Below are 288,358 nucleotides of genomic sequence, written 5' to 3'. Positions count from 1 at the left end.
ACAGAGTCACCAGGGTTGAGTTTGTTATTGTCATTTCCAGTGCCTTTGTTGAGGCCAAATGATCTGACTGATTGTAATCCATTTTTGGGTCTTTTTAGCAGTTGATAGAATTGAATGGCTTGCTCGGCTATTGTAGAGGACAGTTGAGAGTCAACCCCATTGCTGTGGGTCTGGAGTCACATGTAGGCCAAACCTACAGTTTCCTTCCCTAAAGGTGATTAGTGAAGCAGATGGGTTTATCCCACAGTGGTTTCATGGTCATCATTAAACTCTTAACTCTAGATTTTTATTGAAGGCAAATTTGATCATCTGCTTTGGCAGGACTCAAACTCAGATCCCCAAAACATTTGTAGTCTAGTGATAATGTCATTCAGCCATTAGTTCACCCAAGAATGCTTCTCCTTTACTTTTGAGAACCCAAGAAATCAATCTGTTTCTAAATTGTACAGTTTGTAAAATTCTGCTGTATTTTTGACTACAGATGTATTAGTTGACTGTGACCCCTTCAAAGTTAATTTTTTGAAGTGAAATTAAACTATTCAGTAAAACTATCTAATTACTATCTGTAATATGAGCCAATTCCAATCTTACAACCTTACTGGACTGTAATTAAATAGCCAACCGTGACACGGCAGGGTAAAGAAAAACATTAAAAAAGAATTACATTTGCAGCATGTGTTCAAACTTATCGTGTTTAAAGAGGATCATGTAAAATGAGTTCTGGCAGATGTCAAATAATATACAACGATCGAGCCTCAACCTGTTCATACACTGTTTACTCGGTCAGGTCTGGAGAATACAAACTACAAAAGTAAATTCTCTTCTTTAATGAATTTGTTCCTGGACTCTTTGTTTTTCCATAACTTCCACTTTTAGGCCATCACTGATAGACAGTGAGTGATATGGGCTTCACAGAAGGTCCAAAGGTTTTCATTGACAATATTGGGAAGGCTGTCTCAAAACTGACCAAAATCAGTCTTCAGTCTCAGCCAGTCCCCTGGGATCCAGCGTGCCTTGGTTCCGTTAGGCTCAGTGGGTCCTGAGATGGATGGTAAGGTAGATGGGTGATCTGCAAACTTTGCCACAAACTGGGTAGGTAGTGCTTGGAGATTTAGCTAGATGAATGCTTGGGAGGTACTTTCTCTGATGTGTTGTCTCTGCTGTTCTGTATTTCCAACAAAGTCTCTATGGTTTTGGTGACTTCTCAAATCTTCAGTTTGATTAGTCATGGGACTCCCATGTGTTGCCTGGATTGACTATAACCTCTTCAGAGATGCTGTGAACTCATCCCACTGTCTTGGGAACATCCTCCTAGGACTGAATCTGGGAGCCACAATTAGTTTCACTAAATAATTCAAACAGGGCAGGATGGAGCGTAATCCCAGACTGAGCCCATTCAATGTCCCTGGTTACATAGTAAGGTGTCAAAGGATAGCTGTCAAATGAGCATGGACTCTGACAGATTGAGGGGGGGGGGAGGAATCTGCTAGGATGGAGACAGTGGGGAGCATCAAGGCAATGTGGTTGCAGTCTGATTTGATTTTAATTTGACTTGATTTATTGTAGTCACATGTACTTGCATACAGTGAAAAGTTTTGTTTTGTGTGCAGTACAGGCAGATCATAGCAAACAAAGGTATACAGATCACAGGGTGCTTAGACAGGGCAAGGTAATACAAGGTTACAGCTGCCCAGAAGGTGCACAAAGCAAGATCAACATTTGCAAGATCAACATTATTTGAAGTTAGACAGTCCATTCAACAGTTTGATAATAACATGGAAGAAGCTGTTCCTGAACCTGTTGGTGTGTGTGTTCAAGTTACTGCATCTTCTGCCTGACGGAAGAGGTTGTAGGAGAGCATTACTGGGGTGCGATGGGTCTTTGATTTTGCCAGCCTTTCTGCAGCAATGAGAAGGGTAAGTGGGGTCCATGGATGGGAGGTTGGCTTCCATGATGGTCTGGGTTCTGCACACAACCTTCTGAGGTTTCTTAAGGTCCTGGGCAGAGCCATACCAGACTGTGATGCACCCAGACAGTATGCTTTCAATGATGCATCTGTAGAAGGTGGTGAGGGTCCTTCTGGACATGCTAAATTTCCTAAGCCACCTGAGGAAGAAGAGGCATTGTTGAGCCTTCTTCCCCATGGCAGTGACATGGGAAGTCCAGGACAGTGAACCTTGCCCCAGAAGGATACTTGCAATGTGAGAGAAACATCTCTGTGCTACCCTTGGTCATGGCAGATTAGAGAACGACATGGAAGAGAGACTTGGTCTTCTTTGACACATCGGGAGTTGTATCCTGAAATGATCCCGTAACATAAAAGCAATGGCCCATAGTGACCTTGATGGCCACAGGTAGTGCCCCAGGTTCGAGGTTTGAGTTTTACTTTCTCTGTGAAGTGTTTGTGCCCAGGGCCATTTTCTTGAGTCCAACAGCGTTCTTCGATGATCCTATATAGATGTCATGTCCAGGGCAGTGCCTCCTGCTTTCTCCTATCCATTTTTTTTACAGCTTCCCCTTAATCTTTCAGACTCAGAGACAGACTGACTGGACCACCCAGGAATGCAACAAAACTGCTTTGGACACAGATCAAAGCAAACAGTGCAGCACTGACTGAGGGTTGCTGCAGAAATCAGCATAAGTTAATTTTCACAAAAATGTCAACATGTGCCTTACAATTAAACTCTGGCCTGAAAGGACAAAAAGTGTAAAACTCTTGTTTAAATATTGTAATGATACTTTCTAACTCTAGTACACATCCTTGTTATCTGCAGCGAAGCCCTAATTCCATTGGGTCGGCACCTTTCCTCGGGCATGGATACTGATCCAGTTTCAAAGGCAGCGAGGTTTGTTTCCTCTCCTTATTCGACAGATTAACAGCAACTGGAATTTCAAAAACGTAGTTCAGCTGCAAGGAACCTTTGTAATCAGTTTTGTGAACAGACGGTGATACAAGATGGGGATTAACTGATCCCTTGCTGATAAACAGACACGTAGAAACATTGAATACATACACAGGAGTAGGCCATTCAGCCCTTCTAGTCTGTTCCTCCACTCGATATGATCATGGCTGATCATCCAACTCAATACCCTGTTCCCACTTTCTCCCCGTACCCTTTGATCCCTTTAACCTAAGAATTGTTTCTAACTCGTCTTGAAAAAGTTCAGTGTTTTGGCCTCATCTTAGCCTGGCATGGTGGTCTCTCAACCCTGAATGACAGTCTGTCTGCCCGGCATGGTGGTCTCTCAGCCTGGCATTGTCTCTCAGCCTGCCATGGTGGTCTCATGGCCAGGCATGCTGGTTCCTCGGCTCAGTGTGGTGGTCTCTTGGCCTGGCATAGTGGCCTCGCATCCTGGCATGACAGCTTGTCAGCCTGGCATGGTGGTTTCTCAGCCTGGCATGATGGTTTGTCATCCTGGCATGGTGGTCTCTCAGCTTGGCGTGGTGGTCTCTTGGCCTGGTATCTCGACCTGGCATAGTGGTCTCTCAGCCTGGCATGACAGTCTCTTGGCCCGGTGTGGTGGTCTCTCAGCCTAGCATGGTGTCTTTCAGCCTAGCATCACGGTCTCTCTGCCTGTGTGGTGGTCTTTCGGCCTGGCATAACAGTCTCACAGCCAGACATGGCAGACTTTCTGTCCGGTATGGCAGTATCTCTGCCCGGCATGATGGGCCTCTGGCCCGGTGTGGTGGTCTGTCAACCTGGTGTGATGGTCTCTTGGCCCGGTATGATGGTCTGTCTGCCTGACATAGCGGTCTCTTGGCCTGGTATGACTATCCCCCCGGCCCAGCTTGGCCCGGCATGGTGGTTTGTTAGCCAGGTGTGACGGTCTCTCAGCCTGGTATGACTATTCCCCCGGCCCAGCATGGTGGTTTGTTAGCCTGGTGTGACGGTCTCTCGGCCTGGTGTGGCCTCGCAGTGGACTCTTGGTCTCAAGGAGGGCTCCTCGTCTGGACTCAAAGCCCAGTGCAGACTGGAGGCCAGGTGCTCTGCGTGGATTGGATTGGAAGGACTGTTACTCTAAATTTTTTATTTCTCTATTTTCTAATTTATTCTTACAATTTTTGCAATTATTTCTTTATTTTTCAAATTTTCTTTCCTGAGAACTACAAAAGAATCTGTACCTAGGTACCTTTGTACATAAGATGGTGCTGTAGGTGGTGACTTGTAACGTTTTCACTCCCTCATTTGAGTACATGTGACAATAAAGCTAATTCAATTCAATTCTTAGATGTCATGATCAAGTGTGTAGAGCTAGACCATGAGTTTTGATAAGCTATTCCACTGCAGAGGACATCATAGCTGAGTTTTACTTTGTTCTCATCTAATGGCAACATGAGTGCTGTTTCCATAGGGTTTAAAGGTGATCTGTTGATCCCTAGAACAATTACTTTTTAACATCTTCTCAAGTTGCAAGTGAAGTTGGAAAGGTCACATTTATTGAATCTCTTTCTAACCCAGAGGTACTGAGGCTAATTAGAACTGGCCAGTTCCAGCCTTTGTGACAGCTCCAGGAACCACGGTGGTGGTTCGGGCTTCCGGGCCTGGGACTCGTATAGTCCATCTGCTTTCCTCTTCATTTCATTTCTTCACTCTCTTTCCTCATTTTTATTTCTTTAATTTCTCTTTCAGTTTACTCGCTGCTTGTTGAAGAGTTTGGTCAGATCTGTGGCAGACTCGTGATGGTGCTGTCGGAGGTGAGTTTGGGTTGAGGACATGACCCAGTGCCTCTGGCAGTATCTGCATTGGTGAGGTGGGCCTGAAGCGGACTCATGGTGATGGTAGAGTCAAGTTTGGGCTGGTACAGTACAGTGGCATCTGTGGTGTTGGCGTTGGCAAGGTCCATCGAGGGCACTTAGTGGTGAGGGCATGAATGGAGGCAAGATGGCATTGAATGGTGGCAACTTACATTCCAGCGCATGGAATGGCGAAGGGGTCTCACACCTGGCCACCAGGCCCTGACCCATGACGGAGCACTTAACAAGAAGGACCATAAAGTTGAACTGTTTTTTCTTTATTTCTTTAGTATTCTGCCTTTATATTCTGTGTTTTGGTTTTATTTTTCTGTGTTTAAAGGTGGCACCGGAGAATGGCAACATGATAACAAGACTGTATTTTGTAATTCTTTGCACAAGTTTGAATTGCTGCTGGAAAAATATCTATTATTTATCATTCTTCTATTACACTGTAACATGTGTGTTTTGCACTTCTTATGCACATTATACATAATTGTGTATTTTGTGCTGTCCATGCAATACCCTTGGTACTGGAGGAACGCTGTCTCATTTTTACTGTATCAGTTGTGTATGGTAGAAATAAATAAAAGATACTCTACTGAGAATAAATAAATCAAATCAAATCAAAACTGAATATAGGCACTTCCCTGAGCCAATGGCATGGCTTAGAGATCCATGTTTTATTTGAGCACCTTCTTGCCTAGCGTTCTGAAAAAATAGTGAATAAAGTGTAATGCGTGGCTGAATGAATTAATATTAATCATTTGAATGTGCTCCTGGTATTCAATAAGTTCAGTGTGCCAAAGTTAATGTGTGTGAGTTGGGTTGGAAATGGTCTCCCACGGTTTATGATATTTATAGGTTATTTTTCAAGGCACTGAAGCCATTTATAACTCGGGTCAATGAGGGGGCAGGGGTTCCACAGGCTTAAGTGAAAAAGATTCACCAAACAGACACCGACACACAGTTTTTACACCTCTTTCAGCTGATAATGTGAACACTGCAGGACCAAAGACATTGCAAGCTGTTAAATTGTAAAGATTTGTGTCAGTGGAATTTAAGAGAGAATGTCTTGATTTCTCACCACTACGTGCATAAACTTATGAAGGCGTAGGGGATAAATGTGCTGGAGAGGGGGAGGGGATGTGATACATTGTTTGTATGACTCAAAACCTGCGATGTATTATACGGTACAGCTGAATGGGATCACTATTTGTACTTTGTTTCCACATTAGCTCCCTCCGTTTTTATCCACTTCCTGCTTATAGTCACCTCTCTGTGCTGAACAATGGAGGCTCCCAGTACCTCATTCAAACAGCCATCCTTTATTGCTGTTTGCTGTAAGCTGTTTGGCCAGGTTTGTTCAGAGGGCTAGAGGGCTAGAGCGCATCACAAATAAACACTGGTCTCTTCACCTAGCCTTCACACAGGCTTCCTGTTCCACACACTGGCTCGGATACATAGCTGGAGGAGAAAGTGAGGTCTGCAGATGCTGGAGATCAGAGCTGAAAATGTGTTGCTGGAAAAGCGCAGCAGGTCAGGCAGCATCCAAGAAACAGGAGATTTGATGTTAAGGGCATAAGCCCTTCCTGAAGAAGGGCTTATGCCTGAAACGTCGAATCTCCTGTTCCTTGGATGCTGCCTGACCTGCTGCGCTTTTCCAGCAACACATTTTCAGCTCGGATACATAGCTCCCAATCTGATGCTGTGTGGAGGAAGGGCAGATGGGTCCTTGCAGGAAGGACAATGAGCAAAATTCCAACTTCTGGGAGAAGTACAGTGTCAGGGTCATACATGTTGAGCTGGGTGTGCAGCACTTGCCTTTTGTAATGTTGCAATTACCTTCAGCTCCCCAGCCTGTATAGAACAACAGACACCTTTCTCTTCTCTCTGGCGTGATACTAAATTGTGGAGGTGCCAGTGTTGGACTGGAGTGGGTAAGGTCAAAAGTTACACGATACCAGGTCATAGTCCAACAGGTTTAGTGAAGTTAAGAAAGCACCCAGGCACAGACTTTATAATCAGAGAGATCAAAAGATCCTACAAATGGTGTGAGTGGAGTGTTGACAGGCTGAATAATAATCTCTGCCGGTGATCGAGAGTGTCAGGTAGTGGAGTAGAGTGTCATGAGCTGAGCAACAAGTGAAGGGATGACCTATTATCTGATTAATTGAGGTAGAGAGATTATTACAAAAAATTAAAAATAAGGTGGTGCTGGAGACAACCAAATGACTAGAATAACACGATAGGTATAAGAGTCACATGCCAAGGGATCTGTACCCATAAAGAGAGCCTCAACTATAATCTTGGGTTCCTATCATGCTACATATAACCCTACCACACTGTTCTGTATCTGTAAAATCTCCCTTACTGTATTGTTTTACTGATGTGGAGGAGCTGGTGATGGACTGGGTTGGACAAAGTTAAAAATCACACAACACCAGGTTATAGTCCAACAGGTTTATTTGAAAGCACTAGCTTTCAGAGCACTGCTCCTTCATCACATAACTAGTTGGGCAAGATCATAAGACACAAAATTCATAGCAAAAGATCACAGGTTTGTTCAATATATCGTTTTAATTGCATGACACTGCTTTTGACCTGTTTTGACAGCATTCCCTTGATAAGTTGTTGTGATCTCTCTACCTTAATTAGTTTGTACAGTTTTGGATTACTTGTTAATTTGGTTAGACTCTTGGCATGTGACTCATATCTACCATGTTATTCCAGCCATTTGGTTTGTCTCCAGCAACACCTTATTTTAAATTTTTTTTATAATTATCTCTCTGCCTTAATTAATCAGATTATAGGTCATCCCTTCACTTGCTATTCAGCTGTTCACACTTCACTCACACCACTTGGAGGATCTTTTGATCGGTCTGATTATAACGTCTGTGCCTGGGTGCTGTCTTTACTTCACCTGACAAAGGAGCAGTATTTTGAAAGCTTGGGATTTCAATCAATCTGTTGGACTATAACCTGGTGTCATGTGACTTCTGACCATATTCCCAAAAATATAATATGGGATATAGGTAAAGCAGAGTTACTTCTCAGACTGAAATTATTGAAGTGAGTGAGCTTTGTTTCTCACAATGAGAATACCTTTTATGAACACATAAGTAAATTTAAATGAACAACAAAATATCAAAGTACTTGCCAAGCATTAGTTATCAACATGCAGAAAACTGATCCATGTCCTTAGTTAACATATTACATTACCTTCAGAACAATGAACAAATAAGCTGTACTCCTGAAGGGTTTCAAACATCTGTCTTACTGGCTAATAATGAGAACCAGTGTGAATGTTGACTTCGTCATCTAATGTGCTGCATGTTCTCCATTTACTTCATTTAAAAAAAAATGAATCCCATAGAGATTTAGCATCACCAAGAAATCTGATCAGGTGTACTGCATATTCCGCCTTAATGCTGTTCTCCTTCCTGTGTAGTTCCTCATCTCTAAGAGACAGAGTCTGGTTACATTGAGCATGATTGGATGGCAGTATTCAACAGCTCGAAGCTGAGGATTAGTGGAGTCCCTCACCTCAGTAGACAAGGTCTCACCTCACAGGTTGGCTGGTTCAGTGCTGAAGTCGACCTGCTCTGTCCCAATCAGGTTGCTGAGCACGAAAACAAAAAGTGCTGGACATCACAGCAGGTCAGGCAGTAACCATGGACAGAGAGAGAGAGAGAGAGAGAGAGCAAGCTAACATTTCCAGTCTAGATGGTTCTTCATCAGTTGCTGAGCAACATAGGCCCTAAGCAAAGAACTGCTGAATCAGCAGCTACCTCATAGAATGCACATGGTTGGTGTGAATAAATAGAGGGGAACATGCAACTTCTATGGTGCCTTCAACTACCTCAGGAAATCAAAGAGCAGCCAAAGGAAAGCACTGCACCAAAGCTGCACTTGGTAATGTGATAATATCCACTTAACACTGGGATTGGTCAGCTCAGTTGGCAGGATGCCTGGTTTGCAATACACACTGTTACGTATAGCATGGGTTCAATTCTCACTCCAGCTGAAGTTACCATAAAGGTCTCTCCTAACCCTATAGCTGAACCAGCAGCAGTCATCTCTCTCTAATGAGAATACAACCTTAGAGTCTGTTAGAACTATGGTGACCTTAATGGCCAGATCATGTTGCTTGAGAGATCTCTATTGGCCAACGGAACTGAGAATAACCCTTGTGGCTTCCCTTTGAAATAGTGCTGTGGATTTCTTTTATATCAAACTGCAGTGTAGATGTCTCAGTTAATAATTTGTGAAAGCCAACATCTGCTATTGTCCAAAACCAACATAGACACAGGCCACAAGCAACAATGATACGATAGAGTGGAGAGTGAAGTATTGTGGTTGGAGTTAAACCACAGTAACATTACTGTAGAGAAACCTTTATTACATATTTCTGTTACTCTAACTGAGCTTGGTAAAAACCAATGCTGTGTGCAAGAACATAATATTTCTTTGATGTTCTGTTATTTAAAAGGAACGAAAGTGTAAAGTACATTACAGCTTATATACAAACACTGAGCACTCAGCATACATATATTAATCAGTTAATCAGCCTGAAAAGTTGTCAGGGTTTCACCTGGTTAGTAAGGACACCTTGATACTGAGAATTTTCTTATCAGTTTTATTATTAAATATACACAATGTTTGAAATTCCAATTCAAATGATGTAACACACCACAAATAATATTTCCTGCTTTCTGTGAGGAGTGTGGGTTGACTGTATGAGTGTGTGCAGTCAACCCACAAGATGACGAGAGGCGTGGATAGAGTGAATAGTCAGAGATTTTTTTCCCGGGGGAGAAATGACTATCATGAGGGGACATAACCTTAAGGTGATTGGAGAAAGGTTTAGGGGAGATGGGTGGAATACACTGCCAGCAGTGGTAGTAGCGTCAGATACATTAGGGACTTTTAGGTAACTCTTGGCTAGGCACATGGATGATAATAGAACGAATGGTATGTAGGTTACTTTGATCTTAGAGTAAGATAAAAGGTTGGCAGACCATCAAGGGCCAAAGGGCTGGTACTGTGCTGCACTGTTCTATGTCCTGTGTTCTACACGTAATGTCGAACAAACTGACCTCTGAGGTCACTCTTGTGCTTGCTGTATAACCTGAGCCAGATTTTAGTCCTTGATGACGCAAGCCTGTTTTTTGCATTCACAGTGTTGGAACAGTTCAGCTCCAACCTTTGGAAATCCCCTTGCTCCCCTTGGTACCAATCATTCTTCGAGTATTTATACCAGGGATGTATAAAGTGCTGAAGTGCCTAATTCTTTCAAAGAGTTCCTTCATTTCCCACTGCACTAGTGTTGCTGCTAAATCAGCCTGCTGTTTAGATAGAAACATGACTTTTACTGCAAATGCAGCCAAGTGAACAGTAGGTGCAGCAGATACAAGACTCCCTGGGATTAATAAATGGCTTTCCAATCTGTTGTCACTCATTGCTAATATTCATATAGCTGCCAATCTGATGAATGGATGGTTGTAAAATCCTTTCTGTGAGGCCTGACAAACACAAAGAATAATGAGGTTTATGCCAATTTATTTGCTGGTGTGAGTTCTTCATTTGTAATGGTACCGAGCCATGTATGAAAGTTGTCATGTTTGAGAGGAAGGAATGATTTTCACATGAAATCTCTGCTGGAGAGATGATTGAGGTAAGGGAGCATGCTGAGTGAATGAAAACAATATAACTGCAAGCTGTCCGCCTGCTCCATTCTTACGTACATCTTGTAACATTAACGACTGTCGGGGCAACAGGAGAGAGCAAAGTTGGAACAATGACAAGTTCAACAAGAACAGGGTGGTGACAGGTCTGTGGGTTGCAATGGCCCACAATGCAGCAGAACAGGAAGTCACATGACAGTCTTGGACAGGTTGGCAGCTGCCATGGAGATCCAGGCCTCATGCCCTTCAGGGGTCACTGGACATGTGCACAGATCCACCTTTGATTGCCCCCAGCCACTCTCTTCAGGACCAAAAGCATGGTGACAGAGAAACATAGAAAATAGGGAAGGTGTAGATCCCTCTGCCTGTTGATTCTCCCCTTCCGGTCCATACGATCAGGGCTGATTATTGAACTCAGTATCCTGTTCTCTCTTTTGCCCATATCCTTTGACCACTTTAGCCTTAAGAATTATACTCAACTCCTCCTTGAAAATATTCAATGTTTTGGCATCAACTGCTTTCCGTGTAAGAGAATCCCATAGGCTCCCCACTCTCTGGGTGAAGAAATTTCTCTCAGGCCTAAATAGCCTACTCGGTATCCTTAGACTGTGGCCCTTGATTCTGAACTCATGGTCATCAAGAACATCATTCCTGCGTTTACCTTGTCTGGCCCTGTTAGATCACCCTCATTCTTCTAAACTCCAGTGAAAATAATCCTAACCAATCCAGTCTCTCTTCATGCGTCAGTCCTGTCATCCCAGGGCAGGGATATATGGAACATAGGATACATTCCAGGTGCCCCATCCTCATAAGGAGACAGGGAAGTGCCAGGAGGCACCCAGCAGGAGGAGAACAAGCACAGGCCCTTCAGACGTCTCCACTCAGGATGCTACAGAGATGTCAGGGCACTCCACATCCAGCCATCCATGGAGGTTCCTGTCAATGAGGATCCTCTTGTGTAGAGCCTGAGAAACCCTCGGTATGACTAACCCAATACTCTCAAGCAGGCTCCTTTCATCCTGGGACTGCACTGAAAAGTTGTGGGAGGGAGAGAGCCCTTTCCCCTTAGTTTCTGCAGACTGACTGGGGCAAAACCCCATTAGTGATGTAACTGGACAGTTGCAGACCCCTGATTGATGCCAGTACATCACACTGGCCAAGTTAGCTGTGGCCAGCAGACTGGCAGCTGTGGACTGACTGTGCCACGCTTTCTGAACTGCAGCAACCTCTCCCCGCCTAGCCGACGCCCCAGTTGATCTTTTGACTGTGACCAATCCCCTGGCCTGGTATGGGAGGCTGCCCTTGTCTTGCTGTGCCAGGACTGCCCTGACTGATAGGTGACCCCACCCACCACCACCATGCACTTCAGTGAGGGCCACTGCCCACTCCCTGCTTGCTGCACAGGCAGGATGTACAAGCTACTGGCACATGGAGCAGCCATAAGATTAATTTTTAGTAAGATATCCATCCCTGTGGACATTGACTGTGGACCGCTGCCCAGCTCCTCTGAATCCTACTACTTCCTCCAGATGAAAGGGGTAGCCATGGGCACCTGCATGGGCCCCTGCAATGCCTGTCCCTTTGTCGGCTACATGGAACAGTCCATCTTCCGCAGTCCCCACCTCTTCCTCTGCTACATGGATGACTGCACTGGCGCCACCTCGTGCTCCCGCGAGGAGGTTGAGCAGTTTATCAACTTCACCAACACATATTCCACCCTGACCTTAAATTCACCTGGACCATCTCTGACACCTCCCTCCCCTTCTAGGACTTCTCCATCTCCATCAACAGTGACTGATTCAACACTGCCATCTACAAACCCACCGACTCCCACAGCTACCTGGGTTATGCTTCCTCCCAACCTACCTCCTGCAAGAATGTTATCCCTTATTCCCAATTCCTCCACCTACACCGCATCTGCTCCCAGGAGGACCAGTTCCACCATAGAACACACCAGATGGCCTCCTTCTTTAAAGACAATTTCCCCTCCCATGTGGTTGGTGATGCCATCCAGGGCATCTCATCCACTTTCCGCCCCTCCGCCCTCAAACCCCACCCCTCCAAATGCAACAAGGACAGAACACCCCCCCCTCCCCCAGTCCTCACCTACAACCCAAACAAACTCAATATACATTGCATCATCCTCCACCATTTCTGCTACCTACAGACCCCACCACCAGAAATATATTTCCCTCCCCACCCTATCTGTGTTCCCTCCACGACTCTCTCATCAGGTCCATGTCCGCCCACCAGCCCACCCTCCCCTCCAGCCATCCTCCCCTGCACCGCAGGAATTGCAAAACCTGCACCCACATCTCCCTCCCTCACCTCTGTCTAAGGCCCCAATGGAGCCTTCCACATCCATCAAAGCTTCACCTGCACTTCCACACATGTTATGTATTGCATCTGTTGCTCCCAATGCGGTCTCCTGTACATTGGGGTGACAGGATGCCAACTCGCAGACCACCTCAGAGAACATTTCCGGGACACCGGCACCAACCAACCCCACTACCCCATGGCCGAACACTTCAACTGCTCCTCCCACCCCGCCAAGGACATGCAGGTCCTGGGCCTCCCCCATTGCCACTACCTAACCACCTGATGCCTGGAGGAAGAACGCCTCATCTCCCACCTCAGAACCCTCCAACCCCATGGCATCAATGTGGGTTTCAGCAGTTTCCTCATTTCCCCTCCTCTCACCTTATCCCGGATCTAACCTTCCACCTATCTGCTCCACCATCCCCTCCGACCTATCACCATTACCCCCACCTCCATCCACCTATCGCACTCTCAGTTACCTCCCATTTATCTCTCCACCCCATTAGGCTCCCAGCCTCATCCCTGATAAAGGGTTTTTGCCTGAAACGTCAATTTTCCTGCTCCTTGGATGCTGTCTGACCTGCTGTGTTTTTCCAGCACCACACTCTCGACTCTAATCTCCAGCATCTGCAGTCCTCACTTTCACCAAGCTACCCAAGCTGCCTGGAAAAACCACCAACTTGCAGAACATTTCAGAGAACATCTCCGGGACACAAACCAATCAGTCTCGTGGTCCTGTGGCTGAACACTTCAGCTCCCACTCCCACACTGCCAAGGACATGCAAGTACTGGGCCTCCTACACCATCAAATTTAGCCACCTGACAACTGGAGGAAGAATGCCTCATCTTCCATCTTCTACCCTCCAATCCACTGTCGATTTCACTAGTTTCCTCATGACCCAACCCCCTACCTTATCCCATATCTAAACCTCCACCACGACACCGCCCTCTTGAAATGTTCTACCTGTCCATCGTCCTTCCCACCTATCCAGTCCACCCTCCCCTCCGACCTATCACCATCACCCGCCACCTTCATGACCTACTGCATTCCTAGCTACCTTCCACCCCACCCCCCCCCCCCCCACAGCCTTGCCCCCTCCCAATTATCTCTCAATCCCCTTGGGCCTCCTCCCATATTACTGCATTGGAAAATGTAAGGATTGGCACGTTCCAGATGCCAATGTCCATGGACAAGACATGCATACAGCAGGTTTCCAAAGATCATGCCCTTCATACCCCGACAAGTTGGCCATATGCAACTTGGAGATCCGAGTTGAATTCACCAAATAACCCCCTCACCCAGTTTCCATGTCCAAATCGATGTGAAAGAATCTGAATGAGGTGATTTGAGTCATTAACAAGGTGTTTAACCAGCTGTAAACCCCTTCATTGCAAATGTGTCCCTGCCTAGCAAGAAACTCATCTTATCACTTACAAGATGATGCAAGTAGCTCAAGATGGGCCTCACCAGAGTTCTCATTTGATTCTGTCACAAATCTTGCTCAGTCCATGTTACTCAGGCCCCTATAAGATTCACCCATTAGCTTTGCAACATTTAAGAGGCATTTGGATGGGTATATGAATAGGAAGGGTTTGGAGGGATATGGGCCAGGTGCTGGCAGGTGGGACTAGATTGGGTTGGGATGTCTGGTCGGCATAGACGGATTGGACCAAAGAGTCTGTTTCTGTGCTGTACATCTCTATGAATCTATGATAGATGCTGCCTGAATTTTCTCAACACTTTAAATTTTTACCTCAGATTTCCATCACCCACAGTATTTCTTTCATACACAATAAATGGTTAGTTGACTAACTGGGCTTGTCTTGGAGTAATGACCATGACTCCACAGAAGGTAATAGGACATTTGGGCAAAGTGGTTAGGAAAGCATAGGTGATGACAGTGGGCAGCATGGTGGCTTAGTGGTTAGCGCTGCTGCTTCACAGTGTCAGGGAACTGGGTTTGATTCCCACCTCGGGTGATGGTCTGTGTAGAGTTTGTACATTCTCCCCATGTCTGCATAGGTTTCCTCCGGGTGCACCAGTTTCCTCCCAAAATCCAAAGATGTACAGGTCAGGTTAATTGGCCAAGTTAAGTTGCTCCGTAATGTTCAGGGATATGTAGGTATGGTGCATTAGGGGCAAATGTAGGGTAGGGGAATGGGTCTGGGTAGTTTAATCTTTGGAGGGTTGGTATGGGCTTGTTGGGCCGAATGACCTATTTCCACACTGTAGGGATTCTATGATTTCCTTTATTAGCCAAAGCTCAGAAAATAGCAGAGAGCTTAATACTCGAATTTGATCAGACAAAAATGAGGGCACTGCTAGAACACTGTGTCCAATTCTGGTCACCACTTGCAGGAAAGATAGTCTCACACCACCCAGGGTCAAGGAAGTTTAGGAGAATATTGCCAGGAATGGGAAATTATAGCTGATGGAATCACCTGGATTGGTTATGTTAAACAAATAGACAGAATGCTGGAGAAACTCAGCAGACCTTACAGCAACTGTGGAGAGAGAAACAGAGTTAACATATCAAATCTGGTCTGACTTTTTTTCAGGAAGACTATGTTCTTTATCTTTGGAATGGAGCAGGTGCAATGGAAATATAATAGAGGGGCCTAGAAAGAGGAGATAGGGTGGAAATATACTCTTTAGGGACATCACGAGATGGGCCCATAAATTGGAAGTACTGGCAGAACAATTACAGTGGAGTTTAAGAGAATGTTTTTTCACTTGAGGTTGATGAGAATCTGGAACTCGCTGCCTACAAGGATAATAAAGGCAGTAAACACTCATCACATTTAAGAAATCCTCCAAGTGCCACAGACCAAGAGATGACCCTGTTTCCTCCTATGTTCTGATTTTGCACTCGATTGCTTGCTGGTTTTGTTGATTGCTTGCTGGCATAACTATTTCCTTCTGGCTCCTGTAGTCTGAATCAAGCAGTACCACAGAATCTCTGAAAGCTGTCAGCACAGGAGGCCATTCGGCCCACTGAGTTTACATCAGCTCTCCAAATGAGCATTTCACATAATGCCATTCTCCTACCTTTGTCCTATAGCCCTGGGTATAGTTTCTTTTCATGTAATTAACCATTTAAGTGTCTTTTCAAAACTCAATTGTACCTGTCTTGACTGCACTCTCAGGCAGCGCATTCCAGACCATAACCATTTCTTTGCTCAAGTCATTTTGCATCCTTTGCCAATTACTTTAAATCAATGCCCATTTGTTTGTGTAGCATTCACAGGTGGGAACAATTTCCCCTTATCTGCTCTGTCCAGACCCTTCATAGTTTTAACAATGCCTGCTCCTTGTAGGTCTACGCTATATGTTCTCTGGGCTTTTGTCCAGAATTTCTGCACGAACTACATTTAAATTATGATTAAACATTCATTGAATGTCAGTCAACATTTTGTGGAGAAGCCTTTCAGAAATTATCGCTGTGTGATTACTAATGGAACAACAATGATCCCAACAGTCGCCTTCCTTCTGGGCATTTTCCATCAGACTTTTAACAACGTGCAATTTCACCTTGTTTAATTACCCTTGGGAGAAGGCGGAACTCAATAATAGCACGTCTTTGTAAAGTGTTACTCAGATAAAATTAATACTGAGGTTATATAATCAATGATAATAAATATGGTGAACCCTAACGTATTGACAGACTATGAATTTTTCTTCCTGAAACATACTAGCAATTAACTGACAGCACCCAGGAGTCTGGAACATGCTTTGTCGACTGAGTGAACAGTAATTAATATCTGGAGTCTGAGAGTTAGCTTAGATTAGACTTACAGTGTGGAAACAGGCCCTTCGGCCCAACAAGTCCACACCGACCCGCCGAAGCGCAACCCACCCATACCCCTACATTTACCCCTTACCTAACACTACGGGCAATTTAGCTTGGCCAATTCACCTGACCCGCACATCTTTGGACTGTGGGAGGAAACCGGAGCACCCGGAGGAAACCCACGCAGACACGGGGAGAACGTGCAAACTCCACACAGTCAGTCGCCTGAGTCGGGAATTGAACCCGGGTCTACAGGCGCTGTGAGGCAGCAGTGCTAACCACTGTGCCACCGTGATACCACTTTGAGGCTGGGTGAAATGGTTTGTTGCCAACGTGTGAATGATAAATAAACTAGAGCTAATAAAAGTATAATTAACCGTGGAATCTGTCTTTGACGTGTAGCAGAAGGTGTAGCCTGAGGTCGGATAGGGGTTGAGTTTAATGAACTGTGTTAGTGAATAGAAGATTCATTCCCTTGTGAATTAAGTGGAAGTGATACATGGCATAGTGAAGAGTTTTAAGATATGCCTATTTTTGAGTAAACTGGTTTAAACTATCTGTGTCAGTATTTTACTGAAGTAGAGGAGTGTTTGGGAATCTCCCTTTATACATACAGAAAACCTGGATCATCACTGAACATCCACAGGGTGTAGGAATGAGGCAAAATGATATTATTTTGCACTTTAGGCTATCACTTTGATTTGTTCGCAAGTCTATAAAGCACCAAATGGTGTTCTTGTTACGGATTTTACAGAACCTTAGCTCTGACTTGTCAGGCTCCCAGCATACATATGAAATGAAGTGTTAATGATTTCAGAGCAAGTTGGGAGACAAGGTGACAACAACAAAATGTTATGTCAGTCCAAGTGCTTTAGATTAGAACAACAACTTGCAATTACATAGCACTTTTAATGAAACATGACTGGTCGCTCCACAAGACATCAGACAAAATTTTGGACTGAGCCAAAGAAGCAGAGGTAGGAGTAGTGACTAAATAATTTCATCGTAGGCTTTATGGAAAGTGTTAAAAGAAGAGCAAGTGATGAAGAGATAGAGCCATTAAAGAGGGGATTCCAGAGCTTAGGGCTTTATGCCTGGAGACATGATTACTGTTGACTCCATCTACACTTCTCATGGAAACAACAATATTGTTGTTGCATCTACACTTCTCGCTGGGTTGGAAAGTCAGCCAACATCATCAAAGACCCCTCCCCCTCCCACCCCCAATAATAATCTCTTCCAGTCTCTTCTGTCAGGCTGAAGACACAAAAGCTTAAAATCACAACGTTTCAAGAACAGCTTCTTCCCCACTGTTATTAGCTTTCTGAATGAACTTCCCAAATTTTAAATTTAATGCTTATCTTGTGCACCTTCTCGGCAGCTGTAACATTGTATTCCTCACTCTGTTCTGTTATCCTAATACACTTTGTTTGTATGATCTGTCTATACTGCAAGCAAAACAAAACTTTTCACTGTATGTAGGTACATGTGACAATAATCAATTCGAATCATTTCAAAAGATAGAATAAAGGGAGTGAGAGATTCAATAGAGGCTTGAATTAGAACAATGCAGAGTTCTTTTAAGTTATGATTTGGACATGCAGGTGTTGGACTGGGGTGTATAAAATTAAAAAATCACACCACACCAGGTTATAGTTAAACAGGTTTATTTGGAAGCACTAGTTTTCAGAGCGCTGCTCCTTCTGACACAACCACCTGTGGAAGGAGCAGTGCTCTGAAAGCTAGTGCTTCCAAATAAACCTGGTGAATTATAACTTGGTGTTGTGTGATTTTTAACTTTCTTTTAGGTTAGTGAGGCTGCAGGAGGTTACCGAGGCACAGCACAATGGCTATGGAGTGGTTTAAACACAAGGATCAAAATCCAAACCGTGAGGGGCTGAGAGCCAATGCAAGTTAGCAAACATAGTGAGGACAGATGAGTGGGGCTTCTCGATTGAATGCAGGCAAAAGAGTTTGCATAGAGTCTGAGGAGCTAGGCACTACATTAGAAAAAGCAGAAGCACAAAGGTGGCAATCTCTGGATTTTTACCTGAACCGCATGCAAGTTTGCATAGAGTAAATAAAATGAGAGAAGTGGATGGGTGGTTGAAAGGAGGTTGGGGTGGGGTTACAGTCTGTGGGGCACTGATACCTGGGGAAAATGGGGACTGTACTGATAGGAGGGATCTGAGATCAGCGTGTTGGCAAGTTATATGACTTGAGAAGGATGGGCTAATATGGGAAAAAATTGAGTAACTTAAAGAGAAATGGCAAGCCACTAAATCAAGTAAGCAATAAAGGTGATGATATGTAGTGTTCAGGAAGGGACAGTGAATGGAACAGTGTGACAACAGATAGGGCCTAAGTTCATAAAAAAAAGTAAAACAAAACAGAAGTAAGGTTTCTGTACCTAGGTAATTATAGCATTTGTATTAAAACAGATGAATTGTCAATAGAGAATCATATACATGACCGGATAAGAATTACAGAAGTTTAATTATTAGGAGATCAAGGATGAAACTTTACAGTCCAAGAAAATGTGACATTCAACAAGGACAGAAAGTCAGGAAAAGCTGGTATGGCTCTCGTCATTGGAAAGAATGTAGAAATTAATCAATCACTAAATTAAAAGGGTGCAACATGGATGCAGGAATCGAGAAAGCTGGAGGGATGCAAGGTACATTTACTTTAAAATTATAAAGGACGGCAAACCACAAAAATGTGTGAGGCTTTTTAACCTCACCCAACAAAATGATTGCAGTTAGCAGACGGTGCAAAACCAGTTTAGAATCACAAAGAAAAGTCACACACCGTCTTAAGGAATAATCACTGTAAGCAGATACAGCAAAGAACTGTTCAGAACCATAAAGAGGCAAGATTACTGTGGAATGTGGAATGTGAAAGGATTGATTAACTTTAGAAAGTACATAATTGTACCGACCAGAGACGTGTCTGGTTTTACACAGCAAAGCACTGGAATAATTTCAGTTGCTATGTTGATCTGAATCTCTGAGTGCTGTGCAGAATTATAAAATGTGTAACTGTATAAGACAAGCGACAATTGAGACAGCAATGTCCTTGCACATTTGTACAATATTTTTCAGGGATCCCCAAATGTCTCCAACTCCAGGGTTAGGTGAACACTATAATAAATTAAAGGGGCATTGGTATACTGTAGGGATGGATGTCCCTCGTTTTAGAGTTTAGATTAGATTAGTTGGAAATAGCAAGGTGCAGAAAACATTGGTGGGATTTGTTTCTAGGTGACCAAACAGCAGTGGTGATGTTTATCATAACACAAATAAGGAAGTTAAAAATCACACAACACCAGGTTATAGTCTAACAGGTTTATTTGGGATCACTAGCTTCCGGAGCACTGCTCCTTCATCAGGTTGTTAAGGAGCAGTGCTCAGAAAGCTAGTGCTTCCAAATAAACCCATTGACTATAACCTGGTGTTGTGTGATTTTTAACTTTGTACACCCTAGTCCAACATCGGCATCTCCAAATCGTGACTAATAAAGAAATTTGAGATGGTGTAACAAGGGGAATACAAAGTAAAGTTGATATCATCCTACTTCTCATTAGAGAGAGAGAGAGAAGACTCGTGGTGGTTTAACCTGAGGGTGACCATTCCTCAGTTGAGGGACTAGGTTGAGAAGGAGAGTCCTTCAAGATTAACAATAGCAGCTAAAACAACTCCTGAGAGGTAGCCGCAGATAGTGCAGAATTGAACCCACGCTGTCAGTGTTACTCTGATTGCAAAGCAGCTATCCAACCAACTGAGCTAACCAACCCCTCCACTGATGCTGCTAGACCTATTGAGTTTCTCCAGCAATTTTTGTGCTTATTTTGAATTTCCAGCATCAGCAGTTCTTTGTTTGATTTTACCTCTCTACATGCAAACTGAGTAAAACTGATTCATGCTAAGGTTATGGGATGAATTACTGGATTGTCTGCGAGATGCTTTTCTGGAGTGTTATGTTGAGGAACCAACCAGGGAATGAATTAAATTAGGTCCAAGATTATGTACCAAAAACTATTTTATTCCATTTTTTAAATAGAAGATTCTTTCTGAAAGGATTACTATAATACCATAAAATTTCACGTTAAGTCTGAAAGTGACAAGAGTTCAGAGAGGTGAGTTAGATGTGGCATATTTGGAAAACCATGTTAAATTGTGTATTAGTAGATAAGCACTGATTAACATTTATAGAATTAGGGCAGCACAGTGGCTCAATGGTTAGCACTGCTGCTTCACAGTGCCAGGGACTTAGGTTTGATTCCAATCTTGGGTGACTGTCTTTGTGGGTTTCCTCCCACAATCCAAAAGTGTGCAGGTTAGGTGAATTGCCCATAGTGTTCAGGGATGTTAGGTTAGGTGCATTAGTCCAGGGCAAATGGAGGATAATTGGGTCTGGGTGGGTTACTTTTTGGAGAGTTGGTGTGGGCTGAAGAGCCTGTTTCCACACTGTAGAGTTTCTATAATGAAATAAGTAATAGCTAATACATAGTTGGTCATGATCATAAGATGTAAAAACAGAAGTAGCTCATTCAGCCCGTTGAATTTTCTCTGCCATTCAATGAGGTCATGGCTGATCTGATAATCCCCAACTCCACTTTCTGCATTTTCCCTGTAACTGTTTGTTCCCTTATAGATGAAATATCTGTCTACTTCAGCCTTGAAAATACTTAACAAATCAGCCTCGACAGCCCTGTGCTGTAAAGAATTCCAGAGATTGACTACACTCAGAGACAACATTGCTCCTCATCACTGTCTTGAGATGACACCAGCAGCTGGTGACGAGTGGAGTTCCACAGGGGTCAGTGTTGGGACCACAGCCATTTCACGTCATACATTACTGATCTGGATGAAGGAGGTGAGGGCATGTTTGCCAAATTTGCTAATGACATGAAGATAGATGAAGGACATGTACTACTGAGGAAGCAGGGAAGCTGCAGAAGGAGTTGAAAATGTGTTGCTGGTTAAAGCACAGCAGTTTAGGCAGCATCCAAGGAACAGGAAATTCGACGTTTCGGGCATAAGCCCTTCATCAGGAATGAGGAGAGGGTGCCAGGCAGGCTAAGATAAAAGGTAGGGTGGAGGGACTTGGGGGAGGGGCGATGGAGATGTGATAGGTGGAAGGAGGTCAAGGTGAGGGTGATCGAGTCTGTTTGAGAACGTGGCTGAAGAGTTTCTGTGCAGAGGAGATGACCTGGGGGGTGCAGTGAGAGAGAGACTCACTGAAATCCTTGACCTCCTTCCACCTATCACATCTCCATCGCCCCTCCCCCAAGTCCCTCCTCCCTACCTTTTATCTTAGCCTGCCTGGCACCCTCTCCTCATTCCTGATGAAGGGCTTATGCCCGAAACGTCGAATTTCCTATTCCTTGGATGCTGCCTAACCTGCTGTGCTTTAACCAACAACACATTTTCAACTGTGATCTCCAGCATCTGCAGACCTCATTTTTTACCCGAAGATTTTAACCTACTGCGAATCCTCTTACAAGGAGGATAAGTGCAATGTTAGCATTCATTTTGAAAGGGTGAGAATGCAAGTGCAAGATGTGCTGCTGAGGCTGTATAAGGCTCTGGTCAGAGAGCATCTGGAATATTCTGAACATTACAGATCACACATCTAAGAAAGAGTGTGCTGGCCTTGGGAAAGGTGCAGAGGAGATTTTCAAGAATGATCCTGGGGATGAAGGGCTTGTCATATGAGGAGCGTTTGAATACTCTGGGTCTGCATTCAATGGAGTTTGGAAGGATGAGAAGGGATTCTCAAATAATTTTACAGAACACTGAGAGGACTGGATAAAGTGGACACAGAGAAGATGCTTCCACTGGTAGGACAGACTAGGGCCTGAGAGCACAGCCTCAGAGTGAAGGACCCTTCAGAACTGAGATGAGGAGGAATTTCTTCAGTCAGGGCTGATGAATCTGTGGAACTCGTTGCCACAGAAGGCTGTGGAGACCAAGTCATTGGGTGTATTGAAGACAGAGATAGGTTCTTAATTAGTAAGGGGATCAAAGGTTACAGGGAGGAGAATGGGGTTGAGAAGCATATCAGTCGTGATCAATTAGCGGAGCAGACTCAAAGGGCCAAATGACCTAATTCTGCTCCTATGTCTGATTGTCTTAAATATGTGACCCCTTTTTGTGAAATATATCCTTTTATGGGAAGTGAGGGCTATTGGCAAAGCTTGCATTTGTTTCCCATCTCTAACTGTCCTTGTTCAGTTTGAAATGGATGTTGTTACATGGGTAAAATGTAAGTAGCTTGTGTGGAGTGCCTGTGTTTCTTTACCAGACAACATTCTTGAGCTTCTGTTAACAGCTTCTTAACTTCACAGGAACACTATATTACAATAAGTTATAATGTGAGCCCAGTTTTAACTAGATCACTCACCACAATGGGGATTAAAGGGAGGCCACATAAAGAGGAAACATTAGCCCAAGCTCAAAGACACGCATTTGCAATCACAATGGAACAATGGGTAGAATTGTGGAAAAAGATCCTGTGACAGTCTGGATTGCCATGGAATAAAAACAAAAACTGCATTGACTTAATGTTCTTTGCCTTGGTTACATGGACTTGAGGTGGGTAACTGTCTTACACAGTCATTTTTGACTGGTTTACCGACCAATAAATTAATTCTAACCAAGTATCTTAGCTTCTCCCGGTCATATGTTACACCACATGCCCATTATTGTTCATTCAGTCTTTCACTCAGTGAAATGTACTTGAAAGTCAACGGATAAATCACTTTGTGACGTGAACTAGGCTACGGTTAGTGCAGCTAATGATCATGTTCTTTGTGTTTGATGGCAGATGGCCTTGCATAAATGCAATAAAGAGAGGAATGGAAAAATATACTACATGTTCCTTCACAGATTAGGTCCAAAATAGCAGTAAATTCTATCATGAATAGCTTTACCTTTTGCAGAAAACGCGTAGGTAGAAGGAACATGGTGTGTAAATGTCACATTATATCAATTTTATCTGTAGTTTCTACACAGACAGCAATCTGACCAGAAAGGGAACAAACTTTCTCAAGGCCAGTAATAAAGAGAGACAGAGTTTCAAACCTTTATGCTTGAAGAATGTGCAGTGATCAAAATAGAAGACAATGGACTTTGAAAAGCAGTGGCAATCACAGCTCTGAGCTCTTCATTCAGATGTTGATTGTGCTTTTGATAAAGGCTTCAGCACTAGATTGCTTTAAATGTGTTTCAAGCAGAGGAGTGAGAAACAATAAAGTAGGAATGTGTGAGAAGCTGAATACATTCAGGAAACATGTGGTGGTGGTGGGGGTGGGGGGGGGGGGGGGGGAGGTGCGGGGTGTCCATTGCACTTCTTTAGGTGCTGACTGAAAACAAACATTTTAAATTACAGCAATTTTACTGAATCTGTGAATGCTATCGTTCTGTGGTGGTTGTGATGTAATAGGCAATGTTCCCAATTATAACAGGTGACTCAGAGCTTCCTAAAGTCATAAGTTCATTAAGGAATCGGAAAAGTCATTCAGCTATCAGAACTCATTTCCGGCAATACTTGACACTTTGGCCGTTGTAGCACGTGAATCCTTCTTAAGCATATCCTAGATTTACATCTCCCACCCCGACTACTCTCTGAATGAGAAAGAACATTCAAAAGCCAGCCTTACATTGAAAACCATTGTCTCCTTGGTCATTTCCTATGGTTTATTTTGAAGTTATAGACATTTCTGGGCCAGTTACTTTCTCACTAACCTGTAAAACTGCTTCATTGATGCCTCAAAACGTTTCGGGTTTTCTCTGATATTTCAACCTCTTGATATTAAGGATGAGCATCTTGCTACATTTTGCATTTTTATGTTTCCCTAGTGGTTCTGTTCTTTTTTCTGAGGACAATCTGATTTCCTGGTTACATTTCTTTTTCTCCTTTGTTTTCTTTATTCTCCTCATGTTTGCGTGTGTGCAGGTGCAAGATACAGTGAAAGACACCAAGTGAAAATAACTTTATTAATATTCTATCACCAGAAAGGTCACCCATGTGGACAATGTCCCAGTGACAAGCAGAGCTCACAGCGAGCAATGCTGATTGAAAAAGTTGATGGGGACGGTAGGGTCTAAATCAAAAAAAGAATTGGAGGGGGAAGTAAAGCAATCTATCCCTCACGGTGCCCAGTTTCCCTAAAGAGGCCAAAAGTATTAGTAGACACTGCATACTTCATCTCCAGGGACAGCACGTCCCGTTCCAGGTTGTACCATGACCAGAGCTGGGTGCAGTATTCAAATTAAGGTTTCATTGGAGCACTTTACAATTTATTCATAACTGACTCTTATCTCACATCTGACTGATTTTCCTATGTAGTTTGAATGGCCTTATTAATTGCTGTCCTGCATTGGCTGGATATCATTGACTTAGAGTCATGGAGTCATAGAGGTGTACAGCATGGGAACAGACCCTTCAGTTCAACCCATCCATGCCGACCAGATATCCCAACCCAATCTAGTCCCAGCTGCCAGCACCTAGCCCAGATCCCTCCAAACCCTTCCTATTCATATGCCTTTTAAATGTTGCAATTGTACCAGCCTCCACCACTTCCTCTGGCAGCTCATTCTATACACGTACCACCCTATGCATGAAAAAGTTGCCCCTAAGGTCTCTTTTATATATTTCCCCTCTCACCCTAAACCTATGCCCTGGACTTTCCAACACCAGCCAAAAGAAGGAAGGAGACCAGAATTGCACAAAATATTCCAACAGTGGCCTAAGCAATGTCCTGTACAGCCGCAACATGACCTCCCAACTTCTGTACTCAATACTCTGACCAATAAAGGAAAGCATACCAAAGGCCTTCTTCACTATCCTATCTACCTGCAACTTTGTTTTCAAGGAGCTATGAACCTGCACTCTAAGGTCTCATTGTTCAGCAACTCTCCCTAGGACCTTACCATTAAGTATATAAGTCCTGCTAATATTTGCTTTCCCAAAATGCAGCACCTTGTGTTTATCTAAATTAAACTCCATCTGCCAATTCTCAGCCCATTGGCCCATCTGGTCCAGATCCTGTTGTAACCTGAGGTAACCTTCTTCGCTGTCCACTACACCTCCAATTTTGGTGTCATCTGCAAACTTCTTAACTGTACCTCTTATGCTCGCATCCAAATCATTTATGTAAATGACAAAAAGCAATGATCCTTGTGGCACTCCACTGGTCACAGGCCTCCAGTCTGAAAAACAACCCTCCACCACCACCCTGTCTTCTTCCTTTGAGCCAGTTCATATCCAAATGGCTAGTTCTCCCTATATTCCATGAGATCTAACTTCGCTAATCAGTCTCCCTTGGAGAAACTTGTGGAACGCCTTAGTGAAGTCCACATTGATCACATCTACCGCTCTGCCCTCATCAATCCTCTTTGTTACTTTTGCAAGAAACTCAATCAAGTTTGTGAGACATAATTTCCCACACACAAAGCCATGTTGACTATCCTGAATCAGTCCTTGCCTTTCCAAATACATGTACATCCTGTCCCTTAGGATTCCCTCCAACAACTTGGCCACCACCGAGGTCAGGCTCACTGGTCTATAGTTCCCTGGCTTGTTTTTACCATGCTTCTTAAACAGTGGCACTACCTTAGACTTTTTTGGGCTCTAGATTGCTTTCCATTAATTCAAGTAAAAAATGAGGTCTGCAGATGCTGGAGATCACAGCTGCAAATGTGTTGCTGGTCAAAGCACAGCAGGCCAGGCAGCATCTCAGGAATAGAGAATTCGACGTTTCGAGCATAAGCCCTTCAACATTAATTCAAAGCCATTCATGGAGGCAATATGTTTTCTTGCCCAACCTATCCGACGCTCCCTATATCTGTGTTGTATTGGTTCTAACTCTGACCTCCCACATTATTTCTGATGGAAAGTCATTGAGCTGAAACTATAACTGTTTCTCTCCACAGAAATGTGCTAATATTTTCCAGCCTTTTTGGTTGTTTCAGGTTTCCAGCATCTGCAGAAATGTGTGTTTGCCCACTTACTTACATGGTCCAGCTTGCTCTGTAATTTCAATACTGGTTCCACTATTTCCACCCAATTTGGTGACGTTGGCAGATTAGACGATATTGCATTGTTTCAAAGTCTAAGTCATTAATGCAGATGGAAGATAACATTGTAGCCAATGCTGAACCTTAGACACTTAATTCTCCACTTCCCTCCATCTGATGTAATTCATCTGAGTCTGTTTCTACTCGATAAATGGTTGCTGTTAACTGTTGCAGCTTGAATTGATCATGAAATGTTTGGGAGGACTACAGCTTAGCATCAATAACATTTGAAATCCCAGTGGAAATGATGAGGATAAAGGAACAACGAAAGGCAGGAACATAGATCTGTGGAAAAACAGGGAAGTCAGTCAGTCAGCTTCACAGATCAAAAGGCCTTCTCTTAGGTATGAGACTGTTTCTTCAAAGATACCACTTTATTTGCTGACCATTTCTAACTTATTTCTGTTTTTATTTTCAGATTTCTTGCTCTGTATTTTGCACTTTGACAACAATCAGATCTTGTTGTTTGCTGCCTCTTTGTTAAAAATTCCTGTTGCTCAGATATTGACATTTGAACATTTAACTAAAGAATTCACAGACTTATACTTTCACTCTCAGCAGAGCAGGGGTCTTTAGAAAAAGCAGATGTATATTGACACCCAGAAGAGGCGAAGGGATGACAGCACTGCTCCTTCCCATTGCTTCCTCTTCCTTGCACAAATAGCAGTCCCTCTGAAAATGCCAGAAACATAACGTTCCTATCATCACGTAAGCACAGACTGTCTCTCGCCTGCTTCTTGTCAAAACATTAACTCTCAAGCCTGTCAGTTTGCTCACACTTATTAACGTACGTTCAGGGAAAGGAAAATGGTTAGTCACAAACCAGGAAGGCAGCTCAACAAATCTGAGTTTTCCTACATGAGACATGCGTGCATTTAGAAGGTATTTTAGTTTGGCTCATTGACATCTCTGGCTGTTCCTTAAAATCAATCCAGCAACATTCACATGCCTGACTGGGGTTAGCAATATGTGGAAGCATTCTAATTTTGATAATGTCTGTTATTGCTTTACATTCATAATTCTATAGGTACTTTATAATAATACAGAAGAAACAACAGACCTGTCGTGTTAATGATTGGTGAGCATTTAATCAGATAACACGGACCTTGTGAAGGGATTGGGTGCAGAGTTTATTCAGCCTGGTAGATGTTTGAGTTGCCAATTCTGTCTGAATTTATTCCTGAAGGTTTTATCACATGATTTTACACCTGCAGCCAAACAGACATTTTTTCTCCAATCAAATATTTTTATTTGTAGAAACATAAATATTAAAATAAAGAAAACCCACAATATTTTCAACCCCTCAGTTATCATTCTCTTGCATTTGCCTGCTGCTCAGAAGATTAATTTTTAATTCTGCAAAACTCCAGGACAACTCTGAAGAGTTGGCTTGTACCCTGGAGAGGATCAGGAAGACAGTTGAAGAATAAAACACACTCTTTTTGAAGTTGGAAATCGAGTCTTCCTTTACAGAGTTTGGTGGTGTCAGTGACAAAAGGGACAGGCAGTGACTCTATCGGGGGCAATCATTATTCCTTCCCCCTTTATGTCTGAAAATCTCATAACTCAATCTCAGCTTTGGGAGATAAAACTTTGTCGTTAGGACATGATAAATTAGAAATCACACCAAGACATACTCGTGTGTCTTTATTGGACATTCCTGTCAAGAATTTCTGCGTTAGGATTTGGGATATTGAGTCTCAAAGCTGCGATCATATGATCTGGAAGGGAACGGTAGCTGAAAACAAAACACCCCACCTTCTTTAAAATAATCAAAGTTACTCTTGTGTTTCCCCAGTATCTCTCCTCTAACACCATGTGATACATCTACCTGTAGTTGCAGTTAATCTTGATTCAACCTTTAGGAGCTGAAATCTATTAGCTCTGATGCACCACAGACACCCACTCGCCAAAGTCATGTGTGCTTTAGTGCCACATTACATGAGAAACTTTTGCACATTTAATACTGTTTTTACACATTAGGACAGAAGTTGCTGTGTATGTGGACAAGGATGGAAAATGCTGTGGCATTGTGGAGATGAGACAGAAGTGATCTCAATCAACATAATCTTTGTTATGCAGTCACTGGGGATTGAGAATGATTTGTTTTCACTTTGTTTCAGTGGGTTATGAGATGGCTGATGCATCCAATACCTGGCGAAGGGGAGGACTGCGGATACTGGAGATCAGAGTCGAGAGTGTGGTGCTCGAAAAGCACAGCAGGTCAGGCAGTATCTGAGGAAAAGGAAAATCGACCTTTCGGGTAAAAAACCTTCATCAGGTATGAGGCTGTGAGCCAAGGGGATGGAGAGATAAATGGGAGGGGGGTGGGGCTGTGGGGAAGGTAGCTGAGAGGGTGATGGAGGTGGGGGTGATGGTGATAGGTCAGAGGAGAGGCTGGAGCGGATAGATGGGAAGGAAGATGGACAGGTAGGACAGATCATTAGGGTGGTGCTGAGCTGGAAGGTTGGAACTGGGATAAAGTGGGGGGGGGGGAAGGGGAAATGAGGAAAGTGGTGAAATCCATATTGATGCCATGGGGTTGGAGGGTCGCGAGGTGGAAGATGAGGCATTCTTCCTCCAGGCGTCGGGTGGTAAGGGAGTGGCAATGGAGGAGGCCCATGACCTGCATGTCCCTGGCGGAGTGGGAATTAAAGTGTTCGGCCATGAGGCAGTGGGGTTGATTGGTGCGGGTGTCCTGGAGATGTTCTCTGAGGTGGCCTGCGAGTAGGCGTCCTGCCTCCCCAAAGTAGAGGAGACCACATTGGGAGCAACAGGTACAATAAATGACATGTGTGGAAGTGCAGGTCGACCCAGCCATACGTTGGAGTAGGCTGTGCTAAGGATTGGGTAGATGGCCAATTTCGAGAATTGTGCTCTTCCTCTAAGACCTCAATGTCACCTCCACATGTCCCAGACAAAATCTCTTGATGTGTTCAGTGCCTACCCAACTGAGGCTTCTCCACAATCCAGGATTGTCATCACACTGAAAGCTGTCTTAAAACATAATTAACTTCAGTAGTAAAAACCTTCAGATGGTATGGGACTGGATGCCTAGTGAAGCTGCCAATCATGTTTACTATACATAGCAACAAATGGAAAAGTCATTAAAAAGCCAAACATTTTGTATCAAAATTGCTCATGCAGCAAATAAGTTCCCTTTTATTCTTTAAAGAGACCAGGACTGGTCCAAAGCAGCATAATCAGGGGTTAGTCAGAATCTGATCACTTTTTGCTTCAACATACTTATTCTGACAAAGTAAGTGAGTGCATCATTCTAGTTTACTCCTTTCAGTTTTCCTCAGTTGCCCCCATTCTGTCCTAGTGTGGTTGCTGCTTCGAGCAATGAACTAGTTAATAGTAGAGCATTGTTTGTACTATCTGCAATGACTTAGCAAGAAGTAGGTGAAAAGAATTGGCTCTAATCCAGATGCTTTAACTGATACAGTGTGTGGACTCAAAGTTAAATCCATACCGTGTTTTGCTGAAGGTTCACCAGACTCAAAATATTAATCTGTTTTTCTCTCCACAGATGTTGCCAGACCTGTTGAGTTGCTCCAGCATTTTCCATCTTTTTTCAGCTTTCCAGCATCTGCAGTTCTTTAATTGTATTTTACTATTGACAGTTTTGGTTGGTGTAATCCAGACAGCAGGAAAGGAGCAGGGTTGGCCCACTTAGCGTAGCTTTCCAATCTACACATCCTGGACTCACATCTGAAGAACCATAAGTCATTTTTCTTCTCCTCCAATGTCACCACAACCCAGATGATCTGGTCATTACTGCATCGCGATTTGTGGTATCCTGCTGTGTGCAAATTGGCTGCCATACCTGCCATGTTTCAACAAGCACTTCATTGGTTAAAAAGTACTTTGCGATGTCCTGAGATTGTGAAAATCATTATGCAGGATCATAGAATCCCTACTGTGTGGAAGCAAGGCATTTGGCCAATCAAGTCCATGCATTTGTTTATTGAACAGTGTATTGAGTACAGGAGTTGGGATGTCATGTTGCGGCTGTACAAGACATTGGTTAGTCCACTTTTGGAATATTGCATGCAATTCTGGTCTTCCTCCTATTGGAAGGAGATTGTGAAACTTGAGAGGGTTCAGAAAATATTTACAAAGATGTGGCCAGGGTTTGAGCTATCGGGAGAGGTTGAATAGGCTGGAGCTGTTTCCCAGGAGTGTCAGAGGCCAAGGGGTGACCTTATAAAGATTTTAGATTAGATTACTTACAGTGTGGAAACAGGCCCTTCGGCCCAACAAGTCCACACCGACCCGCCGAAGCACAACCCACCCATACCCCTACATATACCCCTTACCTAACACTACGGGCAATTTAGCATGGCCAATTCACCTGACCCACACATCTTTGGACTGTGGGAGGAAACCGGAGTACCCGGAGGAAACCCACGCAGACACGGGGAGAATGTGCAAACTCCACACAGTCAGTTGCCTGAGGCGGGAATTGAACCCAGGTCCCTGGCGCTGTGAGGTAGCAGTGCTAACCACTGTGCCACCGTGCCGCCCTCAATTTATACAATCATGGACAGGATAAATAGACAAGGTCTTTTCTCTGGGGTGGGGGAGTCCCAACCTAGTCCCAACATAGGTTTAAGATGAGAGGGGAAAGATATAAAAGGGACCTAAGGGGAAGAGGGCGGTGTGTGTATGGCATGAGGTGCCAGAGGAAGTGGTATGGAGTATCACATCAAGGAACCTCAGAAAAAAGCTGGAATGGGTACCAGGAAAACGTTTGTCTAGTTGAACTGTACATAGCACAAAGGAGGCTGGGACAATTACAGCATTTAAAAGGCATCTGGATGGCTACATGAATAGGAAGGGTTTAGAGGGATATGGGCCAAATGCTGGCAAATGGGACTAGATTGGGTTGGGATCTCTGGTCGGCGTGGACAAGTTGGACTGAAGGGTCTGTTTCCGTGCGGTACATCTCCACGACTTTATGACTGCAAGTGCACACTATCCCTCCAAAGAGCAGTCCACCCAGACCTACCCCTGTAACCCTGAATTTCCCATGGCTAACTCACCTTTGGACTGTGGCAGGAAACTGGAGCACCCGGTAGAAACCCATGCGGACACGAGGAGAATGTGCAAACTCCACACAGACAGTTGCCCGAGGGTGGAATTAAACCTGGGTCCCTGGTGTTGTGAAGCAGCGGTGCTAATAACTGAGGGACCATGGCACCCAGTGTAAAATTAAATGCAACTCTTTCTTTTTCTCTTTCCATTCAACTTGAGCTAAGTATCTGAGGCTGGTTCAATCTTGTACAGCCACCTTCTCCAGAATCAAGGGGAGATAACAAGTAATTAATTTTCCACCTTTCTTTTCCATGGCAATGCTGAGGAATAGCAACACATAATACAATGAACACATGACACAAGATTACCCCCTCCCCCCAGCTCACACAGTCTCTTGCTGTTAATATTATTGGGATTTTAACACCGAGAAACATAGAACGAGACAGGCCATTCGATCCCTCAATCATTTGTGTACTGGTTATCTGAAAGAAGTATCTAATTAGCCCCACATCACTGTTCTTTTCTAACGGCACTGCAAATTCTCCCATTTAATGTACTGAGCTGAGGGTGACCAACACTGACATCACGGCAATCAAACGCCAAGGAGACTTGGGAAAAAAAACTGGATGGGAAACAGAAAACCATGATTGAAGGAAGATGGTTGCGATTGTTACAGGTTATTGAATAGGTGTAGCTCCAAGAAACTTGACACATCCAGGACAAAGCAGCTCACTTGCTGGCACCTCACCCATGAGCATCCACTCACTACACCACTGACGTTGTGTGTACTATCTACTAGATGCACTGCTGAATTTCACCAAGGCTCCTCAGACTGAAGCTTTCAAATCCACGACCTCTACCATTTAGAAGGACCAGAGGCAGCAGATACATGGGAACACCACTGCCTGCAAATTCTCCATCAAGCCATTCGCCATGCTGACTTGGAAATATATCGCCGTTGCTGTCGCTGGGTCAAAATCCTGGAACTACCTCCCTAGCAGTACTATAGCCAAATGAACAGCAACAGTTTAAAATGACATCTTACCACCAGCTTCTGAAGGGCAACCAGATAGGACAGCAATGCCCAAAAAATCATCTCAGATGTAGGACATCTCTGCAGGAGTTCCTTAAGATAATGCCCTAGGCCAACTATTTTCAGTTGCTTCATTAAAGTCATTCCCTCCACCACCAGGTCAGAAGTGGGGATGTTCACTGATGACTGCATTATGTTCAGCTCCATTCCCAACCATTCAGATATTGAAGCAGTTCCTGACCCTTTGGCAGCAAAATTTGGACAATATCCAAGTTTGTGCTGAAAAGTGGCAATAATATTCACAGTGCACATGCCAGACAATGACCATCTTCAACAGGACAGAATGTAATGATGTTGAACACATCCATCAAATCTCCCTTTACCTTCTCTGGTCAGCAATCCAGCTTCCCGAGTCCCGTTCCCATTCCAGCAAACCTCCTTTGTTCCCTTTCGAGGGCCAAGAAATCCTTCCAAATGTGCAGTGCCCCGAATTGCCCATGTTTCCACTTGGGAGTTAACTGTAACAATTGAAATGAGGCCAGCCAGCATAGAATATGAGTTCCCTGATTGGGGCTGTTAACCTGTTCCAGTCACAGAGCCCTGGCTGACAGATATAAACACGAATGTCAAAAGCTCTGTTCACTCTGAGAGTTGACTCTCAGGGCCAAGAACTGTACACGTGAAAATAGTGACGTTGTGTTAGAATATTAGCCTCTGTGGAGTTATTTCACTAATCATGTCTCTTATGAAAGTTTAACATAACTTTCTTATACTCTCTGCCTTTTTAATGGCCTTTTTAACAAGAATAAATCATGGTCTAATTTTCTACTAAAAGTGAACAGCAATTCCTGATTGTTAACATTTTTAAGGTAATTATTTGAAACATGTTCAAAGACATTGTTAGTAATCTTTCAGAAAACTTAGTGCAATGCCAGTAGGAACATAAGGAACCAGAACAATTTTGCCTGGCTTAGAAAGCAAATGCACTTTCTATGTTTCAGGTCAGGAAGGGCTGCATTTTCCATATTCTATTCCAAGCCCTCATTATGTGTACTCATTCCATTCCATTGCTTTGCAATGTCCTGCAATGTGATATATGCCCTCTTTTGTAGTTTACATTAGTTACACCAGTTAAACCAAACAGGGCAAGTACAAACCTGCCTCAAAACACTGGCATCACAAATTTCAAAGTGTTAGTTTTCTCTAAAGGCTCACTCACAATTCTCTAATAACTACTTTAAACCTCGTGTGGCCTAGCAATGCTTTTAGAAATGAGTACCTTTGCATCTCTCAGGGGATGTGATTTTTCATTGTTTGCCATTCATCAAAAACAAGATTGAGACACTCTCTCATAACCAGGGTCCGTTCAAATGGACTGAATGTGCAGAAAAATAAATTAAATATGACATGAGCTCTTTCAGAAGGTGAGAAATGAACTGCACAAATGTAATCAAGTCACTCACCCGCTGCAAGTTGCAGAATTACAGAAATGTTACTGAAGGAGACCATTCAGCCCATCATGCCTGTTCCAGCTTTCCAAATAAGTGTCATGTCTTACACCGTTCTCTTGCCTTTCATCCATTCCTTGGACATTGTTTCTATTTAAATAATCATCCAATCCTCTTGATTACTTCAGTTGAACCTGTCTCCACCACTCTTCTAGACAGTGCACCCCAAATTTGAACAACCCATATGAAAAGATTTTTTTCTCACATCACACTTGCTTCTCTTGCAAATTCCTTTGTATCCATGCCCTACTGTTCTTGATACTTTCATGATTGGGAACAGATTCTACCCATCTACTTGATCCAGCCTCCTCGTGATTTTAACCTTTAGTCAGATCTCCTCTTCGCCTTCTGGTCTCCAAGGAGAACAATCCAGCTCTCCAACCAATGCCACAATGCTCATCACAGAAGCGCTTCACGGGAGGCTCCTAAGCACTAAGGATGTCACCTAGAAAGGGGATGAAACATTTGCAACACAAACTCCCAGCTCGGCGAACAGAACCACAACAACGAGCACCCGAGCTACAAATCTTCTCCCAAACTTTAAACACCTACGGGCGAGAGACGCTAAGACAAGCCAGGAAATGGGAATCCTGTGCCAACAGCCTAAGTGCCACATACGAACATCACAGAAGCACTTCACAGGAGGCTTCCAAGCACTGAGGATGTCACCTAGAAAGGGGCGAAACATCTGCAACATAAACTCCCAGCTCGGCGAACAGAACCACAACAAGAAGCACCCGAGCTACAAATCTTCTCCCAAACTTTGTGATGTCTACTCTCTAAAATAAAGCAAAATGTTCAATGTAAACATTACCACACTCAACAGCTTGCCAGTCAATACCATTTCTATTTGATTCATTAACCAGTTTATTGGTCTATTGATGGAGAACTAGCTAAAAGCCCATTGCTCATGATTGTGATTCACTTGGGATGTTAAAGGAAACTGAATAGGAAGAAGACTTGACATTCTGGTGGAAGACCTGTCATTCTGCTATACCATGATCTGTCAGTGCGAAGTGGCTGTAACTCAATTGACAAATAGGGGATGCTGTTTCTAAAGCACTAACTTTTTAAACGTGTGTTGGTTATAACGTGATTGCATCGGCAACACTTTAAGTGCTATTTTTATTGCGCGATTTGTATATAGTGTGGGGTCACACAAGAAAGCCACCATCATGTTATAGAAGAACTACCTGTAACAGAAACTGGTCAGAAGGATAGAGAGGGAAGGATTGGAGAAACCAGAATTAAAACAGGAGACCTCCCAGATTCCTTTGGTGAGCAAAGACAGACACTGCTTTGGTTATCAAGACTCATGCACCAAATGATAGCTGCTTTGTGCTGAAGATCACCGTTAGTCAGCATTTCAGGAAGAGGAAAAGGATTGGGGGGTGAGTCTTTGGTTGGCAGGAGATGATTTGTGACTATTTGATCTTTTATCTATAAGTTTTGTGTCCAATGTATTCTCTCTTACTAGCTGCCTAAAGAAGGAGCAGCGTTCTGAAATAAACCTGTTGGACTGTAACCTGGCGTCATGTGATTTTTGACTTTGTCCACCCTAGTCCAACACCGGCTCCTCCACATCATGTCTTTGTTGCGAATGCTCCACAAAGCTCTCATACATTTTGTATGGAACTATTTGTTTTGCTTCAGCACAACTTGGTTTCTCCATATAGTCAGGAAATACGTTTTGCACTTTATCTGATTATTTGACACTTTCTCATCTATCATTGCCATTGCTTGCAGGAATATGACAGACATAAAATTAACCTCCTCTGCCTGATTGAAATATATAACATGTTTTCAGGGCTCATTTCACACAGTGTCTATGTGCTGGTAGAGAAAGTATAGGGGTTGGGGTGGAATTTATTTCTCCTGTCACTCTGTGTTGTGACATTATATATGTCCTCAAACTAGTAAGACAGTATGAGTGAAATAAAACATTTTGAAGTTCCAAATTGGGTTTTATAAATTATCCTCTCCAAGAGTCCCATCGCCAGTGATTACTCTTGCTATTTAACCCAAGTTCCATGGATCATCCTTTCCCAATGAGTCAAGGTGCCCTGATGCCAATCACTGTTCAGGAAAAAAATATGAAGATTTTTAAAAAGAATTCCAGATTGAGGAAGAATGAATGACAAATGATAAGATTCATGGTTTTTTCACCACGATAGGATTTCATTCAGCTATTTATAAAAAGAATAGTACCTCACCTCACTGCTTAAAATGAAATGGGCAGTGCCAGGTTAATGGGTGAGGATTAACTGACCAATGTACAAGTAGTTAGGAGAAAATTCACATTAAGTCAGCAGTTTAATTTTGACCATTGTTAAACTGGTGCTCATTTATGTTAGATTCTAGAAGCAATACACTTAGAAAAACGAGCACCTTTCGACAGCATAATCAAACTGGTTAAATGATCATTTTCCAGCAATCTTACTGGAATCGGATTTAGCAATAAACATGAAGACCAACCTTATAAAAAAGTAGCAAAATGGGAGGGACTTTGGAGAAGATATTGTGCTACAAGATATGATGGTCTGCATACAATTGGATTATTGAGTCTCATTGTTAAGTAAAAGGTCATAATCCATTCTATATTCCTACAGCACATTGGTAGTGCCAAGCAACATGAGGATGGGGCATCCACAACTAACTAGATTAAATTAGATTCCCTACAGTGTGGAAACAAGCCCTTCGGCCCAACAAGTCCATACCGACCCCCCAAAAAGCAAGTCCCCAACCCAGACCCATTCCCCTACATTAACCCCTGCACCTAACACTATGGGCAATTTAGTATAGCCAATTCACCTAACCTGAACACCTTGGGACTTAGGAGGAAACCAGAGCACCCAAAGGAAACCCACACTGGCAGTTGCCCAAGGCAGGAATTGAACTCAGATCCCTGGCACTGTGAGGCAGCAGTGCTAACCACTGAGCCACCATGTCGCCACGTGAAGGTGGGATTTTGTCACCCACCACAGGATTGTCCACTGGTCATTCTTACTGATGCTGACATGGATGGGCATATCTGTGACTGATAGTTAAAGACAAATTCAAGTAGGTTGCTCAATCTTGTTGACTCCTTCACCATCTAGGTAGACCCACACTAATGGCTGTGTCCTTTAGGACTCAGCTATCTCAGTTAGTAGTGGTGCTACAGACTCATTCTTAGTGATGTACAGTAAGACCCCACTCCCAACCCAGAGTGCACCCTGTACATTTGATGTCTTCAGTGTTTCCTTATCTATCATTACCAACACCAAATAAATAAATCAATCAAATTGAATAAGGAGATTTATTTATTCAGCCGTTGAGGTTGGTTTATAATTGTAATCGGCAGGAGGTTTCTTGGCTTATAAATGACTTGATATCATGAATGAGGCCTGCAGGCAACATTGACAACTTCAGGACGACTCCATTTACATCACTACCACCTCTTCTGGTGCCCCTGATGGTGCTGGTGCTGATTGTCTGTAAGCTACGATTCCATGAACATCATTACGTCTGGCTGTTCCTTGACTCGTCTGTGGAACAATGCTCTCAATTTTGGCACAAGCCCCAGATGTTGGTAAGGAGCACTCTGCAGTATTGACAGGACTGGATTTGCTGTGGTTATTTCTAATGCCTAAGTCAACATATGGTTGCCCATCTGGTTCCTTTTTTCTTTGAGACATTATTGTAATTTTCTTCCTTTTTTTCTCTCAAAGTGATGGAGAAGACGGCTGGGAACATCCAAAGCTGGGGATCATGAAGGTAAAATAGTCACTAATTAATCTACTTATTCACAACTGTTCTCAACCAAACTACAGACCTTCCTGTTGCTGTTTTCATTCTACCTGTTCTTCGTTTTCAGCCTCTTGTCATGAAAAAAGATCATAAACTCTGGATTACGTTTGGATATGTTAAACTTCTAAGCATGGCATGTGTTCAGACTAAAAGTAAAGCTGATGCCGCGAAAGATGGCTGAGAATGTAAATTCCATAACTTTCTAAAATCCCAACTGATTATATTGAATCCCAAGAGGAATCGGGGAATGTCACACCTGAAGTGTACCAAGGGAACCTCAAGCAGAAACACTTCAAAGGTAGAGATGACATTAAAGAAAACTAAACTGGAGTTGTGCCTGAGACTGTTTACATGATATGAGTTAAAAGTGGGAAAATGATTTTGTTCTGAGCAAACAATTTTTTTGAGTTTATCTGCAGAAATACTAAGAAAGGCGGTTAAAACCAGCTGCCACTGTGCTAGAGAGCTGGTGTTCGAGTTTGTGGTGAAAGTCTCAATGTGCTAGAGTTTTCTGTGAAGGAGAACAGCTCAGAACTTCCAATAGATACCATGTGTGTGCAGGTAAAAAGCAATAAAGCATCATTTGCTGAAAGCAAGTCATGGGCAAAGCCACTGCTGAAGGAAACTGGACAAACCCCTTTCAGCTAACAGCAGAACAAGAATTTTCAGACACCACCTCAATTGCCAATGTCAGCACTTCCAGAACCACCCACCCCTCATGGCTGCAATGTTTCACAATCTATTTGTCAGACAAGCCAAGGAATGATTAGGATTTTTCTCTCTCTTATTTTTTGGACTCAGCTGTTGTTTCTAATCTGGAAGTAAGTGTTTCATATTTTATTATCTTTTCTTGCATTGAAGTAACAAGTTCACTTTTTTTTAACCTCAAAAGAATCTGTTTAAATTGACTCCTTTGAAAGCATATGTTCGGACTGTGAAAAGATACAGTTGATTCTGCCATAACACGTGTTTCTTCAAAACGAATTAACCCCAATGCGATTACAGAACTTAGACCATTATTTGTAGAATGTGAGCCTTCCTTACCCGTATTGGCTATAATGTGATTCCGGCCCTATTAGTTTAAACGGTGCTGCTATTATGTGATTTTCTAATAAGGCAGGGTTACATGGGAACTGTACTATTGCATTATATCCAAACAGACTGGACCTGTGAGGGAATAGGTCCTTTTTAAATTAACTTATTGTGACCAACTTAGCTCCACAGACCAATAATAACACCCTATATTTTCTAAAATCAATTATGTCACAAACATTTTCCAGTTCTGACTGGAGTTCACCAGCCTGAAAGATTCATTCTGTTTCATGTTTTACAAACACTGCCGGACTTGATTTGGAGATGCCGGTGTTGGACTGATGTGTACAAAGTTAAAAATCACACAACACCAGGTTATAGTTGAACAGGTTTATTTGGAAGCACTAGTTTTTGGAGTGCTGCTCCTTCATCAGTCAGTTGAAGGAGCAGTGCTCTGAAAGCTAATGCTTCCAAATAAATCTGTTGGACTATCATCGGGTGTTGTGTGACTTTTAACTTTATACTGCTGGACTTGTTGAGTATTTCCAGCATTTTCTGAGCTTCTCACATTTTTCGGCATCAATCAGACAGCATTAACTTTGCCTCATCATTTACCTTATGCAACAGATCAAGCTGAATGGTAGCAGGAACTCTTCAGCTCCTCATCTAGTTGTAGTTGTCCTCACCTGTTATCTTCCTTACATTCAGCAGCAGCAAGTTAAGTAACTGTGAGATCATCACAGCTGAGACCAGTCCTGTCCTAAGTTGATTCTCATATATTCACATCTTCCAGCAGGGATCACAGGACTACCTATCAGTTCAAACCTTCAGCCCAACCCTCAAAGAATCTCACCTAGGGTTCTTGAAGTTGCATCTCATTGCTACCAAATTCAGATCACACAATTCAGAACAAACCAGCGTCAAAATTGATCACAGGGATGGTATTTACTTGCTGTGCCAATAAAGCATTGTTTCTTTTATTCGTTCATATGATGAGGACATCATTGGCGAGGCCAGCATTTATTGCCCATCCCAGAGGGCAGTTAACAGTTAACAACATTGCTGTGGGTTTGGAGTGACATGTAGGCCAGACCAGGTAAAGATGGCAGTATCCTTCTCTAAAGGACATTAGTGAACCAAATGGATTTTTTCCAACAATAACAATGGATTCATGGTCATCATGAGACTTTTAGTTCCAGACTTTCGTTAAATTGCAATTCCACAATCTGCCGTGGAAAGATTCAAATCCATGTCAGGAGAATATTGTAGGAGCAAATTACTGCAGGTGCTAGAATCTGTACTGAAAACAACAAATGCTGGAGATCAAAGTGGGTCAGGAAGCATGCATGGATCACTTCAGCTCTGACGAAGAGTCATCTACACTTGAAACGTTAGCTTGCTCTCTTTCCATCGACACTACCTGCCCCGCTGTGATCTCCAGCATTTGTTGTTTTCAGTCTGGCAAACATTACCTGGGTGTCTGGATTAACAGTCCAGCAATAATACCACTAGGGCTATTGCCTCATGAAAAACATTATCTAAATGCACTTGACTTGATAGGGAAGGGGTAAAGTTACTGGTGCATCATGTTAAACCACTAGCCAGTATCTTGATTAACATAATGGCATCACAGACCAACAATGTGACTGAGGATCACTGCTATTTGTTAGCCTAACTTGTTATAAATTCAATCAGTGGGTTTGAAAGAGTTAACATTGAGGACTACCATAAGTACCGACCAATATGGCAGCATCTTATGCACATCATAACATGTGAGCAGCACTCAAAGGAGTGAGACCTAAACATTGGTCCTTATTAAAGCCCGTCAAACAATGACTATTATATCAGTGTAACCTGTAACTGGTTGCTAACATATAATAAACAATATCTAGCTAACCACAAGAGAATTGTCTGGCTAGATCTGGTTTGTGGTTTTCCTCTACATTTGGCCAAGCAAGCCCTATAGTTTCCAAGCTTGAAAGAGGATGTCGACAACAGCTTTCACCATGAGCAACAGAGTGAGCTAGCCCTGTCTCTAACTAATATGAGGTTATAAGATCTCATGGAATACAGGGAGAACTAGCCATTTGCATACACAACTGGCCAAAGATAGAAGACAGAGGGTGGTGGTGAAGGGTTGTTTGTCAGACTGGAGGCCTGTGACCAGTGGAGTGCCACAAAGATCGGTACTAGATCCACTACTTTTTGTCATTTATATAAATGATTTGGATGTGAGCATAAGACGTATAGTTAGTAAGTTTGCAGATGACACCAAAATTGGATATGTAGTGGATATCAAAGAAGGTTACCTCAGATTATAATAGGATCTTGATCAGAAGGCCAATGGGCTGAGGAGTGGCAGATGGAGTTAATTTAGATAAATGGGAGGTGCTGCACTTTGGGAAAGCAAACCTTAGCAGGACTTATACACTTAAGGGTAAGGTCTTAGGGAATGTTGCTGAACAAAGGGACCTTGGAGTGCACGTTCATAGCTCCTTGAAAATAGAGTACAGGTAGATAGGATAGTGAAGGCGGCATTTGGTATGCTTTCCTTTATTGGTCAGAGTGTTGAGTACAGGAGTTGGAAGGACATGTTGCGGCTGTAGAGAACATTGGTTAGGCCACTGTTGGAGTATTGTGTGCAATTCTTGTCTCCCTCCTATCAGAAAGATATTGTGAAACTTGAAAGGGTTCAGAAAAGATTTACAAGGATGTTGACAGGGTTGGAGGGTTTGAACTACAGGGAGAGGCTGAACAGGCTGGGGCTGTTTTCTCTGGAACATCAGAAGCTGAGGGGGCGACCTTACAGAGGTTTATAAAATCATGAGGGGCATGGATGGGATAAATAGACAAAGTCTTTTCACTGGGTGGGTGAGTCCAGAACTAGAGGCCATAGATTTCGGGTAGGAGGGGCAAGATATACAAGAGACCTGAGGGGCAATTCTTTCACATAGAGGGTGATGCGTGTGTGGAATGGGCTGCCAGAGGAAGTGGTGGAGGCTGGTACAATTGCAGCATTTAAAAGGCATCTGGATGGGTATATGAATAGGAAGGGTTTGGAGGGATATGGTTCGGGTGGGTTTTCTGGTCTGCATAGATGAGTTGGACCGAAGGGTTTGTTTCCGTGCTGTACATCTCTATGACTCTAAGTAAACCTGAGGATAGGTCGGCCTTTCAATTAGAAAATTGAGGAGTGAAACACTCTCAATTAAAAAGAAAATGGTATAGAAAATGCCTCACAGTTATACTCCAATACTCCTTGTAAACAGTGCTTGCTCCTAACAGTTCGTAATTAATCGTCCCTTGCATTGCCTGAGGAACTGGGCTACAATGAAAGCTTTAAGGTTCAATTTCTGATAATATCCACACTCAGAAACTACAATTGTGACTATATGGTTGGAAGTTTTATAATGGGAACAGTACAGAGGTTCTTGAGGCAAACCTGCATACAGTTTTTCCACTGATTATTGCTAAATGATCTTTTTGCATTATTGTGTGGATGTTTCCTGTAAACACTGTCATTCTATCCATAACTGCGGATGGTGCTCTTGACAGACTCTGCTACTCCTGGCGAGAACAACAGGGCTTTGATTTTCTACGGTGCAGCCATTAATAATGTGACCCTTCAGTGCATTACACCAAAAGGCTACAATGTCCTACAATAATGTTAATAAAAACAATAATAGACATTTTATTAGTTACTTTAACCTCTATTTGAACTGGCAGCAAAACTGGAAAACTCAGAGACCTCAGCCGTACCTGCTGGCATTGTCACAGTGAGTTAATCAAAGTCAACTTTGCATACCTCAACATCTCTGAACATTAATATTTCAAGTTCCACATCTTTTAAAAAACAGTTGGCTTTTCTACTCTTATGATCAAATTGAATACGTTCACACTTCCCCCATGTTACTCAGCATCTACCAATGCATTGCATTTCCATAAAGTTAGTTTTGATTTTGAGTTGCTCATTCAATTAACCTTTTTTTTAAAAAACATCATTTCCAGGTTGGGGGCCAGGATAAAAAAAAAACTGTTCTGTTCATTTCTTATCCCACAGGAAATAGTGTTGAAAAAAATTTTAATTTAAAGCATTTCAATTTTCTCTGTATTTCCTTCATTCCCAAAGCAGGCAATGTTTGTGTAAAATATACAATACTGAATCGAGCACCCAATTCATTACCTTTCCTGACCTCCCTCTTCATTGCAAGTGTATCTTGGAAAGCTAATCCAGTAAAGTCTGTTTAATACTCACATCAAAAGATGTTTTTATCTCCACTTCCTCTTCTTGCTGTAAGTACAGGACATTTTAAACAAGAGGCCTCTCTAGCATTATCATAAGAATGAAAGAAACATTGGTCCACTTGGCCCTTCTACCTCAACTTCACTTTCCATACTATCCCCTAATTTTCTTGGTATCCAAAGGTCTACCGAACTCTGTCTTGAATGTACAAAATGTGATTGAAGAAATTCTTCTTCATCTTAGTGCTAAACGACCAAACTCATGCTGTGAGACTATTATTCCACATTCTAGACTCCCACAATGTAGGAAAAACATCTTCCCATCATCTTCCCTGTCATTCCTTCTAAGACTTTTATGTTTCGGTTAGAACGCTTCTCATTCTTCAAAACTGCAGGGATTGTAGGTCTAGTCTATAGGCCATCAAACACAGAGTTCAAAGATAATGTCCTGTTCAACACCTTGGGTTTCAAAATTGGACTTCATAGCAAGAGGATTCGAAGACAGGAACAGCGACGTCCAGCTGCAATTGTGAAGAGAAAAACATTTGTCATTGGTCCCTTACGGGCAGAGGCAGGAGAAGCTACAATGGAGAACAAAGAAATGGCTGATGAATTAAATACACATCTTGGTTCTTTCTTCACAAAGAAGGACACAAATAATGTCCAGAAAATATTAGGGAGCACAGGGTCGAGTAAGATGGAGAAACTGAAGGAACCAGTATTAGTAGGAGAATGTTGGGGAATTTGATGGGATAGAAGTCCAGTAACTTCTCAGGGCGAGATAATCTATATCCTAAAGTGCTTAAATATGTGGCCCCAGAAATAATGGATACATTGTAGTTATCTTTCAAGATTCTATAGCTGCTGGAACAGAGGGGCGGCACAGTGGCTTAGTGGCTAACGTTGCTGCCTCACAGTGCCAGGGGCCCAAGTTCAATTCCTGCCACGGGTGAGTGTCTGTGTCTTGCCATGTCTGTGGGTTTTCTCCCACGGGCCAAAGATTTGCATGCTAGGTGGATTGGCAATGCTGAATTGCCCTGTAGTATTCTGGGATGTGCAGGCTAGGTGGGATAGCCACGAGAAACTCAGGGTTACAGGGATTGGGTAGGGAGGTGGTTCTGATGGGATGCTGTTTGGAGGGTCGGCATGAACTCGATGGGCTAATGGCCTGCTTCCACACTGCAGGGATCCTGTGATTCTATAGAACAGTTCCATGGATTGAGGTTATAATCCCACCATTTATAAAAAAAGAGATAGAAAGAAAATGGAATTATAGATCAATCAGCCTGTCTTCGGTAGTGAGGAAATTGCTCGAGCAGAGCACTTGGAAAACAGTGACAGAATCAGCCTGGATTAATAAAAGAAAAATCATGCTTGACAAACCTACTGGAAATTTTCAAGGATGTAAATCGCAGAGTTGATAAGAAGGAGACAGTGGATGTGGTTTACTTGGACTTTCGGTGGACTTTTGAAAAAGTTCCATACAAAAGATTCAGATGTAAAATTAAAGCACATCTTTGGGGGTCGTGTACTCACATCGAAAGAGAACTGGTTAGTGGACAGGAAACAAAGCGTGGGAATAAATGGGTCTTTTTCCAAGTGGTGGACGGTGGCCACTGCAGGGATCAGTGCTTGGACTCCAATTGTTGATTTAGATCGTACAATATAATGATAAAATACAGCACAGGAACAGGTCCTCTGGCCCACCAAGCCTGTGCCGATCCTAATCCATATTTTGATCTGGTACTTATTGTCCGTGTGCATTTTCTATCCATCTTTTTGACTTCTGTTCATGTGTCGATCACGATGCACCTGAAACATTGCTATTGTGCCTGCTTCCACCACCTTCACTGGCAATACATTCCAGGCACCCACCACCCTCTGAGTGAAACATCTTCCCTGCACTTTCCCCCTAAATGTTCCCCCCTCACCTTGAAACTGTGCCACCTTGTAGTTGATCTTTCCACCCTGGGGAACTATGACTATCCACCCCAACTATGCCTCTCGTATTTTTGTAGACCTCCATCCGGTCATCCCTCAGCCTCCATACTTCCAGTGAAAACAATCCGAGTTTATCCTCTCCTCATAATTAAAACTTTCCAGACCAGGCAACGGCACCTTCTCCATGTCCTTCTGGTAGTGTGGTGACCAGAACTGCATGCAAATTCCAAATGTGGCCTAATCAAAGTTTTATACAGTTGTAACATAACTTGCCAACTTTCATAAATTTATCCAAGATTCCCGAATCCTGTCATTCCTGTCCTTCATTTTTGCAGTAATATCCCTGTCCTGCACTCTTATCAACTGGTCTTTAAAAGACTCCCACATGTCAGCTGTACACTTACCCTCAAACAACCACATTCTCCAATTCTTGCCTTCCCCCAGTTTAGCACCTTACTTCGAGGTCCATTCTTGTCCCTACCCACAAGTATTGGATAACTTACAAATAATGGTCACTATTCCCAAAATGCTCGCCAATTGCAACTTTGATCACCTGGCCAGACTCATTTCCCAACACCAGATCCAGTATGGCACCCTCCCTCATTGGACCAATCACATACTGTTTCAAAAACTCTCCTGAACCCTTCTAATAAATTGCTCAGCAGTAAGGGAGTATGCATAGGCTGAAGATCACAGAGATCTGTGATTAAGACTGGCCCAAGACAATGAACTCCAAAAGTCCTGATTAGTAACATGAGCAACTAGGTGGCATCTCAACAGACCAGAGGGCTGTAAGATGCTGACATGGCCTCAACGATCTTTGGGAGATTGTGATGTGGGCTGGATAAATGCAACTCTTTGTTTCTTGCACAGCATTAATTAAGCAAAATGCATTTCCACACCCACACCCAACAACACGTCAATTTAATTTGTATAAAGTTCCAAACATAATTAACTTTTGAATAAGAAGCAAAAATGAAAACTTAGTAATTGCACGGTGTATTGTTATGTCCGGAAAACCTAATGTATTTACATGAAGTGAATGCATTATTGTATTGGAGATATGAGTTCTTTAACAGTACAACATTCAGGGCAGTCAGACTTTAACCTCACAGAGAGTTATCCCCTCCCAAAGTAAACAAATACCTTATTTTTAAGTCTCATTAAGGGAGTAACACGATGGACTATATCAGTCATCTTTCGAATATTCATATCATAACGTTCTGAAACTCACTGCAGGAAATTGAATCACTTCAGTTTGAAATGCTGATTACATCGCTGAATAATTCATGGGCCTGATGTTGCAGAAACTGATCCTTCCTGTGCATATGCACTGAATCACAGCAGATCAAATGAAAGGCTTCCTTCACAGTGCAACCTCATCTCTCTGTCCTTTTCCACCTTCAGCCTCTCCTGTTGGCAGACACTTGTCTCTGAACGATTAAAAGGAGCCAACAATCTGAGTCCCCTTAGCTCAACCGACAAGCTAATAAATGCCACTCAATCCTGGGCTAATTGATCTCAAAACCCTGTTGTAGTGGCTGCCACATGAACTCAGAACCCAGAACAACAGAGCTATTAAGCACGGACTAAAAAAACAAGCAAATGTACCATCTCTCTGGCCCTCAATAAAAGTGAGACATTTGCTTTGATTTATAAACACAGCTCTCCCTCTTAAAAAGCTTCTTGCACTTAATTGCAGGTAAACTATCTCACTGTTTCTAATCATTAATCGCACTCTTATGCTGACACTGATTGTTTTGTAACTAGCAAGTGAGAGTTTAATATGGGTCTCCCTGGAGAGAGTAAACCAATCAACTGTTTGGGTGTGTATATACTTTGTGAAAAAGCATAACTTTGCAATTACCTAGAAATGTTAATCAGATTTGCAAAATCAATGTGCATTGTGGCTAAGTCACTGAAAAATTGGCCGATGCCTTTAACAGCATCAGTCGCAGCAAATATTTTTTCAAAGGCAAGTTTGCGAATGTAGCTGTTTTATTGGTTCACCTCTCAGAGTCACAGAGTCATAGAGATGGACAGCACAGAAACAGATCCTTGGGTCCAACTCGTCCATGCCGACCAGATATGCCAATCCAATCTACTCACGTTTTCCAGCATCCAGCCCATATCCCTCCAAACGTTTCCTATTCATATACCCATCCTGATGCCTTTTAAATGTTGCAATTGTACCAGCCTCCATTACTTCCTCTGGCAGCTCATTCCATACATGCACCATCTTCTGTGTGAAAAAGTTGCCCATTAGGTCCCTTTTGTATCTTTCCCTTCTCACTCTAAATCTATGCCCTCTAATTCTGGACTCCCCCACCCCAGGATAAAGACATTGTCTATTTAACCTCTCCATGCCCCTCATGATTTTATAAACCTTCATAAAGTCACCCCTCAGCCTCCAACGTTCCAGGGAAAACAGCCCCAGCCTGTTCAGCCTCTCCCTATAGCTCAAATCCTCCAAACCTGACAAAATCCTTGTAAATCTTTTCTGAGCCCTTTCAAGTTTCTCAACATCCTTCTGATAGGAAGGAGACCAAAATTGCATACAATATTCCAAAAGTGGCCTATCTTGTACAGCTGCAATATGGCCTCCCAACTCCTGTACTCAATACTCTGACCAATAAAGGAAAGCATACCAAATGTCTTCTTCACTATCCTATCTACCTGTGACTCCACTTTCAAGGAGCTATGAACCTGCACTCCGAGATCTCTTTGTTCAGCAACTCTCCCTAGGACCTTACCATTAAGTGTATAAGTCCTGCTAAGGTTTACTTTCCCAAAGTGCAGTACCTCGCATTTATCTAAATTAAACTCCATCTGCCACTCCTCAGCCCATTGGCCCATCTGATTAAGATCCTGTTGTAATCTGAGGTAACCCTCTTCGCTGTCCACTACACCTCCAATTTTGGTGTCATCTGCAAACTTACTAACTGTATCTTTTATGCTCCCATTCAATTCATTTATGTAAATGATGAAAAGACGTGGACCCAGCACCGCTCCTTGTAGCACTCCACTGGTCACAGGCCTCCAGTCTGAAAAGCAACCCTCCACCACTACCCGCTGTCTTTGAGCTAGTTCTATATCCAAATGTCTCGTTCTCCCTGTCTTCCATGAGATCTAATCTTGCTAACCAGTATCCCATGGGGAACCTTATTAAACGCCTTACTGAAATTCATTTAGATCAAGTCCACCGCTCTGCCCTCATCAATCCTCTTTGTTACTTTTTCAAAAAAAACTCAATCAAAAGTTTGTGAGACATGATTTCCCATGCACAAGGCCAAGTTGGCTATCCCTAATCAGTCCTTGCCTTTCCAAATACGTGTAAATCCTGTCCCTGAGGATTCCCTCCAATAAGTTGCCTACCACTGATGTCAGGCTCACTGGTCTATAGTTCCCTGGCTTGTCTTTACCGCCCTTCTTAAACAATGGCACCACGTTAGCCAACCTCCAGTCTTCCAGCACCTCACCTGTGACTATCGATGATACAAATATCTCAGCAAGAGGCCCCGCAAACATTTCTCTAGCTTTCCACAGAGTTCTAGGGTACACCCGATCAGGTCCTGGGGATTTATCCACCTTTTTGCGTTTCAAGACATCCAGCACTTCCTCCTCTGTAATATGGACATTTTTCAAAATGTCACCATTTATTTCCCTACATTCTTCCATGTCCTTCTCCACAGTAAACACTGATGCAAAATATTTGTTTGGTACCTCCCCATCTCCTGTGGCTCCACACCATGTCTGCGTTGTTGATCTTTGAGGGGCCCTATTCTCTGCCTAGTCACCCTTCTATCCTTAATGTGGTTATAAAAACCCTTTGGATTCTCCTGAACACTATTTGTCAAAGCTATTTCATGTCCCCTTTTTGTCCTCCTGATTTCCCTCTTAAGTATACTCCTACTGCCTCTCTACTCATCTAAGGATTCACTTGATCTATCCTGTTTTTACCTGACATATGCTTCCTTACTTTTCTTAACCAAACCGTCAATTTCTCTCATCATCCAGCATTCCCTATACCTACCAGCCTTCTCTTTCACCTGAACAGGAATATACTTTCTCTGGATTCTCATTACCTTATTTCTGAAGGCTTCTCATTTTCCAGTTGTCCCTTTACCTGCAAACATCTGCCCCCAATCAGCTTTTGAAAGTTCTTGCTTAATACCATCAAAATTAGCCTTCCTCCAATTTAGAACTTCAACAGTTAGATTTAGTCTATCCTTTTCCATCACTATTTTAAAATGAATAGGATTATGGTTGCTGGCCCTAAAGTGCTTCCCCACTGACACCTCAGTCACCTGCCCTGCCTTATTTTCCAAGAGTAGGTCAAGTTTTGCACCTTCTCTAGTAGGTACATCGACACACTGAATCAGAAAATTTTCTTGTACATGCTTAACAAATTCCTTTCCATCTAAACCTTTAACACAATCCCAGTCTATGTTTGGAAAGTAAAAATCCCCTACCATAACCACCCTATTATCCTTACAGATAGCTGAGATCTCCTTACAAGTTTGTTTCTCAATTTTCCTCTGACTGTTGGGGGGTCTATAATACAATCCCAATAAGGTGAGCATCCCTTTCTTATTTCTCAGTTCCACCCAAATAACTTCCCTGGATGTCTTTCTGGGAATATCCTCCGTCAGTACAGCTGTAATGCTATCCCTTATCAAAAACGTCACTCCCTCTCCTCTCTTGCCTCCCTTTCTATCCTTCCTGTAGCATAAGGTTCCCCATAGTAGGCTTATATGGAAAGTCAGGAGACATGGGATAGTGGAAAATTTGGCCAGTTGGATAGAGAACTGGCTAACCGGTCGAAGTCAGAGAATGGTGGTAGATGGTAAATATTCAGCCTGGAGCCCAGTTACAAGTGGAGTTCCGCAGGGATCAGTTCTGGGTCCTCTGCTGTTTGTAATTTTTATTAATGACTTGGAAGAGGGAGTCGAAGGGTGGGTCAGTAAATTTGTAGGCGATACGAAGATAAGTGGAGTTGTGGATAGTGAGGAGGTTGTTGTCAGCTGCAAAGGGACTTAGATATGATGCAGAGCTGGGCTGAGGAGTGGCAGATGGAATTCAACTCTGTCAAGTGTGAGGTTGTCCATTTTGGAAGGACAAATAAGAATGCGGAATACAGGGTTAACAGTAGGGTTCTCAGTAAGATGGAGGAGCAGAGGGATCTTGGGGTCTATGTTCATAGATCTTTGAAAGTTGCCACTCAGGTGGATAGAGCTTGTAAGAAGGCCTATGCTGTATTAGCGTTCATTAGCAGAGGGATTGAATTCAAGAGTCGTGAGGTGATGTTGCAGCTTTACAGGACCTTGGTAAGGCCACATTTGGAGTACTGTGTGCAGTTCTGGTCACCTCACATTAGGAAAGATGTGGAAGCTTTGGAGAGGGTGCAGAGGAGATTTACCAGGATGTTGCCCGGAATGGAGAATAGGTCGTATGAGGATAGCTTGAGAGTGCTAGGTCTTTTCTCATTGGAACGGCGAAGGATGAGGGGTGACTTGATAGAGGTTTATAAGATGATCAGGGGAATAGATAGAGTAGACAGTCAGAGACATTTTCCCCGGGTACAACAGAGTGTTACAAGGGGGCATAAATTTAAGGTGAAGGGTGGAAGGTATGGGGGGATGTCAGGGGTAGGATCTTTACCCAGACAGTGGTGGGGGCATGGAATGCGCTACCTGTGGGAGTGGTAGAGTCAGAATCATTGGCGACCTTTAAGCAGCAATTGGATAAGTACATGGATAGGTGCTTAAGCTAGGACAAATGTTCGGCACAACATCGTGGGCTGAAGGGCCTGTTCTATGCTGTATTGTTCTATGTTCTATGTTCTATTTGTATCCTGGAACATTAAGCTGCCAGTCCTGTCCATCCCTGAGCCATGTTTCTGTAATTGCTATGATATCCCAGTCCCATGTTCCTAACCACACCTTGAGTTCATCTGCCTTCCCTGTTAGGGCTCTTGCATTGAAATAAATGCAGTCCTACCTTGTTCTGTTTGGTCTCCTATCTTCTTTTCCACCTATCCACTCCACCCTCCCCCCTCTGACCTATCACCTTCATCTCCTCCCCCACTCACCTATTGTACTCTATGCTACTTTCTCCCCACCCCCACCCTCCTCTCATTTATCTCTCCACCGTTCAGGCTCTCTGCCTGTATTCCTGACAAAGGGCTTTTGCCCGAAACGTCGATTTTACTGCTCCTCGGATGCTGCCTGACCTGCTGTGCTTTTCCAGCACCACTCTAATCTAGAATCTGGTTTCCAGCACCTCAGTCCTTGTTTTTACCCTGTGTTTTGTCCCTGCCTGCTCTGACTGCTTGACTGACTTCTTTTCTCCAACTGTACCAGTCTCAGATTGATCTCTTTCCTCACTATCTCCCTGGGTCACTATCCACTCCTTACTTGTTTAAATCCTCCTGAGCAACTTCAGCAAATGTCCCTGCCAGTATATTAGTCCCCTTCCAATCCATCCTTCTTGTACAGGCCACTTCTACCCCAGAAGACATTCCAATGATCCAAAAATGTGAATCCTTCTCCCATACCCCAGCTCCTCTGCCATGCCTTTATCTGTTCTATCCTCCTAGTCCTGCTCTCACTAGCTCGCTGCACCGGGAGTACTCCAGATATTATTACCCTCGAGGACCGCTTTTTAAAATTCCTACTTAATTTTCCAAATTCTCCCTTCAGAATCTCATCCTTTTCCCTTCCTATGTTGTTAGAACCAATGTGTACAATGACCTGCTGCTGGCCTCTCTTGAGAGCAATCTACAGCCTCTCTGAGACATCCTTTATCCTGGCACCAGGGAGGCAACACACCATTTTAATTTTTCATTGCTGGCCGCAGAAACGTCTGTCTGTGCCCCTGACTAGTGAGTCCCCTAGCACAATCGATCACTTGCTGTACTAATTTTTCATGAGAGCCCATGGAAATCGCACTCATTCAGGATTTTTAAGATTTGGAGGTGTTGGACTGGGCTGTAAATTTGAGAACTCCTTTTAAGTTACATTCTCTAGGTGGCTTCAGTTTATCTAACAATTAGTGTTATCTTAGCTCAGACAATATGTTAATGGTGTGAACTTAAAGTCTGTCCCAACACACTCACGCAGACCCTCTCTCATGCACAAGCTCTCTCCCATGCGCACACACAAGCAACCCCCGCACTCACACCCACATACGCACCCTTTCACAGGTTTATACCCCATCACACTCACACACATACTTGACCAAGCTTACATACACGCACACTTTCACATGCATTCACACCGACATGCACACACCCACTCTGTCTGTCCTGGGGTGGATCTGTATTTACAGAATTACATTTTATTTTGCTCAAAGACTGCATAAATCCATGTTATATTCTGTAAATCCCACTTTAAAAATAAATCTGACTCAACAATGGAACAGACTTTAAGTCCTGCTCCACGGTTGCCTGATGAAGAGGCAGTGCCTTGAAAGCTAGTGCTTCCAAATAAACCTGTTGGACTATAACTTGGTGTTGTGTGATTTTTTAAAACTTTGTACACCCCAGTCCAACACTGACATCTCCAAATCAGGCCTTTAACTGGGGTGTTATAGGATTTTAAAGCTTTGAGTTCCTGGGGAATGTCTTTAGGTTTCCACCAGAGGAATTCCTGGAGAGGCACCGCAGATGTAGTTGACCCACAATGAGTTAGCCCACACCTTTTCCAGGAATTTCTACACTGATTTAAAATGAAAGAAACATCCATTTGCTTTCATCAATAATGGGGCAGGACCATTAAGGGACTCCCTGGGCTCAGAGTTCTTGCCCATGCAAGAAAAGAAAAGCAAGATGTGCAATTAAGTAATGCCTTTCATGTTGACAAGGCATCTTGAAGCAATTTACAGTCAATGAAGTACTTTTGGAAATGTGGTCACAGGTATCATGTAAGAAATGTAGCAACAATTTGCACACAGCAAGGAGAAGGCGGTGGGAAAGACATCACCAGTGATGCCATTATCCCAAGAACAAATTTTTAAAAATTTCCACAAACTACTTCGTGATGATGTCAAGAGTATGGTGCTGGAGCATCGAGGAGCGGGAGAATCAATGTTTTGGGCTTCTTGATGAAGGGCTTATGCCCAAAACATCGATTCTCCTGCTCCTCGGATGCTGCCTGACCTGCTGTGCTTTTCCAGCAACACACTCTCGACTCTGATCTCCAGTATCTGCAAATCTCACTTTCTCTTGCTTTGTGGTGATGACCAGATAATCTGTTTCAGTGACTTTAAGAGATAAACGCTGGTTGGGACACCAACTATAATTTCTCTGCCCTTTTCCAAACTAATGCCATGGAACATTTGATGCCCATCTGAGCAGATGGGCCTCAGTTTAATGTCTCATCTGAATAGTGACCCCACAATGCAAGATTGGAAGGTCGGCTGAGAATTTTGTGGTTACATCAAAAAAGTGATGCAGATAGAGAGGAGGTGGGGTTAAGGAGAGAATTCCACATCAAAGGATTCAAAATACATGAGTCAATAAGGCAAAGGGAAGAGGGGAAGTGGAATGGAATGCACATAGGATCTAGAGATTTAGTTGAAAATGCAGAGCTAGTTGCCACCAACTATTCTGCCTTCAATATTATAAAGACAGAACAATATTTAATGACAAGTATATCCTCAAGGGGAAATGAAGAGTAATCTCAACAGTACTCAAGGAATGTGGGGACCAATTGTATCACAGAAGGCACCTGAAGTCACCATATTGGTCAGGATGTGAAATTGCAGGCTAGTGGTGACTTACACAGGGTGTGTACAAAGATTCAGGCCTCAACCTCCACAGAAGATAAAATTGCCTTTTCTTGCAAAACTTGTTTGATTAGATTCTTTGCTTGTCAGCCATTTGGGAGATTTGAGCACAAGGTAGAGGTAGACAGTTTTGTGGTATGGTGTCAAGACAACAAAATTTCCCTTAATATAAAATGAAGGAGCTGGTCATTGACTTCAGGAAGTGAAGTGGAGGATATGCCCCTGTCTGTATCATTGGTGCTGAGGTGGAGATGGTCAAGAGCTTCAAGTTCCTAGGAGTAAATATCACCAACATTCTGTCCCGGTCCATCTATATTGATGCAATAGTCAAGAAAGTAAACCAACACCTCTACATCCTCAGAAGGCTAAGGAAATTCATCATGTCCACAATGTCTCTTATCAATTTTATAGATGCACCATAGAAAGCATCCTATCTAGAGGCATCACAGCTTGGTATGGCAACTGCTCTATCCAAGACCACAAGAAATGACACAGAGATATGAATGCAGCTGAGTCCATCATGAAAACCAGCCTTCCTCCCATTTACACCATCTATATTTCCCACTGCCTCAGGAAGGAAGCCAACATCATCAAAGACCCCTCCCATCTCAGTTATTCCCTCTTCCATCCTCTTCCTTTGGACAGAAGATACAAAAATTTGAAAACTCTTCCTAACACAACTCGTCCCCGCTGTTATCAGACTTTTGAATGGACTTCTTGTATGTTAGAGTTGATCTTTCTCTGCACCTTCTCTGTAGCTTTAACACTATATTGTGCATACTATTCTCTCATCCTGATGTACTTATATAAGATATGATTTACCCGAATTGCATGCAAAACAATACTTTTACTGTATCTCTGTTATCTGACAATAATATATCAAATCAAACCAAAGATTTTCAGGTCTTAATGGATTTTAGGGTCTGCACTGGGCAACCTCTCCATTCAGAAAATAAATGGCGAACTTTCTGTGACTGATAATACTTACGATGCTTGTTCCCACCTGCCCTATGTCAGTGCGGTAACCTTTCACTGACTTCGAGATTATCAGCTGAAACATACTGGAGGTCAGGCTTGGTGTCAACAGAGATTTCAACAGGACCCAATCTCCTTGTCACTCTCTAGCTGCAGTTTCCTTATAATGACTGCTGACTGACTTTCTTTTCCCAATCCAGGATACGTGAGGCTGCTCAGAGAAGATCTACTGTACCTTCCCCCCCCCAACCCCCCCCCCCCCCCCACCCCGGCTATAAACCAATGACCCCACAACCTTTTTGGTTAAAGTGGCTCTGTTCCATCCTCACCAACAAAGCTGTTAGGAGATAAACGATTTTTCTCAATGGCTTGGGCAATGTTGATTCTGTGCTCAGTGATTAGATAAAATAGAAGTAAAAGGTGATTAAACATGTATATGGAACATGTTGAGAAGTTCACAATTCAACTCAAATAAAGGGATTAGCTTCTAAGAATGTAATTAATTCTGTTATACTCAGATTAGGCTATCAGGCTGATAAAATGTTAAGATGCCAGACCCTTTCTCTACTAAAGTAGTTGCTACAATGAATGATGCATGCGATAGTCATTTTCCATGGGGTATTCTTACTCAGATTGATGGGTGATAAAGTCATCAGCTGCTCAGTTTAGTCAATGCATCGTTCATGTAATGTTATGTCATTCAACTTGAATGAAATTGAATCTGATGAATCTTTATTTGAGAGAAAATGAAAGTCTATAACCTTGTGCTTATATGCAATTGAGTCAACAATATTTCTGGAACTTGAAAAGCAAAACACTAATCTCTATGAATTTTCTGATAGAGCCTCTGGAAAATCACTCATTTCACACCTTTTTGTTCTTGGTCTCAGAATTTTAGCGTAGGTCACATTTAATCTTCCCATCATAGCCCAATTCTAGCTCCTGGTTAGAGGGCTGTGGCTTCGAGTCCTGCGCACACAGTCTCATTGACACTCAGGAGAAATTGATGATTGCAGATGCTGGAGATCAAAGTCGAGAGTGTGGTGCTGGAAAAGCACAGCAGGTCAGGCAGCATCCGAGGAGCAGGAGAATTGATGTTTCAGGCAAAAGTCTGATGAAGGGGTAATATCTTTCAGATCAGATACCAAAGTAAGGTTCCATCTACTAGAACATAGAACATAGAACATAGAAGGATACAGCGCAGTACAGGCCCTTCGGCCCTCGATGTTGCGCCAACCGAATCCTACCTAACCTATACTAGCCCAATAACTTCCAAATGCCTATCCAATGCCCGCTTAAATGACCATAAAGAAGAAGAGTTCACCACTGATACGGGCAGGGCATTCCATGAACTCACAACCCGCTGTGTGAAGAATCTACCCCTAACATCTGTCCTATACCTACCACCCCTTAATTTAAAGCTATGTCCCCTAGTAACACCTGACTCCATTAGCGGTAAAAGGTTCTTAGTATCTACCCTATCTAAACCCCTAATCATCTTATACACTTCTATCAGATCTCCCCTAAACCTTCTCTTCTCCAATGAGAACAGCCCCAAGTGCCTCAGCCTTTCCTCATAAGATTTTCCTACCATTCCAGGCAACATCCTGGTAAACCTCCTCTGCACTCGTTCTAAAGCTTCCACATCCTTCCTATAGTAAGGCGACCAAAACTGCACACAATACTCCAGATGAGGCCTCACCAGAGTCTTATACAACTGCAACATGACCTCAGGACTCCGGAACTCAATTCCTCTGCCAATAAAGCCCAGTACACCATATGCCTTCCTCACAGCACTATTTACCTGGGTGGCAACTTTCAGAGATCTGTGTACATGGACACCAAGATCCCTCTGCTCATCCACACTACCAAGTAGCCTACCATTAGCCCAGTAATCCATCATCTTGTTATTCCTACCAAAGTGAACGACTTCGCACTTAGCTACATTGAATTCCATTTGCCACATTTCCGCCCAGCTCTGCAACTTATCTATATCCCGCTGTAACCTACCACTTCCTTCCTCACTATCCACAACTCCACCGACTTTTGTGTCATCCGCAAACTTGCTTACCCAGCTTTCAAGTCCTTCCTCTAGATCATTTATAAAGATAACAAAAAGCAATGGTCCCAAAACAGATCCTTGTGGTACACCGCTAGTAACTGCGCTCCAAGATGAACATAATCCATCAACTACTACCCTCTGTCTCCTTCCAGCCAGCCAATTCCTAATCCAAACCTCTAATGTATCCTCAATGCCATACCTCCGAAGTTTTAGCATTAGCCTACCATGGGGAACCTTATCGAACGCCTTACTAAAATCCAGATACACAACATCTACTGCTTTACCCTCGTCCACTTCCTTAGTCACCTTCTCAAAGAACTCAATAAGGTTTGTGAGGCATGACCTGCCCTTCACAAAACCATGCTGGCTATTCCTGATCACGTTATTCCTACCCAGATGTTCATAAATCTTATCCCTTACCATTCTCTCTAAGACTTTGCCCACCACTGAAGTCAGACTCACTGGCCTATAGTTACTAGGGCTATCCCTACTCCCTTTCTTGAACAATGGGACCACATTCGCTATCCTCCAGTCCTCTGGTACTATTCCCGTAGACAATGACGACATAAAAATCCAGGCCAATGGCTCTGCTATCTCCTCCCTAGCTTCCCATAGGATCCTGGGGTAAATGCCATCAGGCCCAGGAGACTTATCTATATTCATCCTTTCCAATATTCCCAAAACCTCCTCCCTGCATATTTCCAGGGCATCCATTCTAATTATTTGTGATTCCATATTCACATCAGCAACAGTGTCCTGTTCCTGAGTGAATATTGATGAAAAGTACTGATTTAATGTCTCTCCAATCTCCTCCGCCTCCACACACAACTTCCCACTACTATCCTTGACTGGACCGATACCTACCCTAGTCATCCTTTTATTCTTGACATACCTATAGAAAGCCTTTGGGTTTTCCCTAATCCTACCAGCTAAAGACTTTTCATGTCCCCTTCTCGCTTCTCTTAGCTCCCTCTTTAGCTCCTTCCTGGCTACCTTATAACTCTCAATCGCCCCAACTGAACCTTCACGCCTCATCTTTACATATGCCGCCTTCTTCCCTTTCACAAGGGACTCCAATTCCTTACTAAACCACGGCTGCCTCACAAGGCCCTTTACACCATGCCTGACTGGTACATACCTATCGAGGACACGCAGTAGCTGCTCCTTGAACAATCCCCACATCTCATTAGTGTTCTTCTCTTGAAGCCTGTTTTTCCAATCCACACATCCTAAGTCATGCCTCACTGCATCATAATTTCCCTGCCCCCAGCTATAGCTCTTGCCCTGCGGCGCACGATTATCCCTCTCCATCACTAAAGTAAAAGTCACCGAGTTGTGGTCACTGTCCCCGAAGTGCTCACCTACCTCCAAGTCTAACACCTGGCCTGGTTCATTACCTAGAACCAAATCCAATATAGCCTCCCCTCTTGTTGGCCTGTCGACATATTGTGTCAGGAAACCCTCCTGCACACATTGTACAAACACCGACCCATCTAATGAACTCGAGCTATAGCTCTCCCAGTCAATATCTGGGAAGTTAAAGTCCCCCATAACAACCACCCTGCTACCTTCACTCTTTTCCTGAATCATCCTCGCAATATTATCCTCTACTTCTCTAGGACTATTAGGAGGCCTGTAGAAAACACCTAACAGGGTGACCTCACCTTTCCTATTTCTAACCTCAGCCCAAACTACCTCAGATGGCAAGTCCTCTTCCATCGTCCATTCCACTGCTGTGATACTGTCTTTGACAAGTAATGCCACGCCTCCCCCTTTTTTACCCCCATGTCTGATCCTACTAAAACATTTGAACCCTGGAACGTGCAACAGCCATTCTTGTCCCTGTTCTACCCACGTCTCTGTAATGGCCACAACATCGAAGTCCCAGGTACCAACCCATGCTGCAAGTTCACCTACCTTATTCCTTATGGATGGTAAGGATTTCATCACACTGTTTTCAGAAAGGTTAGGGGAGATCTCCCCAGAGTCCTGACTACCATTTAATACCATGACCAATATTGCCAAAAACAGATTTTCCAATCATTTATATCCCTGCACATAGTCAGAGCTTACCTCATGAAACTTTTCCGCCATATTTCCTCCAAGAATGACTTAAGGTTGAAACCACTTTATTAACTGAGAAGAGTTTTGGGAACTCGTGAAAGTGGCCACATAAATGCAACTTCCCCTTCTTACTTCCCCCTTACTCCAGACTAGAGGACCCTGGGAAATATCAGCAGCACAGCATCGAGCCTGCTGTACCATCTAACAGGACTGTGACTGATCCAATTTTCCTCAGGCCCACTTTCCTGCCCTTTCTCTGAAACCTTTGATTCCCCAATTGACTAAAAATCTATCCATTTCAGTCTTGAACAAACACAAGTTCTCTGTGTTCCAAAGATTTCTCTGAAGGAAGAAATTCCTCCTTATCTCAGTCTGAAAATTGGTCTTTTTTCCACAACTATGCTCTCTGGTCCTAGAGTCCCCCAACGGGGCAAACATTTGCCCCTTAAGAATCCTATATGCTTCAATAAAATCACCCAAATTCTTCTGAACTGTGCAGAGTCCCGACTTGTTCAACCTTTGCTCATAAGACAATCCTTCCATACCAGGGAAGAAAAAGCTGATTTGATGAATTAGCACCAGATTGATTTGCAAACTGCCAGATGCTGGTACAGCCACACTTTCAGTGCATTAGACTGAAGTGAGAACATAAAACTCTATTGTCACTCCATTACACACTGCTGTGAGATCTGCAATAGGAATCAATGTGCAATTTTATAAATACATTATCCATGAAATGAGATTCCGATTTCTAATTATTTCCACCACTTACAGCTTCAAATCGGTCATGAAATAGAAAAAGATTGGACTTATATGAACAGCACTAATAAATGCTGAGATTCGGTTGATTTCAAACTTCTAGAATTTGATGGTCTCAGTCTGAAATAAATATAAATATTTTGTGTCCACCCCTTATTTCCCAAAATCAATGACATCCTTCCCAAATCCACCTGCACCTCCACACACATCAGTTATTGCATCCGCTGCACCCGATGTGGCCTCCTCTACATTGGGGAGACAGGCCGCCTACTTGTGGAACGTTTCAGAGAACACCTCTGGGACACCCGCACCAACCAACCCAACCGCCCTGTAACTCCCCCTCCCACTCCACCAAGGACATGCAGGTCCTTGGCCTCCTCCATCGCCAGACCATGGCAACATGACGTCTGGAGGAAGAGCACCTCATCTTCCGCCTAGGAACCCTCCAACCACAAGGGATAAATGCAGATTTCTCCAGCTTCCTCATTTCCCCTACCCCCACCTTATCTCAGTCCCAACCCTCGGACTCAGCACCGCCTTCTTGACCTGCAATCTTCTTCCCAATCTCTCTGCCCCATCCCACTCCGGCCTATCACCCTCACCTTAACCTCCTTCCACCTATCGCATTCCCAATGCCCCACCCCCAAGTCCCTCCTCCCTACCTTTTATCTCAGCCCGCTTGGCACACCCTCCTCATTCCTGAGGAAGGCCTTATGCCCGAAACGTCGATTCTTCTGCTCCTTGGATGCTGCCTGACCTGCTGCGCTTTTCCAGCGACACATTTTCAGCTCTGATCTCCAGCATCTGCAGTCCTCACTTTCTTCTAGACATCAGGATGGTGTCAATGACTTGCTAGTGGTCACCATTCTCTAGGATTGAGATTATGCAGAGTTGCTTTGGATAGAAGGTATCCCCATTCCCCTAAATATTCTTCCTTTGAGTCACACAGATTTTAATTTCTTCCTGCTGGGTTATGCCTCAGAGATATGCGCAAATGACACAATTTTGTATATTTGAACAGAAGCTTTATTTACTGTAATTTCAAATGGTTGGCAGTCACAAATTTGCAGTTTGTTTATATTTCTTTTACTCTAACCACACCCAATGGTTGAGGGGGTGTGGGGGGGGGGGGGTGTGTGGGGGGAGGTGGGGGTGGAATTTCTCTTTCTCCTGAAGGCTCTTTGTGAATTTCTTCAAGGAGCTTTTGTTTGGTCTTCCCTGGCTCCTATTTCATTCTCACCATTCTTTTGTGAGGTGTCACACTCAGATCATAGCTTCACTTTCTGTATTTGAGTTAACACTAGGATGTTCTTCCATAGAAAGGTAACATAATCCAAATATCAAAGAGTGCACATTAAATTTTTTTGTAGTAGACAGACTGGAAGCTGGAAGACTACAGCAAGCCAGACAGCATCAGGAGGTGGAGAAGTCAATGTTTCGTGTGTAACACTTCTTCAGGAAGGGTAAATACCCGAAGCATTGACTTCTCCCCCTTTTGATGCTGCCTGGGTTGCTGTGGACTTCCAGCCTCCTGTCTGTCTACTTTGGATTCCAGCATCTGTAGTTTTTTTTTGTTTCTAATACATCTTTTCACTTGAAACCTATAAATGGAATGGTTTTCTGTTACCCGATTGTTTGTAAATCTCCCATATACCATTTGCAAAATGAAAATTTGAACTGCTTGGTACAAGTTAACTTAGTGAGGATATCCATCTTCAGCCCTTAATAAGAAATAATTGAACTCTCCCACATTCTTTGGTTTTGTTCAGCTAATTTTATAGCTGGCTAATCCAAGGTGGAGGATGGGAAAAAATTCTGGCTGCAACAGTTGCTCCTTTTTTGAGGTATTTAAGATGTTGGAGGTGATTTCCTCGAATTCCAGGAGCAGCGATTCCTGTTTTATACGCTGGTGCATTGTTTTTGAACTTTGGAAAAAAAAGTCAAAACAACAACAGTTTTAAAATGAAGAGTAACAGACAAAGGAAGCACATGTTGAGGTCAGTGCAGGAGAGAGAGAGAGAGAGAAACCCACACTGCTCTCTGACACAGCAGTGAACCTGCACAGTTACTGCCTTTGCTGTTTGAATTCATGTATCGCCGGACATTGGAGTGTGTCTGGGAAAATTAACAAACAGTGAAATTCACAACTAATCTTGGAGGAACTGTTTGGGAGAGGTCACAGCACAGAAACAGAAGTGAATATTTAAGCATGGCCTTACATTAGATCTGCAGTAGTGAGTAGAGTGGTTCTTTCTTGATTATATGTTTATTGAGATACATCCCTTGATTAAACTTAAAATATAAACCATAACTATTAATTTAATCTGGAGCAGTGTTTTGTAAAGGAATAAGACAGCGCTATTTTCTGGGTCTGTAGATTGTGAAGGAGCAAAAATGGCCTTCAGTAGAGTGACACGCTCTTCTTGTTGGATGTGGGAGGTTAGGGAGAGTTTACGGGTTACTGAGGATTATATCTGCAATAAATGCTGTTGGTTGCGAATCCTATCAGATCAAATGGACCAGTTGGAGAGACAGTTAGAAGCAATGAAGAATTTACAAGAGCAAAGGGATGTATGGATGGCAGGGGGAAAAGTTGCAGATACAGTCACATAGATGGGTTAACTCCAGGAAAGGTAAGAGAGGTAGGCGGTTAGTGCAGGAGTTTACTGTGGCTATCCCCATTTTAAACAAGAGTGCTGTTTTGGCAAAAGTAGAGGGTGATGGATTCTCAGGAACAGCCAAGTTTCTGGTATTGAGACTGGCTCTAATGCAATGAGGGACACATCGGATTCCAAGTGATCGATTGTGTTAGGGGACTCTCTAGTCCAAGGTACAGACAGATGTTCCTGTGGCCGGCAGTGGTGTGTTGCTTCCCTGATGCCAGGCTAATGGATGTCTCAGAGAGAGTGCAGAATGTTCTCACGGGGGAGAGGGGCCAGCAGGAGGTCATTGTACACATTGGAACCAACGACATAGGAAGAGAAAAGGTTGAGATTCTGAAGGGAGATTACAAAGAGTTAGGCAGGAATTTAAAAGGAGGCCCTTGAGAGTAGTAATATCTGGATTACTCCTGGTGCTACAAGCTAGTGAGGGCAGGAATAGGAGGATAGAACAGATGAATGCATGGCTGAGGAGCTGGCGTATCAGAGGAGTCAACATTCTTGGATCATTGAAATCTCTTCTGGGGTAGAAGGTGACCTGTACAAGAAGGACTGATTGCATCTAAATTGGAAGGAGACTAATGGGCGGCACGGTGGCACAGTGGTTAGCACTGCTGCCTCACAGCACCTGATACCCAGGTTCAATTCCCGACTCAGGCGACTGACTGTGTGGAGTTTGCACGTTCTCCCCGTGTCTGCGTGGGTTTCCTCCAGGTGCTCCGGTTTCCTCCCACAGTCCAAAGATGTGTGGGTCAGGTGAATTGGCCATGCTAAATTGCCCGTAGTGTTAGGTAAGGTGTAAATGTAGGGGTATGGGTGGGTTGCGCTTTGGCAGGTCGGTGTGGACTTGTTGGGCCGAAGGGCCTGTTTCCACACTGTAAGTAATCTAATCTAATCTAATATCTGGCAGGGAGATTTACTAGAGCTGCTTGGGAGGATTTAATAGTAAGATGGGGGGTGTTAGGGTGGGACTCAGGGAGATAGTGAGGAAAGAGATCAATCTGAGACTAGTACAGTTGAGAACAGAAGTGAGTCAAACAGTCAGGGCAGACAGGGACAAAGCAGAGAACAAGGTACTCTTGGGAAATAAGACAGGGCAGGTGACTGAGGTGTCAGTGGGGGAGCACTTTGAGGCCAACAACCATAACTCTATTAGATTTAAAATAATGATGGAAAAGGATAGACCAGATCTAAAAGTTGAAGTTCTAAATTGGAGAAAGGCCAATTTTGATGGTATTAGGCAAGCATTTTCAAAAGCTGATTGAGGGCAGATATTCACAGGTAAAGTGACGGCTGGAAAATGGGAAGCATTCAGAAATGAGATAACGAGAATCCAGAGAAAGTATATTCCTGTCAGGGTGAAAGGAAAGGCTGGTAGGTATAGGAAATGCTGGATGACTAAAGAAATTGAGAGTTTGGTTAAGAAAAAGAAGGAAGCTTATGCCAGTTATAGACAGGATAGAATGAATGAATCCTTAGAAGAGCATAAAGGAAGTTTGAGTACACTTAAGAGGGAAATCAGGAGGGCAAAAAGGGGACATGAGATAGCTTTGCCAAATAGAATTAAGGAGAATCCAAAGAGTTTTTACAAATATATTAAGGACAAAGAGTAACTAGGGAGAGGATAGGGCCCCTCAAAGACCAGCAAAGCAGCCTTTGTGTGGAGCCGCAGAAAATGGGGGAGATATTAAATGAGTATTTTGTATCAGTATTTACTGTGGAAAAGGATATGGAAGATATAGACTGAAGTGAAATAGATGGTGACATCTTGCAAAATTTCCATATTACAGACAAGGAAGTGCTGGATGTCTTGAAACGCGTAAAGGTAGATAAATCCACAGGATATGATCAGGTGTACCCTAGAACTCTGTGGGAAGCTAGAGAAATGATTGCTGAGCCTCTTGCTAAGATATTTGTATCAGCAATAGCCACAGGTGAGGTGTCGGAAGACTGAAGGTTGGTTAACATGGTGCCACAGTTTAAGAAAGGTAGTAAGGACAAGCCAGGGAACTTTAGACAGGTGAGCCTGACCTCAGTGGTGGGCAAGTTGTTGGAGGGAATCCTGAGGGACAGGATGTACATGTATTTGGAAAGGCAAAGACTGATTAGGAATAGTCAACATGGCTTTGTGCGTGGGAAATCATGTCTCACAAACTTGATTGAGTTTTTTGAAGAAGTAACAAAGAGGATTGATGAGGGCAGAGCAGTAGATGTGATCTATACGGACTTCACTAAGGCGTTGGACAAGGTTCCCCATGGGAGACTGATTAGCAAGGTTAGATCTCATGGAATACAGAGAAAATTAGCCATTTGGACGGAGAACTGGCTCAAAGGTAGAAGACAGAGGGTGGTGGTGGAGGGTTGTTTTTCAGACTAGAGGCCTGTGACCAGTGGAGTGCCACAAGGATCGGTACTGGGCCCTCTACTTTTTGTCATTTACATAAATGATTTGGATGTGAGCTTAAGAGGTACAATTAGTAAGTTTGCAGGTGACACCAAAATTGGAGGTGTAATGGACAGCAAAGAGGGTTACCTCAGATTACAACAGGATCTTGACCAGATGGGCCAATGGGCTGAGAAATGGCAGATGGAGTTCAATTCAGATAAATGCTTGGTGTTGCATTTTGGGAAAGCATCTCTTAGCACGACTTATACATTTAATGGTAAGGTCCTAGGGAGTGTTGCTGAACAAAGAGACCTTGGAGTGCAGGTTCATAGCTCCCTGAAAGTGGAGTTGCACGTAGATAGGAAATTCAAGAAGGCGTTTGAACATAGAACATAGAACAGTGAAGCACAGAACAGGCCCTTCAGCCCACGATGTTGTGCCGACCACTGATCCTCATGTATGCACCCTCAAATTTCTGTGACTATATGTATGTCCAGTAGTCTCTTAAATGTCCTCAATGACCTTGCTTCCACAACTGCTGCTGGCAACGCATTCCATGCTCTCTCAACTCTCTGCATAAAGAACCCACCTCTGACATCCCCTCTATACTTTCCTCCAACCAGCTTAAAACTATGACCCCTCGTGTTAGTCATTTCTGCCCTGGGAAATAGTCTCTGGCTATCGACTCTATCTATGCCTCTCATTATCTTGTATACCTCAATTACGTCTCCAATGAAAAAAGTCCGAGCTCAGTCAACCTCTCTTCATAAGATAAGCCCTCCAGTCCAGGCAGCATCCTGGTAAACCTCCTCTGAACCCTCTCCAAAGCATCCACATCTTTCCTATAATAGGGCGACCAGAACTGAACACAGTATTCCAAGTGCGATCTAACCAAAGTTTTATAGAGCTGCAACAAGATCTCACGACTCTTAAACTCAATCCCCTTGTTAATGAAAGCCAAAACACCATATGCTTTCTTAACAACACTGTCCACTTGGGTGGCCATTTTAAGTGATCTATGTACCTGCACACCAAGCTCCCTCTGTTCCTACACACTGCCAAGAATCCTATCCTTAATCCTGTACTCAGCTTTCAAATTCGACCTTCCAAAATGCATCACCTCGCATTTATCCAGGTTGAACTCCATCTGTCACCTCTCAGCCCATCTCTGTTTCCTGTCAATGTCCCGCTGCAGCCTACAACAGCCTTCTATACTGTCAACGACACCTTCAACCTTTGTGTCGTCTGCAAACTTGCTGACCCATCCTTCAATCCCCTCATCCAAGTCATTAATAAAAATTACAAACAGTAGAGGCCCAAGGACAGAGCTCTGTGGAACACCACTCACCACAGACTTCCAGGCAGAATATTTTCCTTTTGGTATGCTTTCTTTAATTGGTCAGAGAATTGAGTACAGGAGTTGGGAGGTCATGTTGCAGCTTTACACATTAGTTAGGCCACTGTTGGAATATTGTGTGCAATTCTGGTCTCCTTCCTATCGGAAAGATGCTGTGAAACTTGAAAGGGTTCAGAAAAGATTTACAAGGATGTTGCCAGGGTTGGAGGATTTGAGCTACAGGGAGAGGCTAAACAGACTGGGCTGTTTTCTCTGAAGTGTCGGAGGCTGAGGGGCCACCTTATAGAGGTTTACAAAATTATGAGGGGCATGGATAGGATAAAGTGGCAAAGTTTTTCCCTGGGTTGGGGAGTCCAGAACTAGAGGGCATAGGTTTAGGGTGAGAGGGGAAAGATATAAATGAGACCTAAGGGGCAGCTTTTTGATACAGAGGATGGTACGTGTATGGAATGAGCTGCCAGAGGAAGTCGTGGAGGCTGGTACAATTGCAACATTTAAAAGGCATTTGGATGGGAATATGAATAGGAAAGGTTTGGAGGGATATGGGCCGGGTGCTGGCAGGTGGGACTAGATTGGATTGGGATATCTGGTCGGCATGGACAGGTTGGACCGAGGGTCTGTTTCCATGCTGTACATTTCTATGACTCTATGACTGATAAATTAAACTGCATTTATTTCAATGCGAGGGACCTAATAGGGAAAGCAGATGAACTCAGGGCATGGTTAAGATCATGGAATTGGGATATCATAGCAATTACAGAAACATGTCTTGGGGCTGGGCAGGACAGGCAGCTTAATGTTCCATGATACAAATGCTACAGGAAGGATAGAAAGGGAGGCAAGAGAGGAGAGGGAGTGGCATTTTTGATAAGGGGTAGCATTACAGCTGTGCTGAGGGGGATATTCCCAGAGATACATCCAGGGAAGTTATTTGGGCAGAACTGAGAAATAAGAAAGGGATGATCACCTTATTGGGATTGGTATTATAGACCCTCTAATAGTCAGAGGGAAATTGAGAAACAAACTTGTAAGGAGATCTCAGTTATCTGGTTATGGTAGGGGATTTTAACTTTCCAAACATAGGCTGAAACTGTCTTAGTGTTAAGGGTTTAGATGGAGTGGAATTTGTTAAGTGTGTGCAAGAAAATTTTCTGATTCAGTATGTGGATGTACCTACTACAGAAGGTGCAAAACTTGACCTACTTTTGGGAAATTAGCCAGGGTGTGTCAGTGGGGTAGGACTTTGGGGCCAGTGATGATAATTCTAATAATTTTAAAATAGTGATGGAAGAGGATAGACCAGATCTAAAAGTTGAATTTCTAAATTGGAAAAAGGCCAATTTTGACGGTATTATGCAAGAACTTTCAAAAGCTGATTGGAGGCAGATGTTCACAGGTAAAGGGACGGCTGGAAAATGGGAAGCCTTTAGAAATGAGATAACAAGAATCCAGAGAAAGTATATTCCTGTTAGGGTGAAAGGAAAGGCTGGTAGTTCTAGGGAGTGCTGGATGACGGGAGAAACTGAGAGTTTGGTTAAGAAAAAGAAGGAAGCTAATGTCAGGTATTGACAGGATAGATCGAGTGAATCCTTAGAAGAGTACAAAGGCAGTAGGAGTATACTTAAAAGGGAAATCAGGAGGGCAAAAAGGGGACATGAGATAGCTTTGGCAAATAGAATTAAGGAGAATCCAAAGGGTTTTTACAAATATATTAAGGACAAAAGGGTAACGAGGGAGAGACTAGGGCCCCTCAAAGATCAGCAAGGCAGCCTTTGCATGGAGCCGCAGAAAATGGCTCAAAGGTAGAAGACAGAGGGTGGTGGTGGAGGGTTGTTTTTCAGATTGGAGGCCTGTGACCAGTGAAGTGTCACAAGAATCAGTGCTGGATCCATGTCTTTTTGTCATTTATATAAATGATTTGGATGTGAGCTTAAGAGGTACAGTTAGTAAGTTTGCAGATGACACCAAAATTGGAGGTGTAGTGGACAGCAAAGAGGGTTACCTCAGATTACAACAGGATCTTGACCAGATGAGCCAATGGCCTGAGAAGCGGCAGATGAAGTTTAATTCAGATAAATGCGAGGTGATGCATTTGGGAAAGCAAATCTTGCAGGACTTATACACTTAATGGTAAGGTCCTAGGGAGTGTTGCTGAACAAAGAGACCTTGAAGTGCAGGTTCATAGCTCCTTGAAAGTGGAGTTGCAGGTATATAGGGTAGTGAAGAAGGCGTTTGGTATGCTTTCCTTTATTGGTCAGAGTATTGAGTACAGAAGTTGAGGAATCATGTTGCGGCTGTACAGGACATTGGTTAGGTCACTGTTGGAATATTGCATGCAATTCAGATCTCCTTTCTATCGGAAAGATGTTGTGAAACTTGAAAGAGTTCAGATAAGATTTCCAAGGAAGTTGCCTGGGTTGGAGGATTTGAGCTATAGGGAGAGGCTGAACAGACTGCTTACCTTGGAGCGTCTGAGGCTGAGTGGTGACCTTATAGAGGTTTACAAAATCATGAGGGGCATGGATAGGATAAATAGACAAAGTATTTTCCATGGGGCCAGAGAGTTCAGAACTAGAGGGCATAGGTTTAGGGTGGGAGGGGAAAGATATAAAAGAGACCTAAGGGCCAACGTTTTCACATGGAGGGTGGTACGTGTATGGAATGAGCTGTCAGAGGAAGTGGTGGAGGCTGGTACAATTGCAACATTTAAGAGGCATTTGGGTGGGTATATGAATAGAAAGGGTTTGGAGGGATATGGGCTGGGTGCTGGCAGGAGGACTAGATTGGATTGGGATATCTGGTCAGCATGGACAGATTGGACTGAAGGGTCTGTTTCCATGCTGGACGTCTCTGTGACTTAAATTTCTCTCCCCTCAATACTTCTGTGTAAAGGGAGTGCTGACAAACAAGTCAGGATATTGACTTCTGAACAACCAATTGTGTAACAAACAGAATACATAGAAATCAATTCTTCAGCATCAGATTGATCCACAGATAATAAAAGGTTTAAATCACATTTACTTCATAAGATCATCTATACTTTAATGAGACCTAAATTGGTCAGACTGAAGTAGCATGAATTGAGGTTCTTTCTAGCCATGTTAGACTTGAACTACATTCTTGGGATTTTTCTTCATGATATATAACCTTCTGTTGTCAGGTCTAATGATCCAATTTTTGAGTTAGATGTTGGGATTATTAAAAACAATAAGATGTAGGAGGGAAAGTTAGCCGTTCAGCTTCACCATTCAATGAGATCATGGCTGTTTTCATACACCTTAATTCCACTTTCCTACCTTGCTCCATAACCCTTGACTCCTTCACTAATTAAAACTTTGTCTACCTCAGCCTTGAGTATATTTAAGGAAGAATTTGAATTGACACAACTGAGGTCGAAAGCTTCAACATTAGAGACAGGTAAGTTCTTGATTGCCTTGAGGATCAAATGTTTTGGGGAGAAAGTGGGAAAACGGGGTTGAAAAGCCTATCAGGAGAACGTGAGGTCTACAGATGCTGGAGATCAGAGCTGAAAATATGTTGCTGGAAAAGCGCAGCAGGTCAGGCAGCATCCAAGGAACAGGAGATTCGACATTTCGGGCATAAGCCCTTCTTCAGGAAGAAGGGCTTATACCCGAAACATCGAATCTCCTGTTCCTTGGATGCTGCCTGACCTGCTATGCTTTTCCAGCAACACATTTTCAGCTTTGAAAAGCCTATCAGCCATGATCGAATGGGGAAGCAGACTTGATGGGCCAAATGGCCTAATTTCTGCTCCTATGTCTTATTAGTAGGTGACGAACTGGGACAGGAATTGTCAATTTAAAATTCAATGCATTTTTTCAATCAACATGTTCATAGATGTTATTACACATTTCTGGAGTAGGTGGGATTTGAACTGTGGGACTTGACAGTACTGCTGCATCACCAGACCCTAACATTTTATCAAATAACATTATTATTTTAACTTCAGAGCCACAAGCACATTATAATCAACCCTTTTCCCCAGCCACAGCCACGTGCCTGTCTTTCTAATTCCCTCTCTCACAAACTCCCTCAGCAGCCTTGATTAGATTACTTACAGTGAGGAAACAGGCCCTTCGGGCCAACAAGTCCACACCGACCTGCCGAAGCGCAATCCACCCAGACCCATTCCCCTACATTTACCCCTTTACCTAGCACTACAGGTAATTTAGCATGGCCAATTCACCTAACCTGCACATTTTTGAACAGTGGGTGGAAACCAGAGCACCACGCAGACATGGGGCGAATGTGCAAACTCCATACAGTTAGTCGCCTGAGTCGGGAATTGAACCTGGGTCTCTGGCGCTGTGAGGCAGCAGTGCTACCCACTGTGCCACCATGCCGCCCACTGTTCCACTGTTGTGCTTCTCTGGCTGAGATTTGACCCTAACAAGTTCATCCCAGGCTGAAACCCAAGGCAAAACAGGATACCCTTCCTCTGGCCATACCACATTTCACAGAACATCATGGGACACATGCACTAAACAACCTCACCACAGTGTGGCCGAACACTTTAACTCCCCCTCCCAATCTGTCAAAGATATGCAAGTTCTGAACCTCCTCTACTGCCAGATTCTAGCCACCTGATGCCTGGAGGAAGAACACCTCATCTTCCACCTTGGAACCCTCCAACCACACTGGAATAATGTTGATTTCCCCAGTTTCCTCATCTCCTCTCCACCCATCTTATCCCAGATCCAACCCTCCCAATTTGATGCCACCCTCTTGAACTCTCCTACCTGCCTATCTTCCTTCCCACCTATCTGCTTCACTCAGTGCTCCAATCTATTACCATCATCCCTGCACCCCCACCCCCCCATCCCCACCTGTATTCCTGGCTACCTTCTCCTCAGCCCCCTGCCATTTAGCTCTCAGTCCCCGTGGGCCATTGCATATTCCTGATGAAGAGCTTATGTTCGAAACATTGACTCTCATGCTCCTCAATGCTGCCTGACTGGCTGTGCTTTTCCAGTACCACATCTTTTGACTTTGATCTCCAGCATCTGCAGTCCTCACTTTCTCCACGTGCCTATCTAGTACATTCCAAACCCTGCAACTAAGCCTCAAGAGAAGCTAGCAACGCCACTCCCAGCTGGGACAGGCCCAGCCAACAAACCGCGGCTGAGACTTGGGGGCCCAGTCAGCACTTGTACCTCAGCCAGAATTTGGCTGATGGGACTTCACCTCACAATGCTGGCGTTTCTGGGATTTACATTCACCTTTCTATTGGTAAAGACTCTGTCCTTTGCTTTCTTTTTCCGTTTCATCTCATTAATCTCCCTTCCAGAGAATTCCAAGAGACACACAGTGAAGACGCACGCAAAATTCTCTTACGCGAACAGCCAGAACAAATCTTCTAGCTTCTCTCATCACAGGTTCCCTCCCTCCTGCTCCTCCAATCATGAACTGTGTTTCTAGAACAGCAGCAAAAGCAATGGGGACCTATGATTGGAAGATCTGTTACCATTAGCTTCAGAGAACATGTGATTGGTGGAGATCCTCATATTTAGTCTCTCCCACATACAGAGGCTGCCTCATTGGTTGCTCAGATCTTTTGGGAGCTTTCAAGAGCAAATGTATTCACTGGCCCTGTGTATTGTAACCCCTGCCTCAGGCTTGACTAACATCACATAAAACTGTCAATACTGAAAATGTGTTGCTGGTTAAAGCGCAGCAGATCAGGCAGCATCCAAGGAACAGGAAATTCGACGTTTCGGCACAAGCCCTTCATCAGGAAGGGCTTGTGCCCGAAACGTTGTATTTCCTGTTCCTTGGATGCTGCCTGACCTGCTGCGCTTTAACCAGCAACACATTTTCAGCTCTGATCTCCAGCATCTGCAGACCTCACTTTTTACTAAAACTGTCAATACTCAAAAGCAATCAAACACTGAACAATTGATTCACTCCTCTACCTCCAAGCCCAGCTCGCGTTCAGGAAATTCTCCACCTTACAATTTAAATCCTGAGCCAAATTTGCCGATGGGTAGCAAAAGTAAGAAACAAAAGGTTGAGAAGATTTTTTTAGACCGTATTTGAAATAACCTTTAAATCAATGTAATTTGCTGATTACAGTGCATGGTTATAATTAATTTCATTGACAAACATTTCCCAGTCAAGGTTAAGGAGCTCAAAACAAGTATGAGAAAATCAGTAGCAAATCGATATAATATGATTCATTACTCCATCAGTCTCTTCCATTATTTCTCTGTAATGTAGAGGGACTGTCCCAATTGCAAAAAAAAATAGAAAGTGTTAGGGGAACTTAGCTCTTGTTTCTCTCTCCATAGATGCTGTCAGGTCTGCTGAGTTTCTCCAGAACTTCCTGTTTTTGTTTAAAATCTCCAACATGGAGTCAGAGAGTCATACAGCACGAAGCAGACACTTTAGTCCAACATGTTCAGGCTGAGCAAGTTTCCCAAACCAAACTTACCCCATCTGCCTGCATTTGTCTGAAATAAATCTTTCCAATCCACGTAGCAGTCCAAATGTCTTTTAAATGTTGTAACTGTACCTGCATCTACCACTTCCTTTTAAATCTTTCTCCTCTCACCTTAAAATTATGCCCCTTAGTTTTGAACTCACCCACCCTCGGGAAATGCCTTTGCTATTCACCTTATCTGTACCCCTCATGATTTTATAAATCTCTATAAGGTCACCCTTCAACCTCCTACTCTCCAGGAAAAAAAGTTCCAGCCAATCCAGCCTGTCCTTAAAACTCAAGTCTGCATCTGCTGTTATCGAGTCATAGAGCTGTACAGCACAGAAACAGACCCCTCAGTCCAACTTATCCATGCTGGCCCGATACCCTAACCTAATCTAGTCCCATTTGCCAGCATTTGGCCCGATTCATATACCCATCCAGATGACTTTTAAATGTTGTAATTGTACCAGCCTCCACCTTTTCGTCCGGCAGCTCATTCCATACACGCAACACTCCTTTGTTTTATTTTCAAATGTCCCAAATTTATTTCGTCATGTTTTGCTTGGCAGCAAGGTGGCTCAGTGGTTAGCACTGCTGCCTCACAGAGCCAGGGACCTGGGTTCGATTCCAGCCTTGGGCGACTGTCTGTGTGGTGTTTGCACATTCTCTCTGTGTCTGTGTGGGTTTCCTCCGGGTGCTCCGGCTTCCTTCCACAATCCAAAGGTGTGCAGGTCAGGTGGATTGGCCATGCTAAATTGCCCCAGAATGTTCAGGGATGTGTAGGTTAGGTGCATTAGTCAGAGATAAATGTAGAGTAATAGAGTAGGGGAATGGGTTGGTGTGCACTTGTTGGGCCGAAGGGCTTGTTTCTGCACTGAAGGGATTCGATGTTTCAATGATTCTCTTCAAGTTTACAATGTTCTATAAAAGCTACAGTGACAATGTTGTGAAAATTGCTGCATGTCTGCATTCTGGGCTGTCTGTTTGATCGATCAGTAGATATCAGTTTGGAATAAACATCTACAGCAATCCAGCTGGTAGCGCTTCCTATAAAAAGTACTCAGCTCTCTCCCCCCATCCTGACATGGGAGTCTTCACAGTGACTCCTGAGACTGCTCTTTCACTGCATGCTCAGTGCCCTTACACTCACCCCCATATGAAGGGGTGCAAACATGCATTCCCCCACACGTGGCACACAATGTTAGCACTGCTGCCTCACAGCGTCAGGGACCTAGATTCGATTCTAACCTTGGGTGATTGTTGGTGTAGACTTTGTATGTTCTCCCCATGTCTGTGTGGGCTTCCACCTGGCGCTCTGGTTTCCTCCTAAGGTCCAAACATGTGCAGGTTAGGTGGATTGGCCATGCTTAATCACCCATGGGTGGATTTAGCCCTGGTGGCTACGGGTTACAGGGATTGGAGGGGAGGGTTCTGAATGGGATGATCTTTGGTGGGGATGAGAGTGGTTGCAGATTCTGTGGTCTCTAACTGCGCTGTGGGGCTACTATGAGGAATCATTGGTTCATGGAGCAGAAACACTGCTAGTTTCCCTCTCCTCAAGCCCTCCCTTGTCAGGGTTGCCCTGTTTCACATCAAATATTAGAAGAGGGAATGAGTGCAGCATCAGCCCCAATGTGGAACAAGCACCCACTCAGTCTCCTGAGATGGAACTAGGGGTTGCTGCCAATGAGGTCTGACAGGTTCTGCTGGTTCTTCAGCTGTTGGGTAAAACGACACTGTTTCCTTACTCCCCAGGATCGCACAGCGCTATTTATAGCCTGACGTTATCTTGATCCCCCCCCCCAACGACCTCTGAGCAGTAAACACAGGAAACAATGCTTTATTTCCCCGCAGGAAATACTAGAGATTCCGAGTACATTAGTTTGCGATTGAAACATGATATTATCCCTCCAGCCTGCAATTCTATCTGCGATCTGAGTTTGTTCCTGGATTGGATTACACTGTTGTATGTGCTAATTCCACAGGCCTGCTTAAAGAGACTGTCTGCCGTGCTCAGGAAACACTGAAGGGAGATCAGCAAATTCAGGAACCAAAACTGATTCCATTGTTACAACAGCTGAAATCAGTTGATTGTGCACAGCCTGACATTAAAGGAGGAGCCTGGTCTTTATTGGCAAACAAACCACAAGATATATTTATCCAGCAGTGGGAGAGGGGTTTTCAGCTCGTGCCCTCAGAGAGAGAGCTCTCATGCGCAACATAGACATGGCGTTTCCGGTGCTGGACTGGGTTGAACAGTGTCAAAAGTCACACGACACCAGGTTCTAGCCCCCAGGGTTATGTGAGAACACGAGCTTTCAGAGCGCTGCTTCTTCATCAGGTGCTAGCATGGAAACAGACCTTCAGTCCAACCCCTCCATTCTGCTAAATTAATAGAACATAGAACATTACAGTGCAGTACAGGCCCTTCGGCCCTCGATGTTGCCCCATTTGCCAGCATTTGGCCCATATCCTTCTAAATTCTCCCGACTTATTTACCCATCCAGATGCCTTTTAAATGTTGCAATTATACCAGCCTCCACCACTTCCTCTGACACCTCATTCCATACGTACACCATCCTCAGAGAGAAAAAGTTGCCCCTCAGGTCCATTTTAAATCTTTCCCCTCTTACCTTAAAACTATGCCCTCTAGTTTTTTAGACTCCTCGACCCCATGGAAAATACCATGTCTATTTATCCTGTCCATGCCCCTCGTGATTTTATAAACCTCTAAAAGGTCACCCCCTCAGCCTCCAATGCTCTTGGGAAAACAGCCCCAGCCTATTCAACCTCTCCCTGTAGCTCAAATCCTCCAACCCTGGCAACATCGTTGTAAACCTGAGGAACCAACCTTGGACTGTTTTGTTAGCTCAGGACCCACAACATACTGGAGTGAAGAAAGGCAACCAGATGAAGAAGATGGTGAGCAACATTTCTGGCTAATTCCTTATCCCTGACATTCTGAAGAAGGACCCTGAAACCTTAATTCTGTTTCTCTTTCCACAGACACTGCCACAGCTTTGGGTTTCTCCACCGATTTCAACTTTCATTCTAACATCTGCAGTATTTTGTTCCTGCAAACACAAGAGGTATGGTTAGTAAGTTTGCCGATGACATCAAAATTAGAGGTGTAATGGACAGCGAAGATTACCTCAGACTACAACAGGCTCTTGATCAGATAGGCCAATGGGATGAGGAGTGGCAGATGGATTTTAATTTAGATAAATGTGAGATGCTGCATTTTGGAAAAGCAAATCAGAGCAAGATTTATATACTAAATGGTAAGGTCCTGAGGAGTATTGCTGAACAAAGAGACCTTGGAGTGCAGGTTCATAGTTCCTTGAAAGTAGAGTCACAGGTAGCTAGGATAGTGAAGAAGGCATTTGGTATGCTTTCCTTTATTGGTCAGTGCATTGAATATAGGAGCTGGGAGGTCACGTTGAGGCCTCTATGTACAGGACATAGGTTAAGCCACTGTTGTAATATTGCATGCAGTTCTGGTCTCCTTCCAGTCAGAGGGATGTTGTGAATCTTGAAAGGGTTCAGAAAAGAGTTACAAGGATGTTGCCAGGGTTGGAGGATCTGAGCTACAGGGAGAAGTTGAATAGGCTGGGACTGTTTTCCCTGGAACATCGGAGACTGAGGGGTGACCTTATAGAGGTTGATAAAATCATGAGGGGCATAGACAGGATAAATAATCAAGATTTTTTCCCTGAGGTGGGGGAGTCCAGAACTAGAGGGCATAGGTTTCAGATGAGAGGGGAAAGATTTAAAAGGGATCAAGGGGCAACGTTTTCACGTAGAGGGCGGTACGTGCATGGAATGAGCTGCCAGAGAAAGTGGTGGAGGCTGCTACAAAAACAGCACTTAAAAGCATCTTGTTGGGTCTATGAATAGGAGAAAGTGAGGACTGTGGATGCTGGAGATCAGAGTCTAAGAGTGTGGTGTTGGAAAAGCACAGCCAGTCAAGTAGCATCTGAGGCACAGGAGAATCGACATTTCAAGCATAAGCTCTTCATCAGGAATGAGGGGCTGGCTCAAGGGGGCTGAGAGATAAATGGGAGGGTGGTGGAGCTGGGGCAAAGGTGGCTAGGAATGCGATAGGTAGATGAAGGTGGGGGATGATGGTGATAGGTCGGAGAGGAGGGTGAAGCCAATAGGTGGGAAGGAAGATGGACAGTTCAAGAAGGCGGTGCTGAGTTGGAAGGTTGGATTTGGGACCAGGTCGGGGGAGGGAAAATGAGGAAACTGGTGAAGTTCACATTGATCCCGTGTGAACAGAAAGCTCCCGCAACCAACATTGGCCAATAATATTCTTTTGCGATGTTGGTTGGGGAATAATTATGGAATGGAACACTAGGGATAACTTCCCTGTTCTTCCTCAAAATAATACCACCAGAAACGTTTACATTTACCCAAGCAAGCAGACATCTTAACATCTCACCCAGAGATAGCTGCTCTGAGAGAGTTGTGCTCCCTTAGCACTGGATGGTTAGTCTTGATATTTGGGCTCAATCCCTGGAGTGGAATTTGAACCCAGAAACTTGTGCTGTAGGGGTAAGAGCCACAGCTAAAAAGTGCAAGTGGCAGTTCTCGCCCCACTATAGCTGAATGTCTGACTCAGTAAAACCACTTGAGCTTGAGCAAACCATGTCTCTGCTAAGTATTAACTAGCTACTCACAGGGTATGGTGAGAAAGTGGGAATATCACATTGAGAAAGAGAATCAGCCACGATCATCTTGTATAGCAGACCAGATGCTATTCAAAGGCCTTTCTCTCCATTCACAATCTTCCCAGTGCCTTAAATCTCCACTTTGCATTTAACTCCCCATCTCATTACAAGTGCATGTTTCATATCAAAGCCATTCAATTCAGATTCTGAGACTGCAATTCACTTGTTGTCCCACTCCCAACACTTGACCATCCTGCCTGCCAACTTGCCCACTGCCTCGCTCCTGCTCAGTACCCTAGCCTCTTGCTGTTTGCCATGAGCAAGGGGCCAGGGTGGCAAGAGGAATGGAGGCTATTAAGGACTGAGGAGTGGGAAGGCCAGGAGATAGCAAACAGGGCAGTGAACGTGTCTGAGTTACATCAAGTCACCATTGTAATGTTGATGTTGACTTCCTGTTCCAATGCACTGACAGGGGCTACCTTGAAATGGGGCATATAGAGAGATTCTACATATATGAATACAATTAAACATCTAATTGATATAAAATTAACAGACGATATCAGGGATCTTCTTTGATATAAATCCATGTAGGCTTTATGTTCCCAAGAGAAATACGTTGCGATATGTGGAACCTCCAGCAATGCACCACTCCCTGCCTAATGTATTGAAGTACCAGTTAATTATGGGGTTAAATCACTGGAATACATTCGGAATCCCCATTTTCTGGTTCAGAAACAGGAATGCAACCAAACTCAGGAAATAATGAGTGGCAATATTGAAGAAGGTGACTATTAACAGCACCTTCCCTGAGCAAAGTCTGGTACGGAAGGGAACTTCATTTATAAAATGTCTAATATCATAATTAATTTTTTGGGGGGAGAACTAGCAAATGTGTTGACTAAGAAAGTGACCTTTAGATGTATCGTGTGCCTCTGATCTTGAAGTGAGGTGTCAGCCTTGTGGTATTAACACTGCACTGTTAATCAGAGATCCAGGTAATGTTCTGGGGACCTGGGACCAAACCCCTCTATGGCAGTTGGTGAAATTTGAAGTCAATTTAAAAGAATTTGGAATTAAGAGTTTAATCATGACTATGAATCCATTGTTGATTGTTGGAAAAACTCATCTAATTCACTAATGTCCTTCAGGGAAGGAAATTTGCCATATTTACCTGGTCTGGCCTACATGTGACTGCAGACCCACAGCAATGTAGGTGACTCTGTAGGGCTCTCTGGGTAATTAGGGATGGGCATTAAATGCTGGCCGCATCCCATGAATGAATAATTAAAAAAAAAGACTTCCAGAATTTATTTGACAAGGTTGCAGATGAGAGAATTTGAAGATAATGTTGTGGAATCAGAGGCTGTGGGTGACAGGAATTGGGGAATTGGTTTCTGGTAGGAGACAGTGAGTAGTTCCAATGGACATTACACCCAACTGGTAGGATTTTTAATTGCCTAGGGAGGGTTGTGGCAGGGGAGGAGTAGGGAATGGCAATTAATTCACTAACGACCTTTTAAAGAGCTTGCTCTTGGGCTGGGGGGGGGGGGGGGGGGAAGTGAATGACATTCTCCGAAGTAACAATGGAAAAGTGAATGTTCTGGGACTTGCTGAAGTTCAGCAGGAAGCTGTACCAAAAGGCAATGCCAATTCAAAATCTTGAAAGCATAATCAAAACTGAGGTGCTCATACAGTAACACATAGTGACTATTGTTTGAACAGAGTGGATCAAGCAGCCGTCTCTGGTTTAGACAGTGAGGCTGCTAGCCTTCAGCCCTCCTGCTGTTCTGATCTTCGACCAATGGCCTCCATCTGCCTTTTGGAATCATTCTCTGGAGACAACACCGGCCTCAGGCAGCCCCTCATTGAATTTACCCCTTATCCAGTTCAGGCCTGTTGCTTATCACTGTTTCCAGCCTGTCAGGGTAAGAGCCTTAAGTCAGATTCCCCACTCTGGTTTGAAAACCCAGCCCCCTTGGTGTCCCCAGGAAGTTAGACCAGGACCTCATTTCTCACTCCACTTAGAAACAGCTGAGAGAAAGGAGAAGATACTCACTGACAATAGCAAATTCAGTGAAAACGGTAACTGGGAACAGAAAGTAACAAAGAGACATTTGATGGGTGTCAGTGAATGAGGTGGACAGAGTTCAATGTGGGAAAGTGTAATGTTTTCTCCTTTGGAACCAGGAAAGATACATCAGATTGTTTAAAAAAGCCCCCTGACTGCAACTTTCTTCAATACTGTTACTCATTGTTCCCAAGCCATCACTTTCTCTGATACAATGTCTCCTTATTTCTGACTTCCTTTTCCATTATCTACAATCACTCTTTCAGCTGTTAGATCTCTGCCTCCTGGAACCTTTCAAGGGATTTCCGATTTTAAAAAGGCTCTTGAAATCTCCTCTTTTTTTTTTAACCCTGCCATTCTTGTTCCAATATTAACACCTTTCTCTATTTGAGCCCTGCTTAACATTCGCTTTTACTCCCCTGTCCCAGAAAGACATCATTTGATACTTGGAGCAGTACAGACATTCTCTATTGTTGTTCAAGAAGTTTTGTGAAAGAAACAAAACGACTGGAGCACGCAATATAAAGAAGAGTTTATTTTTAACAAAAAAAATGTAGCATTAAAACAGCAACATCCCCTCAGGTATAACACAGTCAACACAATTATCTAGATGTCTTGGATTTACCTTAGCATTTGTGTTTGGACACCTTTGTTGTCTGAGTAAATCCTAATTCATTTCGTAACATACTTACTAACATTTGTGAAATGGTTTCCTTTCAGAAACTAACTACGATAACAGCTAAAAAATATATATTGCGGCTAGTCAAAACAATGGCAACAAAGGAATCCTCATGCATTCCCAGGAAAAAAAGGTTAAATAACTCTGATACTCTGAACTTCACTCATCGTTGGATGAGACAGCATTTCCATTATGGTCAGATAGACATAACGTGCAATCAGATCCACATTTCAAAAATGGAGTTTGCTGGAAATAGCCAAAATGCTAAATTTAAAACGCAGTGATTCTACAGTACTATGCAAGACAAATATGGAGTCAGAGGCCAATTGGACCTTTTACAATTTATTGGATTTTCAATCAGAAGACTGAATTTGGGAGTGGAGACCTTTAATGTCATGGGATTGGGATTTGCTCCTCTTTATTTCTTATGATGGGGACAGAAGAGAAAAGCTCCCTCGAGAATCAGCTGTTGCGTGATGGACTGCTATGTTTTACCTTTCTAATCATACCCAACATCAATAGGTACTGGTCAGGATATATGAGGGATAGAAGGGTGTGCTGAAAGCTATACTAAATAAGGTGGAAGGAAGCTCATGTAGAGCCAGTATCAATCAGTTGGGCCAAATGGCCTATCTCTGTGCTGTAACACTTCGTAACTGCAAAGTCTATTCTAAGGGAAGGGGCAATAGACAACTACTTTCATAACAATACAACATGGCGAAAGCAGAAATGTATATGAATGTTACATTCTCACAAATACTCATACAGGACTATTGATTATTAGTTCAAAGATGAATGCAAGCTTGGAACTTCAGCATGTGAGTGTGATCAGTCTACTGTGTGTAAATTTAACTGTAGGTTAACAACGTAAAAATAAATACAAAAAGAAATCCAAAAATCTGTTACACATCTTTCACATCCTCTAATTATCAGAAATGATTTACATATCCATCTGAATCTAAGCAATCTTCATGAAAAACAGGGGGGTGACCTTTACACTGATGCAACTTATTCCCCAGATTTTAACAGCAAAACATGCAATTAACATACCATTATTAAAACGTAACAAAATCTAATTATAAAACATGTAAAAAGCATAAGCACTAAATGCCACAGAACATATATCCACAGCTTAGAAAGTGTATTCTTTGGCTAACAGAGTAATATAAGGACTTAAATTATTACAAACTGTTTCTACTCAACCGACTTCCATCAAATAAACCAACTTTTGAATTCACCAAAAGAAGAAAAATTATTGCTGAGCTTAGTTATTTAAAAAAATATAACCTGGTGAAAGGGCTATATTTTCCTCTTTTGCAGAGAATATAACCTCACAAAAACAGCAAATGGATAACTCTGTCATCAAAGTTCATTTACTTGATCAGGGATTGAAGGCAAGTTGCTAATCACAATGTACCTATTTTGTTCCTATTTACATAATATGCAAACGTGCAAATCTCGAAAGTTTTTATTAGGAACTCACTCATGGGATGTGGGCATCGCTAACTAGGTCAGCATTTATTGCCCATCCCTAATCCCAGACAGCAGCTAAGAGTCAACCACATTGGTCAAAATGCCACAGCCAACATGGACCAGGCTAGGTTTCACTCTTGGCACACGCCAGGAGTGGATCTGATGCCCAGAGACAGGAATAGCACCAGTTGCTGGCTTACTGCTTACGAAAGTGTGAAGGCCGTGGTAAGCATACCAACAAAGCAGTGAGACATTTTGAGTTCTCTACAGGCTGTGAATGACATACTAGAGGAGGAGATCTTTGGAAGCAGGCAATGACAAACATATACTGGACACAGATTACAGCAGCAGGTCAGCATCACCAGTAATGACTGATTTATTGACCTCATGATAAATAAGATTTGGGAATATCCCTGTAACAAGTCCCACGATTTGAAAAAGCACAAAGAAAGGAGTACCATGATCAGCATAAAGATGGAGATAAGGTTTAACAGTTGCTTCTAACTGTGAAAGTCTCAGGATTGGATGCATTTTAGAATTCAGCCAAAGATTGAGGAAATAGTGCGAGAGAATTCATTGCCAGGAACATAGAAACTGATGGTAAAAGCTTCTAAAATATATAAAAAGAAAAAGAGCAAAAATAAATGTGGGTCCTTCACTGGGGAATTATAGGCAAACAAAAAATTGCAAAACACATGCTTTGGTAGGGTTTCACAAATAATCTACCAGAAATGTTAGGGAAGCAGAGGTCCAGTGAGAGGGTGAAATGGAAGGAAATCAGTATTAATAAGAAAATGGTGCTGGGGAAATTAATATGGTTAAAGGCTGACAAGTCCCTACAGTCTGAGTACTGAAGGAAGTGGCCTTGGAAATTTGAATGCTTTGGTGGTCATCTTCCTTCCCAAATTCAATATACTTTGGAGCAGTTGCTACAGACTGGAGGGGGACAAATGGAACCCCACAATTGGAAGAGGGGAGGGGAAAGAGAAAAAAAAACAGACTAGGTATAATACAGGCCATGCATAAGAATGGTGTAATGAGAAAGTACATGCAGTGGTGGGGAAATGCTAGAATCTATCATGATGTGGAGGTGTTAGACTAGGGTGGACAAAGTTAAAAATCACACAACAGCAGGTTATAGTCCAACAGGTTTTTTTTTGGAACTACTAGCTTTCGGAGCGCTGCTCCTAACACAGAATTTACAGCAAAAGCTCACAGTAGTGACACAAAACTAAGGGGGATTGTGAGGTGAGGAGGATGCAAGGAGGCCACATGGTAATGTAGACAAAACTTGTGAGTGGGCAAACGTGTTGCTAATGCATTACAACATAGCTAAATGTTACAAAGTACACCTCGGTGTGAAAAACAGAAAGGAAGAGTATTATTTAAATGGTGATATGTCAGGAAGTGTGATCGGTGAGTCCTTGTCAATGAAAATAAACAGGCAGGTGCAACAAACAATTAGGAAGGTAAATGGTACAATGGCTTCATTGTGAGAGTACATGCGTTCAGAAGCAAGGATGTTTTACTATAGTTGTACACAGCTTTGATGAGACCACATCTGCAATTATGCACAGAGTTTTGATCTCCCTTCATAAGAAAGGATATACTTGCCATAGAGAAAGAGCAGGGAAGCTTCACTAAGCTTATACTAGGAATGGCAGGACATTTGTGAGAGCAGAGATTTGTTCAACTCGGCCTGTATTCACTCGAGTTTAGAAGGATGAGAGGGAGATCTGATTGAAACATACCAAATTCTAGCAGGGCTGGACAGACTGGATGCAGGGAGGAGGTCTTCACTGGCTGGGGAATGAAGGACCACCGGTTGCAGTCTCAGGATATGGAGTTGACTTTTTAGGACTGAGATGAGGAAACATTTTTTCACTGAAAAAGTAGTGAACTGGTGAAATTCTGTACCACAGAAGGCTGTGGAGACCAAGTCACTGAGTATACTCAAGGAAGAGACAGACATGTTTAGATTTTAAAAGCATCAAGGGGTATGGAGAAAAAGCAGGGAAATGGCATTGAGATAGAGCTTAGCCATGATCATATTAAACAGCAAAGCTGGATCGAAGGGCTCAATCATCTGCTCCCACTCCTAGTTTCCATGTTAATGCAGTAAAATTGGTAGTTAAATAAATAACTGCAATGCCAGATGGCACACTAACTTAACGTGATATGCAAGAAAAACATAAGTGTCCAAATGATTAATAGATAAATGATCTATCATACAATACCCAAATGGAGAATTGCATTTAGATGCTAATAATGTCTTGCCATCTTCAAGATAAAGGATGAACCTGCTTGTTAGGGACCACATCTGTCACAGCAGCAACTATGACTCCTGTAATTCCTGCCTCGCTACAGGCACCTTTCTGAATGTGTTGCCCACGTGCAAGGACTCACTGATCAGGAGCTCAACTCTGAAATCCTGAATGCAGCGTTCTCCAGCTGACATACACACAAAGTACACACACAGCCCAGCATGTCCACAATTCAGATCAAGGAAGAAGTCAGCCCGGGTTATCAGTACTCAAGGTTTCCCTTTAAGGCTAACCATTTAAATTCATTTTAGCTTGGAACCAAGCTGCAGAATCAAAACAGAAGAGGAAATTGATATCTTCCTCTGCCCGCTTTCACTCCACTATGATCTCACATAGCATTCAATTTTTATGTCTTACAGCCAGAAGAAAATATGGTCCTGAGAAGAGTCTAGAATCTCACAATTGTGTCTTCAATGATTGATTTTGCCTTCGAAGGCTATCCTCATGTAACAGTACTGTTACAGCCTATTCTCATAGATAGTAGAGTAAAGCAGTGTAGACAGTATCATCTTGTCACACATCCACATAATGCAAAGATGATTACACTAATGAAAGATGCAATATGGTTTGCTAACAAAACTGAAGATATGTGTTTCAGACAGCGGGACTGTGCATTGAAACACATGCTTGTTTTTGGTTTGGTTCACTTTGATTGTTTCGTGACCTACTTCTACATTTCTGTTACAGGCTTGGAGCCGTCACTGCAGAAATACGATGATTAATTCTTTACTAGCCTATAAAACATAAGGAATAGCAATCCAAGTCTTGACACAGATTGAGTTCAACCTGAAGTGACAAAGCCAATTCCTAAAGGGGTGTTATATTCCTTCAGATGGTCCATACGAAATAGATCATTTCAGTTTTATATCACAGGAATGAACAGTAGTCTGATTACAGAGCACACACAGAACATTAAACCCATCTCCCTTTTACATGGTGAGAAACTGGTTTTCTTTTCAATCATAGCTTGTACCTCTTTCTTGCGGTTTTCAAGGACAGCATATACTGCATCTCCCTCAACATCATTCAGGAGGCAGACAACGGTACAGAGGTTGATGTAAGCAAATTTACAAGGCATTGCACTGCAGAGAAAATTAATACCCATCATGCTATCTACCTTTTTAAAAAATTCACGTCTGGGATGTTGTTGTAGTAGCATTTATTGCTTTCATCTGTTATTGCCCAGGAGGATGTCGTAGTGAGCTGGCTTCTTGAATCACTGCAGTCCATGTGGTGCAGGGTCAAAGCTGTAAGAAATCTATTCAGCAGAGTTCAGAAAGACTTTAAAGTAGACAGAGAACGAGTAGTGACAATGCAGTCTCCACCCTGCCTTGTATGGTCACCCACTCACTGGGGCTTGACTCAGTTGCTAAGCAGAATGCCTAAACCCAGTTGCATTCAGAAAACAATCCTTTTCATTTCCAGCTTAAATGCCACATCAACAGGACTTTCCTCCCACTGATCCAGTGTCACTCAGAGCATGGAAACAACCTCAGCAAGTTGCAGTTCTTAAAATAAAAATTCGAAACTGTTGGCAGAGAGACTCTTTTCACCACAGAGATCTTCCATATTGGGAGCTCACCTGTTTATATGAAGAGAAAAGATAGGTTAAGATTGGTATGGTTGAAAATTAGGTGGAAAATCAACCATCCTCACTTTGTTAGAAGTGTTTTATAAAAGTAATCATTCATGTTAGTGACACGTTGTCATTTTCCCTATATTAGTTCAGAATGATCATTAGATTAAAAAAAAAGTGAGAAATGAGCTCTGTAATATACACATATATTGCACAAAATCTCTAGGTTAAGAATTCCTCAGATGTCTATTTGGTGAGGACCATTAGTTGCAATGTGAAGATTCTGCTCATTTCTCATAATGACATTCTAAAGAAAGGAAGGGAAAATATTCACGAGTTTGTCAGCAGCAAAATCACACCAATTCCCTCACATGTGTATTTATCTTAAACTTCTGATGAAACAGGAAAATATAGCACTTAATCTTCACAAACTCATTTATATTATTTCCAAATATTACCAAAGATTTCACACTGACTAACACCAATGCCAATGGCTTGCACGTTAGAAGCTTTAATATTTGAAAGTTTACGAATTTGCAAAGTGGCACTGATCCTTATCTATCAGCTGTACAGTTTCCAAGTTTAGGATAGTTAATCCCCCCCAACCCACACAGAGAAATGAATTGTTAAGTCCAGGGGATATGAAATGAAAAAAACCCATCATTTTACCAGAAAATTGTTCTATAAAATTAATCATTCATGTTAACAACATGTTGGAAAATATATCACTGTGTCAACAAAGAGCTTTCATTTGAAGCTTGTCATTCAATTTTTAACTGGGGGCAATGGGGTGGAATGTGAATGTATATTTTGGAAAACAGTCAATGGCCGAGTGGAAAACCAAGCCAACATCAATACAGGGACCCATTGGAAGTGTTACAGTTGCAGTTCAGAATACTAATTGAGCTGATTGTACAGTCCAAAAAAAATGCTGAGAATTTGAACTGAAATGTTTCATTTTACATAGAAATTGTAAAGAGTTGGTATCTGTGATTAGTAAGTTGATTGTTTGTTGTCAGGTGGTTAAAAAACCTTCCAGAATCTATGACTCTATAAAACATGATCAGAATATCACGTAAACAGCATAAGTTACTTGGTAAAACTGGGAATGGGACGTTATGTATAGTAACCCTTTTATAGTGATGACTGTCTCCTGCATGCTGTGAGCTGAACAACAGTTACAGCACCATGTATTTTATTTTATCACGGACTGTGGCTGTCACTATGAGATCACCACTTATTGCCTATCCCCAAATGCCCATGAAATCTGTGCAGGGGCTTTAGAAGCACGAACATAGCTGGATTTTTGCCTGATAGGTTTAATTCAGATCCACAAATAGGTCACGAGAGGAAATTGGAAAAAAAAACGAGCACTGGAAAAAAAATCCAAAGTCTTTAATTGATTGCAGATTTTCCAAATATCTCACTCAGGTACAGTTAAATAATTTAAAAAAAAACAAACTGTCTTAAGGTGCGGAGACTGGGGGGCCCCATGTGGGTTTGCAAAAGTTTCATACATAGCCTGTACTGCTCCTACTTCAACAAATTTGCAACACGTTGACAAAACAATGGAAGCCAGAATCGAACCCTTGTTTGTTTGGAGTGAGTCCTAAACTGTTTGCTGCAGTCTAGGTGCAGGCATCAGTGCTTTTGTATTAACTTATGGATATAGGTATCGCTGGCTCGGTCAGGATTTATTGCGTGGCCCAATAATTTTCAAGAAGGTGGCAACAGTAACCTGCCTTCTCTAACTGTGAAGTCCACGTGGTGTGCATACAGTCACAAAGCTGTTAGAGTGGATACGACACAGGATGGTGTGTGACATGGAGGCAAACTTTCGGGTGGTGATCCATCCATGCTTCTGTCAATCTACGTGGCAGAGCTTGCAGGTTTGGAAGTTCTGCCATTGGATTCTTGGTGAATTATTGCAGTAAATCTTTGTAGATTGTCCCATTGATGCATGAGTGATAGGGACAGTAGACTCTTAAGGTGGTGAATGGGCTGACCATCAAGCTTTATCCTGGCTTGGGTATTAATGGAGCCCAACACATCTAGGCAAGTGGAGAGTTGTGCTGGTCATCCTTTGTAGATGGTGGACAGGCTTTGGGATGATGGAAGGTCAGTTACTCATTACAACATTTCAGCCTCCAACCTGCCTGTGTTTCCACAGTGCTAATGTAGCTGGTCCAGGTTACCTGAGAGAAACTGTGATGTGATCAGATGACACAAAGAGCTTGGGTATTAGAAGCTTGCACATTAGATTAGATTCCCTACTGTGTGGAAACAGGCCCTTCAGCTCAACCAGTCCACACAGACTCTCTGAAGAGTAACCCACCCAGACCCATTTTCTTCTGACTAATGCACCTAACACTATGGGCAATTTAGCATGGCCAATTCACCTGACCTGCGCATCTTTGGAGGAAACCGGAGCACCTGGAGGAAACCCACACAGACACGGGGAGAATATGCAAACTCCACACAGTCAGTGGCCTGAGGCTGGAATAAAACCTGGGACCCTGGTGCTGTGAGGCAGCAGTGCTAACCGCTGAGTCACTGTGCCGCCATTGTTGGGGGAGGGGCAGTTTAAGGAATCCCAGATTTATTAATCTTGGAGGGAACAAACTAACTTTTGAGTTTAAAAAAAAAGTAGCTTGCCCTCAAAGAGAAAAACGTAGCCAAAGACAAGATATTCTTAGACCAAAAGCAAAACATTGCATTTAAAGTGTTCATGCCCAATGATGTACCCAGTGGCCTCCTCCATCATGTCGTTTCTTGTCTGGCCATTATCAATAAGCATCTCTGGTATTACTTGACTAATTGTACATTGTCTAGGGCATCTCTAGGACAATCACAAACACATACACACACGGATTGAAAGCCATACATTTTGTCGGTGTTCTCTCTGCAGCCATGCAAGGTGTTAAAATGTCGGTCCATTGCTGCCATCTTGTTGGGCAGTCTGCCGGCTCTCAGCTGTGAATGCATCCTCTGCACGGAGGGTGGAGGCATTACTGGAAAATGCCGACTGGTTAATGGTGACCCTCGGGATATAATGCTCATAGGGATTTTCTAACGACTTGAAGAACAAAACAAAAGCAGTGAGTAAAACCTAAGATTAAGGAAAAGTTAAGAACATGCTGAGGTTACAGTGCAAAGGGAGTTGAGAGAAAATAAAACAATTTTGTAAACTATTGGTCATAAATAATTAATGCAAAACAATTATTCATGCACAAATTAAGCCTGCATTTTGTAAAACAATTGAAATTAAAACTATTCCAGCATACCTGTTATTTGTGATTTCTCTGTAAATCTGCATAGTTTAGTTCTAGGTATCAAGGTGCCATTTTTTTCCTATGTTTACTTGTCAATTGATTCTCATTGGAATGTAATGATTCCTTGCTGGCACAGACAGCAAGAGATCTCACTTGGTTATTGCCCTGGTCTAATACTGGACAGTTAGTAATTGCAGACATTCCATTGTAGAGAGTGGGAGGCTGAGATTCATCACAGCTAAGTGTCATTCTGCCCTTACCTACTGTCCAAACTTGATCACTGCCAGCAGAGTTGGAACTCTGGTGTTTTATTCCTCTCCCTGAGACATTTGAGGAAACCCTCCCACCTCCACTGCAGGAGTGGTAGACACTGGCTGAAAACCAGATGTACACACAGCTACAAAGGAAGCGCTACGGGATTTTAAGGTGTACTGAACTACATGCTTCTTGAAGCAGCACGGTGACTCAGTGATCAGTGCTGCTGCCTCACAACAACAGGGAACCAGGTTTGAATTCACTCTCAGGTGACTGTTTGTGTGGCGTTTGCAGATTCTCCCCGTGTCTGCCTGGGTTTCCTCCGGATGCTCCGGTTTCCTCCCAAGTACAAAGATGGGCAGGTTAGGCGGATTGGCCGTGCTAAATCACTCATAGTGTCCAGGGATGTGCAGGCTACCTGGCTTAGCCATAGGAAATGCAGGGATAGGATAGCGGGATTGGTCTGAGTGGGACGCCCTTTGGAGGGTCAGTGTGGGCTCGATGGGCCAAATGGACTGCCTCCACCCTGTAGGGTTTCTACAATTCTGACCCCAGCTTCAAAGAACGCAGGGTGTTGCTGCTAAAGCCCTTTTACTACTTACCCTCCCAGTCCAGACTGTGATTGGCACCATCTCTACACTGCACTCCCCACCACCAAATTGGTAGTGTCGATGCCTCCCTTACACAAAGGCACATTCAATGTCAGCTGATCCTACACCTGCTGGTGTCACCACCTGGCCAACCTGATGACCAATACTGGTTGCCCCTCCCTCACTGAGAACACTTCCTGCTGCTGCATTGTCAAAATCCCAGCACCCAAATCTCCAGGCTGGAACGTCTGCTTGTCACACAAGGCACGAGTCTGCGCCCATCAAGTGTGAGATCACAGCCCACGAATACATCAGGCCTCTTTCAAGTCCTTCTCAGACAGGAAATCTAAACTTGTTTAAAAAAAATAAGCAAGACCAGTTTACTTCCAAACTGGTTACAATGGATAAACTGCCCATACATTTGTAATTAATAAATTGATTCAATTTATAAACAGTTGTGCACTTAAGCCAGCATGCACATTTATTCCAATATCCATTGAAAATGTAAAAAAACCTTACATTTTTTGTCTTTACTATGAAATGAAAAGGTGAACAATTGGCAGGGCCCCCATCTTTTGGGTCAACTAGAGCTACTGCTATTAACTGAAAACTGTGTTGGATGTAACTCTCGCTGCAGTGTTTAACATCAGATATAACCTGCTAGGTCAGAATCTCGGTGTACTAAGGTGAAACAGAGAGGAATACCTGAAAAAGCTGACGTTAAGATTTTTTAAGAATGGAAGCACTTATTTTTTTTTGAGGTCGGATATCCGACACTAAATATTGAGACATGTTTGGGCTTCACTTTAACAGTATTTCTTTGTTCCTTGCCGGCAGGAGTGATATGGGGGATGAAGGGTGAACAGAAAGGCAAAGAAACAACAGCCCAAATCAGGAAAAGTAACTCAAGCCTTCGTCAAAATAAGCAGGAAACATACAATTATCATTCTGCTGCATTAAAAAAAATCCTTGCAGAAATCTCAAACTGAGTTCTACACTGTCGCATAACACAAGCAAGAGCTCCCAGTGTGCCCATATGTTGATGCAGGCTTCTCCACTTTGTGCCTATTTGTTGCTCTGTAGAATTTATTGCGAGATGCTTATCCAAGATCCTGGTCAATGACAAAGTGCTGTGCTACATCAACGCGTCTTTGGTCTTCAGCAGGTATATGGCCATCTTCAAAAGACAATGGTAGTATTTCAGGCTGAACTGTCAACGTAAATAGTTACCATGGCCTTCCCTCACTGTAAAGATACATCAAACCCAAGGCTGGTCAAATAAACACAGCAAATAAGCACTTACCCAAGGTCATGTAAACCCTTCCAGCTCACAGCTATTTCATCAGTAGTACACCTGACTAAACATCTAATCCCACTGATGTTATATGCTTCGTTTAAAATAGCAGAAAAAAAAATTACAGGCAAGTTTTATGCTAAAATGTTCTTTCCCTTGATAGAATTTATTTTAAGAAATTTCTGCAGGTGTACAAAAATCTTGTAGCAGTTACATCTCAAGAGGGTGCAATATTGGAGCAGGGATACTTTTGGAGATTCATACTTGTATAGCTGTCCATGTTCTTGTTGTTCCATAGCATTGCATTAAATATTGAATAGCAAGACAGAGAAACCTGCTCAATGTAATTGGTTAGATTACGAACTGTTCCCTTTATTGCTTTTAAATAGTGCTCCACCTCCAAATGTAAATAGCTTTGTGGTACTGCCTTTGGTTCCACTTCTATTGCATGAATTGTAATTCTTCTTCCTTCATTCTCCCCCACCTTCAAGAAACACTTTGGTGACAGTGTCAGTGATCAATGAATTGTGACTCACACATTTACATTGGCAGTGGCCAGTTTTATCTTCAATCCATCTTCTATCTCCTCTCATTACCCCTTCCCTGCCACATTCAGTCTTGTCCAAAAGCCACGTTTGGACAAGTTGAGATTATCTCCTGTTAAACTTCAAAAAGTCTCCAGCCAACTGCCTTTACTGCAAGCCAGGGACCTCCCACCATTTTCTTTTGGAAGACCTCTATCATATTTTAACATTTCTTTACGTGGCCTCAAGACAAGACAATAGCCCCTCATCCTGCCCACACAAAGGCTGCTTAGACACCACTGCAATATCCCTCACCTTCCCACTTACCTCAGCTCACCAGCTACAATAACAGTCATCCACTCCTTTATCACTTCCAGGCTTAACCATTCCTGCCCACCTCTGTTTCCTTCAGCTCATCCAAACTCCTCCTGCCCATATTCTGCCTCCATCAAGACTTGGTCACCAATGACCAAGGGGAGGCATGGTGGCTCAGTAGTTGACACTGCTGCCTCACAGCACCAGGGACCTGGGTTCTATTCCAGCCTAGGGTGACTGTCTGTGTGGCGTTTGCACATTCTCCCCGTGTCTGTGTGGGTTTCCTCTGGGTGCTCCGGTTTCCTCCCACAATCCGAAGAAATGCAGGTTAGGTGGATTTGGCTATACTAAATTGACCATACAGCTCAGGGAGGTGTAGGTTAGGGGTAAATGTGGAGTATTAGGAGTGCGTTACTCTTCAGAGGGTTGGTGTGGACTTGTTGGGCCGGATGGCCTGTTTCCACACTGTAGAGATTCTATGAATTACATTACAACCTTACTGACGTGGACTGGCTTCAGTGCAAAAGCTCCCAGATTTCTTCACAGTCATACTAATGTCCTTTAGGGAAGGAAACTGCTACGATTACCTGGTCTGGGCCTACATGTAACTTCAGACCCACAGCAATGTGTTTGACTCTTAACTGCCTTTTGGGCAATTGGGATGGGCAATAAATGCTGGCTTAGCAAGCAATGCCCTTATTCTGTGCATGAATTAAAAAAAATTCCTCTTCCCTATCTCAAGTCATACAATTCTCCAACTCTCCAATCCTCTTGTGGCCTTTGTAGTTTCCCTCATCCCTTCTGGTAAAACTCACCACTGACAGGTGCACCGTTGTTCCTAATCTGCTCACATTTCTGTTATCATTCCTTTCTCCTATAAGCTATTCATTAATCCCGTCTCTTTAACCAAATATCAGGTCATCCCTCCCAATATCATCTGCTTCATCTTGGGGTCCATTTTCTCCTACCATTCACTTGTAACACATCTGTCTTTACGATGCTACCTGAGGAATAAATATTGATTCTGGATAATTTCCTTGTTCTTCATTGAAATACAGCAAGTCAGCAGGATCTTTCATATTGGCTCCCATAGGTGGATAGGGCTTTGATTTAAAGTCCATAACCAAGAGGCAGTATTTCTGACAATGCAACATTGAAGTAAGACTGAGATGATTGTGCTCAGACTATGGAGTAAGGATTAAACCAGGAATCTGACGCAAGTGTGTTATCTACTGAACCACAACAGACACTTAGGGGAGTGGCAGATGTTATTGACTTTTTCTTGTTTAGTGCCATTAAATTGAATTACGTCAAAAAAAACTACAAAAATGAAACACAGCTGGAAACATTTCAAATTGTGATGACAGCATGACAGAGGATGCTATTTACAGAGGACAATGCCGTTCCAAGACAACTTCAGAGGAAAGGAATTGCATAATGAACCGACAACAGCTTCAAGATTAGAAGACAAAGTCTCATCTTCCTACAGACACCAGGTCAAACTTAATAACAAACCTCTGCAGCCAAGGTTTCTGACAAGTGCTGACAGATGATAAAGACACAGGAGTATCACAAGATGACAACAGCAGCTAGATGCCAACATTGATAATGTGGGGAGGGAGAGAAATAGATGAAAAAAAGCATAATTCTTGTGAACCACTAGAGTAAGTACAACTCATTGAAAAAGCATCAGTCTTTAGCATTAACTCAAACACTGTCAAAGCTTGGCTCTTTCTGAAACAGTTAATTAAAGTCTGTAACTGGACTCTAATTTTGTTCAATCCCACAGATAATATACTGACATCATGCAAACTTCCTGTGTTTATGACAAAGACTCATTTTGTGGACACTACAGATATTTCAGTGAATGTTTTGATACAGATTTTGTTCCTAATTGAGAAAAGTTTACTATGAATGTGGAGTTCTGTTCCAACATCAACCTGGTGTGCTGAACCGATCTGCTGCCAAATACAATTTATGAACCACAGTTGATGTTTGCTGTGACGCATTAATGGTTTTATGCAGACAAATCTCCACCCCTCAATCATTTTATCTGTGAAATCTCATACATTCTCTGTTAATATATTTGGAACATTGAGGTGAATTGTCAGTGCTTTACAGATCTAGAGTATTTTAATGCTTACCCATAAAATTCTTTAAAATTAATTTTTAGAAAGTTAATTGATTTTAATGGCATTTTGTCACAAGTGTGCACTTCATCATCAGTCATAAATAGCACTAAACATCCGTTTTCACTTCAAAAAGCACAATTAGTAACTCAGAGGTTCCTGAACATGGCAGAACAGAAAAGAAATGCAGCCATTGATTATCTGAGGCAGCTTATGAGTTATATGATTTCAGGGAGTCAGTTAGCTCAATTGGTTGGATGCCTGGTTTGTAGTGCAGAATGTCACCCGACAGCCTGGATCCAATTCTTGTACCAGTTGAGGTCAATATTGAAGGTCGTGGCCTTTTCAAACCTGCCCCTCACCTGAGTTTAAACTCACCACCCACTAATGAGTGAGCAGCCCTCTGGGTTTATGGTGACTATAGCTCTGCCTAAATGGTGAACAAGAACCTGGTGGGGGGAGAACTTGCATTTCAACAGTGGCCTCATCACCTCAGAATCTCCCAAACCTCACTGAAAGTTAAAAAAAAAATTAAAGGACCAGTCAGAGGAGGTGCAGAAAGAATGTTTTCCCTGGACTAGAACCATGGGGCACCATCTCAGAGTAAGGGTCCAGCCATCTAGGTCTGAGGTGAGAACACAGAACAGTACAAAATAGGAATGGGCCCTTCAGCTCAACATGTTGTGCCAAACAGGATGCCAAATTAAACTAATCCCTTCTGCCAGCCATTGGCCCATATCCCTCCATCCCTTACATATTCATGTGCTTATCTAAACGTCTCATAAATGTGTCTATTATAACTGCCTCAACCTCTACCCCGGCAGGACGTTCCACACTCCTACCACTCTCTATGTAGAATAATTTGCCCCTCACACCACCTTTTAACTTTTCCCCTCTCACCTTAAATGCATGTCCCCTAGTATTAGACATTTCAACTCGGAGAAAGATTCTGACCATCAGCCTGTAATGATGCTGCTCCTTTAACAAGGTAATGTTGTCCTTGTTTTTTTTTCAGTGCAGTCATAAAGACACAAGTTCTGGGGAGTCTCGTTCTGATGGGTTTTAGGGCCAATTTGATTATTGCTAACAGATACTGCCTCAGGAAAAAGGCTTTTAAGTTTAAAAAAAACTGTTGTACGATGAAAGGAGAGTGGCCAGTTCTGCCAGCTCAGCTTTTCTCTGGTTTGGTTTTTTTTTTGGCTTTTGGCCCGGTTATTCAGAGCAAGCAGTCCATTTTGAGGCTTCTGGTCAAAGAAACAGCTAGATGGAAGAAGGTGTTCTATGCTGAATCTCTCTGCCATCTCTCTCTCTTCTGTAAGACCCCATATTTGACTTTACCTTTTTTGCTAAGGGATGTTTATGGAGATTGTTGCAGGAATTTGAAACAGCATCATTAAGTTGGGATAGTCTGTTGGGTTTTCAGATGGATTAAGATATTCAATATTCTGTTCTCTTTTGTTTGTATTCATTCAGTAATCTTCAAATAAATTCCTGTTTTGTTTAAAATTTAAGGGTTGGGCCAATTGCATCACTCCTGGAAAATCTACTTTACACTGCTTAAAACAACTAGCAAAGTTAGGGTCTGGGCTACTTCCCTGAACTGTTTTGAGGGGGTCAAGCCTGGCCCATAACAAGCTCTACCTATTTCACCATACAGAGGGTGGTGAGTCTTTGGAATTCTTGTCCGAACAGAGTGTGGAAGCTCAGTCATTCAGTACGTACAGAACAGAGATAGATGGATTTCTGTGGCATGGTGGCTCAGTTGTTGGCACTGCTGCCTCACAGCACCACGGACCCAGTTTCCCCCTTGGGTGACTGTCTGTGTGGAGTTTGCACATTCTCCTCATGTCTGTGTGGGTTTTCTCCAGGTGCTCCGGTTTCCTCCCACAGTCCAAAGATGTGCAGGTCATGTGAATTGGCCATGCTAAATTGCCCGTAGTATTAGGTACATTAGTCAGAGGGTAATGGGTCTGGGTGAGTTACCCTTCAGAGGGTCGGTGGGGACTTGATGGGCCGAAGGGCCTGTTTCCAAACTGTAGGTAATCTAATCTAAATATTAATGACTTCCAGGGAAATGGAGATATTGGGAATATTTCACTAACAGGATGACCAACTGTGAGCTAGATTGGCAGAGTGAACAGGAGGGGTTGAATGCTGAAAATGTGTTGCTGGTTAAAGCACAGCAGGTCAGGCAGCATCCAAGGAACAGGAAATTCGACGTTTCGGGCCGGAGCCCTGATGAAGGGCTCCGGCCCAAAACGTCGAATTTCCTGTTCCTTGGATGCTGCCTGACCTGCTGTGCTTTAACCAGCAACACATTTTCAGCTCTGATCTCCAGCATCTGCAGACCTCACTTTTTACCAGGAGGGGTTAAATGATCCATTTCTCTTATGTTCCTTTGTTCAAAATGTTTCATAGCCAGTTAAATATCTTGGAAATCACTAATGATAATTAGGAATTGCTGCAGCCAATCTGTGCAAAGCAAATCCCTGCAAACAGCAGTAAGATTACAAGGTAAAAAATCATCAATTTTGGTGATATGATTGTGGAACTTCCCTGCAATTCTTCTATTGTGATCTTATTGAGGTTTATAAAATCATGAGGGGTGTAGATAAGGTAAATGACCAGGGTCTTTTCACTAGGTTGGGAGAGTTCTAAACTAAGGGGCATATTTTTAAGGTGAGAGGAAAAAGATTTAAAAAAGACCTGTGGGATAGCTTTTTTAAAAAAAACAGAGTGGTTTGTGTGTGGAATGAACTGCCAGAGAAAGTGATGGATGCAGTTAACATTTAAAAGACATTAGGATAAGAACATGAAGAGGAAATGTTTGGAGGGATAAGGGCCAAATGCAGGCAGGTGGGACTAGTTTTGTATGAGAACATGGTCGGAGTGGACTGGTTGAAACAAAAGGGCTGTTTCCATGCTGTACGACTCTGTGCCAATGTGGTGAGATCTTTTACATTCACCAGAAAAAGATCTTGTTTTAAATCTCTTCCAAGAGCACCTCGGTGCAGCACGTTAATAATTGGCAGAATGCAGTCTCTTCTAGTTTCCATTGTATGCTGATCATGTTGTGGTAATTTTAAATAGAATAGGCAGGTTGGGAGTTGCTAACTGTAATCAGTCATTAACTAACGTGCAGCTTTCTGCAAATGTCATCTTTCTATTTTATTTAAGCACTAACTCATTTTGATATAATACAAAGGCACAAAGTCAATCTTAGATGTTGCTCTGTCTTTTGAAGGCATTAAAGGTACAAACTCTGATGGGGAGGTCCGTGCTATGTTCACTTAATGGGTCTTTTTTTCAATACAGGAAAGCATTAAACATTCATATGAAAAATTTGCCAATAACAGCTTCTACTTTCTAACTGGAGTACTACTCCTGGATGACCTCTGGCATGAATCAAGACGGAATCTGGACAGCAAGGGCATTATTTAACAACTGAGGCCAAATTCAACGAAACTCAAACTGATTCTCTCTCAACATTCAGAAACGATTTGCGTTGCAGCAGTTTGTTTTTAGATAACAATCAGGACCAAGATCCTGGATGCTTTTTCCTGACTTCCTCTAGTCCAAAGCAGAGTCTAACTGGAACATGGCTAAACTGGAATAAGTTGAATAGCAGATTTTAGAGAGAGAGAGAGAAAAAAAATCAAAAGAACTGTGGATGCTGGAAGTCAGAAATTGCTGGAAAAACTCAGCAAGTTTGGCAGTATCTGTGGAGAAAAATCAGGGTTAACATTTTGGGTTCAGTGACCCTTCTAGAGAACACCAAATGTCAAACGTTACTGATTACTGAATTAACTGGGATTATTTTTGTGTGTATGCATGGCCCAACAGAAACTCCAGAAATGATGGGTTCAATCATGTCACTTTTATGAATAAAGCATATCTACCAGTAAAAAGGCGTATTAGCACTTTTGACCCTATACATCAGAGAACGGTGCAACATTATGAACATGAGCTACAGTGTGATGGAAATAAAAAGAAAAGGCATATTTTCTGCTGCTCGATTTTCTTAGATTTTTAAAAGCAATACAAGTAGACTCTAGCTCCAGTTGCAGCCAACAATCTCTCTAAACTTTCAGCTAATGATTAACATGTTAACAATTTTTTTTTTAAGTGCGCAAGTTCTGGTAAATCCACAATGGGACCATATCAATAATAAATTCAGAGGCAGTCTTGTGGAGAAATAACTTGTGACTCACATTAACCAATCACATCTCTTTTGACCATTGTTCTGTTACGGTACATTGTATAACGAGCATCCAGCCACAGGGGAAGAAACCTTGTGGTTGATGTTTTCAAAATGCCAGTAAATTGAGATAACTTACGTTGGTTTTGTTCATCAATGCCATTTCAGTCGGCTGGTATACACTGTTCCGAAGCTGTCCATTGTAACCAGTATAACTTGTATAAGGGGATTTGGGCTTGTTTGCTGGGAAAATAAATAGACAAAGTCACACTGTATTTTTCCTGAGAGAAACAATTGCCCACTTTATTTTAGAAGTTATTTGTCTCTTGGTAATTTTATCTTAAGCAATTTAATCATTACAATTTCAATTCCCAAAATGTGCCACGTGTGTTGAACTCAGTCTGAAGGAAGAGTGACAGGCATGCTGCAATTGACCCTGGTATCTTTCAAGTTTGAAAACTGCCCAGACTTTCCATGGGATAGTAATCCATCAGCCCCTGCTGAATGCTGGGGTCAGGGTTAGTTGTGATCCCTCTGCCCTTTGCCAGCATTCAAGTATTCATTACTGCAGCTCTGAAATAGATAAAGACCACTTGGGTCAGTTATCAGAGAATACCCAACATTTTTGCTTTCATTAGGAAGTGTCAGCAATGCTGAAAAAGCCATTCTTAATTGTCCACAGAAGACAGTGATGGCTTTTCCTCTTCAAATAACTTAGTGGCTTACAAGGCCGCTTCACAGGGCAGTTAAGAGCCAACTGTGTGGGACAGGAATCACAGATGGTGCTGGTTTCCTCCCCTTAAGGAAATCAGTGCACTAGCTGGCTTTTTGCAATTATTCCAGCAAGGATTCGCTATCACTTTTAGGGAAGCTAGCTTTTAATTTCCAAATTTTAAAGAAATTTGAAAAATGCCACACAACCTGGATTTTTGAATTAGGTTGAGTTAGGACAATCAGACTAACAATGTATAAACCAGCAGAGTTAGAGGTGGGTTTTGTTATTACCTGCTCACTTTGGGTTAATCTTTTCTGGTATTAATCATTTAGTTTAAAGTATGGTTGAAGTGTTCTGTTCTTTGATACAGGAGTCCTGACCTTTGCTGAGGGGCAGGGGAGCAGCTAGAGGAATTGGTAAAAGCAAATGAGAAATCTTTTGCAGTTAGAATATTTTAAGGTTAAGATGTGGTCTGCTCTCATTTCTACTAGTGCTATTTAACTTGCTAATTTCAGCACTGAATGAGTTACTAGTTAAAAAAATATCCAAATAGACAAAAGTCCTGACTTGGCTTTGTTTTCTAGATTTTATCCCCTCCCCAACTTTCCCTCGCTTGCTCCTTCTACAAATTTTGCAGATGGGAAGTCAGAGCTGTGTCCACATTTGTAAATTCCTTAAAAAAGACCACCCTGGGGATTACAGTTCCAAAAATTGGACCGTTCACCTCCTTTTAAAGATGGAACACTTTACTCCATCCTGCAGCTCAGTGCAAAGCTTATCTATACATGTTCGCACAGCAAGAAACTCTGGGACTTGAACTTGTAAAGTTAGAGTTGGAAACCATTATTCAATAATTTGAGACATTAGGTTACTACTGATTGATTAAAAGATAAATGAATAAAACTCTTAAATACATTTCTTGTTCATTCTGAATCCCAAAAGGCCCACTTCTCAGGGGAGGTGGCAGGGTGGTGGTAATATCACTAGGCCAGTAAGTTAGAACCCCTGGCGAATGACCTGGGATGGTGAGTTGGAATCCTGCTACAGTAGATGGTGAAATATGAGCTTAATGAATAAAATCTACAGTTAAGAACCAGCTAACCATTGTCAAGTACTTTAAAAGTTCATTTGGGTCACTAACGTCCTTTAAGGAAGGAAATATGTCACCCATATATGGTCTGGCTTACACGTGACTACTAACCCATGGCAACCTATTTACCTGCAACTTATTTTGTTGCTGTGTAGACATTGGAGATCCTTTCATGGAGTGGCTTTCGGAGGTGGAGCCCATTCATTGGCATGCATGGAGCTTCCTCCTGATTGCACAGCAATGTGATTGGCTCTAAACTACCCTATGGAAAGGCTCTACTACACCACTCAGATCAAGGGGCAATTTGGGATTGGCATAAATGCTTGCTCAGCCAGCAACATTCACACTGCATGAACATATAAACAAAACAATCTGTGCCCTCTTGGCCCTGGACAATGTTCAAGTCCATTGCACAGCAGAAGCTACAATTGACAAGAAGTATAAAGCAAATTTCTGCCACTTTCCACTTTTAAAGCTGCTGTTCATCATCATTCTCCACTCTATTTGCTAACCCAACCTTGTGAATAGTGTTGACTCAATTACCTGTAACAATATTGCTAAATGTGATTGCTGCCAAATGCTAGTGTAATTACTGAGAGCAGGCAGCAATGAGGACTGGTAATAATGCTGCTGGGAATGTGGTGAAACTGCTTGAGACTGCCTGAAAAATCAAACCTTCCATCTGCTAAAGCCAAAAGAAGTTTAGTTAATTCATAATAAAGCTGCTCGGTGCCAATTTCTAATAGGGACAGTTCTAGTCAACTGAAGAAAAGCAAGCATTTATATCTCTAAACTTCAAATGACTCAGAACATAATTGATCTAACCTGAATTGGGTTCATCCATTGAGAATGCTTTGTTTTCTATGTACATGTGTTGAGCTTGCTGCTCCTTTAAGATGGTCTCATAACCCACTCCTCTTGTCGGATACACCTCTTCGACATAATGCTGCTCCGTACTAGCTTTTGTCAGATGGCAGATCTCAGGGATGATGTACATAAAGACAAACACCCAGGCATTGGCAACCAGTGCAATAGAGAGTGTTGGATCATTCCAGGTTTGATTTCCGACTTTCTTATTTCCATAAACATACATTACAATCCACACAATCCAGATGGCGATGGAGAAACTAACTGTGACAAGGATAAATACACCATGTTTCTTCCAATGTTTAAAATGACCCCACTGAGTGGACACAGCAAGACCAAATGTAACTACGATAAGAAACATAACGTAAATTAAAGCCATGGCAAAATCCATATTAGCAATATTGCAAGGGTCTCCAAGAAATGCAGAACTGGTGCCATTATTCCTTACAATGGTGATTATTAACCATTCAGTATTTATTATTACTTCCACAAGGGTGAGAGAAAATGCCAGGATAAAAATGTGCCAGGCTTTAGGACCATTGTTTTTTCTGACAAGCAAGTTCAGTCTGAAAGAGTGTGCCAACATGCAGGAAAAGCAGATTGCAAACAGAACGCCAAACAAGAACCTTCTGGAAGCGCAGGTTGCGAAGTCCTTATTGATAATGAAATCAAAAACCAGGCAAAAGAGCCCGAATGTGCCAAAAATGAAAAAAACCTGAATTCCAATGGTACTCTTCCTCTTGCTGTCTTGGACAAAGGGTATGCTCGCTAATAAAACCAGTGTCAGCACAAAGCAACTTAGAATGCCAGCACTGGCTAGAGCTTGTAACACAATCCCCCAGACAGCTGATAAATCACAAAGGTTGAAGTAAAGTGAGTCGAGGCTAGCTGCACAACCCACTGGAGCGACGGCTGCAGCCACAGGGAGGAGACTGATCCACAAAGGAAGCTGCAATGTGCACAGCCTCATCTTTAACTCAAGTTGGTCGATCTGAAAATGGATTTCGTCACGTGCCTAGAAGAGGAAAAAGCAATGGGTACAGGTTATCAAATTACACTGCACTCTATCATCGGAAGATTGCTGGATTCAGTCTAACATCAGTGGTCAGTGAGAAAGTGTGCCATTGCTTAGAACATCAATGTCAATTAACATTTTTGACAATTTTAAAATAAAATACATCACAACAATTCAATCTGGACAACAGGATAAAACAACTTATTGCACACTCAGGAATGCTTTCTTGTTATTTTTAAAAGAAGAATTTTTGCCATGTCAGGTTCATTTTGAATGAAAGTATTTTTGAAAAACGAATTCCCTGTACACAAGACTTCATGCACAGGAGTATAATAAGGTTATCAAAAGAGTATACTGCTGGCCTTTCGTTCTATGTTTACTCCCCTGCTATATTTCCCATGCTTCTTTTCTCAGGGTTGGTGACTACACGTGATTATGAGTTTTTGCCCGAAACGTCGATTTTTCTGCTCCTCGGATGCTGCCTGACCTGCTGTGCTTTTCCAGCACCACTCTGATCTAAACTCTGGTTTCTAGCATCTCCAGTCCTCACTTTTGCCTGATTACAAAGCCAGTCTAGATTCAATGGATCAAACATGAAACTAATATTCTACAGAAATTTGAGCTGGCTGCACTAGTGCTCAAATTCTGATTGTTCAAAATGAGATGTTGATCTTGCAGTAATTTACAAACATTTTTTTTCCCAAAAAAACTGTGCAAAACATTTTCCCAAAAGGACAGTGCATCTTCTGGGAAATCCAACTAAGGAAAATCTCCCTCACGGTGTCCCGCAGTTGGGATTTTTGAAATTACAGCTTGGTTATTAGAATCTCCTAGAATGAAAACAAAAACAAATGTTTATATATTTATAGTGCTCATCCCAGTCTGTTAGTTACTCATGGGGTTTGCTTGATTTCCCAGTCGCTTGACAGGAGAGAATGTTGTTTATAATCATAGTTACAGTCTCCTAGTGAGTGAAATCCCTTCCTGAGTGACCATCTCCAGATCAACCAGCAGCCTCAGTGAGTGGTGTTACAACCATCAACTGTAGCACTCTGAAGGCTGAAATTTGTGCTGCTTCTTTCATCTAAGCAATTCTAAAATCAAAACGTAACCAAATTGCAGTGTTCAAAATATAGAGCGGAGTTTGACATTAAGAAAGTTGATAGCCCATTATATATCTTACCAAGATCAAGGCAAATAAAATGCATGAAGAAACATAACCTGGCTATTATTCTAACAGAACAGAGTCAAGATCTACCTTGCACAATCTAGCAACCCAGAAGTAGACCATTCACCAATCATACCTGTGCTGGCTCTTTGAAAAAGCTAACCAATCAGCTGCATTCCTCGGCGCCACTCCATAACCTGGATTATATTTCCCCCTTATGTTTATATCTAATTTCCTTCTCAAAAACAACTCAGAGTTGCATACTTCCAATTTGTCTCCAATAGCCTGCGTGTTAAAAGCACTAAGTCTGAAGCTTTTAAATACTTTCATGGCAAGTGGGAAATTTGAATTATTCCATCACTCTGAGCATTTTACAAGTCAGTAAACAAATCCTAAGGTCACATTAGCACAGCACAGCCTATGACATTGCACATATACCACAGAAAACAAGGACATGGAAAAAAAAGACAAAAAACATTCAGACCTCAGTACATCATACACATTCACTGAAAAAGGTGTTGTATTGTATAACTCACAACTGAATAGTACTGATGGACATCTTATTCCCAGCTTTAAGCTAGTTATAGAAACTGGGCTTATGTGACACATCCTACATCTTGTTCTACACTTCATTAACACTTTTGCTTGTTGATCAATGAAAAGGAAGATGAAATGAAAATATCAAATGTCAGTAAAACAGTACATGACTGAGCAAAAACAATGAAAATTTTGTTTTCCTAGACTTCATTGAATCACAGAATCCCTACAGTGTGGAAACGGGCTCTTCAGCCCAACAAGTCCACACTGACCCTCCGAAGAGTAAACCACCCAGACCCATTCCCCTACTCTTATTATTCTATATTTACCCTTCACTAAAGCACCTAACCTGCACATCCCTGAAGACACTTGATTTATTCGACAAAATATTAACTTAAACTAATGAAAATCAATACCTGCAGCAAGTATATAACAAACGCCTCAATGCACAAGGATTCAGTAAAGGAAAAACTATTCACAAACAGACTGGTGATTTGCATTCAGTCACAATTATTGATTAAAAGGTATGCATATGTAAATAGTGAAGAACAGGGTGAAGCTTTGGTATACTTGCCTAATAGTGAGGTAAGAGTTGAAAAATGTGGAGCTGGAAAAACACAGCAGGCCAGGCAGAATTCTCCTGCTCCTCAGATGCTGCCTGGCCTGCTGTGTTTTTCCAGCCACCACATTTTTCAACTCTGGTCTCCAGCATCTGCAGTCCTCACTTTCTCCTAATAGTGAGGTAAGAGAAGCACAGCAGATCAGGCAGCATCCGAAGAGCAGAAAAATCAACGTTTCTGGCAAAAGCCCTTCATCAGGAATTTTTGCTCAAGGTGTCAATTTTCCTGCTCCTCGGATGCTGCCTGACCTGCTGTGCTTTTCCAGCACCACTCTAATCTAGACTCTGATCTCCAGCATGTGCAGTCCTCACTTTTGCCTAATAGTGATGATGAATCATTATTCCTAGGAACAGGAGGCCATTCAACCCATTTAGCCTGTTCTGGCATTCAATGAGATCAAGCAGGTCTGTGGCCTGCCTTGGCTCATACCCCCAAAACGCTTACTTAACAAAAAAAAACTTTCTACCTTTACTGTTAAAACTAACAGATGACCCAACATCAACTGCCATTTGTGGATGAGATTCCAAACCTCTACCATCCTGTACGTTTAAAGTCCTTCCTAACATCTCTTCTGAATGGTCTGGCCCTAATTTTTAGACTACGTCCCCTATTTCTAGAATCCAGGACTAGCGTTTATTTTTATCTACTCTGTCTTTTTCTGTTAGAATCTTGCATATTCAAGATCACCATCCAGAACAAAGCAGCCCACTTGATTGGCACTTCATCCACAAACATTCATTCCCTCCACCACCGATGCTCAGTAGCAGCAACGTGTACTCTCTACGAGATGCAGTGCAGAAGTTCACTGAAGATCCTCAGACTGCACCTTCCAAACCCATGGCCACTTCATCTGGAAGAACAAGGGCAGCAGACATATGGGAATACTCCCACCTTCAGGTTTTCCTCCAAGCCACTCACTATCCTGACTTGGAAATATAGTGCCTTTCCCTCACTGTTGTTGTGTCAAAATCCTGGACTTCCCTAAGGACACTGTGGGTCAACTCAGAACATGTGGACTGCAGCGGGTCAAGAAAGCAGCTCACCACCACCTTCTCAAGGGCATCTAAGGGTGGGCTGCCAAGGCTGGAGAGCCGGCAACACCCATAACCCACAAAATAAATAAATAAATAAATAATAAGATTTTTATCAGCTCACCCCCCTAACTTTCTAAATTCTAGAGAAAACATAGAAACTAAGCACTGGATTGGTACACCAGTCATACTCTTGCTTCAGAGTTGGAAGGGTTTGAGTTCAAGCTCCACTGTGGGATTTCAGCACCAAATCATGGTGCACTTCAATGCTGGACTGAGGCAACACTGCACCTTTCAAACTGAGGCTCTCTCTGTCTATTCAGGTGGATGTAAAAGCTCTCATTGTGCTGCTGAAGAGAAGTAGGAACTTCTCCCAGTGGTCTCAGCACTTACTACTTTGGCATGTATCTCTCTTTGTTGGACATTGCTGTGCACAAATTGACATGTTTGCCTACAAAGCAATTACCAATATGTTTCACAAGAAATTCACTGTTTGTAAAGCACTCTGGGATGTTCTGAGGTTATTAAAAGCATGACAAACATTCAAATACTTTCTAGTTTCGAAGAGTTGTAAAAACAGCAGGAAGGTTTCCTTCCTGAACTGGCAACACCAACGTCTGTTTATAAAGGGCTTTTAATGCAATATTCCAAGGTGCTGCACAGGAATACTGCTTTAAAAAGAATGACACCGAACTACAAAAGTAGATGGGCCAAAGGCTTTGTCTGAGAGGTAGGTGTTAAGGAGCATCTTAAGGGAAGACTGAAGAGGGACATGATTGAGGTGCATTAAATTAGGAGGGGCGCAGGTGTGATATATAGGAAGGAACCTTTCCCTTTGGTGGAAGGATCAGTGACTGAGGGCATCGTAAACAGGCAGGAGATTTAGAGGGGATGTGAGGAAATAAAGTCCTTTTACCTAGGGGGAGGTAGGAATCTGGAACTCACTGCCTTGTAAGAGTGTTGGAGTCAGAAAGCCTCATAACATTGCAGAAGTATTTAAGTTTGCAACCATGATGCCAAGGAATACAAGACTATGGGCCAAGTTCTGGAAAATGAAATTCAAATAGTTGGGTGCTTGTTTTTTGACTGGCGTAGACGCGATGGGCTGAAGGGCTACCTGAGAGCCAGAGGTTTTGAGAGGGAAGTTTGGTGGGTTGGAAGTTGAAGGTACAAACTCCAGCGGCAGTTCGGAATGCCTAAGGGAGCTGAAAACTGGAGTGCAGGTAAGTGGGAAATTTGTCAGACTGGTGTGGATTTCAGAGCTGGGGGAGGGGGAAACTGCCCCTGAAAATACTTGAGAGAGACCCCCAATACTCTCAAGGCAGGAATGAGAAAGCTGGACTAATGCAGCAGGAAGCGACCCAGGGGAAATGGAGAACCGGCTGGGAGGAATGCACGTTAAGGCGTGTTGAGCCCCTCACTCTCCCTGTTCCATTGAGAACCTTGTCTGTGTGTGTACCGTCTACAGCGAGAGAGAGGCACCCACACAACCCTAAGACTTTCAAAACTCCCAACGTGAGCACAAACTCACACTTTACTCCCAGAAGGGGAGACGCCACAAAATAAAACGAAGCCGCTGCATCTTTGACCCTGAGTGCCTGATTGGAGCACATTGCGATTTGACAAAAATTAATCCCATCTGGAAAATGTACACCGCGGGGTTCGTTCAGGCTGGGGGGAGGGCATTCCTTACTGCTGCACACACACGAACACAGAGACACAGACTGAGTTGGAGCACCCCTCGGCTCTTACCTTCTCCTTGTCTCGCTGCAGTGCCGGAGCGTTCAGCCGGGAGTCTGAGTGGGAACTGAGAGCTTACAATAGACTGAAAGCCCCGCTTCAGTGCACTGCCTGGATTACAGTGCACTCAGCTATTAGCCCAACGCACTCGCTGGCTCTACTCTGCTGCTTGTGTGTGTGTGTGTGTGAGTGTAAGAGAGAGAGATCTGATTTGTTGTTGATGTGGGAAGGATTTTGAAGAGTTAAGGTAAATCTCCCAGCCACAGAGTGGGAGTGGCTCTCTGCAAACTAACCCTGTGTATTGACCTCGGCATGACGTGTCCCTCCACTCGACTGCTCATCCCCCTGTTTCAAATAAACTCTTATCACCACCACACACAGGCCGAGAACTTCCTTCAGAGCTATGTCCCGGGACTGTCTCTCATTCAGGATCCTTCGGGAACTACCTACTGCTGAAAACAATGTCAGTTTGAAACAGCGGGAAAGTAATGGTGTGGTGCCAATGTCCCTGGACTAGTCATTCCTGTATGCCCAGGTTAATGTTCCAGGGGCATGAGTATGAACCTACCATGGCAATTGGTGATATTTGCATTGAATACAAAGCTAGCCCCCAGTGGCATCTATGAAATGGTTGTTGGTACAAGCCTAAAAGAAAAATAGAAAAGCTCAGCAGGTCTGGCAGTATCTGTGGAGAGAAATCAGAGTTAACGTTTAGGGTCGAGTTCCTCAGAACTCCTTATGCCAGACCTGCTGAGCTTTTCCAGCGATTTCTGTTTTTGTTTCTGATTTGCAGCATCCGCAGTTCTCTCGGTTGCTAAAAGTCTGTCTGGTTCACTAGTGCCTGTTAGGGAAGTAAGTCTACCCTCCATGATGTGACTCCAGAGCAATGTCAATGCAGTTGACCTTTACCTGCCCTCTGGGCAATTGGGATGGGTAATAAAGTGATGTTCACAGCCTGTGAATGAACTATAAAAATATACTTAGGGTCATCAGCACCATTAAGTTCAGTAGTGGTTTGAATTGGACTTTTTCTTCCGTTCAAAAGCGACATGCAGCAAAATGTGACATGCACTTTACCCTTAGAGTTCACCTACAATGTTTCCCCCCCTCTCCAATTTTCCTGAAAGGTTCTGATGCCCTACTGGGCTTTAGGTTCTTTGATTGTGTCTGAGCGAACACACCTTGTCCAATTGTTCAGCAAAGTGCCAGCAGACTATAGTGAGTGTCGGAGATGTTAGAACACAACTACTACTGTCATCAACTCAAAAGCAAGACCATGCCACGTGCTACAATTCTGAAATCAAAATGAGAAATTACTCAGCCGATCAAGCAGCCTCTGTGGAGAGAAACGCAATTAGCATTTCATATTTGATAAAACATCAATCTGAAGCATTGACGCTAGTCCTCTATCACCTGACTTTCACATACATGTGATTGCAGTAGGGATTACCTGCATACCAGTTAGGCATATTCGACCATATGAAATAGGAGAAGAAGTAGACCATTTGGCCCCTTGAGCCTACTCTGCCATTCAATAAGATCAACAGGAGGCTGGAGGGACACAGCAAGCCAGACAACATCAGGAGACTGGAAAAACACAGCAAGCCAGGCAGCATCAGGAGATGGAGAAGTCAACGTTTCGGGTGTAACCCTTCTTCAGGCCCAGGACCAGATCCTGAAGAAGGGTTACACACCCGAAACTTTGACTTCTCCACCAGCCTGATGTTGCCTGGCTTGCTGTGTTTTTCCAGCCTCCTACTTGTCTACCTTGGATTCCATCTGCAGTCATTTTTGTCTCTAATTAAATAAGATCTTGGCTAATCTGTTTGTATTGTGAATTTGACATTCCCATCTATCCCCAATAACGTTGCATTCCCAATCTAACATGAATTTATCCACCAAATTGAAAGGTGAATTTATTTCTGTTTTCTGCCAGTCAGCCAATCTTCTATCTATGCAAATATGTTAACCCCACCTCCTGAGCTTTTATGGTCTGCAAATCTAATGGAGTAGCCTTGGCATTCCATTCTCCAACACTAGGGGAGCTAAAGCCAATTGTAGCTCCCGAATTGAGATTATTAATTCACAGGATATGGGTGTCAGTGGCTCAGTCTGCATTGATTGGTTGTCACTAATTGCTTGGGCAAGGTGTTAGTGTGTCACCTTCTTGATCCTCTCCAGTCTATGAGGTGACAGTCTGCCCACAGTACTGTAAGGTATGGTATTCTGGAATTTTGATCCAGTGATAATGAAGGAACGGTAATGTATTTCCAAGTCAGGATGGTTCTAATGGCACAGTGGTCATATACCTTCCTCAGAGTCAGGAAGGCCAGATTCAAGTCCCACCTGCCTCAGAAGTGTGTAATAATATCTGCGTGAGCTGGATGGCAATTTGGAAGTGATGGTGTTCTCACATGCCTGAAGCTTTGTTCTTTCCCAATGGAAGAAGGTACAGTTTTTGGAGGCCCTGTTGAATGAGCCATGGTGAGTTTGAAGATTAGGACATACCTCTTATTACTGTTTACTTTTCAAGCATAACACTGAATTACATTTTAACAATGATAATTCTTTCTTATTGTATATTTTCCTTAAAAAAAGTCATAATTTGGGACCTGTAAAGGCATAAATGGTGCAACGTCTTTCCAATATAAATCCAACTCAAGCTAAAGCTTCTGTCTTGGCTGGGCGTGAGAAACTCTAAATGCACCTGGAGAATCTGCTAGTGGATGTTGGACTCACAGTATAATGCTACGTCTAATGCAGAACTCGGCTTGTTCACTCAGAGAAGTCAATGGCTCACATAATAAATCCAACAATTTGAGTAGGAATGGAAGGTGCTACTTCAATGATGTGAGGCCTATTATTCTCAGAGAGTTGTGAATGAGGCTTTGATGGTAGTGCATTGCAGTTCACACAAGGAATCTGAATTATTGTGGCAATGTGCACTTTTATGTACAGGTTGTACATTGGAGCTATGGATAGTGATGTTAGAGGCTACAATTTTCTTCCCATCATTTAGCTGACCAGGATGACTTTTCTCGTTTTTCCTACTTAACATTAGTGTGTGTTGGATGGATTTGAAGATTAGTGCTCAGCCTTTGTCAGTCACAGCTTCCTTAAGAGGTAAATTTCCTCCACATCTAACTGATCTGAGAGTGTTCAGTGCTGATACTGAATGGAATTGTGGTGTTACTTATGCAGCACTAAAATTCTTCACTGTGTTAGCATAAATGCACACATTGATTTAAAAAAAGCTGGAAATCCACATTACAAAAGAATAAACCTCACAATAGAAATTTCTGCTTCACACAGGAAGCAATATAGCGAAAGGAAAGCATAAATATAGAGCCTGTTCTCCTAATTCCATGTACAGACTCTCAGGAGAGGGCTACACTATTTCTTCAAAACCTACAGAATCATATATCTGAATTCAGAATTCACAGTGGTCAGGAAAGACTAACAAACATAAAATATAATGCCATAAGCAATTACAACTGCAATAAATGTTTCAGGTACTCGCAGAATCTGTGAAGTGAGGGTGATAAGATTAATCTTGAAACAGAAAATTTACTGAAACATAAACCTTTCTCAAGATTTCCAGGTGTTGCAATATTTAGCTTTTTGTTTTATTAATAGTAACATCCTGGGGGTTACCATTGCACAGAAATTGATCTGGACTATCCATATAAATATTGTGGTGACAGAAGGTAGTCTGAGGTTAGGAATCCTGGAGTGAATAATTCACCTCCTGACTCCCCAAAGTCTGTCCATCATCTACAAGGTAGAAGCCAGGAATGTGATAGAATGCTCCTGTCTTGCTTGGATGAGTGCAGCTCCAACAATGTTCAAGAACCTTGACACCATCCAGAACAAAGCAACCCGCTTCATTAAAACCCCAGCGATAAAAATCACTCCCTTTAACACCAAAACATAATGAGAGCAGAATATACCGTCAATGTGATGCACTGGAGTAACTCACCCAAGCTCCTTCACGACACCCTCCAAACCTGTGATCTCCATTACCCAGAAAGACAAGGGAAGCAGATGCAAGGAAACACCATCACCTACAAATTCCCCTGCAAGCCACACATTACTCTGACTTCAAAATATATCAGTGTTTCCTCACTGTCACTAGATCAAAATGTTGGAACTCCTTCCTTAATAGCACTGTGAGTGTATATACAGTACATAGACTGCAATGTTTCAAGTGTGTGGCTTACCACTGACCTACAAGCACAATTAAGGATGAGCAATATCCTTCTGGCTGCTACTTGGCAGGAATGGATCAACTTTAAAAGGCACAAGTTTATAAGCTGACTTGAAAAAACTTAACCGTTTCTAAGCTTTATGAACAGAGGAATAGAGTACAAGACAAGAAAGTTATAATTAAATTTTAAAACGCTGATTTGGCCACAACTGCACTACAATGTCCATTTCTAGACACCAGACTTTGGGAAACATGTGAAGGTGTTAGAGAGAGTACGGAAAATGCTAGCAGAATGGTTCTGGGGTGATGGACATTATTAACAAGAATGGAGAGAATTGGACGATTGGGATTTTTTTGGGCTTTTTTTGGAGAGTTGGATTGTTCTCCTTAGAGGAGGGAAGGGATTTGAGAGAGGAATTGAGAATAAGAGGTGTCTGGACAGAGTAGTTCAAAAGAAACTGTTTTCATTGTGAAAAAGATCAAGGAACAGAGGACATAGCTTTAAAGTGATTGGCAAGAGAATCAAAGACTACCTGAGAATAAAAACTTTATAATGCAGTGAGTGATTCAGATCTGGAATGCACTGTCAGTGGTTAGCACTGCTGCCTCACGGTGCCAGGGAGCTGGGTTCGATTCCATCTTCGGGCTTCTGTCTATGTGGAGTTTGCACATTCTCCCCGTGTCTATGTGAGTTTACTCCTGGTGCTCCGGTTTCCTCTCACAGTCCAAAAAGGTGCAGGTTGGATGGATTGGCCATGCTAAATTATCCATAGTGCCAGGGATGTGCAGGTCTAGGTGGATTGGCCATGGGGTTACAGGAATAGGGTAAAGGGGTGGGTCTTGATAGGATGCTGTTTTGAGGGTTGATATGGACTCAATGGGCCAAATGATCTGCTTCTATATTGTGAGGATTCTATGCTTCTATTACAAAGTGGAGAAAATTGATTAAATAATGGTGTTCAAAAAGGAAGTTGGATATACACCTGAAGAGGAATGTGCTTACCTGACTACGGAGAAAGGGCAAGGCAGCTATCTGAGTGGTTTCAGCAGAGAGCTTGATAGGTTGAATAGTCTTGTTTTTGCCCTGGAACCATTATACCATTCTGTCCTATAATCTACGATGCTCATTAGTTGAATCTATTATAATTAGCTTGTTATTTCAACATTTTCGGTATTTTCTTTCCTAATCTTCAGGATGAATCAGATATTTCTATTTAAACTGGTTGTATATTTGGACAAACAAACACTGAGGGATGGCCCATGAGATTACAGATAATGATAAGAAACTCTTTTGGTTGAGTTTGCGCGCTGATAGAATGAGGTTTCAATTTGCAGACATTACTTCTTCATTAATGCTACTGGGAATCTAAGAGTCCTGAGAACTTTAAGACTATAGCTGTAATTATAAGGCTATCCCTATGAGGTAGCTGTGACTGACAATAAGAGTCAATATTAAAGAAAACAAAAATAATTCTTGCACACTGGAATTTAAAAGTACACATATTAAAGTATTCCAAACATTCACCAGAAATAGACAGGCAAAGCTTGACAAAGTTAATCAGTTAAAAATGACACAACACCAGGTTATAGTCCAACAGATTTATTTGGAAGCACAAGCTTTTGGAGTACTGCTGCTTGGAACACAACCATCTGATGAAGGAGCAGCGCTCTGAAAGCTAGTGCTTCCAAATTAACCTGTTGGACTATAACCTGATGTTGTGTCATTTTTAACTTTGTCCATCCCAGTCCAACACCAGCATCTCCAATCAAAGTTAATCAGAATCTTCATACCTGATTTTTTAAAAATAAAAGATAATGAAAGAGGCTGCCTCATTAGATGCTTTCCCCAAAGCCCAAATTACATCATTTGCAGCAGCAGCAATTTCATTTGTTTCTAAAGCGTGTTCCCTTACAAGTAATTAACTCCAAATGTACCCTGCGGAGAACACAGCACAATGATGACTTCTACCTATTAAAACAACAAAAGGAATTGCAAATATTGCAGTTTAAACAATCATACAGAATATAGAAAAAGTCTTAAAATGAGAACCATATCCTTGGGAAAGTATCAAGTGGTTTTACATGTCAATGTATTTCTAGAATAGTTATTATAATAACAAATGTATTTTAATATTATGCTTTTTGAATAATAACTCAATACTATAGAAGCGTCATGGATTTATATCCCTACCAGTAAAGTATTTTGAATGAAACAAAGTTATGCCGTTGTGTTCATATCATAGAGTTTGATGGTTTGACTTTTATGAGTTAGATTAACATGATACACCAACATAGTACACTGTTACACTGAAATATGAAAGTATCTACAATGATGTAGCTTATAGTCTGGGCTTTTTTGATGTAATATTACATTTTAATGAATTAGAGTGATCGGAGGTGCAGTATAGTGTAAAGAGCTCACTATATACCAAGGGGAGTTTATATGGGACAGGGAAGAAGAACAATCATAATCTCTTCTTTAGCAGATTACCCCTATCTCTTCCTCCCACTAGGATTGCATCTATAGCCTTGACATTTCACTAATTAATTGTGTGACAACCTCAACACATGAGAATAGAATTTTTCTATTGCAGCACTGAAATAAACATAGGCTCAACATCTTATAAGAAGATAACCTCCTAACCTCTTATAAGAAGATAACACTCCTTCACAATAGCCAATCTTCCAATCTCAAGCACTTCTGGACACAATATTCACACCCACCTAAGCGGGAGAGGTAGTGAGAAGGGGAAATATACTATAGCAAAATATACTTATGTTAAGCCAAGGAGGTTTTACTTGGCCTATTTGCAAAAACTGATTTCTGAGTCTATCATAGCTTTTGTAAGCCACTTCAATAGTTTTTTGTGGGATAGTACAATATTCCATCTAACACTTGCTACTCAAATTACTGGATGGCAATGTTTGACTCTTCAACTTCTGATTCATTCTCAAATTGTTCTGAAATCATATTTTACTGCCTATAACTTTTACCACTGTAATTATACCTTTGTTCTGACTAACCTCCCTGACATTATATCTTTTTAATACATTAGCATCATACAATGAGAGGGGAAAGATTTAAAAGGAACCTAAGGGCAACATTTCACATAGAGGTTGGTACGTGGAAAGGAATGAGCTGCCAGAGGAAGTAATGGAGGCTGGTACATTTACAACATTTAAAAGGCATCTGAATGGGTATATGAATAGGAAGGATTCAGAGGGAAATGGGCCAAATGCTGGCAAATGGGACTAGATTAATTTAAAATATCTGGTTGGCATGGATGAGTTGGACTGAAGGGTCTGTTTCTGTGCTATACAATTCTATGACTTGCTGGTTTTCCCTCCTGTCTAGAAACCGGACAACATAGTTTATGTTATTGAGGTCCTTTTTGAGTTTAATAAGGTCCAGTTACTTTTAATGGTTCCCTAAAGACAAGTAATGCCTTATCTTCAACAAACTTCTGAGCTTTGGCCTTTGTATCTGTATATCGAGCTATTTTCAAACACTTCTTGGTGAATTCACACACTGTAGTTTGTTGTTACAGAGATGTGGCATATAGTTTGGAAGCGCAATCTCTGAGCATTGGTTTATAAATTCTTTATAAGTTAATTTAAGAGATCCATGTCCATATATAAAAAATCAGGTCAAATGACCTTAATCCTGTGGACTCATTAGGGGCATCCCTAATGGCAAACAGTAACAAGGAAATCCCTTTATCCCAATCATAAGGACATGCCTGACAATCATGCTTTTTAAACTTTGATTCCATCCTTCCAATGGTGATAAACTGAAAATGTATATATTGTTTTGTTTACAACCCATTATTTTTCCTCAAATACCTGTGATGTAAAATCATAGAATCCCTACAATATGGAAACAGGCCATTCGGCCTAACAAGATCACACCAACCTTCTGAAGAGTAACCCAGCCAGATCCATTACTCTACATTTACGCCTGACTAATGTACCTAACCTAGACACCCCTAAACACTATGGGCAATTTAGCATGTCTAATTCACCTAACCTGCACATCGTTGGATTGTGGGACCAAACCGGTGCGCTCAGAGGAAACCCACACAGACATGGGGAGATATACAAACTCCACACAGACAGTCACCTGATCAGAAATATTTACTTTGTGTAATCCATATCTTGTTGAACTAACATTTGGCTACTGTTTATTACCGTTCCTTTCCCCAAAGATTCTGTTCTGGAAATCTTGCTGAAACACCAATAATTATTAAGAGACAGTGATTTGTGTTCCTTCTTTTAGGTAGGAATCTTTCACAATCAATTAGGAATCTGCTAAATGGTTCATTGAATGCAGATATCAGATTGAAGACACAAGGTAAGTTGATGTTTGGGGATTCCCCACTTCCTGATATGTATGATCTGGCAAAATTTAACTGCATCCTTGCATAATCTTGGTCGATAAAAATGTTTTTTGCATTTTAATCTGCATTTTCCTTATATGTAAGTAGCCTGCTATTGGAAATTCTTATAAGCCGCTTGTAAGATTTCATTCCGATACTCAAAATGGAATTAGCACCTGATGGGGCCCATTTTCCATTCCTAGTTGCCCTTAAGAAGAGTCTATGTGATGCAGATTGACCGACAATACTTTGGAAGGAAGTACCAAGATTTTTAACCAGCGATGGTGAAAGCAGGGCATTTTATTTCCAAGCCAGGATGGTGAGTGGCTTGGAGGGAAGCTTGCATCTGGTAGTGATCCCATGTATCTACTTCCCTTGTCCTTCTAGATGGAGTCACAGGATTGGAAGGTGCTGCCTAAGGAGGAAGGGGCAGTCAAAGGTTTTGAGTACTCATGTACAGTTGAAGAACCAACCAGTAGTCACCCTGCATTTCACCTCAGGTGAAAGAACTCCTTATTATAAGTGTTGGAAGCCAGCTAGCTCACAAACCAGTCAAAAGGAAACAGAGGAACAGAATGGTTCACTGGTAGCACTCAAAACAAGAGAACCCTTGTCAAATGTAACAGCATAAAATGATTTCAACCAACTTACAAAGCCAAGAATCCTGAAATTGACTGTTCAACTATTAACATTCTACTATCATTTCTTCATGAACGACCGAGAGAGAATAATCCATATACTTTTTTCACCTTTAACTTGTTGTGGACTCCTTCCTAATCTGTCTCTGTGTTTGATGCGTTATTATTTCTTTTTATGTTTAGTAACTAATAAACTCATTCTGGATGTAGATTTGCTTGCTGAGCTGGAAGGTGCGTTTTCAGATGTTTCGCCATCATATTAGGTAACATCTTCAGTGAGTCTCCGAATGAAGCACTGGTGGTGTAGCATGCTTCCTATTTATATGTTTGGGTTTCCTTGGATTGGTTGTGTCATTTCTTGTGGTGACATCATTTCCGGTGGTGACATCATTTCCGGTTCTTTTTCTCGGGGGTTGTAAATGGGATCTGGGATCCAAGTCAACGTGTTTGTTGATAGAGTTTCGGTTGGAATGCGATGCTTCTAGGAATTCTCATGCATGTCTCTGTTTGGCCTGTCCTAGGAAGGATATGTTGTCCCAGTCTACACCACCAGTGCTTCCTTGGCAGGCTCACTGAAGATGTTACCTAATATGGTGATGAAATGGCTGAAAACAAGCATTCCAGCTCAGTGAGCAAACCTACATCCAGAACCTCAACCTGAGCTACATCTCTTCTCAAGACTTGCTAATGGACTCATTTTTTCGTCAACTAGAGAAAGTCTAGTTAAATTGACTCCTTTTTAAAGCACAGGTTCATTTTATTTAAGAGAGATGCATCCACAAGGGAGGGATCCTTAGTAAATTAACCATGTTAAAAACAATTGAGAGGAGGTGAGTGAATAAAGAAGAGAAGCCCATTCATCTCCCTAGCTGTGCATTTGGTGACTTTTGATGTCCAAATGTGAACTGTGATAACCTCACTGGAGTCTGGCCTTGATAAATTGGGGAGAAAGTGAGGACTGCAGATGTGTCGCTGGAAAAGTGCAGCAGGTCAGGCAGTATCCAAGGAGCAGGAGAATCGACGTTTCGGGCATGAGCCCTTCTTCAGGAATCAATAAATGGTGGCTTGATCAATTGGGGGTCAAGCCACCATTTGAACCCACAGATGAAACAAAAGAATGAGAATGAAACTTAATTTTAAACTAAAAATGGCAAAAGGCATCCTCAAATTTGCACTGCCCCAATATCGAAACTTGATGCCAGCCCATCCCTGGCAGAATTAGGCAAAGTTACATTTGAAGATTTTGAGGTTTTGTACTTGGGATTAGAATTCTTCCTGAAACCTGAAATTTTAACAGGATGTGACCAACAGTTTACGGGTGGAATCTGATGACAATGAAACAGATAAAGTGATGGCAGAGGGACTAAAATCAGAGCAGCGACAGTTAAGAAAAAGAATGAGAAGGACAGAGAGTGAGGAAAAGGAAATAGAAAGGGACGGAGGGGAAAAAAATGGGAAAAGGAGGAATGAGCATGGTGAGATGAGAAAATATTACAGGAAAAAGGCAAGGAAAGGAGTTTGAACTAAAGACAGCTTCAGCTGAGGAGCAGGAGCCCCACTGTGATAACTCTGGCTCAGACCTGAGAGTGGAGGTAGTTCAGCTTGCTTTCCTTATTATTGGAGAATAAGCTTTCAGGGAAAGCATATGAAGTTTCCTCCCCCTTGATTGAGGAAAACACCATTGAGGTGAGGCAGGAAAATAGGTAGTGGCCATCAAAACGTCCCTACCATCTGGAGACCACGTGACCAGACGTACCTGGAAATTGAAAAACCTCATGAGCTTTCTTTTAACCAGTGAGGGGAGGCACTTAAAACAGAAACCCAACATTAAAAAACCTCCATGAAATAATTCTCCTTGAGGAGTTCAAAACTCTATCCCCTTCTCAACAAGTCTATGCCTTGAGGCATCATTTAAATGCATGTAAAAACATTTCGGAACACACCAACACCATTTACAAAACACAGAAACTGAAACTAAATCCTTCTCTTCTTAGTGCATACAACATAGAAGTAGAAACCAACCTTAAAGCTCTGCATAGTTTTCTCCACCACTCTACAACCCAAAGTCCCAAATGATAATATGAAGAACCATTGCTGTAGTTGCCGTAATCAGTTGACTGAGTCTGGCATCAAAGAGCTCAAACAAAATTGGAGTCAATGGGAACCAGGGAAAAACTCTCCTCTGTTTGGAGTCAGACCTGGCTTAAAGGAAGGCGGTGTGATTGTTGGAAGTCAGTCATCCCATCCACAGGATATCTCTACAGGAGTTCCACAGGATAAAAATCTTCAGTTGCTTCATTAAAGACCTTCCCCAAACGTAAGATCAGAAGTGGGGGGTATTCATGATGACTGCATAATAGTCAGCATCATTCACAACTCCTCAGATCTCGAATCAGCCCATGTTCCGAATGCAGCAAGACCTGGACAATATCCAGGCTGACAACTGGTAGATGTTGCAATGAACATTTCCAACAAAAGAGAATGTAACCATTGTCCTCTGAAATTCAGTTATTGAATCTCCCAGTATCAACGACCTGAAGCTTACCATTGACTAGAAACTGAATTGGACTAGACATATAAATACTATTGACTATAAGAGCCGGTCACAGGCTAGAACTCCTGCAGTGAGTAACTCAACTCCTGACTCTCCAAAGCCTGTGCACCCTCTGCAAGACACAAGTCAGGACTGTGAGGAAATAGTGAATGAGTGTAGCTCCAAAAAACACTCAAGAAACTTGACGCCATCCAGAACAAAGCAGTTTGCTTCATAGACACCACATCCAAAAGCATTCACTCTCTCACCATTGGTGCACGGTAGCAGCAGCATGTACCGAGATGCATAGCAGAAATTCACCGAGACTCTTTATAAAGCACCTTCCAAACCTAACCAGTACAATCTAGAAGGACAAGGACAGAAAATACATGGGATCACCACATTTGCAAATTCCCCTCTGAGCCACTCAGACCATCTACTTGGACATATATCAACGTGCCTTCATTGTCACTGGGTCAAAATCCTTGAACTGCCTCTCTAACAACCTTGAGGGTCTACCTGCAGCAGTTCATGAGGGCAGCTCACCACCACCTTTTTGAGGGCAACTGAGGACAGGCAATAAATGCTGGCCTAGTCCGTGATGCTTACATTCCATGAGCACATAATTAAAAAAAGTTACGACGATTGTGCCTTCTCTTTATGTGTATTCTGAAATTATTGTCAACTATGTTGATTTTACTTCGTTTGTTACAATAAAAGTCTTAAGATGTTACTAGCCGATACAGGAATCATCATGTAATCTCCCAGGAGAAGTACTGAAGATAGTGCAACATCTGTTGTGCCCTATACAACTTTGACATAACAGATGGTATAAAAATGATAAATGATGGGAACCAGAGTTGAGGGACACAGAGTGTCCCAAGATACATTGCTTTGAGCAAATAAGGAAGTCTTTGTGTGATTTTTGTGCTCATCTTTACCCATTGCTCAGGCAGCTCTGTAGAAGTTTCAACTCAACCAAGCTCTCTTTAACCTCAATATTATTTTCTTACAGGAATCTTTCAAATCTTATAAGACCAAATTATTATGAAACCATCCCATTGATGATTGAAAAGTTTAAGCTATTCTTAGGATTTCCAAACTTGCTTAAAAGCTAGAAATGTTTCTTATATTTCAAACTTGAACATTCATAAATCCACTTTTGATCAGCAATAATAAACACTACAACTCAAGCTCCAACAATGTAAAACTTTGAAAATATTTTATAATTGTCACAACCTAAGACTTGCACAAACATTTAACTCATTGAAAATCTGAAATTTCTTCTGGCAATGAAGTATTGAGATGTTGTGCTATCGAGAAAATACTGACAATGAAGGACACCGATCCAGCTGGAGCAACATTCCGATATTGGGACAGGCTAAACAAGGACAAGCTCGGGAAGTCCTGGAGGCCTGGTGTTCATCCACTGGTTCGATAAACAAATACATTGAAATAGACCCCATTTACAGACCACTTCAGTACGAAAACGGAAATAGAACCACCCACCCCCAAAGATAGCACTGTAAACATTCAAGGCAGATCACAACAACAGCACTTCATCTGGAGGCTAAGCTTCACTGAAGGTGTCACGTAGGAGGGAGACGAAACGTTTGCAAGAAAATCGACCAGCTCAGTGGACCAACCAACAGCTTTAACAACAATCCGAACTACAGACCTTCACTAAAACCTTATACAATCGTCCAGCTAATAACAGGGGATTTTTCACTCTGCCTTGCTTGTCTCAAGTCTGTGACAACTTTGGAGACTTCTGTTGAATGATTATTAGGTGAGAGGAGTTTGTAAACAAAGATTTGCTGTTGCTTTTGTAAAAATGTGTTTGGCAGGACACAGACCCTGACAAAGTGAACTCAACCATACCGTACCTTGTCTCTGTGCTTGTTGCCAAACCAGTTTTATTTACGAATTTATGCCACTGGAACCCTTCCAATGACAAAGTACAAAGTACAACTTCTGATATTTCAGTGCCTGTGTTAAAGATAATAAAAAGAGAAAGTGCTGGGGAGACTTGCGACCTCTCGCAGTAACTTGTGAGGAGGGAATGTTTCAAGTCCAATGTGACTCTTCTTCAGAACTGACATACACTGGGAATGAATGGTAATTCCAGGGCAGGAGAAGGATACAGAATAAGTCTTAATGCTGGGTGTGAATAGTAGAAAATATTCAGCTCTGCTAAAAGCAATCCCATGCAAACATGACACTGCAGGGATGGACAAACAATTGAGGAAAGTATTGGTTATAAGGATGTTACTCTCAAAAACCCAGTCAATGTCAAAGTTGGGATCCCTTGGTGCTGTTTTGAAAAAGAGCAGGAGTGTTATCCCAAGTGTATATATCCCTCAACATTACAAAAACACAAAATTGACCACAGGTTTATGGAGTTTGTTGTGTGCAAGCTTACAACCGTATTTCCTAAATTACAACAGTGATGACACTTTAAATATACTTCATTAGATTTAGTGCTTTGGGACATTCTGCAGTCGCAAGAGGTCCTGTAGAAATGCAAGTTAATTTGTTTTATTTTGGAAGTTTTCATCATTTTAATTGTGGTGCCAAGTCACAATACTCTGATGTTGTTTTGGAGTGATAGACACTGAGGAATATCAGGGAAGAAATGTCAGCTGTGCTATCCCAACCAATGATTAAGCACTACGATACTGTGGCTTTAAGAGGTGTATTTTGTCCTGGGTTTTTTTCACCTCATAATACTCCCAGATACCTCCTCTGATGGTGATGCATATACCTCACCAGCTCTATCTACCAGCTTCATTTGGATCAACATTACCTACATGGTCACTGGCCATTTCATTTGTTTAGCCACTTTCTGAAATGAAATGAAAAAAGGCTTCTACCTCCTTCCTGTCGAATGTTGGCAATTCTTGGACAACATTTGAGCAGATGCTTTTGGCCATTGTGGGATTGCTCTCCATCACTGTCCTCATCATTACTCCTACCTTTCATCTTTACCTCCTTCATTTTAAGTAAAAAGTGAGGTCTGCAGATGCTGGAGATCAGAGCTGAAAATGTGTTGCTGGTTAAAGCGCAGCAGGTCAGGCAGCATCCTCATTTCCCCTCCCCCCACCTTGTCTCAGTCGATTCCCTCAAACTCAGCACCGCCCTCCTAACCTGCAGTTTTCTTCCTGATCTCTCCGCCCCCACCCCACTCCGGCCTATCACCCTCCCCTTGACCTCCTTCCACCTATCACATCTCCATCGCCCCTCCCCCAGGTCCCTCCTCCCTACCTTTTATCTTAGCCTGCTGGACACATTTTTCTCATTCCTGATGAAGGGCTTGTGCCCGAAACGTCGAATTTCCTGTTCCTTGGATGCTGCCTGACCTGCTGTGCTTTAACCAGCAACACATTTTCAGCTCCTTCTTTTTAAGTCAACTTTGAGGCTTCAGTTCGAACCTCTGAAGTTCAAAAGCTCTTTCTTTCTCCTGTTAGGGCCATCCTTTCCACTTCTTTCTCCTAATTAAAACTGTTTCATCTAGATTAGCTTCCCTACAGTGTGGAAACAGGCCCTTCAGTCCAACTAGTCCACAACAACCCTCCGCAGAATAACCCTCCCAGACCCATTTCCCTCTGACTAGTGCACCTAACACTAAGGGCAATTTAGCAAGGCCAATTCACCTGACCTACACATCTTTGGACTGTGGGAGGAAACCGGAGGAAATCCACGCAGACACGGGGAGAATGTGCAAACTCTACACAGACAGTCACGGGAATCGAACCTGGGACTCTGGTGCTGTGAGGCAGCAGTGCTAAACACTGAGCCAAGCTGCTTTATTTGCAATCAAAGTTTAGCCATTTCCAATTATTCCAATGGAATTCGTGGCAATTATAAATGCTGCATAAGTGCCTAAGGCAAATCTAACTCTAGTTTGTTTGCCAAGATTTTGCCTTTCTCACTTTCAGTAAAACTTCCGAAGTGACTTCTTCCACGCCCACCCCCCCCACCCCAGGAAACTCTTAGTGACTAAAAGAGCCATTATTACAGAAGGTACACTGTGTAAACCAACTGAATGCAACACCCAAATTTTAAAAAAAAACATCAACAATGTTGTGAAACTTGAAAGGGTTCAGAAAAGATTTACAAGGATGTTGCCAGGGTTGGAGGATTTGAGCTATAAGGAGAGGTTGAACAGGCTGGGACTATTTTCCCTGGAGTGTCAAGGGCTGAGGGGTGACCTTATAGAGGATTACAAAATTATGAGGAGCGTGGATAAGATAAATAGACAAAGTATTTTCCCTGGGGTGGGGAGTCCAGAATTAGAGGGCATAAGTTTTGGGTGAGAGGGGGAAGATATAAAAGAGACCTTTTCACGCAGAGAGTGGTATGTGTGTATGGAATGACCTGCCAGAAGATGTGTTGGAGGCTGGTACAATTGCAACATTTAAAAGGCATTTGGATGGGTATATGAATAGGAAGGATTTGGAGGGATATGGGCCGGGTGTTGGCAGGTGGGACTAGATTGGGGTTGGGATACCTGGTCGGCATGGACGGGTTGGACCGAAGGGTTTGTTTCCATGCTGTACATCTCTATGACTCTATGACTCATGACTTGCTGCGTTGGAGTCCAATAACTTTTATCTCTGAAAGTTGCCACCCAGGTAAATAGTGCTGTGAGGAAGGCATATGGTGTACTGGGCTTTATTGGCAGAGGAATTGAGTTCCGGAGTCCTGAGGTCATGTTGCAGTTGTATAAGACTCTGGTGCGGCCTCATCTGGAGTATTGTGTGCAGTTTTGGTCGTCATACTATAGGAAGGATGTGGAAGCTTTAGAACGAGTGCAGAGGAGGTTTACCAGGATGTTGCCTGGAATGGTAGGAAAATCTTATGAGGAAAGGCTGAGGCACTTGGGGCTGTTCTCATTGGAGAAGAGAAGGTTTAGGGGAGATCTGATAGAAGTGTATAAGATGATTAGGGGTTTAGATAGGGTAGATACTAAGAACCTTTTACCGCTAATGGAGTCAGGTGTTACTAGGGGACATAGCTTTAAATTAAGGGGTGGTAGGTATAGGACAGAGGTTAGGGGTAGATTCTTCACACAGCGGGTTGTGAGTTCATGGAATGCCCTGCCCGTATCAGTGGTGAACTCTCCTTCTTTATGGTCATTTAAGCGGGCATTGGATAGGCATTTGGAAGTTATTGGGCTAGTATAGGTTAGGTAGGATTCGGTCGGCGCAACATCGAGGGCCGAAGGGCCTGTACTGCGCTGTATCCTTCTATGTTCTATGTTCTATGTAACCCTAAACCCAACTTGTGGAATGAGAGATTTTGATCCCAGGTGAATCCCCAGTTTATTATGGACGGCAAGGTGGCACAGTGGTTAGCACTGCTGCCTCACAGCGCCAGGGACCTGGGTTCAATTCCCACCTCAGGCGACTGACTGTGTGGAGTTTGCACGTTCTCCCCGTGTCTGCGTGGGTTTCCTCCGGGTGCTCCGGTTTCCTCCCACAGTCCAAAGATGTGCGGGCCAGGTGAATTGGCCATGCTAAATTGCCCGTAGTGTTAGGTTAGGGGTATGGGTGGGTTGCGCTTCGGCGGGTCGGTGTGGACTTGTTGGGCCGAAGGGCCTGTTTCCACACTGTAAGTAATCTAATCTAAAAAAAACATCTAATCTAGAGAGAACCCCTTCAATATATATTTAGAAAATATCCTAGACCCTAACTTTTGCTTATTTTAAAGGTAAATGCCAGATGTTGCATTCTGGATGGAATTTGATTGGTCGAACTACAGTCTTGAAATAAAACACACTCTATTCATACATTACAGTTAAAAGACAACAAATGAAAGACGAGATCAGAATAACTTAACTATATTAGAAAGCTGAACAGAACAGATTATTCAGGTCCCTCACAGCACTAGGGAGTGTCAGGCGACTATCTGTGTGGAGTTTGCACATTCTCCCTGTGTCTGTGTGTGTTTCCTCTGGTTTCCTCCCTTGGTCCAAAAATGTTCAGGGCAGGTGAATTGGCCATGTTAAACTTCCCATTGTGTTCAGGGATGTCTAGGCTCGGTGCATTAGTCATGGGAAATGTGGAGTTATAGGGTAGGGGAATGTGTCTGAGTGAGATACTCTTTGGAAGGTTGATTGGGCCAAATGGTCTGTTTCCATCCTGTAGGGACTCTGTTTTATGCTATGGTATTTCTGTACAGGGCAAGCTCAATTAACCGAATGACATAGGCAGGGAGTATTTTGTTTGGATAATCAAATGTTCGGGTAACACAGTTTACCCAAGCATTGGGACCTTGAAATCTTGTTTGGATAATCTGAAATTCGGATAATCCATGTTTGTATAATCGAAGTTGTACTGTATATTCATTTCCAGCAGAATCATCAGTGGAGACTTCAATAAACAACAGTATTAAACACCATTCAGTTAGCATCTCTCGCCATCCAGTGGCAGTTTCTGGAAATGAGGAAAAAGCTCTGAAAGAGCTGGCTCTATGCCAATTCTAAACAATTATCCTTTCAGTTCCTTCCAAAATTCTAACATCCTCTGTCAAAATGCCTCTTAAACTTCTAAATTCCAGGATACACAGACCTTGTTTCTGTAATTTCTCATTATCTAAGTTTTGGAGGTCTTGTCTGTGCTGCAGTCCTTTCCCTGCCAATATATCTTTTCGAAGATGTGGTGTTCAGGATTATACATAATGGTTCAGTGCTTTGAATAGCTGTAGAAAGTAAACATCCTCACATTCATATTCCAGACCTCAATTTATAAAGGCCAGCATTCCATTAACTTTTCTGACCATTTTAATTATTTGTGGATAAGGACCCGTAAATCTCTTTTAATCTTTATTGGTCAGAGCATTTTACCACCGATAAAGTATTTAGATTTATATTGTTTGGTCTAAAGTGTATGAACAGACACTTACCTGCAAGAAAATACATCAGGCACAGTTCAGCTATTCACCTCATCAATCAGCTTCTTGAATATTATTCTTCAGGTTACACCATCTGTTATATCACTGATCTTTGTATCATCAGGAAACTTGGATATAGGTTGTTGAACTAAATTCTTTTTTACAAAATCTGCCTGCTGTTCCACTGCAGTTTTAGCAGAAACTAGTTTTGACCAGTTTGCTGTTGTCAAGCACTGTCTCAATCTGTTATGGTTAACTTTACCAAAATCTAGAATTTATAGCATTAATTTAAATTATTCATATCGGACTGGTGATCATATTGTAAAGGTCTTGCTGATCACATGATTTGTGACCTTAAACCTAATCCTAACATTAATCCTAATCCTAATTTAATAAAAATAATTCTTGGATACTTTAGTGCTTTCTCTAAACAAGAACATTTTAATGGAACTTTTTAAACAATTGCAATTATCTTTATTGTCCAGCAGGTGACCCCACAGCATACATTTGCCTAGTTAAAAATTACACAACGCCAGGTTATAGTCCAAAAGGTTTAATTGGAAGCGCACTAGCTTTCGGAGCGATGCTCCTTCACCAGGTGATTGCGGAGGGCTCGATCGTAACACAGAATTTATAGCAAAAATTTGCAGTGTGATGTAACTGAAATTATACATTGAAAAATTGATTGTCTGTTAAGCCTTTCATCTGTCAGAATACAGTGATAGTTTCACTTCTTTCATGTATAAATCACAAAACCCTTTTTTTAAAAGTTGCATTCTTGGGTTAGTTGTTAACAATGGTGATAGCTAGACAATATGTTGAAGGTGTTAGCCCCCTGTGTTCTCTGACTATGACCTGATGTTTAGATTGATTCTAATCTAAAAAGTGAGATAACAGAGTTTTACATAAATTCATGCAGTTTTTGAGCTCAGAGTTCTACATGAATGCATGCAGTTTTTGAGCAAAGTGCAATGTAACTCTGCAAGTACAAATTCACCCCACAAAATATATGTGTGTGCATGTGGGTCTTTGTCTGTCTGTGTGTGTCTGTCTGTCTGGGGTGGGGGTTGTGAGTGTGAGAAAGTGTGTGTGTGTGTGTGTGTGTGTGTGTGTGTGTAGTGGGTGCAAGATGTCTTAAGTCTGTGAGGGGGTGCATGTGGGAGTGTGTGTCTATAAGGGTGTGTGCGCGCGTCTGTGTGTACCTGTCTCCTTGTGTATGTGAGAGTGTTTGTGTGTAGGAATATCTGTGTGTGTGTGTAGTGCAAAGGTGATCACCTGTAATGTGACATGAACCCAAGGTCACGGTTGAGGTCCTCCCTATGGATACCGAACTTAGCTATCAGCCTCTGCTCGGCCACTTTCCTCTGCTGCCTGTCCCGAAGTCCACCTTGGAGGATGGTCACCCGAAGGTCCGAGGCTGAATGTCCTGAACCACTACATTTACCTATTGTAACATCAAAGGCTATTGTAAATACATTTACAACCAAGCTCCTGATAAGGTTCTCTAATTTGTTCATGTTCTGGACAGGATTCCCCAAACTGTCCAGCTCCTGAATGAGGTGGGTTATACTGGCTCCCCTTGGTTATAACCTACCTGCTGGAGAACGGGAAAAATTTCTGGCTGTAAGAGCTGCTCCTTTTTTTGAGGTATTTTAGGTGTTAGAGGTGATTTGCTTGAATTCCAGGAGCAGCAGTTACTGTTTTATATGCTGTTGCATTGTTTTTGAACTTTGGAAAAAAAAAATCAAAACAACAGCAGTTTTAAAAGGGAGAAGAGCAGACAAAGGAAGCACATGGTGCGGACAGTGCAGGAGAGAGAGAGAAAACCTGCACAGTTACTGCCTTTGCTGTTTTAGAATTCATGTGTCGCTGGACATCGGGGTGCATCTGGGAAAATTGACTCTATGCTGGGATAGTTACAATAACATTAATTTTAAAAGGATCCCTTCCTTTGTAAGTACCTTCCCCCAGACCTAAATGAACAAAGGAGCCAATTTAACCAGACTTCCTTGAATTAACAGAAAGGGTGAATTAGTTAAGAAATGAAATTTAAAGAAACACACTATGTCTTTACACACAAATTAGAAATAAGATGTACCTCCAAAAAGAGCAAAGTAATGCAATTATCAGTTTCTGAATTGTTCATGAAAAAACAGATAAGGTGATGTTGCAATCCTGATTAATTGTCAACAGTAATGATGATATTAGCAGTTGAGTAGTTGATTTTGAGATTCTTCGTTTTGCAGGTTGATGAAAAATCTTTTGCTCTGAGTTCTTTTGATAGTAACTGAATTCTACCATTCAGAGTGAGAGAGAATCTTTTGTTTTAGAGGTGTTTAAAAATGTGTCCTTAAAGCAGTGACCCTCATAGCACTCTGACCTCCCACACTTGAATGTCCAGCCAACTACACAAACAGACTAGTGACACAGTCGGTTTTTAAGCCTTTTCTTTCATACAGTCCCAGAGGGTAAAGCAGCAGATCCTGAGGGAAATGGCTGTCTGCTGAGAGAGGGGATGACCAGGTCCCTCAGTATCACTTCTGATTTAGCCCCTCCCTGTTTGAGGTTTTCCTGTCACTTCATAGAGACTAACTTTCCTTGGAATTCACATAGGACTTTACTGGATAATCACTGAATTTTCATCCACAGTTTTTACTTCCCTACTGTAGTCCTTTTGTTGTTAAAAGAAGCACATTTAGGCATTGAATGTAACTAAATGCCTGTGAATTCTCCATGGTTCTGATCCAACATCATAACAATGCATTGGCTTTTTTTTAATTAATCAGCAATCATACTTACTTTGTTGGTGGAGGGATAACACTTGCAATCTTTGAACGTTAAACATTGCCAATCATTTCCCTACAATCTTTGTTACAAAATCAAAAGTAGTTTTGATTTTCATGAAATGATGTAATTGGTAAATCCCTAAAATCAAACAAAGAGCGGTGGAAATCTGAAACACACAAAAACAGAATGTGCTGAAGAAACTCGGCAGGTCTGGCTGCATCTATGGAGAGGAAGCAGAGTCAGCATTTTGAGTGCAGTTCTGAAGGGTCGTTGAACTTGAAGTATTAACTCTGTTTTCTCTCCTGAAATGCTGCAAGGCATGTTGAATTTCTCCAGCAATCTCTGTTTTTGTGTGTTTTGGAAAATCCCTAAGCATTTTACGGCCAATTAAGAAATTTTGAAGTGTAACTAGTGTTATATCAATGGCAATGTGATAATTACTAGATAAGCTATTTCAGTGATGTTGATTGGGAATGAATATTCGAGGATAAAGTGAGGTCTGCAGATGCTGGAGATCAGAGCTGAAAATGTGTTGCTGGAAAAGCGCAGCAGGTCAGGCAGCATCCAAGGAACAGGAGATTCGACGTTTCAGGCATAAGACCTTCTGAAGAAGGGCTTATGCCCGAAACGTCGAATCTCCTGTTCCATGGGAATGAATATTGCTTGGATACCAAAGGTGAACTCCCTTTTCCCTCATAAGAATGCCACAGGATCCAGAAGCACTTATTTACATATATTGATTAAAAGATGGATTCCATTCAGATTGCACAGCATTGCCTCAGTACTGTAGTAAAGAACCAGCCCAGATTTTGTGGTCACGTCTTTTCAAAGGGATTCAACCATATGACACAAAATTCTTGTTTAACATCTCTTGAATATTGCTGAGAAAATAACACTAATGTGTAATTTGTAGATCCCAAAGAGGATATCCCTTTGCGTGTTTGCAACAGGCAAGACACTAACAATATCAAACCAGCAAAACCCAAAACACGGCGTGCAATATTAGATGTGAGTCTGCAACTTTAACAGCATTTGTTAAATAAACCCGAGTACATTAAAAATTATGCTGACAGCTAATTTAAGATTATGGCTCGCAGTGTGACCCACCTATATGTATAGTTCAGGGTCAATTTAGCTCTGTTGACTAATGCAAAGTGATGATGTCAGCAGCGTGGGTTCAATTCTCACACTGGCTGAGGTGAGCATGGTGCGTTCTCCTTCTCAATCTCTCCCCTTGCATGATTGATCTTTCCTCATCAATCATTTCATAATCACCATCTTTTGATTCTATATGTTTATTGAATTCAAATTCCACTATGACAGGATTTAAATTGTGGTGCTCAGAACATCACCTGGGTCTCTGGATTAATAGTCTAATGATAATGCCACTAGGCCATTACCTCCCCTCATGAAGCTGAATGAAGGCTTTATGGATTAGATCCTTCATCAAAATACTTTGGTAAATTCTAATGAAATTTTAATGTCAAGTATATTTATCTCACTTGAAGGTACTAATGGAGACCTCTACCTTCCCACAATGTTCTAATTTTCTTTATCACACTCTAGCAGGTAACCAGCTGTCGAAAACAGTGTGTTGCCACCAGAACAGGATATAATATACAGCAGCTACCTTTCACTCACCCTTTATTCACAGTTTTGATTTCCATTCACATTGGCTCAAGTTTCTGCGACTTACAGGAAAAATGCACCAGGCCGTATGTACAGGTGGGATTTTGTGATAAGCCCTTTGTGTTAGCAGAACGAGTGGAAGATCTTCAATGCGACAAAAGTTTTATCTGAGCACTCAGCTATGTTATTCATTCAGATAAAATAGGAAGATTTCTCCAAGGGATTTTATTCTGAAAACCTAAAAGAATTACATTAAGTGTGTCGAAAAGAAGATGTAAGAGAAATGGTTGTCAACCAAAATTGCAAGAGTTGAGAATGTGGGATATTCTAGCATTTTTAATTCATTCGAAGAATGTGAGTCTCATTGATTGGGCCACCATTTGTTGCCCATCCTAGCCGCCCTTGAGAAGATGGTGGTCAGATTAGATTAGATTAGATTAGATTACTTACAGTGTGGAAACAGGCCCTTCGGCCCAACAAGTCCACACCGACCCGGCGAAGCGCAACCCACCCATACCCCTACATTTACCCCTGACCTAACACTACGGGCAATTTAGCATGGCCAATTCACCTGACCCGCACATCTTTGGACTGTGGGAGGAAACCGGAGCACCCGGAGGAAACCCACGCAGACACGGGGAGAACGTGCAAACTCCACACAGTCAGTCGCCCGAGTCGGGAAATAAACCCAGGTCTCAGGCGCTGTGAGGCAGCAGTGCTAACCACTGTGCCACCGTGCCACCCATTTTTTTAATTGAATTCAAATTCCACCATCTGGGCTGCCTTCTTGAATCACTGCAGTCTACTCCTTGGAACAACAAAGGCTATTTCCTGCACTTCTGTTCCCAACCTTCTCATTAAATGCTGAGTAGCCTCCTTCCTCTGAAAATTGTTTGTGAAAAGCGAGACAGTACCATTCATTACAGTTACCTAGTGGATAGTTGTGTCCCCACTATCCTTTAACCCATGGGATGAACCAAATAAATGGGGTGAATCCTGGCACAAAGTGGACTCTCTGATGAACCTGTTTGCTCCATCCATGTCCCTGTTGAGTGACGGTAGAAAACTCGGTTGTGAATGGTACAATTGGAACATTTCCATTTACAATCATTTAAACCTCTGTGGTGACGGATAAATAGGACTTCATTGAACTGACAGGAATTTTCTAATATCAGAGACCCTTTCATCATTTGGAAATGCTACTTTAGAGATAACAAACACCTCACCACAAACTATGTGTTTTATTTCCATAAATGACCAGACATGATAAATAGTAGCACAGGATTTGATTATTTCTGAAAAAAAGCACATATTTTGTTGAAGCTTTTTATTTTCCATTCATGGGACATTTCTAAGAATGCCATTGTAAAGGAGAACTATATTTCCTTACTCTATGAGTAAAGAGTGTTGATTGGTTGTTAAGTGGCCTCCAACTGGTAGAGGCTTTGTCTCGGTGAATGCAACAGTTGGGTGATGACTGACAATTAATTGGAAAACTTTGTTCAAAATTAAACCAGAAAAGTTAACTTGGATTGGCCAAGGCGTTACCTGAGAAATTAACTGGAGAATAGCTGTCACCTATTTTAATAAATTGAAACAGGCACAACATTGGTGCATGTTCTTTCTGCCTGTGAAGAGCAGGACCTGTGTATTAATACGTGTAATTTCCAATCAAGGTATAGAATCCCAAAATGCAGAAAGAGACCAGTCAGCCTATTAAGTCTTTACCAACCCCTCGAAGAGCATCCCTCCACTCTACCATGATGCACTTCCCAAGCTAATCCATCTATCCTGCACATCCCTGGACAAGATTGGGCAATTAGTATAGCCAACCCACTTAGGCTGCACATTTTTGGATTGTGGGAGGAAATCAGAGCACCCGGAGGAGACCCATGCAGACAAGGGGAGAATGTACAGACTCTACACAGGCAGTTGCCCAAGGCTGAGAATTGAATCCAGGTCCCTTAGAGGCAACAGTGTTAGCCACTGAGCCACCATACTGCTCATAGTTGCCATAGATAAAGTCGCCATAGTCTTACCAGATCATAGGGCTGCTCTCTCATTAGAGAGAGATGACTAATGCTGGTTTAACTAGACTGGTTCACTAGTGTCTTTTCAGGATGGAACTGTGGTTGACTCTTAACTGCTGTCTGGGCAATTAGGGATGGGCAATAAATGCTGGCCCAGCTAGTGACACCCACATCCCTTCAATGAATAAAGAAAAGACACTGCTTTATACAGATACCGACAAACCTGGTATGTATTCCAAGCGTTGTGCAATTTTATTTCCTTTAGTACATTATTGTGAGTATTTTAGTAAGATTACAATTTTATACCAATTACTACTGTTATCTTAAAGTGAGCTGTGGAAACTATTGCAGAAGTATTTGCGAAACTATTTTGAATAACTTTTGTGCGTACAATTAGAAATTATCAACACAGCTTTGGGGCAACGATAAAACCAATTTTTCTCACCCTCAGCACTTTCTTGTTCTGTATCAGTTTCCTGCCACTTCCTGTTTCGAAGATTGGGTTCTATTTTATATGTTTGATTTTGTTTTCTTCCTCGCCAACTTTCTCCTTTCCTTCCCTCCTCAAGCTGTTGATTTGCTGTTCCATCATCCCTTGCGCGGCACGTTGGCACAGTGGTTAGCACTGCTGCCTCACAGCGCCAGAGACCCGGGTTCAATTCCTGCCTCAGACAATTGTCTGTGTGGAGTTTGTACATTTTCCCTGTGTCTGCGTGGGTTTCCCCCGGGTGCTCCGGTTTCCTCCCACAATCCCAAAATGTGCAGGTTATGTGAATTGGCCATGCTAAATTGCCCGTAGTGTTAGGTGAAGGGGTAAATGTAGGGGAATGGGTCTGGATGGGTTGCTCTTCAGAGGGTCGGTGTGGACTTGTTGGGCCGAAGGGCCTGTTTCCACACTGTAAGTAATCTAGTAATCTAACCCTCCTCCAGAACGCGTCATTTCTCCAGAGATTCTATGACAGGCCGATTAACCAGAGAGAAACTGCTCCAAAACTGCCTTCCCTTGGAATCCAGTTTTGGGCAATGATTGATTTGACAGACTATTCAATGATTCCTGAGATTTGAGCAAATCATCAGTGCAGTACTGAGGGAGTGCTGGACTGCCAGAAATGCCCTTTCTCAGAGGAAGTATTAAGGACAAAATTCCCTCTCCCCTGTCACATAGACCTAAAAAGATCCCATGCCAAAATTTGGAGGAAGAAGACCAAGGTTCAGAAAAGAAATTCAAGGAGGCTGCCGGGAATAGAGGGTTTGAGTTATAAGGAGAGACTGGCTAGGCTGGGACTGTTTTCACTGGAGCGTAGGAGACTGAGGGGTGACCTTAAAGAGATTTTTAAAATCATGAGGGACATAGATAAGGTGAATGACAGGTGTCTTTTCCCTGGGTTGAGGGATTTCAAGACTGGGAGGAGGGCATATTTTTAAGGTGAGGGGGAAAGATTTAAAAAGAACACGGGATGCAACGTTTTTACACAGTGAGTGGTTTGTGTGTGGATTGGACTTCCAGGGGAAGTGGTAGGTGCAGGATCAGTTGCAATGTTTAAAAGTCATTTGGAGAAGTAGATGAATAAGAAATGTTTGAGGGATTTGGGCCAACAGCAGGCAGGTGGGACTTGTTTAGTTTGGGATTATGGTCAGCACGGACTGATTGGACTGAAGGGTTTGTTTCTGTGCTGTACGACTCTACTACTCATATTTTCCAGTGTCTATTAAATTAATGGGATCTTGCTCTTTGCAAAATGGGCGTCAGCAACATTGACCACATTTGGAAAGCTTTGCTGTTAAGTTTTTTGGGACATTCTGGGATATAGCAAAGAGCCTTACAATTGTGAGTCTTTTTTTGATCGGCTTCACAGTATTGTGTTAAAATTTCAAAGACGTATTGACCACAGGAACAAGCCTAAACTCAGTGCAGGAATGACAAGATGATGAATGAAGGGAGAAACATAACAAGAGGTCTGTTGAAGAAGGTCAGGAACATAAAATCATTAAAAAATATTGGAATTGTTCTTCATCAGTGACAGGGTGAATGTGAAAACCAATGTTTGTGCACCTTAGAAAATTAAATAGCAAGAGAATAATAGTATATGAAACAAAGGATTTGAATGTAATGTGTAAGGATGAATGATGCAAAAATAAATTTGACAGAAGAAGTAATAAGTTATTAACGGGAAACCATTTCTCTTTATTGTCTTGACATATTTTTTATATTACAGTTTACTCAGATACTATCTCTGTGTGGGAGGTAATGATTATTTCCGGCTACTAAGACTACAGGTGAACTGTAAAATAAATAACATAAGGTTCGATCTAACAAAACAGAGAGCAAACTGGAATTTGCACATTTTCTTGTCAAATGGAAAATTAACTTTTAGTCATCAGTCACATTGGTGTGGATACCTGCCCCACATTCAGCAACAATCCACATGAAGATGTGCAATGGATTAGGATCATAGAAATGAATCTCTACAGTGCAGATAGAGGCCATTTGGCCCATCAAGTCTGCACTGACCCAATGAACAGTATGCCACCCAGACATACCCTTGCATGCTGTGGGACAATTTAGCATGACCAGTCCACCTAATCTGTGCATCTTTGGCCTGTGGGAGGAGACCGGAACACCCAGAGGAAACCCACACAGACACGGGGAGCAAATTCCACTCCATGAGTGGAATCAAGCACAGGTAACTGATGCCATGATGCAGTCATGCTAACCACTGCCTTAGTATTGTGGGATTACCTCTCCAATCCCATTATGCAAGATAAAAATTTAGTTTCAAAAGGTTATCCTTTCAGCAGAGGAGGTATGAAGAACTGAAGGGTTGAAGTAGAGTAAATCAAGGAAAAATGTTTTAAATGACCTTAAGTTCCATGTCCAGTGTGCAACATTTTCAGATCGTTGGCAAAAGAACCAATGGAGGAAAGAATGCTTTCCATGAGGTGACATTAATGCACTTTCTAATCCGATGATGGATCTTGATTCAACAGTTGTCCAGAAAAGTAAATTGGACAAATTTTTGAAGGAGAAAGATTTGCAGTGAAATAGAAAAGGAGTTTCACCAAGCTCTTTGAAAGGGGTGACACAGGTTTGATGGGCTGAATGTCTATATTTTGTGAATTTGAATGGTGCTGGTGAAGTGAACGAAGTGGGTAAAAGGACAGAAAAATCAGCCGGCACATTGAAACCAATGTAGGAAGGACAGTCATGGCCAATTTCCACAGATTCTTTCAGGTGGGAAATGGATGAATGACAAAAGTAAAATTACATAGCAAAATGATAAATTGCACACAAGCAAAGATGAAATAGTACAGATGCTGGCGATTTGGAATAAAAACAGCCCACTCTTGTTCCTTGTATGTTCATAAAATCAAAAAGTGCCAGTGAAACTCAGTAGATCTGGCAGCATTTGTGATGGGAGAATCAGAGTTAACTTTTGAGTCGGTTATAACTTCTCTTTGGAAATCCACTTTGGAGTTGCCTTTTGTGCCTTACCAGTGGCTGACAGTCATACTGCAGCAACCTCCTGTTACTCATCATTTTGACAGATGCTTCAGTTGTTTAAGATCACTGTGTACAAAAAAAAATTAAAAATCACACAACACCAGGTTATTATCCGACAGGTTTATTTGGAGACAATAGCTTTCGGAGCGCTGCTCCTTCATCAGGTGATATGTCACAACCACCTGATGAAGGAGAGTCGCTCCGAAAGCTAGTGCTTCCAAATAAACTTGTTGGACTATAACCTGCTGTTGGGTGATTTTTAACTTTGTACATCCCAGTCCAACACCGGCATCTCCAAATCATTACAGAAAAAAATGAAGAGCTAAAGCTCAAACATGGCATTACCTAACCACAACTTCCCAACTCAACCTGCACTGACTTTCACGGAATGAAAGGATGAAATATGATTCTAAATTTCTTCTTGCTTCTCGGTTCTCGGACATTCTGAAGTACTTTAGAGTAAATCAAGTTTTGAAATGTATTCAGTGTTACATTTTGGGTAATGCGTAAAGTTTGTATACTGAAAGATTCCTTGAACAGCAATGAAATGAAAGACATTTTAATCTATTTTTACTTGAGACACAAGTATTGATCAGATTGACAGAACAATTGCCCTTCTCTATTATAATTTATGACATGGAATAATTGAAATGTTTCTGTTTCTTTTCTTCTTTGGTTTGTTATGGTTTTCTCCTGGTGAATTGTGTCTCACTAACTTGATGGAATTTTTTGAAGAGATGACAAAGACGATTGCTCAAGGCAGTACAGCAGACATTGTCCATATGGACTTCAGCAAAACATTCGACAATGTTCCGCATGGTTGACTGGTTAGTGAGATTAGATCACATGGGATCCAGGGGGAGCTAGCCAATTGGATACAAAACTGACTTGAAGGTAGCAGACAGAGGGTGGTAGTAGAGGGTGGTTTTTTTGAACTAGAAGCATATGACCACCAGTGTAACACAAGAATTGGTGCTGAGTCCATTGTTTTATGTAGTTAATATAAATGGTTTGAATGTGAATATAGGAGACATGGATAGTAGGTTTGCGGATGACACCAAAATCAGTAGTGTAGTAGACAGTGAAGAAGATTATCTCAGAGTATAACAGAACTTTGATCAGACAGGCCAATAGACTGAGGATTGGCACATGGAGTTTAATTTAGATAAATGTGCAGTGTTGCATTTTGGTAAGGCAAATCATGGCAGGACTTATACACTTAAGGGTAAGGTCTTGGGGAATGTTGCCAAGCAAAGGGTGTAGGTGCCTAGTTCCTTGAAAGCAGAACCACAGTAGACAAGGTGGTGAAGAAGGTATTTGGCACGCTAGCCTTCATTGGTCAGAACATTGAGTATAGGAGTTGTAGCTGTACAGGACATTGGTGAGGCCACTTTTAGAATACTATGTACAATTGTGGTCACTCTTCTATAGAAATGATGCTGTTAAACATGAGAGGGTGCTGAAAAGAATAACAAGAATGTTAGCGAGACTGGAGGGTTTGAGTTAAAGGGAGAGGCTGAATAGGCTGGGGCTTTTTTGGCTGGACCTTTGGAGTCTGAAGGGTGACCTTATAGAGATTTAGAAAATCATGAGGGGCATGGATAGGGTAAATAGACAAGGATTTTTCTCTGGGGTGGCATAGTCCAAAATTAGAGGGCATGGGTTTAAAGTGAAAGGGGAAAGATTTAAAAGAAACCTAAGGGGTAACTTTTTCATGTAGAGGGTAGTGGAATGGAATGAGCTGCCAGAGGAACTGGTGGAGGTTGGTACAATTACAGCATTTAAAAGGCATCTGGAAGGGTATATGAATAGGAAGAGTTTAGAGGAAAACGGACCCAATACTGACAAATGGGATCAGGTCAGATTAGGATGTCTGGTCAGCACAGACAAGTTGAACCAAAGGGTCTGTTTCTGTGCTGTATGACTGTATGACGATGTAGCAAGTTTTAATGTTTTAAAAGAATTTTCTTTAAGATTTCTCTGGTTGACATGTGCTTCTTTGACAGAGAAGATAAATTTACAGCAAAACACCATTTTTACTTTTACATATGTTTTTATCTTTGAATATCTTGACTGACATAATCTTATTTTTATTTATTTTCTGATCATGATTTTAGATTTCCTTTCCACTTTTCCTGATTCAAAGATATGTTTCCTAGTTACTGAAATTGTATTGAGTAAAAAATGCAGCCATTTTAACTTTACTCTCCATATCAACCCAAGTCCATTGTCTTTGTATTAAGGTTCAGAAACCTATCTCAGCTGGAAGCAAACACCAGGAAAATTGAGTTGCCTCAAGTTCCCATCAAATATGAGATCGGATTGCAGTGGGAGTCAATATCAGTAATTTACAAAATATCCATTGAGCCATTTTTCAAAAGCTGTGTGAAGACATTTTTGTTGCTATTATCAAATCATGCATCAATTGGATATTAAAGAATGGTGAAAACAACATTATTTTATATACATCTCAATTAGGTGATGCGTATTTGTTCATATTACAGCATTTATAGTCTTAAAAAGACATTGAAATAAAGTTGCCTCTTTATCTATCAAGAAAGTGAAATATCTTTCTTGCTGAAATGTGAGTAGTGAGACCAGGTTTGCTTTGTGGATTGGCTAGTGACCTACAGTTCAATCCCAAGAAAGGTTTCTGATTCACGGCCTACGCCTCTCAGTAAATATGACTTTCGTCAGTGAAATTTAAATCAGTTTTACTGATTTACTTCATTAAATTACTGAGCGTTGTTGAAATGTGTGAAGTTTGAAATTGCACACACACGCACATATAAAGAGTATGAAAGGATTATAATGAAATAATTTATCATTGGGCCACTTTCTATTCATATCCTTATGAAGTTCAAAGGTATAGAGGTGACAGCAGATGATAAATTTTGTGTGCATACCTGCAGAAATGATAGCTGGATATGAAGAATGATGCAATGTTTAATGTAAAAAAGCAGTGATACATTTAGAGGAATTTTAAGAAATTGGCATTACAATATAATCAATCAATGTACAATTAGGTGGTTTAGAGATGCTGATATTTGTTTGAAAGATCCTTTCTATTCATACAAGAAAGTGAAGAACTGTTTGCAATCACACGGTTTGTTATTATATAAATTATTTGAACTTTTCTGCATGTATCCTTTCGACAGACACTAAGGCTTTGTTCTACTCAAAATGATGTTTAAAACATGCATGCACTTTGCTGAGCTGTGTTCATCCATTTTTTAGAATCTGTCTTTGATTCTATCACTGGGTCACTGGTGGCTTCAGTGAGGTTGTAAAGATTCTTCAGCAGATTATGGTGAAGTTATTAATCTATTATCGTTGTATGGGAGTTTGGGTTCTAAACTAGAAAAACAATGTACAGCTTAAAGTTAAAATTATGTCATTATTTTGTGTGTTATGCAGGGGTGACTGTTTTTAGAAAGAAAAACAGAAATAGCTGGAAAATCTCAACATGGTCTGACAATATCTGTGGAGAGAAATCGGAGTTAACATCCAGTGACCCTTATTCAGACCTGTTTGTAGTTTCACTTTAGATTTGTTCTGTAAGTGACACAGGGTGTCTAGAGAAGTGTTCACTTGTATTTAAATGAGGTCTTTAAATGCTTGAGGTTAATAGTTCAGTGTTTTAGGAAAGCAAGAGTCACGGCGTGGTTAAAATAGAACTGCTATTGCAAACAAAAAGAGTTCAGTTCCACAGAATGTCAGTGCAACCCAGAAGAAGTCATGATTTGGAGATGCCGGTGTTGGACTGGGGGGTACAAAGTTAAAAATCACACAACACCAGGTTATAGTCCAACAGGTTTAATTGGAAGCACACTAGCTTTCGGAGCGACGCTCCTTCATCAGGTGATAGTCTGATGAAGGAGCGTCGCTTCGAAAGCTAGTGTGCTTCCAATTAAACCTGTTGGACTATAACCTGGTGTTGTGTGATTTTTAACAGAAGAAGTCAGGCAGTGTACTGGTCATTCAGAGAGAAGAAGTCTCTAACAGAAGAAGTATTCACCGTCTCGATACAGTCTGGACAGAGAGATGTCCCGGTTAACTGAGAAATCATTAAGGCAAAAGCACTAGAAACAGAAGAAGGGGGCATTCTTCAAGCTCTTAAAGGCATGAGTTTAAGGAACACATGCTAAGCAGTAACTGAGTTGAGTTTCCATCTTGTTTATGGGTCTCAGGAAGATATACCAACCAAAATGGAAACCAATTCCAGTTGTGCCAACTGAGCAGAGGGCTTTAGTGTGGAGCCAGGAGTAACACTTCACTGGGGGTGAGGTGTCCATAAAGTCCCTATGATAGTTATAAGTGTTAAATTTTCCTTTCTGATATATGTATTAAGACTGTTTCAAATAGTTCTTATTTGGTGCAACTAATATTCCGTCTAATTTTTTTTGGTGACTGTGCGGAACCCTCAGTAATCTGGGTGGAGCAGAAGTGAAATGGCAATTTTTTCACCATGTTAATTAACCATTAAGCATACATATTTATATTGGTTTGCAGTTGCAGGCATTCCATCTGCTAAAGTAAACATATTTGGTGTGGGGCTCAGAGGTCTGAAGACCTGTTTTGTGGTGATGCTATGTACACCATATATTATACACAATCGAAAGATGATGCTAGCAATGTCTTCATTCTTTTGTTGTCACCTTCTTGTACCTGTCTTTGTTTGCTCTCTATTGGTTATATACTGCATCCACGTTGATATCTTGTCTAATGGCTAGATATTGCTTCCAGGTTGATACCTTGTCCAGATGAAATATATGAGTTAATTCACATGAAGCTATCCAAGTGATCCATCTCTAACCGCTTTCTAGATTTAGAGTTAATCGAGTTCATGAGGCCAAATGCTCACAGTCAAACCTTCATGCCTGAAATATTGCACAAATGTTCAGAAAAATGGATATTGCAAGAAACTGTGGGCCAATCTTCAACCAGATCACTCAATGTCTGAATGGGAACAGATTTGACTTTTCCCACAACCATAACTTTGAAATCACAATATACCTCACACATCTTTGAGGCCACACTCTCATCACCATTTAATACACGAGTGGAATATTTCAATATCTATCGCAAAACGCTGTCTTTTCCAAATATATACTGAAACAATCCATGCCACTGCCATAATTTCTCTTCTGGAGATCTGCCGACCAGGTGGTCACATAATAGTTGTGATGTGATTATCGCAATGTCAACATCACAGTGTGGAGCAACCCAAATCTTCTTAACTTTCACACTCCAATAAACACGTTCACTCAGGTACTGAGGCTTAAAGTTATTAACCTTGGACTTTGCAAATCGCAAAACTTCTTTTGTTCTCAAACAACTCCTCCAAAAGGAGATTCCAGTGTTACTCCAGTTCCCCCAGAACCTTGTTCAGAGCTGTCGATGCGATGTGATATTGTGGCTTTGTGAGAATTGTCAGGCAACATTTGTTTATTGGATCATTTTATTCATTCCTTTGTGTTTGCTTTGTGTTTGCACATCAGCTGTAAAGTGCTTTGACAGCCAGCTCACTTTAGAGAGGGTGAAATGCCATTACATCACATTCTGTGACTTTGGCAAATTCTTCAAACTGTCCTTTCTTCCCAGATGGTCTGCTGAGCATTGTACACAGTGTTCCTAGAATAACTTCAATATTTTGCGTTATTGAGACCTGCTTCCAAGCATCAACTATTCCCAGATGTTTTTTTCTCAGAAACACAATGCTGTTCCAATAAATGTTTGAGTTCACATTGTAACACTGTGGTACTCCATTTTTCTTTCTCAGAATCTCCATCTTCCATTACCACAAAACTGCTGGATCAAAAATGGATACCCTGTCACAATTAGTCAGGATTCAAATTCCTGCAGATGGTCTTGTAAAAAAGTTCAGATTCTGGTCAAAACAAAGTCAACATTTATTGCACCAAAATGTTTGCACTTTCATCCTCTAGCAATGTATGACATTTATCCAGCTATTGTGCCTATCTGATGAAGCTGATAACACTCTACAAATTCTAAAGTGCAATTTTGGCTGTACTATTGTCAGTAATCGCTGTGTACAATTATCAATCACTTGCACAGAAAGTATCACATCACATTCATCTTTACTGCAAGTATGATATAATCAATGTGACCTTATACCCGAAACAAAAACAGAAATTGCTGGAAAAGCTCAGCAGGGTTAGCATTTTGGGCACAACGACCCTTCCTCAGAACTCACCAGATTTGGAATAATCTTTCTGTGCTCTGTGCCCAGCTCATAATCTCCTGGTGTTTAGATTAGATTAGATTAGATTCCCTACAGTGTGGAAACAGGCCCTTCGGTCCAACAATTCCACACCGACCCTCCGAAGAGTAACCCACCCAGACCCCTTTCCCTCTGACTAATGCACCCAACACTGTAGGGCAATTTAGCACGGCCAATTCACCGGACCTGCATATCGTTGAACTGTGGAAGGAAACCGGAGCACCCGGAGGAAACCCACGCAGACACGGGGAGAATGTGCAAACTCCACATAGACTGTCACCCGAGGCTAGAATTGACCCTGGGTCCCTGGTGCTGTGAGGCAGTAGTGCTAACCACTGAGTCTCCATGCCACCTAAAGTGGAGATGCTGGGGATTGAACCCAGGGCCTTCTGGCAAGCATTTATAAAATTCCACTTTTCGTTTGGCTTTGTAAAGTAAAAATGGCTCCCAAGTGCATTTTTTGTCCCAAATGCCATTTTCGGTAGCCCCCGTTTCCAATCCTACCATTTTTACCCTGGAGTGAACTCAGCTCCAGCATTTGCTTTAGAGCAAATAGCACGTAGGACATCATTTGTTTCATGATAAGTGAGCATTTCACCCATGTGTATTGTCTATTTCTGTGTTGAAGATGGCATTTTGGATTGGATGGTCTCCGAAAAGCCATTCTTTTTTTGAAATGTGCATGGAATTTCTTTCTTTTAAAAAGCTCATTTACTTTTCTTCCAGGCACATTTCATCAACACAGTACCTTATCAAGAAAGTAAAGTTTAAAATACAAAGGAAACAGTAACCTTGTTACTGGGTGTTACATGGTACATCCTTCTGGACAGCCATTGGTTTCCTGGACCGCATGCTTCCTGGTCCTGCTGGTTACTGTCTGTAAACTCTCTAGGCACGGAGTCCCATTCCTACAACGTTCAATTGGAGCTGACATGGCCTAGCCTCTTCCTGAACCGATCTCCAACAAACCCTCGACCACTACCACCTCAAATACAAAGGACTGTGGAAGCACCAACATTTACAAGTTCCCCTACAGGCCACGTATTATCCCAATTTAGGTCTATATTGCCATTCCTTCAATGTTGTTGAGTCAAAATCCTGGAACTCCCTTTCTCACAACAGTGCAGAGTGTCCTTACACCTGAAAGACTTCAGAGGTTCAATAAAACCACCTTCTGCGGAGTAGTTAGGGATGAGCAATAAATGCTGGCCTGGTCATTGATGCCCACATCCTATGACCAAATAATTCTTAAAACATTATGGAAAAATCCCAAAATCATATTCTAGAAACCCTTAAGACTTACAAGGATCAGCATCAAGCCTCAAAGATTGAGAAGTGGCATTTTGGTTGGATGCTGGTGATATCCCATCCAGCAAGTTACAAGTGGGGAAATAATGACATTGAATCAGCACAGCAATTGGAGGATTAAAAAGTCTGTGGAAGAAAAAAATGTAACATAGTTATGTTTTTCTCATGTGTGTAATAAAGCTTTGTGGTCTTAAAAGTTCATTTAGTTAAAGGTATCGTCTTAGAATCATAGAGACATACAGCAAGTAAACATAACCTAATCTAGTCCCACCTGCCAGCACTTGTCCCATATCCCTCTAAACCCTTCCTATTCATGCACCCATCCAGATGCCTTTTAAATGCTGTAATTGTACCAGCCTCCACCACTTCCTCTGGCAGCTCATTCCATACATGCTCCACTCTCTGTGTGAAAGAGTTGCCCCTTAGGTCTCTTTAATATCTTTGCTCAGTGACTGACCTCCGTGATAAAGACACAGACCATTCTTGGTTTTTAAGTGTGATTTCACTCCGGAATCTGACGTGTCCTGTATTACTAACAGTTGGATTTATAACAGGATTGAGAAAGCATGGTGATTTTAAACAAACGTGTGTATGCACATTGGGAAGATGGGAACAGTGCAATTTACTGTGGAAAAGATTGAGGCAGCTGCCAGGCACTTTTACATACTTAAATTGACAGTAGCAACAAGGTGTTAATTATGCTTTAAAATACAATCATATTTTGTAATTGATGTTTACCAATTAATGGCCATTATCCTTTGGTATCTGTCCTCCCCTTCCTGCATTGCTTCTGGGAATAGACAATATTAACGTATGAGCATAGTGTCTTTGTGTTTTTCACTGAAATGTCAGTTAGCAGGAAGTATGCACTCATTATCTAACTTGTTTGTATGAAGTGTTGGTAATCTCACAATTTAAACCACTATTTAAAGTATCAGAAGGCACTGATGGAGCCCAAGAAGTGTGTAAGTAAGGAAAACTGTTCCTATTCACGAAAGGATCAAGAATGAACATACACAGATAAAAGGTGGTTTTCATAACAAGTGAATGTAACGTGAGAAAAACTTGTTGCCATTCAGCCGGTAGTTAAGGTATGGAATGCACTGCCTCAAAATGTGCTGGAGGCAGATTACCTTGAGGATTTAAGAGGGTGTTGTATTGTTGTTTAAATGTAAACTATTCAGGTTTGTGGGGAAACAGCAGCAGAATGGGATCATAGAATCTCTACAGTGTGGAAACAGGCCCTTCAGCCCAAAAGTCTACACCTACCCTCTGAAGAGTAACCCACCCAGATCCATTCCCCTATTACTCTACATTTATCCCTGACTAATGCACCTAACCTAGTTAAAATCACACAACACCAGGTTATAATCCAATAAGTTTAATTGGAAGCATTAGCTTTCGGAGCGCTGCTCCTTCATCAGTTGGTTGAAAGAGGGGTTCTGCAAAAGCTAGTGTGCTTCCAATTAAACCTGTTGGACTATAACCTGGTGTTGTGTGATTTTTAACTTTGTGCACCCCAGTCCAACACCAGCAACTCCAAATCGCACCTGACCTACACATCCTTGAACACTACGGGCAATTTAGCATGGCCAATTCACCTAACCTGCACATTTTTGGACTGTGGAAGGAAACCAGAGCACCCGGAGGAAACCCACACAGTTATGGGGAGAATGAGCAAACTCCACACAGACAGTCACCCAAGGCTGGAATCGAACCTGGGTCCCTAGCCATTGTGCCACTGTGCCACCCCATAAAAGATTGGTAAGTCCTCAGTTTGAGGAGAAAGTGAGGACTGGAGATGCTGGAGATCAGAGCTGAAAATGTGTTGCTGGAAAAGTGCAGCAGGTCAGGCAGCATCCAAGGAGCAGGAGAATCTGTGTTTCGGGCATTCCTGGAAAAGGGCTCATGCCCGAAACGTCGACTCTCCTGCTCCTTGGATGCTGCCTGACCTGCTGCGTTTTTCCAGCAACACATTTTCAAGTCTTCAGTTTGAGCACTGTTGATTTTGGTTCTGATTCTCTGCAAATCACTTCTCTGCCAGAGGATTTTCGATCTTCTGGGTGTCCTTCCCGGAGACTGTTATTCCTGCTGAACCTGGTTTTCTGGAGGATCCTTAATCTCCTGAATTTCCTGCATGGATGAACTCTTCACTGCTCACTCAGGTTAGTGTTCCATGATATCGAATGTGGATCTTTAATTTAATGAATGTTCATCAGAGAGTACTGTCCCTCTGTGGAAACAATTCTTTCTTCCCTGTAGTTGCCTAATTTCTCAATCAGGCAAGGTTTTTTGATTTGAATGGGTTTTGTTTTATAATATCTTTAGTATTCAGGCCAGACAAATTCTTCTTCTTGACCATTTCTGAATCAGTAAGTGTTAGTCTAGCTTCAATGGATTCATGTGCAGCTCCCCTCCATTTTATTCAATGAAATCATGTCCTTCTGTCTGCTGATATGTCTTAGTGAAGTCTACAAACTCTTGGCTTCACATTGTTGATGAGTTTGAATCTTTTCAGTGAATGTCTTTCTGGTGAACTAGAAATTTCCCATCTTTAGTCACTGCTATCATTTTCCCTGTCAATGACCATTCTTCCCTGAGTGACAATGGATTACAGTGTCCATCAGTAAAGATAGGAATGGAAAACATTTCCACCAATCTTGTAAAATTGGTGATTTCCTTCTTGTTGACAATGGGAAACAGTTCTCCCAATGTTGGTGAGCTCACTAGGTGCTATATTCTCTTTGGGCTCTGGATCACTCTAGGAAGTCCAGTAAAATCTTCTCCTAATTATTCCTTGACTGGTTAGTTGTCAATGGTTTATTTCTGAGTCAGTGATTCTTGGTGAACTGGATTAAGTCCTTCTGCTATTACCTAGCTGTTGAGGCCATGATCTCTGTGCAAACTCAAAAGTGAGGAGCTCTGATTTTGAACCAAATGCACATTTCCAATTCTTGTACTTTTGTACTGTTTGAGTTGCTGTGCTACTTGTTGCATACCTAAAATATTAAAAGTAATTGTACCTGGATCATGATATTTTGTCTTTGTAAGTTGTAACTTCTGTTTCTTCAGCCATGGTGTCTGACCAGGCAAGATGGTGGTACTTGAAATAACCCCACAGAGGCTGGTATCCCATCACCAAGACAACCTTTATTTAGCTCTTATCGGGGAGAGTCATCAATACTGCTCCAGTTCCTTCAGAGCCAACTCACAGAATGAACAGAACCTCTGACACTCTTGCTCTTATCTGTTAGTTGGGGCTCCCTGATTGGAGCAGATTAATAGCCCCAGTCAGGGAACTCATATTCTCCAATTTACACCTTCAACTTTTAGATCTGGTCTATCCTTTTCCATCATTATTTTAAATCTAATAGAATTATGGTTGCTGGCCCCAAAGTGCTCCCCCACTGACACCTCAGTCACCTGCCCTGCTTTATTTCCCAAGAGTAAGTCAAGTTTTGCATCTTCTTGAGTAGGTACATGCACATACTGAATCAAAAAATTGTCTTGTATACAGTGAACAAAATCCTCTCCATCTAAACCCTTAACACTAAGGCAGTCCCACTCTATGTTTGGAAAGTTAAAACCCCCTACCATAACCACTGTATTTTTCTTACATATAGCTGAGATCTCCTTCCAAGTTTGTTTCTCAATTTCCCTCTGACGATTATGGGTGTATATAGTACAATCCCAATAAGGTGATCATCCCTTTCTTATTTTTCAGTTCCACCCAAATAACTTCTCTGAATGTATTTCCAGGAATATCCTCCCTCAGCACAGCTGTAAAGCTATCCCTTATCAAAAATACCACTCCCCCTCCTCTGTTGCCTTCCATTCTATCTTTGCTGTATCATTTGTATCCTGGAACATTAAGCTGCCAGTCCTGCCCATCCCTGAGCCATGTTTCTGTAATTACTATGATATCCCAGTCCCATGTTCCAAACCATACCCTGAGTTCATCTGCCTTCCCTGTTAGGCCCCTTGCATTGAAATAAATGCAGTTTAATTTATTAGTCCTACCTTGGCCCTGCCTGCCCTGACTGTTTGACTCGCTTCCATTCTCAACTGTACCAGTCTCAGATTGATCTCTTTCCTCACTATCTCCCTGGGTCCCACCACCCCCACTTTATTAGTTTAAATCCTCCCGAGCAACTCTAGCAAATCTCCCTGACAGTATATTCGTCCCCTTTCAATTTAAGTGCAATCCATCCTTCTTGTGCAGGTCACTTCTACCCCAAAAGAGATTCCAATGATCCAAAACTATGACTCCTTCTCCCATACACCAGGTCCTCAGCCATGTATGCATATGCTCTATCCTCCTATTCCTGCCCTCACTAGCTCATAGCACTGGGAGTAATCCAGATATTACGACCTTTGAGGACCTCCTTTTTAAATTTCTGCCTTACTCTCTGTAGTATCTCTTCAGAGTCTCAACCTTTTCCCTTCCTATGTCGTTGTTCCAATGTGGACAATAACCTCTTGCTGACCCCTCTCCCCTGTAAGAACATTCTGAACCTTCTCTGAGATATCCTTGATCCTGGCACCAGGGAAGCAACACACCATTCTGTTTATTTGCTGCTGGCCACAGAAATGTCTGTACTACCTCTGACTACAGAATCCCCTAACACAATTGATCTCTTGTAAGCCGAGGTACCCTTCATTGCATTAGAGCCAGTCTCAATACCAGAAACTTGGTTGTTCGTGCTACGTTCCCCTGAGAATCCATCAACCCCTACATTTTCCAAAACAGCATACCTGTTTGAAATGGGTATATCCTCAAAAAACTCCTGCCCTAGGTGCGGACCTCTCTTACCCTTCCTGGAGTTAACCCATCTATGTTACTGTATCTGAGACTTTCCCCCTTCCTATAACTGCCATCCATCACATACTGTTGCTGTTGCAAATTTCTCATTGCTTCTAGCTGTCTCTCCAACCGATCCATTTGATCTGATAAGATTCGCAGCCAAAAGCATTTATGGCAGATACAATCTGCAGTAACCCTTAAACTCTCTTTAAACTCGCACATTTGACAAGAAGTACATATCACTGCAAAGGCCATTTTTGCGCCTTCACAACCTATAGACCCAGAAAATAACATCGTCTTATTCCTCTACAAACACTGCCTCAGGTTAAATTAATAGTTATGGCTTATATTTTAAGTTTAATCAAGAGACATATCTCCAAAAACATATCATCAACGAAGAACCCACTCTACTCACTACTGCAGATTCTCTGTAGGCCACACATAAAACAACAATTAACTTATCTGATTCTGTGCTGTGAACTTTGCCCAACAGTTCCTCCAAGATTAGTTGTGAATTTAACTGTTCAATAATTTTCCCAGATGCACTCCGATGTCCAGCGATACACGAATTCAAACAACAAAGGCAGTAACTGTGCAGGTTCTCTCTCTCTCCCTCTCTCTATCTATCTCTCTCTCTCTCTCTCTCTCTCTCTCTCCTGCAATGACCTCAGCATGTCCAAGTACTGGCAAATGGGACTAGATTAGATTAGGATATCTGGTTGGCATGGACTGGTTGGAGTGAAAGGTCTGTTTCCATGCTGTACATCTATATGACTGTATGACTATGATTCATTTGAATACATATAACTTTAATTCTAATTCTAATTTAAAACATCCCAAGGTACGTTATCCAAATGTGATCAAAGGGACATTGTAAATGAGCTAAAGGAGACATTAGAAGGGGTGTCTAAAAGCTTGATCAATGAAGCAGACTTTAAGAATGCGGTTATTGGTGGAGTAAAGGATTGAGAAATGATGTGATTATGGACCTGAATAATACAAGGAATGATAGCCAATGGTGGGACCAAAGAAACGTGTGCAGAACAATAGAAGAAAACACAATTATTTCATATGAGGACCAAAGTTAAACCGAATTCATTCTCCTGAGATGTGTTTCTTTATCACTGAGAAATTTGTCAAAATGGATTATCTTTAATCACATTTTATTTAAAACAGGTGGGTGGGTCTCATACTGAATGGCTGACGTCTAAATCATAAATATTGTTACAAAGTGTGCACGAACCTTACTTGTATCTTATTGAAATTCCACCATTTTACAATATCCACACACACAGGTTAGCTGATCAGCTTCCTATATCACAAGAGAATTAACAGACAGTACATTCTGAAAGCTGAGAAGTCCATCAGTTGATGGCATTCACAAACACACAAGATGAGCTATGGTATATCTGTAATTCTGATTGGATAACCTGAGAAGTGACATCTTTCTCTGGTTCCATTCCTTTCCTTTGAAAGAAGCAGTCATTAGACTCCTCAACACGTGTGGGTTGCATATTTTTATGCTTTATATTCATTTTAAAATATGTTTGCACATTGTAGTTGGAAATATGAGTAATACCTGATTTAACTGGGATGCCCTATCAGAAGAGTACAACCAGTGACCAATAGTCACAAGGAAATTGACACATGATATTAAATCTGATGGTTTCGGGGAGTGTACACCGACGATAAACCCATCAGAATATTATACTATTACTTTCTCCTTCATGCACTCATCTAGCTTTTCCTTAAATGCATTTTTGCTATTAACCTCAAGTATTCCCGGACAATCCTGGAGGATTGGATTGCAGTTGGAAAGTTACTGATTTTGGAGGCCCTACTGTTCACTGTAACAACTCTCCATCGGCCATTGATGCCTACTGTTGCATCATTATCTCAAAGGTCCAGGTAGAAACACTGCCCAGTTTAGATTCTCAGGTGAGCAAAGCAGCCTTGCATTAGGAACTGCTAATTAAGAGCGATGTCGGAAGCTATAATTCATTTCAAATTGAAATAAGATTAGATTACTTACAGTGTGGAAACAGGCCCTGCGGCTCAACAAGTCCACACCGACACGCAACCCACCCATACCCCTACCCCTACATTTACCCCTTACCTAACACTACGGGCAATTTAGCATGGCCAATTCACCTGACCCGCACATCTTTGGACTGTGGGAGGAAACCGGAGCACCCGGAGGAAACCCACGCAGACACGGGGAGAACGTGCAAACTCCACACAGTCAGTCGCCTGAGGCGGGAATTGAACCCAGGTCTCTGGCGCTGTGAGGCAGCAGTGCTAACCACTGTGCCACCGTGCCACCCACAATGGTGCTATTGGTGTACTTTTACTTACACCCTAAATTGATGAAGAGTTTGTTTGTCAATGAAGGGATCCTGGGACTTCTTTCCTCACAGCAATATGGGTTTACCCCACCCCATCAACTGTACCAATTTCAGAAAGCTGCTTATCACCATCTTCTTAAGAGTAATTAGAGATGGGCAATAAATTCTGTCCACACCACATAAGTAATACAAAAATCTTCTTTGTAATATTTCAATTGAAGTCTGATTCCTTTATTCTCCAGTATTCACACATTCAGTCTGCATAACCTATTCAAATTGAACTACTTAATGCTAAAATGGGCTCCTGTGTTAATGGGGTGACTGGCCATTTGATTTCTTGATTCACATCTTGTTGACTTGTGCACAAGAGCGTGCAAATCAGTGAGCAGTTCACACCTGTACATTCAACATTTTAGAAAACATTAAAGAACATGACATCATTACAATCCATTTACAAAAGAGATATAATGCTGTCAGGCAAATCATTCTATTGCATTAAGATATACACAGATTGAGTCAAATGTACTTTAAATCAATCCATTCAACTTTAAACAACTGGAAGAACATCATGTCCAATGTCAAGTAGATAACAGTGGTTATGACATTGCAGTTTTCAGAATGAAACAAATCAGATCATGACAGCCCCCAAGATATAATAACATTAATTTGATAGTGTCCTTAGTTCCAGTTTGCATGAGAGAACTGTTGGTTGATGCCTGACTTCCAATCTATTACAATGCTCCTGTAAAGGCTTTGAGTTTACTACAATCACTGATCAAGTGTTCAGGGCAGCTCATTCTTCATTTAATATAATTATATTTGAAGTACAGCCAGTGATGTTTTGTAGCACAGACTACTATATTCTTTGATAGTTAAGATGAAAGTCATACTCTTGAAGTGATAATAAGAGTTCTGTATTGTAAAAAATTAACAATAATGCAAAGTTCAAAGAAGGGTTCAGGTCATAGTCATGTTGCTCAAGTGAATCAGGACTCAATGTTAGGGACCAGAAATGATCCAGTTCGTAATGTTTTTATTCCCTTAAATTAGTTAAACGTTTTCAGATGAAGTAAGAGTGACAGCTGTTGTAATCAAGGCTACATTCAACACAACTCCTGGGGCTGTGGTCCAATAGATTTATTTGAAATCACAAGCTTTCAGAGTGCTGCTTCTTTGTCAAGTGATGTGATTTTCGACTGAGTGTGGCATCAAGAAGCCCGAACAAAACTGGAATCAATGAGTATCAGTGGGCAAACTCTCAGCTGGTTAGAGTTAAACCTGGCACATAGAAAGCTGGTTGTGGTTGTTAGAGGTCAGTCATCTCAGCTCCAGGACAACTCTGCAGGAGTTCCTCAGGGTAGGGTCCTAGACCTAACCATCTTCAGCTTCTTCATCAATGACTATCCCTCCATCATACGATCAGGAGAGTGGGGATGTTCACCAATGATTGCACAATGTCCAGCACCATTCACAACTCCTCAGATACTGAAGCAGTCCATCTTCAAGTGGACAAATGGCTAGTAACATTTGCACCAAAAAAATGCCAAGCAATGGCCATCTCCAATAAGAGATAATCTAACCACTGCCCCTTGACATTCAGTGGTGTTACCATCACTGAACCCCCCCACTATCAACATCCTTGAGGTTACCGTTGATCAGAAACTCAACTGACTTGCCACATAAACACAATGGCTACAAGAGCAGATCAGAGGTAAGGAATGTGCAAAGATGTCCAGCTTAGGTGAATTGGCCATGCTAAGTTGTCCCATAGTGCCCAAGCATGTACAGGCTAGGTGGGTGAGCCATGGGAAATGCGGAGTTACAAGGATAGGGTAGGGGAATGGGTCTGGGTGGCACACTGTTTGGAGGATTGGTGTGGACTTGATGGACTGAATGGCCTGTTTCCACATTGTAGGGAGTCTATAAAGAATACTGCAGTGAGTAACTCAGCTCCTGACTCCCCAAAGCCATTCCATCATCAACAACACCCAAGCCAGGAGTGTGATGGAATGCTCCCCACTTGTCTGAATGTGTGCAGCTCAATCAACACTCAAAAAGTTTCAACTAATCCAAGACAAAGCAGCCCGCTTGATTGAGAACTGCATCCACAAGCTTCCATTCCATCTACCATTGACAGTCAGTAGCAGCAGTGTGTACTGTCTACAAGATACACGCAGGAATTCACCAAAGGTCCTTAGACAGCACCTTCCATTCTCGTGACCATTTCCATCTAGAAGGACAAGGGGTAGCAGATTCGTGGGAGCACTACCACCTGCAAGTTCCCCTTTAAGCCAACCACCATCTTGACTTGGAAATACATTGCCTTTCCTTCACTGTTGCTGGGTCAAAATTGCCTGAAATTCTCTGCCTGAAAGGGCATTGTGGGTGAACCCAGAACAAGTGGACTGCAGCGGTTCAAGAAGGCAGCTCATGACCACATTCTCCAAGGCAACTAGGGACAAACAATAAATACTGGCCAGCCAGTGATACCACATCTCATGAATGAATGAATCAAAAAAAAAGTTAGTGTTAAAAATGTTGGGAACAGATGCAAATGTTTTAATTTCAGTTTTGCAGAAGCTGCAGCATTTTGCTTTTGAATTGTCTTTCATTATTTTTGACCACAATGAAGGAAAATAAATTATTGGAGTAGGAAAACCTGTTTTTAAATGTGTAATTGGTATTGCTGATTGTCACAGCCCAGCAAGGATGAATGGGAAATAAGAGAGAAGCTCCTTAGTGCATGGGACTTGCAAGAAGATCTATTTGCCACTGATAACATTTAGTCTCCATATTGATTGAAAAACTGAAATTAAATAATATGTGAAAAAAGTCTGATTAACTTTCCTAATTTATAAGCAATCATCAAATCTTCAGAAGTTATTAAGTTACTGCAAGGAATGGGACAGAGAAAGATTTTAATAATTGAGGAGGCACATACAACTTTTGAACACATTTGGATCAAGATGGAGAACTGACAGAATTTAGGGTTAATTGTGCCATTTAAATCCACTTTCAAATTACTTTGTTCACCCAAAGTGTTCTCCAGGCAATGTAAGTTCGTTCAGTGTAAATATATATTGAACAAATAAAAAATAAAAGCCAGTGAGAGAGACCTGGAACTAATGGCTAAGGATTGCTTTTTTAATGCAGAAATATTGTCTGAAAAGCAAAATATCTCTAATGAAACAATCTTTCACTCATAGAGGGAACCCACGGGATAAAGAGACTTAACAAGTGAAATTACAATTCTGCATCAGTTCAAGCACAGGGAAAGTCATATTACCAGTAAGTTAAAATATCAAACATTACTAAAATAAAACATTTTAATCATATTTTAATCACATTAAACCTTCTTAAGGTGTCAAAGAATACAGTATAGCATGCAAGCTTGATGAGTCTTATCATCTGATCCCATGGCTTAACTCGATGTTTGTGCTATACAGCCTGAATGAAAGGAGATGTGTTCTTGGTTGTTAGCTCAGTTGTCTGGACAGCTGGTTTGTCAATGCAGAGTGAAGCCAACAGTGTGGGTTTAATTCCTGCTACTGGCTGAGGTTAGTATGAGGATTCCCCTTCTCAACCTCACCCCTCACCTGAAGTGTGGTCACCCTCAAGTTAAAGCACTACCAGTCAGCTCTCTCTGATGGGAGAGCAGCCCTATAGTCTGGTAAGACTGTGATGATTTTGCCTTACCTTTACATCATGCAGTCCTCAGCAAATGTTTGGTCTTAGAAGCCAAGCAGCTTGAAGGCTAGTTAGTATTTGAATGGAAGACCACCTGAAAATACCAGGTGCAGTGGTAACTCTGTGTTACCAAATTTATGTGCAAGTCCCATGGTCTTAAAACTGTATCACCATAAGTTCAGACATGTTGATTAAAAATAATTATTAATAGGTATTTGAGGATATAACGATTTTTTTCATCAACATTAATGGAAGAAAAGCATGGACAACAGATTTGAAAGCAAGTCTTGCAATTGGGAGTTTAGTATGACTTTGCATTAAGCTATCTCAAATTTCTCAGGCATCCAACTAGTTCAGAAATACAGCAGTAGTCAGCTTTTGAGAGTTAGCTAAACATGTAGTTGTGTGCATGTGTACTCTGCGTGCGCTAATGACGTTAAAGTGTAAAGCTAGGGAAGGTGCAGATTGAGTGACTAATGATACATTAGCACAGATACAGGGGATGGAGGAGCCTCTGAGCAGTGAACAAACTAGACAGCCAACAGCCAGTAAGCAAGAACTGTCCATGAAGCCATGCACGAGCTGTCATTCTTTCAGTCCATTTAATTAATGGGTCCACTAATTGACTGATAGTCAATGTAATGATAAGATAGGCAACTTCAGTAAAACACCGTGATGTTTGTGACAGCTACATTTCATTGTTCTAAAGTATACTGTATGTCTTAGCTATGGTTCAGTGCTTGAGGCTGAGATGTGTTATATAGTTAATCAAACAGGTGATAACTGATCAGATAATTGAGTTTGCTAGTAAAATCTTTTCACAACCATTCTTGCAAGGCCACTAATAACCTTTTAATGATATTGCTCCATGTGAGGCCCCACTATCTGTAAAGTCCCTTTTTTAGATTACTTACAGTGTGGAAACAGGCCCTTCAGCCCAACAAGTCCACACCGACCCGCCGAAGCGCAACCCACCCATAACCCTACATTTACCCCTTACCTAACACTACGGGCAATTTAGCATGGCCAATTCGCCTGACCTGCACATCTTTGGACTGTGGGAGGAAACCGGAGCACCCGGAGGAAACCCACGCAGACACAGGGAGAACGTGCAAACTCCACACAGTCTGTCACCTGAGTCGGGAATTGAACCCGGGTCTCAGGCGCTGTGAGGCAGCAGTGCTAACCACTGTGCCACCGTGCCGCCCACAATTTTCTTGTTACTTCTCCTGACAGTGGCTGAATCACGTTTCAGCAAGAGCAGCAAGCCTCCAGTCTGTCATCCATGTGGCTAGTGTTCACACATTCGCCATCAGAGTGAGTGCTGGACGGTTCATTGCTTGCAGAGCTGGGGTCCCGACCTCCTTACTCTACACCTACCCAATGCAATCCACACAGATGGTAATCCAGTGTAGCTTGGGTTGGCACAATGGCTCAGTGCCGCCTCATGCACCAGGGACCCAGAATTGATTCCAGCCGGGGTGACCGTCTGTGTGGAGTTTGCACATTCTCCCTGTGTCTGTGTGGGTTTCCTCTGGGTGCTCTGGTTTTCTTCCGTCGTCCAATAATGTGCAGGTCAGGTGGATTGGCCATGCTAAATTGCTCTGTATCGTTCAGTGATTTTAGGTTAGGTGGATTATACATGATAAATGTGTGGTTAGAGGGATTGGGATGGTGTGTAGGTCTGGGTGGGATGCTCTCTGGTGGGTTGGTGCAGACTTGATGGGCGTAACAGCCTTTTTCCACACTGTAGGGATTCTATGATTCTCTGAATGTTAACCCTGATGTGTTATCTCTTCCCAAGCCCTTAATTCAACTACCTCAGAGAAAGAATCAGACTTGGGTGGTGAGAAATTAGAATGGTATGCACCAATTTGTTTTGTCATGTTAAAGCTCCAGAAGGGTGATTTTGACACACACTTGTATAGAACACCACACTGTATGCCACCTTCATGAGGATGTTAGCAGATAATAAGTTGATGCAGAGCAGATCATGATGCTAATTAATGTGCAACCAATGTCTTGAGAACAGTATGTCAGCTGACAGCCCACTGCTCTATTTGACACCCTCCCACAACATCCAAGTCTGAAAATAGGTTCAGCAGCAAGAAGTAACAGACCAAATGACAGAATGTTTCAAGGGAGCATCAAGTACTTGCTGATTAGTTGCTGTTTGATTTCCTCTGGCTGTTGCTTTGATTGGACATATGTTTGCAGCTTTCGGTAAAGATGCAAAAACTTCAGAATTGTGTGGTAGGAGCGGAAGGTGTTTCTGCTGACTTCGGCACAAACCAGTGACTCCCAATCACAGCTGCATTAGCAGCCATTCCCCTGGGACTACACATACTTTCTAATAAACTTGGTCAGGGATTTTATTGCATGCCTCCTGAGTAGGGTGGGACTTTAACCCTGAGCTCCTGACCCAGAGGCAGAGACATTGTCACCCCACCAAAAAGCATGACTTGGAGATGAACAGGGATGATGCAGGTCAGGACAAGGGAGGGAGGAAGAGCAGAGGTCACATTGGGTCAGATTATTCAATTTCTCCAATGTAAACTTGAGCTCAGTGAAGAACAGTGTTACACATTGCCCATGATCCAGTAAAATCATCCACACCCAAACCTGCCATCCACTGGTGCCACACTGTAAATCCAGAGTGGACAAGTAAGAAGATGGAAAAACACAGCAAGCCAAATTGTCCATCTTGGATTTCAGCATCTGTCGTTTTTGTTTGTCTCCAGCACTGTAAGCCCAGAGCAGGTGCTAATTGCCACCCTAGCTGCAAAATTGCACACTGTCCATTCGGTCAATGTGCAATAGGTAGGAAACCCTGGCAGCAAATCACAAGGGTCTTCATGATTCATGATGCCAGTGTTTAAGTCATCCTGCTGTGCAATCTGCCTTTGAGTCACCAAAACAAAGCCTGGGGTGCTGTAGGCCAACAAGGACTATCCAATGATGACAGGATAACAGTGGTGGGATGTGTCACAGGGGATTCAGCGCCAATGGCTTCAGCCCCAGCCTCTAGGCTTGGCCTTAGCAATAGCTGCACCAATTATGGCCACCACCATCTTTACCGTGGAGGTTAGAATATGCAGACAGGCCTGCTCCCCTCCAAATGGCTTCTGTTTGCACCAATCCTTATCCCACTTTGCCTGGAAGGGAGAGAATTATCCCATGGGCTCTGGCACTTTTGGTTCAAGGGACTGTTTTGTAGTCTAAGGAGTGGCCACCACCACTGGCAAAAATCCAGGATCAGATCTCCTGGCCAATCAAATTGGCCAGTTGATCTCAGAGGCTGGAATTTCCTGTCCAGCGAGGAGTGGGAATCTTATCTCCAAAGACTGTGAGGCAAGTGGCACTCTTGGGACTGCATTCCCAAATGTGTGCAGCTGGACTGCAGATCCAAGTTGTACAGTGCGATGTTCACAAAGACATTCAGACCATTAATCGCAATGGTAACACCGAGCTGTCTTAAAAGGCTAGCAGATCATGTCAGTGCTTTGAACGATAAAGAGTTACTCACCAAGGAAAAGACATTCAGTTTTTAGAACTTTTGTCTTTTATTCATCTTTGTTGACCAGGAGGACTCTTGAAGAGATGTTTGCATAAACTACAACAAATGTACATAACAGAAATTGGACATTCAGGTTAAATGGTCTATGTCAGTGCTTATGCTTCACACAAAGCTCCTCCCATTCTCTTTCAACTAACCCTATGAACATAACTTCCTCCAGCTTTCTCTCTTCTGGGCTTATCTTGCTTCCTTGGGAACACACCAAAAAACTTTGCAGCCAATCTGTTTGCTAAATGTAATTCAGTTCAGTTTTCGTCCTACTTTACCACGAAGCTATGACACTATCAACAGTGTGATTGTTAATTAAGTGCCTTGGGAGATAATTTGGCATGCAAAGACTCATGCAAGCTTCTTTTGAAGAACTGGGATTTCTCAACTTTCAGTTTTATTAGCAATGGCACTTCAATAAAGTGGGGGAAACCATTAAAATTCTGATTAGATTCATGTAACTTATTCCATAAGTTAAACATCTGCCAAAATATATTGGTTGCATGCAAGCTGACAGTCAGTTACAAAATGGGATGTGGGAAAATTCAATTCCTGATGAAGGGCTTATGCCCAAAACATTGATTCTCCTGCTCCTCGGATGCTGCCTGACCTTCTGTGCTTTTCCAGCACCATACTCTTGACTCTGATCTCCAGCATCTGCGGTGCTCACTTTCTCCCTGTGCAAAAATTCACTCAGCTTCCCCTCCTCCTAGAAGGCATATAGCAATGGAGAAGTTTTAAAATGTAACAGTGATTTTTGTTTTGATTAACATGCAACCATCCACTTGTTACAATACTTTATCTTAAAGCATTGTTTATCAGTTTAAATACACCTTCATCATCTTTTGTAAAGTCTTCAATTTCAAAGTAAGTCATCTTCCCAAGTTTGCTCATGGATTACAATTGTGACAGAAGGGTTGTGTGCCCCTCACTGTTTACAGAGCGACTGGATGACCTCTTTCACTGTGGTGCGAAATCGCTTGCTCACAAAGCAGTACAGAAAAAAGTTGACTGCAGTGCTCATCAGTGCCAACATGTTGGCCAAATCCAGCATCAGATGAACCTTCCAGTTCTTGTTGACAGATGCAACATACAGATGGTAAATAATGACAATGGTCCGAGGTGCCCATAGGATGACAAAGACGGTAGTAACTGCGAGAAGAATGGCTGTGGTTTTACCTGAACGACTTGTCAGTGCTCTCTTCTTTTTCAGTTTGTAGATGATCAGTGAATTGACAATCAGAAATACTGTGCATGGAATAAAGTATATAATGAAACAGTGCATCCATATTAGTACTTGATCGAGAGCGGTGGGTGGGTTACTCACTCGCCAGAGATCAGACCACCAGTAAAATGGCACACCTGTGATTAAGGACAGGACAAAGACAGTTGCTATTATTTTCTGAGTGCGTTCAGGGTATGACACCATGCGATATTTCAGCGGGTGGCACAGAGCAAAATAACGGTCAATTGTCATTGGCACTGTGATCCAGATGGAGGCATGGTTGGCGGCAAACTCCAGGATGCTGACGGTATGCACCATTGTAGCTGGGATCTCTCGGTGAAGAATGGCTGTCTCCAAAATGAAGCCGACAAATATGATGAAAAACTGAGTGAGGATGTCTGAAGCTGAGAGGGCCAGGAGGTAGCAATAAGAGGATTTCTGTGTCTTGTTGGCCAGTCGTGAGAGGACGATTACATTCAGGATGTTTACTGAAAGCAAAAACAACATGTTAGCAAATGATTCTGCACTTTGTGTAATAGAGCAGATGATGCCATTGGTATGTAATAAGCTGGCATTATATCACCTTGGAATAGACATTAAAAGGTCATGGGCAATCACTCAGTATACTCCAGGCATTACCAAACTGCAAGGGCAACAGATTTTAAGTAAGGGATTTTAAACTTCAATATTGTCACTTATTCAGTTCCATTCAACTCCAATTGCATACTTACCAACTGCAAACTGCTCTCAGTACCAACCAATTGCCATTTTCATTCAAAATTTATGAGCTTTCATCCTTTTCAGAATGTGCTTTCCAGCCTCATCATTTCTAATGTACGTTTTTCTTCCCTTGCAGTCACTTTCTGCCCTTTCTGGTGTTCATCCTCTTTAATTTACAACCTGCACCAATACCATCCAAGTCATCTATTACATCTGCCATGCTGAGGTGTGCAATTAATTCAGTCAGTGACTGTCACTAGGCATCTGATAAATGTCTCCACTGTGGAAGTGCTCCTGCAGCCCATTATCAATGCCTGGCTGAAGATTAATTCTACCCCTCTAAGCAGAGCTGCCTGAGTGAGTTACTAGCTTCAGAATAATTACCTTGTAGTCAACGTCTTGGTACTACAGCTTGAAATGCAAGAATTTTCGTGATTGCAAAACAAACCCAAAGTAACTGTTGGACGAAAGGAGGTGACTTTATTCCATTCAAAATGTGACTTGGTTCTTCGATAAGTTAAGATGCACATCTATTCTGTGAATCTGAATTGAAAAAATATTTTCTACTACTAACTGGAAATATACAACAGTATTTATTTCAAATAAAAAATAAGAGTGCACTCAATAAGCATTTTATTCCATTAGTTCTGCTCTTTCCCCAATCTACGCTTTGTGTACACTGCCAGTGACTTTATTCCATTCCTTTTATCTTCAATGGGAGAGTTGCTTACAAATGATTATTGCTCCTCCTAAAGATATTGAGAAAGTTACCAACCTCACTCTTTCACCATTAATTCCTACACCATTTCTCTTTACAGGCAATGGATTCTCCCTCCATGCCTACCTTAGATAAACTTAGTTTAAAAAAAAATCATTCTTGGAATGAGGATGGTCACTAGCTGGGCCAGTATTCATTGCCTATCCCCAATTGCCCAGAAGGCAGTTAAGAGTCAATCACATTACTGTGGGTTTGGAGTTACATGGAGAAAGTGAGGACTGCAGATGCTGGAAATCAGAGTCAAGAGAGTGGTGCTGGTAAAGCACAGCAGATCAGGCAGCATTCAGGGAGCAGGGGAATTAACGTTTTAAGCATAAGCTGTTCATCAGGAATGAGGCTTGTGGGCAAAGGGGGCCCAGAGATAAATGGGAGGAGGGTGCAGCTGGGAGTGTGATAGGTAGATGAGGATGGAGGTGAAGGTGATAGGGTGATGAGGAGGGTGGAGTGGGTAGGTCTAGTAAGGATGGCAGTTTCCTTCCCCAAAGGACATTAGTGAATTCTGTTCCTCCCCCGAGAATCAACACATGGTCATCATTAGACTCTTAATTCCAGATATTTATTGAATTCATATTTGACCATCTGCTGTGGTAGGATTTGAACCTGGATCCCCAGATTATTACCTGGAATAACAGTCCAGCAGTAATTTCACTGGTCTATTGCCTCCCTGTAGTAGCACCATTCTAAACATTAAGACTGATGACTTTATGATAAGAAATAAACAAAATGATTATTCACGTGTTGGACTTAAAGTTAATCCTCATGTAACTGTCTATTTGGAAAGAAAAATATGCCGGATTATTATGTACCTGAGCAAGTAGTTAGGACTAAATAGCTATTTCAGGAGCTAGCACAATTATAATGGTCCAAGTGGCCTCCTTTTATATAATTCAAATTCCTCTACAGTCATGGAAAATCAGGATTTAGTGGATTGTACCAACCAAATAGCTTGCAGCTGCTTAAAAAGTATTAAATGTCATTGTGTTAGGTGCATAGTGATTAATTGATTGTTTCCATTTAGTTAACTGTAGCAAATTTCAGTTAAAAAATTTCAGTTTTCACATCTTTTTGTAAAAAGAAGCAAATGATAAGCTGGAAAGATTAGCATTTCAGAGTGTGTGATGGAGAGAACCAAACCCATAAAAAAAAATATTTCACTATTGCATTGTAGATTTGGCAGATCTACGCTCCAGTGGATTTGGGGGAATGAATGGACAAGAAAAAGATCAACACAGGAACAAGGAGCACAGGGCAGTTCAGGTGCTGCAGGTGGCACCATGCCATACTATCACCTGTAAGCCACACAGGGGCTGAAATTGCGCGACACCAACCATGTGAACCGGGCTTGAAGAGAATTGTCAGTCAATTCTTTTCACTGTCCTGACCTCCTTCTCATTGGAGTTTGCAAAAACAATATTTTCAAGTCTTTTTGGAGATTTGTTTCCTCACCTCACATTTATGTGGGTCACAGTTAAAAATCTTGACAATACCTTCCACGTGAATGGAAAACAGAAAAGAACATGTGAAAGATTGGCTATTTTGCCAGTTTAACCCCCTTGATCTGTCGTAATATAGAATTGTTGTAGAAATCAATGGCGCTCTTCATCCAGTTCTCGCCTCTTTCACACTCCCAATTACCATTTTGGCTCCAGTGCCATCTAGGCCCCAAACCAGGAATCCCTAAAGTGGGGGGATGGGGGAGATGGTGGATGGGGCCCCGAGTGCACTCACAAGCTGAAATTTAGGGGTCGTGGGTTCTGAGGATGCAGTAGCTTCAGTCAGAGCTGCGAATGAATTATAACAGCTGCTCTCCCCAAACAGGCCCCCACTCTCACAGCCCCCTCACCACATGCCCAGCTGGGCTCATAGATCTCACTGATAACTTCCAAGGCTTGAAATGGGGTGACAGTATGATAAGACTTGGGAAGTACTCCCCTAAACTCTGGAATTCTCTCCCTTAATGACAGTGCCTTTTAGTCCTCCTAGATATTCCTTAAAGCTTCTCACCAAACCTTTGGTCAGCTGTCTTTATTTCCCTCTGTGCGATTCAATGTCAAGATTTGTCTGACAATTTTGTCTGAAGCTCTTTGGAAGGTTTGCTATGTTGAAGATATCATGTAGATGGAAATAATTGTTCTTGATATTAATGTCAGACAGCATTTTGTTTGAAATTTAGGTCTGCTGGAATTTCCATAGCCATGTACATCTATACAGATTTAAAAATCTAGTCATTCCCCTGTCACACGGACATCTCACTTGAAGCTGTCAAACATGGTACAATTACATAAAGACAGTTTGACATGTCTGCTGACTGACCCAATGGTATTAATCTGGCATCTCTTCAAAATCTGGAACCTAAGATCACATATGTTTAGTGAATCTCAGAAAGTACCCAGTGTAGACCCCATTGTGCAAGTCGAGGTGAAGTTAAGACCTGTTGAGTTTCTCCAGCATTTTTATATTCAATTTCAGCATCTACGGTATTTTTCATGGAACCCCTACAGTGTAGAAACAGGCCATTAAGCCTAACAAGTCCACACCGACCCTCCCCAGAGCCATTGTCCTCCCCTATTCCTCTACATTTACCCCTAATGCACCTAACCTACATATCCCTGAGCACTACGGGCAATTTAGCATGGCCAGTTCACCTAACCTGCACATCTTTGGATTGTGGGAGGAAACAGAGCACCCAGAGGAAATCCATGCAGACACGGGGAGGATGTGCAAACTCCACACAGACAGTTGTCCGAGGCTAGAATCGAAACCAGGTCCCTGGTGTTGTGAGGCAGCCGTGCTAACCAGTGTGCCGCCTTTCTTTAATTTCAGTCCAACAAAGTATTTTCTTTTAACTCACTTACAACTTAAGTTTCCTTTTTTTTTCCAATTCTTAAAAACATCTTATAGACTTAGAGAGTAATACAGCAGAGAAGAGGTTCTTTGGCCCATCGAATCTGCACTGATCTATCCATACCAACCCCACTTTCCGGCACTTGACCCTTGGCCTTGAATGCTATGACATTTTAAGTGCTTATCCATATCTTAAGACTGTGTGGTTTCCTGCCTCCTAGGAAGTGCATTCCTCATCCCACCACCCTCTTGGTCACCCTGGTATAGAAAGGATGTTGCTAAACTTGAAAGAGGGTTTTCCTCTAAACCTGGCCCTCATTATTGACCCTTTCAATTATGGGGATAAGCTGCTTCCTATCCACCTTGTGTGTGCCCTTTAGAAGCTTTGTAGACCTCAGTCAGGCTCCCCCTTCAGCCTTCTCTGCGTTAAAGAAAACAATGCGAGCCTATCGAGACTCTCTTCGTAGCTAATATGCTCCAAACCCAGGCAACATCCTGGTAAATCTTCTCTGGGCCCACTCCTCCAAAGGTCTGGCCTTAAGTTTGTGCAAACTAAGCTACAGTTGCAACTTTCACTCTTGAACACAAGCCCATCCCCAACTGACTATCACAAGCATGTGGTTCCCAGAAAGCAGATAGATCAGGGACATTGAGGCCAGCTGTACTGCCACAGCCCTACACCATATCAACTACTACACAGAGTGTGGAATTAGCTTGTACTTTTCTGGAACGAAAACAAAAATCACAGGAGAGACTCAGCAGGTCTGCAGAGAGAAAAACTATGAACATTTCAACACTAGTGACGTCCTTGAGCCTTTCTGGCTTGAGTGTCTTGGTGGAGCATTGTAAACAGCAGGAATTCAACAAGTCATTGAGACGGCTTAAAAAAACTAAGGTGGTGAGAATATAAAACTAAACATTGTCATCTGTGAAAGAGGGCAAGTCGAGAAATATTTCTTCCTCAGAATAAAACTCCTTTCACCATGTATAACCTGAAGATATTGCAGCAGAAGCTAAATGTGTGGAAATTGCCATGTGATTTCTGACTATTTCCTTGGTTTTATGGCTCTCTCACTGATGTTGCAAAAGCACAAGACATTGGTGAGGCCAGTACTGCATAGAATACTGCAACCAATTCTGGTTGCCCTGGTATAGAAAAGATATTGCTAATCTTGAAAGGTTACCAAAAAGAAATTACTAGGATGCATCCAGGACTGGAAGTTTGAGTTATAAGGAAAGGCTGGATAGGCTGGGACTGTTTTACCTGGAGTGTTGGAGGCTGAGGGGTGACCTTATAGAGATTTATGATATCATGAGGGGCATGGAAAAGATGAATAGCCATGGTCTTTTTTCAAGGATAGGGAGTCCAAAACTACAGGGCAGAGGTTTGAGGTAAGAGTGGGAAGATTTAAAAGGGACCTGAGGGGCAACATTTCCATTTAGAGGGTGGTGCGTGTATGGAACAAGCTGCCAAAGGAAGTGGTACAGGCGGGTACAATTACAGCATTTAAAAGGCATTTGGGCAGGTACATAAATAGGAAAGGTTTAGAGGGATATGGATGTAATGCAGGCAAATGGGACTAGTTTCATTTAGGAAATCTGGTCAGCATGGACAGAAAGGTTTGTTTTTGTGCTGTAAGACCCTATGACTCTATGTGGACTCAACAGCAAAGAATGAAGATCAGTCTCATGCAGACACAATCCAACAAGACCAAACTTGACACTCTGATGCATTAATGTGACCACTATTGATGTTGAATTCTGTAAGAACATAACTCAGATGCCTTTAGTTCCTCATCGGAAATGCAATTTTCGGCTAACAGTGGAACTTAAAGTCAGCAGCGTGGCTTCACCATTTCGTAAATATGCCTAATATATTCATGTAATGGCCTATCTCATCAAGAACCGACTCCTGACCTTTGGTCCTAGATTCTGTAGCTTTTCATACGAAAATTATTCTGTATAAAAATTGATTTCACTCCCCTTTTACTCCAAATCCTTCACTTTCCATGTACGTTGTACGGTGAATATGACTCTTCATCACAATTGCTCATTTCTTTTTAACCTACAGAAATAATGGAAGAAAGACTGGAACAGCCATTCCCTGTTGAATTCAAAACCACAGACAGTAATCAATGTCAGGGTCATTGTTGGTGGTTCAGCAGTTCCAAAGACTCAACATGGGCTTCAGTGCCTATGCCAATATTATTTGGATGTAAAGGTTGACCTCCCCTACTTTATGGTTAAAAGTTTGGTCTCAAAAATTCAATTTGTGCAAAAGTTTACATAGTGGAACCAAAGAAATAGAAGTTACTTAGGAAATAATTTCCCTGAGTATTAGCTAATGCTTTATACACTGTTAATAATCGTTTCTACAAATGCTGGCCACTTTGTTGAGATGACTTTCCTCTGCATTTTGGTTTGTAATCTGTGAATTCATAAAAGACACTCTTTGGAAATATTATTGCCTTTTTAAATGGGTCATGTTAGTAGCACCTTATTCTGTACTGCCTGAAATTTAACATTAACCAATGAAATATATGTCATCCTGCAAAGGTCATTTAGAAATCTTCTGTTTGTTTGAGTCAGAAGTTCCATTGGTCCAGAGTGCAATTTGAACAAACAACAACTGATTTGTTTAAACACACAAGAGATAGATCTAAATTTAGTTGAGCAATATCGAGACTAGTACATCTTGAGGAATAGTAATTTCATCCAATGTCATTAAGCATCTGTAATTTTACTGGGAACTTGCTGTAAACTGTAATGTAACTTTTTTTGCACTTTAAAGAGACAGGGCAGAACCATACATTTTTTTACAGAAACCACTCTTTGGTGTCAACATTATCTCCATTTCAATGCTATTGAGTATAATAGAGAGAGGGAGAGAGAAAAAAGGAAAATGCTTGTTTGTCTTTGTATACTTGTTTTAGCTCTATTCCCAAGACTGAATATGAATGAAGGAAAACACGACAAATTGACCATCATCTGGAACATGAATGAGGCAAATTGCTTAAACTCTTTCAAAAGAAAATGAGCACAGCAGTATATACAATAGAACCAAAGAAATAGGAATTGCTCACTCCCACAATGCAAAGATGTGCAGTTAGGGTGAATTGGCCATCCTAAATTGCCTCCAGGGTTCAGGGATATGTGGGGTAGGTGCATTAGTCAGGGGTAAATTAGAGTGGCTGGGATCTGGGTGGGTTACTCTTCAGAGGGTCTGTGTAGACTTGTTGGGCCAAATGGCCTGTTTCACACTGTAGGGATTCTAGGAGTATCTATGAAAAAGGACGGGACCAGAATAATATCACCAAAAGACTAGGATAAAGTTGATGTAATGAGCAGGGATTACATTGAGTACAAACTCGTTTGGCTGACAGTTTCTGTGAGTATATGTAATTTTAAAGCTGATTGTTCACTAACCAACCGGCTGCCTTATTCTGTAGTTTACAGACATTATATTGGCAACAGAAATGGGGAGTCTCTTCACTGTTTTTGAGTTAACAGTGAGTCTGATCAGTGTCTTCTGTCGAAAGATTCTATCAACTCAGATGGACTCCAGGCCAGGCAGATAAAGTGCCACAATGTACTCATCAATGTCTTGCTATCTGTGTCTTAATTTTTTATTGTCACCTCTTGGGTCCTTGCCAATCAGCTTTGACTGGTTGATGATTGATTTGTTACTGTATAGATCCCAGACCAGGTAGGCAGTGTACCTTTAAGACAGTTACATGACATCCCGACATGTGATATTTGGTATAAAGGTAACCATCCTCACCCTTAGTCACTGTTCCAAAGCATTGGGGTCAGTGCAATGTGTTCGTTCAGTTAATTGTGTGTATGTTATGTACAACACTATCAGTAAGCACAGAACCTGGACAATGTGCAATTCTGTGATATTATTGCAATATGCGTTATTAATGTTGTTAAAATGAACTCCAAGACATTTATCTAATCAAGAATCCAGTCTTGGTGGTAAATCTTACATGGGCTAACAGGTAGGACTGCATTCACTCCATTTCAAACTGTCAGGGATGTTTAACCCAAGACAGCATGTCATGGTCACAGCCAGAGGACATTAAAAGCTCATGATCACAGCTAGATCGTTGTAGCCAGTGGGTACTTAAAGGCTGAAAAAGTGACAGTTGTTTCTCATCATTGACCTGATTTTGGAGTTGAAGTGAACAACAAAGACCAAAGTGTTATAATCTGGAGAAGAAACATTTGTGAGCACTCACTCTCTTGTTGAAAAAAAGAGAGATCACAGCTGTGTTAGAATCAATCTTTAAGAGGTTATGGCTTAGAAAATCTCACAGTAGTTGGAAAGAGTTATTAACATGGTTTCTTCAAGGGGAAATCATGTTTAACCAATTTGTTGGAATTCTTTGATGGATTGATATGCACTGTGAGTAGAATAGCAATAATAGAATAGAATAGCAATTTATTGTCATGTGTAGTTTTGCAAAAATACAGTGAAAAGTTTTATATGGCACCACACCATGGTCTCTGAATTGATGACAGAAGTCAGAAATAAGAAGGAAAAAAAAAGTAAAAGCTCAACACAGTTTAATGAACAGCTCCTGCGGTCAGGATACACTGGAAAACAGGGCCTGGCCGCACCGAGACCACCATGCTGGGCCTGGCCACACCGAGACCACCATGCTGGGCTGGGCCGGACCAAGACAACCACGTTGAGCCCATTTGGGCCAAGACCATCATACCGAGCTGAACTGGGCTAAGACCAACACGCTGGGCCTTGCCGAGACCACTACACTGGATCAGGCCAGTGTGGGCTGAGACCATCACGCTGGGTTGGACCAGGGTGAGACCACCACATTGGGACGGGCCAGTGTGGGCTGAGACCACCAGGCCTGGCTGGACCAGGCTGAGACCACCTCACCAGTTGGACCAGGCTGAGACCACCACATCTGGTTGAGCTGAGACTGCCCTGCCACCCTGAGGTGAGATGTCCATGCTGGGACTAGAACATTACACTGCAACAACACCACCAATCAGGCCGTCACCAATCCTCCTGGATAACGCCACCACACCGGGAGACTGCCACACTGAGACACAGCTACACCAAGAGACCGACATACTGGGAGACTGCCACACCGAGGGACTGAGACATTGCTACACCAAGAGACTGACACACTGAGAGATCACCACACTGTGAGACCATCACACCAGGTACCAAGCCTATACTGCCATTCTGGACTGTTGGAAGCCACTTTATTGCTGAGCCTGGGTCGGGAGAAGACACCTTCTACTGAAGTTGTTAAAAGAAGGTAAGGTACCATAATAAATGGAAACATTAAGAAAAAGCATAGAAAGAAAACAAAGTAAAATGGGCAGAGTAGATGAGCTCCGAGCTCCTGGGCTAAAGAACCTGGACATTGTGCTTTAACTCAGCTGCCATCTTGATAAAGGATAAAGGGAAACCTGTAGACCTTCTATGCTTGGATTTCCTGAAGACCATTTGATAAGATAGAACACTGTTGTGGAAAATACAAGTGTATGATGTAAAGGGAACACTTGGGCATGGGTAGAAGATTGGCTCGCTGGCTTTGGGATTTTGCTTGATTTGGCAGGGGGTAATAAGTAGCATCCCACAGCTGTCTGTTTGGGGCATAACTTCTTACAATTTATGTCAATGGCCGGGAGGAGGGGAGTGAAAGCATGGCAGCTAAATGCACAGAAAACACCAAGATGGGGAGGAAAGTAAAAGTTCTGAAGAAGTATCATTGGACACGAAACATTAACTCTGTTTCTCTCACCACAGATGCTACCAGAACTGCTGAGTTTCTCCAGCACTTGCAGTTTTTATTAGAGGTAGGAAGATATGTTGAGAAGAAAGGCACAAGGAGTTTGCAGATGGAGATAGATAGGTTTGAGTGAGTGGGCAGTTGAAATATAATGAGGGAAAGTGTGAAATTTACTTTGGCAGGAAGAATAGAAAAAAGCAAAGTATTACTTTAATGAAGAACGACTTCTGAGTTGCAATGGGATTTAGATATTCTGGTTAATGAGTCATCATTAGTTAGGATGCAGGTGCAGCATGGAATCAAGGGATCTGGGAGTACTCGTTGAGGATTCTCTAAAGGTAAACATGCAGGTTAAGTCCGTGATTAAGAAAACGAATTCAATGTTGTCATTTATCTCAAGAGGGTTGGAAGATAAAAGCACCGTTGTGCTACTGAGACTTTATAAAGCTCTGGTTAGGCCCCATTTGGAGTACTGTGTCCAGTTTTGGTCCCCACACCTCAGGAAGGACATACTGGCACTGGAGCGTGTCCAGCTGAGATTCACACAGATGATCCCTGGAATGGTAGGTCTAACATACGAGGAACGGCTGAGGATCCTGGGATTGTATACATTGGCGTTTAGAAGATTAAGGGGAGATCTAATAGAAACTTACAAGATAATACATGGTTTGGAAAGGGTGGACACTAGGAAATTGTTTCATTAGGTGAGGAGACTAGGACCCGTGGACACAGCCTTAGAATTAGAGGGGGTAAATTCAGAACAGAAATGCGGAGACATTTCTTCAGCCAGAGAGTGGTGGGCCTGTGGAATTCATTGCCGCAGAGTGCAGTGGAGGCCGGGATGCTAAATATTTTTAAGGCAGAGATTGATAAATTCTTGATGTCACAAGGAATTAAGGGCTACGGGGAGAATGCAGGTAAGTGGAGTTGAAATGCCCATTAGCCATGATTGAATGGTGGAGTGGACTCGCTGGGCCAAATGGCCTTACTTCCACTCCTATATCTTATGGTCTTATGGTGTAATGGTATTCTATTCTTTAGCATGAGAGGGATTGAACATGAAAGTAGTATAAAAGCAAAGTATTGCAGCTGCTACAAATCTGAAATAAAAGTAGAAATTAGTGTAGAAACTCAGCATCTGTGGAGAGAGAAACAGAGTTAGTATTTGGAGTCCAATTTGACTCTTCTTCAGAACCAAAAATGCTAGTTTTCATGCTGTTGACCGAGGGAGAGGGGGAGTGAGTGAAAGAGACTGTGCGGGTATCCGAACAAAAGAGAAAGGAGTTGCTAATTATGGTGAGAGAGAGATGGGAATGTGAAATGGGCCAGTTGCTCCACTTCTCCCTCTGTCAATAAAAGATTAAGGATGTAATGTTACAAGGGAATCACAAATGCATGGGGGAAGGTGCAAGCTAAGAGAAAGCTTGAGGGTTAGGGCTCCATAAACCTAGACTATGTCAGCAAGTCAGAATGGGCTTCACTCCATGCTTTAAAGAAAAATCTCAAAAAGTCCCATTAGATATTTTGGATTAAAGAATCAGAAAATAATTTAACAACCAAAGTCGACCCCAAGAATGAACTGAAAAACGATTGAAAAAAGGGCACATGTTGCTTCAGCCAGAGGGAGTTAGCTATCTCAGCAAGAAAGGATTAAATTGGAACTGAATTGATCAGTTAAATAGTTGTACATACATTATCTTATTGTATATCTATATTATAGTCTTGAATTGCAACACAATTGATGTTTTGCTCCAGCTGTAGATTGGAATCTATTATAATACAGTGAATCATTAAATGGAGCTCATTCTTCATTAATCTTGGTCGGGTCTGAGGTCTTACATAGGTGAGCTGCTAATATAAATTCAATTATAGATTTAGGAAAGGAAATTAACAATGTATCTCTCCGAATCTGGAACATAATGTGATTCTTGGATCCATTATACATGTTCCGTGCTTTGGGACACCTTAGCACTTATCCACCAAGTCAAAGACATCTCGGTAAGGTCTCAAATCTAATTTCATGAACGTTTGGACTGGTTGTTCCAACAAGATATTTGTTGATAAGTATGCCTCAATAATTATGGCTTTTAGCAGCCTGAAGAAAAAATAAAGTTTTAGAAAGAATTGTAGTGTTCATTGTTTTATCCATTTGTCTGAAGGCTGAGATTGCTGCCTTGATTTATTTTATTGCTTCACATCATCTGTGACCTATTTCAAATGGCTTATACTTGGCAAGCTATCGATTTGACTTCACCGCATGTGCTGCCATTGGCTCAGTGGAGCACTTGCAATAAATTGGATTTACAGACAAATTTAATATTCCAGCACACGTGAGTCCAGTACTTAAATGATGCATTAATGTCCATCAGTTTAAAAAGTCATCAGCAAACAAATGCTACCATGCCTTAGAGGAACACAGAACATCATTACCTCACTGTTGATGCACTGATCTGATGCTTTTAATAAGAATGCTGCAGATTCATTGGACAGAATAAGGCACAAATCTTATAATTATAAATCCCTTCCCAGCAAAAGATTCCACATGCTGAGAAGCAATTCTTTTCTAAATCTCCCTTTTAATACTGATGTGATGATTTGAATTTATGTTTTCCTCTTCCTGTTCAGTAGAAACAATTTTATACTTAAAATACAAGGAAGCATTTTTCTTTATAAGTTTAAAAATATCCAACATCATCTCATGTCCAACTCCCCAGCTTGTTCCTTGTAACCCTTGACTCTCTTGCCAGTCAAACAATCTGATTAATTTGCCCCTGAATGTCTTTTGACTATTTCTTCTAATTTTACTTCATTAAAGAATCTTGGAAGATGTCTCTATATTGCAGAGGCTACATAAATGCAAGTCTTTGTTGCTGAACAGCCTATCCTCATTTTAACGGAACCAGTGACACTGCTAAATTGCAGTTGCGAATGTTCATTTGAACGAGAATGAATTCTCAATACTGCAGGAATGATTGATGTGAAAGAGATGATGTTTTCACTCACCAGGTAACCCCAGACAGAGCAGGACGCTATAGTAAATGACTGGGATAACTCCCAGAACACATGGTGATCTCTCAGCACTCGCTTCACCCAATTCCTGCCAAGGATCTGAGAATGTTCTATTGTGCTCTTCAATCATGTTCTTTGTCAGGAAGCGCATCAGAAGATCTGCAAAGTAAAGAATATTCGGTATTGCCTTTCCATTCTAAACTTGTGCAGATGGGAGAGTCTGTTGGTGCATTTAATGACTGTTGCAATTTGTAAACATGAAGCCATCCAGGTCTCTGTAGCTCCTCTGCTAAGTTGCACCAAGTCCCATTCACCCATCCCTCCTGTGCTTACTGACCTGCAATGACATTTATTAAAGGAATGCCTCCATTTTTAAATTCAGATCCCTTCACGTTCTCATCTTTCCCTATCACTTCTTCCTGTCTCTCTCTCTCTCACGAATCACCTTGTGCTCCTTTGAGGTATCTACTTTTCTCATGTTCTTTTCTCTTGATGTAATATTCCCAGTGTACATTCCCAGATGTCAATTGCTTCATCACTGACAGCCAAGGTCCAATGCTCTGGAACTTGGAGTTCTGGGAGCAGATCTGAGCATCACACTTCAGAAAGGATATATTGACCTTGGAGGGTGCTCAACGTAGTTTTATGAAAATGATTATTGGACTTCAGGAGTAAAGTGTTAAGGAGAGATCATACAAATTATGTCTGTCTTCCCTCAAATTTAGAAGGTTAAGGGATGATCTGATCAAAGTCTTCTAGATATTAACAGGAAAAGGCAGGGTAGATAAACTAGATCCACTGGTTGGGAACAAGGGCAGAGCCTAACCATTAGGGCCAGACAGTTAAAGAGACATGTTTGGAAGTATTTCTACACACAGAGGATGGTAGATGTTTGGAACTCTCTTCCACAAATGACAGTTGATGCTCGATTTGCTGTGGATTTTCAATTTGAAATGGATAAGTTTTTGTTACTAAAGGCATTAAGGGTAATGGCCAGGGCAGGGAGATGGAGTTAGGTGACATATCAGCCTTGATTTGAATGGTGAGGCTGAATGACCTAGTCTTGTTAATATATTTCTATGTTCCTATAAAATCCTCTACCTCTCCTACCTTTCCCCTCTTATGAAAATAAGAACTTACACCTTCAATTCATTTTAGTCATTTACTGTTGGACCTCCTTATATATAGCTGGCTGTCACACTTTGCTCTATAACTGTCCTGTGAAGTGTCTTGTAATGCTGCATCATGTTAAAGGGGCTAAATAAATGTAAGGTGTAATTGTAATCAGATGACATTAATTAACAAAATTCTCCACAAGGTTTTACTACTGAAGTTAGTCCACTCAATATTGCAGGAGCAATTCTTAAAATGCATTAAGTCAGAATAATAATTTCAAAGCTCACTCAGGTGAAGACTGCACATTAGGAAATGAGGAAATGTCCTATTTTTCCTGCATCATTACATGATGTGTATTAAATGGCTGCATCTCCAGAATCTCTCCCAGGTAATCTATTTAGACAGGTATTCGCTCAATCAAATTCCACATGTATTTAGAGCAATGATGTGCTTTGAGCAGAATCTTTTTCATACTAATCGCTTAATATAATGAATTGCCAAGCTCAGTCACAAAAATAAGGCTCATTATTTTTTATATAAGTAAGGAATCCATATATTGGAATGATATTAATTCTCAGGCATTCAGCAAAACAGCAACAGAGACAGTTTTCTCAGCAATTGTAAATGTTGGTATGAATCCAAGTCACTGGGAATTAGGCAACTCCTCATTATTGTCACCAATGGTGCAATTAGCTCCTAGATTTCAATGTTTGTCTCAATTGCACTAAATTTGCGGTAGAAATGTTGATGCCTTACAACAGGAGGAAGTGAAAGCTGCAAATCCCTGTTGTAAGCTTTGGTGACAGTAATACAGTAAAATGTCTACAAAAGATAAAGTCATCTTATCGACAATGGATTGGATCCCCATTTAAGGAGCAAGAGATGACAGTCAGAATTTGAAAGTCAAAATTTCCGCGAAACGACTAAGTAACAAAATCTCTAGAATGATTAAGGTAATACAAAAGAGGAATTCTGAGGAATAGTTAACGCTGTACATCTGAAAATGATCAAAATTTCCCCAGACGGTGAGGGTCAGATATCATTTTCTAGGTTATTCTAATGCAGGCTGTTACCATTGAGTCACATTCAATTTTACAACTTAGTTGTCCAGGCACACTGATTTTTGTTTATAGTGCATGGTATAAAGGGAGATGGCACCGTGATAATGTCCCTGGACTAGTATGTGAAAGGTCCAGCTCTAATGGTTAGAGGAAATGGGTGCAAGTCCTTACACAGCAGCTGTTATATTACAATTCCATCAATAAATCTGGAATATTAAACTAACCTCAGTGACGGTGACCATGACAACTATCATTGATTGTTGTAAAAGCCCATTTTGACATCTGGTTCATGAATATCCTTCCGGATGCAAATCTCCCATCCCTACTTGATCTACATGTGACTCCAGACCAATAGCAATGTGATTGACTCTTAGCTGCCATCTGAAATGCCATCGTAAGCCACTCTGCTACAGAGTCTAAACCAGGCCAAACCAACCTGACATTGACCTAGTTTCCTGGCATGATAATGGCACACACCACCTTGTTGATCCTGCAAAGTTCTCCTTACTAATATAGAGTCATAGAGATATACAGCATGGAAACAGATCCATCAGTCCAACCCGTCCATGCTGACCAGATATCCCAACCCAATCTAGTCCCATCTACCAGTGCCCGGCCCATATCCCTCCATCCCATATTCATATACTCATCCAAATGTCTCTTAAATGTTGCAATTGTACCAGTCTCCACCACATCCTCTGGCAGCTCATTCCATACACGTACCACCCTCTGCGTGAAAAAGTTGCCCCTTAGGTCTCTTTTATATCTTTCCCCTCTCACTCTAAACCTATGCTGTCTAGCTCTGGATTCCCTGACCCCAGGGAAAAGACTTGTGCTATTTATCCTATCCATGCCCCTCATAATTATGTAAACCTCTATATGGTCACCCCTCAGCCTCCGACGTTCCAGGGAAAATAGACCCAGCCTGTAGCTCATTTCCTCCAACTCTGGCAACATCCTTGTAAATCTTTTTTGAACCCTTTCAAGTTTCACAACATCTTTCTGATAGGAGGGAGACCAGAATTGCACGCAAAATTCCAACAGTGGCCTAACCAATGTCCTGTATAGCCGCAACATGACCACCCAACTCCTGTACTCAATACTCTGACCAATAAAGGAAAACATACCAAATGCCTTCTTCACTATCCTATCTACCATTTTCAAGGAGCAATGAACCTGCACTCCAAGGTCTCTTTGTTCAGCAACACTCCCTAGGACAATACCATTAAGTGTATAAGTCCTGCTAAGATTTGCTTTCCCAAAATGCAGCACCTCGCATTTATCTGAATTAAACTCCATCTGCCACTTCTCAGCCCATTGGCCCATCTGGTCCAGATCCTGTTGTAATCTGAGGTAACCCTCTTCGCTGTCCACTACACCTCCAATTTTGGTGTCATCTGCAAACTTACTAACTGTACCTCTTATGCTCGCATCCAAATCATTTATGTAAATGACAAAAAGTAGAGGGCCCAGCTCCGATCCTTGTGGCACTCCACTGGTCACAGACCTCCAGTCTGAAAAACAACCCTCCATCACCACCCTCTGTCTTCTACCTTTCAGCCAGTTCTGTATCCAAATGGCTAGTTCTCCCTGTATTTCGTGAGATCTAACCTTGCTAATCAGTCTCCCTTGGGGAATCTTGTCGAACGCTTACTGAAGTCCATATAGATCACATCTACTGCTTTGCCCTCATCAATCTTCTTTGTTACTTCTTCAAAAAACTCAATCAAGTTTGTGAAACGTGAGTTCCCACACACAAAACCATGTTGACTATCCTGAATCAGTCCTTGCCTTTCCAAATACATGTTCATCCTGTCCCTCAGGATTCCCTCCAACAACTTGCCCACCACCGAGGTCAGGCTCACCGGTCTATAGTTCCCTGGGCTTGTCTTTACTGCCCTTCTTAAACACTGGCCCCAAATTTGCCAACCTTCAGTCTTCCAGCACCTCACCTGTGACTATCGATGATACAAATATCTCAGCAAGAGGCCCAGCAATCACTTCTCTAGCTTCCCACCTGATCAGGTCTGGGGATTTATCTACCTTTAACTGTTTCAAAACATCCAGCACTTCCTCCTCTGTAATCTGGACATTTTGCAAGATGTCACCATCTATTTCCCTACAGTCTATATCTTCCATATCCTTTTCCACATTAAATACTGATGCAAAATATTCATTTAGAATCTCCCCCATATTCTGTGTCTCCACACAAGGGCCACCTTGCTGATCTTTGAGGGGCCCTATTCTCTACCTAGATACGCTTTTGTTCTTAATATATCATAGAGTCCTACAGCACGGAGACAGGCCCTTTGGCCCAAACTTGTCCATACTGACCAAAATGTCCATCAATGCTAACCCCATTTCCCTGCACTTGGCCCATATTCTTCTATTCCTTTTGTATTCATGTATTTGTCCAAATGCCTTTTAAATGCTGTTCATGTACCTGCCTCAAACATAAGACCATAAGACATAGGAATGGAAGTAAGGTCATTCGGCCCATCGAGTCCATTCCGCCATTCAATCATGGCTAATGGGCATTTCAACTCCACTTACCCGCATTCTCCCCGTAGCCCTTAATTCCTTGTGACATCAAGAAGTTATCAATCTCTGCCTTGAAGACGTTTAGCATCCCAGCCTCCACTGCACTCCGTGGCAATGAATTCCACAGGTCCACCACTCTCTGGCTGAAGAAATGTCTCTGCATTTCTGTTCTGAATTGACCCCCTCTAAGTCTAAGGCTGTGCCACAGGTCCTAGTCTCCTTGCCTAATGGAAACAATTTCCTAGCGTCCACCCTTTCCAAACCATGTATTATCTTGTAAGTTTCTATTAGATTTCCCCTTAATCTTCTAAACTCCAATGAATACAATCCCAGGATCCTCAGCCGTTCCTCGTATGTTAGACCTACCATTCCAGGGATCATCTGTGCACTGCTGCCTCACAGTGCCAGAGATCTGGGTTCAATTCCCGTCTCGGGGGACTGACTGTGTGGAGTTTGCACATTCTCCCCGTGTCTGCGTGGGTTTCCTCCGGGTGCTCCGGTTTCCTCCCACAGTCCAAAGATGTGCAGGTCATGTGAATTGGCCATGCTAAATTGCCCGTAGTGTTAGGTGAAGGGGTAAATGTAGGGGAATGGGTGGGTTGCGTTTCAGCGGATCGGTGTGGACTTGTTGGGCCGAAGGGCCTGTTTCCACACTGTAAGTAATCTAAGCTAATCTAACTCAGACTCTTGAGTCCCAGCAACATCCTTGTAAATTTCTTCTGCACTCTTCCCAGTTTAATAACATCCTTCCTATAGCAAGGTGACAAAAACGGAACACATTAGTCCAAATCTGGGGGTTTGTGTCAACACTGGGAAAGTTGTCCTACAGACAAGCAACAGCCTGACATAATAATAACCAAACTCTGCAGTCAGTGCCCCAGATACCAGCATTGCCATTTCTACATATGTCGTGGCCTGGTGACAGGATAGACTAGCAGAGGTGTATAGTCAGAAGGAAATTATTCTGAGAGTCCTTAACATTGACACTGGGCCAATGAATTCTCATGGCATCAGGTCAAACAAGGGCATGGAGACCTCCTACTGAATCCCACATACAATTCTCCCTTGACTGATGAACCCCGTACTTCCCTATGTTGAACAGCACTTGGATGAGGCACTGAAGGTGGCAAGAGTGCAAAATGCAGTCTGAGTGGGGGACTTAAATGTTCACAAACCAGAGTGGCTCAGCAGTACCACAACGGACTAAGTTGTTCAAATTTTAAAGGACGTAGCTGCTGGACTAGTCTGCGGCAAGTGGACGAGCGAACCAACAAAAGGGAAAAACCAACTTATCTTTATGCTCACCAATCTGCCCGTTGCAGATGTATCCATCCATTACGGTATTGGTAAGAGTGATCACCACACAACTCACACTGGGGATAACCTCCATTATGTTGTATGGCACTATCTTTATGCCAATGGCTCAGACCTTGAACAGATCTTGCAAGTCAAGGCTTGGCGTCCGTGAGGCACTGTGGGCTATCAACAGCAGCAGAATTGTACTCCCAACACAATTCATGACCCAATATATATCCCCCGTACCATCAAGTCAGGGGATCAACTTTGGTTCAGGATTGAGTGCGGGGGGTATGCCAGGAGCAGCACCAGGTGAAGTGAAAAATGAGGTGTCAACCTGATGAAGGTACAATGCTGCACAACTTGCACGTCAAATAGACAGGGCTATTGCACAGCAAAAGAGAAGATACAGATACCAGACTTCAGACAATTTGATTCACTCCAAGTGATACGAGGAAATGACTGAAGGCACTCAATTCCACAAAGGCTATGGACGCTGACAACATTCCAGGGATCGTACTGGAGACTGGTGCTCCAGAATTTGCTGCTCCCCTGGCTAAGCTGTCCCAAGTACAGTTACAACACTGGCATCTCCCCGACAATGTGAGGAATTGCCTAGGTATGTCCTGAACACAAAAAAAAGAACAAACTTAATCCAGCCAGTTACCACGCCATCAATCTACTTTAGATCATCAGTAGAGATGGAAGGTGACATTAACTGTGCTATCAAGCAAGTCCAGCTCAGAAATAACCTGCTCAGTGACACCCAGTTGGAGACCACCAAGGCCAGTTTTTGGTCTCATTACAGCCTTGATCCAAACATGGAGAAAGGATCTGAATTGCACAAGAAGACAAGAGGTGAGAGGGACCTCTCTCAACATCAAGACAGTATTTATCAAAGTAATATATAGCATCAATGGCCCTTAGCAAAACTGGAATGAATGGGAAGGAGGGGAAAAGCTCTCTGATAGTTGGAGTCATACCTGACACATCTGAAGATGGTTGTGGTTGTTGGAGATCAGTCATCTCAGCTCCAGGACATCCCTGCAGGAGTGCTTCAGGGTAGTGTCCTCGGCCTAACCACCTTCAGTTGTTTCATCAATGACCTTCCCTCTGTCATAAAGTAGGGATGTTTGCGGATGATTTACACAATGTTCAGCTGCATTCATGATTCTTCAGATACTGAAGCAGTCCATGTCCAAGTGCAGCAAGACATTGACAATATCCAGGTTTGAGCTGGTAAATAATGAGTAATAATCATGTCATATAAATGCACAAATTAGGATTTGGGTAGCACTCTGTCCACTTCTCTGGATGAATGTTGCTCCAACAATACTCATGAAGCTCAACACCATCTGGGACAAAGCAGCTCAATTGATTGGTACATTCTCCATCACCTTCCACCTTACTCCCTTCAAGTCATTCACAGTGGCAGCATGGGTACTGTCTACAAGATGCATTGAAGCAACTCACTAAGGTTCCTTTGACACCTCTACCACCTCAGAGGACAGGTTCAGCAGATCCAGGGGTACAACACTACCTATAAATTCCCTTCCAAGCCATCATTCTGGCTTGGAACCACACAACGGCTCTTTCACAGTCGCTGAGTCAAAGTCTAGGAACTCCCTTTCTAACAGCTGTGTGGGTGTCCCTATACCCAAGGACTGCCAGGGACTGCAGCAGTTCCAGAAATCACCACAATGCCACCTTCTCCAGACCAATTAGGAATGGACAATAAATGCTGGCCCAGCCAGCAGTGCACACATCCCATTTGCAAAGTAAAGAATGACGTATTCTGAATAAAATTAGATTTGTAAATAGATGTTGTTCATGCAAACTAAACCAAAATGTTTATTAAACCTTTCATTGTTCTCAGCCACCATCAGGCCTAATTCTAACTCTCTCAAGACCTTGTCATGTTTACATGGTTAGCTCAGTTGGCTGGATAGCTGGTTTACTATGTTCAGTGATACCAAAAACATGGGTTCAATTATTGCACTGGCTGAGGTACCTATGAAGCTTTGCTTTTCTCAACCTCTCCCCTCACCTGAGATGTGGTGACCCTCAGGTTAAAGCACAGCTATCTGTGTCTCTATAATGAGAGAGCAGGACTATGGTAACATTACTTTTATACACAGTTAGAATCAGGTCCCATGGTCTTCCTATGAGTGTTTCTCAACCCACAATTTATCACAAATACTGGTTACTCAGCTCAAGTATATACATTCACTAACGTCTTCCTACTTACCAAGTATCAGTAGTTTTGGATCCACTGGAAAAAGCATGTTAATAAAACTCAACACCCTCTGCTCCCCTCAGTGCTCTATGTTGTCAATTTAGTAGATTATGATGCTCAATTGTAGGGGTGAGTGTTGTTACAGAAACAGAGATCCCCATCAACAGCATGTAAAAGCAGCTTTCTGGTCAGGATGGAATATTGAGGGAGTATGGTAAAAGTACTCATGAACAAATGGAGCATAATGAGATACAGGAGAGAGAAAAGGCTAACAATGAAGAGGAAAGGTAAGGAGAGGGAGTTGGGGAATGATGTCTTGGAGGGTGGGGTGAGTGCTGTTTCATTTCGTGAGATACTGATGCTTTACTTATGCTGCTGCACCTCATCTTCATAAGCAAGTGACAAAGACCAAGATTCTGTGAAGTGCATGATTTAGAAACTGGTCTTGCCTCATACATCTGTGACCAACTAACAATAGGAAAGCTCTCTTGATAAGCATTGGGCTGAAACTTAATACTTCCACAAAGTGTCATTTTTGTCAGTATCATGGAGAACTTCTCTCTGCAAGGTCTGGCAAGTTTTGTCTCACCAAGGTTCCAAACGCACCTCATTAACAACCCAGCACATCCTATGGTGCCCCGCCTGACCAGTGCTAGCCCAGATCTACCATCCGCCATGGCTGTTACATCCGTGATAACCCAGACTGGACCTTCATTTTTCCTGACAGCCCCACCTCTAATGAGCATGTCTGACATTGGGAAGCTCAAGTTCCCTTTGAGTTGTGACATGGAGGAGCCAGTGTTGGACCAGGGTGGACAAAGTTAAAAATCACACAACACGAGGTTATAGTCCAACAGTTTTATCTGTAAGCACTAGCTTTCAGAGCGCTGTTCCTTTGTCAGGTAGCAGTGATCTGAAAGCTTGCACTTCCAAATAAACCAATTGGATTATAACTTGGTGTTGTGTGATTTTTAACTTGGTCTACCTTTGAGCTGTCAGACCTGAATTGCAAACTTCCATCCTGATTTTAGGATTCTGATATTAGCCTCCCACACAATTAACCTGTTCCCTACTCATTTTTTTCTGACATCTGGGAACAGCACAAGATTTCACCTGCGATCTCCAATGCTAACATCAGCATTTTATTGCATTTCTTTTGGATTCCCTGTAGAATTTGAACTCACGTCTCATGTATAGCTTAGGATTGTCCGACCCATAACAACCGTAATGATACCTGTAACAGGTTTACCTCATTATAAATAGGTTACTATTTTTGACCATTTTAACCCATTATCAAATTTGCAGCCGTAAAACTGCAAAAGGTTTGGATCCAAACTGATGGTACATCACAAAGTAGTTAAACTAAATTCTTCCACAAACATTTGAAAGCTGACATAACAAAGAATGCCGATGAAGAATTCCCCTCTGGGCAGCAATGTTGAAAACCTTGCTCTTGATAATCATTTGCACATGAGACATTTTCCTCATGTAGTGTAAATAACTTTCTTATTGCATAACACAAAGTGCAGGACAAACTATTAGCACCAATGGAGGCAGTCTGCAATCTGTGGACTCTCCAAATTATAAAATTGGCTCCGCAAAAAGAACAGTGCGAATTATTGCAATGTAGAAATGCCCAGGAGCAACTGTTCATGAACACTGAAACTATGTAAGTAGCCCATTTCAGTGTGGACTATGAAATGCTCTTGCTGTCTTTCAGCAGGAAGCTAACCTATTACTATGGAAATGAGTTCCCTCGCCGGCTACAGGAATGGGATTTTGAGACACGTCAACAGATGTAGGTTAAAATGAGCAGAATATAATTGCACTGATGTGCCATTTTTCCGAATCATTTGGCATGAACGTTAGTCCACTCCCCCCCACCACCTGCACCATTTCCACTGGGAGAGAGGCATTCAGCAACATTCCCATCCCATCATCAATACTAATAATTCAGGATGTAGTAATGTAGAGACATGAAGAATAGGCCTTTCAGTCCCTCTGCCCTGTTCTGCTATTTTATTAGAAACATACCCAGTTCCATTACACTGACCAATATCACAAATGCTGAAAATGTGTTGCTGGAAAAGCGCAGCAGGTCAGGCAGCATCCAAGGAACAGGAAATTCGGCGTTTCGGGCATAAGCCCTTCTTCAGGAATCGTCGAATTTCCTGTTCCTTGGATGCTGCCTGACCTGCTGCGCTTTTCCAGCAACACATTTTCAGCTCTGATCTCCAGCATCTGCAGACCTCACTTTCTCCTCCAATATCACAAGTGCTAAGATGGTAATTTAAACTGCTGATTTGGGTGAGCCACATGATGGATTTTCAGTATGGATCTCCCCATATTTGGAATATTTTCTTATCATTCAAATTTTACTAATTGAAAGCTCAAAATTTGCTTTAAATTTTCTTTTTGTTCATTCACATTTATTGCTCACCAGTCAGTTAAGAGTCAACCACATTGCTCTAGGTCTGGAGTCCCATGTAGGGCAGGTAAAGATGGCAGTTTTCTTTCCTAAAGAATGTTAATGAACTACAAACTAGCTGACCTGACATTAGATTCCTAATTTCAGATGTTCATTGAATTCAAGTTACACCATATGTTGTGGTGGGATTGTGAATGCCATTCCTCAGAATATGATCTGGGTCTCTGGATGAACAGGCTAGTGATAATACCACTAGGCCATCTCCTCTCCTTACACAGCCTGAATCAAGAATTCGTGCTCTTAACATTTTTATTAACCAGATAGAGATCCTCTTGAAATCGATTGTGTCATGTGAAGTGAAGACATATCGCTGCAGCCCACAATAGTATGTGCACTTCAACAACATTTATATGGCGCCTTTGATACACCAAAATCTACAGGAGCACTTTTCAGAAAAATTGCGACTCTGAACCGCGTAAAACATCAGGTAAAATGTTAACTCCCTGAGTCAGGAAGGCTGAGTTGTGCAAATTCCCAACACAGCATGAGTGCCCTAAGTGATGGTGGCTGGAGGGTGTGGACAGGAGTCCAGCTCACCAACATGGGAATGAATTGAAGGCAGCCACCTGCACCATTCCCACTGGGAGAGAGGCATTCAGCATCATTCCCATCCCATCATCAATAATAATAATTCAGGATGTAGTAATGTAGAGACATGAAGAATAGGCCATTCAGCCCCTCTGCCCTGTTCTGCTATTTTATTAGAAACATACCTAGTTCCATTACGCTGACCAACATCACCAGTGCCGAGATGGTAATTTAACCTGCTGATCCTTAATCACAGACTCTGTAACCCAAACCCAAATGTTGGTGTAAGCTTCCATGGAGCAACAGTGGAGGCCTGAACTCCTGCCCAGACCCTTCTCCCATCCCAGTGGATTTTATCCTGCCCATTTATGTTAGTGTCATTCCCACTTCTTCAGTCTACGTTAGGGACATCTTGTCATCCCTCAAGCATCACAGGCCAAGTAGAGGTGAGGTGGTTTACTCCCCGTTTTGATCCTCCACACACCCTCAGGTCCCATCCTGATTGGAAATCAAGACTCCTGAAACTCTCCAGTACTAAATTTCTTATGTTCATTTGGAATATTACTTGCAAAGAAACTGCTTGAAGAAACTTGTAGTTATTGCTTGTTGGAAGGACTAAGAAGGCAAGGGAATATAGGCTGAGAGGCCAGACACTGGGGACAGAGGGGCCTTGTTGTGTATATCCATAGATCCTTGAAGGGAGTAGGGTAGGTAGATATGGTGCTTAAGAAGGCATATATGATGTTTGCTTTTATTAGTCAAAGCATCGAATACAAGAGCAGGGAGGTTGTGGTGGAGCTGTATACGATCTGGATATAGATTTGCTTGAGGAGCTGGGAGGTTCATTTTCAGAAGTTTCATCACCATACTAGGTAACATCACCAGTGAGCCTCCAGATGAAGCGCTGATGGCACGGCACACTTTCTATTTATATGTTTATGTTTCCTTGGTTGCTCATGTCATTTCATGTGGTGATGTCATTTCCGGTGGTGACGTCATTTCCTGTTTTTTTTCCCCTCATGGAGTGGTAACTGGGATCCAAATCAACCCAATGAAATCTAAACGCATAAATAGAAATCAGGCCATGCCACCAGCACTTCATCCGGAAGCTCACGATGATGTTACCCAGTATGGTGACGAAATGTTGTTGATTAGATTAGTTTACTTACAGCTTGGAAACAGGCCCTTCGGCCCAACAAGTCCACACCGACCCGCCGAAGCGTAACCCACCCATACCCCTACATTTACCCCCTACCTAACATTACTGGCAATGGCCAATTTAGCATGGCCAATTCACCTGACCCGCACATCTTTGGAATGTGGGAGGAAACCGGAGCACCCGGAGGAAACCCACGCAGACACGGGGAGAACGTGCAAACTCCACACAGTCAGTCGCCTGAGGCGGGAATTGAACCCGGGTCTCTGGTGCTGTGAGGCAGCAGTGCTAACCACTGTGCCACCATGCCGCCCTAAACAAGAGTGTCAGGAGTGGGATACGAACCCACGCCTCCAGTAGAGACTGCGACCTGAACGCAGCGCCTTAGACCGCTCGGCCATCCTGACGCTTAAGTCTGAAAACGAACCTTACAGCTCAGCGAGCACACCTACATTCAGAAACTCAACCTGAGCTACAAATCCTCTCAAAACTCGTTAGCTGTGCACAATGTTAGTTAGGCCACATTTGGCACACTGAGTACAAATCTGGTCACCTCACTCTAGGAAGAAGATAATTGCACTGAAGGGCGTGTAGAGGGGATTCACCAGGATGTTGCCTGGACAGGAGTAACTCACCTATGATAAGTGACTACATAGGCTGAGGTTTTCCTTACAACAGAGAAGGATGAGGGAAGATCTGATTGAAATGTATAAAGTTCTGAGGGACATGGAAAAGATAGGGATTCTATGTAAAGTGGTCAGTAAGCCGGAGGCACAGTTTTAAAGGAAGGAGTTGTACAGCAAGGAAACAGACCCTTTGGTCCAACCCGTCCTCACCAACCAGATATCCTAAACTAATCTAGTCCCATTTGCCAGCACTTGGCCTATATCCCTCTGAATCCTTCCTATTCATATACCCATCTAGATGCCTTTTAAATGTTGTAATTGTACCAGCCTCCACCATTTCCTTTGGAAACTCATTCCATACGTGCACCACTCTCTGCATGAAGAAGTTGCCCCTAAGATTCCTTTTAAATCTTTTCCCTCTAATCTTAAACCAATGTCCTCTAGTTTTGTCATCCCTTACCGTGGGGAAAAGACCTTGGCTATTTGCCCTATCCATGCTCCTCATGATTTCAAATGCCTCTATATGGTTATCCCTCAGTGTCTGATGCTCCAGGGAAAACAGATCCAAACTATCAAGCCTCTCCCTAAAGCTCAAAGCCTTCAACCCTGGCAACATCCTTGTAAATCTTTTCTGCACCATCTCAAGTTTACTGAAACATCAACCCTCCTGCTCCTCGAATGCTACCTGACCTGCTGTGCTTTTTCAGTGCCACACTTTTTGATTCTGATCTCCAGCATCTGCAGTCCTCACTTTCTCCTTCCAGGTGATGCAAAGGGTATTTGAGGAAACACTTTTTCACCCAGAGGGTAGTGGGTATCTGGAATCCACTACCTAAAAGGGTAGTGGGGGTGGGAACCCTCAAGACATTTAGGAAGTATTTCTTTATAATTGTTAATAATAGGGCAAATTCTGGAAAATGGGATTAGAATAGATAGATGCTTGATGCCTAGCATGAATACAATGGGCCAAAGGGCCTTTTTCCTGGCTGTAAAAAAATCTATGACTCTGTGAGGTGAGTGAAATTTTCACTCAAATCAAACCAAGAAACCTTAATGTGGACATGAGTATTACACAAGGAGGAGAATAATCCCTCTGTTTTCAGTGTCTTATTACCTTATGGAAAGACACAGTAATATACAAACTGCTTAAATGAGATACAAGAGTAGAGCTAACATGACACAACCTGATGGGCAGGGAAGTGTAAACATGTTATGACGAGAAAGAAATCTGGATCAATACTGCCCTGGTGAGTGGGAACTTGCAAAATAACAAAGTGCAAAGGAAATAAAGACACAGTGTGTTAAAAGGGACAACAGGCTCAGTAGATTTTGAAAGAAATGCAGACATCATGTTGAGACAAAAAGTAGACATAGCAAAATAAGAGTAAATGGTAAACCTAACTAGCTGCGAAGGCAGAGTGCACACAAGAGCTCTCAACTGTATTCTGTGCTTTGAAAAATAATGATTAAACTGCCTTCAGAGACCTGAAATTGATATCATCTCATTTTGCCTGATGTTCAATTGCCACAAGTTTTTTGTTAAATTGCAATAAAATCTGCTGGAAATTGGTAAATTTACCTGTTGCTCTGGATGTGCATCATGTTTGTACACCAACTTCTCTCCACAAGCTAATCAGAAGCAAGCCACTAAAATTTGAAATTCTGATTATAGCCTTTTCTAAGAAATGCACCATTTCACACTTAATAGCTGAAAAAAAGAGAGACTCAAAGAGACAGGTTTGATGTTTCTCATGCATACATCTACATCACAACAGTGAAATCTATATTTGAGAGGGCTATAACATTTCATAATTAACAAGAGTTGAAGACATGGTACTCAGACCCATTATTTCCCAAGTGGTCTCCCTTTCTTCTTTCAACAGTGTCTGTAGAAAAGGCACGCTCTCAATAAAAGACAGAGGTAAAAGACGATCTTTTAAAGACGTGGAAGCCACCTACCTCTGCTGCTCGCCAGTGGTAATCTTTTGTTAAGTTTCTGTGGCTCATAGTTTTTCTCGTTAACTAACAGCTTCACTGCAGCAATCTTTTCAAGAAGCAGTGCATCTCAGCTTTAACGTCTGAGATGGAAGGGAAAGTTGAAAGCTCCGTGGGTTTTGAAAGGTTTCCGTTGTGGGGCAATCAATTGCTGCTGCAATTGTAGCTGGCAGCTGAGGTACGGATGGTTGGGTACTGTACAAAAATTAGTGCGGGAGACACTGAGCTAAATCAGCACAGCAACTCTCTCTCTCTCTGCTGTCTTCGTCACTAGCCTGTAATGATGATAAGCGAAAGGAGGGTGCAAAGATGCAGGCAATTAAACGTTAAAAAGGTGAGAGTCCACACAGTACCATAAATGAGGCTGAATGCAATTTGCAGCATGAATACATGCTGTCACCAAGGGACAGGTCAATCAAGCAGAGGGTTCATGTTAGTTTAGCCCCTGAGCAAATGTGAAACAAGCTGAAATTTCATAAATCAGAAAAGGCTGTCATCATTGGCCATTAAGGGACAATTAAAACTTGACACTGTATGCCACAAAATGAAACAAGTTTAAGAAAGCGAGAGTCTATTTCCCATATTTAAAGTGTCTGTAAATTTGCAATTTAAATTATGTATAATTTGAAAGTGCTTTCATCCACATAGCATTATTGATGTTTAAGTTGAGTTTTGTGATTTATAACTGTTTTAACACACTTATGGAGTCATGCTTTACAGAACTGAGAAAAATTGTTTTGTTTCTTAGTGGCAAATGTCATTTACAGTCATAGAGTTATCAAGACAGAAGAAGTCTTCAGTCCATCACACTCCACAAATCCATTTCATTATTTTGATCTGTTCTTTTTATTCTTTTGATCTGTGCTTTTTATTCTTTTCCATCTTCAAGTATTGTCTAATTTGCTTTCATGATAGAATCCCGACAGTGTGGAAACAGGCCATTCGGCCCAACAGGTCAACACCAAACCTCCGAAGAGTAACTCAACCAAACCCATTCCCCATTACTCTGCATTTACCCCTAAATAATGCATCTAACCTAAACATCCCTGGACACTATAGGCAGTTTACCATGGCCAATCCATCTGACCTGCATATCTTTGGACTGTGGGAGGAAACCCACACAGACACAGGGAGAATGTGCAAACTCCACGCAGACAGTCATCTGAGGCAGGAATCAAACTCGGGTCCTTGGCGCTGTGAGGTAGCCGGGCTAACAACTCAGCCACTGTGCCACAGATTATATAGTCTCTGAGTGGGACAGGATACTGAGTTGGTTGACCAGCTTTGATCATTGTGAATGGCAGAGCAGGCCTGATGGGCTGAATAGCCTCGTCCATCACCTATTTTATATGTTGCTATCTTTAGACAACAGTTCACCCAAAGGTCTTCATTGTATCAAGAAAAGCATGGAAACCAGTTATTATCTATTCTTTAAAAGTTGCACATATTCCTTAACCCATTTAATAATTTAAGCAACTTTCTTTCTCCAGTTCTTCTTCTAGTTGGAGATCAATTGATTTGTGACACAACTCATGAATGGAAATCACATTGCCCAAAGGACTTCTAAAATTGTATCTTGAAACAATGTGCCAATTTATTTTGCTGCACAAACCAAGAAATTCTAATCAGAAACATACATTATCAGCCATTGATCAGTTTGCAGCACTCTTGTCCCTGAACTGTTGTCAGTTCAAGATCTAGTCCTGGGCTTAAACCCAACAATCTAGCTGGACACTCGAGTGCAGTACTGAGGGAGTGCTGCACTGTCAGAGATCCCATCCTCTGAATGCAATGTTAAACCGAGGCTTCATTTGACCTTGCAGATGCACATGAAAGATTTCGAGAGTTAACTAGAACGCTCTGGCCAATATTTAACCAATAACACAGAAACACATGAGCTGGCAGTTATAACATTGCTTTTGTGGGTGCTCACTGTGTGTCACCTCATTGCCACATTGCAACAGTAACTACGCGTTAGAAGTGCCTCATTGGCCAGAAAGTGTTTTGGGAATGAGGATATGAAAGGCACTACGTTAATGCATGTCTGTTTTTTTTTTCAATGTTATTTGCCAGGATGGAAAATTACTATTCCAAAAGTGAACAGAGTGCTGAAGATCATGCACAGCAGAGGATGTCAGAAAGACACAAAGCCTGGATCTTCCTTGATTAACAAAAAAAAATCTGATTTTGAGATGCAGGCTGGCAATGAAAATGGTGTGGATAGGCTTCCTGATGAAACGCCATCTTGGAAAATGATCCATAATCCCTCCCCATATCAATTTACTTGGAAGCACCACCGATATAAAGGTCACAGAGTTGGGGATCCTAATGAAGCAGGAAGTAATCCTAAGGCAGCAATTGCAATTTGCAGGGAATTTAAAGGGAATTTGATTGAGGCGAACAAATTTGACAAGTTCTTCATTAGCTATGAAGTGCATTGGTGCATTCTAAGAGAATGGGACAGCATTAGTTCACTATGGAAGCTCTGGACATCCTTAGACTTAGCCAACTTGATAAAACTACAGGAAATGCCAGAACGTGCCAGCAAAATCAATGAAGATGTGGGGGTTAAAGTCTCATCTCACCACAGGGTGTATTTTAAATAAATGGCTTACTTTTGATATGACACTGCTGTGGTCAACATCGGAATATTTTACAGGAGCAATGCTGGCTACAAAACAACAGGAATTTCACACCTACTCTGATTTAGATTTAGAGTTTTATTCTCACGTGTATGGAAGTGCAGGAATACAGGAATACAATAAAATGGATTTTGGTTTCATGTTTTGAAAACTTGACCATAGATAATCTTTTTGCATATATAAAGTAATTGAAATTGATTTGGAGAAGTTGTGTAGCAATTAGAGTAATTAGGTACTATGGCAATTCTTGACAATGCAGTCAATGATAATCTCACATTCTTGTCACCCAATATGTGTCTGTTTCTCTTGACAATGTTGGATTTATGTCACTGAAGGTAACTTGTGAAGTTTTGACCATCTGAACCAAATTCTGAAAATCAAACTATAAAATTTGACTGGAACTTTATTCGTGCTTTGGATGGTTTTCTACAATCAGATATATTAGATAGAACCTATAAATATTAGTTATTTATAGATAGAATGAAACTATACAGAAGGAGATTATTCAGCCCATCAAGCCTCTACCTGCTCTTGGAAAATTGGCCTTCCCTTGGCCTTATATGGGAAGGCTCTTTTTTTTTCTATTTTTCAAGTACATACCCCAACCCACTTTGAAAGTTAGTGTTGAGTCGAAGTCCACAACCTTTCAGAAAATGCATTTTATAAATCACAACTCATTCCCTCTTTGCTTTTCTTTTACAATCACCTTAAATATGTCCCTTTGGTAGCAAATGAACTCTTGAAACTTATTGTTCCTTGTCATTATATTGTTCCTTCAGTGTTGCTTGGTCAAAATTCTGGAGCTGCCATCCTAACAGTCCTGTATGTGCGTCTCTACACTCCAGGAACTGTGGTGGTTCAAGAAGGCAGCTCACTACCATCTCCTCAAGAAAGCAGCTCACTACCATCTCCTCAAGAAGGCAGCTCACTACCATCTCCCCAAGAAGGCAGCTCACAACCATCTCCTCAAGAAGGCAGCTCACTACCATCTCCCCAAGAAGGCAGCTCACTACCATCTCCCCAAGAAGGCAGCTCACTACCATCTCCCAAGAAGGCAGCTCACTACCATCTCCCCAAGAAGGCAGCTCACTAACATCTCCTCAAGAAGTCAGCTCAATACCATCTCCCCAAGAAGGCAGCTCAATACCATCTCCCCAAGAAGCCAGCTCACTACCATCTCCCCAAGATGGCAGCTCACTACCATCTCCCCAAGAAGGCAGCTCACTACCATCTCCTCAAGAAGGCAGCTCACTGCCATCTCCTCAAGAAGGCAGCTCACTACCATCTCCCCAAGAAAGCAGCTCACTACCATCTCCGAAGAAGGCAGCTCACTACCATCTCCCCAAGAACGCAGCTCACTACCATCTCCCCAAGAACGCAGCTCACTACCATCTCCCCAAGAAGGCAGCTCACTACCATCTCCTCAAGAAAGCAGCTCACTACCATCTCCCCAAGATGGCAGCTCACTACAATCCCCCCAAGAAGGCAGCTCACTACCATCTCCCCAAGAAGGCAGCTCACTACTATCTCCCCAAGATGGCAGCTCACTACCATCTCCCCAAGATGGCAGCTCACTACCATCTCCCCAAGAAGGCAGCTCACTACCATCTCCTCAAGATGGCAGCTCATTACCATCTCCTCAAGAGGGCAGCTCACTACCATCTCCTCAAGAAAGCAGCTCACTGCCATCTCCTCAAGAAGGCAGCTCACTACCATCTGCTCAAGAAAGCAGCTCACAACCATCTCCTCCAGAAGGCAGCTCACTACCATTTCCTCAAGAAGGCAGCTCATTACCATCTCCTCAAGAAGGCAGCTCACTACCATCTCCCCAAGAAGGCAGCTCACTACCATCTCCTTAAGAAGGCAGCTCACTGCCATCTCCTCAAGAAAGCAGCTCGCAACCATCTCCTCAAGAAGGCAGCTCACTACCATCTCCCCAAGATGGCAGCTCACTACCATCTCCCCAAGAAGGCAGCTCACTACCATCTCCTCAAGAAAGCAGCTCATTACCATCTCCTCAAGAGGGCAGCTCACTACCATCTGCTCAAGAAAGCAGCTCACAACCATCTCCTCCAGAAGGCAGCTCACTACCATCTCCTCGAGAAGGCAGCTCACTACCATTTCCTCAAGAAGGCAGCTCACTACCATCTCCCCAAGAAGGCAGCTCACTACCATCTCCTCAAGATGGCAGCTCATTACCATCTCCTCAAGAGGGCAGCTCACTACCATCTGCTCAAGAAAGCAGCTCACAACCATCTCCTCCAGAAGGCAGCTCACTACCATTTCCTTAAGAATGCAGCTCACTACCATCTCCTCAAGAAGGCAGCTCGCTACCATCTCCCCAAGAAGGCAGCTCACTACCACCTCCTCAAGAAAGCGGCTCACTACCATCTCCCCAAGAAGGCAGCTCACAACCATCTCCCCAAGAAGGCAGCTCACTACCATCTCCCCAAGAAGGCAGCTCACAACCATCTCCCCAAGAAAGCAGCTCACTACCATCTGCTCAAGAAAGCAGCTCACTACCATCTCCCCAAGAAGGCAGCTCACTACCATCTCCCCAAGAAAGCAGCTCACTACCATCTCCCAAAGAAAGCAGCTCATTACCATCTTCTCAAGAAGGCAGCTCACTACCATCTCCCCAAGAAAGCAGCTCACTACCATCTCCTCAAGAAGGCAGCTCACTACCATCTCCCCAAGAAAGCAGCTCACTACCATCTCCCCAAGATGGCAGGTCACTACCATCTCCTCAAGAAGACAGCTCACAACCATCTCCTCAAGAAAGCAGCTCACTACCATCTCCCCAAGAAGACAGCTCACTACCATTTCCCCAAGAAGACAACTCACTACCATTTCCCCAAGAAGACAGCTCACTACCATCTCCTCAAGAAAGCAGCTCACTACCATCTCCCCAAGAAGGCAGCTTACTGCCATCTCCTCAAGAAAGCAGCTCACTACCATCTCCTCAAGAAAGCAGCTCACTACCATCTCCCCAAGAAGACAACTCACTACCATTTCCCCAAGAAGACAGCTCACTACCATCTCCTCAAGAAAGCAGCTCACTACCATCTCCTCAAGAAGGCAGCTCACTACCACCTCCCCAAGAAGGCAGCTCACTACCATTTCCTCAAGAAGGCAGCTCACTACCATCTCCCCAAGAAGGCAGCTTACTGCCATCTCCTCAAGAAGGCAGCTCACTACCATCTCCCCAAGAAGGCAGCTCACTGCCATCTCCTCAAGAAAGCAGCTCACAACCATCTCCCCAAGAAGGCAGCTCACTACCATCTCCCCAAGAAGACAACTCACTACCATTTCCCCAAGAAGACAGCTCACTACCATCTCCTCGAGAAGGCAGCTCACTACCATCTCCTCAAGAAAGCAGCTCACTGCCATCTCCCCAAGAAGGCAGCTCACTACCATCTCCTCAAGAAAGCAGCTCACTAACATCTCCTCAAGAAAGCAGCTCACTCCTATCTCCCCAAGAAGGCAGCTCACTCCCATCTCCCCAAGAAGACAGCTCACTACCATCTCCTCAAGAAGGCAGCTCACTACCATCTCCCCAAGAAGGCAGCTCACTACCATTTCCTCAAGAAGGCAGCTCACTACCATCTCCCCAAGAAGGCAGCTCACTACCATCTCCTCAAGAACGCAGCTCACTACCATCTCCCCAAGAAGACAGCTCACTACCATCTCCCCAAGAAGGCAGCTCACTACCATCTCCTCAAGAAGGCAGCTCACAACCATCTCCCCAAGAAGACAGCTCACTACCATCTCCTCAAGAAGACAACTCACTACCATTTCCCCAAGAAGACAGCTCACTACCATCTCCTCAAGAAGGCAGCTCACTACCATCTCCTCGAGAAAGCAGCTCACTGCCATCTCCCCAAGAAGGCAGCTCACTACCATCTCCTCAAGAAGGCAGTTCACTACCATCTCCTCAAGAGGGCAGCTCACTACCATCTCCTCAAGAAAGCAGCTCATTACCATCTCCCCAAGAAGACAGCTCACTACCATCTCCTCAAGAAAGCAGCTCATTACCATCTCCCCAAGAAGACAGCTCACTACCATCTCCTCAAGAAGGCAGCTCACAAACATCTCCTCAAGAAGGCAGCTCACTACCATCTCCCCAAGAAGACAGCTCACTACCATCTCCCCAAGAAGGCAGCTCACAACCATCTCTTCAAGAAAGCAGCTCACTACCATCTCCTCGAGAAAGCAGCTCATTACCATCTCCTCAAGAAGGCAGCTCACTACCATCTCCTCAAGAAGGCAGCTCACTACAATCTCCCCAAGAAAGCAGCTCACAACCATCTCCTCAAGAAGACAGCTCACTACCATCTCCTCAAGAAAGCAGCTCAGTACCATCTCCTCAAGACGGCAGCTCACTACCATCTCATCAAGAAGACAGCTCACTAGCATCTCCCCAAGAAAGCAGTTCACTACCATCTCCTCAAGAAGACAGCTCACTACCATCTCCTCAAGAAAGCAGCTCACTACCATCTCCCCAAGAAGGCAGTTCACTACCATCTCCTAAAGAAGGCAGCTCACTACCATCTCCTCAAGAAAGCAGCTCACTACCGTCTCCCCAAGAAGGCAGCTCACTACCATCTCCTCAAGAAGGCAGCTCACTACCATTTCCTCAAGAAGGCAGCTCACTACCATCTCCCCAAGATGGCAGCTCACTACCATCTCCCCAAGAAGTCAGCTCACTACCATCTCCCCAAGATGGCAGCTCACTACCATCTCCCCAAGAAGGCAGCTCACTACCATCTCCTCAAGATGGCAGCTCATTACCATCTCCTCAAGAGGGCAGCTCACTACCATCTCCTCAAGAAAGCAGCTCACTGCCATCTCCTCAAGAAGGCAGCTCACTACCATCTGCTCAAGAAAGCAGCTCACAACCATCTCCTCCAGAAGGCAGCTCACTACCATTTCCTCAAGAAGGCAGCTCATTACCATCTCCTCAAGAAGGCAGCTCACTACCATCTCCCCAAGAAGGCAGCTCACTACCATCTCCTTAAGAAGGCAGCTCACTGCCATCTCCTCAAGAAAGCAGCTCACAACCATCTCCTCAAGAAGGCAGCTCACTACCATCTCCCCAAGATGGCAGCTCACTACCATCTCCCCAAGAAGGCAGCTCGCTACCATTTCCTCAAGATGGCAGCTCATTACCATCTCCTCAAGAGGGCAGCTCACTACCATCTGCTCAAGAAAGCAGCTCACAACCATCTCCTCCAGAAGGCAGCTCACTACCATCTCCTCGAGATGGCAGCTCACTACCATCTCCTCAAGAAGGCAGCTCACTACCATCTCCCCAAGAAGGCAGCTCACTACCATCTACTCAAGATGGCAGCTCACTACCATCTCCTCAAGAAGGCAGCTCACTTCCATCTCCCCAAGATAGCAGGTCACTACCATCTCGTCAAGAAGACAGCTCACAACCATCTCCTCAAGAAAGCAGCTCACTACCATCTCCCCAAGAAGACAACTCACTACCATTTCCCCAAGAAGACAGCTCACTACCATCTCCTCAAGAAGGCAGCTCACTACCATCTCCCCAAGAAGGCAGCTCACTACCATTTCCTCAAGAAGGCAGCTCACTACCATCTCCCCAAGAATGCAGCTTACTGCCATCTCCTCAAGAAGGCAGCTCACTACCATCTCCCCAAGAAGGCAGCTCACTACCATCTCCCCAAGAAGACAACTCACTACCATTTCCCCAAGTAGACAGCTCACTACCATCTCCTCGAGAAGGCAGCTCACTACCATCTCCTCAAGAAAGCAGCTCACTCCCATCTCCCCATGAAGGCAGCTCACTACCATCTCCTCAAGAAGGCAGCTCACTACCATCTCCCCAAGAAGGCAGCTCACTACCATCTCCTCAAGAAGGCAGCTCACTACCATCTCCTCAAGAACGCAGCTCACTACCATCTCCCCAAGAAGACAGCTCACTACCATCTCCCCAAGAACGCATCTCACTACCAGCTCCCCAAGAAGGCAGCTCACTACCATCTCCTCAAGAAGGCAGCTCACAACCATCTCCCCAAGAAGACAGCTCACTACCATCTCCTCAAGAAGACAACTCACTACCATTTCCCCAAGAAGACAGCTCACTACCATCTCCTCAAGAAGGCAGCTCACTACCATCTCCTTAAGAAGGCAGCTCACTGCCATCTCCTCAAGAAAGCAGCTCACAACCATCTCCTCAAGAAGGCAGCTCACTACCATCTCCCCAAGATGGCAGCTCACTACCATCTCCCCAAGAAGGCAGCTCGCTACCATTTCCTCAAGATGGCAGCTCATTACCATCTCCTCAAGAGGGCAGCTCACTACCATCTGCTCAAGAAAGCAGCTCACAACCATCTCCTCCAGAAGGCAGCTCACTACCATCTCCTCGAGATGGCAGCTCACTACCATCTCCTCAAGAAGGCAGCTCACTACCATCTCCCCAAGAAGGCAGCTCACTACCATCTACTCAAGATGGCAGCTCACTACCATCTCCTCAAGAAGGCAGCTCACTTCCATCTCCCCAAGATAGCAGGTCACTACCATCTCGTCAAGAAGACAGCTCACAACCATCTCCTCAAGAAAGCAGCTCACTACCATCTCCCCAAGAAGACAACTCACTACCATTTCCCCAAGAAGACAGCTCACTACCATCTCCTCAAGAAGGCAGCTCACTACCATCTCCCCAAGAAGGCAGCTCACTACCATTTCCTCAAGAAGGCAGCTCACTACCATCTCCCCAAGAATGCAGCTTACTGCCATCTCCTCAAGAAGGCAGCTCACTACCATCTCCCCAAGAAGGCAGCTCACTACCATCTCCCCAAGAAGACAACTCACTACCATTTCCCCAAGTAGACAGCTCACTACCATCTCCTCGAGAAGGCAGCTCACTACCATCTCCTCAAGAAAGCAGCTCACTCCCATCTCCCCATGAAGGCAGCTCACTACCATCTCCTCAAGAAGGCAGCTCACTACCATCTCCCCAAGAAGGCAGCTCACTACCATCTCCTCAAGAAGGCAGCTCACTACCATCTCCTCAAGAACGCAGCTCACTACCATCTCCCCAAGAAGACAGCTCACTACCATCTCCCCAAGAACGCATCTCACTACCAGCTCCCCAAGAAGGCAGCTCACTACCATCTCCTCAAGAAGGCAGCTCACAACCATCTCCCCAAGAAGACAGCTCACTACCATCTCCTCAAGAAGACAACTCACTACCATTTCCCCAAGAAGACAGCTCACTACCATCTCCTCAAGAAGGCAGCTCACTACCATCTCCTCGAGAAAGCAGCTCACTGCCATCTCCCCAAGAAGGCAGCTCACTACCATCTCCTCAAGAAGGCAGTTCACTACCATCTCCTCAAGAGGGCAGCTCACTACCATCTCCTCAAGAAAGCAGCTCATTACCATCTCCCCAAGAAGACAGCTCACTACCATCTCCTGAACAAAGCAGCTCATTACCTTCTCCCCAAGAAGACAGCTCACTACCATCTCCTCAAGAAGGCAGCTCACTACGATCTCCCCAAGAAGACAGCTCACTACCATCTCCCCAAGAAAGCAGCTCACTACCATCTCCCCAAGAAAGCAGCTCACAACCATCTCCTCAAGAAAGCAGCTCACTACCATCTCCTCAAGAAAGCAGCTCATTACCATCTCCTCAAGAAGGCAGCTCACTACCATCTCCTCAAGAAGGCAGCTCACTACAATCTCCCCAAGAAAGCAGCTCACAACCATCTCCCAAAGAAGGCAGCTCACAACCATCTCCCCAAGAAGACAGCTCACTACCATCTCCCCAAGAAGACAACTCACTACCATTTCCCCAAGAAGACAGCTCACTACCATCTCCTCAAGAAGACAGCTCACTACCATCTCCTCAAGAAGGCAGCTCACTACCATTTCCCCAAGAAAGCAGCTCACTACCACCTCCTCAAGAAAGCAGCTCACTACCATCTCCTCAAGAAGGCAGCTCACTACCATCTCCTCAAGAAGACAGCTCACTGCCATCTCCTCAAGAAAGCAGCTCACTACCATCTCCTCAAGAAGGCAGCTCACTACCATCTCATCAAGAAGACAGCTCACGAGCATCTCCCCAAGAAAGCAGTTCACTACCATCTCCTCAAGAAGACAGCTCACTACCATCTCCTAAAGAAGGCAGCTCACTACCAACTCCTCAAGAAAGCAGCTCACTACCATCTCCCCAAGAAGGCAGTTCACTACCATCTCCTAAAGAAGGCAGCTCACTACCATCTCCTCAAGAAAGCAGCTCACTACCATCTCCCCAAGAAGGCAGCTCACTACCATCTCCCCAAGAAGGCAGCTCACTACCATCTCCTCAAGAAGGCAGCTCACAACCATCTCCCCAAGAAGACAGCTCACTACCATCTCCTCAAGAAGACAACTCACTACCATTTCCCCAAGAAGACAGCTCACTACCATCTCCTCAAGAAGGCAGCTCACTACCATCTCCTCGAGAAAGCAGCTCACTGCCATCTCCCCAAGAAGGCAGCTCACTACCATCTCCTCAAGAAGGCAGTTCACTACCATCTCCTCAAGAGGGCAGCTCACTACCATCTCCTCAAGAAAGCAGCTCATTACCATCTCCCCAAGAAGACAGCTCACTACCATCTCCTCAACAAAGCAGCTCATTACCATCTCCCCAAGAAGACAGCTCACTACCATCTCCTCAAGAAGGCAGCTCACAACCATCTCCTCAAGAAGGCAGCTCACTACGATCTCCCCAAGAAGACAGCTCACAACAATCTCCTCAAGAAAGCAGCTCACAACCATCTCCTCAAGAAAGCAGCTCACTAACATCTCCTCAAGAAAGCAGCTCACTACCATCTCCTCAAGAAGGCAGCTCACTACAATCTCCCCAAGAAAGCAGCTCACAACCATCTCCCCAAGAAGGCAGCTCACAACCATCTCCCCAAGAAGACAGCTCACTACCATCTCCCCAAGAAGACAACTCACTACCATTTCCCCAAGAAGACAGCTTACTACCATCTCCCCAAGAAGGCAGTTCACTACCATCTCCTCAAGAAGGCAGCTCACTACCATCTCCCCAAGAAAGCAGCTCACTACCATCTCCTCAAGAAAGCAGCTCACTACCATCTCCTCAAGAAGGCAGCTCACTACCATCTCCTCAAGAAAGCAGCTCACTACCATCTCCTCAAGAAGGCAGCTCACTACCATCTCATCAAGAAGACAGCTCACGAGCATCTCCCCAAGAAAGCAGTTCACTACCATCTCCTCAAGAAGACAGCTCACTACCATCTCCTCAAGAAAGCAGCTCACTACCATCTCCCCAAGAAGGCAGTTCACTACCATCTCCTAAAGAAGGCAGCTCACTACCATCTCCTCAAGAAAGCAGCTCACTACCATCTCCCCAAGAAGGCAGCTCACTACCATCTCCTCAAGAAGGCAACTCACTACCATTTCCTCAAGAAGGCAGCTCACTACCATCTCCCCAAGAAGACAACTCACTACCATTTCCCCAAGAAGACAGCTCACTACCATCTCCTCAAGAAGGCAGCTCACTGCCATCTCCTCAAGAAGGCAGCACACTACCATCTCCTCAAGAACGCAGCTCACTACCATTTCCCCAAGAAGGCAGCTCACTACCATCCCCCCAAGAAGACAGCTCACTACCATCTCCCCAAGAACGCAGCTCACTACCATCTCCCCAAGAAAGCAGCTCACTACCATCTCCTCAAGAAGGCAGCTCACAACCATCTCCCCAAGAAGACAGCTCACTACCATCTCCCCAAGAAGACAACTCACTACCATTTCCACAAGAAGACAGCTCACTACCATCTCCTCAAGAAGGCAGCTCACTACCATCTCCTCAAGAAGGCAGCTCACTGCCATCTCCCCAAGAAGGCAGCTCACTACCATCTCCTCAAGAAAGCAGCCCACTACCATCTCCTCAAGAAAGCAGCTCATTACCATCTCCCCGAGAAGGCAGCTCACTACCATCTCCCCAAGAAGACAGCTCACTACCATCTCCTCAAGAAAGCAGCTCACAACCATCTCCTCAAGACGGCAGCTCACTACCATCTCCCCAAGAAGACAGCTCACTACCATCTCCCCAAGAAGGCAGCTCACAACCATCTCCTCAAGAAAGCAGCTCACTACCATCTCCCCAAGAAAGCAGCTCACAACCATCTCCTCAAGAAAGCAGCTCACTACCATCTCCTCAAGAAAGCAGCTCATTACCATCTCCTCAAGAAGGCAGCTCACTACCATGTCCTCAAGAAGGCAGCTCACTACCATCGCCCCAAGAAAGCAGCTCACTACCATCTCCCCAAGAAGACAGCTCACTACCATCTCCCCAAGATGACAGCTCACTACCATCTCCCCAAGAAGACAACTCACTACCATTTCCCCAAGAAGACAGCTCACTACCATCTCCTCAAGAAGGCAGCTCACTACCATCTCCTGAAGAAAGCAGCTCACTACCATCTCCTCAAGAAGGCAGCTCACAACCATCTCCCCAAGAAAGCAGCTCACTACCATCTCCTCAAGAAGGCAGCTCACTACCATCTCCTCAAGAAAGCAGCACACTACCATCTCCTCAAGAAGGCAACTCACTGCCATCTCCTCAAGAAAGCAGCTCACTGCCATCTCCTCAAGAAAGCAGCTCACAACCATCTCCTCAAGAAGGCAGCTCACTACCACCTCCTCAAGAAAGCAGCTCACTACCATCTCCTCAAGAAGACAACTCACTACCATCTCCTCAAGAAGGCAGCTCACTACCTTCTCCTCAAGAAGGCAGCTCACTACCATCTCCTCGAGAAAGCAGCTCACTGCCAACTCCCCAAGAAGGCAGCTCACTACCATCTCCTCAAGAAGGCAGTTCACTACCATCTCCTCAAGAGGGCACCTCACTACCATCTCCTCAAGAAAGCAGCTCATTACCATCTCCCCAAGAAGACAGCTCACTACCATCTCCTCAAGAAAGCAGCTCATTACCATCTCCCCAAGAAGACAGCTCACTACCATCTCCTCAAGAAGGCAGCTCACAACCATCTCCTCAAGAAGGCAGCTCACTACGATCTCCCCAAGAAGACAGCTCACTACCATCTCCCCAAGAAGGCAGCTCACAACAATCTCCTCAAGAAAGCAGCTCACTACCATCTCCCCAAGAAAGCAGCTCACTACCATCTCCCCAAGAAAGCAGCTCACAACCATCTCCTCAAGAAAGCAGCTCACTACCATCTCCTCAAGAAAGCAGCTCATTACCATCTCCTCAAGAAGGCAGCTCACTACCATCTCCTCAAGAAGGCAGCTCACTACAATCTCCCCAAGAAAGCAGCTCACAACCATCTCCCCAAGAAGGCAGCTCACAACCATCTCCCCAAGAAGACAGCTCACTACCATCTCCCCAAGAAGACAACTCACTACCATTTCCCCAAGAAGACAGCTCACTACCATCTCCCCAAGAAGGCAGTTCACTACCATCTCCTCAAGAAGGCAGCTCACTACCATCTCCCCAAGAAAGCAGCTCACTACCATCTCCTCAAGAAAGCAGCTCACTACCATCTCCTCAAGAAGGCAGCTCACTACCATCTCCTCAAGAAGACAGCTCACTACCATCTCCTCAAGAAAGCAGCTCACTACCATCTCCTCAAGAAGGCAGCTCACTACCATCTCATCAAGAAGACAGCTCACTAGCATCTCCCCAAGAAAGCAGTTCACTACCATCTCCTCAAGAAGACAGCTCACTACCATCTCCTCAAGAAAGCAGCTCACTACCATCTCCCCAAGAAGGAAGTTCACTACCATCTCCTAAAGAAGGCAGCTCACTACCATCTCCTCAAGAAAGCAGCTCACTACCATCTCCCCAAGAAGGCAGCTCACTACCATCTCCTCAAGAAGGCAGCTCACTACCATTTCCTCAAGAAGGCAGCTCACTACCATCTCCCCAAGAAGACAACTCACTACCATTTCCCCAAGAAGAGAGCTCACTACCATCTCCTCAAGAAGGCAGCTCACTGCCATCTCCTCAAGAAGGCAGCACACTACCATCTCCTCAAGAACGCAGCTCACTACCATTTCCCCAAGAAGGCAGCTCACTACCATCCCCCCAAGAAGACAGCTCACTACCATCTCCCCAAGAACGCAGCTCACTACCATCTCCCCAAGAAAGCAGCTCACTACCATCTCCTCAAGAAGGCAGCTCACAACCATCTCCCCAAGAAGACAGCTCACTACCATCTCCCCAAGAAGACAACTCACTACCATTTCCCCAAGAAGACAGCTCACTACCATCTCCTCAAGAAGGCAGCTCACTACCATCTCCTCAAGAAGGCAGCTCACTACCATTTCCTCAAGAAGGCAGCTCACTACCATCTCCCCAAGAATGCAGCTTACTGCCATCTCCTCAAGAAGGCAGCTCACTACCATCTCCCCAAGAAGGCAGCTCACTACCATCTCCCCAAGAAGGCAGCTCACTACCATCTCCCCAAGAAGACAACTCACTACCATTTCCCCAAGTAGACAGCTCACTACCATCTCCTCGAGAAGGCAGCTCACTACCATCTCCTCAAGAAAGCAGCTCACTGCCATCTCCCCAAGAAGGCAGCTCACTACCATCTCCTCAAGAAAGCAGCTCACTACCATCTCCTCAAGAAAGCAGCTCACTCCCATCTCCCCATGAAGGCAGCTCACTACCATCTCCTCAAGAAGGCAGCTCACTACCATCTCCCCAAGAAGGCAGCTCACTACCATCTCCTCAAGAAGGCAGCTCACTACCATCTCCTCAAGAACGCAGCTCACTACCATCTCCCCAAGAAGACAACTCACTACCATCTCCCCAAGAACGCATCTCACTACCATCTCCCCAAGAAGGCAGCTCACTACCATCTCCTCAAGAAGGCAGCTCACAACCATCTCCCCAAGAAGACAGCTCACTACCATCTCCTCAAGAAGACAACTCACTACCATTTCCCCAAGAAGACAGCTCACTACCATCTCCTCAAGAAGGCAGCTCACTACCATCTCCTCGAGAAAGCAGCTCACTGCCATCTCCCCAAGAAGGCAGCTCACTACCATCTCCTCAAGAAGGCAGTTCACTACCATCTCCTCAAGAGGGCAGCTCACTACCATCTCCTCAAGAAAGCAGCTCATTACCATCTCCCCAAGAAGACAGCTCACTACCATCTCCTCAACAAAGAAGCTCATTACCATCTCCCCAAGAAGACAGCTCACTACCATCTCCTCAAGAAGGCAGCTCACTACGATCTCCCCAAGAAGACAGCTCACTACCATCTCCCCAAGAAGGCAGCTCACAACCATCTCCCCAAGAAAGCAGCTCACTACCATCTCCCCAAGAAAGCAGCTCACAACCATCTCCTCAAGAAAGCAGCTCACTACCATCTCCTCAAGAAAGCAGCTCATTACCATCTCCTCAAGAAGGCAGCTCACTACCATCTCCTCAAGAAGGCAGCTCACTACAATCTCCCCAAGAAAGCAGCTCACAACCATCTCCCAAAGAAGGCAGCTCACAACCATCTCCCCAAGAAGACAGCTCACTACCATCTCCCCAAGAAGACAACTCACTACCATTTCCCCAAGAAGACAGCTCACTACCATCTCCTCAAGAAGACAGCTCACTACCATCTCCTCAAGAAGGCAGCTCACTACCATTTCCCCAAGAAAGCAGCTCACTACCACCTCCTCAAGAAAGCAGCTCACTACCATCTCCTCAAGAAGGCAACTCACTACCATCTCCTCAAGAAGACAGCTCACTGCCATCTCCTCAAGAAAGCAGCTCACTACCATCTCCTCAAGAAGGCAGCTCACTACCATCTCATCAAGAAGACAGCTCACGAGCATCTCCCCAAGAAAGCAGTTCACTACCATCTCCTCAAGAAGACAGCTCACTACCATCTCCTAAAGAAGGCAGCTCACTACCAACTCCTCAAGAAAGCAGCTCACTACCATCTCCCCAAGAAGGCAGTTCACTACCATCTCCTAAAGAAGGCAGCTCACTACCATCTCCTCAAGAAAGCAGCTCACTACCATCTCCCCAAGAAGGCAGCTCACTACCATCTCCTCAAGAAGGCAGCTCACTGCCATCTCCTCAAGAAGGCAGCACACTACCATCTCCTCAAGAACGCAGCTCACTACCATTTCCCCAAGAAGGCAGCTCACTACCATCCCCCCAAGAAGACAGCTCACTACCATCTCCCCAAGAACGCAGCTCACTACCATCTCCCCAAGAAAGCAGCTCACAACCATCTCCCCAGAAGACAGCTCACTACCATCTCCCCAAGAAGACAACTCACTACCATTTCCACAAGAAGACAGCTCACTACCATCTCCTCAAGAAGGCAGCTCACTGCCATCTCCCCAAGAAGGCAGCTCACTACCATCTCCTCAAGAAAGCAGCTCACTACCATCTCCTCAAGAAAGCAGCTCATTACCATCTCCCCGAGAAGGCAGCTCACTACCATCTCCCCAAGAAGACAGCTCACTACCATCTCCTCAAGAAAGCAGCTCACAACCATCTCCTCAAGACGGCAGCTCACTACCATCTCCCCAAGAAGACAGCTCACTACCATCTCCCCAAGAAGGCAGCTCACAACCATCTCCTCAAGAAAGCAGCTCACTACCATCTCCCCAAGAAAGCAGCTCACAACCATCTCCTCAAGAAAGCAGCTCACTACCATCTCCTCAAGAAAGCAGCTCATTACCATCTCCTCAAGAAGGCAGCTCACTACCATCTCCTCAAGAAGGCAGCTCACTACCATCTCCCCAAGAAAGCAGCTCACTACCATCTCCCCAAGAAGACAGCTCACTACCATCTCCCCAAGATGACAGCTCACTACCATCTCCCCAAGAAGACAACTCACTACCATTTCCCCAAGAAGACAGCTCACTACCATCTCCTCAAGAAGGCAGCTCACTACCATCTCCTGAAGAAAGCAGCTCACTACCATCTCCTCAAGAAGGCAGCTCACAACCATCTCCCCAAGAAAGCAGCTCACTACCATCTCCTCAAGAAGGCAGCTCACTACCATCTCCTCAAGAAAGCAGCACACTACCATCTCCTCAAGAAGGCAACTCACTGCCATCTCCTCAAGAAAGCAGCTCACTGCCATCTCCTCAAGAAAGCAGCTCACAACCATCTCCTCAAGAAGGCAGCTCACTACCACCTCCTCAAGAAAGCAGCTCACTACCATCTCCTCAAGAAGACAACTCACTACCATCTCCTCAAGAAGGCAGCTCACTACCATCTCCTCAAGAAGGCAGCTCACTACCATCTCCTCGAGAAAGCAGCTCACTGCCAACTCCCCAAGAAGGCAGCTCACTACCATCTCCTCAAGAAGGCAGTTCACTACCATCTCCTCAAGAGGGCACCTCACTACCATCTCCTCAAGAAAGCAGCTCATTACCATCTCCCCAAGAAGACAGCTCACTACCATCTCCTCAAGAAAGCAGCTCATTACCATCTCCCCAAGAAGACAGCTCACTACCATCTCCTCAAGAAGGCAGCTCACAACCATCTCCTCAAGAAGGCAGCTCACTACGATCTCCCCAAGAAGACAGCTCACTACCATCTCCCCAAGAAGGCAGCTCACAACAATCTCCTCAAGAAAGCAGCTCACTACCATCTCCCCAAGAAAGCAGCTCACTACCATCTCCCCAAGAAAGCAGCTCACAACCATCTCCTCAAGAAAGCAGCTCACTACCATCTCCTCAAGAAAGCAGCTCATTACCATCTCCTCAAGAAGGCAGCTCACTACCATCTCCTCAAGAAGGCAGCTCACTACAATCTCCCCAAGAAAGCAGCTCACAACCATCTCCCCAAGAAGGCAGCTCACAACCATCTCCCCAAGAAGACAGCTCACTACCATCTCCCCAAGAAGACAACTCACTACCATTTCCTCAAGAAGACAGCTCACTACCATCTCCCCAAGAAGGCAGTTCACTACCATCTCCTCAAGAAGGCAGCTCACTACCATCTCCCCAAGAAAGCAGCTCACTACCATCTCCTCAAGAAAGCAGCTCACTACCATCTCCTCAAGAAGGCAGCTCACTACCATCTCCTCAAGAAGACAGCTCACTACCATCTCCTCAAGAAAGCAGCTCACTACCATCTCCTCAAGAAGGCAGCTCACTACCATCTCATCAAGAAGACAGCTCACTAGCATCTCCCCAAGAAAGCAGTTCACTACCATCTCCTCAAGAAGACAGCTCACTACCATCTCCTCAAGAAAGCAGCTCACTACCATCTCCCCAAGAAGGAAGTTCACTACCATCTCCTAAAGAAGGCAGCTCACTACCATCTCCTCAAGAAAGCAGCTCACTACCATCTCCCCAAGAAGGCAGCTCACTACCATCTCCTCAAGAAGGCAGCTCACTACCATTTCCTCAAGAAGGCAGCTCACTACCATCTCCCCAAGAAGACAACTCACTACCATTTCCCCAAGAAGAGAGCTCACTACCATCTCCTCAAGAAGGCAGCTCACTGCCATCTCCTCAAGAAGGCAGCACACTACCATCTCCTCAAGAACGCAGCTCACTACCATTTCCCCAAGAAGGCAGCTCACTACCATCCCCCCAAGAAGACAGCTCACTACCATCTCCCCAAGAACGCAGCTCACTACCATCTCCCCAAGAAAGCAGCTCACTACCATCTCCTCAAGAAGGCAGCTCACAACCATCTCCCCAAGAAGACAGCTCACTACCATCTCCCCAAGAAGACAACTCACTACCATTTCCCCAAGAAGACAGCTCACTACCATCTCCTCAAGAAGGCAGTTCACTACCATCTCCTCAAGAAGGCAGCTCACTACCATTTCCTCAAGAAGGCAGCTCACTACCATCTCCCCAAGAATGCAGCTCACTACCATCTCCCCAAGAAGGCAGCTCACTACCATCTCCCCAAGAAGGCAGCTCACTACCATCTCCCCAAGAAGACAACTCACTACCATTTCCCCAAGTAGACAGCTCACTACCATCTCCTCGAGAAGGCAGCTCACTACCATCTCCTCAAGAAAGCAGCTCACTGCCATCTCCCCAAGAAGGCAGCTCACTACCATCTCCTCAAGAAAGCAGCTCACTACCATCTCCTCAAGAAAGCAGCTCACTCCCATCTCCCCATGAAGGCAGCTCACTACCATCTCCTCAAGAAGGCAGCTCACTACCATCTCCCCAAGAAGGCAGCTCACTACCATCTCCTCAAGAAGGCAGCTCACTACCATCTCCTCAAGAACGCAGCTCACTACCATCTCCCCAAGAAGACAGCTCACTACCATCTCCCCAAGAACGCATCTCACTACCATCTCCCCAAGAAGGCAGCTCACTACCATCTCCTCAAGAAGGCAGCTCACAACCATCTCCCCAAGAAGACAGCTCACTACCATCTCCTCAAGAAGACAACTCACTACCATTTCCCCAAGAAGACAGCTCACTACCATCTCCTCAAGAAGGCAGCTCACTACCATCTCCTCGAGAAAGCAGCTCACTGCCATCTCCCCAAGAAGGCAGCTCACTACCATCTCCTCAAGAAGGCAGTTCACTACCATCTCCTCAAGAGGGCAGCTCACTACCATCTCCTCAAGAAAGCAGCTCATTACCATCTCCCCAAGAAGACAGCTCACTACCATCTCCTCAACAAAGCAGCTCATTACCATCTCCCCAAGAAGACAGCTCACTACCATCTCCTCAAGAAGGCAGCTCACTACGATCTCCCCAAGAAGACAGCTCACTACCATCTCCCCAAGAAGGCAGCTCACTACCATCTCCCCAAGAAAGCAGCTCACAACCATCTCCTCAAGAAAGCAGCTCACTACCATCTCCTCAAGAAAGCAGCTCATTACCATCTCCTCAAGAAGGCAGCTCACTACCATCTCCTCAAGAAGGCAGCTCACTACAATCTCCCCAAGAAAGCAGCTCACAACCATCTCCCAAAGAAGGCAGCTCACAACCATCTCCCCAAGAAGACAGCTCACTACCATCTCCCCAAGAAGACAACTCACTACCATTTCCCCAAGAAGACAGCTCACTACCATCTCCTCAAGAAGACAGCTCACTACCATCTCCTCAAGAAGGCAGCTCACTACCATTTCCCCAAGAAAGCAGCTCACTACCACCTCCTCAAGAAAGCAGCTCACTACCATCTCCTCAAGAAGGCAGCTCACTACCATCTCCTCAAGAAGACAGCTCACTGCCATCTCCTCAAGAAAGCAGCTCACTACCATCTCCTCAAGAAGGCAGCTCACTACCATCTCATCAAGAAGACAGCTCACGAGCATCTCCCCAAGAAAGCAGTTCACTACCATCTCCTCAAGAAGACAGCTCACTACCATCTCCTAAAGAAGGCAGCTCACTACCAACTCCTCAAGAAAGCAGCTCACTACCATCTCCCCAAGAAGGCAGTTCACTACCATCTCCTAAAGAAGGCAGCTCACTACCATCTCCTCAAGAAAGCAGCTCACTACCATCTCCCCAAGAAGGCAGCTCACTACCATCTCCCCAAGAAGGCAGCTCACTACCATCTCCTCAAGAAGGCAGCTCACAACCATCTCCCCAAGAAGACAGCTCACTACCATCTCCTCAAGAAGACAACTCACTACCATTTCCCCAAGAAGACAGCTCACTACCATCTCCTCAAGAAGGCAGCTCACTACCATCTCCTCGAGAAAGCAGCTCACTGCCATCTCCCCAAGAAGGCAGCTCACTACCATCTCCTCAAGAAGGCAGTTCACTACCATCTCCTCAAGAGGGCAGCTCACTACCATCTCCTCAAGAAAGCAGCTCATTACCATCTCCCCAAGAAGACAGCTCACTACCATCTCCTCAACAAAGCAGCTCATTACCATCTCCCCAAGAAGACAGCTCACTACCATCTCCTCAAGAAGGCAGCTCACAACTATCTCCTCAAGAAGGCAGCTCACTACGATCTCCCCAAGAAGACAGCTCACTACCATCTCCCCAAGAAGGCAGCTCACAACAATCTCCTCAAGAAAGCAGCTCACAACCATCTCCTCAAGAAAGCAGCTCACTACCATCTCCTCAAGAAAGCAGCTCATTACCATCTCCTCAAGAAGGCAGCTCACTACCATCTCCTCAAGAAGGCAGCTCACTACAATCTCCCCAAGAAAGCAGCTCACAACCATCTCCCCAAGAAGGCAGCTCACAACCATCTCCCCAAGAAGACAGCTCACTACCATCTCCCCAAGAAGACACCTCACTACCATTTCCCCAAGAAGACAGCTCACTACCATCTCCCCAAGAAGGCAGTTCACTACCATCTCCTCAAGAAGGCAGCTCACTACCATCTCCCCAAGAAAGCAGCTCACTACCATCTCCTCAAGAAAGCAGCTCACTACCATCTCCTCAAGAAGGCAGCTCACTACCATCTCCTCAAGAAGACAGCTCACTACCATCTCCTCAAGAAAGCAGCTCACTACCATCTCCTCAAGAAGGCAGCTCACTACCATCTCATCAAGAAGACAGCTCACGAGCATCTCCCCAAGAAAGCAGTTCACTACCATCTCCTCAAGAAGACAGCTCACTACCATCTCCTCAAGAAAGCAGCTCACTACCATCTCCCCAAGAAGGGAGTTCACTACCATCTCCTAAAGAAGGCAGCTCACTACCATCTCCTCAAGAAAGCAGCTCACTACCATCTCCCCAAGAAGGCAGCTCACTACCATCTCCTCAAGAAGGCAGCTCACTACCATTTCCTCAAGAAGGCAGCTCACTACCATCTCCCCAAGAAGACAACTCACTACCATTTCCCCAAGAAGACCGCTCACTACCATCTCCTCAAGAAGGCAGCTCACTGCCATCTCCTCAAGAAGGCAGCACACTACCATCTCCTCAAGAACGCAGCTCACTACCATTTCCCCAAGAAGGCAGCTCACTACCACCCCCCCAAGAAGACAGCTCACTACCATCTCCCCAAGAACGCAGCTCACTACCATCTCCCCAAGAAAGCAGCTCACTACCATCTCCTCAAGAAGGCAGCTCACAACCATCTCCCCAAGAAGACAGCTCACTACCATCTCCCCAAGAAGACAACTCACTACCATTTGCACAAGAAGACAGCTCACTACCATCTCCTCAAGAAGGCAGCTCACTACCATCTCCTCAAGAAGGCAGCTCACTGCCATCTCCCCAAGAAGGCAGCTCACTACCATCTCCTCAAGAAAGCAGCTCACTACCATCTCCTCAAGAAAGCAGCTCATTACCATCTCCCCGAGAAGGCAGCTCACTACCATCTCCCCAAGAAGACAGCTCACTACCATCTCCTCAAGAAAGCAGCTCACAACCATCTCCTCAAGACGGCAGCTCACTACCATCTCCCCAAGAAGACAGCTCACTACCATCTCCCCAAGAAGGCAGCTCACAACCATCTCCTCAAGAAAGCAGCTCACTACCATCTCCCCAAGAAAGCAGCTCACAACCATCTCCTCAAGAAAGCAGCTCACTACCATCTCCTCAAGAAAGCAGCTCATTACCATCTCCTCAAGAAGGCAGCTCACTACCATCTCCTCAAGAAGGCAGCTCACTACCATCTCCCCAAGAAAGCAGCTCACTACCATCTCCCCAAGAAGACAGCTCACTACCATCTCCCCAAGATGACAGCTCACTACCATCTCCCCAAGAAGACAACTCACTACCATTTCCCCAAGAAGACAGCTCACTACCATCTCCTCAAGAAGGCAGCTCACTACCATCTCCTGAAGAAAGCAGCTCACTACCATCTCCTCAAGAAGGCAGCTCACAACCATCTCCCCAAGAAAGCAGCTCACTACCATCTCCTCAAGAAGGCAGCTCACTACCATCTCCTCAAGAAAGCAGCACACTACCATCTCCTCAAGAAGGCAACTCACTGCCATCTCCTCAAGAAAGCAGCTCACTGCCATCTCCTCAAGAACGCAGCTCACAACCATCTCCTCAAGAAGGCAGCTCACTACCACCTCCTCAAGAAAGCAGCTCACTACCATCTCCTCAAGAAGACAACTCACTACCATCTCCTCAAGAAGGCAGCTCACTACCATCTCCTCAAGAAGGCAGCTCACTACCATCTCCCCAAGAAGGCAGCTCACTACCATCTCCTCAAGAAGGCAGCTCACTACCATTTCCTCAAGAAGGCAGCTCACTACCATCTCCCCAAGAAGACAACTCACTACCATTTCCCCATGAAGAGAGCTCACTACCATCTCCTCAAGAAGGCAGCTCACTGCCATCTCCTCAAGAAGGCAGCACACTACCATCTCCTCAAGAACGCAGCTCACTACCATTTCCCCAAGAAGGCAGCTCACTACCATCCCCCCAAGAAGACAGCTCACTACCATCTCCCCAAGAACGCAGCTCACTACCATCTCCCCAAGAAAGCAGCTCACTACCATCTCCTCAAGAAGGCAGCTCACAACCATCTCCCCAAGAAGACAGCTCACTACCATCTCCCCAAGAAGACAACTCACTACCATTTCCCCAAGAAGACAGCTCACTACCATCTCCTCAAGAAGGCAGCTCACTACCATCTCCTCAAGAAGGCAGCTCACTGCCATCTCCCCAAGAAGGCAGCTCACTACCATCTCCTCAAGAAAGCAGCTCACTACCATCTCCTCAAGAAAGCAGCTCACTCCCATCTCCCCATGAAGGCAGCTCACTACCATCTCCTCAAGAAGGCAGCTCACTACCATCTCCCCAAGAAGGCAGCTCACTACCATCTCCTCAAGAAGGCAGCTCACTACCATCTCCTCAAGAACGCAGCTCACTACCATCTCCCCAAGAAGACAGCTCACTACCATCTCCCCAAGAACGCATCTCACTACCATCTCCCCAAGAAGGCAGCTCACTACCATCTCCTCAAGAAGGCAGCTCACAACCATCTCCCCAAGAAGACAGCTCACTACCATCTCCTCAAGAAGACAACTCACTACCATTTCCCCAAGAAGACAGCTCACTACCATCTCCTCAAGAAGGCAGCTCACTACCATCTCCTCGAGAAAGCAGCTCACTGCCATCTCCCCAAGAAGGCAGCTCACTACCATCTCCCCAAGATGACAGCTCACTACCATCTCCCCAAGAAGACAACTCACTACCATTTCCCCAAGAAGACAGCTCACTACCATCTCCTCAAGAAGGCAGCTCACTACCATCTCCTGAAGAAAGCAGCTCACTACCATCTCCTCAAGAAGGCAGCTCACAACCATCTCCCCAAGAAAGCAGCTCACTACCATCTCCTCAAGAAGGCAGCTCACTGCCATCTCCTCAAGAAAGCAGCTCACTGCCATCTCCTCAAGAAAGCAGCTCACAACCATCTCCTCAAGAAGGCAGCTCACTACCACCTCCTCAAGAAAGCAGCTCACTACCATCTCCTCAAGAAGACAACTCACTACCATCTCCTCAAGAAGGCAGCTCACTACCATCTCCTCAAGAAGACAACTCACTACCATCTCCTCAAGAAAGCAGCTCGCTACCATCTCCTCAAGAAGACAACTCGCTACCATCTCCTCAAGAAGGCAGCTCACTACCATCTCCTCCAGAAGACAACTCACTACCATCTCCTCAAGAAAGCAGCTCACTACCATCTCCTCAAGAAGACAGCTCACAACCATCTCCCCAAGAAGACAGCTCACAACCATCTCCTCAAGAAGACAGCTCACTACCATCTCCCCAAGAAGGCAGCTCACTACCATCTCCTCAAGAATGCAGCTCACTACCATCTCCTCAAGAAGACAGCTCACTACCATTTCCTCAAGAAGACAGCTCACTACCATCTCCCCAAGAAGGCAGCTCACTACCATCTCCTCAAGAAGGCAGCTCACTACCATCTCCTCAAGAAGACTGCTCACTACCATCTCCTTAAGAAGACAGCTCACTACCATCTCCCCAAGAAGGCAGCTCACTACCATCTCCTCAAGAAGACAGCTCACAACCATCTCCTCAAGAAGACAGCTCACTACCACCTCCTCAAAAAAGCAGCTCACTACCATCTCCCTAAGAAAGCAGCTCACAACCATCTCCTCAAGAAAGCAGCTCACTACCATCTCCTCAAGAAGACAGCTCACAACCATCTCCTCAAGAAAGCAGCTCACTACCATCTCCTCAAGAAAGCAGCTCACTACCATCTCCTCAAGAAGACAGCTCACAACCATCTCCTCAAGAAGGCAACTCACTACCATCTCCCCAAGAAGGCAACTCACTACCATCTCCTCAAGAAGGCAGCTCACTACCATCTCCCCAAAAGACAACTCACTACCATCTCCCCAAGAAGGCAGCTCACTGCCATCTCCTCAAGAAGACAGCTCACTACCATCTCCTCAAGAAGACAGCTCACAACCACCTCCTCAAGAAGACAGCTCACTACCATCTCCTCAAGAAGACAGCTCACTACCACCTCCTCAATAAGACAGCTCACTACCACCTCCTCACGAAAGCAGCTCACTACCATCTCCCTAAGAAAGCAGCTCACAACCATCTCGTCAAGAAAGCAGCTCACTACCATCTCCTCAAGAAGACAGCTCACAACCATCTCCTCAAGAAAGCAGCTCACTACCATCTCCTCAAGAAAGCAGCTCACTACCATCTCCTCAAGAAGACAGCTCACAACCATCTCCTCAAGAAGGCAGCTCACTACCATCTCCCCAAGAAGGCAGCTCACTACCATCTCCTCAAGAAGACAGCTCACTACCATTTCCTCAAGAAGAGAGCTCACTACCATCTCCCCAAGAAGGCAGCTCACTACCATCTCCTCAAGAAGGCAGCTCACTACCATCTCCTCAAGAAGACTGCTCACTACCATCTCCTTAAGAAGACAGCTCACTACCATCTCCCCAAGAAGGCAGCTCACTACCATCTCCTCAAGAAAGCAGCTCACTACCATCTCCTCAAGAAGACAGCTCACAACCATCTCCTCAAGAAGACAGCTCACAACCATCTCTTCAAGAAGACAGCTCACTACCACCTCCTCAAGAAAGCAGCTCACTACCATCTCCCTAAGAAAGCAGCTCACAACCATCTCCTCAAGAAAGCAGCTCACTACCATCTCCCTAAGAAAGCAGCTCACAACCATCTCCTCAAGAAGACAGCTCACTACCATCTCCTCAAGAAGACAGCTCACAGCCATCTCCTCAAGAAAGCAGCTCACTACCATCTCCTCAAGAAAGCAGCTCACTACCATCTCCTCAAGAAGACAGCTCACAACCATCTCCTCAAGAAGGCAGCTCACTACCATCTCCCCAAGAAGGCAGCTCACTACCATCTCCTCAAGAAGGCAGCTCACTACCATCTCCTCAAGAAGACAGCTCACTACCATTTCCTCAAGAAGACAGCTCACTACCATCTCCCCAAGAAGGCAGCTCACTACCATCTCCTCAAGAAGGCAGCTCACTACCATCTCCTTAAGAAGACAGCTCACTACCATCTCCCCAAGAAGGCAGCTCACTACCATCTCCTCAAGAAGGCAGCTCACTACCATCTCCCCAAGAATCAGCTCACTACCAGCTCCCCAAGAAGGCAGCTTACTACCATCTCCCCAAGAAGTCAGCTCACTACCAGCTCCTCAAGAAGTCAGCTCACTACCATCTCCTCAAGAAGGCAGCTCACTACCATCTCCTCAAGAAGACAGCTCACTACCATTTCCTCAAGGAGACAGCTCACTACCATCTCCCCAAGAAGTCAGCTCACTACCATCTCCTCAAGAAGGCAGCTCACAACCATCTCCTCAAGGATAATTACGGGTGGGCAAATACTGGCTCAGCTAGAGATTTTTAAAAACTCTGCTGTCTGTAGAAACAGGCTCTCTTTCTATCTATATTTTGGAAGTTTCTTGTAATTGAGAACGCTTTTGTCGAATCTCCCATTAACTGTTCTTGCCTGAAACAGAACCAACTCAGCTGTCAATCTGACTGAACTCCATCAAGCCTGTACCAATTTGATAAATCTCATCCACTCTGTACCCTCAGCACTTGTCTTTTTTTTCTAATGTGGGCTCCGCAGAACTGGATATAATACACTGGTTGAGGATGAAGAAGTCATTTCTTATGCAATTTCGAACAGGATGCAAGTAAGTGAGTGAATAAGGGAAATCGTAATCCCTTTCTGTTTAGATTCCACATTATGACAAGTTGGATTGAAGGATCTGTTTCCGTGCTGTATTATGTCGACTTAAGGCTTAGCTGCAATTTATTTTTTAAATTCTGAATTTCATCCAGGCTTAAGCAAGAATGTACAAATTCCACATCCCACCGCCTCCCCCCCCCCACCCCCAGAAAACAGCTGGTTAATTAATTAAGATAACCAGCTCACAATCGTTTTGTTCATCTCAGCAAACTGTAGCACTAAGTGTGACTTTCAACCAAGTGCTGGGAGTTAAATGAGTCAGGGAAAAGTGTCGGGTGTTCCTTTGCTTTTCTCACTTCTTCATCTGTAGTAATTGCCTTTATGCTCCTTACTGGGACGAAGGAAGCCATTTGGTGAATACCTTGAAAGTAAATTTCTCTTTGATTTCTAAGGTTTAAAACAGTACAGAAGCTGACATGTAGTGTAAAAAAAATTCAAAAGATGGAATAATATAAAATTAATTAAATTGCATTAAAGGTGCAGAAGACACCATGTCTCAAGGCTGCAGCGTGTGGGATCTCCTGGATACCTGTGAAGGCCAGGGCAAACATGTCTGCAGTAGAGGTTTGCAATTCAAAGAGCTCTGGCTGGGAGTCATTGAGCTGGAGGCCACTGCGCCACATCAGAGAGGGGGCAGGGTACATGGATATTTTATACCAGGATGGAACTGTACCTTTAAGAAGGCTTGGTTCTGTGCTGTTTCTCTTGCAGAGAGATATTGCTACAACGGCGACAGAATCTCTGCTTTCGAAGCAGTGGGTAAACAGCTTTGAGCTCCCTGAGTGTATTTAATAATTAGACCAAAGCAGCATGACTGGGTGGAATCAGGCTCTCACAGAGCCAGGGTTTAAGTTTTGCTTTCAGTTGGGGTTTGGAATTGACTGTTGAAGCTGATAGAGATCGCTCTCAAAAACAATAATTGCTGGGAAAGCTCAGCAGGTCAGGCAGCATCAGCCTCAGAACGCACCTTTCCGTTCTGAGGCGGGGTCTCCAGACCCAAAACATTAACTCTGACTTCTCTTCATAGATGCTGCCTGACCTGCTGAGTTTTTCCAGCAATTTCTGTTTGCGTTTCTGACTTAGACAGCAGCCGTAGTTCTTTCGGTTTTCAGATAGAGCTCTCTCTCTCTCTCTGTCTCTGGTGCAGTCAAGCTCTCGCTGCTGCTAGATTGTTTCTTTTGGTGTTTCTGTCCCCTGGACAGGAAAGTGAGCTAGCACATGAGGAAAATCTGGTTTTGCTGAATTTGCCTTTGTCAAGGGTGTGTCTTTTGCTATATTGGAACAGTTGATGATTAATAGTTAAATGATATATTCTTTTGTTAAGTATTTCAATAGAATTGAAGTTATGCCAATTCTTTTTGTGTTTTTATGTTAACTGTGTGTAAGAATAAAGAGTGTAAAGCAGAGTAGTTTGACCAACCGAATCATATCTGGAAGACCGTGCCTCACACTTACCTTTAAATAAGATAAAAGTTAGAATCTAGGCTATCTCTTTGATATATTTTAAAGGGATTTGGTCAGATCCAAGACATCACACCACTTAGGATAGAGTCTTCTGATGTGGTCAGTTGTTGGGAAAAGGGGACTGCGGCTGAGGTAGGCAGTGGACCCAACAGCCCTGAGTGCAGCCGCATCAGCTCTCACCATCATCTGTCAGCTTTGAGATTCATTCAGCTTGTTTCACTGAGAATGGGGGCCGCAGAGTGGCTGAGTGAACCTCACACCGTGCTGTGGTACAGGACACTACTCAACAGGGAGGAGAGGAAAGGGATCTGGTGGTGGGAGGGGCAAGTATAGAGAGTGGGATTGACACTGCTGTTCTCTGCAGTGAGGCTTCAGGAGGCTGCATTGCATGCTTGACGCCAGGCTTTGGAACAAACGCTCAGGTCTGGAGAAGAGCTTAGAAATGGAGAGGAACGATTCAGTCATTGTGGTCCATTTAGGTAAGAAACAGGACAATAAAACTGATTCTGCATTGGCAGCTTGAGGAACAAGGCACCAAAGGAAAAAGCAGAACTTCAAAGGTAATAATCTCAGGATGAAGTGGATTCTTGACCTTTTACTTCCTCTGTCCTCACTGTGCAAATCCCCAAACATTCCTTCCAGGTGATTTACTTGTGCGTCTTTCAGTCGATTCTACAGCACTCACTGCTCACAGCCCGCTCTTCTCTCCAATGGAGACTGGGTGACTGATCTGTGCAACCCTGCCTCAGTCCAGCAGCTTGGTCCTCAGCTTCTGGTTGCTTGTCAATGTAAACACCATCTTGCTCCATCCAGTGAAGCCGAACACAAGCTGGAGGAACAACTCTTCAGTTTCCACTGAAGCACTTTACTGCCTTCAGCATCCAACATTAAGGTCAACAATTTCAGTCCATGAACATTGCCTCCCAATGTTGTTCCATGTGTCTAGTTTTCTTGGTTTTGCTTTGGCAGACCTGATGAATATATTGCCATTAACACCTAATCCAGACCCATCTCATACCTCTACAGCCATCAGTACTCCTTGTGTCCTCTACAATCTTTAATCTAGCTCAGTCTGCACAATTCCCCGACCTTCTCATCCGTTCCACTTGATCCTTCCACCACCTCACCGTCTCCCCCTACTTTCTCTCCAGTATAAAGGCCATCACCTTTCTAGCTCTGTCGTCAGTTCTGAAGAAAAGACTTAGAATCATAGAATCCCTATAGTTGGGAACAGGACATTCAGAGTATCAAGTTCACACCACCCCTCCAAAGATCATCACCCAACACTGTATTTCCCTTGGCATGCCTGGACGCAATAGTATGGCCAATCCACCTAACCTGCACATCTTTGGATTGTGGGAGGAAACCCACGCAGAGATGGGGAGAATGTGCAAACTCCACACAGACAGTCACCCAAGGTTGGAATCGTATCTGGGTCCCTGGCGCTGTGAGACACCAGTGCTATCCACCAAGCCACCCTGCTACCCACTTAATAGGCTTGAAATATTACCACTATTCTTCCCTCCAATTAACTGCTGAGTTTCTCCAGCACTTAGTGTTTTCATTTCAGATTTCCAGCATCTGCAGTATTTTACCTTTGTTGTAGGAAAGGAATTCTGACTTGAGGGTCGATGTTAGTAATGAGCTTGCTTCTCTTCAATTGAATTGATGAATAGCCATTAAAACTCCAAAATGTCAAGGATTGTTCCTGCTCATCTCTATCTCTGACACAATGAACCCCTCTCTTTACTTCATACTGACAGACGTAGAACATGATAAGGAAAAAGGCGCTGTGGACACAGCTCACAATGTATACATTGGTATTACACAGACACACTATAATATATGGCTACCATTCACTTGGAAGCATTTTCCAGCTTGCTTTGCTCACCAATCCAAAATGAATTCTAATTATACTTTTATGTTTACCCAAGCAAACACACAAACATCTATATTCCACCTTGAACAGAATGAAGCATTCCAAGTCTTTCAAATGTATTCTAGCAAAGAAAATTTGGCGCTAATTAGATAAGGAGATATTAGGATAGAAGCCCAAAAACTTGGTCAAAGAGTTACTGTTTAAAGAGTCTCCTAAAGGAGCAGAAAGATTTGGAGATTTGGGAAGGTTTAGGGAGGGTTCCAAATCCTAGAAGCATAGGTAACTAAAGATAAATCAATGCAAATCAGGGTTGTACGAGTGGCCAGAGTGAGAGAAGTGCAGAGATTCTGTGGGGTTTTACAGAATCACAGAGATAGAGAGGAACAAAAATGAAAATTTAAAGAGTGTTGCATTGTCAGACTAGGAATCAAAGTAAATCCGTGAGTCCAGGGCTGATGGGGAACAGAACAGGACTCTTAGGATAAAAGCAGCAGAGGTTTGGATAAGCTCATGTTTTGAGGAGGCGCAAGCTGGGAGGCTGACAAGGGGGTCAGAGGAAATAAAGACAGGGGAGGGGCAGCAGGTGAGATGGGGCAGCAGGTGAGATGGGATGGATAGTGAGCTGGGTCTGATGGTTAGCAGGGACTGATGGTGAACTGGGACTGATGGTGAGCTGGGACTGATTGTAAGCTGAGGCTGGTGGTGAGCTGGAGCTGATGGTGAGCTGGAGCTGATGGTGAGCTGGGGCTGATGGTGAGATGGAACTGATGGTCAGCTGGGAGTGATGGTGAGCTGATACTGATGGTGAGCTGGGACTGATGGTGAGCTGGTCTGATGATGAGCTTGGACTGATGCTGAGATGGGTCTGATGGTGGGCTGGGACTGATAGTGAGTTGGGACTGATAGTGAGTTGGGACTGATAGTGAGCTGGGGCTGATAGTAAATTGGGGCTGATGGTGAGCTGGACCAGCAGGTGAGCTGGGACTGTTGGTGTGCTGGGATGGATGTTGAGCTGGAACTGGTGGTGAGCTGGGTCTGATGTTGAGCTGGGACTGATGGTGAACTAAGTCGGATGGTGAGATGGGACTGATGGTGAACTGGGTCTGATGGTTAGCTGGGACTGATGGTGAGCTGGGACTGATGGTGAGCTGGAACTGATGGTGAGCTGAGACTGATGGTGAGCTGGGTCTGATGTGGGCTGGGATTTGCAGTGAGTTGGGGCTAATGGTGAGCTGGGACAGATGGTGAGCTGGGTCTAATAGTAGTCTGGGACTGATGGTGAGATGGGTTTGATGGTGAGCTGGAACTGATAGTGAGCTGAGACTGATGGTGAGCTGGGTCTGATGCGGGCTGGGATTTACAGTGAGTTGGGGCTAATGGTGAGCTGGGACAGATGGTGAGCTGGGTCTAATGGTAGTCTGGGACCGATGATGAGCTGGCCTGATGATGAGCTGGGATTGATGGTGAGTTGGGACTGATAATGAGCTATGCCTGACAGAGATCTCCAACTGATGGTGGGCTGGAACTGATGGTGAGCTGGGTCTGATGGTGAGTTGGTGCTGATGCCGAGCTGGGAGTGATGGTGAGTTGGGGCCGATAGTGAGCTGGGACTGATGGTGGGCTGGGTCTGATGGTGAGCTGGGTCTGATGTTGAGCTGGGACTGATGGTGAGCTGTGTCGGATGGTAAGATGGGACTGATGGTGAACTGGGTCTGATGGTTAGCTGGGACTGATGGTGAGCTGGGACTGATGGTGAGCTGGAACTGATGGTGAGCTGAGACTGATGGTGAGCTGAGACTGATGGTGAGCTGGGTCTAATGGTAGTCTGGGACTGATGGTGAGCTGGGTTTGATGTGGGCTGGGATTTACAGTGAGTTGGGGCTAATGGTGAGCTGGGACAGATGGTGAGCTGGGTCTAATGGTAGTCTGGGACTGATGGTGAGCTGGGTTTGATGTGGGCTGGGATTTACAGTGAGTTGGGGCTAATGGTGAGCTGGGACAGATGGTGAGCTGGGTCTAATGGTAGTCTGGGACTGATGGTGAGCTGGGTTTGATGGTGAGCTGGAACTGATGGTGAGCTGAGACTGATGGTGAGCTGGGTCTGATGTGGGCTGGGATTTACAGTGAGTTGGGGCTAATGGTGAGCTGGGACAGATGGTGAGCTGCGTCTAATAGTCTGGGACCGATGATGAGCTGGCCTGATGATGAGCTGGGATTGATGGTGAGTTAGGACTGATAATGAGCTATGCCTGACAGAGATCTCCAACTGATGGTGGGCTGGAACTGATGGTGAGCTGGGTCTGATGGTGAGCTGGGACTGATGGTGGGCTGGGACTGATGGTGAGTTGGAGCTGATGGTGAAGCTGGAACTGATGGTGAGCTGGGGCTAATGGTGAGCTGGGTCTGATGGTTAGCTGGGACTGATGGTGAGAAGGGTCTGATGATGAGATGGGTCTGATGGTGAGATGAGGCTCATGGTGAGCTGGGAGTGATGGAAACGTGGTTTGATGATTAGCTGGAACTGATGGTGAGCTGGGACTGATGATGCGTTGAGGCTAATGGTGAGATGGGTCTAATGGTGAGCTGGTACTGATGGTGAGCTGGAACTGATGGTGAGTTGGGGCTGATGGTTAGCTGGGACTGATTGTGAGCTGGGGCTGATGGTGAGCTGGGGCTGATGGTGAGTTGGGTCTGATGATGAGCTGGGACTGATGGTGAGTTGGGTCTGATGGTTAGCTGGGACTGATGGTGTGCTGGGAATGATGGTGAGCTAGGGCTGATGCTGAGTTGGGGCTGATGGTGAGCTGGGGCTGACGGTGAGTTCGAGTTGATGGTGTGCTGGGACTGATTGTAAGCTGGGACTGATGGTGAGCTGGAGCTGATAGTGAGATGGGTCTGATGGTTAGCTGGGACTGATGATGAGCTGGGTCTGATGGTGAGATGGGTCTGATGGTGGGCTGGGACTGATGGTGAGCTGGGACTGATGGTGAGATCGGGCTCATGGTGAGCTGTGACTGAAGGTGAGTTGAGTCTGATAGTGAGTTGGTACTGATGGTGAGCTGGGACTGATGGTGAGCTGGGTTTGATGGTGAGCTGGGTCTGATGGTGAGCTGGGACTGAATGCGGGCTGGGACTAATGGTGAGCTGGGTCTGATGGTGAGCTGGGACTGATTGCGGGCTGGGACTGATGGTGAGCTGGGACTGATGGTGAGATGGGGCTCATGGTGAGCTGGGACTGTTGGTGAGCTGGATCTGATGGTAGGCTGGGACTGATGGTGAGTGGGTCTGATGGTGGGCTGGGACTGATGGTGAGCTTTGTCTGATAGTGAGTTAGGACTGATGGTGAGCTGGGACTGATGGTGAGCTGGGACTGATGATGAGCTGGGACTGATGATGAGCTGGGGTTCATGGTGAGTTGGAACTGATGATGAGTTGAGGTTGATTGTGAGATGGGTCTAATGATGAGCTGGGAACGATGGTAAGCCGGTCTGATGATGTGCTGGGTCTGATGGTGAGCTGGGTCTGATAGTGAGTTGGGCCTGATGGTTAGCTGGGACTGATGGTGAGCTGGGTCTGATTGTGAACTGGGGCTGATGGTGAGCTGAGACTGATGTTGAGTTGGGGCTGATGGTGGGCTGGGGCTGATGGTGAGTTGGGACAGAAGGTGTGCTAGGGCTGATGGTGAGCTGAAACTGATGGTGAGCTGGAGCTGATGGTAAGCTGGGGCTGATGGTGAGTTTGGGCTGATGGTGAGCTGGGACTGAAGATGGGCAGGGGCAGATGGTGATTTGGGCTGCAGGTGTGATGGGGCTGATGGTGAGCTGGGGCTGATGGTGAGTTGGGGCTGATGGTGAGTTGGGGCTGATGGTGAGCTGGAACTGATGGTGAGCTAGGGCTAATGGTGAACTGGGTCTGATGGTTAGCTGGTACTGATGGTGAGCTGGGTCTAAAGGTGAGATGGGTCTGATAGTGGGCTGATACTGATGGTGAGATGGTTCTGATGGTGAGCTGGGACTGATGGTGAGCTGGGTCTGATGGTGGGCTGGGGCTGATAGTGAGTTGGGACTGATGATGAGCTGGGACTAATGGGGTACTGGGTCTGATGGTGAGATGGGTCTGATGGTGATCTGCAACCAATGATGAGCTGATCTGATGATAAGCTGGGGCTAATAGTGAGCTGTGCCTGATGGTGAGCTCCAACTGCTGGTGGGCTGAGACTGATGGTGAGCTGGCTCTGATGGTTAGGTGGAACCGATGGTGAGCTGGGATTGATTGTGAGCTGTGGCTGATGGTGAGCTGGGGCTGATAGTGAGTAGTGGCAGATGGTGAGCTGGGACTGATAGTTAGCTGGGGCAGCAGGTGTACTGGGGCTGATGGTGAGCTGGGACTGATGGTGAGCTTCGACTGATGGTTGGCTGGGGCTGATGGTTAGCTGGGACTGATGGTGAGCTGGGTTGGATGGTGAGCTAGGTTGGATGATGAGCTGGGACCAATGGTGAGCTAGTCGGATGATGAGCTGGGGCTGATGGTGAGCTGGGACTGATGGTGAGTTGGGGCTGATGATGAGCTAGAACTGATGGTGAATGGGGCTAATGGTGAGCTGGGTCTGATGGTTAACTGGGACTGATGGTGAGCTGGGACTGATTGTAAGCTGGGGCTGATGGTGAGCTGGAGCTGATGGTGAGCTGGGGCTGATCGTGAGCTGAGGCTGATGGTGAGCTGGTCTGTTGGTGAGCTGGGGGTGATGGTCAGCTGGGTCTGATGGCAAGCTGGTCTGATGATTAGTTGGGGCTGATGGTGAGCTGGATCTGCTGGTGGGTTGGGGATGATGGTGAGCTGGGATTGATGGTGAGCTGGAACTGATGGTGAGCTTCGACTGATGGTTGGCTGGGGCTGATGGTTAGCTGGGACTGATGGTGAGCTGGGTTGGATGGTGAGCTAGGTTGGATGATGAGCTGGGACCAATGGTGAGCTAGTCGGATGATGAGCTGGGGCTGATGGTGAGCTGGGACTGATGGTGAGTTGGGGCTGATGATGAGCTAGAACTGATGGTGAATGGGGCTAATGGTGAGCTGGGTCTGATGGTTAACTGGGACTGATGGTGAGCTGGGACTGATTGTAAGCTGGGGCTGATGGTGAGCTGGAGCTGATGGTGAGCTGGGGCTGATCGTGAGCTGAGGCTGATGGTGAGCTGGTCTGTTGGTGAGCTGGGGGTGATGGTCAGCTGGGTCTGATGGCAAGCTGGTCTGATGATTAGTTGGGGCTGATGGTGAGCTGGATCTGCTGGTGGGTTGGGGATGATGGTGAGCTGGGATTGATGGTGAGCTGGGACTGATGGTGAGCTGCTCTGATGATGAGTTGGGATTGATGGTGAGCTGGGTCTGATGGTGGGCTGGGACTGATAATGAGTTGGGACTGATGGTGAGCTAGGACCGATGGTGAGCTGGGGCTGATTGAGCTGGGTCTGTTGGTGAGCTGGGGCTGATGGTGAGCTGGGTCTGATGGCGAGCTGCTCTGATGATTAAGCTGGGGCTGATGGTGAACTGGATCTGATGGTGGGCTGGGGCTGATGGTATGCTGGGATTGATGGTGGGCTGGAACTGATGGTGAACTGGGACTGATGGTGAGCTGGAACTAATATTGAACAAGGCCTGATGGTGAGCTGGGTCTGATGGCTAGCTGGGACTGATGGTGAGCTGGGACTGATGATGTGCTGGGGCTACTGGTGAGCTGGGGCTGATGGGGAGCTGGGATTGATGGTGAGCTGGGTCTATTGGTGACAGATGGTGAGTTGGGGCTGATAGTGAGTAGTGGCAGATGGTGAGCTGGGACAGAGGGTGATCTGGGATCGATGGTGAGTTGGGACTGATGTTGAGCTAGTCTGATGATGAGCTGGGGCTGCTGGTGAGCTGGGACTGATGGTGAGATGGGACTGATGCTGAGCTGGGACTGATGGTTAGCTGGGTGTGATGATGAGCTGGTGCTGATGGTGAACTGGGATTGATGGTGTGCTGGGGCTGATGGTAAGCTGGGACTGTTCACTATCAGTCCCAGCCAGGCATCAGTCCGATCTCACCATCACTCCCAGCTCATCATCACACCTAGCTCACCATCAGACCTAGCTCAAAATCAGCCGTAGCTCACCATCAGACCCAGCTCACCATCATACCGAGCTCACCTTCGGTTCCAGCTAACCATCAAACCCAGCTCACCATCAGTCCCAGCCCACCATCAGACACATCTCACCATCAGATCCAGCTCACCACCAAACCCAGCTCACCATCAGACCCAGCTCACCATCAAACCCAGCAAGCCATCAATTCCAGCTCACCATCAACCCCAGCCCTCCATCAGTCCCAGCTCACCATCAGACCCAGCTCACCATCAGACCCAGCTCACCATCAGCCCCAACTTACTATCAGTCCCAGCTCACCATCAGACCCAGCTCACCATCAGACCCAAATTACTATCCGTCCCAGCTCACCATCAGACCCAGCTTATCATCAATCCCAGCTCACCATCAGACCCAGATCACCATCAGACCCAGCTCATGATCAGTCCCAACTCACCATCAGACCCAGCTCACCATCAGTCACAGCTCACTATCAGACTGAGCTCACCATCAATCACAGCTCACCATCAGCCCCAGCCCTCAGTCAGCCCCAGCTCATCATCAGACCAGCTCACCATCGGTCTGAGCTCACCATCAGACCCATCTCACCAACACACCCAACTCATCAGCAGACCCAGCTCACCATTGGCCCCAGTTCACCATTGGTCCTAGCTCACCATCAGCCCCAGTTCATCATCACACCCAGCTCACTATCAATCCCAGCTTACCGTCAGACCCAGCCCACCATCAGTCCCAGCTCACCATCACACCCAGCTCACCATTAGACAGCCCACCATCCATCCCAGCTCACAATCAGTCCCAGCTCACGTTCATTCCCAGCTCACCATCAATCCCAGCTCACCATCAATCCTAGCCCACCATCATACCCAGCTCACCATCAGTCCCAGTGTACATTCATTCCCAGCTCACCATCAATCCCAGCTCACTATCAGTCCCAGCTCACAATCACACCCAGCTCACATGTTGCCACAGCTCACCATCATCCCCAGCCCTCCATCAGTCCCCGACCTCCATTAGTCCCAGCTTACCATCAATCCCCACTCACGATCTCACCCAGCTCACCATCAGACCTACCACCATCAGTCCCAGCTCACCATCAGTCCCAGCTCATCACCACACCAAGCTCACCATCAATCCCACCTCACCATCAGTACCAGCTCATCATTAGACCCAGCTCACCATCAGTCCCATCTCACAATCAGTTCCAGCTCACCATCAGTTCCAGCACACCATCAGTCCCAGCTCACCATCACACCCAGCTCACCATCAGTCCCAGCTCACCATCAGACCCAGCTCACCATCAGTTCCAGCTCACCATCAGTTCCAGCACATCATCAGTTCCAGCTCACGATCAGACCCAGCTCACCATCAGTCACGGCTCATTATCAGTCCCAGCTCACTTGCTATGCCAGCTCACGATCTGTCCCAGCTCTCCTACTGCCCCAGCTCACATCAGCACAAGCTCACCATCAATCCCAGCTCACCATCAGCACCAGCTTGTTATCACACCCAGGTAACCATCAGTCCCAGCTCACCATCACACCCAACTCACCATCACTCCCTCCTCACCACCAGTACCAGCTCACCATTAGACCCAGCTCACCATCAGTCCCAGCTCATCATCACACCCAGTTCACCATCAATCCCACCTCACCATCAGTACCAGCTCACCATTAGACCCAGCTCACCATCAGTCCCAGTTTACCATCAGAACAAGCTCACCATCAATCCCAGCTCACCATCAGCACCAGCTCGTTATCACACCCAGCTAACCATCAGTCCCAGCTCACCATTACACCCAGCTCACCATCAACCCCAGCTCACCATCAGTCCCAGCTCACAATCAGCCCCAACACACCATCAATCCCAGCTCACCATCAGTTCCAGCTCACCATTAGACCCAGCTCACCATTAGACCCAGCTCACCATCAGTCCAGGCTCACAATCACACCCAGCTCACCTGTTGCCACAGCTCACCATCAGTCCCAGCCCTCCATTAGTCCCAGCTCACTATCGGCCCAACTCACCATCGGTCCCAGCTCACAATCAGACCCAGCTCACCATCAGACCCAGCTCACTATCAATCCCAGTTCACCATCAACACCAACTCATCATCACACCCAGCTCACCATCAATCCCAGCTCACCATCATTCCCATCTCACCATCAGACCCAGCTCACCATCAGACCCAGCTCGCCATCTTCCCCAGCTCACCATCAGTCCCAGCTCACCATCAATCCCATCTCACCATCAGACACATCTCACCATCAGACACAGCTCACCATCAGATCCAGCTCACTATCGGGTCCAGCTCACCATCAGACCCAGCTCACCATCAGCCTCAGCTAACCATCAGACCCAGCTCACCATCACACCAAGCTCACCATCAGCCCCCAGCTCACCATCACACCCAGGTCACCATCTGTCCCAATTCCCCGTCAGCTACAACTCAACATCAGTCACAGCCCTCGATCAGCCCCAGCTCATCATCAGACCACCTTACCATCGGTCCCAGCTCACTATCAGACCACCTCACCATCAGTCCCAGCTTACCAACAATCCCATCTCACCACCAGACCAAGATCACCATCAGACCCAGCTCACGATCAGACCCAGCTTACCATTATTCATTGCTCACCAATAGACCCAGCTCACCATCAGCCCCAGCCTTCGGTCAGCCCCAGCTCACCATCAGACCCATCTCACCAACACACCCAGCTCACCAGCAGACCCAGCTCACCATTGGCCCCAGCTCACCATTGGCCCCAGCTCACCATTGGTCCCTCTCACCATCAGCCCCAGCTCATCATCACACCCAGTTCACTATCAATCCCAGCTCACCATCAGTCCCAGTCCATCATCAATCCCAACTCACCATCAGACCCAGCTTACCATTATTCCCAGCTTACCATTATTCCCAGCTCACCATCAGACCCAGCTCACCATCAGTTCCAGCTCACCATCAGCCCCAGTTCACTATAAATCCCAGCTCACCATCACCACCAGCTCATCATCAAACCCAGCTAACCATCAGTCCCATCTCACCAACACACCCAGCTCAGCAGCAGACCCAGCTCACCATTAGACCCAGCTCACCATTAGTCCCAGCTCACCATCAACCCTACTCACCATCAGTTCCCAGCTGACCATTAGTCCCAGCTCACCATCAGACCCAGCTCACAATCACACCCAGCTCACCATCAATCCCACCTCACCATCTGTCCAAGCTCATCATTAGACCCAGCTCACCATCAGTCCCAGCTCATCATCACTTGCATCTCACTATCAGTTCCAGCTCACCATCGGTCCCAGCTCATCATCACAACACTCGCCATTATTCCCAGCTCACCATCAGTCCCAAGTCACCATCACACACAGCTCACCATCAGTCCCAAATCACCATCATACCCAGCTCACCATCACACCCAGGACACCATCAGTCCCAGACCTCTATCAGTCCCAGACCTCTATCAGTCCCAGCTCACCATTAGTCCCAGCTCACCATCCGCCCCAGCTCACAATCAGTCCCAGCTCACCAACAGATCCAGCTCACCATCAGACCTAGCTCGCCATCAATCACAGCTCACCATCAGTCCCAAGTCACCATCACACACAGCTCACCATCAGTCCCAAATCACCATCACACCCAGCTCACCATCACACCCAGGACACCATCAGTCCCAGACCTCTATCAGTCCCAGCTCACCATTAGTCCCAGCTCACCATCCGCCCCAGCTCACCATCAGTCCAAGCCCACCATCAGACCCATCTCACCAACAGATCCAGCTCACCATCAGACCTAGCTCGCCATCAATCACAGCTCACCATCAGTCCCAAGTCACCATCACACACAGCTCACCATCAGTCCCAAATCACCATCACACCCAGCTCACCATCACACCCAGGACACCATCAGTCCCAGACCTCTATCAGTCCCAGCTCACCATTAGTCCCAGCTCACCATCCGCCCCAGCTCACCATCAGTCCAAGCCCACCATCAGACCCATCTCACCATCAGCCCTAGCTCACCACCAGTCCCAGCTCACCATCAGTCCCAGCTCACCATCCGCCCCAGCTCACCATCAGTCCCAGCCCATCATCAGACCCATCTCACCATCTGACCAGCTCACCATCAGACGCAGCTCACCATTGGTCCCAGCTCACCATTAGCCCCAGCTCATCATCTGACCAGCTCACCATCAGACCCATCTCACCATCAGAACCAGCTCACCATCACTTCCAGCTCACTATCAATCCCAGTTCACCATCACACCCAGCTAACCATCAGTCCCAGCTCACAATCAGTCCCAGCTCACCATTTGCCCCAACACCACATCAGTCCCAGCTCACCATTAGCCCCAGCTCATCATCTGACCAGCTCACCATCGGTCTCAGCTCACCATCAGACCCATTTCGGCATCAGTTCCAGCTCACCATCTGTCCCATCTCAACATCAGCCCGAGCTCACCATCAGTCCCAGCTCACTATCAATCCAAGCTCACCATCACACCCAGCTTACCATCAGTCCCAACCCACCATCAATCCCGTCTCACCGTTAGCCTCAGCTCACCATCAGTCCCCGCTCAGCATTAACACCCAGCTCATCATCAGCCACTGCTCACCATCAGTCCCAGCTCACCATCAGGCGTGGCTCACTATCAGATCCAGCTCACCATCAGTGTCAGCTCAACATCCGAACAGCTCGCCATCAGTCCCAGCTCACCATCAGGTGTGGCTCACTATCAGATCCAGCTCACCATCAGTGTCAGCTCAACATCCGACCAGCTCACCATCAGTCCCAATTCACAATCAGACCCATCTCACCATCAGATCGAGCTCACCATTGGTTCCTCCCCAGCACTGATGGTGGGCTGGAACTGATGTTGAGCTGAGGCTGATGGTGAGCTGGGACTGATGGTGAGATGGAACTGATGGTGAGCTGGGACAGCTGGTGAGCTGGGATTGATGGTGAGCTGGTACTGATAGTGAGTCGGGATTGATGGTGAACTCGGATTGATGGTGGGCTGGGGCTGATGGTGAGTTGGGTCTGATGGTGAGCAGGGACTGATGGTGCGCTGGGTGTGATGGTGAGCTGGACTGATGGTGAGTTGCGATTGATGGTTAACTGGGTGTAATGATGAGCTGGGTCTGATGGTGAGCTGGGATTGATGGTGAGCTGGGACTGATGGTGCGCTGGGTGTGATGGTGAGCTGGGACTGATGATGAGCTGGGTCTGATGGTAAGCTGGGACTGATGGTGACCTGGGATGGATGGTGACCTGGGCAGTAGGTGTGCTGGGACTGATGGTGAGCTGGCAGAGATGGTGAGCTGGGATTGATGGTGAGCTGGGTCTGATGGTGAGCTGAGACTGATGATGAGCTGGAACTGATGATGAGCTGGGTCTGATGGTGAGCTGGGTCTGATGGTGAGCTAAGTCTGATGGTGAGCTGGGATTGATGATGAGCTGGTTTGATGATGAGCTGGAGCTGATGGTGAGCTGGGACTGATGGTTAGCTGGGTGTGATGATGAGCTGTGGCTGATGGTGAGCTGGGATTGATGCTGAGCGGGGTCTGCTGGTGAACTGTGTCTGATAGTGAGCTGGGTCTGATGGTGAGCTAGGTGTGATAGTGAGCTGGGTGTGATGGCGAAGTGGGACTGATGCTGGGATGGAAGTGATAGTGAACTGGGATTGATGGTGAGCTGGGACCGATGGTGGGCTGGGACTGATGGTGAGCTGGAGCTGATAGTGAGTTGGGACTGATGGTGAACTGGGACTGATGATTAGCTCAGTGTGATGATGTGTTGGGGCTGATAGTGAGCTAGGTGTGATGGTGAGCTGGGTATGACGGTGAGCTGGGACTGATGGTGTGCTTGGGCTGATGGTGAGCTGGGTTTGATGGTGATCTGGGGCTGATGGTGAGCAGGAACTGACGGTGAGCAGGGTGTGATGGTGAGCTGGGATTGATGGTGAGCTAGGTCTGATAGTGAGCTGGGTGTGATAGTGAGCTGGGTGTGATAGTGAGCTGGGTGTGATAGTGAGCTGGGATTGGTGGTGAGCTGGGTCTGATGGTGAGCTGGAACTGATGGTGAGCTTGGACTCACCAATGAGCTGGGTCTGATGGTGAGCTGGGTCTGATGGTGAGCTGGGACTGATGGTTAGCTGGGTGTGATGATGAGCTGTGGCTGATGGTGAGCTGGGATTGCTGGTGAGCCGGGTCTAATGGTGAGCTGGGACTGATGGTGAGCTGGGTCTGATGATTAGCTCAGTGTGATGATGAATTGGGGCTGATGGTGAGCTGGGGCTGATGGTGAGCTGGGGCTGATGGTGAACTGATGCATGCTTTTGTTATTGAGTTCACCTGATATTTCTTATCCTGAATTCCTCCTTAAAAATACAAAAGCTTTACCATCCGAGGAAAACTGACAGAAATGTTCTTGCATTTTTAGAGAGATGTTAGCCGTTTAAACACTGAAAGGTTTAGGTGTTGCAATGCCTGCGATAATTGTAACTGAGACATCAGTGGAAAGTTGATAAGCCTTGTGGAAGTTCAAGATTAGAAAACCTTTCATCGGCAATTAACACTATACAAACTCCATTCAAATTAAACTGGATAAATATCTGGTTAGTGAAAGGATTGACGTTTTGAATGATGAGAAACATGAATGATTAGGACCATGGAGTGTTCTCTGGATCCTTACCTGGGGACTGAGTGACACAACTGACATTGACAAATGACACGATGACATTCCACTGTCGATCATAAAATGTCTTAATGGGTTTTCAATTTAAAGTAAATATTGTTAATATAGTAAACGTAATTAACATTTAAACACAAATAAATATTACTTTCCTTTTAAACTTGTCTTTTGTTGTTATTTTGCTGCAATAATGTAAATTTGCCAAGTTTATTCTTAGCCATATATAGCCATAGAACAATGGAAACGGAGTGAAGACTATTTTCACAGCAATATCTTTCAAGATGAATATGTTACCTTGATCATTCTTCCCTCCTTAGTTCAAACAATTACTGCTTCTAATCTTACTACACCAATAACTGGGGTTGGAGGACTAACTATTGCAGCATTGAGATGCCGTCCTCATCGATATAAAAATGAATAAAGTCTTCTTTTCCAGTAGTTTGAGCCCTATGAATGTTGCAAAACTGCTGGACTCGGTTATATCAGAGAGGAATATGGGTGCAACTCCAATAAAATTAGAAGGATCAAGGAAAGGAAATGAAAGGGTGGTATCTCAGATACCTCAAGCTGCCTGGATACAGAAGCACATCCATTTCCATCTGCACTCTGTGACTTAAAATGATGCATTTCTGAAAGGACTTTTGTGTACCTACTGGAAAGGCTTTGGGTAAATAATTGATTAAAGACATAGTGGAAATTTTAAAAAGATTAAGATAAGCATGTATGATTAATTCCCATAAATGATGTTTGCATCTTTTCATCAGAGTTTTAGTTTTCAATGAAAGCTAGTATGTTACAGTGTAGAACAATGTGTTGCATATAGCAAAGTGTAATGTCCAAAGTTTTAGATAGAATGCTTTCCCAATAGATTCTCCCATTTAAGTGTCCAGCAAGATTCAGGCCTAAAATTAGAATAAAACAGACCAATTTACCAATGGCCATTCAGAGTTGGTCCCACTGTTAAATTTCTGGGTTCTATTATTTAGATATCCTTTAAATCTGGTATTAATAAAATGTTATACATTTGAAAAACTATTTTTTCCAAGGACAAATAAACACTGACAACACATACATCCAGAGAATGATGTAGAAATTAATAGAATTCCAAGGCTTTGAGGTACTGGAAAGAATACTTTAAAAGGAATGATGAGCATTGAACTCACCACCTTGGGGCCAAGGCTCACCTATGGTTTTTTGGAAGTTCTCCTGCCTTTGAGTCTGAGCAGTATGGTCACAACCCTCCTGCAGATAATTCTTCTTCTCAATTCAATGTAGACTCAAGCCAGAAATTCATGTTCATTGGCGATGTAGGTTACTGGAGATCATCTTCTTGCCGTTTAGGATTCAACACTGTATTGGTTGGCAGAACGATGATCAGAGCCAAGAGTTCAAGCTGTTGCCTATCAGAGAGCTGATCTTATACCACTCCACATGCAGAGATGTGAGAAATAAAACAGCATTGAAACTTCATAGAGTACTAAATACAAGAACACACAAGGAAAAATTCTCATCTTTACTCACCTTGTTGAAAACAAAAACTGGCATTGCCATCATTCCCCAACCTGTGAGCATATTCATAACTGTCTCACAAGCTGGCAAACAAATTACAGCAACTGACTACTTAGATTTTGCTGTACTTGATAATTGAAGATGAACATTTAATATTGGACATTTGTCACTTTCTGTGTACATATCCATATGCTCATTACAATATTTGTGTCAATCACAGTGGACATAATGTTACATTACAAACTATAAGCTATTCAAATTGCATTTCGTATGATGAGGAATATGATGAGCTACCTCTGAAAATGTAATAACATCCCATTATCTATCCTGCAGTCACAGCGTGAAAACCTTTCTAGCTTGGTGAAATCAGCTTTTTCAGGACAAGCTGTCGTCATTTCAAGATTGTTTTTGTGACATGGTTTCCTGTTTTTGAATTTCAGTGCTTTTAAAAAGAGTCAATTCAACCCTCCATCAGTGAACAAACAGGTGTAAGTGCTCATTCACTGACCCCACCATTTTCATTAATGTTCAGTCATACTCCCCTCCAGCTTTGCGAAGTAAACAGCTGAAGATTACCATTCAGACCTTAACCACTGCAGGCAGTAATTCAGCTGTGACAGTGACATTTCATTTAGTGGTAAATTCAATATGGTGTAACCAACGCATCCACGTAGGCAGGATAATGATGGCCAAAATATATGACACTCACGTGTAATTAAGTGACTAGCAGTATGTAGATTAGTACTTTCATTTTGAGGTGCCTCATTCAGTTTTACAGCACTTGTAATTAAATTATGCTGAACAATGTTGGGTGTGAGTACAAAAGAATGGAATGCTTTCCATCTTACGCCAACTCTTAGATTAGCTCCCTCTCACCTTCCATGAAATAACACATCAACCTCCAAACTTGGAAGGGTACACATCCTTCTCTGGTTTCTCCTTTTTCCCAGAGACATTGTCATAATTCCCAAAAGCTGGACTGAGACTGATTTCATTCTTTATACAGAAAAATCTTATATTTCTGTTACGTTGTCATTCTCTATCTGAAATAGCCAAGGCCAAGTTCTGTGACTCCTTTTCATTCTGAGCAGCCAATTCCAAAGGACAGCTTGAATTATTTCAATTCTGGGTCATTTTCATGAAGTAGGTCCCCAAAAGAAACCAATGTGGCCAACCAGGTCACCCGCCTCAAACACAACAACCTGTGGTCTTTCCTGAACCAGTGGTGGAGGAAGAAGTAAATGAGGAGGAGAAACATGAGGATAAGAAGGGCAGAGCTCACTAAAGTCCAATTTTGTAATGCACTTGCAGAAATGAATTGCAGCTTTGGGAACAAGTAATTTTTGAGAAACTAAGGAAGCTTTTCTATATTCACTCCAAATGAACCTCAATCAAATTGTTTGGTGAATGCAAAAACACTTGCTAATAACCTGAAAGTGCACATTTCTATTTGGAAATATAAATGTTTAGTGAAAAAGTAACCGCAGCAGGTCTCGTTTGTGTTTGCCCAGGCAAAACCTTGACCAATCAGAATATACCTACCTGTTAGGCAATTAAGATTGACAGTTAACTGTTCTTGCTGCCAATAATGGTCCAACCAATCAGCATTGTCTTCTCATGCTGTATAACACGGTGCCCCTTTGTTTGGATCTGTTTCTTACATCCTGGTTCTGGTGAGAGCAAGATGAAAGACTTCAGTTTCTTGCCTCCTTTTAGCAATGTCTAAGTTTACATTTACCAGTCATTATCCACTTGAATTTATTCACCTCAACTGAATTTATTTCCAAGTCATGCTGATTTTCTAGGAGTGATTTGCATCCACATGCAGCTCATTTCTGGACCTCAGGATGTTTTAAAGCACTCAAGCCAGTGAAAATGGTTTTTGCCGTATGCTTACTTTTGTACTCTTGAGTGCAGCTGGGAGGAAGTGACGATTGCAGATGCTGGAGATCAGAGTTGTAGAGTGTGGTGCTGGAAAAGCACAGCCAGTCAGGCTGCATCTGAGGAGCAGGAGAGTGGAGGTTTCAGGCATAAGCCCTTCATCAGGAAATCCTGATGAACTTAGGAAACTTCAGCTGCCAATTTACACACAGTAAGCTCCTGCAAACAGCAATATGATCATGAACAATGCAGGCCATCAACTGCACATGAGCATGACCATAAGGCAGCTTGGAAGAAATTGTGCAGGTCTTCATGAGATTAAGCATTAACCACACAAGAAAATGTAAAGATGTGACATTAAAAAAAAAATGACTGTACAACAAAATTTTACAGGGAACATTGATACTGACCTGCTTTATTTACATTAATTGAGGGATAAATATTGACCAGGAAGCCATAGAGAATCATATAGACACACTGTCAACTCACAACCTTTAGCTGCAAAACCATTACACATGAACGTATAAAAAAGGAGCTAAAGGAGGCCATCCAATAAGATAATGGCAGATCTATTTGTGTTTCAAATTATACATTCCTGCTTATTTCTAATAGCTTTTGATTCCTCTGCCTAACAAAAGTCTACCTGCATCTACCTTAAAAATATTCAATAGCCTTTGATAAGATTCGACATGGCAAGCTGATCTGGAAGGTTAGATCACATGGAATCTAAGGGGAGCTAGCAAATTGGATACACAGTTGGCTTGATGGTGGGAAGCAGAGGGTAATAGTGGAAGGATGCTTGTTGGACTGGAGGCCTGTGACTAGTGGAGTGCCTCAGGGGTCAGTGCTGAGACCATTGCTGCTTGTTACCTATATCAATGATTTGGATGAGCATGTACAAGACATGATTTGTAAATTTGCAGATGACTCTAAAATAGGCAGCATTATGGACAGTGAGGACGGTTATTAGAAATTGCTGCAGGACCTTGATCAGCTGGGGAAGTGGGCCAAGAAATGGCAAATGGAGTTTAATATAGATAAGTGTGAGGTTTTGAATATTGGAAAGTTAAATCAAGGCAGGAGTTTTATGATGAATGGTAGGGCCTGAAGGAGTGTTGTGGAACAGAGGGACCTTGGAGTTCAGGTTCACAGTTCTCTGAAAGTGGAGTCACAGTCTGGTGAATAAATAAGACCCAGTTTTCCTGTCCCCATTCTGATAAATTCAAAACCACTCGAAGTAGAATCTAAAATTATCTGTCAGTGTATAGGCTAATTCACATACTTTCACATTTAAAAGATGCATTTTGAAAATATCTTTTTACTTATTATAAGTAAAACATGTGAATTCAAAGCAGTTGTCATGCACCCACACTATTATTTATTTAGAAATGCCTTTTGCACCCTGTCATCGGCTAATCTATCCACTAATTCCCCTAGTTTTCCATTGTTCCTTTTCATCTTTCCTGATATCATTTTCCATATTGCTATGGTCTCAATGCCAAATTGCTTAACTTGTTTGTCTCCTCACAATCTACTTCCAATGATTTTCACTTTATCCCAGTTATAGAGAAGAGTGTGTTCAATCCATCATTTTACTTTTCTATTGTATTTATTTGAAGGAAAACAATGTCACATGGTTTTGATGAATAAAAATTCATATTGAAGTATTGACTTCTCTACTTTGGAGCTGTCCTTTACATTTTTCAGTGAACTATTGACATTTTCTCTACAAAGATGGTTTCCTTGCTTTTAAGCTATTTCTTTTTGTTGTCATGGAAACGGTAAAGGAGCAGACAGAAGTAACACATCCTCATTGTCTTGTTTCCTACTGTTCCTGACCTGAACAAATGAAGTTGCCTCTATCATTTCCCTTTATATTTCCCCTGAGTGTCACCTGAACTGTACTGCAGAGGTCCAATTACTCAAGAGACTACCAGTGGGTGAAATCCCCCAGTTTGCTGGAATCTGGTTATTTTCCTCAAGCCTTATCTTTCTGGGTCTTTAAAATTATTGGAAATAGCAGTGACTAGACCAAACTGACTAATGGAGCTGAGGGTGCACTAAGTCCCCAGTCACCTTGTTCAAACCAGTTTTATGTTGCTATGTTGGTGAGGCAATGGCCCATGGCATTACCATTAGAGCATTAATTTGGAAACTTAGGTAATGCTCTGGAGACCTGAGTTGGAAGTCCACCGCGGAATTTGAATGCAATTAAAAAAAAGGTTTGGAATTAATAATCTACTGATGACCATGAATCAATTGTTATTAAAAAACCCATATGGTTCACTAATGTCCTTCAGGGAAGGAAATCTGCCATCCTCACCTGGTCTGGCTGACCCAGACTCCAGGCACACAGCAATGGGGTTGATTCTCAATGGCCTGATGGACAATGATTGCTGGCCTGGCTAGACTGGCCCACGTTCCTGTAAGTGAATTTTTTTAAAAAACAACTTCATTGTAGAATCCCAGAATGTCTGTGAGATTTCTCAACTATCTCACCAGGAGAAACCCTATTTAATGATGTGGAGGAGCTGGTGTTGGACTGGGGTGAACACAGTTAAAAGTTACACAACACCAGGTTATAGTCCAACAGGTTTATTTGGAAGTACTACCTTTCGGAGCATTATTCATTCACAACTACCTGACAAAGGAGCAGCACTCTGAAAGCTAGTGCTTCCAAATAAACCTGTTGGACTACAACCTGATGTTGTGTGATTTTTAACTTTGCCCACTCTATTTAAGTTATTTCATGATTCTAAAACAATATTTCTCGTTTGTCCAGTCACCCAAAAATAGCAGGGAAAATGTGAAGCATGCAGTGACTCTCTGAATAGTCCAGTTTTGATCTTGGCATTCAACCGATCATTGCATTCATTCCTTTTACTTCTGAGTGTTGTCTTCTGTCATTCAGACCCAATAGAATTGGCATTTTGTCAATGTTGTGAAGCCTGATCTGATATTTTAATGAGACAGTTTGCTCACAGGACAGTGGCTATGGTGCCTCTGCAAAAGTAAATAACAGTAATGAATGTTTACAGACAGTAATTATCAGAACAGATACTGGCCTGACTTCCTGTGACCATAATATAACAGAAGATTTGGCAATTCCATTTGACAAAAACAGTTATCAGAATATTGCCACAATATGATTGCCATTGAGTGCTGGGGCCCTGCTTAACTTTGAAGTGAATTTTAAATCAAGGCAAATGTGCAACCATTGCTTAAACCTTCCAAACAGGGATAAGTGTTGTTAAATAGATGAATAATATAAAATTTTAAAAAATTGCCATTCTAATACCTTTAGTTAAATTGTAATTTCAAATTCTCCTCTATTTTTACCCTCTGCCTGCAATCTTTTTCAGGCTATTTCACCTGGCTCCCCCTTTCATTCTCCACTTTGTCCCGGAAGTTTTATTTTCAGAGCAAAGTATTTAAAAAGTGAAAATGATTCAAAGTAGACTAATAACTGGAACCTGGTCTTTGATCAGTCAGCCAGGGAAGACCGAAACATTTCCTCAGAAGGAGGGGAAGACCTAGAGCGGATAAGACATTCAGTTCTCTGCATCATTAAAAGAATGAGTGGGTCAGGGGAGAATTGTGCCAAACTACAAGAGCACCACAAAGGAGAAATGAGGTAAAGAAAACCACAGAAATAAAGGTAAAGAGAATTATCCCCCACTTCACACAGGGAGTTGTGGAAGTGCTGGAAACAGATTGTCAGCTGGAGTAGTGATGCAAGCTCTGTTTAAAACTATTGAATAAACTTGTTTCTTCACCTAATGGGGAGCAGAGATTGTCAAACCAATGATGGCTCAGATGGAAAGGTGAAGTGCTGAAAACTAATTGAACATTGAGGAGCTGTTTAGATGGACGGCCTTTTAAGTTACTACATTTTCCAAGTGTTAATGGGCCACTTAGTCTCAAATGAGACAGAGAGTCTCTGTGATATTAGCAGAAGTTCTGGATGTAGGTTTGCTCACTGAGCTGGAAGGTGCATTTCCAGACATTTCGTCACCCTACGAGATAACATCTTCAGTGGGCCTCCGGGCGAAGCACTGCTGATGATTTCTGCTTTCTATTTATATGTTTGGGTTTCTTTGGGGTGGTGATGCCATTTCCTGCGGTAATGCCATTTCCTCTGGTGATGTCATTTCTGGTTCTTTTTCTCAGGGTGTGGTAGATGGGATCTAACTTGATGTGTTTGTTAACAGAGTTCTAGTTGGAATGCCATGCTGCTAGGAATTCTCATGCATGTCTCTTTGGCTTGTCCTAAGATGGATATGATGTCCCAGCCAAAATGGTGTTCTTCCTTATCTGTACGTAAGGATACTAGTGAGATGTTCAAAACGACATGAGCCACATTCTAGGACAAGCTAAATAGAGACACACACAAGAATTCCTAGAAACATGGCATTCCAACTGGAACTCGATCAGCAAACACATCGAGTTAGACCCCATCTACCACCCCCTGAGAAAACAAACCGAAAATAACATCACCACAGGAAATGGCATCACCGCAGGAAATGACATCACCAACCCAAAGAAACCCAAACCTATAAATAGAAAGCAGAAATCATCAGTATGTTTCGCCAGGAGGTCCATTGAAGGTGTTACCTAGTATGGTGACAAAACGTCTGGAAATGAACCTTCCAGCTCATCAAGCAAACCTACATCCAGAACCTCAACCTGTGCTACAAATCTTCTCAAAACTCATTAGCAGAAGTGTGTACGCATGTATTACTGTATCGCACAAAGATGGGAAGATAGGTAATAGGCTGCTTTTTAAAAATTATGTTGCTGTCTTATTCAATTGCCTTGAGAAGGTGGTATTGCCACATCTTCGTGAACCACTACAGTTTGTGTGTTGTGAGGTAAGGATTTTCAAGTTTTTGACCCATCGACAAGGGAGATATTGGAAGAAATCATGTGGCGGTTACAAAAGAGATTTCAGCAACGTTTGCATTCTTTACTGCATTTTAGCCTCCACTAGTAAGCTCCGATGTCAGCTTTATCAGGAAGAAACTGAGGTGGCAGTGCCTCCCTCCTGCCTCATTCTGCAGATCATGTTGGCATTTTGTAAGCACTCCAGAGAGGAAACACTGCAAACACTCCAAGCCTCGCAATCAAAATACTCTATCTCACTCTTCATAGAACACTTGTGTATTAAAAACTGGTTACACTATTAATCCTTCTCCCTTCATTTAATCCCTCCTCCCTTCCATGTTATCATAGATCCAGCCTTTTGTACAATCCTCTCTGTCACCCTTCTCCTCTGTCTCTGCACAAACATCAAACCTATTACATCTTTAATGGTTTTCAATTCTGATGATACTGAAGCTGAAATCTTAACCCAGTTGTTTCTGACACCATTTTAAAGACATTCTGTTCTTCTCTTTGATGCATCCATTGGAGTTTAGAAAAACAAGAGGTGACCTTATTGAAACATGTAAGATTCTTAGGTACCTTGACAGATTAGGTGCTGAAAGGTCATTTTCTCTTGTAGGAGAGACTTGGACCAGAATACACAATCTCCGAATAAGAAGTCATGTATTTAAAGCAGAATTGAGGCGAAATTTCTTCTCTACAGGTGTTGAATCAGGTGGAATATTTGACCAAACAGGATTGTCAAGACTGGGTTTTTAAGTGTACTCAAGATAGGGGCGGCACGATGGCTCAATGGTTAGTACTGCTGCCTCACAGCACCAGGGTCCCAGGTTCGATTCCAGCCTCGGGTGACTGTCTGTGCGGAGTTTGCACATTCTCCCCATGTCGGCGTGGGTTCGCTCCGGTTTCCTCCCACAGTCCAAAGATGTGCAGGTCAGGTGAATTGGCCATGCTAAATTGTCCATAGTGTTAGGTGCATTAGTCAAAGGGAAATGGGTCTGGGTGGATTGCTCTTCAGAGGTTCGGTGTGGACTGGTTGGGCCACAAGGGCCTGTTTCCACACTGTAGGGAATCAAGGGTTATGGCAGGAAAGTGAAGTTCACTGAACAGCAGAGCAAGCTGAATGGTCTATGTCTGCTTCTATGCCTTATGATTTAATAAGATTTTGGATTGCCCCTTTTATCTTATTCATCTTCTTTCCTTTTCTCTCCTCATATTTGAGCAGGTATCTACTAAAACTCACTTCCATAGTCACATCGCTTTCCTCAGGAACTGTCTGCAGTTATGAACTATTGCATGAGCTGAAATCCCATCTTCACATTTCAGATAGTACAATCACTAATATCTTGTTGGATGCCTACCCCTCTCCGGGGTCAACATTGAGTTCAACAATTTCAGATCATAAAGTTCTACTTACTCTATGTTTTGTTTTCAGAAAGTAGCCACTGGCAATGATTCTGCTGTGCGCACTTATAACTCCTCTGGACCCATCTTTTGGTCTCATTGCCAGCTTTCTTTGACCCCTTTTGTCATTTAATCATACCTGAAAGCCATTGTATCAGAGACCGTTCACTTCTGTCTTTTCCTCCCCTCCACTGAACCTCTAGTTTCTGAGTTCTGATGAAAGGTCAACTTGAAGTACAGGGAAACTTCGATTATCCGGCATTTGATTAGCTAAATATCGGAATATCCGGCAAGATCGCAAGGTCCCGATGCTTGGCTAAATTTATCCAGCATTCAATTATCCGGAATTCAATAAACCAAATGAAATACCCCCCACCCATGCCCTTTGGATAATCGAGGTTCCTCTATATTAACTGTTTCTTCTCTGCAGATACTGCTACATATGCCAAGTCTTTCCAGCATTTTCTGCTTCTAATTCATAGTTCTACAACTTTATATGCAAAAAAGTAGCATTTAACCAGCAGACTCACTGTGGGCTGCCTATCAAACTCTTCAGCTTGATCTTTCTGAAATCAATGCACGATTCCTTCAGCAGGTAGTGGTAGAATTATTTGAACTTTTCCAATGTGCTGTTTACATAGAAGGCTGTAATATTTTGCATGGTGACATACTCTTACAGTAAAAAAAATCATACTACATTATTAGCAAGAAAAAACTATTATCATTTCTTTATCTAAATGGAGGAAAGCAGACAATCTGTATACCTCGTAAACTGCAATTTACATTAAAAATGTGTCAGATATAGCAATCTGGATTAGATTCCAATAGTACTTTGTAAATTGAATGAAATTTAGCAGGAATTGGTTCCAATGAAAAATGAGAATGTTTTTTTAAAATGGTTATGACTTGTGGAGCCACTTAGTGGATTAATGAAGCTATTTCTAAGATGACATTTCACAGCTATGCAATAGCAAATCTAACTTTAGTTTCTATGAGGATGGAAAAGGCGAATAATTTAATAACTTCATTCTTTTCTCATTGACCTGATTCAAGTCATTTCACTTCTCAAGAAAAACTGTGACTCAAATCAGGCAAGTTGGCTCTGATTGATCAGGGCATTGCCATCATTATACATCAGGGATTAGCTGTCCCCATAACCCCTTGCTCATGGAAAAATATGCAATGCACGGACATATTTGTTTTGCCATGTAGAACAGGGCCTTGTGTGTGAACAAAAATTTCTTCGAGAAGCTGCAAATGAACTACAGTGCAAGCCCAACTAGCCTTAAGTTGGTGTCACTGCAGTCTAAACTATTTAATAAGCATTGGCCAGCAGCAGGATTATACTGGATACCACATTCTGAGATTTGGAAACACAACCTCGGTCAGCACATTGTCCAGTGTGGACAATCAAAGAGAAGGGTTAATTTATGCAATTCACAATCATTGGAATATATATGTGGCAACACATCAGCACTGAAACTCACATATCATATTTGTGTGTTGGGCAGAATGTTTTCTTGGCATGATGGCACTATCCTGGTAGTGGGCAATATCACTTGTGTTTGCTGGAAAATACTAATCTGAGATATCTAGCCTTAGCTGTTACTGAAAGTTATGAGACACCTTCCCTTTGCAGGTAATGTGAGGTAGACTGGGCACCTTTCAGGGCCAAAGGTGGCAGCTTTAGAGCCTTCCATAATATACAGAAATGTAAAAACTTGGGAAATAGTAAACTGAATGGACTATCATTCTTTGGTAAACCACATTTTCTACTTCCCTTCTTAAAAACAGGTCTAACATTAGCATTCACCAATGCTCTGGCACTACATTGTCTCCAGGTAAATTATTAAATTTATGTTAAGTGTGCCTGTGCTTCTTCTTCCATAGGTACTTTGAGGTTGTGCAAATGAAATCCTTCTGGACAAGTGTTTTATCCTCTTTGAGTTGAATATGTTTATTTGATATTTGTCATCTTCTTTTATTAGGAAGGAATAATTTAAAAATTATATCATAGCAATCTTTGCTTATAACTAATTTGGAATCAGGAAAATGTTTTTTTAAAAAAATGCTTTTCCAAAATAGCTACCAAACCTTAGATGGATTTGGGTTTTACTGAAACATTGAAGGTTTTCATTCAGCATAAAATTCCAAACATCAAATTCTTGGAGACAGTTTGAAAAATTAGAAAGAAAATAGATATTCTTTTAGGGTCAAGAAATATAGTGAGGCAAACAGTAGGAAGAATTTATCACCAGAAGCTATAAAGGTTTTTTTTAATATCTTATAGCAATAGCATTATTTCTGTTTCATTCCAGCCTTAGAAAAGCAAAACAGTTTACATTGCCTATCTGGAAATCTTTATATAATGATGTTTTATACTCCAGAGTTCAAAGTCTATATCCAATAAGATGAACTTATATGTGATTTTCTGTGAGGTGTAGTGCCCAACATGTGTTGAAATATGATTATTCATGGGAGTTCTGGCTTTGCTTGAAAGTAGTGTATTCAGAGACAGTGGCCTTGGATTAAAAGTACTTATTGACTTTTCTAAATAAACAAATTGGGAAGAAGCTTTCAGTAACTAAAGAGTACACAAGGAGAACGTGATATTGGATCTCCAGTAACTGGGTTAACTGAGCTCAGTATTACAGGGCCCGGTGTGAGTAGGACCTGGTGCACCTTGACTGTCAAAGGCAATCTCAGCAAGGTTTTCCCCTTTAGATTGAAATAGTGGAAAGGCATAAGAACTTTATGCATGATTCACTCTTCCTCGCATTCCTTTCTCTGTTTTGTGTTTTGCTGTGCTTGTGCCTTTCAGGGGGTGTATATTTATGCTACTGTCAATCTTTGTTTACTTTGACAGAAATGTAGTATCCTATGAATTGTATTCAATCTGTTGATACCATGAGAAAAATAAGACATTTACAAAATATTCTCCCAGTGAACATTGTCTTATTCAAATAAGACAAGTTATCCAGTGTATGATTAGCACATTTACATCTAACAAATGACTAATGTAACAGCTCATGCTCAGAACAAGGACCAGCTCCCATTGATACACCCATGTTTCCTTTGAGTGAGAGTTAGAATCTGCACATAAATTAATCTGGGCACTATGTGCCCTGAGCAAATAAGGGAATTACTTGCTGTGTCAGGATTTACAGTTAGGACTTTCATTATACACACTGACTTCTTCACACGATCAATAATACCATCAGACCAGGTATTCTCCTAATGAACTAAATTAAGATTATAACATACAGGGACTGATTGTAAAATTAAAACTGTTCAAAATATTAGATTTATAGCTGTGGAAATCTCAATTCCCTTTCCTAAGATTGTGGATACTGGGTCAATTCACACTTCCAACATAGGTGTTTGTTAGATAAATGTGTTAAGGCCTACGGATCAAAGGCAGGTAATTGGAATTGGAATTTCCATTTTGCCTGGATTCTCAATAGACATGTCTTTGAGTATTGATTTAGTGTTTAGTGTTTGCAGGGTTTGTCAGTCTAAGACAGACCAAAAAAATCAAACATATTGTTTCTTTTCTTTCAATGGATTAATGGCATGTAAAAAGCTATTAAATTATATCAGTTTACAAACTGTTTAAAATTTCTCTATTCTACCTTTTAAATTGGACAATTTCACATTGCTGCAGAATAAATCTACTGGCTGTGATTAATGGCCAATATATTACACTTAATTTCTCCTGAAACTATGTGCCATTGTACTCTATCTCTTTTTCTGCCTTTTCCTGTACAATTATGATTAAAATTCCAACTACTTACATTCAATTTAGCAGCTGGGAAACCTTCCCCTGGTGGAAGCTACAGTCAGCTGGCAATGCTGCATCTATGGGCAGCTTGGTCAAACAGGGAGACTGTGCATCATGACCACAGTTTTCCTGTCCAACTCTGTGGCCATTAAAAGCAAAGGTGAGAGCACGAAGCTGGCATGGTGTTTCCCAACATTAAAGTTCTCTTGTAAGTATTTCACGTTACATTTGTTTCACCATATTCACCTGTGAATCATCATTATCTGTTGAGACTAGGTTGATCAGAAAGTTCAATGGATTAGCATGCCTTATTGTTAGCACACATTGAAGGTTAAAGGCCAGTGTAAGACATCTTCTTTATTGTGGGAGAAACAATATTAGTTTGTGCATTCACTCTTTATTGAATGTTCATATTAATGTCCAGTAACGAACTCACCACTCTGTGGGACAAGTTTGGACTTGCAGATGACTCTCCCAATGGTAATTGTCAGAGATCACTCTCAGAAAGAGTAGCCAAAATATTGTAGTTGAACATGAAGCCCTCTAAGGTCTCTGCCAACCAACACCCTGAGATAGAGCAAAGAACAATACAGCACAACAAGGGCCCTTGGTCCCCAAACCTGCGCCGACACATTTTGCCCTTCCATACTAAAACTGTCTTCAGTTCAGATCCATATCCCTCTATTCCCTTCCTATTCATGTATTCTAGAATGATGCTATTGTGTCTGCTTCCACCATCTTCCCTGGCAGCATGTTCCAGTCTTGCACACTTTGTGGGAAAAACACACATTTGGAGAGTGCTAACACTGGCCATTAGGTACGTGTGTTTTTTAACTTGACTGATATTCCCCACTACATCCAAGACACCAGGCTCTTCTGACTTTTACACTTTGGGACCAGTGACCATAATTCTATTAGTTTTAAAATAGTGATCGATGTGGATAAACCAGATCTAAAAGATAAGGATCTAAATTAGAGCAAGGGTAATTTTGACAGTGTTAGGCAAGAACTTTCAAATGTTGATTGGGAGCTGATATTTGCAGGTGAAGGGGTGACTGGAAAATGGGAAGACTTTAAAAATGAGAAAACAAGTGTCCAGAGACAGTATGCTCCTGTTAGGGGGAAGGGCAAAGGTAGTAGGTGTAGGGAATACTGGATACTAGAGAAATTGAGGTTTTAGGTCAAGAAAAGGAATGAAGCATATGTCAGGTATAGACATCAGGGATTGAGTGAATCCTTAGAAGTGTATAAAGGCAGTAGAGGTATATTTAAAAGGGAAATCAGGAGGGCAAAAAAGGGATGAGATAGATTTGGCAAATAGGGTTAAGGAGAATCCAAAGCGTTTCTACAAATACATTAGATTAGATTAGATTAGATAACCTACAGTGTGGAAAACGAGTAACTTAAAGACAAACGAGTAACTAGAAAGAGAATAAGGTCTATTAAAGATCAGGAAGTCTGCCTATGTGTGAACCACAGGAGATGGGTGAGATACTAAATGTGTATTTTGTATCAATGTTTGTTGTGGAGAAGGATGTGGAAGATAAAGAACTTGTGGAAATATCTAATGACATTTTGAAAACTGTCCGTACTACAGAGAAGGAGGTGCTGGGCGTCTTAAAACACAAAAAGGTGGATAAATCCTCAGGATCTGATCAGGTGTACCCTAGAATTCCGTGGAAGTGATTGCTGGGCCCTTTGCTACAATATTTATATTATTGATAGCCATTGGTGAGGTGCCAGATGACAGGCTGATGGAACTGGCAAATAAATTAGATGTGGAATTGCCTGTAAAATTGTAATTATAAATGTACTCAATTTTAGAAATAATTTTTACCTTTAACTTTACAAATGAAGCAAAGTTAATGTTCTGAAGTCAGGTCCTTAAAAGCAGACATCCCCACCAGTTCAAGTCATAATAACTCATTCAAGTACTTAGAGATATTTTCACTTTTTCCCTTTGTGCTAACATGAAATGTGAGCGATATTGTTCTCTTAGCCACAGTCAGTTTGAATTAATCTTTTTCTCCTCTATATTGGCTTTATCGATTGAACGCAGCAATAAATTGGGTGCAGCAAATTAAATTATTGACAGTGAACTTTGAAAGGAACTCTATGTTAAATGTAGCTTTTATTGCTTCAGAGACTAGTGACAGTATTTTTTTGAGAATTCAACGAAATAGATAATAGGAGTCTCAAATAAATCACTCACCAGCTCACTCATTTCACTGCACATTTTTCTTTTCTTGCATTTTTAGTTATTTGAATATATATGAAAAAGCAAAAGTTTAAACATGAGAAGCAGTTTTTGCATAGAAACATTTGTTTTAACCTTGTGGTAAACAGAGTCTTCTAAATGTTGACTTGCCCCACATTGAGAATTGCTGATATATCTTTTAAAGTTTGATTGGATAGGAAGTCAATAATTGTTTTTCTGGTGAAAGCTGTATAATCTCTGTGAATTCAAATCAGTTTTGGAATTTGAATTCCAAAATAGAGGCAGATAAGTGTTAAATAATTTTGTGAAGGGTTTTCTTTTCAGGTGAAGGGATGACTGAAAAATGGGAAGGCTTTAAATATGAGAAAACAAGTGTCCAGAGACAGTATGCTCCTGTTAGGGGGAAGGGCAAAGGTAGTAGGTGTAGGGAATACTGGATACTAGAGAAATTGAGGTTTTAGGTCAAGAAAAAGAATAAAGCATATGTCAGGTATAGTCATCAGGGATTGAGTGAATCCTTAGAAGAGTATAAAGGCAGTAGAACTATATTTAAAAGGGAAATCAGGAGGGCAAAAAAAGGGATGAGATAGATTTGGCAAATAGGGTTAAGGAGAATCCAAAATCATGGTCAGAGAACCCTTCTGGGACAGTCGATGTCAAAATTTGTCATAAAGTGAATCCTTATGATGTTGAAGGGAAAATGCTTATACTATTAAGTATAGCATTCATCGCTTAAATGTTGGAAATGCAAATTCAATATGTCCTTAGACAATTCACAGTTTTGATTCATGGTTATGATACAGGACACATTAATAGTGCAGATTGAGAGATTATGGCATACTTAGCTTTAATAACGGAGGCATTGAATGCAAAAACAAGGAATTATGCTAAATTTTGCAAATCAGTCATTAAGCCTCAGTGGAAGTTCATTGTACGAGTCTACACATGACATTTTATCAATTATGAGAAAGTGAGTACTGCAGGTGCTTGAGATCAGAGCTGAAAAATGTGTTGCTGGAAAAGCACAGCAGGTGAGGCAGTATCAAAGGAGCAGGAAAATCGACGTTTCAGGCATAAGCCCTTCTTCAGGAAGAAGGGCTTATGCCTGAAATGTCGATTCTCCTGCTCCTTTGATGCTGCCTGACCTGCTGTGCTTTTCCAGCAACACATTTTTCAGATTTTATCAATTATATCAAGACTTCAATAGCATCCAAAGCAGGTTTAACAGAATGTTACTAGGTATGTAGAATTTTAGTTTTGTATAGAGATTAGAAACATGAGCATTGTTAATCTAAAATCAGAGAAAAGCAAGGGGAGACCTTAAAAGAGAAATTCTTTATTCTGTCAAGTGAATTACCAACTGGAGTCATTGGCAAAATAATTTTTAAAAAAATTCAGGTAGAGGATTGTTGTGATCTTGAAAAATAACCAGTGGTAGAGTCAGGTTATGGAGGAACATTCAAAAAGTAGTTGGACAAGTGCTCGAAGAGGTCTAATTTGCAGTGTTACGGAGAAAACATTGAAATTTGGTATTAAGTTATGCAGCTCTTTAAAAGAATCATCTCAGGCACAATGGGCAAAACAATTTCCCTTGTGCTGAATGATTCCATGACATCTGCTGCACATTTCACCTTGAAGTACAGATGAATGTACAAGTGAGGACCACAAGTAGGCCATTTGGTCCCTCTGGCCTGTTCTATCACTCAATAAGGTCATAGCTGATCTGATTGTAACCTCAATTCAGCATTGCCAGCTAAGTCCCATAACCTTTCAACCCCATTCTTAGCAAGAATGTGTATACCTCTGCCTTAAAAATAAATAATGTTTCCGAGTTGTAGATTCTCCCACTTAAGAGAATCTCATCTGTCTACATCTAACCTGTTAAGACTGCTCAGAATTTATTATATTTTGATCACTCTTCTGAACTCCAGCTGATACAAGCCAAGCCTGCCCAACCTTTCCTCATAAGACAACAGACATAATCCAGGTATTAGTCCAATGAACCATTTCTGAATTGTCTCTGATGCATTATATCTTTCCTTAAATAGTGACCAATACTGTACAAAGGAGTCCAGGTGCAGTCTCACAAGTACTCAGTATGACTGAAGAATAGCCTCCCTAATTTTGTCACGGAGTCATAGAGTCATACAACATGGAAACAGACCCTTCAGTCCAACCAGTCCATGCTGACCATAATCCCAAACTAAACTAGTCTCACCTGCCTGTGCCTGTTCGGTGTCCCTCCAAACAATTTTTTAATGCATATGCTTAACTAAATGTTCTTTAAATGTTGTAACATACCTGCATCCATCACTTCCTCTGGAAGTTCATTCCACACATAAACAACTCTCTGTGCAAGAAAAATAGCCTCTCATGTCTTTTTTAAATCTTTCTCCTCTCACCTTACAAATATGCCCCCTAGTCTTGAAACCTCCCATCCGAGGGAAAAGACATCTGCCATTCACTTTATGCACAGCCCTCAAGATGTTATAAATCTATAAGGTCACCCCTCACCCTCCTACGCTCCAGTGAAAAAGAGTCCCAGCTTTTCTCCCCATAACTCAAACCCTCCATTCCCAGTAACATCCCGGTAAAACCCTTCTGAACCCTCTTCAGTTTAACAATATCCTTAACTATTGCGTTTGATTGATCTTGTAATAAATGAAAACAAATAATCATGATGACAATTGTTGTAAATGGGAATCAGACCAATCAATTAGGACTTATGAATTATACATATGATTATATAATACTGAGGTCCTATTCAGCTTAATATGTACCATTAAAGTACCGAAAGAAAGTGTCACACAAAGGTTTTTTTATTAGGAAAGATCAATTACATCTTAAAATTTATCTGCCAGAAATTATTCTTACTAACAGGGGATTGTTAAGTTATAATATAACATTTCAACAGAAAGCATTAATTAATATACCAAGATTTAATCTTCATTTGCAGGTGGGCAAGAAAATGGCTATATTGTATATATGTATTTAGATATAAATTATACCAAAATAATACTATGTGTGATGTATATATTTGCTGCACATAACAAAACAATACTTCTTACAAGAACATATGCGAAGTCTGACAATGCTTTCACTGTAAGAGGTAATTTTGTCCTTTCTTTTGAAGAGGGGCTGTAAGGCAGAGATACAGAACTGGCTACAGAAGACAACTTGTGTAGGCCTTGGGTTTTTATTTAAACAGCCTGAATAGGTATGGCCAGTTCTTGCAGATCCAGATTTCTGGGTTTTGCTTTTTTTCAGCAACATCAGAAGTTCTTGGGTTCTCAGAAGAATTGGAGTAGTGCATGCCTCCTGGCTGCTACACTCCCTGAATTTTCTTTAGATTTTTTTTCCTCCTGGATTGTAGAATTGCATGTAGAATCTGGGTCTGAATTTGCCTTTTTGCTGAGGGAAGTGTTTATGGGATGTTTTTATATTGGTACAGTTAATTAGTAATAGGTTCTATATCTATTATTCAGTTAAGTTTTCCAATAGTTACGTTATTCTAAATTTCTCTTTATTTTATTTGCATTTTAACTAAATGTTTAAATAAATTGCATTTTTTTAGATTAGTTTAGATTCCCTACAGTGTAGACGCAGGCCCTTCGGCCCAACCAGTCCACACTGACCCTCTGAAGAGTAATCCACCCAGACCCACCTCCCTCCGACTAATGTACCTAACACTATGGGCAATTTGCCTGAGCTGCACATCTTTGGACTGTGGGAGGAAACTGGAGCACCCAGAAGGGGCCCACGCAGACTCGGGGAGAATGTGCAAACTCCACACAGACAGTTGCCCGAGGCTGGAATTGAACCTGGGCCCCTGGCTTTGTGAGGCAGCAGTGCTAACCACTGAGCCGTGTCGCCCCACTTAAAACTCATGAATCCAACCCCTGCACCCCTGAACAACGCAGAAATGGAAATACAACAGGCAACATGTGCAACACAACATCTTGTAACATGCAATGTTTTGCTTAACATTGAGTAGTTTGACCAGTTGCATCACATCTGGAACATCCACTTCACATCTGCCTTTAAAATAAGAAAAAGTTAGGGTCTAGGCTATCTTTTTATCATATTTTGTGGGCGGGGGAGGGGGGGTGCGTTCTAATCCATCACAAGTGTCATTACATGAGGAATTTAATGGTCAATTGAGTACTTTTGGAATGTAGTCATGCCTGGAGCAGAGGAGGCCGAGGGGTGACCTTATAGAGATTTATAAAATAATGAGGAGCATGGATAGGGTGAGTATTCTGGGGTGGGGAAGTCCAGTACTAGATGACATTGGTTTAGTGTGAGAGGGGAAAGATATAAAAGAGACCTAAGGGGCAACATTTTCATGCAGAGGGTGGAGCGTGTATGGAATGAACTGCCAGAGTAAGTGGTGAAGGTTGGTACAATTACAACATTTAAAAGGCATCTGGATGGATATGTGAATAGGAAGAGTTTAGGGGGACATGGGCCAAGTACTGGCAAATGAGATTAGATTAGGTTAGGATATCTGGTCAGTATGGATGAGTTGGACTGAGAGTCTGTTTCTATGCTATATATTTCTATGACTCTAGGCTGTAGGAATTAATGAAATCATTAAGGAGAATCACTTAAGATTCTTCAAGAATCAATTCAGCACTCCTTAGACAGTGTAATGTAATAATACAGGCAGTCACCTCTTGCAAATGAATTCCATATTGGAGTTCATTTGCAAATCAATCTGTACGCAAGTCAGAACACAGTGCAGAACAATATAAAGCAGCTGTTCTTAAGTACAGGAAATGTTTATATGTTGGGTCTTAAAAATTACATCCCCGTATGGGATTGCATTCATGAGTACAAGCGTTCGTAAGTCAAGCATATGAAAATATGCTTGTATTCACAATCATCACAGAAACAAATCATATCGTTTCCCATCATCCAATAAACAACCTGAAGACAAAGTCATGACATGAAAATATCAAGGAAAGATGCTTGTAGCAGGAGTTAAGCCCTCATCAGTTGAAGTTTGACAATTTTGATGAAGTGCCACTTTTTACAGACAGCAAAATAGTCTTTCTTACAAGAGCCAAAAACTAAGCTATTTTTATTGGAATAGAAAATTTGTAAAACAAATTACATTTTTCTATTTGTAATATAATCGAATCTATTAAATGTTGATAATATGATTGTTATAGAAATTGTGGCCACAGGGCAAATGAGTAGACAGTGGAATAGAGTACTGTAAGGGCAAGATGAACCTAATGATATTGTAAAAGGAAATAAGAGCATTCAGTTAGGATTTATTCAATACACATATGATTCAGATCTTAAACACTTCAAAATAATATATTAAAGTACACAAAGAAAGCATCAAATAAAGGTTGAATTCTTAGGACAGGTCAATTAATACCAGAATTTATAGGCCAGAAGTTACTGCTGTAAAGAAGTAATTAACACATTTATATTTTATAGTATTATCAGTGGTATAAACTTATTTGTAATAAACTGAAGTAGAGTCATAGAGTCATACAGCAGAGAAATAGACCCGCTGGTCCAACTTGTCTATGTTGACAAAGTTTCCCAGACTAAACTCATCCTACTTGACTGTGTTGGTCCATATTCCCCTAAACCTTTCCTGTTCCTGGAGCTGTCCAAATGTCTTTTAACTGTAACTGTATCTATCACTTTCTCTGGCAGTTCATTCCACATAGGAACCACTCTGTATGAAAAAGTTTCCTCTCAGGGTCCGTTTTAAATCTTTCTGCTCTCATCTTAAAAATAATTCAATGGAGTCCACAAGAAAAGGAAGTAATTCTTTGGCTCATAACTTGCCTGTGGACCAGTTATTATTTAATGCACCCATTCGTTTCGGGTATATATTGTTGACAGGCAAATAGGCCTGTAATAATGTTAAAAAATTGCCTGAAGAAAGAGTTAAACTGTGCAATAAATATCTTCAGTTATTTTATAATGTTACAATAGTAGAATTAGCTGAGAAAATATGGGATGAGACCTGAATGGAATATAAACCTCAACATGAACTGTTTGGACAAAATGGCCTATATTTTGGATCATGTATCCTATGTAATCCCATATAATCCTATGGATGGATTTAGTGGGAAATTCGTTGGATCAGTTCCTGTCTGTCAAAGTATAGGAAGATATGTGGTATCAGCATGCAAATGATGGTGATCGATCGCCAACAATATGGCAAGATTCTGAAGGGACTTTGAGATGTGTGAGCCTCTGAATGGGTTTGAGGTGTAAACAACAAAATTGTTATTGTGATTGAGGATCAGGGACACAGGGGCATAGTTTCAAGATGTGAAGTCAATTATTTAGGACTAAAATGAAAATAGATCTTTCCATGGAAAAGGTTTTGGTTCTTTGAGTTCTCTGCCCTAGTATATATGGATACGTTTATTGCAGAAAGCGACAGATTTTGATCTCCTAACTAATCAATAGATACGGGGAGTGGGTGTGAAAGCAGAGTTGCAGCAGGAGGTCAGTTATGATTGTATTGATTGTCGGGGCCAGATGGCCCACTCCTGCTCCCATTTCTGATTCTGAGGTGATTCCAAAGTGAGTTGGATTTGGAGGTGAACTATCCCTTAATCAGAGCCTAACTAGTTTTGGTAATTTAAAGTAGCTAATTCTTACTTTATTTTCTACAGTAGTGTTTTTCCCTTGTACAGTTTGGACCTTAACTACTGAGTATTTTGGATACAGTGCTAGCTAATTTGGAGTAGCTATTGTTCTGGCTAACAACAGGACAAAGCAACATTTCAAATGAACAATTACATTTACTTTTTTAACCCAGTGAACTATAGAACTTTACTGCCACACCAACAGCCGAGATGTTGTATAAATTTAAGTAAGTGTTGAATTGAACTGCCTGATTCTGTACTGTACATTCTTCATAATATCTGTACAATTACTGAACACGCCGTGCTTTATTTAACAGGTACATTTCTGAGCCGATGTTTGGAACAAGTAGAATAACAGAGAACCTCTGCTGCCAGGCTGTTACTTGTTGCCTGCTTCATATTAAACACACAATTCTGCACAGTGTACACTTGACGCAAAACCAACAATGTTTTCCTGATGGTCGCAACCCCAATCAATCTCTGATGTCTTTCATCCAGCAGATGGCCAAGACTTCTCAGAGTGAAAGACAGTGATATTTGAAACTATGAACTTCCTGCATCTTTCAATTTTAAAAGAAAATCAAATGCTCTGTAAAATAGGGCTGCTGATTTATTACGAGTACATTGCATGCAAGATGCAAAGCTTGATTTTATCTTCAGTAAAGGTTGTCAAATGTTTAATTGTATACACAGTACAGCTTTTAATAAGGAACCAAAAGAAAACTGCTTCCATAAAGCATTTCACAACCACAAATGTCCCAAAGCATTGTACAGTCAATTAAATACTTTTGAAATATTATCACTGCTGTAATGGGGAACTGATGTAATCATCAAAGGGAATGACTGAGGATTGTGACGGCCAGCAACTAATTTTCTTGAAGAATCGATAATGCAATCCTCAGACAGTGTAATGCGCAATTATTTACATGCATTGAATTTTTTTAAAGTCAACATATTTACTCTTCTTTCCTTAATCTTAATTCTGATGCATTGTTGTGCAAAAGGCACTTAGGCTGAGCCTGCGATGCAAGATGTCAAAACCTGTAAGAATATGGACCAAAACTGGAAGGTGCTACTATGATTAATAGCTCTTTTCCAACCGATCTATGCACAAGTCGAATATCCTTCTTCCAGACCATAAATGTTTTTGAGTATCTCATTCCAAATGTATAACAATTATCATTCACAGCTGAAAGTCAAAAGTTCATACAAAATACCAAAATGAAAATCTATTCTGCTCATATTTCTTTCCTTTATTCCACAAATTGCAGAGCTCACATATTGCTGGTTCATTGTATTTATTCAACTGGAATCCTACTTCTCAATAGATACCAGAGCATGTAGCGTGGTGTGAAAGGATTTCTATGATTTTATTATCATTAGAATCTCAGAGGAGACCACCAAATTATGTGACAATCTGATTAGAGACAACAAAAATATTCTTTTGTTCATAAGTTTTAGATCCCAAGTACTTAATGTCACAAAGCTTATCCCTTTTTCGAAAAGCTGTTCCTTTTCTCAAGGATACTGTATCCTTGGTTTTCTTTTTCAGAGGGATCATAAGTGGGCCGGGCTCTGATTAGACTAGTTTGGTACAGAGATTAAGGGATATTGAGAGGCCTTTTTGTTTATATGTAAATAGTTAAGACTTAAAGCCAAAGAGTCATGTTTAGAAGTGATCTGTACAATGGAAGGGGTGTGGTCAGCTCTCTAGTTGAGCAGTTCAGAACTAGTTGGGAGTTCAGCTGTGGATTGTGTGAACAGGCTCTCTCTCCTTCTCCCCTTCTAACTTCAACCTTTAAGCATTTGTTCCCTATGTACTGTTTTTAATGGGGGTTTGCTTATTGGGACTGTTGTAGATATTCAGAACAGCATAATTAAGTCAGGTTTAGATAGATTGATTTCTGTAAGGATTCTTTATTCTGTTCTTTGTGTTTCATTGTGTAAATTTGTGAATAGATTTTTGTCTGCTTTAAAACCTGGTAGTCAACTTTGCTAACTTACTCCAGGTAATTTTATGGACTAGGCCAGACCAACAAAACATTCTTAAACAGGCAGCCCCAACCATAACGTTGCAATTTGTTTTGGTAAGTGTACAGTGAAAATTACCCGGAGTAAGTTAGCGAGGTTGACTACCAGGATTAAAACAGACAAAAAATTTATCCACAAAATTACACAAAGAAACATGAAGAACAGAATAAAGAACCTCTACTGAACTCAGTCTATCCAAACTAGACTTAAGCTGTTCCAAAAAAACGCAATAGTCCTAATAAGCAAACACTGTTTAAGGCACATTACAAATATGATCAGATGTTTGCAGGTTGAAGTTAGAAGGACAGAAGAGAGAGTTTCCACACAACTCACAGTTGAACTCCCAACTAGTACTGGACTTAACTAAACTGCTCAGCTAAAGAGCTGACCACTCCCCTTTCGTTCTACAGATCACTTCTAAAACATGACCACTTTGGCCTGAAGTCTTACCTGTTTACATATGAACAAAAGGCCTCTCAAACATATTTTTATCTCTGTACCAAACCAGTCTGATCAGAGCCTGGCCTGGTTTATTACCCCTCTTAAAAAAAAATCAAGGACAGAGTATGCTTGAGTCAAGGAACAGCTTTCAGAAAAAAAAAGACTAGCTTTGTGGCAAATGTATATTTACTGAAACAAATTGCAAAGTTATGGTCTGGTCTGCCTGCTTACAAATGTTTTGAGTGGTCTGGCCTAATCCATAACAGATTGGGAGCTCTTTTTGGGATTTTAAACAGCGAGTGGTAGGTGCTCGTGTCTTTATTTCGGGTGTTGGTTTGATTGGATAGACAAAGCTTGGGATAGTCACGGCTCTTTCAGTCCCCACAAGTTTTCTGGATGTGGATGCGGTGACTTTGCAAGTTTTGCAAAAGGTGAATAAAACCAAAGCTGCAGGAATTAGCAGGCCAGCTGGGATTGGACCTGCCTGCTTCTGTGAGGAAAGGAGAGGGAATGACAGCAGTAGCTCAGCAATTAACCTTGCTGGAGAATCCATCAGAATCTGTGGAGATGGCAAGAATTCAATTGCAAATGAAGCAGCTTGAGTTGGAGGCGAGAGATAAGGAAAGGGGCAGCAGAAATGAAACAGTTTGAGTTATGGTTAAAAGCAGAAGAGAGGGAAAAAGAGAGATTTTGAACTTCAGAAACTGACACTTAAAAAGGAAAGTCAGCTGAAAAGGATGGAGATGAAGGCTGAAGTCTAGTGAGGAAGAGAGTGGGGATGGAAGCCCCATGTTGGGCGAAATCCTAATGAGAAACTGTTTAAGTGTGTTCAAGCATTGCCTAAATTTGCTGAGAAGGATGTCGAAGCCTTTTTCACCTCATTTGAAAAAAATGGCTAAGCTGATGCAGTGGCCAGTGGCAATGTGGGTTCTATTGATCCAAACGAAACTTGTAGGTAGAGCTAGTGAGGTATTCGCATCACTGTCAGAGGAGGGAATCTAAGGAGGCATCCAGGTCAAACCTACACTAAGTTTGAAAGAATCAAACAGAGTAATTTCAATAAATGGATAAGAGCTTTAAAAATCGAGCAAACCTATGATGCCCTTAGAGAGGTAATTATTTTGGAGGAATTCAAAAATTCACTGCCTGAAGTAGTACAAACTCATATGGAAGAGCAGAGAATTAAAACAGCAAGGTTAGCAGCTATAGTGGCTGCTGATTGTGAGCTGTTACATAAAACATGGTTTGGCTTCCAGAATCACTTTCAGTCCATGAGGGATAGAAATTGGGGCAAAGAGAAATCCTCACGTGGAAAGGGAAAGGTAGATCTCAGTGAAGATCATAAGGATAACTTACCACAGGGTAAAAAAGAAACCCTTGAGGGGGAAAAAGAAGTTATAAAGCTCTGGTGTTTTCATTGAAATAAAACTAGGAGAAAGCCAGATGTAGGAAAACCGGACAAGCCTGGGAGTTTTGTTGGATGAGTAACAAAAAGCACAATGGAAGTTAGACTACTGCCTCAGAGTATTCAGGATGGTCAGAGGCTGATTAAGGAGGAAGTGCCAGATCTGCTTAAAAAATATATACATGCAATGGTAACATTTATTCACATAGGCCAGGAGTAGCAGGTGAAGAGGTTACAACATTAAGGGACACAGGATCCTCTCAGTCTGTAATGCTGAAGGATGAGGAGATGTGTACTCCTGTGGAACTATTGCCAGAAAAGATAATGGTAACAGGAATTCACGGTGAGACAAAAAGTGCTCAATTATGTAAAGTGAGGCTGAAGAGTCCAGAGAAGAGTGGAGAATTCTGGTAGGAGTACGGACAAACTCTCAGCTCCAGGAATACAATTTGTTCTTGCAAATGTTATAGCTGGTAGGCGTGCTGCCTACTATAGTTGAAAAGCCAGTGGAGATGCAGGCAACTGAAGAAATTAAGGATGTTTATTCAGGAATTTTCCCAGATTGTGTGATCACAAGATCACAGAGCCATAAGCTGAGGCAGGAGAGATCAAAAGGTACAGAGAGGAAAGCTGACATAGCTTTATCCAAAACCTTTTTGATCAGGTAAGTGGGACAGAGCAGGAGCAACTAGGTAAACATTCAAGTATCTTTAGCTCTGCTACACTTATTGAGTCACAGCAGAAAGATGAGAAGTTAAAACAGTTGTATCAAAACACATTTACAGAGAAGGACAGTGAATGCATCCCTGTGTGTTATTACATAACAAATGATGTCTTAATGAGGAAATGGAGACCATCACATACTCAAGCAGATGAGTTATGGGCAGAGATTCACCAAATTGTTTTGCCAGTAGGGTAAAGAACTGAGGTGCTGGAAGTGGCACATGATCTACCACATGAAGGTCATTTAGGGGTGAGGAAAACACAGGCTAAAATAATAAGACATTTTTACTGGCCTGAACAACACAAGGATGTCGTTGAACTTTGATAGATGTGTCACGTGTCAGCTAATCGGAGAACCACAGGCAGTAATAAAACCTGCACCTTTAATACCTGTTTCAGCATTTGAGGAACCTTTCACAAGAGTTTTGATTGATTGCATAGATCCTCTACCTCAAACAAAAAGTGGGAATAAATATTTATTAACAATAATTGATGTGTAGACTACATTTCCAGAGGCAATCCCATTACGCAACATCACAGCCAAAAAGGTTTTAGAAGAATTACTTAAATCTTTTACTAGGTACGGACTGCCAATAGAGATCCAGTCAGATCAAGGATCAAACCTCACATCCAAACTATTCAAGGAGATTATGGATAACTTGGGAATAAAGCAATTCAAATCTACTGCGTACCATCTAGAATCACAGAGGGAGCATGTTCATCGCCAGACCATAGCAACACGATGGCTAGAGGAAAAGCGCCTCATCTTCCGCCTCGGAACCCTCCAACCACATGGGATGAACTCAGATTTCTCCAGTTTGCTCATTTCCCCTCCCCCCACCTTGTCTCAGTCCCAACCCTCAAACTCAGCACCACCTTCCTAACCTGCAATCTTCTTCCTGACCTCTCCGCCCCCACCCCCTCTCCAGCCTATCACCCTCACCTTGACCTCCTTCCACCTATTGCATTTCCAATGCCCCTCCCCCAAGACCCTCCTCCCTACCTTTTATCTTAGCCTGCCTGGCACACTTTCCTCATTCCTGAAGAAGAGCTCATGCCTGAAACATCGATTCTCCTGTTCCTTGGATGCTGCCTGACCTGCTGCGCTTTTCCAGCAACACATTTTCAGCTCTGATCTCCAGCATCTGCAGTCCTCACTTTCTCCATTAAATATTGAAGACCATGTTGAGGGCTTATGGTCAGGATTCTCCAGATGATTGGGTCAAGGGAGTTCCACTTGTACTTTTTGCGATCAGAGATGCACCAAATTAATTGACCAAATTCAGTCCATCTGAATTAACGTTTGGGCATGAATTAAGAGGACCGTTAAAATTGATTAAGGAGAAATTAATAAGTCAGAATTCAGAGACCAAACATTTAAATTATGTGTCAAATTTTAGGGAATAATTAAATAGAGCTGGAGAGTTGGCTAGACAGCATTGTAAAGTATCACAGCATACAATGAAACAGGAAGTGGATAAGAAATCGCAAATTTGCAATTTTACAATTGGAGATAAGGCAGTGGTGTTACTTCTGGTAAAATCAAGGTTTAGTGGACCTTACCAAATTGAGAAGAAATTGAGTGAGGTGAACTACTTTATAAGGACTCCAGACAGGAAGAAACCTCACAGAGTGCATCACGTGAATATGCTCAAGATGTATTTTGACAGGGAAGGAAAGCAAGAGGGGATTACAGCACAACAGAAGAACTAAGTTCAGAGGATTCTGAATTGGACTTTCCTCAAACCAAATTGGACAATGAGGAAGTTGTCAAAAATTGGGATAAATTATTGACTTCCACAAGAAAATCGAAATGACCTGAAAGAGTTATTACTATCCCGGGGGCAATATGCAGAAATAAACTGGGAGCTACTAACCTATTGGGAATGATGGAGAAATAGTAGATGCTGTTCTGATTAAGCAACATATTTATTGACATAACCCTGTAAAAATGGCACAGGTTCAGAAGGAGATAGAGCACATGCTCAAAGACAGCATAACCGAAGTGAGTTACAGTGACTGGAGCTCACCCATAGTCATGGTGCCAAAGCCAGATGGTACCCAACAGTTATGTGTGGACTATTGCAAAGTCAACACCGTTATAAAGACTGATGCATATCCAATTCCACGGTTGGAGGACTGTGTCGAAAATGTGGGACAAACAACTTACATTTCTAAGTTGGACTTGCTCAAAGGCTACTGGCACGTACCTCTATCAGAGAGACCAAAGGCAATTTCAGCTTTCGTAACACCGAATAGACTATATCAGTTCAAAGTCATGCCATTTGGTACGAAAAAGGCTCCAGTCACATTTCAGACACTGACTAATAAGTTCATTGCCAATTACCCAGCTGTGTAGTATTTATTGATGACCTGGTGATTTTTAGTCACACATGGAAGGAACATTTACAGCATATATTGGACTTGTTTGATCAATTTTGGAAGGCAGGCTTGGTGGTAAACCTAGCTAAGAGTGAATTTGCCAAAGACCAAGTCACCTTCCTGGGCCATGTTATTGGACATGGATAAATGGTCCCACGGGATGTGAAAACAAAAGTAATTGGGGAATTTTCCACTCCGTCGATGAAAAAAGCAGTGCTACGGTCCTGGAATCAAGTGGATTTTACTGAAAGTTTATGCCGAACTTTAGCAATGCAGCTGCTTCACTCACCAAATTGTTAAAAAAGGGTAAGAAATTTCAGTGGACAGCAAACTGTCAAAAGGCATTGGACAGCCTAATAACTGTGTTAACCACTGCCCCAGTATTAGCCACACTGGATTACACAAAGCCTTTCGAGGTGGCTATCGATGCCAGTGATGTGGGTGTCAGTGTGGTGCTCCTGCAGGAGGATGATGAGGGAATACAAAGACTCACTGGGTATTTTTCCAGGAAGTTGAATGTTCATCAACAGAAATATTCAACAGTGGAGGAAGCAACTTTAAGCTTGGTGTTGGTATCACAACATTTCAGTGTTTATATTACCATATAATGCATCTGAAACAATCATATACACTGGCCATGACCCATTGACATTTGTAAAGAAATTGAACGACAAAAATACCAGACTGTTTAGATGGAGCTTGTTGTTGCAGCCATTCAATTTGACAATTGTGTATGAGGCAGTTTGCAAAACCTGATAGCCGATGTGTTATTGAAACTCGAATGAAATACGGGGGTGTTCGGTGGCGGGTGTGCCATGGCCTGAATTTGGATGTGGTTGTGCATGATTGCATGTTTATAGTTAGTACAACATATATGTGTGTTTAGATTACTAACTGGGTTTTTGATGGGTTTTAAAAATGAAGCCATCTTTTGAATTTGATGGGTTTTTTTAAGGGGAGAGGTATCACAAAGCTTATTCCTTTTTTCTCAAGGATACCGTGTCCTTGGTTTTTTTTCAGAGGGGTTGTAAATGGGCCGGGCTCCAATTAGACTGGTTTTATACTGAGACTAAACGGTATTGAGAGGCCATTTTGTTTATATGTAAACAGCTGAGACTTCAGGCCAAAGGATCATGTTTTAGAAGTGGCTTGTATAATGGAAGGGGAGTGGTCAGCTCTCTAGCTGATCAGCTCAGTCCAGAACTAGTTGGGAGATCAGCTGTGGATTGTGTGAACAGGTTGTCTCTCCTTCTCCCCTTCTAACTTCAACCTGTAAGCCATTGTTCCCTGTGTACTGTGTTTTAAAGGGAGTTTGCTTGTTGGGACTGTTGTACATATTAGGAACAGTGTAATCAAGTTGTGTAGGGGTTCTTTATTCTGTTCTTTGCTTTTCATTGTGTAATTTTGTGAATAAATGTTTGTCTGTTTTAAACCTGGTAGTCAACCTTTTTAATTTACTCCAGGTAATTTTCACTGTACACTTAACGAAACAAAATGCAAAGTTATGGTCAGGGCTGCCTGATTAAGAATGTTTTAAGTGGTCTGGCCTAGTCCATGACACTGACGAAGAGAATAAAGCTGCCAGATTCTATAGTTTTGAACAAAGTAACAACCTAAATTTTACTATACATTTTTAGCAAAGTAAAGCAATCTAAAATTTATGTAATATGTGGATTAACAAGAGATGAATCTGAGTTTACAAACTGTTTGAACACCACTTAGACTGCACTTTAAATGGCTGATGCAGTCCAGACAGATCCCACTCAGACCTTAGTGATACAGTAGGGTACCAATCTCATTAAAACTCTCCAAAAGTTTTTCATTAAAGCTCTGTTTCTTTAAAAGAAATTCTAATTCTTCACTTTCAAAGATTTAGCCTCAGAATTCTCTCAAAAACTGCAATGGCACTGATTGCCTCAACTACTGCTGATGTCCTAATAATTTTTTTTTGCCTGAAACTGTGTTCCACTTAATTCTCAAAACTGTATTCCAACGCCATTTCATCGGCACATTTTGTGTCCTTTAGCACACCTTACCAGTGGGGGTTTCTCTGAACTCCAATATTTCTCAGCTAAACCAAGCAAATGTTGCTTGTGGGTTTCATTCACCCACATTCTCAGCTGCATGAACTGCCAATAGCTTTCAAGGATGCCTTGTGTTTTAACTGCCTGGAGTTTATTAGCAGCATTCCCTGTGCTTTCTGAAGCCAATTCTTTGCTTCAGCAGTCTCTCAGCTTCAAACTGCAACTAATGTCTCAGAGTCCCAAATTGTTAATATCCTTTCTTCAAAAAAAAAGAACCTTCTCAAGCACCACTCTTCTTCCTATTAATGCAGCCTGCTATGAGCTATCATCAGTCTGGGATTTTGATACATATCTCTCATTTACAATTTCTACTTTGATGTCCTGAATAAATAGATTTTACAGTGTTTCAGAGGTCCCTGTATGCTTTTAATATAATTTAACTCTAACTACCAACTTAAACATCATCGTGAACTGCACTTCTTTGCAAGCAATGTAAATAGCATTACTCCCATTTCTCAGTTCAACAAATTCACCTGCTGTTTTATAATCCTATATTTCAAGCTGTTAAACCCTTATAGAAACATGACCCTAATCTTTTAATGTTATAGACTTCAAGTTGCTTTGGTTACATTGTCCCATTGCTTAAACTGAACTTTAATTCCTTAAACTACAAATAATTTCTGAAATACATGAACCTTTTGAAGCAGAAATTAGCAATCTGATGTAAAAATAAAGAGGAAGTACTGGCTGAATTAGCTGGGCCCATCACAGGTTCCAACAACATCATTTGTGAAACATTTATCGAAATTGCAAAGTGATATCAGGTCACTTGTCTCTCATTGGTAATCATTCTGTACTATATGTTGGGAAAGATAATACATTTCTCTCAAATAACTGTAAATTGATATTTTCTATTACATTTTCAAAAAAGGTTGTTCTCAGGATGTGTCCTTTCTCTACAATGTATTTATTGTGCAATTGCAGTCTGAAGGTGATGGTGGTCTTTCTTAGATTGATGCAATACTTACAGTGGTGGCCATTTTGGAATTTCAGGATTAGTGTTAATGACGGCCAATGGTGTTGATCTATTTCATTGACTTGTACAGGAGTGATAGTATTGTGTTTGGCATTTGTCTACATACTCCATTTCTACATTGTCTACATTTCTACAGACTCTCCATCATAGGTGATGGACAATGCTGTTTAGATAACCTTGATAAATTATTACACTTCATTGACCATATTGTAGCCTCAATTTGCTAGTGTTAGAGGGGGTACCCAATGAGCCTGGTGACAGGGATGCCAATCAAGTGTTCTTCTCTGTCCTGAATGATAATGAGCTTTTTGTGTACCCTGTGTCCGAATGGGCGATGAGCATTTCAGAACTTTTCTGACTAAAGTTTTGGAGATGATGAATGAGGCAGGAGGTGAGGCAGTTATCCCAGTGTCCAGTGTGCTGCCCTTGTGGCCATGATATCAGTTTGAGTAATCCAGTTTAGCTTCTGACTCACAATATGCCAATGGCAATGGCTCTGTAGTGGAAAGGTAAGTTATCAGATTTATTCTTTCAGTTTTATTGCAGTTTTCTCACAGCTTCATACAGTAGTCCCCCGTCCTACGTGGGATGCATTCCTAAACTTACCGCGGAAGCCTGAAACCACGAATAGGAGCAAAATAATTCATTTCAATGGGAAATTTATCTTCCCGGCAGCCCCCAGTCTCTGGTTCTTGAAGGTTCCCAATAAAATGTTCGGGGTGCGGTAAACAGCGGGTAACCGAAGCCACCAAAAATGATTCCACAGATATGGATATTGCCCTGAACTGAAAGAAAAATTAAACAATAAATAATGATAAGATGAGAATTAGCAGTACATGAATAAAGTCTGTTTGATACACAATGTTGCCTTCAGTAGAACTGACAATTGTTCAATAGTTGAATTATCCATCCCAAACATGGATTGGATAAACCTGCCAAAAGAAATTATTTTGAAGTGGACAGTTAGTCAATAACCAAGAGCACATGTCCCTGTGTTAAATCAACTCTATGTGTTAATAACCTGATTTATATTGATTTGTACCCATGGAGCTCATGACTTTTTAGAAGGATTTGTTCTATGATTCTTGAAAACAATGTTTACAGAAAAGTACAACATATTATCAGTTCACATTCGCACTCATTCAACAATGGTTTCCCATCCAAAAAAAAAAGGAAAGACTTGAATTTGTAATGTGTCTTTCATGTCTACTCACCCTATCCATGTCCCTCATGATTTTATAAACATTTTCTTCACCCTTACACCTGATCTCGCCCAATCTCCTTCCCCGAAAATCTGAATCAGTAATTGGCCTGTAGGCTTCCTCATCTGTTAGTTATTCATGAGCTGAATCTAGCTTTAAGGTGAAGGATTATTTTACTTCATAGAATCCCTACAGTGTGGAAACAGGCCCTTTGGCACAACAAGTCCATACCAACCCTGCGAAGAGTAACCTACACAGACAAATTTCCCTACATTTATCCCTGACTAATGCACCTAACCTACACATCCCTGAACACCATGGACAATTTAACACAGCCAATTCACCTAACCCGCATGTCTTTGGGCTGTGGGAGGAAACCCATGCGGAGAATGTGCAAACTCCACACAGACAGATGCCCAAGGCTGGAATTGAACCTGGGTCCCTGGCGCTGTGGGGCAGCAGTGCTAACTCCACTTCCTATCTTTTTATAGTTGTTAACGTAAGTGGAAATATTGTGGAAATTCTCCTGTATCTGCACGGACTTATTTGAGTTTGTGATTCAAGTGTAGGATTACTTGATTAGTCTCATCATAAGCAAGTCTCATAATTATTAATATAATCAAAAATCCATGTGCTGTTTCTGGCGCAAACATAAATGCATATTATCAGCAAGCTATGCACAGGACCTTTAAGATAACCAAGGAATCTAATTACATGCTTAACTCGTTCAATTTTAACTTGCTTTAAAGAAATTGAACGGGAATCTCATGTTACATTGGACTACATAAACACGTCACTTAACATTACCCATTGTTTTTATCAGGATCATTGATCAGTCATTACCAAGTTGGGGTGTCCCATTATCCATCATACACTAACTGAAATCAAAAATTAGAGTTAATAGACCCTGTTGATGTGAAAGGAAAGCTGGTCATTCTGCTTGAATAGTCTTTCTATGAACAATGAATGTCACTGTTTGCTCCATCATTTTTCAGGACGGTGTTTTATCCGTGGTTGTAATATCCAACTATGTCTCAGGCTTATCTCATCATTGGGATTATTGCTGAAAACAATCCTTACAAAAAATTCCAAATCTTCGTATGAACTCATATTTTTATCTACATTGCCATCACATGAAGTTAAATGATCATGTTTTTTGAGTGAAAATAGAAGCATTGAACCCACATGGAAAAGTCAACTGTTTAGAATATGTTCTCGCTCCATGAAGTGGGTGCTCTGGTTTCCTCCCACAGTCCAAAGATGTGCAAGTTAGATAGATTGACCATGTTAACTTGCCCATAGTTTCACAGGGATGTTTCGGTTGGGGGTGTGGGGAGGGCGGTGTGGGGGCGGGGTTAGCCATTAGAAAGGTCAGCTCATAGGATGGGGGTGGGGGGTCGTGGTCTGTGTGGGATGCTCTTCAGAGGGTCGGTGTGGACTCAATGGAGTGAATGGTACTGTAGGAATTCTATGACTCTATCAAACATCTATAAGGTCACCCCTCAGTCTCTATCATTCCAGGGAGAATAGCCTGAGTCTATTCAGCTTCTCCCTTTAACTCAAACCCTCCAACTCCAGCAACATCCTTGTAAATCTTTTCTGAACATCTTCAGGTTTCACAACATCATTCCTATAGCAAAGTGATTAGAATTTAACACAGTATTCCAAAAGTGGCCTGATCGCAACATGACTGCCCAACTCCTATAATCAATGCACTGACCAATAAAGGCAAGCATACCAAACACTTCCTCACTATCCTGTCTATCTGTGACTCCACCTCCAAGGAACGATGAGCCTGCACCTCAAGGTTTCTTTGTTCAGCAACACTCCCCAGAGCCCGACCATAAAGTGAATAAGTTCCATCCTGATTTGATTTGACAAAACATGACACCTCACACTTATTTAAATTAAACTGCATCTGCCATTCCTCAGCCCAGCAGCCCTCCTGATCAAGATCTTTGACATTGTGCCAATGGAGCCTTTTACAACAATCTGAAAGTGTAGATGTGACTTCCACTTAATGCCTCATTCAAAAGACCTGCAATTGGAGACCACTACCACCGTTTTTTTGTGCTTAAGTCCTGGAGTAAGAATTAAACCCAGAGCCTTCTTATACAGAGCCAAATGTGGAACCCGCTCAGCCACATCCATAGGAGGCACACTCACCACCCTTGCAGTTTCAAGTTTTCTAAAATAAAAATTAAACATTTGTTTTTAAAATAGTTCAAGATTTGGATGCAAGCATAAGAGGTAAAGTTAGTAAGTTTGCAGATGACACCAAAATTGGAGGTGTAGTGGACAGCAAGTTGGGTTACCTCAGACTATATCAGGATCTTGACCAGATGGGACAATGGGCTGAGAAGTGGCAGATGGAGTTTAATTCAGATAAATGCAAGGTGCTGCATTTTGGGAAAGCAAATCTTAGCAGGACTTATACACTTAATGGTAAGGCTCTAGGGAGTGTTACTGAACAAAGAGACCTTGGATTGCAGATTCATAGCTCCTTGAAAGTGGAGTCGCAGTTAGATAGGATAGTGAAGAAGGTGTTTGGTATTCTTTCTTTTATTGGTCAGAGTATTGATTCCTGATGAAGGGCTTTTGCCCGAAACGTCGATTTTACTGCTCCTCGGATGCTGCCTGAACTGCTGTGCTTTTCCATCTAATCTAGACTCTGGTTTCCAGCATCTGCTGTCATTGTTTTGATCTGGTCAGAGTATTGAGTACAGGAGTTGGTCCATCATGTTGCGGCTGTACCGGATGTTGGTTAGGCCACTGTTGGGATATTGTGTGCAATTCTGGTCTCCTTCCAGAAACAAAAACTGGGCAGCATGGTGGCACAGTGGTTGGCACTGCTGCCTCACAGCACCAGAGACCCGGGTTCAATTCGCATCTCAGACAACTGTCTGTGTGGAGTTTGCACATTCTCCCCGTGTCTGTTTGTGTTTCCTCCAGGTGCTCCGGTTTCCTCCCACAATCCAAAGATGTGCAAGTTAGATGAATTGGCCATGCTAAATTGCTCATAATGTTAGGTGAAGGGGTAAATGTAGGGGAATGGGTCTGGACGGGTTACTCTTCGGAGGGTTGGTGTGGACTTGTTGGGCCGAAGGGCCTGTTTCCACACTGTAAGTAATCTTAAATCCTATCGGAACGATGTGAAACTTGAAAGGGTTCAGAAAAGATTTACAAGGCTGTTGCCAAGGTTGTAGGATCTGAGCTATAGGGAGAGGCTGAAGAGGCTGGGGCTGTTTTCCCTGGAGTGTCGGAGGCTGCGGGGTGACCTTATAGAATTTTACAAAATTATGAGGGGCATGGATAGGGTAAATAGGCAAAATCTATTCCCTGGGTCAGGGAGTCCAGAGCTAGTGGGCATAGGTCAGAAAGGCAAGGTCACAGTGATCATGGGAGACTTCAATATGCAGGTGGACTAGGTAAATAATGTTGCCAGTGGATCCAAAGAAAGGGAATTCATGGAATGCTTACAGGATGGTTTTTTGAAACAGCTTGTCATGGAGCCCACAAGGGAGCAGGCTATTCTGGACCTAGTGCTTTGCAATGAACCAGACTTTTAAAAGATCTTAAAGTAAGGGAACCCTTAGGAAGCAGCGATCATAATATGGTAGAGTTCAGTCTGGAGTTTGAAAGAGAGAAGGCAAAATCGGATGTAATGGTGTTACAGTTAAATAAAGGGCCTGAGATAGGAACTGACAAAAATAGACTGGAAGCAGAGCCTAGCGGGGAAGACAGTAGAGCAAAAATGGCAGGAGTTTGTGGGTATAATTGAGGACACTGTACAGAGGTTCATCCCCAAGAAAAGAAAGATTATCCGGGGAGGGATTAGAACCATGGCTGACAAAGGAAGTCAGGAAATGTATTAAAGAAAAAGAGAGATCCTATAAAGTGGCCGAGAGCACTGGGAAATCAGAAGATTGGGAAGGCTACAAAAACAAACAGAGGATTACAAAGAGAGAAATAAGGAAGGAGAGGATCAAATATGAAGGTAGGCTAGCCAGTAATATTAGAAATTATAGTAAAAGTTTCTTTCAATACATAAGAAACAAACGACAGGCAAAAGTAGACATTGGGCCACTTCAAACTGATGCAGGAAGCCTAGTGATGGGAGATAAGGAAATAGCAGGAGAACTTAACAAGTACTTTGCGTCAGTTTTCACAGTGGAAGACATGAGTAATATCCCAACAATTAAAGGGAGTCAGGGGGCTGAGTTGAGTATGGTTGCCATTACAAAAGAGATAGTGCTAGAAAAGCTAAAAGGTCTTAAAATTGATAAATCTCCTGGCCCCGATGAGATACACCCTAGAATTCTGAGAGAGGTGGCTGAGGAAATAGCGGAGGCATTGGTTGAGATCTTTCAAGAGTCACTGGAGTCCGGGAAAGTCCCGGATGATTGGAAGATCGCTGTTGTAACCCCCTTGTTCAAGGAAGGATCAAGACAAAAGATGGAAAATTATCGGCCAATTAGCCTAACCTCGGTTGTTGGTAAAATTCTAGAATCCATCATTAAGGATGAGGTTTCTAAATTCTTAGAAGAGCAGAGTCTGATTAGACCAAGTCAACATGGATTTAGTAAGGGGAGGTCATGCCTGACAAACCTATTGGAATTCTTTGAAGAGGTGACAGTGGATGTGGTCTGTCTGAACTTTCAAAACGCATTTGATAAGGTGCCACACAGGAGGCTGCTGAGCAAGGTGAGGGCCCATGGTGTTCGAGGTGAGCTACTGGGATGGTTTGAGGATTGGCTGTCTGACAGAAGGCAGAGAGTGGGATAAAAGGTTCTTTTTCGGAATGGCAGCCGGTGACAAGCGGTGTCCCGCAGGGTTCAGTGTTGGGGCCACAGCTGTTCACATTATATATTAATGATCTGGATGAAGGGACTGGGGGCATTCTAGTGAAGTTTGCAGATGATACGAAGTTAGGTGGTCAGGCAGGTAGTACTGAGGAAGTGGGGAGGCTACAGATGGATCTAGACAGTTTGGGAGAGTAGTCCAGGAAATGGTCAACGTGAGCAAATGCGAGGTCTTGCACTTTGGCAAAAAAAAGCATAGACTACTTTCTAAATAGTGAGAAAATTCATAAAGCCAAAGTACAAAGGGATCTGGGAGTGCTAGTCGAGGATTCTCTAAAGGTAACCATGCAGGTTGAGTCCGTGATTAAGAAAGCGAATGCAATGTTGTCATTTATCTCAAGAGGGTTGGAATATAAAAGCACCGTTGTGCTACTGAGACTTTATAAAGCTCTGGTTAGGCCCCATTTGGAGTACTGTGTCCAGTTTTGGTCCCCACACCTCAGGAAGGACATACTGGCACTGGAACGTGTCCAGCGGAGATCATACAGATGATCCCTGGAATGGTAAGTCTAACATATGAGGAACGGCTGAGGATCCTGAGATTGTATTCATTGGAGTTTAGAAGATTAAGGGGAGATCTAATAGAAACATACAAGATAATACATGGCTTGGAAAGGATGGAAGCTAGGAAATTTTTTCCATTAGGCGAGGAGACTAGGACCCGTGGACACAGCCTTAGAATTAGAGGGGGTCAATTCAGACAGATATGCGGAGACATTTCTTCAGCCAGAGAGTGGTGGGCCTGTGGAATTCATTGCCGCAGAGTGCAGTGGAGGCCGGGATGCTAAATGTCTTCAAGGCAGAGATTGATAGATTCTTGATGTCACGAGGAATTAAGGGCTACGGGGAGAATGCAGGTAAGTGGAGTTGAAATGCCCATCAGCCATGATTGAATGGCGGAGTGGACTCGATGGGCCGAATGGCCTTACTTCCACTCCTATGTCTTATGGTCTTATGGTCCTAGGTTTAGGGTGAGAGGGAAAGGATATAAAAGAGACCTAAAGGACAACTTTTTCACACAGAGGGTGGTGCATGTATGGAATAAGCTGCCAGAGGGAAGTGGTGGAGGCTGGTACAATTGTAACATTTAAGAGGCATCTGGATGGGTTTATGAATAGGAAGGGTTTGGAGGGATATGGGCCAGGTGCTGGCAGGTGGGACTAGATTGGTTGGGATATCTGTTCGGCATGGACGGGTTGGACTGAAGGGTCTGTTTCCATGCTGTACATCTCTATGACTCTATTACTTAGAAACAGGGATGGAAGACCGAATACCTTTCCCAAATTTCAGCGAGTGCAGACTTGCAACTCTCTGATTGGAGCTGCACAAATGCAGATATTTGCCCTGTGATGTTTTGATGTGTAGATCGGTGTCCAGTTACTCTGATGCAGTATTAATGCACCAATGCAAGTTGTACAAGGGCATTCTGTTTCGGGTCTCCCTCATTTCTAGTTTTCCTTTAGCAGCCAAATTCTACATTGTGCATTGGTTGACATCAGTACAATGATCAAAATGCTGTAGGTAGACAGCACAGCTGTAGGTGGGCTGTTCTTGAGCATGCTTAAAAACTGCCTGAATTCGCACGTAAGATTATTTTGACATTAGAAACTTACAAAGCTTTATAGAGGCACAGAGTTTACAGCATTGAAAGAGGCCCTTTGGCTCAGTTGTCTGTACGGGTAACTGACAACTATAAAACAAATCAGATACACGCGGGTGATGTATTCCCTGTCAAAAATAAGCTAATTAACCTGTATAGTAGTGTATTAAAATCTAAATGTTGGCAAATAAGTAATTTTTAACAGTAGCACCATTCCAAATTTATGTGAAAATTTGCAGGAATGTCAATATAAGTAATGGTGTGCCCAGCCTACAGTAGCCGGTGATGAGTATTTTGTCTGTTTCGCCAGCTGAATATTTAAATATAAGTATAGCACTTATCCTTTGTGCTAATTTACATTCAGCTTTTCTCCTCTCATTTTGTTTTTCTCATCTATTAATTTGTCAAACTTTGAAAACAGAGAAAATTATCCTTTCGGTACACTCTGAATGTATTCAGATTTTTAAACTCTCTTCCACATTCCTTTGTGCAGATTCATCCAACACAAGGGAATGATGAACAGATATCAGAATCGAACCAGTTGCCATGGCAGCAAAGGCCAGATTCCACCAATAAAAGAAGCCATTTCAGCGAGGGGCAGCTGAAAAGGAGCTGTGTCCTACTTAAATGTCCAGTGATCCAGATGGATTCTGTGTGAGGTTTTATTCTGCCAGAACATTGGATGAAACTTACAGTGACAATGTTCTCCAGTAAAAGTCTGAGCAAAATGGGCTGTCTTCTTCCCTTTGCAAATTTGATTTTATTGATTGCAATCGCTAAAAGAGGTAAGGATGATGTTTGGAGATATTCTTCTCTAGTTTGAGTCATTCTTTTGTTGCTTTGTAGAGTACTTTGAAGATGGCAATGCAATGTTCAGCATATGGTTTCGATGTTGCAACAACAAAACAGGATTTAAATCAATATTTTCTTTTTGGGAGAAAGCTTAGAAACATTGATTTGTTTGTTGAAAAAAATGATGAAAGTTTGAAAGACTTTAAGAGTACCTGAGAAAGTGAACTTTAAAAACCAACTTCTAAATCATGACAATAGACAAGATGCTACTTGAATATGCAACACTTCCTTGAACCAATTCAATGATAATGATTAATTTTGCAGGGCTAGAGTTTCAAAATGTTGTTTAACTCCTGTTACATTTTGTCTGCTTAGAAGCTCCTTCTGCATGATCAAGTCTTAGTTTGTGTAAAACTGTGACAATATTCACATGTTGTACGATTTGTAGTTAATTTATATTTGGCTAAAGATATCAGGTCACTCCTGATAAAACTGCACTTAGATTGTTATCTTGTTAATTCAGTAAATTTGTTCTTGTGTTTCAATGTACCTCATTATGTAATGAGATTGTAAATCTAACAGTTGATATTACTGTCCCAATTGCAGTATACTATTAATATTTTCATCTAGTTTGAAACTTTCAAACTGACAATTTTCAAAATTTCAGTGCAAACATAGGAGCTCAACATTAACAGTCCTTTACGTCCAATTAAAACAGTACAATATTGATGACAGGATTTTAAACCAAAGAAATTTGACCTATTTCAGAGCAATAAAATGGATATAGTGCATTTCGAATCCAGAGACTAATGTCTAGCACCCTTTGACAATTCAAAGAAATGTATGAAACTGGATTGTATGATTTTCCAGGCAATTCTGACAGCCACTAAAATAAATATTGGCCCTTTTCCTCTTGGTACCTGAGGCTAGAATCATAGATAGACTGAATCCCTACAGTGTGGAAACAGGCCCTTCAGCCCAACAAATTCATACCAACCCTCTGAAGAAGATCCTTACTCATTCTCCCTACCTTATATTTACCACTGACCAATGCACCTAACATACACATCTCTGAACACTCTGGACAATTTAGCATAACCAGTCTACTTGGCCTGCAGGAGGAAAACCACACAGATACAGGGAGAATGTACAAACTCCACACAGTCACCCAAGGCTGGAATTGAATCTGGGTCCCTGGCATTGTGAGATAGCAGTGCTAACCAACTGCACCACCCAATTGGAGCTAATCTCAGTTTCCAACATAAGTTAATGGCTGCATTTTAACATAGCTCCAGCCTCAAATATCCATGTTGCAGTTGTTATTTCCTAATATGTTTGTAACAGAAGCAGGAACTGCTTCTGCGAAGAACTTGGCAGCAGCAACTTTTAAATTATCAGGCCTAAAGATTGACAACCTGGCAGTCTAGTATTGTATAAACTCTAATCTGCTTTGAAACAAATAATGCTAATGGCCTCTTTCTCTACTGTATTCAATGTCAGTATTACCACAATGGAATTTTAGAATAGTAGCCAGCTAGCAGAAGGCCACAATTTTAAGAACATATATTGTACGTAGATGCTGGGAAAAGCTGGAAAATCCCAGCAGTTCAAGAAGCATCTGAAGAGAGAAGCAGAGTTAACATTCATGTGAATACTCCTTTATAAACAATGACTCGAGCTATGTATCCTCTTTTACTTGAATGTACAATTTTGTACCAACTGCTGAAGATTATTTGTTTACATAAGACTACTTGACATTTGTCCCATTATTCCATTGTATTCTTTTCTGCTGTGGTCTGAAGAAAGTAGGGCATATCTACCCAAATTTGAAAACCAACTCTAGAAATGGTCTTCTTTTGATTAGGCATTGAGATCACTTTCTCCATTTGTTATACCTTTCAAAGATCAGATTCCAGTTATCTTGAAGTGTATCCTTTAAAACTAACTCAAGAAACTAATAACGGTTTGAGTAAACGCTGTGAATTGTACCTAGAAATGTCCACTAGGAAGAAGATGGCTGGATGTCAGAAATGGGCCTTTCCTAGCAACGAAAGGAGGGCAAACTGTTAAAATGGTTCCTATGAATATACAAAGATTTGCTTTCCTTGAGACACAATGAAAGAAAGAAAAAGTCTGACAGCAAGAAGCATCCATTCCAACTCGTCAATGTAGAAGTTTGGAAGCCAGTTAGAAGACCATAAAGGAACTTGACTATAAAGGAATGGCAGCTATGAACTGATGTAAGAGTGTGAGCAAGGACAAGTTCCTGACACTGCTCAAGGCACTGGTGAACAGTTACAACAGACTAAGGGGATACCATCCTAACTGATGACTGAAGGAATCACATTTCAAATGGGATATAATGAAGTGGGTGGAACTCTTGAAAGTAAGTCCACGTTAATATCTGATGTCATCTTCAATTGAGATTGTTTGCTTCATATGTTTGTGAGCTATCACAAATGTTGATATCTTCAAAGGCTCGTAATTGTAAATGGCATACAATGAGAAAAGATGCATGGTTTTTAACCCAATCCACTAAAGTGTTGACTTGAATTGTGCACGAGCCCTATCCAGTTTCATTGTAAGGCAGCCAAAGGCAGAAATCAAACTAGTGCGCCTCCTATATGAATTTGCAACTATAAAGATAAGTTCTCAACTCAAACCTACATCATCTTTTCTTGTAAGTCATTGAATATTACTGCCAGAAATTGGAGTTCACTTTTCAAAATGTTCCTCATGTTTTCTGTAGGTTCCAGCAAGCCATCAGGAGTATTCCCTTCCCAGTTAGAAACCAACAGTGCAATTCCTGAACAGAACAATAGCATTGGCATCACAGTGACGCCAGAGGATGCAACTGTATGGGCATCGCCTTTGACTGAGGAGGAAAAGAATGCCAAAGAGACAAAAGAAATGAGGGACTATGATGATGGTGATGAAAGTCATAGCAACCCTTCCAGTATCTCTTCCCCAGAGGTGACTCTTTGGAATAAACTGAGACGCAAAGTGACAGTCAGACAATCGCCTTACTGGGCTAGAAGTGAGTTTACCCCAGCAATGGGGGTTCTAACCTAGGTTTGGGAAAATCGATAGATTTTCAGGTGTCCAATAGGGAGAAGTTTCTGATTTTGGGGAAGGAGGTAAACTTCAATTGTCCATTGGAGTAATTTCTGAAGTAATGCATGGGTGGCACATGCCAGTTGAAGAGCTTTATGGGCAATGATGAACAGCACATCAACAAAAGCTGTGGATGTCGGAGGTATGAAATATAAACAGAAAGCACAGTGTGGCAGACAGTGTGTGAGGAGAGTGTTCACCCAAAACAAACCAGCGAATCTGGGATCAGGTCACATTAGGTAAAAAAAAAACACCTATGATTTGGAGCATTCTAACAGATGAGAGTCTTAACAAACAATCCAAGTCTTTTTCAATATATAATTTCAGTTACATCACACTGTAAACTTTTGCTATAAATTCTGTGTCCTACGATCTTATACTCCATAGCCACTTGATAAAGGAGCAGTGCTCCAAAAGCTAGTGCTTCCAGTTAAACCTGTTGCACTATAACCTGGTGTTGTGTCATTTTTAACTTCAAACATTCACCTACTTCTCTTTGTTTTGGAGGATCAATGGGAGGGACAAGACAACCAGCCCAACCCCAGGTAGAGCACGGGGGATATTTAAATGTTTGAATAAGTTTGGGAACCTTGTATTGAAACTGTTTTACAGGTTGAAGGCTGTTGCCTGGGTTACTTGAGCCAAGAGAGACTGAGAAGCTGAGGAAAACAAAATGTGCACAGCACTGGTTCATTCCGGACCTCCTCTCAGCCCCCAACCTACAACTACTTCACTTACTTCCCATGAAACCGACCCTTAACCCAACTAGATCACCCCCATCCTGGATCTTCTCAATCCAGATTGGATCACCAACCTTCGAGTAGGGGTTAGACCAAGCCTGGATCAGAGATTGGATTCCTCTGTCCACAGCTTGCTGCTAAGTGTTTTTCCCAATGCAGGTTCAAGCCTATGAGTCAGATCGGGCCCAAGACAGGATCCTGGCAGAGAGGAATGTTGTCTGTAAGAAAGTTCTAAAATCCCACTTTAATCCCTCCCTGTTTACAAACGCTCCCCTTACAGTATCAGGGCCAACAATACAGGCTGATTATTTTGTTTCTCTTTCTATCAATGCTGTTTGAACTGCTGAACATTTCTCGCTGAACATTTTTTTGTTTATTTATATATAAAACATAGCTGATAATCACTAGGTGTGAATCAAATTTAAAACAATGCTGCAGGTAGGGACTTATCAATAGGTCAGTGTAGAGAATGACACATAATAGCACAATCTTCCTGTACATATAACAGAATCCTTACAGCTGTACACAGCCCTTACTGCTGTACATAGAGCCTTTACAGATGTACACAGAGCCCTTACTGCTGTACATAGAGGCCTTACAGCTGTACACAGAGCCCTTACAGCTGTACACAGAGCCCTTACGCTGTACACAGAGCCCTTACAGCTGTACACAGAGCCCTTACAGCTGTACACAGAGCCTTTACAGCTATACACAGAGCCCTTACAGCTGTACATAGAGCCCTTATGCTGTACACAGAGCCCTTACAGCTGTACACAGAGCCCTTACAGCTGTACACAGAGCCCTTACAGCTATACACAGAGCCCTTACTGCTGTACATAGAGGCCTTACAGCTGTACACAGAGCCCTTACAGCTGTACACAGAGCCCTTACGCTGTACACAGAGCCCTTACAGCTATACACAGAGCCCTTACTGCTGTACACAGAGGCCTTACAGATATACACAGAGCCCTTACAGCTGTACATAGAGCCCTTAGAGCTGTACGCAGAGCCCTTACTACTGTATGCAGAGCCCTTATTGCTGTATATAGAGCCCTTACTGCTGTAGCAGTAGGAGCTCTAGGAGTCAGGTCCAGGGTCTCCCCCCCATCCTCCCCATGTACTAATTGAAGGATTCTCTAGTCATTCATTACATAAACATGCCTCCTTCAATCAAACTTTGGACATGAATAGGTGGGGTTTGGAGGCATGGTGCTGCCAGGTGCTGGCAGGTAGGACTCGATTTGGTTGGGATATCTGGTCAGCATGGATGGGTTGGATCGAAGGGTCTGTTTCCATGCTGTACATCTCTATGACTCTAAATCACGAGTCTAAATTCATGCTTGAAAAACATCTATAATTAACATAGTTATGAACACCAAATAAAGTAACAATTGTTACCATTATTTTGTTTAGTGTCTTCTTTTAACATCACAAATATGCTGCATATAGAATTTTTCCTACAACATGCATCCACCATTTTGGATATCTCAGTTCCTTCTTTGATTATCTCACAGATGCTGAGAGCAGGAGAAAGAGAATCTCAGCTGCATACAGATCCATAGAAACATAATGTAGAAGGAAGTCCAGATGCGACTTGACAGAGTATTGCATGCAGGAATTGTTCAGAGTTCTCGGCACTGTGCTCCCACTAGATTATGTTTCGATTAGATTCCCTACAATGTGGAAACAGGCCCTTCCACCCAACAAGTCCACACCAACCCTCTGGAGTGTAACCCATCCCAACTAGTGCACCTAACACTATGGACAATTTAGCATGGCCAATTCACTTAACCTACACATCTTTGGAATGTGGGAGGAAACCGGAACATCCACAGGAAACCCATGTAGACACGGGGAGAACATGCAAACTCCACACAGTCACCCGAGGCTGGAATTGAACTGGGGACCCTGGTGCTGTAAGGCAGCAGTGCTAACCACTGAGCCACTGTGCCATCTGTGGTTGGATGGGTAGGGTTTACAGGGATATGGAGCAAATGCGAGCAATTAGAACTAGATAAGTGGACACTATAGTCAGCATGGACCAGTTTGGGCAGAAGGCCCTGTTTCCATGCTATTTTATTCTATGACTGTATCAGCTCAGAGAGATGAACTGGATCTTGCTGATCTTGGTAAGTCATAAGCAATAGAATCTTGCTGAGGTGTCAAGGGTCTTGACTGCCAGCTGGAGAGCTGTCAAAAGACTTGTGCTGCATCTCCCAGCCAAAGTCCACCAAGCTACGCAGTGAGGCTATGAATGGGCCCCATGGTGGGGGCAGAAATCTGTCCTACTATGAGCTGCCATCCAAGCAGATGCTTGCAGCTCTTGCACTCAGCAATGCCACCGAGAAAGCTGTGGCCCCAGTTCTGACAGTAACCCCAGAGTCCCAAACAATCATTGAGTGTCAGGGATGGAGGGAGAAAGATTGTGTTTCTAGGATTGGGGTTCAGGGACAGAGGAACAAGGAGGTTGGACAAAGGCAAAGAAGTGGTTTCCATCGGGCAAGCTCTGCCCGATGTCCAGTTCCTTGATCCAGCAGCTACGCTGGATGCCAAGTGGCAACAAGCTCACCCCCACAGCTGGGTTCATCACAATGACAGTAGGCCACTTCTGGTCTTTAACTGGCCATTTAAGGGTTTCAGTTGGTGCTGAGGCAGGTAGGTAAATTATGGGCCTCCCCCTGCAAGGGAGAGGCTGGAAGGTGATGGGGTCCTACCTGATTAAATGCCCTTCCCACCTCCAAACTCACCACCTCCAGGTTAGGCAGAAGAATCTTCATGTTATGTTGGTTCTTCAACCTGATGTATAATGATTGAAAACTGAAGTGTGAGCAGCAAAGAAATGAGAAACAAGTCACATGAAAGTCAGTCCAAACCTTTCTATTTTGCATCTCAAAAGTTAAAAGGATTTAAATTGTTCTTTTCTTGCAGCTTATTAAGTACCTACGTTGCCAAGCGCACTGCTACTGATCACAATAAAAATCTCAGTGGCAATGTTGCTTTGTGTAAATGGCATTTCTCAGCTATATGTGGGCTGATGTGTAAATCAGTTTTCAGCACAAATGAGATTGACGCTATTCAAGTTTGTGGTCTGCAAGCATAAGGGTTTCTTTGGATATTCAAATCAGCATGACATTCCTGATTCAACACTCATTGCGGCGGGACCAACACAAATGAGCCAGATTTTCTGAAATAGTCCAAAAGCTAAAAGATTCTGTCAGAAAGGACTGAAAGACCTGAAATATTCACTATTTAAATTCCCAGCTGCTCAGACTTATATAGATTCAAAGATATTCCTTCAGATCAATGAATATTTAACAGCTCAGCTCTAAATAAAATTTAAACTCAGCGTCAACAGCATGTAATGCCTTCTCAACCATTTAAGGCCTGTCTGAATTAAACCATTATTTTCCCTGACACATTGTGCTTTTTTTCCTTCTTGCTCAATAATGACACCAAGAATCTCGGGTTGATTGGGACTTGGGAGAGCGGATTTGTACTTTCACATTTCATTAATCATAATTCATATCCCTAATCCATTTTCTACATTCAGGGTAGAATCCTGAAACAAAGAATGCTAATCTCTTTGAAGGAGACATTTAAAAGTTCCTACTTGTTACACATAGCCCCAAGTACTTCAAATAGAAATCAAACTCCATTGCCAACCCATTATTTGCCTGTGGACAAGATTCCTTAATTGCTGCTCTTTTACAATTTTGTGCAATTTAATTGGACCTTTTTAAAAGTCATTTAATCATTAAAAGTCATTTATGGGACGTGGACATTGCTGGATGGGTCAGCATTTATTGTCTATCTCTAATTGTCCAGAGGAGAGTTAAGAATCAACCACGTTGCTGTGGGTCTGGAATCACATGTAGGCCAGACCAGGTAAGAATGGCAGATTCCTTCCTTAAAGGACATTAGTGAACCAGATGGGTTTTTCCCAATTATCAGCAATGGGCTCATGGTCATTATTAGGATTATTTCCAGATTTTTAAAAATTTGAATTCAAATTCCATCTGCCATAGCAGGATTTGTATCCACGTCCCCAGAACATTATTTGGGTTTCTGGATGATCAGTTTAGCAATAATATCACTCAGCCATTGCCTCCACTGCTATGTGTTGAGTTTAAAGCCCTCAAATACATTATTCTGTAAAATCCATGAGGAGGAAGTCTTTCAATTTGATTTGACCTTGGACCAATTTCAAGTAAAAAAAAGTCAAATGGCAGCTTTTCTAAACTTATTTTCCTCTTGTAGTTTAATGGACTGAAAATGCAGTAAGACCCATTGAATTCTGTGCTCAAAAGTACACCAGGAGCATAGATGGTTTAACTTTACATGGTGAGGTTGTCGTAAAATAGACTTAATTCTTTTAAAGCTATATGATTAGGTGGTTGAAGTTAGGCCAGCAGGAACAGACCAATAGCACACAAGAGGATCAAGTGGCCTTACTCTGATCAAATATTATTACTCTAGGAAAGATTATATGCATACATTTACCCGTCAAAATCATTTCTTTTGTATTTCTATTGTAAAAGTCATAAGAACTTCCAGTAATAATTAGGAGAAGTTATTAAAAGAGATCAAAACACATTTGGACTAATTTGGCAAATTGTCCACTCACAGCTAACAATAAGGGCAGTGTATTTGGTTTGTGTCTGTGGCTTGCTTCCTCCATTACTCATAAGTTGAATTAAACAGCATCATATAAAATCAAAGTTGCAGAATCTGTTTGTTTTTCAAAAATAATTTATTTTCAATTGCTGTTCTTTCCTCCTTAGCACAGACAATAGATCTAAATGAAAACTCCATGGCAACAATCAATCATTCGTCGATGCTTATCAATCACCTCCAGGCTTTGCTGCTTAACTCCAACTCGAGTGACATAATGTTGAAAGTGTACACAGGGAACTCAGATGAAGTGAAAGTGTTCCACACTCATCATCTCCTTCTCATCCTGCAAAGCGATGTCTTTGAGGACCTCTTGCTGAATCACAGTGTTACTACACTCATTTTACGGGAAACTGCTGAATGTGCTGCACTTTTCGAGACGTTGATCAGGTAGTTAACTCATGTAGCAGTGTCCTTGTGATGCTGTACTGTAATAAAAACCAGAATGCGCAAATAATTTATCCCCTGTAATTGTTCTCATGAAATTCAGACTGGCCAGAACTAACTGACTGAAATGTTGAAAGTTACATGCTTATAAACACTGCAATTGATTGATGTAGTATTTTGGATACTGAGTGCTTGCAATATGGTGGGTAAAGAAGCTTGCAGTATTTCCTAGTTGTAGCTGAACTACCTTGTGGCATTGAGTGTGCACATTGGAAATAACCTAGGTGTGGGGTAATTTATTTAAACAGGGACTTAAGATACTTTTAGGGCCCACTGTAGATTTTTAAACAAGACTCCTGATTGCAGTCACCATGTATTGAGCTCTTCTGCACAGCATGATACTGTCTGTCAGCAAAACCACACACATAGCTGAATGTGGAACAGAAATGTTGCTGCTGAACCTATATTAAAAATATGTGGATGCTTTCCCTTCCCAAACATTGATTTTTACCCCATCCCATCAATAATGCTGCCTTGCATCACCAATCCACTGACTTCATTTTGTTTCCTAATCAACTTGTTCAGAGATATTGTTATGCATGTCCTGGCTCAAGAGGTAGGGGCACTACCAATGCATTACTAAAACCCTTTCTACTGACTTCAATCTTTTCCCAGTCAAACCGTTCAGAGATATTATAGCACACTTTTGGAGCAGGTGGGTCTAAAAGCCAGGCCTTCTCAGAGGTAGGGATACTTCCACCCTGCCACAAGACTTCATGCTCTTTCATATTATCTGAGACACTTGCTCAATCAATCATTAACAGCTTCACAATATAAATGCTTCCTCGAGCGAATCACTAAACTTAGCAAAATGAAAGCTGGATCAGTTTATTATGTAGTAAATAGTCACTTGGTGATACAGAAATCAAGCAGGAGTATGGTGGCTCAGTGGTTAGAACTGCTGCCTCACAAGGTCCCAAGTTAGATTCCAGCCTTTGGTGACTGTCTGTATAGAGTTTGCACATTGTCCCCGTTTCTGCGTGGGTTTCCTCCAGGTGCTCTGGTTTCCTGAAGAAGGGCTTACGCCCGAAACATCGAATCTCCTGCTCCTTGGATGCTGCCTGACCTGCTGCGCTTTCCCAGCAACACATTTTCAGCTCTGGTTTCCTCCCCCAGAGCAAAGATGTGCAGGTTAGGTGGATTAGCCATTGGAAAAACAGGGATAGGGTTGGGAGGTGGGTCTGAGTGGAGTCCTCTTCAGAGGATTGTTGTGGACACGATGGGCTAAATAGCCAGCTAGCCCACTGTAGAGATTCTACAAGTATAACTGAAAAAAATACATATTCGGTCAACGTTTTTTGTTTTGCTTTCATCAGGTCAGAATTGCAAGAAAACCCATTCTAAAAGGAGTAACAGTTTATACTGCGTGAGAAGAAAGAGCTGATTAGTTGACAAATGGATTCTGATTGGTAGAGGCACTGGCATGGAGAATACACTAGGGAACAATTATTTAAATTCAAATGAAATCAAATCTGATAGGTCAAGGCATTGCCATGTGGAATGCAATAGGGAATGACCTTCCTCCAAAATTTGGTTTAAAAAGTTGCAATGCTCGGAGTAGTTATTTCTCTTTGCAAAGGATAGACCCTGGGTGTGAATATATGTGGCTTCTCGTAGGTGTAAGAAATCCACATTGTGAGCTCAATAATCTTAAATCTGTTGTTAGTCTTTGTTAACAAGCCTGATTTTGCTCTCATGGAATCACATCTAACATTAGACTCTTCGATCTTTCCAACACCAGCTGTTTGGGTATAGTAAGTACTCTACCTGTAGAGAACAGCCAAAGGTTAAAGACATTTACAACATTGAAATCATGAAAGGAAGTCAGAATTTTGAAATTATTCATCAAAATGATTATTTTTCAGTTCATGTGTATGTTGATTGTATGAAAGACTAACAGAAACATTAAAATGTTGTTTCTCTTCAAATGAAAATCTATTTCATGGCAATACAATTTAGCGAAAATAAACAGAAACAAACATACTATGTGAAAACTCTGTTTTGTTTTCCAGATACCTGTACTGTGGCAAAATAACCATCCTTTTGAGTCAAGTTGTCCCTCTACATAAATTAGCCAGCAAGTACCATGTCACTGCCCTACAGCATGGCATTATTGAGTACATGAACAAACAACTTGCCAGTGCATCTCCCCGGGGGTACGTGGTCAGCTGGTACCACTATTCACTCAGAATAGGAGACAAAAGCCTGCAGGAGAGTTGCATGCGGTTCCTGGCTTGGAATATGTCCACTGTCATTCACAGCGAAGAGTGGCAAACCATTAGTGATGACTTGATGATCTCATTGCTTCAACGCTCTGATCTGGTTGTGGAGAACGAACTAGAGATTTACTATGGAGTTGAAGAGTGGATTAAGAAAAATCAGCCCGATATCCTGGTGACAGAGACAGTCCTTAAGTTAATTCGTTATACTATGATCAGCCCCCAAAGCCTGTTCCAAATTCAGAAGCAGTCCTCTGTCATGAATGAACATTACAGTTCAGTCCACAATTTGTTTTTCCTTGCTTTCCAGTTTCATTCTACTAGCCCTCTGGTGTTTGCCAAATATTTTAATGTCAATTGTAGCCTATTTATACCAAGAAACTATTTGTCAAGTTCCTGGGGTTCTCAGTGGGTGATCAATAATCCAGCTCGAGATGATCGCAGCACAAGCTTCCAAACTCAGCTGGCGCCTAGTAATTATGATGCAAGCAAAAAGGTGACCTGGAATGCTCTCTTTTCACCAAGATGGCTGCCAGTTAGCCTGAGGCCTTCTTACTCTTACTCAGGCAATGGAGCTGTCCAGGCTTTCAACCCTGAAGAAACTAGGCCAAGGATTGTAATCACTCCAGCTACGAACAGTGCTAGTTTTGCAGGAGTCACTTTTCAGAAAACAATCCTAGTAAGAGTGAAGAAGGACAGCAGGTCTTATGTGAAACACATATATGATTTCCATCAAAGTACCGAGGAAACAGGTGACTTCCTCCTCCAGGCTGACTTCCAGAAACATCCCTCAGAATACCTGATTGATAACTCCCTATACCTTCATATTATTATTAAGCCGATTTACCAATCATTGATTAAAGCCATAAAATGAATCAGTTCTCTGCTATAGTATGTCTAAGACAACCTCAGTAGGTCATGTCTAGTGCATATAACAAAGTACAAAGCTGTACTATGTAAAGGGAATCCCACGTTTCTTGAACAGCTCTCTTAATGTACAAGGCTCTATCTCACAGTGATCATTGATGTTCTAAATATTCCAGATTAATTAGTACATATTTAACATTGATGTATAACCCTAGTAGTTCTTTTTCTAAAGCAAGTTATTGGTTCACAATCAAATATGGGCCATAACTTTATTATGTAATGTAACAAGGTAGGGCTGGGTCAATTGACTGCAATTTTTCCCATCTCTTTTTGGCCATGTAATTATTTAAAGTTCCTTTTAGCATGCAGCCGTACATCTCTCCAATTGAAATGTAGTTTATCTGTTTTACTATAGGAGTAAGAAACTAAACTTAAGGTTTTCTTGAGTGAAAGACAGAGCAATTTTATTATTTGCTTGACCTGATTAAAAATAAAAAGACAAACATCAAATACGTACACATTGATACAAAGCTAAAAGGAAAGTGTTCTGTATAAAAAACATACAATTTTAAACTCCCTATGATGTCCTTGAGCTATAAGATTTTAACCTGAGACCAAAGTTAATTAGTGGTGACCTGGAATAACAATAGTAGTGGATATTGCAATCGTCTTTAAGATATTTCTCTCCAGTTTGTGTTCTCACTGAGCGTTTTCCCTCCTGAGAAACAAGAGAGAGACAACTTCTCAAATTTCTGTTCTGCAGTCATAAATCCATCTCCCCTGTTCTCGCAAAAGCAGTTCCTTAGATTACAAGCTGTTTTGGAAATGCTGTCTGTGAAAATTAACATTCTTTATGGTTGCAACTTGTAAGCAAGGATCCTTTTCCAATATGTGAAAATTGCCATTAAAAAGTGTAAATCAAAATAAGAGGAGATATAGGCCTTTTCAAACTGACTTGTTTCATGCCTTTTGATGAAATCCTAATTTTGTTTCAGATTGTCTATGTTTATTTCACCTTGTTTTCATTAAGCTTGGCCAACCTATGGTCAGGTGATTACTGTGGCCACTTTAAGTCAGTGTTTGTCCCTTTTTAAAACCATTTCAGTTCATGACGGTCCCAAGTATTAAAATGAGATGATGGAATTCAAAAGTAGAGAGGTGCTGCAAAATCATAATAGGTCAGGCAGCATCCGAGGAGCAGGAAAATCAACATTTCGGGCAAAAGCCCTTCAAAAAAGCTTTTGCCCGAAACATCGATTTTTCCTGCTCCTTGGATGCTGCCTGACCTCTGTGCTTTTCAAGCACCACTCCAATCTTGACTCTAATCTCCAGCATCTGTAGTACCTACTTCCGCCCTGATGGAATTCAAAAATCAAGAGTTCACAATTTACCACCATTGTGACAATAAAAAAAAGATTGATGGGAGAGATTGCAAAAATTCGGAATCAGTGATATAGAACTTGAATGGTAAAATCACATCCTATTTCCACTCACATTTATAATGTAAAGGAGGTGTGCAAATAAAATCTGTGATCACTTGTGGACTACCATGAATGGCAGTGTTTTTTTAAATTTAGTGTTTCCATGATGGTATCATTCTCCAAGTACTTCCCTCAACTAACGTACACCATCTAAACTTATTAACCAAGTAATGGTATTAAAAAGTTACCAAAATGTAACCTTCAATGAGTTGCAGAGACAAGGCAACAGATCTTTCCAGAGTCAAGGATTTCCAGGCACCTTTGAAATTGGGAGGTGGGGTGCACAATCAAAAATCACTCTTCTGTTTGCAACAGATTCCATTTTTTTTGAGGGGTGGAGTGGAAGAATGGTACAGGACTTTATTCATAAATGTGGGAAACCTTTTCTCAGCAAAGTTATTTCAATACAGTGCTGAAAGTCTTATCCCATAGTGTAGGAGTCTATAAATTCTTTTGAAGGCCAGTTAAGGTCCATATCTTGGAATTCCTACAGTGTGGAAGCAGGCCTTTCAGCTCATTGAGTCTGCACTGACTGTCTGAAGGCAATCCCACCCTGACCCATCCCTCTCCCTGTAAACCTGCATTTCCAATGGCTAACCCATCTAGCCTGCACACCCATGTACACGATGGGCAATTTAGCATGGCCAATCCACCTAACTTGCACATCTTTGGACTCTGGGAGGATTTTGGAGCATCCGGAGGAAACCCACTCAGACACAGGGAGAATATGCAAATTTCAAACAGACAGTCACCCAAGGCTGGAATCGAACCCAGGTCCCCAAGGCAGCAGTGCTAACCACTGAGTCACCATGCTACCATAAGAACTGTCAAGCTGTCAAGATGCCTAACAATGGAAGAAAGAACTACATGCCTGTGCTAGAGAGAGAAAAGGAAAAAAAGTCCTGCAGTGTTATCATTATACTAGTTTTCCACAGCTGATCATTATTACATTGTAAGCTCACAGTTTGATTGACAGTTCAAAAATGTTATTAAAGAGTTAGCTGCCTATGCTATGGAATTATAAATGCCCATCAGTTTCTATTTAAGTTGAGGAGCTTTTAAATGCATGGAAAGGGCTTTCATGGTTGAGAGTGCTTTTATGTAGTGAGCTTTGTAATAGACATTTACGATTTCATTTTATTTTGTCTTAACTTGGCTCGTGAGGTTCTGGCTATGGGGGTTATTAAATGAATTGGTATTGAGGATGTATGGGTGAAATATTGTGGCTGCACTGGGTGGGAAGAGTTGGCATAAGGCCTGTAAGGGGCTATGGATTGGTGGAGCTATAGATTGGTATGAGTTGGCATGGACATGCATGGGGGTTGGTCAGGAAGTTCATAGGTAGACATGCTATATCAAGATATTTTCTGACTCAGGCAAATATCTGACCCATAATCCGAACAAGGGCTTTCAGATGTTAATGACAATTAAATTTTAAATAACATGCAAAACTTTGTTTTCAATTAAAAGTTATATCCAACATACAGATCTGAATAGGACATTCATAATGGTGTGGCTTGGGTTAATAATTCAGCAGTTAGTTTGGCACTAAATAATATATAGATTAGTTTGTGTGTTTATGTCCAAACTCAGTTTGTATAATTGGGAGCCAAAGCTTCAGAGAGGGCTGTGTTCCTTTCATGACATTTTTAAAGAATAGCTTCTTCAAGATTGTACTTAAAATTGAAATGCAAGAAATGTGAGAATATCAGGGAAAGGATTTTTAAAAAATAATTTGCAAACACCATTTGCTTTGCAGTTAGTGAAGCACCAACTACGTTAACAAAGTTTCTGATAACTGTAATTAGGAAGCTTTAACCAAGAGTTTTGTCACAATCGTTTAGATCTTTCTAACATAACATTTCTAATATTGGACATACAAAAATTGTCATCTAACTGGACTGAGTTTCAACCATTATGTGAGCAGGGAGCTATGGTTAGACTATCAATTTATATGACTTAGGTGGCATGGTGGCTCAGTGGTTAGCACTGCTTGCTTCCACTTCTGAGTACACCCTCGGGCGATTGTCTGTGTGGAGTTTGCACATTCTCCTCTTGAATACGTGGGTTTCCTCCCATAGTGCAGAGATGTGCAGATTAGGTGGATTGGTCATGAGAAACATGGGATTACAGGGATAGGATAGGGGGAGTGGATCTGGGTGTGATGATCTATGTAAGGTTGGCGTGGACTTGATGGGCAGAATGTCCTGTTTCCACACTGTAGGCTTCCACGAACACTGGTGTGGAGGAAGCAGAGCCCTATATTCTCAAATGGACGGAGAGAGCCAACTTCCTATAGCCATATTTTGGACAAAACTTCTGCTTATTGCTTATTACCTCCTTCTGATGCAGGGGTTCCCAAACTATTGGTCACAGGATGAGATTTTAGGGTCACAAGTTCAAATTCAGTGATGGTCAATCATGGAGCCGAGATTCTGTCAGGAAAGTCCTGGGACCAGCTCCGTACCTTATACGATGCATGCTCCGATGTTGATTTTTCCCCAGTTTTGGCTTTGCTGGGAGGGAAGGGGGTGAAGTGGTTCTTCAAGCAATCCCACGTATGACAGGCTCACATTAATCCACAGCATCATTGATTGGAAAATCAGTACATCTGGGAGGGATCTGGAGTCACACATAGGCCAGACCAGGTAAAGATGATGATTTACTTCCTTAAAGGGCATTAGTGAACCTGGTTCTTTCCCCCCAACAATCAACATGATTTCATGGTCATCATTAGACTTTTAATTCTATTTTTTAAAATTCAAATTCCATGGCGGGATACAAACCCAGGTCCCCTGAACATTACTTGGGTCTCTGGATTAATAGTCTACTGATAATCCCAATAGGCCATTGCCTGTCTCACATTGCCTCAAGATTCTAAACTCTTCATAGGGAGCTCAACAGGCTGACACCAATTTGATAAATCAATGCTCACAGCACATACACATTTTATGCAGACTTTCTACTTGCCTATGTGTCTCATTAGGCCTAGTGAGCAAGTGATCTTTTCACAAGATAGTTTTAATTTAAAAAAGCATAGACTTTTAAATCTATGCACTTTAGTGAAGGTTACAATCCTGCTATTATGTTTTATTTTGGGATATTTCTGCGCATACTCAACAAAGGGGGGGTGACCAACTTCCACTTCCCCCATCCCCATTCCACTGCTCCCCCCCATCAAACTGTCACCCTGTAGCCACTTGAAGCCCGAGGCATTAAAATGGAAGCACACCAGAAAAGTTTTAAAAAGCTCTGTTTTAGGGTTGTCCTTTGTAACAACTTAACCGGCATTCTTCACATTCAACAGAAGTACATTGTCAGTTGTCTC

The 288,358-nt window shown here is 42.9% G+C and overlaps 3 protein-coding genes and 1 non-coding gene across 4 annotated transcripts; 1 reads left to right on the top strand and 3 right to left on the bottom strand.

Annotated features, from left to right (window-relative positions):
* Nucleotides 1–79,945: 79,945 nt before the first annotated feature.
* gprc5c (G protein-coupled receptor, class C, group 5, member C) lies at nt 79,946–107,091 on the bottom strand. Its single transcript, XM_060844831.1, has 5 exons — nt 106,857–107,091; nt 100,692–101,748; nt 98,201–98,304; nt 88,369–88,560; nt 79,946–85,490 (listed from the first exon to the last, which is right to left on the bottom strand). The coding sequence occupies exons 2-4, from the start codon at nt 101,701–101,703 to the stop codon at nt 88,405–88,407; spliced, it is 1,272 nt and encodes a 423-aa protein (XP_060700814.1). The 5' UTR covers nt 101,704–101,748; nt 106,857–107,091; the 3' UTR covers nt 79,946–85,490; nt 88,369–88,404.
* Nucleotides 107,092–158,321: 51,230 nt separating this feature from the next.
* Nucleotides 158,322–177,791, bottom strand: gpr142 (G protein-coupled receptor 142). Its single transcript, XM_060844797.1, has 3 exons — nt 177,761–177,791; nt 171,732–171,896; nt 158,322–159,106 (listed from the first exon to the last, which is right to left on the bottom strand). Exons 1-3 carry the CDS (start codon nt 177,789–177,791, stop codon nt 158,322–158,324), a joined length of 981 nt encoding a protein of 326 aa, XP_060700780.1.
* Nucleotides 177,792–178,452: 661 nt separating this feature from the next.
* btbd17b (BTB (POZ) domain containing 17b) lies at nt 178,453–283,556 on the top strand. The gene is made up of 5 exons (XM_060844796.1): nt 178,453–178,609; nt 274,241–274,464; nt 275,505–275,565; nt 280,127–280,406; nt 282,476–283,556. Exons 1-5 carry the CDS (start codon nt 178,453–178,455, stop codon nt 283,554–283,556), a joined length of 1,803 nt encoding a protein of 600 aa, XP_060700779.1.
* Nucleotides 184,484–184,566, bottom strand: trnal-cag (transfer RNA leucine (anticodon CAG)). Its single transcript has one exon. It is a non-coding gene; the product is annotated as a tRNA-Leu (tRNA).
* Nucleotides 283,557–288,358: the final 4,802 nt, after the last annotated feature.

This window comes from Hemiscyllium ocellatum, chromosome 25 (genome assembly GCF_020745735.1).
Source record: "Hemiscyllium ocellatum isolate sHemOce1 chromosome 25, sHemOce1.pat.X.cur, whole genome shotgun sequence".
Classification (NCBI taxonomy): domain Eukaryota; kingdom Metazoa; phylum Chordata; class Chondrichthyes; order Orectolobiformes; family Hemiscylliidae; genus Hemiscyllium; species Hemiscyllium ocellatum.
This window is presented reverse-complemented; position numbering and strand designations above follow the sequence as displayed.

What these genes read in the sequence shown, in the direction of transcription:
- gprc5c (XM_060844831.1), bottom strand. Translation starts at nt 101,703, where the DNA reads ATGAGGCTGTGCACATTGCAGCTTCCTTTGTGGATCAGTCTCCTCCCT. An exon ending in AATGGATGAACCCAATTCAG is followed by an intron (nt 98,305 to 100,691) that starts GTTAGATCAATT and finishes TTATTTTCCCAG; the next exon opens with CAAACAAGCCCAAATCCCCT. An exon ending in CATTGATGAACAAAACCAAC is followed by an intron (nt 88,561 to 98,200) that starts GTAAGTTATCTC and finishes TTGTTCTTCAAG; the next exon opens with TCGTTAGAAAATCCCTATGA.
- gpr142 (XM_060844797.1), bottom strand. Translation starts at nt 177,791, where the DNA reads ATGGATGGATACATCTGCAACGGGCAGATTG. An exon ending in CATCTGCAACGGGCAGATTG is followed by an intron (nt 171,897 to 177,760) that starts GTGAGCATAAAG and finishes TTTACTTTGCAG; the next exon opens with ATCTTCTGATGCGCTTCCTG. An exon ending in GCTCTGTCTGGGGTTACCTG is followed by an intron (nt 159,107 to 171,731) that starts GTGAGTGAAAAC and finishes TTTTGCTTTCAG; the next exon opens with TAAACATCCTGAATGTAATC.
- btbd17b (XM_060844796.1), top strand. Translation starts at nt 178,453, where the DNA reads ATGGAAGGTGACATTAACTGTGCTATCAAGCAAGTCCAGCTCAGAAAT. An exon ending in CCAGTATCTCTTCCCCAGAG is followed by an intron (nt 274,465 to 275,504) that starts GTGACTCTTTGG and finishes TTCCCAATGCAG; the next exon opens with GTTCAAGCCTATGAGTCAGA. An exon ending in CTTTTCGAGACGTTGATCAG is followed by an intron (nt 280,407 to 282,475) that starts GTAGTTAACTCA and finishes TTTGTTTTCCAG; the next exon opens with ATACCTGTACTGTGGCAAAA.